The sequence below is a fragment of the Gobius niger genome, assembly GCF_951799975.1.
Source record: "Gobius niger genome assembly, chromosome: 24".
In the NCBI taxonomy this organism is placed as follows: Eukaryota; Metazoa; Chordata; class Actinopteri; order Gobiiformes; family Gobiidae; genus Gobius; species Gobius niger.
In genome coordinates this window covers 2,473,405-2,761,762 of record NC_136875.1, presented here as the reverse complement: position 1 = coordinate 2,761,762, position 288,358 = coordinate 2,473,405, and the positions used below count along the sequence as shown (strand labels likewise).

General features: G+C 43.8%; 12 protein-coding genes and 1 long non-coding RNA gene across 16 annotated transcripts; 8 read left to right on the top strand and 5 right to left on the bottom strand.

The window, feature by feature from the left end:
- Positions 1–76,425: 76,425 nt before the first annotated feature.
- LOC306982549 (E3 ubiquitin-protein ligase RING2-A-like) lies at positions 76,426–88,674 on the top strand. Of its 3 annotated transcripts, none has more exons than XM_079582513.1 (7): positions 76,426–76,588; positions 80,074–80,192; positions 81,998–82,155; positions 82,261–82,485; positions 84,109–84,423; positions 86,479–86,686; positions 88,213–88,674. In XM_079582513.1, exons 2-7 carry the CDS (start codon positions 80,115–80,117, stop codon positions 88,354–88,356), a joined length of 1,128 nt encoding a protein of 375 aa, XP_079438639.1. In that variant the 5' UTR covers positions 76,426–76,588; positions 80,074–80,114; the 3' UTR covers positions 88,357–88,674. The 3 variants fall into 3 exon arrangements, with proteins under 3 accessions (XP_079438639.1, XP_079438637.1, XP_079438638.1); XM_079582511.1 differs by having other exon boundaries at positions 81,995–82,155; XM_079582512.1 differs by having other exon boundaries at positions 76,426–76,681; positions 81,995–82,155.
- An 11,929-nt stretch (positions 88,675–100,603) lies between these two features.
- On the bottom strand, positions 100,604–102,704 carry LOC306982489 (uncharacterized protein; the record flags this gene model as incomplete). Its single annotated transcript, XM_079582425.1, has 3 exons — positions 102,257–102,704; positions 101,669–101,795; positions 100,604–101,350 (listed from the first exon to the last, which is right to left on the bottom strand). Exons 1-3 carry the CDS (start codon positions 102,454–102,456, stop codon positions 100,604–100,606), a joined length of 1,074 nt encoding a protein of 357 aa, XP_079438551.1. The 5' UTR covers positions 102,457–102,704.
- A 724-nt stretch (positions 102,705–103,428) lies between these two features.
- On the top strand, positions 103,429–133,318 carry vps52 (VPS52 subunit of GARP complex). The gene is made up of 20 exons (XM_079582244.1): positions 103,429–103,693; positions 108,893–108,974; positions 110,788–110,840; positions 110,931–111,006; positions 113,411–113,478; positions 114,255–114,430; positions 115,322–115,472; positions 115,910–116,010; positions 116,122–116,254; positions 118,097–118,154; positions 118,331–118,464; positions 118,922–119,077; positions 119,280–119,398; positions 123,413–123,536; positions 124,908–125,003; positions 127,550–127,657; positions 127,853–127,918; positions 130,890–131,001; positions 131,150–131,268; positions 133,166–133,318. The coding sequence occupies exons 1-20, from the start codon at positions 103,556–103,558 to the stop codon at positions 133,310–133,312; spliced, it is 2,217 nt and encodes a 738-aa protein (XP_079438370.1). The 5' UTR covers positions 103,429–103,555; the 3' UTR covers positions 133,313–133,318.
- Positions 133,319–138,789: 5,471 nt separating this feature from the next.
- sqstm1 (sequestosome 1) lies at positions 138,790–148,550 on the top strand. 2 transcript variants are annotated; one of them, XM_079582507.1, is made up of 9 exons: positions 138,790–138,951; positions 139,639–139,821; positions 142,362–142,457; positions 143,140–143,483; positions 143,555–143,711; positions 146,356–146,424; positions 146,505–146,671; positions 147,893–148,109; positions 148,188–148,550. In XM_079582507.1, exons 2-9 carry the CDS (start codon positions 139,653–139,655, stop codon positions 148,343–148,345), a joined length of 1,377 nt encoding a protein of 458 aa, XP_079438633.1. In that variant the 5' UTR covers positions 138,790–138,951; positions 139,639–139,652; the 3' UTR covers positions 148,346–148,550. The 2 variants fall into 2 exon arrangements, with proteins under 2 accessions (XP_079438633.1, XP_079438632.1); XM_079582506.1 differs by having other exon boundaries at positions 138,791–138,951; positions 143,552–143,711; positions 148,188–148,548.
- A 908-nt stretch (positions 148,551–149,458) lies between these two features.
- LOC306982314 (ER membrane protein complex subunit 3-like) lies at positions 149,459–170,541 on the bottom strand. Its single transcript, XM_079582227.1, has 9 exons — positions 170,488–170,541; positions 167,260–167,416; positions 165,462–165,519; positions 165,295–165,388; positions 165,130–165,234; positions 162,210–162,291; positions 161,201–161,280; positions 157,600–157,682; positions 149,459–149,663 (listed from the first exon to the last, which is right to left on the bottom strand). Exons 2-9 carry the CDS (start codon positions 167,409–167,411, stop codon positions 149,565–149,567), a joined length of 753 nt encoding a protein of 250 aa, XP_079438353.1. The 5' UTR covers positions 167,412–167,416; positions 170,488–170,541; the 3' UTR covers positions 149,459–149,564.
- On the top strand, positions 170,542–200,582 carry polr2b (RNA polymerase II subunit B). The gene is made up of 25 exons (XM_079582141.1): positions 170,542–170,672; positions 171,765–171,837; positions 174,149–174,299; positions 175,491–175,603; positions 177,077–177,296; positions 177,504–177,662; positions 179,624–179,788; positions 181,930–182,126; positions 182,215–182,334; positions 183,580–183,766; positions 183,846–183,989; positions 184,182–184,321; positions 186,141–186,252; positions 186,411–186,565; positions 187,703–187,901; positions 188,321–188,489; positions 191,828–191,924; positions 192,261–192,355; positions 193,509–193,759; positions 193,901–193,990; positions 195,506–195,613; positions 195,686–195,799; positions 198,267–198,427; positions 198,514–198,709; positions 200,397–200,582. The coding sequence occupies exons 1-25, from the start codon at positions 170,654–170,656 to the stop codon at positions 200,484–200,486; spliced, it is 3,525 nt and encodes a 1,174-aa protein (XP_079438267.1). The 5' UTR covers positions 170,542–170,653; the 3' UTR covers positions 200,487–200,582.
- An 899-nt stretch (positions 200,583–201,481) lies between these two features.
- On the bottom strand, positions 201,482–219,745 carry igfbp7 (insulin-like growth factor binding protein 7). Its single transcript, XM_079582281.1, has 6 exons — positions 219,516–219,745; positions 214,130–214,253; positions 207,316–207,425; positions 204,464–204,574; positions 204,252–204,378; positions 201,482–201,660 (listed from the first exon to the last, which is right to left on the bottom strand). The coding sequence occupies exons 1-6, from the start codon at positions 219,723–219,725 to the stop codon at positions 201,638–201,640; spliced, it is 705 nt and encodes a 234-aa protein (XP_079438407.1). The 5' UTR covers positions 219,726–219,745; the 3' UTR covers positions 201,482–201,637.
- A 7,713-nt stretch (positions 219,746–227,458) lies between these two features.
- Positions 227,459–239,374, bottom strand: cox18 (cytochrome c oxidase assembly factor COX18). Its single transcript, XM_079582272.1, has 7 exons — positions 239,271–239,374; positions 234,474–234,738; positions 234,278–234,378; positions 233,023–233,177; positions 231,543–231,658; positions 229,679–229,789; positions 227,459–227,659 (listed from the first exon to the last, which is right to left on the bottom strand). Exons 2-7 carry the CDS (start codon positions 234,729–234,731, stop codon positions 227,489–227,491), a joined length of 912 nt encoding a protein of 303 aa, XP_079438398.1. The 5' UTR covers positions 234,732–234,738; positions 239,271–239,374; the 3' UTR covers positions 227,459–227,488.
- Positions 239,375–239,740: 366 nt separating this feature from the next.
- LOC306982353 (selenoprotein T2-like) lies at positions 239,741–244,973 on the top strand. Its single transcript, XM_079582267.1, has 6 exons — positions 239,741–239,995; positions 240,404–240,514; positions 240,683–240,821; positions 240,953–241,040; positions 243,580–243,707; positions 244,755–244,973. Exons 1-5 carry the CDS (start codon positions 239,766–239,768, stop codon positions 243,687–243,689), a joined length of 678 nt encoding a protein of 225 aa, XP_079438393.1. The 5' UTR covers positions 239,741–239,765; the 3' UTR covers positions 243,690–243,707; positions 244,755–244,973.
- Positions 244,974–246,426: 1,453 nt separating this feature from the next.
- On the top strand, positions 246,427–248,589 carry LOC306982559. The gene is made up of 3 exons (XR_013794215.1): positions 246,427–246,482; positions 246,975–247,015; positions 248,410–248,589. It is a non-coding gene; the product is annotated as an uncharacterized lncRNA (long non-coding RNA).
- Positions 248,590–249,034: 445 nt separating this feature from the next.
- LOC306982488 (E3 ubiquitin-protein ligase RNF4-like) lies at positions 249,035–252,764 on the top strand (the record flags this gene model as incomplete). Its single annotated transcript, XM_079582424.1, has 6 exons — positions 249,035–249,047; positions 249,149–249,327; positions 249,523–249,535; positions 251,165–251,261; positions 251,509–251,560; positions 252,581–252,764. The coding sequence occupies 6 exons, from the start codon at positions 249,035–249,037 to the stop codon at positions 252,728–252,730; spliced, it is 504 nt and encodes a 167-aa protein (XP_079438550.1). The 3' UTR covers positions 252,731–252,764.
- Positions 252,765–257,561: 4,797 nt separating this feature from the next.
- On the bottom strand, positions 257,562–261,893 carry mrnip (MRN complex interacting protein). The gene is made up of 7 exons (XM_079582368.1): positions 261,792–261,893; positions 260,934–260,993; positions 260,734–260,855; positions 260,418–260,457; positions 260,063–260,190; positions 258,303–258,360; positions 257,562–257,919 (listed from the first exon to the last, which is right to left on the bottom strand). The coding sequence occupies exons 1-7, from the start codon at positions 261,849–261,851 to the stop codon at positions 257,701–257,703; spliced, it is 687 nt and encodes a 228-aa protein (XP_079438494.1). The 5' UTR covers positions 261,852–261,893; the 3' UTR covers positions 257,562–257,700.
- A 5,065-nt stretch (positions 261,894–266,958) lies between these two features.
- rnf130 (ring finger protein 130) lies at positions 266,959–285,457 on the top strand. Its single transcript, XM_079582483.1, has 9 exons — positions 266,959–267,135; positions 272,908–273,148; positions 274,367–274,555; positions 277,105–277,346; positions 279,471–279,542; positions 280,825–280,907; positions 282,820–282,916; positions 283,756–283,924; positions 285,261–285,457. Exons 1-9 carry the CDS (start codon positions 267,127–267,129, stop codon positions 285,350–285,352), a joined length of 1,194 nt encoding a protein of 397 aa, XP_079438609.1. The 5' UTR covers positions 266,959–267,126; the 3' UTR covers positions 285,353–285,457.
- Positions 285,458–288,358: the final 2,901 nt, after the last annotated feature.

Here is a 288,358-nt window from a genome sequence, read left to right as displayed (position 1 = left end):
CTACTACAACAACTACTGCAGCCCCAACAACTACTCAAGCCCCAACAACAACCACAACTACTGCAGCCCCAACTACCACAACAATCTCTGCGGCTCCAACTACTACCACTATTACTCCAGTCCCAACTACTACAACAACTACTGCGGCTCCAACTACTACCACAGCTACTCCAGTCCCAACTACTACAACAACTACAGCAAGATCAACTACTACTACCACCACAACTCCAACTACGACAACAACTACTGCGTCTCCAACTACTACCACAACTACTCAAGCCCCAACAACAACCACAACTACTGCAGCCCCAACTACCAAAACAACTACTGCGGCTCCAACTACTACCACAACTACGGCAGTTCCAACTACAACCACAACTACTGCAGCCCCAACTACAACAACAACTACTGCGGCTCCAACTACTACCACAACTACTCAAGCCCCAACAACAACCACAACTACTGAAGCCCCAACTACAACAACAACTACTGCGGCTCCAACTACTACAACAACAACTGCAGGACCAACTACTACTACAACAACTGCTGCAGCCCCAACAACTACTCAAGCCCCAACAACAACCACAACTACTGCAGCCCCAACTACCACAACAACTACTGCGGCTCCAACTACTACCACAACTACTCCAGCCCCATCTACTACCACAACTACTGCAGAACCAACTACTACTACAACAACTCCAACTACTACAACAACTACTGCGGCTCCAACTACTACCACAACTACTCCAGCCCCAACTACTACAACTACTGCAAAACCAACTTCTACTACCACAACTCCAACTACTACAACAACTACAGCAGTTCCAACTAAAACCACAACTACTGCAGCCCCAACTACCACAACAACTTCTGCGGCTCCAACTACTACCACAACTACTGCAGCCCCAACTACTACAACAACCACAGCCCCAACTACTACCACAACTAGTCCAGCCCCAACTACTACTACAACAACTCCAACTACAACAACAACTACTGCGGCTCCAACTACTACCACAGCTACTCAAGCCCCAACAACAACCACAACAACTGCAGCCCCAACTACCACAACAACTACTGCGGCTACAACTACTATCACAACTACTCAAGCCCCAACAACAACCACAACTACTGAAGCCCCAACTACAACAACAACTACTGCGGCTCCTATTACTACTACAACAACTACTGCAGCCCCAACAACTACTCAAGCCCCAACAACAACCACAACTACTGCAGCCCCAACTACCACAACAACCTCTGCGGCTCCGACTACTACCACTATTACTCCAGTCCCAACTACTACAACAACTACTGCGGCTCCAACTACTACCACAGCTACTCCAGCCCCAACTACTACAACAACTACAGCAAGATCAACTACTACTACCACCACAACTCCAACTACGACAACAACTACTGCGGCTCCAACTACTACCACAACTACTCAAGCCCCAACAACAACCACAACTACTGCAGCCCCAACTAACACAACAACTACTGCGGCTCCAACTACTACCACAACTACTCAAGCCCCAACAACAACCACAACTACTGAAGCCCCAACTACAACAACAACTACTGCGGCTCCAACTACTACAACAACTACTGCAGCCCCAACAACTACTCAAGTCCCAACAACAACCACAACTACTGCAGCCCCAACTACCACAACAACTACTGCGGCTCCAACTACTACCACAACTACTCCAGCCCCATCTACTACCACAACTACTGCAGAACCAACTACTACTACAACAACTCCAACTACTACAACAACTACTGCGGCTCCAACTACTACCACAACTACTCCAGCCCCAACTACTACAACAACTACTGCAAAACCAACTTCTACTACCACAACTCCAACGACTACAACAACTACAGCAGTTCCAACTACAGCCACAACTACTGCAGCCCCAACTACCACAACAACTTCTGCGGCTCCAACTACTACCACAACTACTGCAGCCCCAACTACTACAACAACCACAGCCCCAACTACTACCACAACTAGTCCAGCCCCAACTACAACCACAACTAGTGCAAAACCAACTTCTACTACCACAACTCCAACTACTACAACAACTACGGCAGTTCCAACTACAACCACAACTACTGCAGCCCCAACTACCACAACAACCTCTGCGGCTCCAACTACTACCACTATTACTCCAGTCCCAACTACTACAACAACTACTGCGGCTCCAACTACTACCACAACTACTCCAGCCATAACTACTACAACAACTACAGCAAGACCAACTACTACTACCACAACTCCAACTACGACAACAACTACTGCGGCTCCAACTACTACCACAACTACTCCAGCCCCAACTACTACAACAACTACTGCAAAACCAACTTCTACTACCACAACTCCAACGACTACAACAACTACAGCAGTTCCAACTACAGCCACAACTACTGCAGCCCCAACTACCACAACAACTTCTGCGGCTCCAACTACTACCACAACTACTCAAGCCCCAACAACAACCACAACTACTGCAGCCCCAACTACCACAACAACTACTGCGGCTCCAACTACTACCACAACTACTCAAGCCCCAACAACAACCACAACTACTGAAGCCCCAACTACAACAACAACTACTGCGGCTCTTACTACTACTACAACAACTACTGCAGCCCCAACAACTACTCAAGCCCCAACAACAACCACAACTACTGCAGCCCCAACTACCACAACAACCTCTGCGGCTCCAACTACTACCACTATTACTCCAGTCCCAACTACTACAACAACTACTGCGGCTCCAACTACTACCACAACTACTCCAGCCCCATCTACTACCATAACTACTGCAGAACCAACTACTACTACAACAACTCCAACTACTACAACAACTACTGCGGCTCCAACTACTACCACAACTACTCGAGCCCCAACTACTACAACAACTACTGCAAAACCAACTTCTACTACCACAACTCCAACTACTACAACAACTACAGCAGTTCCAACTACAACCACAACTACTGCAGCCCCAACTACCACAACAACTTCTGCGGCTCCAACTACTACCACAACTACTGCAGCCCCAACTACTACAACAACCACAGCCCCAACTACTACCACAACTAGTCCAGCCCCAACTACTACTACAACTCCAACTACAACAACAACTACTGCGGCTCCAACTACTACCACAACTACTCAAGCCCCAACAACAACCACAACAACTGCAGCCCCAACTACCACAACAACTACTGCGGCTCCAACTACTACCACAACTACTCAAGCCCCAACAACAACCACAACTACTGAAGCCCCAACTACAACAACAACTACTGCGGCTCCTATTACTACTACAACAACTACTGCAGCCCCAACAACTACTCAAGCCCCAACAACAACCACAACTACTGCAGCCCCAACTACCACAACAACCTCTGCGGCTCCAACTACTACCACTATTACTCCAGTCCCAACTACTACAACAACTACTGCGGCTCCAACTACTACCACAGCTACTCCAGCCCCAACTACTACAACAACTACAGCAAGATCAACTACTACTACCACCACAACTCCAACTACGACAACAACTACTGCGGCTCCAACTACTACCACAACTACTCAAGCCCCAACAACAACCACAACTACTGCAGCCCCAACTACCACAACAACTACTGCGGCTCCAACTACTACCACAACTACTCAAGCCCCAACAACAACCACAACTACTGAAGCCCCAACTACAACAACAACTACTCCAGCCCCATCTACTACCACAACTACTGCAGAACCAACTACTACTACAACAACTCCAACTACTACAACAACTACTGCGGCTCCAACTACTACCACAACTACTCAAGCCCCAACAACAACCACAACAACTGCAGCCCCAACTACTACAACAACTACTGCGGCTCCAACTACTACCACAACTACTCAAGCCCCAACAACAACCACAACTACTGAAGCCCCAACTACAACAACAACTACTGCAAAACCAACTTCTACTACCACAACTCCAACTACGACAACAACTACGGCAGATACAACTACCACAACAACCTCTGCGGCTCCAACTATTTCCACAACTACTGCAGCCCCGACTACTACCACAACTAGTCCAGCCCCAACTACTACAAAAACTACTGCAAAACCAACTTCTGCTACCACAACTCCAACTACTACAACAACTACGGCAGTTCTAAGTACTACCACAACTACTGCAGCCCCAACTACTTCAACAACCACAGCCCCAACTACTACCACAACTAGTCCAGCCCCAACTACTACCACAACAACTGCAGGACCAACTACTACTACAACAACTCCAACTAAAACAACAACCTCTACTGCAGCCCCAACTACTACAACTACCACAGCCTCAGCAACTACTACAACTACTAAACCTCCAACTACTACTACAACAACTGCAGGACCAACTACTACTACAACAACTACTGCAGCCCCATCTACTACTCAAGCCCCAACAACAACCACAATGACTGCAGCCCCAACTACTACTACAAATACTAAAGTTCCAACTACTACTACAACAACTACTGCGGCTCCAACTACTACTACAACAACTGCAGGACCAACTACTACTACCACAACTACTCCAGCCCCAACTACTACAACAACTACTGCAAAACCAACTTCTACTACCACAACTCCAACTACTACAACAACTACGGCAGTTCTAAGTACTACCACAACTACTGCAGCCCCAACTACTTCAACAACCACAGCCCCAACTACTACCACAACTAGTCCAGCCCCAACTACTACCACAACAACTGCAGGACCAACTACTACTACAACAACTCCAACTAAAACAACAACCTCTACTGCAGCCCCAACTACTACAACTACCACAGCCTCAGCAACTACTACAACTACTAAACCTCCAACTACTACTACAACAACTGCAGGACCAACTACTACTACAACAACTACTGCAGCCCCATCTACTACTCAAGCCCCAACAACAACCACAATGACTGCAGCCCCAACTACTACTACAAATACTAAAGTTCCAACTACTACTACAACAACTACTGAGGCACCAACTACTACTACAACTACTGCAGCCCCAACAACTACTCAAGCCCCAACAACAACAACCACAACTACTGCAGCCCCAACTACCACAACAACTACTGCGGCTCCAACTACTACCACAACTACTCCAGCCCCATCTACTACCACAACTACTGCAGAACCAACTACTACTACAACAACTCCAACTACTACAACAACTACTGTGGCTCCAACTACTAAAACAACTTCTGTGGCTCAGAGAACTAATACAAATACCACAGGCCCAGTTTCAAATACAACTACTGCAGCCCCAACTCCCACAACAACCTCTGCGGCTCCAACTACTACCACAACTACTGCAGCCCAAACTACTACAACAACCACAGCCCCAACTACTACCACAACTAGTCCAGCCCCAACTACTACTACTACAACAACTCCAACTACGACAACAACTACTGAGGCACCAACTACTACTACTACTACTGCAGCCCCAACAACTACTCACGCCCCAACAACAACAACCACAACAACTGTGGCCCCAACTACTACAACAACTACTGCGGCTCCAACTACTACAACAACAACTGCAGGACCAACTACTACAACTACAACGACTGCAGCCCCAACAACTACTCAAGCCCCAACAACAACCACAACTACTGCAGCCCCAACTACCACAACAACTACCGCGGCTCCAACTACCACAACAGCTGCTGGACCATCTACTACTACAACAACTACTTCAGGCCCAACTACTACTCAAGCCCAAACAACAACCACAACTACTGCAGCCCCAACTACCACAACAACTACTGCAAAACCAACTTCTACTACCACAACTCCAACTACTACAACAACTACAGCAGTACCAACTACAACCACAACAACTATTGCAGCCCCAACTACCACAACAACTACTGCGGCTCCAACTACTACCACAACTACTCCAGCCCCATCTACTACCACAACTACTGCAGAACCAACTACTACTACAACATCTCCAACTACTACAACAACTACTGCGGCTCCAACTACTACCACAACTACTCCAGCCCCAACTACTACAACAACTACTGCAAAACCAACTTCTACTACCACAACTCCAACTACTACAACAACTACAGCAGTACCAACTACAACCACAACAACTTCTGCGGCTCCAACTACTATCACAACTACTGCAGCCCCAACTACTACAACAACCACAGCCCCAACTACTACCACAACTAGTCCAGCCCCAACTACTACTACAACAACAACTCCAACTACGACAACAACTACTGAGGCACCAACTACTACTACAACTACTGCAGCCCCAACAACTACTCAAGCCCCAACAACCACAACAACTGCGGCCCAAACTACCACAACAACTACTGTGGCTCCAACTACTACAACAACTACAGCAGTTCCAACTACAACCACAACTACTGCAGCCCCAACTACCACAACAACTTCTGCGGCTCCAACTACTACCACAACTACTGCAGCCCCAACTACTACAACAACCACTGCCCCAACTACTACCACAACTAGTCCAGCCCCAACTACAACCACAACTACTGCAAAACCAACTTCTACTACCACAACTCCAACTACTACAACAACTACGGCAGTTCCAACTACAACCACAACTACTGCAGCCCCAACTACCACAACAACCTCTGCGGCTCCAACTACTACCACTATTACTCCAGTCCCAACTACTACAACAATTACTGCGGCTCCAACTACTACCACAACTACTCCAGCCCCAACTACTACCACAACTACTGCAGAACCAACTACTACTACAACAACTCCAACCACTACAACAACTACTGCGGCTCCAACTACTACCAAAACTACTCCAGCCCCAACTACTACAACAACTACTGCAAAAACAATTTCTACTACCACAACTCCAACTACTACCACAACTACTGCAGCCCCAACTACTAAAACAACCACAGCCCCAACTACTACCACAACTAGTCCAGCCCCAACTACTACTACAACAACTCCAACTAAGACAACAACTACTGAGGCACCAACTACTACTACTACAACGACTGTAGCCCCAACAACTACTCAAGCCCCAACAACCACAACAACTGCGGCCCAAACTACCACAACAACTACTGTGGCTCCAACTACTACAACAACTACTGCAAAACCAACTTCTACTACCACAACTCCAACTACTACAACAACTACGGCAGTTCCAACTACAACCACAACTACTGCAGCCCCAACTACCACAACAACCTCTGCGGCTCCAACTACTACCACAACTACTGCAGCCCCAACTACTACAACAACCACAGCCCCAACTACTACCACAACTAGTCCAGCCCCAACTACTACTACTACAACAACTCCAACTACGACAACAACTACTGAGGCACCAACTACTACTACAACTACTGCAGCCCCAACAACTACTCAAGCCCCAACAACAACAACCACAACTACTGCAGCCCCAACTACCACAACAACTACTGCGGCTCCAACTACTACCACAACTACTGCAGAACCAACTACTACTACAACAACTCCAACTACTACAACAACTACTGCGGCTCCAACTACTAAAACAACTTCTGTGGCTCAGAGAACTAATACAAATACCACAGGCCCAGTTTCAAATACAACTACTGCAGCCCCAACTCCCACAACAACCTCTGCGGCTCCAACTACTACCACAACTACTGCAGCCCCAACTACTACAACAACCACAGCCCCAACTACTACCACATTTAGTCCAGCCCCAACTACTACTACTACAACAACTCCAACTACGACAACAACTACTGAGGCACCAACTACTACTACTACTACTGCGGCTCCAACTACTACAACAACAACTGCAGGACCAACTACTACAACTACAACGACTGCAGCCCCAACAACTACTCAAGCCCCAACAACAACCACAACTACTGCAGCCCCAACTACCACAACAACTACCGCGGCTCCAACTACCACAACAGCTGCTGGACCATCTACTACTACAACAACTACTTCAGGCCCAACTACTACTCAAGCCCAAACAACAACCACAACTACTGCAGCCCCAACTACCACAACAACTACTGTGGCTCCAACTACTACCACAACTACTCCAGCACCATCTACTACCACAACTACTGCAGAACCTACTACTACTACAACAACTCCAACTACGACAATAACTACTGCGGCTCCAACTACTACCACAACTACTCAATTCCTAACAACAACCACAACAACTGCAGCCCCAACTACCACAACAACTACTGCGGCTCCAACTACTACCACAACTGCTCAAGCCCCAACAACAACCACATCTACTGATGCCCCAACTACAACAACAACTGCTGCGGCTCCAACTACTACAACAACAACTGCAGGACCAACTACTACTACAATAACTACTGCAGCCCCAACAACTACTCAAAACCCAACAACAACCACAACTACTGCAGACCCAACTACCACAACAACCTCTGCGGCTCCAACTACTACCACTATTACTCCAGTCCCAACTACTACAACAACTACTGCGGCTCCAACTACTACCACAACTACTGAAGCCCCAACTACAACAACAACAAATGCAGGACCAACTACTACTACAACAACTACTGCAGCCCCAACAACTACTCAAGCCCCAACAACAACCACAACTACTGCAGCCCAAACTACCACAACAACTACTACGGCTCCAACTACTACCACAACTACTCCAGCCCCATCTACTACCACAACTACTGCAGAACCAACTACTACTACAACAACTCCAACTACTACAACAACTACTGCGGCTCCAACTACTACCACAACTACTCCAGCCCCAACTACTACAACAACTACTGCAAAACCAACTTCTACTACCACAACTCCAACTACTACAACAACTACAGCAGTTCCAACTACAACCACAACTACTGCAGCCCCAACTACCACAACAACTTCTGCGGCTCCAACTACTACCACAACTACTGAAGCCCCAACTACTACAACAACCACAGCCCCAACTACTACCACAACTAGTCCAGCCCCAACTATTACTACAACAACTCCAACTACAACAACAACTACTGCGAATCCAACTACTACCACAACTACTCAAGCCCCAACAACAACCACAACAACTGCAGCCCCAACTACCACAACAACTACTGCGTCCCCAACTACTACCACAACTACTCAAGCCCCAACAACAACCACAACTACTGAAGCCCCAACTACAACAACAACTGCTGCGGCTCCTACTACTACTACAACAACTACTGCAGCCCCAACAACTACTCAAGCCCCAACAACAACCACAACTACTGCAGCCCCAACTACCACAACAACCTCTGCGGCTCCAGCTACTACCACTATTACTCCAGTCCCAACTACTACAACAACTACTGCTGCTCCAACTACTACCACAGCTACTCCAGCCCCAACTACTACAACAACTACAGCAAGATCAACTACTACTACCACCACAACTCCAACTACGACAACAACTACTGCGGCTCCAACTACTACCACAACTACTCAAGCCCCAACAACAACCACAACTACTGCAGCCCCAACAACCACAACAACTACTGCGGCTCCAACTACTACCACAACTACTCAAGCCCAAACAACAACCACAACTACTGAAGCCCCAACTACAACAACAACTACTGCGGCTCCAACTACTACAACAAAAACTGCAGGACCAACTACTACTACAACAACTGCTGCAGCCCCAACAACTACTCAAGCCCCAACAACAACCACAACTACTGCAGCCCCAACTACCACAACAACTACTGCGGCTCCAACTACTACCACAACTACTCAAGCCCCAACAACAACCACAACTACTGAAGCCCCAACTACAACAACAACTACTGCGGCTCCAACTACTACAACAAAAACTGCAGGACCAACTACTACTACAACAACTGCTGCAGCCCCAACAACTACTCAAGCCCCAACAACAACCACAACTACTGCAGCCCCAACTACCACAACAACTACTGCGGCTCCAACTACTACCACAACTACTGCAGCCCCAACTACTACAACAACCACAGCCCCAACTACTACCACAACTAGTCCAGCCCCAACTACTACTACAACAACTCCAACTACAACAACAACTACTGCGGCTCCAACTACTACCACAACTACTCAAGCCCCAACAACAACCACAACAACTGCAGCCCCAACTACCACAACAACTACTGCGGCTCCAACTACTACCACAACTACTCAAGCCCCAACAACAACCACAACTACTGAAGCCCCAACTACAACAACAACTACTGCGGCTCCTACAACTACTACAACAACTACTGCAGCCCCAACAACTACTCAAGCCCCAACAACAACCACAACTACTGCAGCCCCAACTACCACAACACCCTCTGCGGCTCCAACTACTACCACTATTACTCCAGTCCCAACTACGACAACAACTACTGCGGCTCCAACTACTACCACAACTACTCAAGCCGCAACAACAACCACAACTACTGCAGCCCCAACTACCAAAACAACTACTGCGGCTCCAACTACTACCACAACTACGGCAGTTCCAACTACAACCACAACTACTGCAGCCCCAACTACCACAACAACCTCTGCGACTCCAACTACTACCACTATTACTCCAGTCCCAACTACTACAACAACTACTGCGGCTCCAACTACTACCACAACTACTCCAGCCCCAACTACTACAACAACTACAGCAAGACCAACTACTACTACCACAACTCCAACTACGACAACAACTACTGCGGCTCCAACTACTACCACAACTACTCAAGCCCCAACAACAACCACAACTACTGCAGCCCCAACTACCACAACAACTACTGCGGCTCCAACTACTACCACAACTACTCAAGCCCCAACAACAACCACAACTACTGAAGCCCCAACTACAACAACAACTACTGCGGCTCCAACTACTACAACAACAACTGCAGGACCAACTACTACTACAACAACTGCTGCAGCCCCAACAACTACTCAAGCCCCAACAACAACCACAACTACTGCAGCCCCAACTACCACAACAACTACTGCGGCTCCAACTACTACCACAACTACTCCAGCCCCATCTACTACCACAACTACTGCAGAACCAACTACTACTACAACAACTCCAACTACTACAACAACTACTGCGGCTCCAACTACTACCACAACTACTCCAGCCCCATCTACTACCACAACTACTGCAGAACCAACTACTACTACAACAACTCCAACTACTACAACAACTACTGCGGCTCCAACTACTACCACAACTACTCCAGCCCCAACTACTACAACAACTACAGCAGTTCCAACTACAACAACAACTACTGCAGCCCCAACTACTACAACAACCACAGCCCCAACTACTACCACAACTACTCCAGCCCCAACTACTACAACAACTACAGCAGTTCCAACTACAACCACAACTACTGCAGCCCCAACTACCACAACCACTTCTGCGGCTCCAACTACTACCACAACTACTGCAGCCCCAACTACTACAACAACCACAGCCTCAACTACTACCACAACTAGTCCAGCCCCAACTACAACCACAACTACTGCAAAACCAACTTCTACTACCACAACTCCAACTACTACAACAACTACGGCAGTTCCAACTACAACCACAACTACTGCAGCCCCAACTACCACAACAACCTCTGCGGCTCCAACTACTACCACTATTACTCCAGTCCCAACTACTACAACAACTACTGCGGCTCCAACTACTACCACAACTACTCCAGCCCCAACTACTACAACAACAACAGCAAGACCAACTACTACTACCACAACTCCAACTACGACAACAACTACTGCGGCTCCAACTACTACCACAACTACTCAAGCCCCAACAACAACCACAACTACTGCAGCCCCAACTACCACAACAACTACTGCGGCTCCAACTACTACCACAACTACTCAAGCCCCAACAACAACCACAACTACTGAAGCCCCAACTACAACAACAACTACTGCGGCTCCTACTACTACTACAACAACTACTGCAGCCCCAACAACTACTCAAGCCCCAACAACAACCACAACTACTGCAGCCCCAACTACCACAACAACCTCTGCGGCTCCAACTACTACCACTATTACTCCAGTCCCAACTACTACAACAACTACTGCGGCTCCAACTACTACCACAGCTACTCCAGCCCCAACTACTACAACAACTACAGCAAGATCAACTACTACTACCACCACAACTCCAACTACGACAACAACTACTGCGGCTCCAACTACTACCACAACTACTCAAGCCCCAACAACAACCACAACTACTGCAGCCCCAACTACCAAAACAACTACTGCGGCTCCAACTACTACCACAACTACGGCAGTTCCAACTACAACCACAACTACTGCAGCCCCAACTACCACAACAACTACTGCGGCTCCAACTACTACCACAACTACTCAAGCCCCAACAACAACCAAAACTACTGAAGCCCCAACTACAACAACAACTACTGCGGCTCCAACTACTACAACAACAACTGCAGGACCAACTACTACTACAACAACTGCTGCAGCCCCAACAACTACTCAAGCCCCAACAACAACCACAACTACTGCAGCCCCAACTACCACAACAACTACTGCGGCTCCAACTACTACCACAACTACTCCAGCCCCATCTACTACCACAACTACTGCAGAACCAACTACTACTACAACAACTCCAACTACTACAACTACTGCGGCTCCAACTACTACCACAACTACTCCAGCCCCAACTACTACAACAACTACTGCAAAACCAACTTCTACTACCACAACTCCAACTACTACAACAACTACAGCATTTCCAACTACAACCACAACTACTGCAGCCCCAACTACCACAACAACTTCTGCGGCTCCAACTACTACCACAACTACTGCAGCCCCAACTACTACAACAACCACAGCCCCAACTACTACCACAACTAGTCCAGCCCCAACTACAACCACAACTACTGCAAAACCAACTTCTACTACCACAACTCCAACTACTACAACAACTACGGCAGTTCCAACTACAACCAAAACTACTGCAGCCCCAACTACCACAACAACCTCTGCGGCTCCAACTACTACCACTATTACTCCAGTCCCAACTACTACAACAACTACTGCGGCTCCAACTACTACCACAACTACTCCAGCCCCAACTACTACAACAACTACAGCAAGACCAACTACTACTACCACAACTCCAACTACGACAACAACTACTGCGGCTCCAACTACTACCACAACTACTCAAGCCCCAACAACAACCACAACTACTGCAGCCCCAACTACCACAACAACTACTGCGGCTCCAACTACTACCACAACTACTCAAGCCCCAACAACAACCACAACTACTGAAGCCCCAACTACAACAACAACTACAGCAAGATCAACTACTACTACCACCACAACTCCAACTACGACAACAACTACTGCGGCTCCAACTACTACCACAACTACTCAAGCCCCAACAACAACAACAACTACTGCAGCCCCAACTACCAAAACAACTACTGCGGCTCCAACTACTACCAAAACTACGGCAGTTCCAACTACAACCACAACTACTGCAGCCCCAACTACCACAACAACTACTGCGGCTCCAACTACTACAACAACAACTGCAGGACCAACTACTACTACAACAACTGCTGCAGCCCCAACAACTACTCAAGCCCCAACAACAACCACAACTACTGCAGCCCCAACTACCACAACAACTACTGCGGCTCCAACTACTACCACAACTACTCCAGCCCCATCTACTACCACAACTACTGCAGAACCAACTACTAATACAACAACTCCAACTACTACAACAACTACTGCGGCTCCAACTACTACCACAACTACTCCAGCCCCAACTACTACAACAACTACTGCAAAACCAACTTCTACAACCACAACTCCAACTACTACAACAACTACAGCAGTTCCAACTACAACCACAACTACTGCAGCCCCAACTACCACAACAACTTCTGCGGCTCCAACTACTACCACAACTACTGCAGCCCCAACTACTACAACAACTACTGCGGCTCCAACTACTACCACAACTACTCCAGCCCCATCTACTACCACAACTACTGCAGAACCAACTACTACTACAACAACTCCAACTACTATAACAACTACTGCGGCTCCAACTACTACCACAACTACTCCAGCCCCAACTACTACAACAACTACTGCAAAACCAACTTCTACTACCACAACTCCAACTACTACAACAACTACAGCAGTTCCAACTACAACCACAACTACTGCAGCCCCAACTACCACAACAACTTCTGCGGCTCCAACTACTACCACAACTACTGCAGCCCCAACTACTACAACACCCACAGCCCCAACTACTACCACAACTAGTCCAGCCCCAACTACTACAACAACTACTGCAAAACTGACTTCTACTACCACAACTCCAACTACTACAACAACTACGGCAGTTCCAACTACAACCACAACTACTGCAGCCCCAACTACCACAACAACCTCAGCGGCTCCAACTACTACCACTATTACTCCAGTCCCAACTACTACAACAACTACTGCGGCTCCAACTACTACCACAACTACTCCAGCCCCAACTACTACAACAACTACAGCAAGACAAACTACTACTACCACAACTCCAACTACGACAACAACTACTGCGGCTCCAACTACTACCACAACTACTCAAGCCCCAACAACAACCACAACTACTGCAGCCCCAACTACCACAACAACTACTGCGGCTCCAACTACTACCACAACTACTCAAGCCCCAACAACAACCACAACTACTGACGCCCCAACTACAACAACAACTACTGCGGCTCCAACTACTACAACAACAACTGCAGGACCAACTACTACTACAACAACTACTGCAGCCCCAACAACTACTCAAGCCCCAACAACAACCACAACTACTGCAGCCCCAACTACCACAACAACTACTGCGGCTCCAACTACTACCACAACTACTCCAGCCCCATCTACTACCACAACTACTGCAGAACCAACTACTACTACAACAACTCCAACTACTACAACAACTACTGCGGCTCCAACTACTACCACAACTACTGCAGCCCCAACTACTACCACAACTAGTCCAGCCCCAATTACTACTACAACAACTCCAACTACGACAACAACTACTGAGGCACCAACTACTACTACAACTACTGCAGCCCCAACAACTACTCAAGCCCCAACAACCACAACAACTGCGGCCCAAACTACCACAACAACTACTGTGGCTCCAACTACTACAACAACTACTGCAAAACCAACTTCTACTACCACAACTCCAACTACTACAACAACTACGGCAGTTCCAACTACAACCACAACTACTGCAGCCCCAACTACCACAACAACCTCTGCGGCTCCAACTACTACCACAACTACTGCAGCCCCAACTACTACAACAACCACAGCCCCAACTACTACCACAACTAGTCCAGCCCCAACTACTACTACTACAACAACTCCAACTACGACAACAACTACTGAGGCACCAACTACTACTACAACTACTGCAGCCCCAACAACTACTCAAGCCCCAACAACAACAACCACAACTACTGCAGCCCCAACTACCACAACAACTACTGCGGCTCCAACTACTACCACAACTACTCCAGCCCAATCTACTACCACAACTACTGCAGAACCAACTACTACTACAACAACTCCAACTACTACAACAACTACTGCGGCTCCAACTACTAAAACAACTTCTGTGGCTCAGAGAACTAATACAAATACCACAGGCCCAGTTTCAAATACAACTACTGCAGCCCCAACTCCCACAACAACCTCTGCGGCTCCAACTACTACCACAACTACTGCAGCCCCAACTACTACAACAACCACAGCCCCAACTACTACCACAACTAGTCCAGCCCCAACTACTACTACTACAACAACTCCAACTACGACAACAACTACTGAGGCACCAACTACTACTACAACTACTGCAGCCCCAACAACTACTCACGCCCCAACAACAACAACCACAACAACTGTGGCCCCAACTACCACAACAACTACTGCGGCTCCAACTACTACAACAACAACTGCAGGACCAACTACTACAACTACAACGACTGCAGCCCCAACAACTACTCAAGCCCCAACAACAACCACAACTACTGCAGCCCCAACTACCACAACAACTACTGCGGCTCCAACTACCACAACAGCTGCTGGACCATCTACTACTACAACAACTACTTCAGGCCCAACTACTACTCAAGCCCAAACAACAACCACAACTACTGCAGCCCCAACTACCACAACAACTACTGTGGCTCCAACTACTACCACAACTACTCCAGCACCATCTACTACCACAACTACTGCAGAACCTACTACTACTACAACAACTCCAACTACGACAATAACTACTGCGGCTCCAACTACTACCACAAATACTCAATTCCTAACAACAACCACAACTACTGCAGCCCCAACTACCACAACAACTACTGTGGCTCCAACTACTACCACAACTACTCCAGCACCATCTACTACCACAACTACTGCAGAACCTACTACTACTACAACAACTCCAACTACGACAATAACTACTGCAGCCCCAACTACCAAAACAACTACTGCGGCTCCAACTACTACCACAACTACTCAAACCCCAACAACAACCACATCTACTGATGCCCCAACTACAACAACAACTACTGCGGCTCCAACTACTACCACAACTACTCCAGCCCCATCTACTACCACAACTACTGCAGAACCAACTACTACTACAACAACTCCAACTACTACAACAACTACTGCGGCTCCAACTACTACCACAGCTACTCCAGCCCCAACTACTAAAACAACTACAGCAAGATCAACTACTACTACCACCACAACTCCAACTACGACAACAACTACTGCGGCTCCAACTACTACCACAACTACTCAAGCCCCAACAACAACCACAACTACTGCAGCCCCAACTACCAAAACAACTACTGCGGCTCCAACTACTACCACAACTACGGCAGTTCCAACTACAACCACAACTACTGCAGCCCCAACTACCACAACAACCTCTGCGGCTCCAACTACTACCACTATTACTCCAATCCCAACTACTACATCAACTACTGCGGCTCCAACTACTACCACAACTACTCCAGCCCCAACTACGACAACAACTACAGCAAGACCAACTACTACTACCACAACTCCAACTACGACAACAACTACTGCGGCTCCAACTACTACCACAACTACTCAAGCCCCAACAACAACCACAACTACTGCAGCCCCAACTACCACAACAACTACTGTGGCTCCAACTACTACCACAACTACTCAAGCCCCAACAACAACCACAACTACTGAAGCCCCAACTACAACAACAACTACTGCGGCTCCAACTACTACAACAAAAACTGCAGGACCAACTACTACTACAACAACTGCTGCAGCCCCAACAACTACTCAAGCCCCAACAACAACCACAACTACTGCAGCCCCAACTACCACAACAACTACTGCGGCTCCAACTACTACCACAACTACTGCAGCCCCAACTACTACAACAACCACAGCCCCAACTACTACCACAACTAGTCCAGCCCCAACTACTACTACAACAACTCCAACTACAACAACAACTACTGCGGCTCCAACTACTACCACAACTACTCAAGCCCCAACAACAACCTTAACAACTGCAGCCCCAACTACCACAACAACTACTGCGGCTCCAACTACTACCACAACTACTCAAGCCCCAACAACAACCACAACTACTGAAGCCCCAACTACAACAACAACTACTGCGGCTCCTACTACTACTACAACAACTACTGCAGCCCCAACAACTACTCAAGCCCCAACAACAACCACAACTACTGCAGCCCCAACTACCACAACACCCTCTGCGGCTCCAACTACTACCACTATTACTCCAGTCCCAACTACTACAACAACTACTGCGGCTCCAACTACTACCACAGCTACTCCAGCCCCAACTACTACAACAACTACAGCAAGATCAACTACTACTACCACCACAACTCCAACTACGACAACAACTACTGCGGCTCCAACTACTACCACAACTACTCAAGCCGCAACAAAGACCACAACTACTGCAGCCCCAACTACCAAAACAACTACTGCGGCTCCAACTACTACCACAACTACGGCAGTTCCAACTACAAACACAACTACTGCAGCCCCAACTACCACAACAACCTCTGCGGCTCCAACTACTACAACTATTACTCCAGTCCCAACTACTACAACAACTACTGCGGCTCCAACTACTACCACAACTACTCCAGCCCCAACTACTACAACAACTACAGCAAGACCAACTACTACTACCACAACTCCAACTACGACAACAACTACTGCGGCTCCAACTACTACCACAACTACTCAAGCCCCAACAACAACCACAACTACTGCAGCCCCAACTACCACAACAACTACTGCGGCTCCAACTACTACCACAACTACTCAAGCCCCAACATCAACCACAACTACTGAAGCCCCAACTACAACAACAACTACTGCGGCTCCAACTACTACAACAACAACTGCAGGACCAACTACTACTACAACAACTGCTGAGGCCCCAACAACTACTCAAGCCCCAACAACAACCACAACTACTGCAGCCCCAACTACCACAACAACTACTGCGGCTCCAACTACTACCACAACTACTCCAGCCCCATCTACTACCACAACTACTGCAGAACCAACTACTACTACAACAACTCCAACTACTACAACAACTACTGCGGCTCCAACTACTACCACAACTACTCCAGCCCCATCTACTACCACAACTACTGCAGAACCAACTACTACTACAACAACTCCAACTACTACAACAACTACTGCGGCTCCAACTACTACCACAACTACTCCAGCCCCAACTACTACAACAACTACAGCAGTTCCAACTACAACCACAACTACTGCAGCCCCAACTACCACAACAACTTCTGCGGCTCCAACTACTACCACAACTACTGCAGCCCCAACTACTACAACAACCACAGCCCCAACTACTACCACAACTACTCCAGCCCCAACTACTACAACAACCACAGCCTCAACTACTACCACAACTAGTCCAGCCCCAACTACAACCACAACTACTGCAAAACCAACTTCTACTACCACAACTCCAACTACTACAACAACTACGGCAGTTCCAACTACAACCACAACTACTGCAGCCCCAACTACCACAACAACCTCTGCGGCTCCAACTACTACCACTATTACTCCAGTCCCAACTACTACAACAACTACTGCGGCTCCAACTACTACCACAACTACTCCAGCCCCAACTACTACAACAACAACAGCAAGACCAACTACTACTACCACAACTCCAACTACGACATCAACTACTGCGGCTCCAACTACTACCACAACTACTCAAGCCCCAACAACAACCACAACTACTGCAGCCCCAACAACCACAACAACTACTGCGGCTCCAACTACTACCACAACTACTCAAGCCCCAACAACAACCACAACTACTGAAGCCCCAACTACAACAACAACTACTGCGGCTCCTACTACTACTACAACAACTACTGCAGCCCCAACAACTACTCAAGCCCCAACAACAACCACAACTACTGCAGCCCCAACTACCACAACAACCTCTGCGGCTCCAACTACTACCACTATTACTCCAGTCCCAACTACTACAACAACTACAGCAAGATCAACTACTACTACCACCACAACTCCAACTACGACAACAACTACTGCGGCTCCAACTACTACCACAACTACTCAAGCCCCAACAACAACCACAACTACTGCAGCCCCAACTACCAAAACAACTACTGCGGCTCCAACTACTACCACAACTACGGCAGTTCCAACTACAACCACAACTACTGCAGCCCCAACTACCACAACAACTACTGCGGCTCCAACTACTACCACAACTACTCAAGCCCCAACAACAACCAAAACTACTGAAGCCCCAACTACAACAACAACTACTGTGGCTCCAACTACTACAACAACAACTGCAGGACCAACTACTACTACAACAACTGCTGCAGCCCCAACAACTACTCAAGCCCCAACAACAACCACAACTACTGCAGCCCCAACTACCACAACAACTACTGCGGCTCCAACTACTACCACAACTACTCCAGCCCCATCTACTACCACAACTACTGCAGAACCAACTACTACTACAACAACTCCAACTACTACAACTACTGCGGCTCCAACTACTACCACAACTACTCCAGCCCCAACTACTACAACAACTACTGCAAAACCAACTTCTACTACCACAACTCCAACTACTACAACAACTACAGCAGTTCCAACTACAACCACAACTACTGCAACCCCAACTACCACAACAACTTCTGCGGCTCCAACTACTACCACAACTACTGCAGCCCCAACTACTACAACAACCACAGCCCCAACTACTACCACAACTAGTCCAGCCCCAACTACAACCACAACTACTGCAAAACCAACTTCTACTACCACAACTCCAACTACTACAACAACTACGGCAGTTCCAACTACAACCAAAACTACTGCAGCCCCAACTACCACAACAACCTCTGCGGCTCCAACTACTACCACTATTACTCCAGTCCCAACTACTACAACAACTACTGCGGCTCCAACTACTACCACAACTACTCCAGCCCCAACTACTACAACAACTACAGCAAGACCAACTACTACTACCACAACTCCAACTACGACAACAACTACTGCGGCTCCAACTACAACCACAACTACTCAAGCCCCAAAAACAACCACAACTACTGCAGCCCCAACTACCACAACAACTACTGCGGCTCCAACTACTACCACAACTACTCAAGCCCCAACAACAACCACAACTACTGAAGCCCCAACTACAACAACAACTACAGCAAGATCAACTACTACTACCACCACAACTCCAACTACGACAACAACTACTGCGGCTCCAACTACTACCACAACTACTCAAGCCCCAACAACAACAACAACTACTGCAGCCCCAACTACCAAAACAACTACTGCGGCTCCAACTACTACCACAACTACGGCAGTTCCAACTACAACCACAACTACTGCAGCCCCAACTACCACAACAACTACTGCGGCTCCAACTACTACCACAACTACTCAAGCCCCAACAACAACCACAACTACTGAAGCCCCAACTACAACAACAACTACTGCGGCTCCAACTACTACAACAACAACTGCGGGACCAACTACTACTACAACAACTGCTGCAGCCCCAACAACTACTCAAGCCCCAACAACAACCACAACTACTGCAGCCCCAACTACCACAACAACTACTGCGGCTCCAACTACTACCACAACTACTCCAGCCCCATCTACTACCACAACTACTGCAGAACCAACTACTACTACAACAACTCCAACTACTACAACAACTACTGCGGCTCCAACTACTACCACAACTACTCCAGCCCCAACTACTACAACAACTACTGCAAAACCAACTTCTACTACCACAACTCCAACTACTACAACAACTACAGCAGTTCCAACTACAACCACAACTACTGCAGCCCCAACTACCACAACAACTTCTGCGGCTCCAACTACTACCACAACTACTGCAGCCCCAACTACTACAACAACCACAGCCCCAACTACTACCACAACTAGTCCAGCCCCAACTACTACTACAACAACTCCAACTACAACAACAACTACTGCGGCTCCAACTACTACCACAACTACTCAAGCCCCAACAACAACCACAACAACTGCACCCCCAACTACCACAACAACTACTGCGGCTCCAACTACTACCACAGCTACTCCAGCCCCAACTACTACAACAACTACAGCAAGATCAACTACTACTACCACCACAACTCCAACTACGACAACAACTACTGCGGCTCCAACTACTACCACAACTACTCAAGCCCCAACAACAACCACAACTACTGCAGCCCCAACTACCACAACAACTACTGCGGCTTCAACTACTACCACAACTACTCAAGCCCCAACAACAACCACAACTACTGAAGCCCCAACTACAACAACAACTACTGCGGCTCCAACTACTACAACAACAACTGCAGGACCAACTACTACTACAACAACTACTGCAGCCCCAACAACTACTCAAGTCCCAACAACAACCACAACTACTGCAGCCCCAACTACCACAACAACTACTGCGGCTCCAACTACTACCACAACTACTCCAGCCCCATCTACTACCACAACTACTGCAGAACCAACTACTACTACAACAACTCCAACTACTACAACAACTACTGCGGCTCCAACTACTACCACAACTACTCCAGCCCCAACTACTACAACAACTACTGCAAAACCAACTTCTACTACCACAATTCCAACTACTACAACAACTACAGCAGTTCCAACTACAACCACAACTACTGCAGCCCCAACTACCACAACAACTTCTGCGGCTCCAACTACTACCACAACTACTCAAGCCCCAACAACAACCACAACTACTGAAGCCCCAACTACAACAACAATTACTGCGGCTCCAACTACTACAACAACAACTGCAGGACCAACTACTACTACAACAACTGCTGCAGCCCCAACAACTACTCAAGCCCCAACAACAACCACAACTACTGCAGCCCCAACTACCACAACAACTACTGCGGCTCCAACTACTACCACAACTACTCAAGCCCCAACTACTACAACAACTACTGCAAAACCAACTTCTACTACCACAACTCCAACTACTACAACAACTACAGCAGTTCCAACTACAACCACAACTACTGCAGCCCTAACTACCACAACAACTTCTGCGGCTCCAACTACTACCACAACTACTGCAGCCCCAACTACTACAACAACCACAGCCCCAACTACTACCACAACTAGTCCAGCCCCAACTACTACTACAACAACTCCAACTACAACAACAACTACTGCGGCTCCAACTACTACCACAACTACTCAAGCCCCAACAACAACCACAACAACTGCAGCCCCAACTACCACAACAACTACTGCGGCTCCAACTACTACCACAACTACTCAAGCCCCAACAACAACCACAACTACTGAAGCCCCAACTATAACAACAACTACTGCGGCTCCTATTACTACTTCAACAACTACTGCAGCCCCAACAACTACTCAAGCCCCAACAACAACCACAACTACTGCAGCCCCAACTACCACAACAACCTCTGCGGCTCCAACTACTACCACTATTACTCCAGTCCCAACTACTACAACAACTACTGCGGCTCCAACTACTACCACAGCTACTCCAGCCCCAACTACTACAACAACTACAGCAAGATCAACTACTACTACCACCACAACTCCAACTACGACAACAACTACTGCGGCTCCAACTACTACCACAACTACTCAAGCCCCAACAACAACCACAACTACTGCAGCCCCAACTACCACAACAACTACTGCGGCTCCAACTACTACCACAACTACTCAAGCCCCAACAACAACCACAACTACTGAAGCCCCAACTACAACAACAACTACTGCGGCTCCAACTACTACAACAACAACTGCAGGACCAACTACTACTACAACAACTACTGCAGCCCCAACAACTACTCAAGCCCCAACAACAACCACAACTACTGCAGCCCCAACTACCACAACAACCTCTGCGGCTCCAACTACTACCACTATTACTCCAGTCCCAACTACTACAACAACTACAGCAAGATCAACTACTACTACCACCACAACTCCAACTACGACAACAACTACTGCGGCTCCAACTACTACCACAACTACTCAAGCCCCAACAACAACCACAACTACTGCAGCCCCAACTACCAAAACAACTACTGCGGCTCCAACTACTACCACAACTACGGCAGTTCCAACTACAACCACAACTACTGCAGCCCCAACTACCACAACAACTACTGCGGCTCCAACTACTACCACAACTACTCAAGCCCCAACAACAACCACAACTACTGAAGCCCCAACTACAACAACAGCTACTGCGGCTCCAACTACTACAACAACAACTGCAGGACCAACTACTACTACAACAACTACTGCAGCCCCAACAACTACTCAAGCCCCAACAACAACCACAACTACTGCAGCCCCAACTACCACAACAACTACTGCGGCTCCAACTACTACCACAACTACTCCAGCCCCATCTACTACCACAACTACTGCAGAACCAACTACTACTACAACAACTCCAACTACTACAACAACTACTGCGGCTCCAACTACTACCACAACTACTCCAGCCCCAACTACTACAACAACTACTGCAAAACCAACTTCTACTACCACAACTCCAACTACTACAACAACTACAGCAGTTCCAACTACAACCACAACTACTGCAGCCCCAACCACCACAACAACTTCTGCGGCTCCAACTACTACCACAACTACTGCAGCCCCAACTACTACAACAACCACAGCCCCAACTACTACCACAACTAGTCCAGCCCCAACTACTACTACAACAACTCCAACTACAACAACAACTACTGCGGCTCCAACTACTACCACAACTACTCAAGCCCCAACAACAACCACAACAACTGCAGCCCCAACTACCACAACAACTACTGCGGCTCCAACTACTACCACAACTACTCAAGCCCCAACAACAACCACAACTACTGAAGCCCCAACTACAACAACAACTACTGCGGCTCCTACTACTACTACAACAACTACTGCAGCCCCAACAACTACTCCAGCCCCAACTACTACAACAACTACAGCAAGATCAACTACTACTACCACCACAACTCCAACTACGACAACAACTACTGCGGCTCCAACTACTACCACAACTACTCAAGCCCCAACAACAACCACAACTACTGCAGCCCCAACTACCACAACAACTACTGCGGCTTCAACTACTACCACAACTACTCAAGCCCCAACAACAACCACAACTACTGAAGCCCCAACTACAACAACAACTACTGCGGCTCCAACTACTACAACAACAACTGCAGGACCAACTACTACTACAACAACTACTGCAGCCCCAACAACTACTCAAGTCCCAACAACAACCACAACTACTGCAGCCCCAACTACCACAACAACTACTGCGGCTTCAACTACTACCACAACTACTCCAGCCCCATCTACTACCACAACTACTGCAGAACCAACTACTACTACAACAACTCCAACTACTACAACAACTACTGCGGCTCCAACTACTACCACAACTACTCCAGCCCCAACTACTACAACAACTACTGCAAAACCAACTTCTACTACCACAATTCCAACTACTACAACAACTACAGCAGTTCCAACTACAACCACAACTATTGCAGCCCCAACTACCACAACAACTTCTGCGGCTCCAACTACTACCACAACTACTCAAGCCCCAACAACAACCACAACTACTGAAGCCCCAACTACAACAACAATTACTGCGGCTCCAACTACTACAACAACAACTGCAGGACCAACTACTACTACAACAACTGCTGCAGCCCCAACAACTACTCAAGCCCCAACAACAACCACAACTACTGCAGCCCCAACTACCACAACAACTACTGCGGCTCCAACTACTACCACAACTACTCCAGCCCCATCTACTACCACAACTACTGCAGAACCAACTACTACTACAACAACTCCAACTACTACAACAACTACTGCGGCTCCAACTACTACCACAACTACTCAAGCCCCAACTACTACAACAACTACTGCAAAACCAACTTCTACTACCACAACTCCAACTACTACAACAACTACAGCAGTTCCAACTACAACCACAACTACTGCAGCCCTAACTACCACAACAACTTCTGCGGCTCCAACTACTACCACAACTACTGCAGCCCCAACTACTACAACAACCACAGCCCCAACTACTACCACAACTAGTCCAGCCCCAACTACTACTACAACAACTCCAACTACAACAACAACTACTGCGGCTCCAACTACTACCACAACTACTCAAGCCCCAACAACAACCACAACTACTGAAGCCCCAACTATAACAACAACTACTGCGGCTCCTATTACTACTTCAACAACTACTGCAGCCCCAACAACTACTCAAGCCCCAACAACAACCACAACTACTGCAGCCCCAACTACCACAACAACCTCTGCGGCTCCAACTACTACCACTATTACTCCAGTCCCAACTACTACAACAACTACTGCGGCTCCAACTACTACCACAGCTACTCCAGCCCCAACTACTACAACAACTACAGCAAGATCAACTACTACTACCACCACAACTCCAACTACGACAACAACTACTGCGGCTCCAACTACTACCACAACTACTCAAGCCCCAACAACAACCACAACTACTGCAGCCCCAACTACCACAACAACTACTGCGGCTCCAACTACTACCACAACTACTCAAGCCCCAACAACAACCACAACTACTGAAGCCCCAACTACAACAACAACTACTGCGGCTCCAACTACTACAACAACAACTGCAGGACCAACTACTACTACAACAACTACTGCAGCCCCAACAACTACTCAAGTCCCAACAACAACCACAACTACTGCAGCCCCAACTACCACAACAACTACTGCGGCTCCAACTACTACCACAACTACTCCAGCCCCATCTACTACCACAACTACTGCAGAACCAACTACTACTACAACAACTCCAACTACTACAACAACTACTGCGGCTCCAACTACTACCACAACTACTCCAGCCCCAACTACTACAACAACTACTGCAAAACCAACTTCTACTACCACAACTCCAACTACTACAACAACTACAGCAGTTCCAACTACAACCACAACTACTGCAGCCCCAACTACCACAACAACTTCTGCAGCTCCAACTACTACCACAACTACTGCAGCCCCAACTACTACAACAACCACAGCCCCAACTACTACCACAACTAGTCCAGCCCCAACTACAACCACAACTACTGCAAAACCAACTTCTACTACCACAACTCCAACTACTACAACAACTACGGCAGTTCCAACTACAACCACAACTACTGCAGCCCCAACTACCACAACAACCTCTGCGGCTCCAACTACTACCACTATTACTCCAGTCCCAACTACTACAACAACTACTGCGGCTCCAACTACTACCACAACTACTCCAGCCCCAACTACTACAACAACTACAGCAAGACCAACTACTACTACCACAACTCCAACTACGACAACAACTACTGCGGCTCCAACTACTACCACAACTACTCAAGCCCCAACAACAACCACAACTACTGCAGCCCCAACTACCACAACAACTACTGCGGCTCCAACTACTACCACAACTACTCAAGCCCCAACAACAACCACAACTACTGAAGCCCCAACTACAACAACAGCTACTGCGGCTCCAACTACTACAACAACAACTGCAGGACCAACTACTACTACAACAACTGCTGCAGCCCCAACAACTACTCAAGCCCCAACAACAACCACAACTACTGCAGCCCCAACTACCACAACAACTACTGCGGCTCCAACTACTACCACAACTACTCCAGCCCCATCTACTACCACAACTACTGCAGAACCAACTACTACTACAACAACTCCAACTACTACAACAACTACTGCGGCTCCAACTACTACCACAACTACTCCAGCCCCAACTACTACAACAACTACTGCAAAACCAACTTCTACTACCACAACTCCAACTACTACAACAACTACAGCAGTTCCAACTACAACCACAACTACTGCAGCCCCAACCACCACAACAACTTCTGCGACTCCAACTACTACCACAACTACTGCAGCCCCAACTACTACAACAACCACAGCCCCAACTACTACCACAACTAGTCCAGCCCCAACTACTACTACAACAACTCCAACTACAACAACAACTACTGCGGCTCCAACTACTACCACAACTACTCAAGCCCCAACAACAACCACAACAACTGCAGCCCCAACTACCACAACAACTACTGCGGCTCCAACTACTACCACAACTACTCAAGCCCCAACAACAACCACAACTACTGAAGCCCCAACTACAACAACAACTACTGCGGCTCCTACTACTACTACAACAACTACTGCAGCCCCAACAACTACTCAAGCCCCAACAACAACCACAACTACTGCAGCCCCAACTACCACAACAACCTCTGCGGCTCCAACAACTTCCACTATTACTCCAGTCCCAACTACTACAACAACTACTGTGGCTCCAACTACTACCAAAGCTACTCCAGCCCCAACTACTACAACAACTACAGCAATATCAACTACTACTACCACCACAACTCCAACTACGACAACAACAACTGCGGCTCCAACTACTACCACAACTACTCAAGCCCCAACAACAACCACAACTACTGCAGCCCCAACTACCACAACAACTACTGCGGCTCCAACTACTACCACAACTACTCAAGCCCCAACAACAACCACAACTACTGAAGCCCCAACTACAACAACAACTACTGCGGCTCCAACTACTACAACAACAACTGCAGGACCAACTGCTACTACAACAACTACTGCAGCCCCAACAACTACTCAAGTCCCAACAACAACCACAACTACTGCAGCCCCAACTACCACAACAACTACTGCGGCTCCAACTACTACCACAACTACTCCAGCCCCATCTACTACCACAACTACTGCAGAACCAACTACTACTACAACAACTCCAACTACTACAACAACTACTGCGGCTCCAACTACTACCACAACTACTCCAGCCCCAACTACTACAACAACTACTGCAAAACCAACTTCTACTACCACAACTCCAACTACTACAACAACTACAGCAGTTCCAACTACAACCACAACTACTGCAGCCCCAACTACCACAACAACTTCTGCGGCTCCAACTACTACCACAACTACTGCAGCCCCAACTACTACAACAACCACAGCCCCAACTACTACCACAACTAGTCCAGCCCCAACTACAACCACAACTACTGCAAAACCAACTTCTACTACCACAACTCCAACTACTACAACAACTACGGCAGTTCCAACTACAACCACAACTACTGCAGCCCCAACTACCACAACAACCTCTGCGGCTCCAACTACTACCACTATTACTCCAGTCCCAACTACTACAACAACTACTGCGGCTCCAACTACTACCACAACTACTCCAGCCCCAACTACTACAACAACTACAGCAAGACCAACTACTACTACCACAACTCCAACTACGACAACAACTACTGCGGCTCCAACTACTACCACAACTACTCAAGCCCCAACAACAACCACAACTACTGAAGCCCCAACTACAACAACAACTACTGCGGCTCCTACTACTACTACAACAACTACTGCAGCCCCAACAACTACTCAAGCCCCAACAACAACCACAACTACTGCAGCCCCAACTACCACAACAATCTCTGCGGCTCCAACTACTACCACTATTACTCCAGTCCCAACTACTACAACAACTACTGCGGCTCCAACTACTACCACAGCTACTCCAGTCCCAACTACTACAACAACTACAGCAAGATCAACTACTACTACCACCACAACTCCAACTACGACAACAACTACTGCGTCTCCAACTACTACCACAACTACTCAAGCCCCAACAACAACCACAACTACTGCAGCCCCAACTACCAAAACAACTACTGCGGCTCCAACTACTACCACAACTACGGCAGTTCCAACTACAACCACAACTACTGCAGCCCCAACTACAACAACAACTACTGCGGCTCCAACTACTACCACAACTACTCAAGCCCCAACAACAACCACAACTACTGAAGCCCCAACTACAACAACAACTACTGCGGCTCCAACTACTACAACAACAACTGCAGGACCAACTACTACTACAACAACTGCTGCAGCCCCAACAACTACTCAAGCCCCAACAACAACCACAACTACTGCAGCCCCAACTACCACAACAACTACTGCGGCTCCAACTACTACCACAACTACTCCAGCCCCATCTACTACCACAACTACTGCAGAACCAACTACTACTACAACAACTCCAACTACTACAACAACTACTGCGGCTCCAACTACTACCACAACTACTCCAGCCCCAACTACTACAACTACTGCAAAACCAACTTCTACTACCACAACTCCAACTACTACAACAACTACAGCAGTTCCAACTAAAACCACAACTACTGCAGCCCCAACTACCACAACAACTTCTGCGGCTCCAACTACTACCACAACTACTGCAGCCCCAACTACTACAACAACCACAGCCCCAACTACTACCACAACTAGTCCAGCCCCAACTACTACTACAACAACTCCAACTACAACAACAACTACTGCGGCTCCAACTACTACCACAGCTACTCAAGCCCCAACAACAACCACAACAACTGCAGCCCCAACTACCACAACAACTACTGCGGCTACAACTACTATCACAACTACTCAAGCCCCAACAACAACCACAACTACTGAAGCCCCAACTACAACAACAACTACTGCGGCTCCTATTACTACTACAACAACTACTGCAGCCCCAACAACTACTCAAGCCCCAACAACAACCACAACTACTGCAGCCCCAACTACCACAACAACCTCTGCGGCTCCGACTACTACCACTATTACTCCAGTCCCAACTACTACAACAACTACTGCGGCTCCAACTACTACCACAGCTACTCCAGCCCCAACTACTACAACAACTACAGCAAGATCAACTACTACTACCACCACAACTCCAACTACGACAACAACTACTGCGGCTCCAACTACTACCACAACTACTCAAGCCCCAACAACAACCACAACTACTGCAGCCCCAACTAACACAACAACTACTGCGGCTCCAACTACTACCACAACTACTCAAGCCCCAACAACAACCACAACTACTGAAGCCCCAACTACAACAACAACTACTGCGGCTCCAACTACTACAACAACTACTGCAGCCCCAACAACTACTCAAGTCCCAACAACAACCACAACTACTGCAGCCCCAACTACCACAACAACTACTGCGGCTCCAACTACTACCACAACTACTCCAGCCCCATCTACTACCACAACTACTGCAGAACCAACTACTACTACAACAACTCCAACTACTACAACAACTACTGCGGCTCCAACTACTACCACAACTACTCCAGCCCCAACTACTACAACAACTACTGCAAAACCAACTTCTACTACCACAACTCCAACGACTACAACAACTACAGCAGTTCCAACTACAGCCACAACTACTGCAGCCCCAACTACCACAACAACTTCTGCGGCTCCAACTACTACCACAACTACTGCAGCCCCAACTACTACAACAACCACAGCCCCAACTACTACCACAACTAGTCCAGCCCCAACTACAACCACAACTAGTGCAAAACCAACTTCTACTACCACAACTCCAACTACTACAACAACTACGGCAGTTCCAACTACAACCACAACTACTGCAGCCCCAACTACCACAACAACCTCTGCGGCTCCAACTACTACCACTATTACTCCAGTCCCAACTACTACAACAACTACTGCGGCTCCAACTACTACCACAACTACTCCAGCCATAACTACTACAACAACTACAGCAAGACCAACTACTACTACCACAACTCCAACTACGACAACAACTACTGCGGCTCCAACTACTACCACAACTACTCCAGCCCCAACTACTACAACAACTACTGCAAAACCAACTTCTACTACCACAACTCCAACGACTACAACAACTACAGCAGTTCCAACTACAGCCACAACTACTGCAGCCCCAACTACCACAACAACTTCTGCGGCTCCAACTACTACCACAACTACTCAAGCCCCAACAACAACCACAACTACTGCAGCCCCAACTACCACAACAACTACTGCGGCTCCAACTACTACCACAACTACTCAAGCCCCAACAACAACCACAACTACTGAAGCCCCAACTACAACAACAACTACTGCGGCTCTTACTACTACTACAACAACTACTGCAGCCCCAACAACTACTCAAGCCCCAACAACAACCACAACTACTGCAGCCCCAACTACCACAACAACCTCTGCGGCTCCAACTACTACCACTATTACTCCAGTCCCAACTACTACAACAACTACTGCGGCTCCAACTACTACCACAACTACTCCAGCCCCATCTACTACCATAACTACTGCAGAACCAACTACTACTACAACAACTCCAACTACTACAACAACTACTGCGGCTCCAACTACTACCACAACTACTCGAGCCCCAACTACTACAACAACTACTGCAAAACCAACTTCTACTACCACAACTCCAACTACTACAACAACTACAGCAGTTCCAACTACAACCACAACTACTGCAGCCCCAACTACCACAACAACTTCTGCGGCTCCAACTACTACCACAACTACTGCAGCCCCAACTACTACAACAACCACAGCCCCAACTACTACCACAACTAGTCCAGCCCCAACTACTACTACAACTCCAACTACAACAACAACTACTGCGGCTCCAACTACTACCACAACTACTCAAGCCCCAACAACAACCACAACAACTGCAGCCCCAACTACCACAACAACTACTGCGGCTCCAACTACTACCACAACTACTCAAGCCCCAACAACAACCACAACTACTGAAGCCCCAACTACAACAACAACTACTGCGGCTCCTATTACTACTACAACAACTACTGCAGCCCCAACAACTACTCAAGCCCCAACAACAACCACAACTACTGCAGCCCCAACTACCACAACAACCTCTGCGGCTCCAACTACTACCACTATTACTCCAGTCCCAACTACTACAACAACTACTGCGGCTCCAACTACTACCACAGCTACTCCAGCCCCAACTACTACAACAACTACAGCAAGATCAACTACTACTACCACCACAACTCCAACTACGACAACAACTACTGCGGCTCCAACTACTACCACAACTACTCAAGCCCCAACAACAACCACAACTACTGCAGCCCCAACTACCACAACAACTACTGCGGCTCCAACTACTACCACAACTACTCAAGCCCCAACAACAACCACAACTACTGAAGCCCCAACTACAACAACAACTACTCCAGCCCCATCTACTACCACAACTACTGCAGAACCAACTACTACTACAACAACTCCAACTACTACAACAACTACTGCGGCTCCAACTACTACCACAACTACTCAAGCCCCAACAACAACCACAACAACTGCAGCCCCAACTACTACAACAACTACTGCGGCTCCAACTACTACCACAACTACTCAAGCCCCAACAACAACCACAACTACTGAAGCCCCAACTACAACAACAACTACTGCAAAACCAACTTCTACTACCACAACTCCAACTACGACAACAACTACGGCAGATACAACTACCACAACAACCTCTGCGGCTCCAACTATTTCCACAACTACTGCAGCCCCGACTACTACCACAACTAGTCCAGCCCCAACTACTACAAAAACTACTGCAAAACCAACTTCTGCTACCACAACTCCAACTACTACAACAACTACGGCAGTTCTAAGTACTACCACAACTACTGCAGCCCCAACTACTTCAACAACCACAGCCCCAACTACTACCACAACTAGTCCAGCCCCAACTACTACCACAACAACTGCAGGACCAACTACTACTACAACAACTCCAACTAAAACAACAACCTCTACTGCAGCCCCAACTACTACAACTACCACAGCCTCAGCAACTACTACAACTACTAAACCTCCAACTACTACTACAACAACTGCAGGACCAACTACTACTACAACAACTACTGCAGCCCCATCTACTACTCAAGCCCCAACAACAACCACAATGACTGCAGCCCCAACTACTACTACAAATACTAAAGTTCCAACTACTACTACAACAACTACTGCGGCTCCAACTACTACTACAACAACTGCAGGACCAACTACTACTACCACAACTACTCCAGCCCCAACTACTACAACAACTACTGCAAAACCAACTTCTACTACCACAACTCCAACTACTACCACAACTACTGCAGCCGCAACTACTTCAACAACCACAGCCCCAACTACTACCACAACTAGTCCAGCCCCAACTACTACCACAACAACTGCAGGACCAACTACTACTACAACAACTCCAACTACGACAACAACTACTACTACAACAACTACCAAAGCACCAACAACTACTCAAGTCCCAACAACAACCACAACTACTGCAGCCCCAACTACTACAACAAGTACTCCAGCCGCATCCACTACCACAACAACTGCAGGACCAACTACGACAACAACAACTCCAACTACTACAACTACTGCGGCTCCAACTACTACCACAACTACTCCAGCCCCAACTACTACAACTACCACAGCCACAGCAACTACTACAACTACTGCGGCTCCAACTCCTACCACAACTAGTCCATCCAAAACTACGACCACAACGACTGAAGAACCAACTACTACTCCAACAACTCCAACAACTGCGGCTCCAACTGCTAAAACAACTTCTGTGGCTCAGAGAACTAATACAAATACTACAGGCCCAGTTTCAACTACAACTACTAAAGCGCCAACAACTACAACAACTACTGTTGCTCCATCTATTACGCCAACTGCTACAGCCCCATCGACTACAACAACTACCACAGCTCCATCTACTACCACAACTACTGCAGCGCCAACAACTACTCAAGCCCCAACAACAACCACAACTACTGCGGCCCCAACTACCACAACAACTACGGCGGCTCCAACTACTACCACAACTACTGCAGAACTAACTACTACTACAACAACTCCAACTACTACAACAACTACGGCAGTTCCAACTACAACCACAACTACTGCATTCTCAACTACTACAACAAGTACTGTGGCTCCAACTACTACTGCAACTACTGCAGCCCCAACTACTACCACAACTACTGCAGTCCCAACAACTACTCAGGCCCCAACAACAACCACAACTACTGCAGCCCCAACTACGACAACAACTACTGTGACTCCAACTACTACCACAACTACTGCAGCCCCATCTACTGCCACAACGACTGCAGAACCAACAACTAATACAACTACTCCAACTACTACAACAAGTACTGCGGCTCCAACTACTACTGCAAATACTGCAGCCCCAACTACTACCACAACTACTGCAGGCCTAACGACCACAACAACTGCTGCGGCTCCAACTACTACAACAACTACTGCAGCCCCAACTACTACCACAACAACTGCAGGACCAACTACAACAACTACTGTGGCTCCAACTACTACCACAACTACTCCAGCCCCAAGTACTACCACCACTACTGCAGAACCAACTACTGCTACAACAACTCCAGCTACTACAACTACTGCGGCTCCAACTACTACCACAACTACTGCAGCCCCAACTACTACCACAAGTACTTCGGCTCCAACTACTACTACAACTACTGCAGCCCCAACTACCACAACAACTTCTTTAAAACCAACTACTACCACAACTCCAACTACTACAAGAAGTATTGCGGCTCCAACTACTACAACAACTACTGCAGCCCCAACTCCTACCACAACTACTGCAGCCCAGACTACTACAACAAGTACTGCGGCTCCAACAACAACCACAACTACTGCAGCCCCAGCAACTACAACAACTAGTGCAGCCCCAACTACTACCACAACTACTCCAGCCCCAACAACCACAACAATTACTGCGGCTCCAACTACTACCACAACTACTCCAGCCCCATCTACTACCACAACTACTGCAGAACCAACTACTACTACAACCACTCCAACTACTACAACAACTACTACGGCTCCAACTACAACCACAACTACTGCAGCCCCAGCAACTACAACAACTACTGCGGCTCCAACTACTACTACAACTACTGCAGCCCCAACTATAACCACAACTACTGCAGCCCCAGCAACTACAACAACTACTGCGGCTCCAACTACTACTACAACTACTCCAGCCCCAACTACCACAACAACTACTGCGGCTCCATCTACTACCACAACTACTGCAGAACCAACTACTACTACAACAACTCCAACTACTACAACAACTACTACGGCTCCAACTACAACCACAACTACTGCAGCCCCAGCAACTACAACAACTACTGCAGCTCCAACTACTACCACAACTAGTCCAGCCCCAACTCCTACTACAACAACTGCAGGACCAACTACTACTACAACAACTACTGTAGCCCCAACAACTACTCCAGCCCCAACTACAACAACAAGTACTGCAGAACCAACTACTACTACAACAACTCCAACTACTACAACAACTACTGCGGCTCCAACTACAACAGCAACTACTCCAGCTCCAACTACCACCATAACTAATCAAGCCCCATCTACATCAGCTAGTACTACCACATCTTCAGATCATGTTTATATGGTATCATCAACTTTGAGATATGACTTGTACCGGACTGTATACAGTAACCCTGGTAGATCAGAGTACCGAGCTCTAAAGAACAGAGTAGAGGCTGATGTAAGTACATATATAGGCTATTGTATACATTTGCCTCTAATTGAAGTACTGTTGAACTGACTGTTAATATCTTCTCTTTTAGTGTTTACAAAAACTCCACAAAGGATTTGGAAACAAAGGCCAGAAATGTCTTGTTCTCCTGTTCAAGTAAGCTATCTGCTACTCAATGCCATGTTTATGTTTCATGCAGTTATTGGAAGTTTTGATCATCTTTTTTTATTGAACTCCGAGGTAATAAAAATATATGTTGTTGTTGTTTTTGTACTACAGGAAGTCTGAATATCAAATATCTGGGCTCAGTGGCATCGATACCAGAATGAAAATCACATATCCATTTAGGGAGCCTACCCACAAACTTCCGTCCGAGAAGGAAATGACTGAGAGTCTTGAGAAGGGGGAGAGTAACTTTGGCAAATCAGCGGTGACTTGTAAGTTCAGACAATTAGAACCAAACAACATCATAATCTTAAATGACTAATTTTTAAAATTCCTCAATTTTTCAGCCAGTCCAGTGGCAACTGCCACCACAACTACAGCCACTCCAACAACAACCACCACAACTACAGCCACTCCAACAACAACCACCACAACTACAGCCACTCCAACAGCAACCACTACAACTACAGCTACTCTGACAACAACCACCACAACTAAAGCCACTACAACAACAACTACCACAACTACAGCCACTCCAACTACAACCACCACAACTACAGCCGCTCCAACTACAACCACCACAACTCCTCTAACAACAACATCTACTACTACCACCACATCTTCAGATCATGTTTATATAGTATGGTCAACTTTGAAATATGATGTGTACCGGGCTGTATACAGTAACCCTGAAAGATCAGAGTACCAAGCTCTAAAGAACAGAGTAGAGGCTGATGTAAGTACATATATAGGCTATTGTGTTCTACATTTGCCTTGAATTGAAGTACTGTTGAACTGACTGTTAATGTCCTCTTTCAGTGTTTAGAAAAACTCCACGAAGCATTTGGAAACAAAGGCCAGAAATGTCGTGTTCTCCAGTACAAGTAAGCTATCTGCTACTCAATGCTATGTTTTAACAAACACCTGTGGAACTCAAGAGTTGAGATTTAGTCGGTGCAGAAAGTAAAAAAAAAAACAAGCAAACCCTACGCATAATTATTGGAAAAATAAAAAATTCACTCCAAGGTCATATAAATATATCTTTTGCTTTTTTGAATACAGGAAGTCTACATATCAAATATCTCGGCTCAGCGGTACCGATACCAGAATGCAAATTACATATCCATTTCGGGAGCCTATCCATAAACTTCCGTCGGAGACGAAATTGGCTGAGTGTCTTGAGAGCGGGATCAGTAATTTTGGCAAATCTGTGGTGACTTGTAAGTTCATACATTTACAACCAAATAACATCATATTCTTAAATGACCAATTATTAAAATTTCTGAATTTTTCAGCCAGTCCAGTGGAAACTGCCACCACAACTACTGCAGCTCCAACAACAACCACCACAACTACAGCCGCTCCAACTACAACCACCACAACTACATCCACTCCAACTACAACCACCACAACTACAGCCGCTCCAACTACAACCACCACAACTACTGCAGCTCCAACAACAACCACTACAACTACTGCAGCTCCAACAACAACCACCACAACTACAGCCGCTCCAACTACAACCACCACAACTACAGCCGCTCCAACTACAACCACCACAACTGCAGCCGCTCCAACTACAACCACCACAACTACAGCCGCTCCAACTACAACCACCACAACTACAGCCGCTCCAACTACAACCACCACAACTACAGCCACTCCAACTACAACCACCACAACTACTGCAGCTCCAACTACAACCACCACAACTACAGCAAATCCAACTTCAACCACCACAAGTACAGCCGCTCCAACTTCAACCACCACTGCTGCAGCTGCTCCAACTGCTCCAACTGCCACCACTACAGCCACAAGTAACACATACTACTTTAGCGACATTACAGTGAATGCAGTTTAATAAAACGTTTCTAAATATCTTCTTTTCTCAGTTACAGCTTCAAGTGGTGCAACCCTCAAGATCAGCGTTGTCAACACAGTTTTCCTCGTGGTTTTGTCCTGGCTACTGTCACAGCGCCTACAAAATTTGGCCTGATTCACAAACATTTAAGGCTATTTTTATCCTACAGTTATCATTTAATAATCATTCAAATATAAATTGAAAGTCAAAGAATGAAAATCTTAACAGATCAATAACAGTCATTTACTATGGCATTTTTAATTTATCTCTGATTTATTTTGGGATTCTGCTTCTTCTTGGTATTCATGTACTTTCTTATAATGTGTTCAAGAGGTTTGGTCAATGTATTTTGGGAAAATGTCAATCATTACAACATTAAATTAAAGACTAAATATATCACTGCATTTCTTATTTTGTGTGTACCAAAAACAACAGTTTTAGTTTTGAAGTTTACATAATGTGTTCATGTGATACAATCAAAGTAAACCATCTACCAAATATATAGTACCTGAGTCCAGGGGCAAGGCTCGATCCTTTTTAGGGGCGCTTGAGCAGTACGTGTGGACAGTCCTATCCATGGTTTTATTCCAGTGAAGACAAAAGATTTAATTTTAATTAAAGCCGCTCGCGGCAATAAAGGCTCTCGCCCCTGGCGCAGTCCCCTTCTTGCGACCGCCCTCGCTCGCTGTCGCCCCATGCGACTGCTCCCGCTCACTCTCACCCTATGCGACTGGCCCCGCTCACTCTCGCCCCTTGCGGCCACCCAAGCTCGCTCTCGCCCAAACCTGCCTGGGTGTGAGACCCAGTTTCAACCTGTTTTTTGTGCTTGTTAACTGTTGCCCCGGCCCACTCACGCCTGAGGCTTCGTCATGCCCTGGTCTCACTCATGCCCCAGGTACAGTGCCTCTCGAAAGTATTCATACACCTTGAACTTTTGCACATTTTGTCATGTTTACAACCCTAAACATAAAGATTTTATTTTGATTTTTTTACTTCACACACAAGTAACCGACAACTGTGAAGTGAAAGCAAAATGATACATGATTTTGTTATTTTCAAAAAATAGAAAACCGAAAAGTGGGGCGTGCATAAGTATTCATACAGCATGAATGAATACTTTGTGGAACCCCCTTTTACTGCAATAACAGCACAAAGTCTTTTGGGGTATGACTCTACAAGATTTGCACATGTAGAGACTGACATTTTAGCCCATTCATCTTTAAAAAACAACTCCAGCTCTGTCACATTAGAAGGAGAGCGTTTGTTAACAGCAGTTTTCAGATTATTCCACAGATTTTCAATAGGATTTAGGTCAGGACTTTGACTGGGCCATTCTAACACATTAATATGTTTTTATTGAACCATTCCATTGTAAATGTACCTTTGTGTTTAGGGTCATTGTCCTGCTGAAGGTGAATCTCCGCCCCAGCCTCAGTTCTCTTGCTGACTCCAGCAAGTTTTCCTACAAAATTTCCCCATATTTGGCTCCATCCATCTTCCCAACTATTCTTACAATCTCCCCAGTCCCCGCTGAGGAAAAGCAGCCCCACAGCATGATGCTCCCCCCCGTATATTTGACACTGGGGATGGTGCACTCAGGACGATGAGCAGTGTCAGGTTTGCTCCATACATAACGTTTTGCATTTGGGCCAAATAGTTCAATTTTTGTTCCATCTGACCAAAGCTCCTTCTTCCACATGGAGCTGTGTCCTCCATATGACTTCTAGCAAACTTCAAACGGGATTTCTTATGGCCTCCTTTCAATAATGGCTTTCTTCTTCTACTCGTCCATGAAGGCCAGATTTGTGTAGAGCACGACTTATAGTTGTCCCATGTACAGTTTCCCCCAGCTCAGCGGCAGGACCTCACAGCTCCTCCAGAGTTATCTTGGGGCACTTGGTTGTATTTCTTACCAGTGCTCTCCTTGTTCGCTCTGATATTTTAGGTGAACGACCGTGTCTTGGTAAGTCTGCAGTGGTGCTTTACTCTTTCCATTTCCGAATGATGGATTAAACAGTGCCCCGGGAGATGTTTAAATCTTGGGAAATCTTTGTATAACTTAACGCTGCTTTAAACTTCTCCACAGCTTTATCCCTGACCTCTCTGGTGCTCCTTGGCCTTCATGATGCTGTTTAGTGATCAACACACTCCGACCACAGCTCTGAGGGCCTAAAAGAACAGCTGAAATTATACAGAGAGTAGATTACACACAGGTGCCTCTATTTAACCGTTAGGCCAAGGTGTGAACATTCTGGAGTCATGAGGAATGTTATAAAGGCAATTTAATGCACTCAGAAAATGCTGTATGAATACTTATGCACGCCCCACTTTTAGGTTTTCTATTTTTTGAAAAATAACAGAATCATGTATCATTTCGCTTTCACTTCACAGCTGTCTGTTACTTGTGTGTGAACGTTCAGTAAAAAAAATCAAAATAAAATCTTTATGTTTAGGGTTGTAAACATGACAAAATGTGCAAAAGTTCAAGGTGTATGAATACTTACGAGAGGCACTGTAAACAGTCAAGCAATGTCTGATTGCGCGGAACATAAGTGTGTGTCACAGGTGTGCATTTGAGAGGTGCATGTAACCAATAACAGCAGAAATAAAAACCTATGAATAGGACATTTATTAAATACTTTGTATAAGGTAAGAGGTAAGAGAAATATTAAAAGGCTATTAAAACCAGCTAAAAACAGTCAGCGTGTGTACAGACAGCACGGGCGCTGCCGCCTCCGCTCTCAAAACCAAAAATGGAACTCGAGCGCATTTCTTTCACGTGTGGGCCGCGCAGCGAAGCGGATTTCAACACCAAAATGAGCAAAAAACACTTTTATAAAGTAATTTCTTGTCTATCCATTCGTGTACTTGGAATAGATAAGGAAATATGCTTAAATATAACTTTAGGCGTATTAATAACATAATTTTCCATGCCTACATTTTTTTTTTTTAATTGTGCTTAAAACACATTTTGCACGTTAAGGAGACATATCAGTTGTATTCCTATCTCGTAATTATTACAGTGTTGCTTTAGAATGAACCACGAGGAGTTGTTTTGAGTCCAATACTACTCTGGCGCTTCGCCCCCGCTCCGTGGCAGTATGAATACATGCCGCTCGCCGCGAGGCAGTTCGGACGCAAAGGGCGCAGTGGCATCGTCTGGTTGGTTTTGTGAAATGCATTTGTGTCTCAGTCATGAAAGGAGCCTCATTAACGGAACACGCAATGTCAAATTAAACGACAACGTAAAATCCCTCAATTCAGCAAAAAGATGAAGACGGCACATTTGTGGACCAGAAGCCTCACATACAGTATATGGTTCCCTCTCCCGTAGAGTTGTATCGGCACCTGCCTCCACCTGGCTTCATGACATCAAGACATTTGAGAACACACGCAGCCCATTGCGTGCTGAGCGGCTGCGGGCGGTGGCTAACTTCAATTAAGCGGATTAGATTAAACAAAAGCAGATCGATCAATCACTGTCATCTCTGTGGAAACACCAACCAGCTGGGAATTCTGCGCTATAAACAGAATCACTTCATGGATACTTCACAAACACTGCCAAACAAGATATTTGGCAAAGGTAGTTCCCAAACAAGATATTTGGCAGTGCAGATTATTTCATATCCTCTTAACTTTTACTTTAGTAACGCATTTCTAACATCTCATTTCCTAACGCTGTTCAGTGGGTTGGTCCCAGGTGGGTGCTTCTCTTAGGGCTTTTCCACCAAGGTGCTGGTTCTGGGCTGGTTCTGGTGCCGGGTTGGTTCCATACTGACTTGGTTTCCCACCAAAATGAGAGCTGTGCCTATTGTCATAGCAACGCTTTGGGAAGTCAACATAAAACATGGATAGTAACATCTTACTACAGCGGCTTCTGGTTATAAAATACAGAAAAATAAGTTTATGTTCCTGTCACAGCAGCCGTTAACATTTTGATTTCTTCTTTCTAACTGTTCCCTCTTGTTTTATCTGAAGAGCATAAAGCAAAGCAACAGTTAGTTTCCTCCACAGAGACTGTTTTGGCTTCTCCGGGAAGTTCTAAGCACAAACTAACTAATATTGATTGTTTGTTGGAGGAGAGAGCCACGCCCCCAGCCGCTGACATCACTGGTGCTCGTTTCATGGTCCAGCTTTTAACTGGTTCCCAACCGGCACCAGATTTTGGAACCAAGAGCCAGCGTTTTTTTTCAGTGGAAAACGAAAGAACCGGTTCTGAAACTGGAACCTGGCCCAGAACCAGCACCGGCACCAGCTTGGTGGAAAAGGGCTGTCTGTCACCTGGTTCATAGAATACAACTCATTCAAATATGTACAATCTATGCAATATAAAACGCAATTCATTATTATTCATTACACACAAGACCATAGAGAAATGTATTTGTAAGAAATAAAAAATAATTATTTGTGCTCGATGCATTACACACATTTATTTTCACCAAAACAAAGACAAATGTGATTCTCCATTGAGGCCTGGTCCAGCTCGCTCCCCGTGACACGCAGTAATATCTTCACTTTACTGCGCTGACGGCAACGCTCCTAAGGTGTTATTACGCCTTGCAATATAGTTCCCCTTTTTATCCGCTTAGAAAATCCACATGTTTAATTTTGTGTAACTATACTTGGATCGTGTAACTACTCAAGTAACTGTATTTAAGGGGAGACACTGCAGGCAAAACTAAATTTTTTCAGTTTTCAGATTTTGGTCAAATCTGTCTCTGAACATATAAGCTTTCATATAAGTACAGAAAATGTACCTAATCTTCACAGAAACATGTTTAAATATTGCGCTGATTCAATGTTCCCCCATAGACTTATATGGGAGAACGCAATTTCAAGGGCCTTTTTCTCAAAACACATTTTTCTGTCATTGTGACGACACTATGTCCACATCAGTCCGACCTAAAGACTTCAAATTTTCCAGCCTTGGACTGAACAATATTTGGAAGATTTTTTCAGAGGGATTTTTTATTATTTAATCCTTAAGCCCCATTTATTGAGTGTTGAATGTCAAAAAATAAGGCGAAAATTACATTTTTACAAATGTTTCCACTAAAAAACAGCTTATTTTAAAACTAAACAAGAAATCCAAAATCCCCTCTGAAAAAGTCTCGGTAACTCATTCATCAATAAAATTAAACCATAAGTTTGAATGTAGCTCTATCCATTATTCAGATTTCGTCGCCGAAAAGATGGGAAATTTGGGGCATTTTTAGGCATAAAACACCTTGTTCTTGTATGAAAAGATAAAATGACAGAAAACTTGCAATGTATTTTTTTCTCACATTTATGCCAGTGATCGACAGCAAAAGTTTCAAATTGATATCTGTAAATATACATTTTTTCCCTATTCACCTGCAGTGTCTCGCCTTAAATAGGGGAAACAGGGAAGGTCTTGGTCACATCTAACTTCACCCCCTTTTGGATCCATGAGGAGAGGAGGAGAGGCTAAATGGTAACAACATTTCCCTTTGGGAACCACTGCTTCATTTCACTGCAGACGGCTGCTCTTTCATGACCTGCTTCATACTTTCATATTTTTAGGACAAAGCTCATGTTTTATTTATGAACCGTCACACCAACAAACTGCCAGTCATTTCAGACTCGTGCAGAGATCAGCCGAGTTCAGAAACCTTTGTGAGGCAGCGGTGGATTGTGGGATTGTTCTTGATGATTGCCACCCTGAGGTTCCTCTGCTACAGGAGGTATTAAAGGAGACACACCGCTCCTTTAGCTCCGCCTGACTGCACTGACACATGTTCCTTGTAGGAGGTATTAAAGGTAACACCCCGCTCCTTTAGCTCCGCCTGACTGCACTGACACATGTTCCTTGTAGGAGGTATTAAAGGTAACACACTGCTCCTTTAGCTCCGCCTGACTGCACTGACACATGTTCCTTGTAGGAGGTATTAAAGGTAACACACCGCTCCTTTAGCTCCGCCTGACTGCACTGACACATGTTCCTTGTAGGAGGTATTAAAGGTAACACACCGCTCCTTTAGCTCCGCCTGACTGCACTGACACATGTTCCTTGTAGGAGGTATTAAAGGTAACACACCGCTCCTTTAGCTCCGCCTGACTGCACTGACACATGTTCCTTGTAGGAGGTATTAAAGGTAACACACCGCTCCTTTAGCTCCGCCTGACTGCACTGACACATGTTCCTTGTAGGAGGTATTAAAGGTAACACACCGCTCCTTTAGCTCCGCCTGACTGCACTGACACATGTTCCTTGTAGGAGGTATTAAAGGTAACACACCGCTCCTTTAGCTCCGCCTGACTGCACTGACACATGTTCCTTGTAGGAGGCATTAAAGGTAACACACTGCTCCTTTAGCTCCGCCTGACTGCACTGACACATGTTCCTTGTAGGAGGTATTAAAGGTAACACACTGCTCCTTTAGCTCCGCCTGACTGCACTGACACATGTTCCTTGTAGGAGGTATTAAAGGTAACACACTGCTCCTTTAGCTCCGCCTGACTGCACTGACACATGTTCCTTGTAGGAGGTATTAAAGGTAACACACCGCTCCTTTAGCTCCGCCTGACTGCACTGACACATGTTCCTTGTAGGAGGTATTAAAGGTAACACACTGCTCCTTTAGCTCCGCCTGACTGCACTGACACATGTTCCTTGTAGGAGGTATTAAAGGTAACACACTGCTCCTTTAGCTCCGCCTGACTGCACTGACACATGTTCCTTGTAGGAGGTATTAAAGGTAACACATCGCTCCTTTAGCTCCGCCTGACTGCACTGACACATGTTCCTTGTAGGAGGTATTAAAGGTAACACACTGCTCCTTTAGCTCCGCCTGACTGCACTGACACATGTTCCTTGTAGGAGGTATTAAAGGTAACACACTGCTCCTTTAGCTCCGCCTGACTGCACTGACACATGTTCCTTGTAGGAGGTATTAAAGGTAACACATCGCTCCTTTAGCTCCGCCTGACTGCACTGACACATGTTCCTTGTAGGAGGTATTAAAGGTAACACATCGCTCCTTTAGCTCCGCCTGACTGCACTGACACATGTTCCTTGTAGGAGGTATTAAAGGTAACACACCGCTCCTTTAGCTCCGCCTGACTGCACTGACACATGTTCCTTGTAGGAGGTATTAAAGGTAACACACCGCTCCTTTAGCTCCGCCTGACTGCACTGACACATGTTCCTTGTAGGAGGTATTAAAGGTAACACACTGCTCCTTTAGCTCCGCCTGACTGCACTGACACATGTTCCTTGTAGGAGGTATTAAAGGTAACACACTGCTCCTTTAGCTCCGCCTGACTGCACTGACACATGTTCCTTGTAGGAGGTATTAAAGGTAACACACCGCTCCTTTAGCTCCGCCTGACTGCACTGACACATGTTCCTTGTAGGAGGTATTAAAGGTAACACACCCCTCCTTTAGCTCCGCCTGACTGCACTGACACATGTTCCTTGTAGGAGGTATTAAAGGTAACACACCCCTCCTTTAGCTCCGCCTGACTGCACTGACACATGTTCCGTGTCACGGCTGACGATGACGCACGTCTGGGTCAAATGATAAGGACAAGAAGGTTCCGAACTTTTTAAATGCAGCCACCCCCCGGTGTGTCCCAGGTCTTCCTCAGGGCCGCCCCCAATGGGACATGCCTGGAACACCTCCCCAGGGAGAAAAAATATATATACAGTACATGTATTTTGTGATTTGAAAGCTGAGAAAATCTGAAGAAATACATGTTTTGGCCCTTAAAATACATGTCAAACAAATGTGTATGATCATTTATCGTTTACTTTATCACTAGTAATTTGGAAAGTTTGGAAAGCCCTGGTTTACCTAACAGCTCATTTATTGTTAGAAGAAGAAGAAGAAGAAGAAGAAGAAGAAGAAGAAGAAGAAGAAGAAGAAGAAGAAGAAGAAGAAGAAGAAGAAGAAGAAGAAGAAGAAGAAGAAGAAGAAGAAGAAGAAGAAGAAGAAGGCATCGGTTTTATACAGCGCTTTTCTGGACACTCAAAGATGCTTTACATTGCACTATTCATTCACTCCATACCCGGTGGTGGTAAGCTACTATTGCAGCTGCCCTGGGGTAGACTGACGGAAGCGAGGCAACCAGTCTGCGCCATCGGCCCCTCCGACCACCACCAACCACTCACTCACTACATTCGCTAGGCTTCTTGGTGTTACTAAACGGTCTCCCATCCAAGTACCGACCAGGCCCTTCCCTGCTTAGCTTCCAAGGTGTGACAGGATTGGGCGTTGCAAAGGCGGTAAATTATTATTAAATCGTAAATCATGTTGATTTATTATGTCGATGAAAAGTTTCCCTTTGAACAGCAGGTTTCTCACACGTCTAATTACGTTCCTGAACGCCCGGTAGGCTGTTGTCAGACCAGTTCTGTGGCTGAATGCTTTGGTTGCACACGCAGCAAAGACTCCCTGAAGGCAATTCCTTTGTTTGGCCTCGTCATGCTTTAGTTTTCTTTATTATGATTATACACGGTTAAATCACATAATGGCATTTCCATAATAGAGATTAATTTTTAAAAGCTCTTTGTCAGTCAATGCAAAACTTAGGATGCGTCCGAATCGAGCGAATCAGTAAGAGGTCCAAGCCCAAACACAAACACATCCGTGACAATTAGCACCCGAGTGGTGTTGTCGGTTAGGAAGGGAGCCTGTGCGTTTCGCGTCATACCTCCTTTCGCATAGACACAGACGGCATCTCGTCATAGAAGGGGGCGTGGCTTCGCCGAGGGGGAAAATAGAATCTTTAGAGAAACACAATTTTTCACTCTTTGTTGCCATTTTCTGGTGGAATATCAACTTATTTATCACATAAATAAAGTCAAGTGTAAATCGGGCCCATATGGATATTTTCTCACAGCATATTGTTCAGTAGAAGTGAAAAAACGGCAGTTGTAGCAAGCGCTAGCTAACCGTTAGCATTAGCCGGATGCTAACATGTAGCATCAAGTTAGCAATCTCCGTTATTCATGTATTTATGGGCTGTTGAACCACTTTGCTCCTCCCCATGTCTTTGTATCTTTATTTAGTAGAAACTATATTCATTATTCAGCGTTTGTTACAGTAGTTTTTGAATAATTAGAGAAAATATAATTTTTTTCGAAATTGTTTTCCCCCTTAACTGTTTTCAAAAATGACCATATATGGGCAATAGGTAGCGTTCACGATTTAGAATGTGATGATGTCATAATGTCAGATGGAGGGCAGGGCCAATGCAACTCTATGGGAGAAATAGAGTTTTTGTAAGAAATCTCCAAAACGAAAAATGACAAATGTTTTTCCTCTTCAGTATTTGATCGTGATCGGATTCACAAACCTGTGAGATTATCTTTATGTCTGAAACTCCTTTCTTTTGTACAACATCACGCTCATGTTTTCGCATATTGTCACCACCTTTTGATGTTTTTCGGAGAAAATAATTGGACATTAGCTCATATGTGCCGACAGAGGAGATCATGTACTTTGTGACAGTTTTTGTTTCATGTGGATTCCTTCAGTAATGACTGAGATATGAGCTGAAAAACAAAGACATAAATACATGCATTTTGTCAGTTACCACAGTTACCATAGTTACCGTCAGTTGACCTCCACCTCAATGTTAAACTATAGGCTCTTTAGAATGTTGTGATGTCACGTGAACGCCACCTATTCCAGAGATGCCGTCTGTATCTATAGGGACCTCTGGAGGTTCCTCACTAGCACTTAGGAGCTATGTGCCATCCCATACTACATGGGTTATATAGTTTTTGTGAGAAAATAGAAGCAAACTTACAGCAGAAGTACTCTCAGAGGTGCAGATGTTGAGGAACATCTTCATAAATCAAAAAAACAGCATCGCACACTCGAGTCGCCGATGTCCACTGTGTATGGTTACACTGCGGTTCAAAGTAGAAAAAAGAATGACCTGATGAAGGCTATGCCGTAACGTTGTCATCCTTGATTCAAAATTGGACATCGGCTACTTGAGTGTGCGATGCTGTTTTTTTGATTAACGATATAGTTTTTATGAAACAGCTGTTGGTGATTTCATTTCCCTTGTTGTTTCCGCCGCTGGGTGAGGACAGTCAGATTGTGCAGGAGCTCTAGTTCAGGGGTGGCAAACACTCTCTTTGCATGACTGGATATGTTTAATACAATGCAGCTCTTTGAAAAAGAATTGGTCCATATTTCCCATAAACTGTAACAGTCTTTAAGAATCTTGACCAATAATTCAACCATAGTCCTACAGACTCCTCCCATCTCTACACACATGAATGAGAGTTTGTATCGCTCTCCTTTTCGAAGCAGGATGTAGGTTAAATAACAGTCAGGAGGAGGACATACAGACATGGAAAAGCTTATTTATTTCAATAATTCCATTCAAAACATTAAACTTCCATAGATTATAGATTTAGGGCCCACAACTTAAACCATTTCAAGTATGCAGTTGTTTATTTGTACACAAACTGGGCTTCCAACTCACAAAACCCACAAAAACAGGATTTCCAATAAAATGTATGAATACTGTCAAGAAATCAGCCCAAACTTTACAGAGCATGAATGTTTTAAACTGAGCGTCACACACGACTCATCTACCAAACTCAAAGCACCTGCACAGGTTTTCCCAGGTGTCATTAAATTGCTTCACTTTGGTTCAATTGTCTAAGTTAGGATCAACATGGGGGAGGCTGCAGACTGGACAACTGGCCAAAAGACCATCTGGCAGAGATCCAGAAAGAGTGGAATGAGGCGGGAGTCACAGCTTCAAAAACCGCCACATTCAGACGCATCTGGGAGATGGGCTGCAACTGTCGGGTTCCTCGGGTCAAACGGCCTCTGAGCCTGAGCCAACGGAGGAAGCTTCTCAACTGGGCCAAGGAGAAGAAGGACTGGACTGTTGGCCAGTGGTCCAAGGTCCTCTTTTCCCATGAAAGTAAAGTGTGCCAAGGGAAAACGGGTGAGGAACAGAACCCAAGCTGCTTGAGGTCCAGTGTGACATATTCACAGTCAGTCATGATTCGAGGCAATGTTCAGTGCAGGTGTTGGTGAACTCTGCTTTCTTAAATCCAAGGTCACCGCATCAGTCTACCAGAATGTTTCAGAGGACTTCATGATTCCTTCTGCTGAGGATCTGTATGGAGATGCAGATTTCATCTTCGAGCAGGGCCTGGGCCCTGCTCATGCCGCCAGAAGCACCAAAACCTGGTTTGATCTCCATGCCATCACAGTGCTCGACAGGCCAGCCAACTCGCTGGACATAAACCCCATTGAGAAATTATGGGGTGTTATCAGGAGGAAAATGAGGGACACCAGACCTAAAAACAAAGAAGAGCTGACAGTAAGCATCAAGGAAATCTGGGCTTTCATAACTCACAAACAATGCCACAGGCTGATGCCTCAATGCCACGGCGCATCGAGGCAGTGATTAAAGGATTCCCTACAAAGTATTGAAGATTGACGCATCATTTTGAAAGTACCATATTTTGATTGATTTGGATTTTTTTTTCCTGCAAAAACTGAGAAGTAAATGGTGATTTCTTCACAGTATTCTTTGCTGTTATTAAAGAATACTACTACTCAAATTATGTACAAATAAACAACTACATACTTGAAATGGTTTAAATTGTGGGCCCTGAATCTGTAATCTATAATCTATGGAAGTTTAACGTTTTGAATGGAATTATGGAAAATAAATAAACTTTTCCATGATATTCTTATTTTTTTGGAAAGGATCTGTATGTGCTCCGCCCCGGCCACATAATACTGTCACTCATTTTTATGTTCTCAAGGTGGCAACTCTACAGAGGTGGCAGGGGCGGGGCTTTTGCGGAACAGTAATAAAGAAGTTTATGCTGTAAAAGCCTTCAGGCCTGCTTACTCATGGCTTCGCTGTCTAAACACATCACTTATATTGCGTCCGTGGCAGACAATTACAATGATGACAATCATCATAACTGAGAGATGAATAACTCTGTTGTGCAGAACCAGTTTACGTTGCTAGCAACCAACCTCGGTTTCTTGATGTTGAGAGAATCTGCAGAGAGTTGAACAACCTGTGGTTCAACAGTTCACAAAAAGTCCACACATATGACAATTTCTTTCATCACAATGAACATGTATGTCATGATGTTAGATTAAAGCCTTTTTCTTGTTGCTATGAGATTAGAATGACCCAGGGTCCACAGGTAAAAAGTGAAAATAAAAAGTAAAAACCTGAGTAAAAAACTGCTCAAATGTTATTTTTGAATGGAAACAATAAGACAGTTAATGATGCCAGTGTTTGCCATTTAAAATGAGAAACATTTTGAATAAAACGCAATCTTTTCTTTACTATGGCCACTATCAGTGTGGATAATCGGGGGTGCGTACCTCAGTTCCCCGGGTGCTCTTTTTTTTTTTCGTAGGTGAGTTGGTACATCGACCAATCACAAGTCATGAGACTGAAACGTCAGACATACAGGTGAATCTCGGAAAATTAGAATATCAATGCAAAACTGTGAAACTAATACATGATAGACTCAGTACATGCAAAGTGGCACATGTAGCCTTTATTTGTGATCCTTTTCATTATTATGGCTCAGCTTGTAACAATGTCTCCACTGGGTGTGTTTTGTACATGTTGTATTTCAACCTTTAAACTAACATAAAATTGTCCAAAATGTCTATTTTTCAAACTGCTTCCTCCTTCCTCTCCCTCGCGAACACTTGAAAAAACTGTTACTTGCCGTCGATGTGGCTCATTTTGTGTGTGTTGGCAAAAGACAGCACCTCTTATTGAGAGATTAGCTTCTGTTTGAATTCTTTCTGTCACCGGATCAAACGGGGTTACTGCCTCTGTCAGGGAAGTGTGGCTGCTGTTGTTGGTTTCTTTGTGGTTTCTTGTTCATCCGTGACGTCAAGCACCGCAAAGTTGTTGGCAGACACCACATTGATCTCCAGCCAAATGACTCGAGGCTATTAAAAGAGCATTACATTCTGACCACAAGAAGAGGCTTCTGAAGTGCCAGTCATCAAAATGTAATGTCATTCGTGGGCGCAGGAACATTCTGTTGAAATTATTTGGCACACAGACACCTGTTAATGCTGACTGGAATCATTTGAACTGCAGTGTATGCAAATCAGGCAACACAATAGCCCTGAATTCTCTGTTTGGGAGCGTTTAAAGGAACAGGCCACCGTTTTTACACACTGAGATATGTTCTTACCTTAGCTTTGACGAGTTAGTCCTGTTGTGTTGTGATTCTGTGCTCATGTTGTTTGGTTGAGCCTGACGGAGATCCTCACAGCAGCGAGAGGCTGACTCTGAGACGGGCCTTCAGACAGTGTAAGACGGGCTAAAAACCCACATAAAATAGTCCCTGTAGTCTGGCATATTTAGTGAGTTTAGTGAATGAAAAAAAAATGGTTATAAAAATGTGTTATGTTTGTTGGATCATGGTATAAGCGGATTAAACAACTCGGAGCCGTGCATTAGACGGTTTTAACGCACTTCGCGGACTGACTCTGCGTTGTGCATTATAAGTTTAAGTTTAATGGTTTTGTATAGCCCAATATCACAACAGAAGTGGCCTCACAGCTGCACCGAACTTTAAGGCAATAAGACAGAGCAATAAATATGACAATTAAAAGTTCAGGTGAATCCAGGCAAATATAAAGTCCAATAGGAGGTAGCGACGAGCGGCGTGGGCGTCCCCCGTCCTTAGACTCTCCAACACGGCGAGGAAAAACTCCAAAACCCGGCAGGAGAAAAGAGAAACCTTGGGGAGAACCACAGAAGGAGAGATCCACTCCCATGGACGGACAGGCTGTAGAGACCCAGGGCCGATGGGAGTCCCTCAGCAGACGGGCCAAGATCGCAGACCGTCCAGTCCTCAGATTACAGAATGCAGGTTCCTCCGTTCACCCAGGTTCCTCCATTCGATCTAGACAGGCACTCCAGAGGGGGAGTGGGACAGGAGACACCATGTGAATAGTGATGAACAGACTACAGATAAATTAAATATTGTATCACAATGAAACAGAGTGTGCAGTAAGAGGAAGAGGATAGAGCTCAGTGGACCGTACTTCCCACAGCAGTGTTCCTCCTAAGGCAGCTTTACTTCAGGCTGTGGGTCAGAGCTTTACTTCAGACTGTGGGTCAGAGCTTTACTTCAGGCTGTGGGTTAGAGCTTTACCAAACTGACCTGATTTTAAGCTAATTCAAAGAGGTACGTTTTGAGCCTAGTCTTAAATGTAGGGACTGTGTCTGCTTCTTTAACATGGGCTGGGCTCTGCCTCCTACAGTGATTTTGGAGACTCGAGGAATCACCAGTAGCCCTTATAACCGTCTAATGCACGGCTCCTCGTTGTTTAATCCTCACTTATCTAACCACAAAGTGCTTTCCCTTTCTACAGCAGGTTTCTCACGCTGCGTAGTTATGTTCCCGAACACCCGGCAGATTGTTGTCGGACCAGTTCTGCGGCTGAATGTTTGTATAGCACACGTGTCAGAGACTCGCTGAAGGCAATTCCTTTGTTTGGCCTCGTCACAGTCACGCTTCAAACAGCTCAGTGTGATAACACTTTGAGATTTACATGACATGCTCCAACCGCATTGTGGCTTTCCTGTTGTTAATGCTTTATAATAACGGTACATGTAAACAAGACTGGTTACATATACACTCCATTCCAAAAACCTACCAGAAACCCTCGAACAAACTGGTTAGAAAAAGTAGTTTATTTATTTAGAAAAAACAGAACAGGGACAGTGCTCATAATATTAAAAGCAAATCTTCACAAAACCATTAGACAAAACACACACACATCCATCCGGTCACATGTGGGTGCAAGTTTGATTTGACAAGAGCCATTTCTTTGCCAAGCGGGAGAACATGTAAGAGTTTGTGCTTGTTATCAGCTCTGTTGGCAACTTATTCCACTGACGAGCGGCCGCACAAGAAAAAGCAGAGTTTCCAAATGCTGTCTTTGGTTTTCGGGATCCTGCATTGGCCTCGCACTGTAGATCTAGTGGTTAGAGCTGTTGTTTCAGAGCCCAGAGAGATGAACTCTTTTAGTGGAGGAGCAGCGGTGTCATGGAGGATCTTATACATCAGACACAGACTCAAATTTTCAAAACTGAGAAATGTGTGTTTTACGAGGATATGACAGTGATGGAATGGTCTGCCTTTCTTATCATGAATCTTTAGAGAACTTTTATATGACGACTCAAGTGGCCTGAGGGCAGATTTACAAGCCTGTGACCAACTTGTCATACAGTAAAGAAAATGTGGGACAATCATTGCATTTAGGTCGGCTGCTGAGGCCTCCATTGTAAGGGAATTTCGAATGTGTCTGAAAATTTTCGGGCAATTTTGTATTTTATGTCGATTTGTAAAAAACATTGAAACTGTCTTATCTAAATGTAAGGTGAGGCATGAGTTTTTCAGCCACAAACAAACTTTCTTCATCTCATTGGTCCGTTTTTGAGCGACTTCTTCCGCAGTTTTGCCATGTGCACATAGCACCGTGTTGTCAGCATACATGATATTTTTACTCTTACAGACAGTTGGCAGGTCATTTATGTATAGTGTAAAAACAGCAGGGGCCCCAGAATGGAACCTTGTGGCACTCCCACACCGCTTAAGGGTGATTTTTTTATTGTCAACCGCAACACATTGTTGTCTGTCATTAAGGTAAGATTGAATCCATGCTATTGTGTTTGAGTCAAGAGAAATATGAGATAGTTTGCTAATGAGAAGCTGGTGATTAACTGTATCGAAGGCCTTTCTCAAGTCCAGAAAGACTAGATTTGATGTCTTCTAGTAAGTAGCAACATGCGGACACTGTGGAGTATCTTTTCCTGAACCCAAACTGGCAGGGATGTAAATGCATCAGTGTGGTCGATATGCTCCACTAGCTGCTCTGCCACCACCTTCTCAAAGACCTTGGAGATGGCTGGTAGGATACTAATAGGTCGATAGTTTGACACACAGAGCTTGTCTCCTGACTTGAAAATCGGCTTGACTACTGCTTTTTTTCAACGCCAAAGGCCAAACATTGTTTTCCTTTATAGATTGATTCGCAGCTATTGTTAGTACTGGAATTAGAGTCGTTTTGTGTTCCTTTAAAAGAGATGCATCAAGACCAAATATGATCCAAATGAATCCAGATGTGGCGCTGATTGGTTTAAAGTGTTAGCCTCTTTAAATGCTTCTGCCATTTGCACTTTTAAAATCTTTTAATCAGACTGATTTATATTGAATTTATCCATTTTGGAAGCTCATCTTTAGTTTGGGGTAAAATATCACACTGAGGTTATATTGATAAATACTTACAGTCCCAGTAAATGACAACAGAAGAATGTCTAGTTTGTTCCCTTGTGTTTGTCTCCCTCTAGTGTTCACTTCTGGACTAACCTACAGTCTTTGTCACAATCACAACAGACCATTACTTACCAGAGGTTAAACTACGAAGCTGGATTAGAGGGTTAGCGGTAAATTCAGGTTTAAGCCTTGGTTTTGTCGCACTACAAAGGATCTATCACTTTCTATCAGGGTAGACCTCCATGGAAACCGAACCTGCTCTGGACCAGGTTGAGTTCCAGTTTAGACCGATGAGAGGAGAGAATCCTCCACTGTGTCACCCGAACTCTGCGGTTTGCAGAAGTGAGTAAGGCAGTGGCGTACGGTGACTTTTTGAGTTAGGCAAGCAGTGGCCCGGTGTAAAGGTTTTAAACTACCCCCCATTTCAGGCTCCCCCCGGTAATTTGAAATCAGTTTCAAGTTACCCCCGGGGGTAAAATGAACGCGATTTCAAGCTACCTCCCCTGATTTCAGATTACCCTTCTCTCAACTGCTTTCTTCATCCATAAGATACCTGACAGGAACCGCTGGAGCCCTAACCTTAAGAATAGTGGAGTTTACGAACTAAAGCTAACCTTACCTTAGCCCTAAACTTAAGGACAGTGGAGTTTACGAGCTAAAGCTAACCTTACCTTAGCCCTAAACTTAAGGACAGTGGAGTTTACGAACTAAAGCGAACATTACCTTAGCCCTAAACTTAAGGACAGTGGAGTTTACGAACTAAAGCTAACCTTACCTTAGCCTTAACCTTAAGGATAGTGGAGTTTACGAACTAAAGCTAACCTTACCTTAGCCCTAAACTTAAGGATAGTGGAGTTTACGAACTAAAGCTAACCTTACCTTAGCCCTAAACTTAAGGATTGTGGAGTTTACGAACTAAAGCTAACTTTACCTTAGCCCTAACCTTAAGGACAGTGGAGTTTACGAACTAAAGCTAACCTTACCTTAGCCCTAAACTTAAGGACAGTGGAGTTTACGAGCTAAAGCTAACCTTACCTTAGCCCTAAACTTAAGGACAGTGGAGTTTACGAACTAAAGCTAACCTTACCTTAGCCCTAAACTTAAGGATTGTGGAGTTTACGAACTAAAGCTAACCTTACCTTAGCCCTAAACTTAAGGACAGTGGAGTTTACGAGCTAAAGCTAACCTTACCTTAGCCCTAAACTTAAGGACAGTGGAGTTTACGAGCTAAAGCTAACCTTACCTTAGCCCTAAACTTAAGGATAGTGGAGTTTACGAACTAAAGCTAACCTTACCTTAGTCCTAAACTTAAGGATAGTGGAGTTTACGAACTAAAGCTAACCTTACCTTAGCCCTAACCTTAAGGACAGTGGAGTTTACAAACTAAAGCTAACCTTACCTTAGCCCTAAACTTAAGGACAGTGGAGTTTACGAACTAAAGCTAACCTTACCTTAGCCCTAAACTTAAGGACAGTGGAGTTTACGAGCTAAAGCTAACCTTACCTTAGCCCTAAACTTAAGGACAGTGGAGTTTAAGAGCTAAAGCTAACCTTACCTTAGCCCTAACCTTAAGGATTGTGGAGTTTACGAACTAAAACTAACCTTACCTTAGCCCTAACCTTAAGGATAGTGGAGTTTACGAACTAAAGCTAACCTTACCTTAGCCCTAACCTTAAGGATAGTGGAGTTTACGAACTAAAGCTAACCTTACCTTAGCCCTAAACTTAAGGATAGTGGAGTTTACGAACTAAAGCTAACCTTACCTTAGCCCTAAACTTAAGGATAGTGGAGTTTACGAACTAAAACTAACCTTATCTTAGCCCTAACCTTAAGGATTGTGGAGTTTACGAACTAAAGCTAACCTTACCTTTGCCCTAAACTTAAGGATAGTGGAGTTTATGAACTAAAGCTAACCTTACCTTAGCCCTAACCTTAAGGATTGTGGAGTTTACGAACTAAAACTAACCTTACCTTAGCCCTAAACTTAAGGACAGTGGAGTTTACGAACTAAAGCTAACCTTACCAGATGAAAAGTTACGAGAGTTGTAGCTATTATTAGCAATTAACATCCGGGTATTTTCTATTTAACACAGCCATGCCAAACAAACAATACATATTGCGGCGGGGGAAATCTAAAATCAGGGGGGGATAACTTGAAATCAGTTTCAGGTTACCCCGGGGGTAATTTGAAATCGATTTCAAGTTAGCCCCCGGTAGTCTGAAATCAATTTAAAAGTACCGGGGGGTAAGGTGAATGGGGGGTAGTTTGAAATTGCTACACCGGGACGTAAGGCAAAATAAATTAATAACCGTAGCCTATTTATTTATCTAAATATTACGAACGATAACTATAATAAAACTAATGAAAGTATTTTAAATGCATTATTACAAACAATACACTAGGGTATATCTTCTTGACCTGTCTGAACACATTGAGTGCCAAAAATGGAACACCCACTCAAATCTTTGGGCACCCTGGCGAATTTGCCCTGATTACATAACGGTTCCATAAATATCGGCCTAACTTATAAAGCTGTGGATGTTATTGCTAACTGTTACGGCCCCAGGTCTCCAGGCTCCTCCTTTTTGTGTATTTGTTTGTGTGTCCTGAACTGGTCCTTTCCCTCCATGGAAATCTGGCTGTGCGAGCTCTGGCCTGCGATTGGAGGACTGGTTTCAAGCTTGGTTTTGGTTGGCTGCTCATCCCTGGTCCTGATTGGTGCAGCACCTGGCCCCAATCAAACACCTTCTGCAGCCACGCCTAGAAAAACCCACACGTTAGGTGTGTTTGAGATGAGCCAGACGGACGCAGTTTTGACAGCCGACTGCAGACGCACGGTGCCGGTTAGATTTCTGTCCGACTTGCTCCAGACGGGCTCTGATGTCACGGGCACGTGGGGCACGGAAAGATCGTGAGACCCCGACGAGAGCAGCCGACTCGATCAGCCGCTGCATCTCTCCAGAGGCAACTGCAGCGGCTCCTCGGCCCCGTGCATGATGGGAAAACAACCACCTGTCCTCACGCTCAGGTGATTGGATACGAGTCTGTGTGATCACAAACGTGCTCCTCGCCCTCCCCTCTCAGATCTATTTGTTCTTTAGATCTGAACAAATAAACTATGACTGAAACTATTAAAGTTTTGTATCGCCCCTAAAATAGAGCTCATGTTTGAAGCTTTTCAGAACAAACTAATGATTTAAAAGGACGTATTTTATCTCACAAACTTGAACAAACAAACAAATGGGAAAGTTTTCTCTGATGAAGAATGATGTCTCTGGAGTAAAGGAAACAGAGCAGGAGGTGAATGACTTTTATTTAGGATAAACTTTAAATGAACGCGATATCTGAACGAGACGCTGCGTGATCTGAGGCCGCTCTCGTTGTTCTCTGCATGTGGAGGGTCGGATCACGGGCTTCAGACTTTTTTCTCCGCCCCCGTTGCGTCGGCATCTCAAACACACCTTGTGTAACATTCGAGGCTGCTGGCATTTGTGGCCAGTACGCCATTTTGTGTTGGTGTTGTGTCTCTTCTTGGAATGTTCACTACAATGTGATGTGGGAGCGAGAGACACTCGTAAAGCTAACCTTACCAGATGAAAAGTTACGAGAGTTGTAGCTATTATTAGCAATTAACATCCGGGTATTTTCTATTTAACACAGCCATGCCAAACAAACAATACATATTGCGGCGGGGGAAATCTAAAATCAGGGGGGGATAACTTGAAATCAGTTTCAGGTTACCCCGGGGGTAATTTGAAATCGATTTCAAGTTAGCCCCCAACATTCGAGGCTGCTGGCATTTGTGGCCAGTACGCCATTTTGTGTTGGTGTTGTGTCTCTTCTTGGAATGTTCACTACAATGTGATGTGGGAGCGAGAGACACTCGTTTATTGAATCATGACTCTGTTTGGTATTTGTGTAGGCCTAATTTTGTTAGTGTTTACTTTTGCGTACGTTTTGGTCAACCTTTTGTAAATAGCCTTTGTTTGGTTATCTTTGGTTCTTCTTTGTAAAATTTACCACTTTGTTTAGCCATTTTACATCTTGGTTTTTGTTGCAACTTTTTTTTATCTAGCTGAGCCAGGTTGCAAAAATGCTAAAAAGCAAAGTAGCTCTTAGAGCCTGTATTAACACAAGAGGACAGCATGAAGACATCGCAGAGAGTCTGCAGAATTCACAGAACACCCAGCTTATATACCACAGAGGCTGGTTTATTAGGTCTACAACAAAGCATTCCTTACTAGTGATGGCAAGATGAAGCCCCATGAAGCACTGAAGCATCGCAGCCAACTGCGTCACACATGGTTCGAAGCATCACTGCGCTTTATTTGCTCCACTACGCCATCATGTGGACAAAATATATATAGCATGCTGAGTGCTTACAATAAATGGTGGGGGTCGAAAGAGAAAAAAAGAGTTGTGTTGTAAAATGTGCTTGTGTTACTTTGTTTATGTCTGTGCTTATGCAACACGTAAATGTGTGTAACAAAAAAATACAATAAAAATACATTTATTCCTTTTTATTTAGGAATAATAATTTTTCCACAGTACTTGGACTCAGACGGTTTCTTTTTTTGCAAAGGATTTCACCTGCTTTTGAAAAAACTTTCACAGGGCACAGATGATGCAGGAGTGCATAAAAATGACAAAGCAAGTTTGTACAAATTTGGATATGTAGACTTCTGTCTTTCCCAATATTGAAGGGGGCTTTCGAGTCTGGCAATATTTGGTTCCCCCACATAGGTTTGCACCTCAACTGTTGCATTGGCAGCAACATTTGGGGTTCTTGTCTGCTGGCATGTGGGGTCAAAATGCCACAACAGTTTACTTCCTACAACAGACAAACAGGCTGTAAGTGACAAAATATTAGCACAATTAGAAGATATTAATTACCTCCTGCCACAGATTGAGAAGCTTCTGATGATTATGAAGCAGAAGATGATGATGATGTGAGCCTTGTGACTGCAGCACATTTCACAATCAACCTTTTTTCTGCTTCCACTGCTCTATTGGGGCTAAAGAAGCCTATGTTTTTGAACCTTGGGTCAAGCAGAGTAGCCAGGGACATAATGCTCATGGACTGGAGAAGGTTCAGTTTCTCTCTCCACTGTCTTCGCAGACACTCAGCCATTGCTCTGCTATCAGGTGTCTGAATGGGTCCAATCTCCTCTTCTTCCAGAGAATGATGGAGAGTGGCCAAAAGTGGAATCACTTTTGATCCGGACACCTTCCGCTCCTCAGACAGCTCAATTGTAGCATAATTAAATGGTGCTAGCACTTTGAGACTGTCTGCAATAATTCTAAATTGTTCTGCAGTGAGTGGAGCAATGTCTGTACGCAGACCGGCCAAAGCTGCTCCAACAGGCTCTCTCAGATTATACAGACGTTGGAGCATGAGATACGTACTGTTCCACCGCGTATCAACCTCCTGCATGAGTTTAAGCACTGGGTGGCCCATTTGCACTTGCATCTGTGTTAGTCTCTCCTATGACACAGTCAACAAACTTATGATCGCATGTGTCAATGCAGAGGCAGAAATTATATTTCACATATTACAAGTAAGGACCTTACTTTTGCAGTGGTGCTGCTCTTAAAATTGTTGTAGTGTAGGTATCTGTCCTGTTTGTTGCTGCTGTGGGCGTGTCATTGGCTTCTTCCCTGATGGGTGTGGCTGCTCCTGCTCCCTGGCTGGCTTGATGGCACACCTGAATCCAATCATTTCATCACAGGCAGTATAAAGCACGGGCTCTCCTTCACTTCTCTGCCAGATCGTCAGTCTACTTCAATCCTCGTGCCAGTTTGCCAGCCAGATACTCACCTGCTCCACTCCGGATCCCAGCCTCGTCCAGCACCAGCCCCAGCCCTACTTACCTGCTCCACTCCAGCCTCTCCCCAGCCCAGCCTTTACTTACCTGCTTCACTCCAGCCTCCACCATCTTGTCTGCTCCAAAACAACCACTATCTCTGTTCCGTCCAACCAGCCATCAACCAGCTCTGTATTAATAAATCTTGTACTCACCTTTCTCTCCGTCTACTGTTTGGGTCTGCCTAGCTCAGATTGTAACATAAATAGCCAACAATCTTACGACTGTTAGTCCGGATGTCACATAATTCAGGACTTTGGTCAAGAGGTTTTTTTATCAGGTTCAGACTATGCGCCACACAAATAGTGTGACGCAAATGAAGCTCTCGAGCACAAGCACCCATATTGGCAGCACCGTCAGTCACCAGACATGTCCCCTTTTCTGCTATACCCCATTCAGACATGAGAGAGGTCTTCACTCTTGCCAGATTTGCTGCAGTGTGTGCCTCAGGGAAATGCTGCACCCCAAGGACAACTGACTGCAGAGAGGTGTCTTCATCAATAAAATGACACGTCACAGCGAGAAAAGCATCCGTGTTGATAGAGGTCCACATGTCTGATGTTAAACTAACAGCAGACGCTTTAGCCACAATGGCTTTGGCTTTCTCCTTGGCTTCCTTGTACCTCTTCTCCACCAAGGCTTTCAAAGTCTAAAAAGAAAAGTAAAATCTTGAAATGGGTAGAACATAGGATGAAGCCAAAGCTTTTACAAGCTTTCTGAACCCACTTTTTAGTTTTTTTTTAGTTTTTTGTTATTTATTTGATAGGGACAATGCATATTGATGAATAGTTGCACATGAGCACTGTAAATATGCCAGATTATAGCGGGGATGCTAGTTTCCATCTGTAGTCCCGAGGCAGGCAGCACATACACAATTTACAATTAACATAATGTGACCACAATAAATGCAGTAACAACTAAAAGTGTTCCCTCCACAAAGGAAAAGGGTTGGGTATCCTCTAATAATAATAATAATACATTTTATTTAAAACGCCTTTCAGTACACCCAAGGACACTGTACAATGGACACAATAAAAACATTAAAAACAAGAGCAACAAAATAAAACAGAATACAGACGATTGAGAAGGCGAGCGCGTAGCTTGGTGGTGTAGGACTGTCTGAACAGGTGAGTTTTGAGTTTGGATTTGAAGAGTGGCAGAGAGTCTATGGTACAGAGGTCAGAGGGGAGAGAGTTCCAGAGCTGGGGAGCAGAGTGGCTGAATGCTCTGTGCCCCATGGTGATGAGTTTGGCCGGTGGGACGGAGAGTTTGAGAGTGGAGGAGGAGCGGAGAGTGCGATGTGGAGGAGGTCAGATATGTACGGAGGGACCAGGTCATGAAGTGCTTTGAATGTGATGAGTATTTTGAAGTTCATTCTTTATGGGGAGCCAGTGGAGTTGTTGATGGGGCCAGTGGGTGATGTGATGAGAGGTAGGGGGTCCGTGTGATGATTCGAGCTGCAGAGTTTTGGAGGAGCTGCAGTTTCTGGAGGGATTTGTTGGGAAGACCGAACAGAAGTGAGTTGCAGTAATCAATGCGGGAGGTGACGAGGCTGTGGACGAGGATGGCGGTGGTGTGGGGGGTGAGGGAGGGGCGGAGACAAGAGATGTTGCGTAGGTGGAAATATGCAGACCGAGTGATGTTAGTGACGTGAGACTGGAAGGAGAGTGTACTGTCGAGGATGACACCCAGACTCTTAACCTGAGGGGAGGGGAGGACAGATGAGTTGTTGAAGGGAATAGGAAAACTGAGGTGCCTACGAGAAGGACTTCTGTTTTGGAGCTGTTCAGTTTGAGGAAGTTGGAGGAGAACCACAAATGAATTTCTTGTAGACAGAGGGCAAGGGAGGATGGAGGAAGAGATGAAGATGGTGTGGTAGAGAGGTAGAGCTGGGTGTCGTCCGCATAGCAGTGGAAATGGATGTTGTGTTTACGAAAGATGTGACCGAGTGGGAGAATGTAGATAATGAAGAGGGGGGGCCCCAGGAGAGAGCCCTGGGGCACACCAGCAGAGACAGGGAAAGTGTAGGACTTGTGGGATTTGAGTTGAATTGAACTGTGCGCGGCCAGAGAGATAGGAAGTGAACCAAGCGAGGGGAGTGTGGGTTATTATGCCAATGGAAGAGAGTCTGTTAAGGAGAGTGGAGTGAGAAATGGTGTCAAAAGCTGCAGTGAGGTCAAGGAGGATGAGGATGGAGAGCAAACCGGAGTCAGAAGCTATAGGAGGTCGTTAGTGATTTTCAGAAGCGCCGTTTCAGTGCTGCGTAGGGGACGGAAACCGGATTGAAACTTCTCGTAGATATTGTTAGTGATGAGATGGTTATGGAGTTGAGCGGCAACAGATTTTTCAAGTATTTTAGAGATGAAGGAAAAGTTTGGTTGTCCAAGTTGGTGGGATCCAGACCGGGCTTTTTCAGGATTGGTGTGACTGTGGCAGACTTGAGCGAGGGAGGGACAGTACCAGGGATGAGGGATGAGTGGATGATATTGGTGATAAAGGGGGCAAGTGAAGGGAGCTAGGATTTAACAAGAGCTGCTGGGAGGGAGGGGGGTCAAGCGGACAGGTTGAGGGTTTGGATTCGAGGATGAGATCGGAAATGGCTTGAACGGAGGGGAGGATGAAGCTAGAAAATGTAGAGGTAAGAGAAGAGTAGGGGGCTGAGGAGTCCACTCCAGAGACTGCAGCTCCAAATGAGATCAGGTGATGGATATTGGAGATATCTCCATATATAGTTCTTTAACTGTTGCCATGGTGATAAAGAATGTTCTTTAACTGTTGTCAGAGTGATATAGAATGTTCTGTAACTGTTGCCAGAGTGATATAGAATGTTCTTTAACTGTTATCAGAGTGATATAGAATGTTCTTTAACTGTTGCCACAGTGATATAGAATGTTCTTTAACTGTTGCCAGAGTGATATAGAATGTTCTTTATCTGTTGTCAGAGTGATATAGAATGTTCTGTAACTTTTGCCACGGTGATAAAGAATGTTCTTTAACTGTTTCCACAGTGATATAGAATGTTCTTTATCTGTTGTCAGAGTGATATAGAATGTTCTGTAACTTTTGCCACGGTGATAAAGAATGTTCTTTAACTGTTTCCACAGTGATATAGAATGTTCTGTAACTGTTGCCAGAGTGATATAGAATGTTCTTTAACTGTTTCCACAGTGATATAGAATGTTCTTTAACTGTTTCCACAGTGATATAGAATGTTCTTTAACTGTTGTCAGAGTGATATAGAATGTTCTTTAACTGTTGCCAGAGTGATATAGAATGTTCTTCAACTGTTGCCAGAGTGATATAGAATGTTCTGTAACTGTTGCCAGAGTGATATAGAATGTTCTGTAACTGTTGCCAGAGTGATATAGAATGTTCTGTAACTGTTGCCACAGTGATATAGAATGTTCTTTAACTGTTGCCACAGTGATATAGAATGTTCTTTAACTGTTGTCAGAGTGATATAGAATGTTCTTCAACTGTTGCCACAGTGATATAGAATGTTCTTTAACTGTTGTCAGAGTGATATAGAATGCTCTGTAACTGTTGTCAGAGTGATATAGAATGTTCTGTAACTGTTGTCAGAGTGATATAGAATGTTCTTTAACTGTTGCCACAGTGATATAGAATGTTCTTAAACTGTTGTCAGAGTGATATATTGGGCCAGATCTTGTGGCGGCGCATGGGGCGGCGCAGGCTCTTGGCGAATTATTTTCCGAGTGGCGGAGCTATATGTGCCATTCGCCTCCGCCACCTGTGAGGGGGCGTCACAAGAGGAGGCGACTGCACTGATGGAAACACGGCTGACATTCACTTCCTCGTTTACATTGCGCTGTCTTGCGTTCTTTCTTAAGCCTTAGGCTCTCACAGGTCAAACTAAAAACTTTATTTACCCCATCGTGAGCTAAACGATGTTCACGTCTCGAGAGAAAAAGAGCTGCAGCGTCCGCTGTGGCGCGGATCGGCCCGCGCTTGGCGTGAACGCGAAGCAAAACAAAAGCACATGTTCACCCCCCACTCCCACACAACCACTCTCCTGGACGCGGAGTCGATCTGGTTGGAGGAAAATGTGTGTGTCTCCACCCACTTAAATGCGCTAAGTCTCGAGTGGCAAGATCACAAAGTGCTCCTACTGAGCGCAAAATGTCACGCTATCGTCTCCGTTTTGATGCACAAGATCGGGCCCAGAATGTTCTTTAACTGTTGCCAGAGTGATATAGAATGTTCTTTAACTGTTGGAACAGTGATATAGAATGTTCTGTAACTGTTGTCAGAGTGATGAAGAATGTTCTTTAACTGTTGGCACAGTGATAAAGAATGTTCTTTAACTGTTGGCACAGTGATATAGAATGTTCTGTAACTGTTGCCACAGTGATATAGAATGTTCTGTAACTGTTGTCAGCGTGATAAAGAATGTTCTTTAACTGTTGCCACAGTGATAAAGAATGTTCTTTAACTGTTGTCAGAGTGATATAGAATGTTCTTTAACTGTTGCCACAGTGATATAGAATGTTCTTTAACTGTTGCCACAGTGATATAGAATGTTCTGTAACTGTTGCCAGAGTGATATAGAATGTTCTTTAACTGTTTCCACAGTGATATAGAATGTTCTTTAACTGTTGTCAGAGTGATATAGAATGTTCTTTAACTGTTGCCAGAGTGATATAGAATGTTCTTCAACTGTTGCCAGAGTGATATAGAATGTTCTTTAACTGTTGCCAGAGTGATATAGAATGTTCTTTAACTGTTGCCACAGTGATATAGAATGTTCTTTAACTGTTGTCAGAGTGATATAGAATGCTCTGTAACTGTTGTCAGAGTGATATAGAATGTTCTTTAACTGTTGCCAGAGTGATATAGAATGTTCTTTAACTGTTGTCAGAGTGATATAGAATGCTCTGTAACTGTTGTCAGAGTGATATAGAATGTTCTTTAACTGTTGTCAGAGTGATATAGAATGCTCTGTAACTGTTGCCAGAGTGATATAGAATGTTCTTCAACTGTTGCCAGAGTGATATAGAATGTTCTTTAACTGTTGCCAGAGTGATATAGAATGTTCTGTAACTGTTGCCACAGTGATATAGAATGTTCTTTAACTGTTGTCAGAGTGATATAGAATGTTCTTCAACTGTTGCCAGAGTGATATAGAATGTTCTTTAACTGTTGCCACAGTGATATAGAATGTTCTTTAACTGTTGTCAGAGTGATATAGAATGCTCTGTAACTGTTGTCAGAGTGATATAGAATGTTCTGTAACTGTTGTCAGAGTGATATAGAATGTTCTTTAACTGTTGCCACAGTGATATAGAATGTTCTTAAACTGTTGTCAGAGTGATATATTGGGCCAGATCTTGTGGCGGCGCACGGGGCGGCGCAGGCTCTTGGCGAATTATTTTCCGAGTGGCGGAGCTATATGTGCCATTCGCCTCCGCCACCTGTGAGGGGGCGTCACAAGAGGAGGCGACTGCACTGATGGAAACACGGCTGACATTCACTTCCTCGTTTACATTGCGCTGTCTTGTGTTCTTTCTTAAGCCTTAGGCTCTCACAGGTCAAACTAAAAACTTTATTTACCCCATCGTGAGCTAAACGATGTTCACGTCTCGAGAGAAAAAGAGCTGCAGCGTCCGCTGTGGCGCGGATCGGCCCGCGCTTGGCGTGAACGCGAAGCAAAACAAAAGCACATGTTCACCCCCCACTCCCACACAACCACTCTCCTGGACGCGGAGTCGATCTGGTTGGAGGAAAATGTGTGTGTCTCCACCCACTTAAATGCGCTAAGTCTCGAGTGGCAAGATCACAAAGTGCTCCTACTGAGCGCAAAATGTCACGCTATCGTCTCCGTTTTGATGCACAAGATCGGGCCCAGAATGTTCTTTAACTGTTGGCACAGTGATAAAGAATGTTCTTTAACTGTTGGCACAGTGATATAGAATGTTCTGTAACTGTTGCCACAGTGATATAGAATGTTCTGTAACTGTTGTCAGAGTGATATAGAATGTTCTGTAACTGTTGTCAGAGTGATATAGAATGTTCTTTAACTGTTGTCAGAGTGATATAGAATGTTCTTTAACTGTTGTCAGAGTGATATAGAATGTTCTTTAACTGTTGCCACAGTGATATAGAATGTTCTTTAACTGTTGTCAGAGTGATATAGAATGTTCTTTAACTGTTGCCACAGTGATATAGAATGTTCTTAAACTGTTGTCATAGTGATATAGAATGTTCTGTAACTGTTGCCAGAGTGATATAGAATGTTCTTTAACTGTTGCCAGAGTGATATAGAATGTTCTTTAACTGTTGCCAGAGTGATATAGAATGTTCTTTAACTGTTGTCAGAGTGATATAGAATGTTCTTTAACTGTTGCCACAGTGATATAGAATGTTCTGTAACTGTTGCCAGGGTGATATAGAATGTTCTTTAACTGTTGCCAGAGTGATATAGAATGTTCTTTAACTGTTGCCACAGTGATATAGAATGTTCTGTAACTGTTGCCAGGGTGATATAGAATGTTCTGTAACTGTTGCCAGGGTGATATAGAATGTTCTTTAACTGTTGCCAGAGTGATATAGAATGTTCTTTAACTGTTGCCACAGTGATATAGAATGTTCTTTAACTGTTGCCACAGTGATATAGAATGTTCTGTAACTGTTGCCACAGTGATATAGAATGTTCTTTAACTGTTGCCAGAGTGATATAGAATGTTCTTTAACTGTTGCCAGAGTGATATAGAATGTTCTTTAACTGTTGCCACAGTGATATAAAATGTTCTTTAACTGTTGCCACGGTGATAAAGAATGTTCTGTAACTGTTGGCACAGTGATATAGAATGTTCTGTAACTGTTGCCACGGTGATAAAGAATGTTCTGTAACTGTTGGCACAGTGATATAGAATGTTCTGTAACTGTTGCCACAGTGATATAGAATGTTCTGTAACTGTTGCCACGGTGATATAGAATGTTCTGTAACTGTTGCCAGAGTGATATAGAATGTTCTGTAACTGTTGTCAGAGTGATATAGAATGTTCTGTAACTGTTGCCACGGGGATAAAGAATGTTCTGTATCTGTTGGCACAGTGATATAGAATGTTCTGTAACTGTTGCCACAGTGATATAGAATGTTCTGTAACTGTTGGCACAGTGATATAGAATGTTCTTTAACTGTTGCCACGGTGATAAAGAATGTTCTGTAACTGTTGCCACAGTGATATAGAATGTTCTGTAACTGTTGCCACAGTGATAAAGAATGTTCTTAAACTGTTGTCAGAGTGATATAGAATGTTCTGTAACTGTTGCCACGGTGATATAGAATGTTCTGTAACTGTTGCCACGGTGATAAAGAATGTTCTTAAACTGTTGTCAGAGTGATATAGAATGTTCTGTAACTGTTGCCACGGTGATATAGAATGTTCTGTATCTGTTGGCACAGTGATATAGAATGTTCTGTAACTGTTGCCACAGTGATATAGAATGTTCTGTAACTGTTGCCACAGTGATATAGAATGTTCTGTAACTGTTGCCAGAGTGATATAGAATGTTCTGTAACTGTTGTCAGAGTGATATAGAATGTTCTTTAACTGTTGCCACGGTGATAAAGAATGTTCTGTATCTGTTGGCACAGTGATATAGAATGTTCTGTAACTGTTGCCACGGTGATATAGAATGTTCTTTAACTGTTGCCACAGTGATATAGAATGTTCTTTAACTGTTGCCAGAGTGATATAGAATGTTCTTTAACTGTTGCCACAGTGATATAGAATGTTCTTTAACTGTTGCCAGAGTGATATAGAATGTTCTGTAACTGTTGGCACAGTGATATAGAATGTTCTTTAACTGTTGCCACGGTGATAAAGAATGTTCTGTAACTGTTGGCACAGTGATATAGAATGTTCTGTAACTGTTGCCACGGTGATATAGAATGTTCTGTAACTGTTGCCACAGTGATAAAGAATGTTCTTAAACTGTTGTCAGAGTGATATAGAATGTTCTGTAACTGTTGCCACGGTGATATAGAATGTTCTGTAACTGTTGCCACGGTGATAAAGAATGTTCTTAAACTGTTGTCAGAGTGATATAGAATGTTCTGTAACTGTTGCCACGGTGATATAGAATGTTCTGTAACTGTTGCCAGAGTGATATAGAATGTTCTGTAACTGTTGTCAGAGTGATATAGAATGTTCTGTAACTGTTGTCAGTGTGATATAGAATGTTCTTTAACTGTTGTCAGAGTGATATAGAATGTTCTTTAACTGTTGCCACAGTGATATAGAATGTTCTTTAACTGTTGCCACAGTGATATAGAATGTTCTGTAACTGTTGTCAGAGTGATATAGAATGTTCTGTAACTGTTGTCAGAGTGATATATAAAGTTCTTTAACTGTTGCCAGAGTGATATAGAATGTTCTGTAACTGTTGTCAGAGTGATATAGAATGTTATGTAACTGTTGTCATAGTGATATAGAATGTTCTGTAACTGTTGTCAGAGAGATATAGAATGTTCTTTAACTGTTGCCAGAGTGATATAGAATGTTCTTTAACTGTTTCCAGAGTGATATAGAATGTTCTTTAACTGTTTCCAGAGTGATATAGAATGTTCTTTAACTGTTTCCAGAGTGATATAGAATGTTCTTTAACTGTTGCCACAGTGATATAGAATGTTCTTTAACTGTTGCCAGAGTGATATAGAATGTTCTTTAACTGTTGACAGAGTGATATAGAATGTTCTTTAACTGTTATCAGAGTGATATAGAATGTTCTTTAACTGTTGCCAGAGTGATATAGAATGTTCTTTAACTGTTGACAGAGTGATATAGAATGTTCTTTAACTGTTATCAGAGTGATATAGAATGTTCTTTAACTGTTGCCAGAGTGATATAGAATGTTCTTTAACTGTTGCCAGAGTGATATAGAATGTTCTTTAACTGTTGTCAGAGTGATATAGAATGTTCTTTAACTGTTGCCACAGTGATATAGAATGTTCTTAAACTGTTGCCAGAGGCATGGCCGTATCTACCATTGAGGTCACCGAGGTCCGGACCTCGGTAAAATTTTTGCTTTTTTTTTTTTTACACATTGAATCCTGCGCAAATTAATGTTGTAAACACGCGCTTCTACAGGCGGAAGAGCCTCTAGTTCAGACGCGGATGAGCTTGTTCTGAACCTAAATGTGTCCACTCTAAAACCGAACCTCATGAGCTGCTTTGGACCCGAGTGTAAAACTCGGCGGAGGCGTGGCTGTGCGTCAGCCTCACTACAACAGCAGCGCCTTTAGCATGAACCGCGCCAAAGTTTGATTGAGATGCAATTTCTTTACTCCTCTCCGTCATAAAGAGAGAGGAGCCAGTGCGCCGTCAGACTGACGGTGACTCCGATTTCTAACAGGAGTTTTCCTCATTCTGATCTGAGGAGCGAGAGGAGAAGGAGAAGCGTCTGAGCCTCATCATTGCCTCCTCCTCTGATAATCACTTTGTTTCTGTCTCATGCAAAGATTGTCCTGCGTAGAAATGATCTTCGCTTTAATGAGAGCTTAAACCAGCGCATTCACCTTTGTAACTACCAGTGGTTTGACAGTGAGGGCGACGCAGAGGGGGCGGGGCCAGAGCGCAGAGTCCAAACCAGAGTCTGATGTTCAGAATGAGCAGCTTTACCCATTCACACCCACAGCCTCGTTTTCAAAACAATTAAAAACGGACATTTTCATTTAATATTTTAGTATTTATTTAGGACAAAACATTCTTAGACATTCTAGGCAAAAATGTTTGGAAAACCTGCTTCACAGTAATAATGGATGAAATAGATATTTAATAGATATTTTATTTTGTGATATTCATCATGTCAAAGTAGGGGGTACGTGACTCGTCACCTAAAACTTCAGGGGAGGCAACCAGTCTGCTCCATCTGCATGTCCGACCACCATCCACTCACTGACCACATTCACTCAGGCTCCTGGTCCCAAACGGTGCAACAAAAAGCAATTTTTGAAAACAGCTTAAGGATGAGACAAAAGTGTTTTTGATCACTTAAAATACAGGAAATTACATCTGAATCTTAAAAAAATTGATATAGAATGTTCTTTAACTGTTGGCACAGTGATATAGAATGTTCTTTAACTGTTGCCACAGTGATATAGAATGTTCTTTAACTGTTGCCACAGTGATATAGAATGTTCTTTAACTGTTGCCACAGTGATATAGAATGTTCTGTAACTGTTGCCACGGTGATATAGAATGTTCTTTAACTGTTGCCAGAGTGATATAGAATGTTCTGTAACTGTTGCCACAGTGATATAGAATGTTCTTTAACTGTTGCCACAGTGATATAGAATGTTCTTTAACTGTTGTCAGAGTGATATAGAATGTTCTGTAACTGTCAGAGTGATATAGAATGTTCTTAAACTGTTGTCAGAGTGATATAGAATGTTCTGTAACTGTTGTCAGAGTGATATAGAATGTTCTTTAACTGTTGCCAGAGTGATATAGAATGTTCTTTAACTGTTGGCACAGTGACATAGAATGTTCTTTAACTGTTGCCACAGTGATATAGAATGTTCTGTAACTGTCAGAGTGATATAGAATGTTCTGTAACTGTTGCCAGAGTGATATAGAATGTTCTGTAACTGTTGCCACGGTGATATAGAATGTTCTGTAACTGTTGCCACAGTGATATAGAATGTTCTTTAACTGTTGCCACAGTGATATAGAATGTTCTTTAACTGTTGCCAGAGTGATATAGAATGTTCTTTAACTGTTGGCACAGTGATATAGAATGTTCTGTAACTGTTGCCAGAGTGATATAGAATTTTCTGTAACTGTTGCCACAGTGATATAGAATGTTCTTTAACTGTTGCCAGAGTGATATAGAATGTTCTTTAACTGTTGCCACAGTGATATAGAATGTTCTTTAACTGTTGCCAGAGTGATATAGAATGTTCTTTAACTGTTGCCACAGTGATATAGAATGTTCTTTAACTGTTGCCAGAGTGATATAGAATGTTCTTTAACTGTTGCCACAGTGATATAGAATGTTCTTTAACTGTTGCCACAGTGATATAGAATGTTCTTTAACTGTTGCCACAGTGATATAGAATGTTCTTTAACTGTTGCCAGAGTGATATAGAATGTTCTTTAACTGTTGTCAGAGTGATATAGAATGTTCTGTAACTGTTGCCAGAGTGATATAGAATGTTCTTTAACTGTTGCCAGAGTGATATAGAATGTTCTTTAACTGTTGCCAGAGTGATATAGAATGTTCTTTAACTGTTGCCACAGTGATATAGAATGTTCTTTAACTGTTGCCACAGTGATATAGAATGTTCTTTAACTGTTGCCAGAGTGATATAGAATGTTCTTTAACTGTTGCCAGAGTGATATAGAATGTTCTTTAACTGTTGCCACAGTGATATAGAATGTTCTGTAACTGTCAGAGTGATATAGAATGTTCTTTAACTGTTGCCAGAGTGATATAGAATGTTCTTTAACTGTTGTCAGAGTGATATAGAATGTTCTTTAACTGTTGCCAGAGTGATATAGAATGTTCTGTAACTGTTGCCACAGTGATATAGAATGTTCTTTAACTGTTGCCAGAGTGATATAGAATGTTCTGTAACTGTTGCCACAGTGATATAGAATGTCCTTTAACTGTTGCCACGGTGATAAAGAATGTTCTGTACCTGTTGCCACAGTGATATAGAATGTTCTTTAACTGTTGCCACAGTGATATAGAATGTTCTGTAACTGTTGCCACAGTGATATAGAATGTTCTGTAACTGTTGCCACAGTGATATAGAATGTCCTTTAACTGTTGCCACGGTGATAAAGAATGTTCTGTAACTGTTGCCACAGTGATATAGAATGTTCTTTAACTGTTGCCACAGTGATATAGAATGTTCTGTAACTGTTGCCACAGTGATATAGAATGTTCTGTAACTGTTGCCACAGTGATATAGAATGTTCTGTAACTGTTGTCAGAGTGATATAGAATGTTCTTTAACTGTTGCCACAGTGATATAGAATGTTCTGTAACTGTTGTCAGAGTGATATAGAATGTTCTTTAACTGTTGCCACAGTGATATAGAATGTTCTGTAACTGTTGTCAGAGTGATATAGAATGTTCTTTAACTGTTGCCACAGTGATATAGAATGTCCTTTAACTGTTGCCACGGTGATAAAGAATGTTCTGTACCTGTTGTCAGAGTGATATAGAATGTTCTGTAACTGTTGCCAGAGTGATATAGAATGTTCTTTAACTGTTGCCACAGTGATATAGAATGTTCTTTAACTGTTGCCAGAGTGATATAGAATGTTCTTTAACTGTTGCCACGGTGATATAGAATGTTCTTTAACAGTTGCCACGGTGATATAGAATGTTCTGTAACTGTTGCCACAGTGATATAGAATGTTCTGTAACTGTTGCCACAGTGATATAGAATGTTCTTTAACTGTTGCCACGGTGATATAGAATGTTCTTTAACAGTTGCCACGGTGATATAGAATGTTCTGTAACTGTTGCCACGGTGATATAGAATGTTCTGTAACTGTTGGCACAGTGATATAGAATGTTCTGTAACTGTTGCCACAGTGATATAGAATGTTCTGTAACTGTTGCCAGAGTGATATAGAATGTTCTTTAACTGTTGCCAGAGTGATATAGAATGTTCTGTAACTGTTGCCACGGTGATATAGAATGTTCTGTAACTGTTGGCACAGTGATATAGAATGTTCTGTAACTGTTGCCACAGTGATATAGAATGTTCTTTAACTGTTGCCAGAGTGATATAGAATGTTCTTTAACTGTTGCCAGAGTGATATAGAATGTTCTGTAACTGTTGCCACGGTGATATAGAATGTTCTGTAACTGTTGGCACAGTGATATAGAATGTTCTGTAACTGTTGCCACGGTGATATAGAATGTTCTGTAACTGTTGTCAGAGTGATATAGAATGTTCTTTAACTGTTGTCAGGGTGATATAGAATGTCCTTTAACTGTTGCCACAGTGATATAGAATGTTCTGTAACTGTTGTCAGAGTGATATAGAATGTTCCTTAACTGTTGCCACAGTGATATAGAATGTTCTTTAACGGTTGTCAGAGTGATATAGAATGTTCTTTAACTGTTGTCAGAGTGATATATAATGTCCTTTAACTGTTGCCACAGTGATATAGAATGTTCTTTAACTGTTGTCAGAGTGATATATAATGTCCTTTAACTGTTGCCACAGTGATAAAGAATGTTCTGTAACTGTTGGCACAGTGATATAGAATGTTCTTTAACTGTTGCCACGGTGATAAAGAATGTTCTGTAACTGTTGCCACGGTGATATAGAATGTTCTTTAACTGTTGCCACGGTGATAAAGAATGTTCTGTAACTGTTGGCACAGTGATATAGAATGTTCTGTAACTGTTGCCACAGTGATATAGAATGTTCTTTAAAGTGCAACTAAACGGGCGTGGCAGAGCCTTTCCCCACCCACAAACAAAAGTCAAAAAGTGCTGAGAAACGGGTGGTCTCGGAGGCTTTGGGGGAGACGAAGGGGGTGAGTGTGTGGGCGGGGTCTGCTCTGTTGACAGTCTCAGACCACGCCCCTCGATCTGACAGGACTGACAGACGGCTGTTACCGCTGTCACGACTGTGCGCAAGGTTTATTTTTTCGTAGGAGAGTTGGTGCACTCTCATGACTTGTGATTGCTTGATGTAGCAACTAGTGATGCGCGGGTCAGGGTTCTTTTCAACCCGAGGGTCCCGCATTTGGAGCAGGTTCTAACCCGACCCAGCCCGCCCCGCAACGTTGTTCTATTTTTACAACCCGCCCTGCAACCATTAAATATTGCGCGTTACAAATATGATCCGTATGAACAGCACCGGCGTGTCATCGCGCGCTCTTTCTCTCTCTCTCCCTCCGAAGAGCGCTGGGCGAGAGGGAGAGAGGAAGAGAGCAGAGGTCGGCCTAACGCGAAGTCCCACACAGTCGCACATACGGTGGAAAACAGGAGACATGAGCTCCACAAAAGCGTTCTCTGGATCACAAGCTGCAAAACGCTGCTTGTTTTATGAAAATCCGACGTATATTTACGCCAAAAACCTGCTGTAAAGACGACGGTGGAACCCGCAACCCGCGCATCACTAGTAGCAACTATCCTACGAAAAATAAAAAAAAGATGGCCGCTGGTAGACGACTCGCTCGCTGTCAGTGACTGCGAACAGAGAGAGAGCATCGCACAGTAGCTTTTCTAAGGGATTTATTCCTCTACACCACCTGAAGTGTGAGCATCGCAGGGGCGCCATCTACTGGTTTGACTCATGAGCTCAGGCGGTGTGTGCGTGACGCGTCTCCTGGTTGCTGCGTGACAGAGGCGGAGGCGTGAGTGGGCGGGGCCACAGAGGCACAGAGGCAGACCCACGGGCAGAACTGATGACGTTTTCTGGTCGCCGTGGACACACTCTCCTCCAACCACAAAATATCAAATGTAGTTGCTGCGTGACACAAAAGTGAGATTTTGAACAAGTTTGCACCAAATGTCAACATATTGACTGGGACATGTAGCTAACTCTATTCAACAACCATTTAGACCATTTATCAGCAAAAAAAAGTGGATTTGGTGTTTAGTTACTCTTTAACTGTTGCCACAGTGATATAGAATGTTCTGTAACTGTTGCCAGAGTGATATAGAATGTTTCTGTAACTGTTGTCAGAGTGATATAGAATGTTCTGTAACTGTTGCCAGAGTGATATAGAATGTTCTGTAACTGTTGCCAGAGTGATATAGAATGTTCTGTAACTGTTGCCAGAGTGATATAGAATGTTCTGTAACTGTTGCCAGAGTGATATAGAATGTTCTGTAACTGTTGTCAGAGTGATATAGAATGTTCTGTAACTGCTGCCAGAGTGATATAGAATGTTCTGTAACTGTTGCCAGAGTGATATAGAATGTTCTGTAACTGTTGCCAGAGTGATATAGAATGTTCTTTAACTGTTGTCAGAGTGATATAGAATGTTCTGTAACTGTAGTCAGAGTGATATAGAATGTTCGGTAACTGTTGTCAGAGTGATATAGAATGTTCTGTAACTGTTGTCAGAGTGATATAGAATGTTCGGTAACACTTTACATTACGGGCCAGTAAGTCCGTGGTACTTAAGTACTAGCATTTACAGTGGTAATTCTAGGTTTTTGCTGTGGTACTAAAAGTGGTAATTACTAGTAATTAGGGTTGGTAATGAAGTAATGAAGGTTGTACTTCTATTTACTTTGGTAGCCTACTTTAATTGATAGTTTATAGTAGCTACAGTGATACATCTATGGCACTTATTGGTAATTCAAAGATACTACAGCAGCAATTCATAGGTAGTAAATGTGGTACAAGTAGTAGTAGTACCACCACCATAAGTACCACCGTAAGTACCACTGTAAGTATCTAGAATTACCTCTGTAAGCACCAAGGACTTGGCGAGGGCCGATAATCGCCGCTTGCGGTTATATTTTTGTTTTGTTTTCATGAAAAATAAGAAATAATTCAGCCTACTAACTCCTCACGTGCGTGAAGTTGATCAACATATCAACCTTCCTAAAAGCTGATCGGTCTAGATCCGTCTTATCCAGCAGAGGGCGCACTATCACGGTGGATTCGCTTCACGGTAGATCACGGTACTCCTGCATTTGCGTGTGACTGTGATGAGGGGCCAGCTTCACGGAGCCAGTCTCCGCTCCGTGTTAGTGGGACTTCCGCCTGTGGGGGGCGCTGTCCCTGAAGCTTGTTCCGGACACAGACAGAAAGATGGCCGCTGCTGTCAGCTGCTAGCTCTTGAGCTGCTACAATGTTACCGTTTGTTTCTCTCACTCGGACCCCGTGAGACAGAGGCAGGCCGGCCCGAGAGGAGCGTGTCCGCTGTCCGGCAGAAGCGCGCTCAGGTACGGCCTCACTCCCGGGTGTTTACCGCCTCACCGGGGCGGGGGCAACAACAAGCGGACTCTTCATCCTTTTGTCTGCATCTCTCCTTCGCTGTACTCTTCAAACGGCTTTAACGTCTTCACACGGGGGGACTGTCCTAGTGCGGGACACTTTGTTGCATTTCACACTTGTGGAAGTAATTGTGAGTAGAAAGACAATCATTTAAACTGACAGTATTTCTGACATGCTCCTGATGTTGTCAGTTCAAATCCGAAATGAATCTGTGGATATTACGGAAACACTGAGGCCAAACACTCTGAACTGTCTTAGTGGGACAGGTCAAATCCAATATTAATATTGAAGTGTTATTGACTGATTCTATTCCTGCTTTCGCTCTGCCTCTGGTAGGCTACTCTGGTGTTCTCTAAAATCTCCTTTCTAACTTTTGTCATACTCATTTCTCAACATTGAATATAAAGGCTAAAAATCCATTCTTGTCTGGCCCAATAGAGGCACACATTCATCTGTGACACAGGAGTGAAGTAAAGGTGGTCAACGAAATGACATGTTTGTAAATCACAAGTTGATGCAGTCGGTCTAAAAGTGTCTCTCGTCATTGTGCTCATATTCATATTCGTAAAATAAAATAAAATAATAAATATATTTCTAATTTTAAGAGCTCAGCGACTCGTAGGCTACACTAGCCAGAATTATATTGACCACAAATGGATCTTCATATTAATAATTAGTCCTACTTTATTTATTATGCCCGTGTAAAACGCAAACCATTCTGTCCCACTTTAGGAAAGCCAAAAGGCGTGTTTGACCTTTCCGTGACCCAGCGGCTGCGTGGTTGGTTAGCGTGGCACCTTAGCTTTCCGTCACAGTGGCCCCTAACATATATGGTTTGTGGGTGCAGAGTAGGATGGCAACTAACTATTATTTTTGTTTATGATTAACCGATAAATCTCTTGGCAGTGAAAGGTGTATGAACATTTTATTTTTTCAATCTTTTTACTACATAAAACTCGTGTTGATGGAGTAAACTTAAAGGAACAGGCCACCGTTTTCACATACTGAGATATGTTCTTACCTGAGCTTTGACGAGTTCTTTAGGACCTGTCTGATCTTCCCCCGTGCCTTCAGTCACGTAAACACAGCGCAGACGGCGTTAGCATTTAGCCTCTCCCTCTCTCCTCTATAGCTCCAAAACAGGTCAAGATAGAAGCTACCAAGCTCTTCCACGTTTTCCCTATTTATGGTTACGTGAAGTGTTCCACTACAAAGTATAATTACACAAAATGAAACAATGTGGATTTTCTAAGCGGATGAAAGGGGGAACTATATTGTAAGGCGTAATAATACCAGGAGTAGTTTGGCATCCGCACAGTAAAGTGAAGATTACTGCGCAGTAAAGTGAAGATTACTGCGCAGTAAAGTGAAGATTACTGCGCAGTAAAGTGAAGATTACTGCGCAGTAAAGTGAAGATTACTGCGCAGTAAAGTGAAGATTACTGCGCAGTAAAGTGAAGATTACTGCGCAGTAATCTTCACTTTACTGTGCGGATGCCAAACTACTCCTGGTATTATTACGCCTTACAATATAGTTCCCCCTTTTATCCGCTTAGAAAATCCACATTGTTTAATTTTGTGTAATTATACTTTGTAGTGGAACACTTCACGTAACCATATTTAAATAGGGAAAACGTGGAAGAGCTTGGTAGCTTCTATCTTGAACTGTTTTGGAGCTATAGAGGAGAGAGGGAGAGGCTAAATGCTAACGCCGTCTGCGCTGTGTTTACGTGACTGAAGGCACGGGGGAAGATCAGACAGGTCCTAAAGAACTATTCTGCTTTCTGATTGGATGAGACGCAGACAGATATTTATGAAATGTACAATGTACTGAACACTATAGACCTAAACAGTAAGAAATAAGTCATTTTTCATCAAAAATACAAAATAAATGTAATTTTTAGTACATTTGAGTCTGTGTTTACCAGAAAACAATGAATTGATTACTAAAATAGTCGTTTTAGTTGTTTCAGCCCTAGTGCTGAGGGACAAGATTTCTCCCTATAATGATTTTTCTCGGCTTATTTCCCATTTATTAATATTGCCTGCAATGTGTGAACTATCCACCAGGGGCTGCTGCACTGCCCTCACCACCCTGAGTTCCCACGGCCTTGCTACCATAGGGTTTCTGGTAGGTTGTCCTCTGCTGATAGAGCCATCTCCATTGTTGCGCATACATTTCATCCAGAAACCTTCAAAAACAATGGATCTGGACTTGGAGCGTCCTCGAGACCGCTATGATGGAATATATAGCGGCCTTGTTGACCACCCATACAGCCGCTGAAAACCACAAAATACCCAAAAAACCCACAAAATAGTGTGAAAGCTACTGTAAAAAATAAAGGTTCCAATCACTAATTCTGCCAAAAAGGCTATGTTGAAGTGAATAAAAATTTGAACTAGAAATGCAATGGCTGCGCCATTGCGATTGACTGCGGAATTGCGGGAAGCGAATGCAGAAATTGCATAAACTGTTCAAATTGCGTAAATTGCTTAATTTGCATAATCCAATTTGCATAAACTGTATAAACTGCATAAAATGCATGAATTGGTTAATTTGCATAAATTATGTAAATTGCACAAACTCTTTAAAATTCAAAAGTCCTAAATGGCATAAACTCTTAAGTTGCATAAACACTTTAAAATGCATAAAGTGGTTAAATCCCATAAAGTGGTTACTTTGCATAAATTATTAATATTGCATAAACTTTTATATTCCATAAACTGGTCAAACTGTTGAAATGGCCTCAGTGCTTGATTGGCAGAAGCTGCATAAATGGCTGAAAGTCCTGGAGTCTCCCCATTGGCTGGATTCCCCCATACACACCAATGCAAAAATTTCAAACTCTCGTATAAAAAAACTGGAAAACTGCAGAAGGCCATTTTTTCTCAAAACCCACAAGTTGCATAAGCTGAACATGCACAAAGTGCAGAAATTGCATAAAATGCAGAAAAAAGTGCAGAAAAGCATGGATTTGCGGCAGCCCCATTATAAGTCAATGGGAAAAATCTCCGACATTTTGGCCGAGTGCGGAAAAAACGTAAGTTGCAGAAGTCCCAAAAGTAATAGCACCTTCTCCTCAACATGTGGAACGTTTTGATGCATAACTTGCATAAATTGCAGAAAGCATGAAGGTGCTGAAAGCTCTAGAAAATCGGGAAAAAGATGGAAGAGGAATAATAATAAAGAACATGAAAACCAATAATTGACTGCGGAAGAATTCCGCAGTCAATCAATGAATGAATCTTCCATTCCTGTAAGTCATAGTAGAGATATTTTGTCGACCGGACTGAACTGGTGGTGGATATTTCAAAGCTCTGCTACGATGGATAATCCCTGGAGCACATTTTCCCAAGCAGTACAAAAACTCCCTGCGATAATTATGAGTTCACATATCAACACTTGAGTCTGATTTTCTGTGTCTCTGTCCAGGCTTGGCCCATCGGCATCAGCCAAGGAGTCCGAAAGGCAACATGGCAGCTCCCGTCAACATCCAGCCCGTGGGGAAAACCTGGGAGTTAAGTTTGTACGAGCTGCACCGGAGCCCACAGGTTCGTCTGGCACCACTGTCCGGTTCCGCTGGTGTTGCGGCGTGTTTGTGGACGCTCGCAAACATTTAGACAAACATTAGCAGCACTAGCAATTCCATCAGTCACTATGGTGATGGTTGGTTTTTTGGCTAATATCTCAGTTAACACGGGGACAATCCACATGAAACAAAAGCACAATCACAATGTTCAGTGTCTTCTCTGTCATGACGTCCAGTTCAGGCCAAAAGATTGGACACGCCTTCTCATTCAATATGTTTCCTTTATTTTCATGACTTTTTACGTTGTAGATTCTCACTGAACGCATCAAAACTATGAATGACCAGATATGGAGTTATGTCCTCAACAAAAAAGTGTGAAATAACTGAAAACATGTCTTATATTTTAGATTATACCATGGTCTGGGCGAATACTCGATTCTGATTGGCTGGTGCGTTATTTTGGTATAACCGCACACGTAGTCCGGTAGTTAAATCACTGGGATATCACTCCGCTGTGGCATCGCCATAGCAACGCATGACACAGCTGAATCAGATAAAGGCGTAATTAGTGACTGACAGGAACGTATGAGATGGATTTTGTTTAATTTCAACGTTTTTGGCCAAAACAAAACGTTTGCTAAATGTTTGTAGAGGAGAGTGAGCAGCTAGGTTAGCTACAGTTAATAACATATGAGCTTTACATTTCTATGGAAAACGGTTAAGGCTATTCATCATTTTCAGGCGTACATAAAATGATCCTGCATTTAAACATATTTGTCTGGATTAGTAAAGTCAAACATAAAAGTTTGAGTTGGGGGGGCCCAGGTGTGAGCGACTCCACCGCAGCTGTTTCCATAAACAGTTGAGCTGGTTGAGCTAGCTAGCTAGCTTCAGGTTAAACAGCGTAAAAGTGAAATAACTGCTGCGCATCGTGGTGCTGCGCATCGTGGTGTTCTTGACTCCGCGTCTAATCTTCACGCGTCCAGGTCGATGTTAAATCTTATTTCAAGGGTTAAAACGTACTGTACATTGTCCAGGAAGAGACCCCAAAGCAAATATCCACGATGCTGAACAAACGTCTGATCAAAAGTGAAAGTTCCTCTTGGTTTCGATTATATGTGAGCCCAGAGAGCCTATCACAGATGGGTAAACTATAGTTAATATATTAATAATTAGTTTTGGAAAACTTTCGGGCTACAGATCAATTTCCCCTTACAAATAGTTATGTCAGTCATGAACATAGACATATTATATTAATCGAGCCCTCCATGGGATCTTCACTGTAGACTCGGCCCTAACGCGACGCGTAGTTCGCGCAGCTCCAATGCTGACAGTCCGACTCATTAGTACGAGATTTCGAAAAAATGTTCTTACGAAAACCAGCCTGGTTTCTTTGATTGTAACTAACCCAGCGTTATCACAGGAGGAATATCAAGCTGCAGAAAGTTTAAGAAAATTAGAAACTAGGCTTTAAAGTTGTTTTTAATGTGTCTAAAGTGCAATGCATTCTACAATGCAACTAGCGGCGATATAGAGGTACTACACCAATGGCGGCCCCTAGTGTCGTCGTCACAAAGCAGAGCAGCCAGCGGCCATTGGTCATGAATTGAATAAATCTGAAACCTTAAAAGAACAATTGATTCTGGAGCGTCCTAGGGGCCACCGGGATGGGAAGCAAAAGTGGAAAGTTTACCACCCATACAGGATCACTGAAAGGTCAAATACTCACAAATATAAAATGTTGTAATGACTGATTGTATTTGTCAATATGGGATGTAGTTGCACTGCCCGTGAGTATATTTGTAAGGTGTGGTTTTGTGCCAGGAGGCCATCGTGGACAGGACGGAGGTGGCGGTGTCTCCCCGCTCCTTGCACAGTGAGCTGATGTGTCCCATCTGTCTGGACATGCTGAAGAACACGATGACCACCAAAGAGTGTCTGCACCGCTTCTGCTCCGACTGCATCGTCACCGCACTGAGATCAGGGTGAGCCTCTACCCACCAAGACAACAGTACACATGACTTTACTGAAGTACATTTTGCACTGGTGCCAAAAGTAGTAACTTTGAACCATCTGCGTCCTGTGTTTAGCAACAAAGAGTGTCCCACGTGCAGAAAGAAGCTTGTGTCCCGGCGCTCCCTTCGCCGAGATTCCAACTTCGACGCTCTCATTTCCAAGATCTATCCGAGTCGCGATGAGTACGAGGCCCACCAGCGCCGCGTCATCGAGAGACTGAACCGCCTTCACAATCAGGAGGCTCTGAGCTCCAGCATCGAGGAGGGACTGCGGCAGCAAGCACGAAACCGAGCGGAGAGGTGGGCGCCCTGACACGGCAGCACACAGTTTACTACACAGCCCATTCTACAGGTTTTTTTCCAGGGCATTTCTTTTTTATGGGGGAAAAAAATAATAAAAATGGGGAATCAAATTAGGACAAATTCTTTATTTTAAAACAACCAAGTCACTTCATTTAATGCGGTCCCTGGACCAACAGCATCAACATTAGGATCAATATTTTAGTAGTACCTAATATTTCTTTCCAACGCCAGACTGGTATTGTTTAACGGTGCCCAGCCCCACTGAGAGCAGCAAAGGCAGAAGGTCTGAAATCTGAGTCCGGCTAGAGAGCAGAGAAATATCAGCACTAAGAAACATTCAGTGACTAAAGAATGCGCTCAAACGTCATTAAAAAGGAGCATCAAACTAGCATTAGCTCTAGATGAAGGAGGGGGCGTGTCGGAAAGGGTCAGAGGTTCTTAAAGAGACAGAGGCCTATTTCAAGACATTCACTACAGCCATTTTGAGAGAGACATTTTATACAAGGCAGTTCTTCCAATTTACTGCATTTACAGACCAACAGAAGGTTTGTCATCATTGTAGTGTGATATAGACTGGTGCTATGGGACTGAAAAAAGCATAATACCCCCTCTTTAATCGAGCCCTCCATGGGATCTTCACTGTAGACTCGGCCCTTACGTGACGCGTAGTTCGCGCAGCTCCAATGCTAACAGTCCGACCCTCATTAGTACGAGATTTCGCAAAAATGTTCTTACGAAAACCAGCCTGGTGTCTTTAATTGTAACTAACCCAGCGTTATCACAGGAGGAATATATACAGGAGGTTAAAGTTATCCGTCGCTACGACGGATTTCCGTCATTTTGAATAATTAGGGAAATAGGTCCGTCACCAAGAAACAGTCAAAAAATAAAAAAATCCACCTTAAAGAAAGCCTTCTCGTGCTGTCAGCGACAGCCAGGCTGGATCAACTAGCTGTGCAGGGGTCGGCAGTGGCTCCCTTTGTCCCCTGGCATGACCAAAATAAATTCTTCACAAAAACGGTCTGTTCTAAAATAGTTTGAGAGCATGTTGTAAACTACGATCTCTTTTGGCTCAGCGCCGCTGTCATTCCTCTCACTCACACGCGCTGGGCCGACCTGCACCAGCCCAGGGCATGTTCTCTGTGTATACAGTGGCATGCATAAGTCTAGGCCCCCTTTAACTTTTTGCCATTTTGCCATTTTATGGACCATAAACATAAATATATTTAACTGAAATTTTATATGAAAGACGCACACTAAGTGACACACAATCAGTAAGTGAAATGACATGCATACATGATGATATTATATGTATAATTTTATGAATAAAAAACAGAAAAGTGTGATGTGCAGTCTACCTGTGTGTGATCTAATGTCAGTTCAAATACAGCTGCTCTGTGATGGTCTCAGAGGTCTGTTAGAGACCATTGGCAAAGTGATGCAGTTTTGGCTGCACATTTTTAGCTCAAAAGGTGCCCGTTGATTGAATATCGCCATTGTCCCTCCTTCCTCTGTTTCATCTTTAATACTATAGTTGAGCTTTAAAATGTCCCTTAAAAGCCAGAAGTTTCCGTTCAGTGCACACTGGTAGCTGTTTGACATGATTCTGACCGTTTTCAGGAACCATCGCGTGAAGAAGCCGACGCAGGAGAGCGACAACACCACGTTCAGTGGCGGAGAGGACAACGGGGACTCTCGCTCTCACCTGTCCCACGACTCCGCCCCCTCGCACGCCCCCGCCACTGTGGGACAGACCTCCTCTGAGGCAGGGCCCAGCCGCAAAAGGCCCCGGCCGTCAGACGACGGCTCGGGCCACGGGGCGGACAGCGGCAGGACCACACCGCCGCCTCGTCACAAGAGCGGAGCCTCGGAGATCGAGCTGGTGTTCAGGCCACACCCACTGCTGGTGCGGCTGAACGAGTACAACCAGACCAGGTTAGATACTATTTACAATCAAATCCAACCTTAGAAGCAGCAAAGTCGACCAAACACAGAACACAACAGTGAAATGACATTTAATACACAAAATAACTGGAAAAATACAAAACTTCTCAGGCTGTGCCAAGGAAAGGCCAAGGAAAAAAGATGTGTTTTCTATCAATCGACAGTTTTGTATAGCCCATTATCACAACAGGAGTTGCCTCACAGGGCCGCACTGAACATTAAGGCAATAAAACAAAACAGTAAATAAGACTATGCAAAGTTCAGGCAAATGAAGTATCCAGGCAAACAGCTGCTTCTCTCCTCCGTCTCGGGGCTGATGTCAATCTCATTTTCTTACTAAATCCCCTGGAAATCCGTCCCATTTCTTCACGTCGCCGACTTTTGATTCCATTTGGGAGTACGATGAACCAGTTCAGGGAGACTCGTACCTGTCGCTTGTGTAGTGTGGCCCGCCTCCATTCTTCACAAAATCTTTTAAGGCCCAAAAAATCGTGTAGCGTGAAGACTTTTAAAAACAATTATTAATTCTGTGACTCCAATCTTCAACTTTCTCAAAGCAAATTTCAAGATGCATCACGACGCCCAACTGGCCCGTACGTACCCCCAGCTTTAGTCCGGGTTTACACATCGGCATGACGCGTCACAAATGCCATTTTCCCGTAATTCCTGACATTTCTAAAGCCCTATTCGCACGGGATAAGCATTATCGAGGGACCCCATATTATAAAAACAATCACCCCCCGACGTCTGTTTTTGATGTGGCACATTCGCACGGTAGCGAAGCGGTTAGCGCCTCCGCTTCACAGCTAGAAGGTCCGGGGTTCGATTCCCACCAGGACGGGGCCTTTCTGTGTGGAGTTTGCATGTTCTCCCCGTGTCTGTGTTGGTTTCTTCCGGGTACTCCGGTTTGCCCTACCACTAAAAACATGTGCAATAGGTGAATCCTCCAGCCAGGTGATTCTGACCATCAGTCTGGCTCCACATCATGGAGATGGGTCCCCGGGCGCGGCACTGCTGTCGACCACTGCTCCTTACGGGTTGCCTCAGTGGCATCGAAGGATGGGTTAAATGCAGAGAACAAATTTCCCTACGGGGACAATAAAGTATACAAACATAACCGAAGCCTGAGATTCTGGTTGAAATTGACATCTCCTGGATATGATGACAAAGCGCTCCTTTCTGAGTTCATTTGTAACCAACATGCAGAACCAACATGCAGAACACCGCGTGGTTTCTCTTTGCATTTTGCCTTTAAAACAGCCTTTTACTGAAGCTAAAAGGCCAACATGATGCAGCTAACGTCGTAGCTGAGAGGCATGGACTTTGGATAAAATACACGAAGCCCAGAGAGCGGAGAGAGCGGAGAGAGAGGGGAGAGAGGGGAGAGAGGGGAGAGGTAAGCACCGACTCGGGAGCATCAATCACGCACACTGGAACTGCTGAATATCGCTCCGCTGTTCCTCTGTGTTTCTTAAACATTAAGTTGAAAATGAGGAAATGCAAATAATAAGCTCTATTATTTCGAATAATGAAATCTGAGGCTTAATATTGACGAGCAGAGGAGGCTCTGAGTAACTTGTCCTATGAGACTTTTACGCCCCAGTTTTAAAACGCGTGTGTTGCAAAATTCGTGTTTTATGATTGCGTTCTGAAATTTGGTTTAGTTTAGCTCAATTTATTCTGCAATTTCTGGTTATTCTTGATTGAAATAACTAGATGTCAACAGAAACGAATGTGATGAGACTTGAATGAATGACAGATATAAAACAGCTCCGTGCGGGTTTTTTTTTTACAACGCTGTTTGTCAAAACTCTCTAATGCCGCCTCTATTCTTCATCAAAAGTAAATGAAAATGCACATAGGAAACAAAAAAAGCCTCTTCACGTGTCGGATCCTCCCCGTTTCTGTCCAAATCACAGACAGGCCTGTTCGCATTGGATTAGTTTTGGATTTTGATTCCCCAAAACCAGATTTTCTTCTCACTTATGATTAGCTCATTCAAAAACTAAACAAGAGTTGAAACATGTGTGATGTTTTCTGCCTCAGATACGTGAAGACGACGGCCAACGCAACAGTGGACCACCTCTCCAAGTACCTGGCCCTGCGCATCGCTCTGGAGGAACGCACCCCTGACGGAGCAGCGGAGGAGGGCCAGGGCGGGGCCTCAGGGCGAGGGGAAGGAGAGGGCTCCAGCCTGGGCGGCATCAGCGAGAAGCAGTACACCATCTACATCATGACCAGAGGGCAGTTCTCTGTGAGTCGCCTCTGCTTTAGGCCTTCAGTCTCCGTGGGCTCTGACTATGTTACAAGTTTTAGCCGTCTACTCACTAAACATGTTTCTAAAGGTGCCATTGACTTGTGTTTTTGTTGCTATTTTTTTCTGCTTAAAACAAGATTTATTTATTTTTTTTTCATCGAAATCAAACTTTTCTTTCCATTTTACATCAATTTAAACACATGAGACTTGAGGAATAAGAAAAGACTTAAAATAAGTGTTATTTAAAATAGAAGCCCTCCGCTCAGCTGTAGACAGTGGGAGGAGCTAACAGGCACCAGTCTGTTGCTGTGAGTCCACTTAATCCGAGATAAAAAATATAGAACCCAGAATGAGACTCTGAGAACAGTTCAAAGGACGATTGTCTGTTTATTTCACACATACACATTGAGCTTTGGCTCTGGCTCAACACATGGTCCAAAAAGCGATTTATAGTTTTCCTCTTGGAAGGTGAACTGTTCATCCCCTGTACGAGTCCTGTCCTGTTCCTCTGACGGCTCCTCACGTGTTTGTTTTGCCCATTAGACGAGTTTGCGTGACTTTGTAGTTGATTTCACACTTTAAATCACCAGTTCCTGTTTGTTTGGGTCGAGACCTGACAGGCGCCATATTTTTTTCCAGAATGCGACCGGACTGGCCAATTCTCCTGTGGATTAAAATGCACCAAAGATTATCGAGATAGACCTTTATTAAAATGGCGATCAGATTAAAATTCGATCAACTGCCCAGCCCTACAACACACCTATGAAAAAAAGGTGTGTTTTTTTTTTTTTGTAGGGCACAAGGCGGTCGGGTGCGCTGCGCATTTCCTTGTTGCTACATGACATAGGCCAGGGGTGTCCAAACTTTTTTCATGGGGGGCCACATATTGGAGCGTGCACGGGGTAAAGGGCCATGGGTCGGTGGTTAGTTCCACAAAACCTTCAAGTAGCAGAGGTTTAAATTGTGCCTCATGCCTTTATTTATGCTTAAAACCTTAATGCCAGCTCTGTCTCACAATAAAAGGCTAGTTGTTAGGTTAGAATTGTGTAGAATTATTACATATTAAATAAAAAGGACCATCTCTGCTGATGTGAACCGATTCAGCAAGCAGCCCGAGGGCCACCAAAAATTGGTCTGAGGGCCACATTTGGCCCGCGGGCCGCACTTTGGACGCCCCTGACATAGGCAGAGGTGTGTGGGCGGGAGGTGGGAACACAGAGGCAGAACCATGGGCAGAACTGCTGACGTTCTCTGGATCCATGACATTTCGTGTCACGGTCACCGGCCAACCGCAAAAAATTCAAATGTAGTAGATACTTTGAACCTGAGGGAGGCGTTAACCATGCCGTTTTAGACACAAAAGTGGGATTTTGAACAAATTTCCACAGTGTCAAAATATTGACTGGGAAATGTAGTTAACTCAACTCAACACCCATTTACACCGCCCTGCACCTGATATGTGTGTGTTTATGTACAATACTTCTTACAGCATACATGACTTGTGCTTTGTGTACTTTTTGCAGACGCTGAACGGCTCCTTGACTCTGGAGTTGGTGAATGATAAATACTGGAAGGTCAGGAAGCCATTGGAACTTTATTACGCTCCAACCAAAGACCCGGCGGCTCCCCGGCCCAAGTCCCCCGCCCTGCAGCAGGACGCCCCCTGATGCTCCGCCACTCTCCTCGACTCTCCCGACTCTACAGCCTCGCTTCGACAGCTCGCAACTCTAAAAAACACACTTTAAGTAGATGCGCCAAAAGCAACTGCAGCGTCATTGTCATCTTTGTACGTGCATCCTGCTTTAACTGAAGGATTAAAGTCATAGTTTTCAAGGGACTTCATCGACGGGGCAGGTCACTGGAGACGCTGCACTGTCCGAAGCACCGTCGACTCCCATTAGACACTATAGGATGAATCGGAAAGACAACCGCTGTACAGATTTAGAAGCCTTTTTCCACACGCATTAACTCTGTCCAATACACTCTAGCTGTAGGGCTGGGCACCGATACCCGAACAATACTAGAACCAGAAAACAGAACAATAATGTGAGGAAGAGCTGCACATTTACAATAGCGAGTTCATGCCCGATGTCCAGGGCTGGGTGCTGTTTTTTTCAATACCACTACTTTAACAATACCTGCTTTTTTTTTCGTTCAGGAGGAAGTCCAAAAACGGCACAACAGAAAGAACACAGGCCGCAGCAGCGTCACCTGTAACTTCATTTTTTGAGCAGAATTCCCACTTAAGCAGCGATTAAAAAGAGAAAAAGGACATTGGGTAACGCTTTACAGTACAGGCCGGTAAGTCCTTGGTACTTACAATGGTAATTACAGTGGTACTTACAATGGTACTTACAGTGGTACTTACAATGGTGCTTATGGTGGTAATTACAGTGGAAATTCTAGGTACTTATTGTGGTACTTAAAGGATACTATAGTGAGAATTACAAGTTATATACTTCTAGAAACAGTGGTAACTCTTAGTAATGAAGGTTGTACTTCTTGTTTTCCCTAATGCTGTTTTATGTTGTTTTATAGTCACACAATCCTAGAAATGACGTCTGTATGTAGAAGTACCACATTTACTACTTATGAATTGCTGCTGTAGTATTCCTGAAGTACCAATAAGTACCATAGATGTATCACTGAAACTACTAGAAATTATCATTTAGTACATAGAAGTATGACCTTCATTACAAAGAGTTACCACTGTATCTCCTAGTAATGAGAGATACAGTGGTAACTCTGTGTCTCCCTAACCCCTCACCCTAATGACTAGTAATTATGACTTTTAGTACCACAATAATGACCTAGTAATTATCCTGTAATTACCACTGTAAGTACCACAGACTTTCCGGCCCGTAATGTAAAGTGTTTACCGGACATTGTTACCTTCTGAGCTGCAGAGACAGACCAGATCCACATCAGGACGTCGTTTTCTTTCAGATAGACTTGGGAGCACTCACTCTGTCACTAAAAATGTACCATAACTGTTCCAAAAATGGCTAATGCAGAGTGAGCGCTCACTTTATTCACAATGCTCCGGTGCAGCTGGAGTTTAGCAACAACAGCAGTAACTTCAGGCTCTGCGGGGCTAAAGCTAAAGGTAAAGCCCATGTGTTTCGTGTTGTCACTGCTTTTCTCTTTGTCTAAGAGCTCTAGTTTCTAATTCAGTCCTGGTTTAGTCTTGGTTTTGAACCAGTTTTCTGTAAGTCCTGGTTTAGTCCTAATCAAACCGCGGCTCTGCCATCTCTGATAATGACTAAGGTGTTAGTACGTTATAGCTTTGCTTCGCTTTAAGAAAACATCTGCATTTGCGCTGAAGCTGCTCATGAGTTCAGGCTTTTTTAGACTCACTGTGGATCCTTTATTGATGTTTGGAGAGAAAAAGTACAGAAAATTAGCACAGAATACCGCCCCCTACCGGAGCTTTTCGGTCGGTACCAAGTAGTTACCGTTTAAAGGGACTATAAGGAGTTTAAAAATGTTTAAATTATGTATTTTCCTCTAAACTGCCTCTAAAATCCTGTACGGTCACTCAAAATTGTGTCACTTCGGCCCGAATTGCCGTCATGCGCGAGCTTAATATAGAAGGTGCAGTTACACATATGGCCTGAGGTGGCAGTAGTGAGTATAAAATGGCGAACTTGCATCCAGCCCCTTTAACGGTACCCAGCCCTACCAAAGTCAGGAAATGTGTGAAACATTTGGAATAATTTGGGGGGAAATGGGGGGGAAATAGGGAAAACAGTAGTAAAAAAAAAATACAAAAATGAGAGAAACAAATTGGGAAAAAAACAGAAAAAAATCGGGTCAAAAATAATTGAAAAATGTCTAATATAGTTGGGGGAAAATGGGGCAAACACCCAATGTTTTTCAAAAAATTGAGGAAATACAATTGCGAAAAATGTGGGGAAAATGGGCAGTTTAAAAATGAGGGGATAGGGAAATATTAATCATAAAAATGAGGATAAGAAATTGGGAACACAAATTATAAAATTATGTTGAATTGAGCTGAAACAATGAAGTCACTTCCTTAGATTCTGCCCCCGGACCAATAGCATCAAAACTTGGATCTTGAGACTCAATCTTTTTCTTTTGATACTTTTCTTTGTTTCCATACCGGTCGTACCTAGATTTTTTTCCCCGATACCTGATTGGTTTTCTTTACCGGTGCCCAGCCCTACTTAGCAGTGACTAAATGGTTAATATTTTTGTAAACCGGTAACCCCGGTTGACTTTCTACACTGCCGCGGTCCTGTTGTGTTTGTCACAGAAACGAGCTGAGCAGCAGGGATTTCTTCAGGGAAAAAAAATAATAATGCAACAACAGATGTGTGTGGTTTCTGACGTCATATGTGTGAGTATATTATTTGTGACGCTTTAAAGACCTCAGAACAGCCGTCAGGATAGTGTTCTCCGCCATCAATGTTCACTCCTTTTACATCGTCGTCTTGTCCTTTTTTCCCCACCGCCTTCCTGTTTTGTTCATCGAAAGCAATAATATATATATTTTTTATGACTAAATGTACCTCGTGAGTGTCTCGTTGCGCGATGCGGTTTTGCTAGTTCACCAACACCAGTCCTTTCTGTGTCCGAGATTCATTTGGATTCGCTCTAATAAATACACTGAACAATTCTAGAAAAACGCCACACTTTTGTTTTTTTGCTCCCGTTTTTCACAAATCTGTCTAAATCTGTGTGGGTTGAGCCCATCTCCTTTGTCAAGAGAACCCTTCCCCCCGACTGGTCAAGAAGCTGATGAGACACATGAATATTTCTCAGGTGCGCCTTATAGGGATATACTGTATCAGGATTTTTGACATAGGGCCTCATTTCCTAGTTATCCAGAGTGTTGCTGATTTCTAGAGATATTTCTTTTGTAATTCATGCAGTTTTTATATTTGAAGAATTTCGTGGCGCTAGGCTAATGCAAGGCTAGCGCATTTCTACGATCAGCTTGCCTGCATTAAAAACAGTCTGACCCGCTCCACAGAGCACCTGAGGCAAATCACTTATAACACCAGACTAACCATATAAATGTCTGTGTCGGTAGAATAATTTTAACCATTTTGCATTTAAAATAACTTGTCTTTGAGCAGCATCAGCTTTGTGGTTGTATCAATCAATCAATCAAACTTTATTTATAAAGCGCTTTTTATACAGGTATCACAAAGTGCTTTACAGATTACAACATTTAAAACAATGCGCCTGGGACAACCTCCCATATATATATTTTATATATAAGGATTAAATAAATAGATTAGTCAAGCTAAAAAGGTGGGTCTTGAGCTGCTCTTAAAAACATTTTCGTTCTCTGCAGCCCTGAGCTCCTCCTCAGCCCTGAGCTCCTCCTCAGCCCTGAGCTCCTCCTCAGCCCTGAGCTCCTCCTCAGGTGGTTCCAGAGGCGAGGGCCGTAATATTGAGTCTTTTTGTTGACTTTAGGAATAACTAGGAGGCCCCTGCCGGAGGAGCGAAGGGTCCGTGAAGGTTCATAAGGTAAAAGCAGTTCTGAAAGATAAGAAGGACCAAGACCATTAAGACATTTAAAAACCATTAAAAGAACTTTAAAATCAATCCTGAAACACACGGGGCCAATGCAGCGATTCTAAAACCGGTGTCATGTGGTCCCGCCTCCTGGTCTTCGTCAGGACACGAGCTGCTGTAAACCTGAGATCCTCTTTTTGGGAAGACCAGAAAGCAGGGCATTACAGTAGTGGATACGACTGGTGATAAAAGCATGCATGAGCGTCTCCGTGTTGGCCCGAGAGAGAATGGGGGCGGACTCTGGCTATGTTCTTTAGATGGTAAAAACCTATCTTTGTGATATTCTTAATGTGTGGAATAAACGCCAGCTCAGAGTCAAAGATCACGCCCAGGTTCTTCACCTGTGAGGAAGGATTCAGAGACAGTGACTGTAGTTTGGGTAAAAGTCTCTCTCTCAGGGCCGATGATTAACATTTCAGTTTTGTCCTGGTTAAGCTGGAGAAAGTTTTCTGCCATCCAGAATTTGATATGCAGTTAAAAAGTGCATCTATTGGCCTGGTGTCATCAGGAGACATGGAGATGTTTAACTGTGTATCATCAGCATAACTGTGAAAATTGACTCCATGTCTCCTGATGACATCACCAAGAGGGAGCATATACAGATTAAAAAGCACTGGGCCTAAAATTGAGCCCTGGGGCACACCACATGTAATTCCATGGACCTTAGAGGAGCAAGTATCCACACTTACCATGATAAGCTACGCAGCGGTGGAGTGATCTGCTAGAAAATAGTCCCTCAAAATGCGATCATTCATGTGATGCAGGTCAGTTATATTCCAAATATTATTCTATGGACACAGACATTTATACGGTTGGTCTGGTGTTATAAGTGATTTGCCTCAGGTGCTCTGTGGAGCGGGTCACACTGTTTTTAATGCAGGCTAGCTGATACCATAGAAATGCACCAGCCTTGCACTAGCCTAGCACCACGAAACTCTTCAAATATAAGAACTGCATGAATTACAACAAAAAAATCTCCATAAATCAGCAACACTCTGGATAACTAGGAAATGAGGCCCCATGTCAAAGATCCTGAAATATCCCTTTAAGCTTATGATAAAAGGACACTCTGAAATGTTGCCACAGATGTTACCGTTTTGAGGGAGTGTTTTACATTATTTGGTGAGACTTAACAAGACGGCGCAAGTAGTCACTGTAGTACTTTATAGTAACTTACAGTGCTACTTCTGAAGTACTTCCACATGGTCATTTATCAAGGTAGGTGCTAGAGCTGGAAAATAAAATGTGCTTTTTTTGTTGGTAGGTTGCACTTAATTTGAGAAGGGCCTGAACACAGTGGACATGTGATCAGTGGAGCTCCACTTCTCCACAGGAAATGACGTCACCTCTGCGGGACAATGCCATCTCAAACTAAAGCTAATCCTATACTTATGGAGAGAGTGGGGTAATGTGATGCAGTCAAATTAACACATTTACCATTAATTCAGGATGTTGCCCCGCTATGGAGATGATCAGCATGTCTTCAGGACAAAGGACAACGCTCTTAAAAAAGTGTTTCATTTCTGTCACCTTTCGGGCATGTTTTTGTCACTTCATTGTCATGTTTTTGTCGTTTTCTCAGGGTCAATTTCACAGAAATGCAAGAAAACTACAGCCCGCGAGTTCATAAAAATAATGCAAATGCTTTACATATACTGGCCATATGTCCATTCTGGAAGAGCACAGAAGGGCCACTGGCTCTCGGGCCACCAATCCGGCCTCTTAATTTTCTCCTTAACCTCTTACCTTAACCGAGCTTTACCCAATAAAAGCTTAAAAGAGAAGCATTGAAATAGCGACGAAAACGAGGGTGAAAAGCAACACAAAATGTGCCGGAAAAGCAACAAAAAAGTGACAAAAACGTGACGAAAACATGACGACATAGCAATGAAAAAAACGATGGAAAAGGAATAAAGGCAAAATCACTGAAAAAGCCACAAAAAAGCAATGAAAAAGCAACAAAAAACAACATAAAAATGTGACAAAAATGCAGCAATCACTGTTGTAGGCTTGGCTTTCAAATTAAGCGTTACACCGTTGCTTTCCAGTTGAGAAGCTTTTAGATTTGGGTAAAGCTGAACTCGAGAAAAGGCACTCGGTTAAGACGGGAGGTAAGAGGTTAAAATATGTCTTTGGGGAAGTGCTTGGGCCAGGCTGGTCAGAGTCCAGGGCCGTTTTTCAGTCCCAGTCCGCCCCTGTATGCCAACAAATACACTAAATGAGCACAGAATTTTCTTTTCATTCCCTTACTAGAAAAAAGTTAAAGATATAGTGCCTTTAAAGTGCGACGTCAGTTTCAAGTTCATCAGTTGCATAATTATCATTTCATTGATAGTGAAGCAGCAATCTCAATAAAATGTTGGGCAGTAAAGTTATTTTAAAGGAAGTGACATAGAAGAAGGTAAATTCCATAGCAGTTTGACTCATTCCCTATAGGCTATATGCACAGTTTCCCCACGTGACGTCTTCCTGGACAGTCAGCCAGACGCAGCACTTCCTGTCGCTGGTCGTTTACGTTCACAATTAGCAGGTTCCTACACAAACATAGAGATAGCTCAGGATCTGGTTAAGGACAACGAGTTACTGATGGACAGTCACAGCAACGTATTACAAACATCATGTTCGCTGTGAATCCAGCACCCAAAGGAAACGCCAGCTGTCGTAAGGAGGAGCTTTTATCTTAGAGCTAAAGGCTAGTGTTGAAAAATGATAATATAACATGTAAACAAGTAAATATTATTTAAACTACTAACAGGACGATTCTTTTTTGCGCAGGCTCGTTCTCAACTTTGCGCTAGTTTTATTTTTTATTTTGTTAGCCGCGTTAGCTTCAAGACAAAAACATCCACCGTTATGAACACGGAGGTTTCCTCCAGTCAAGTCGTTGCGTCTCACGTAATATTTTTTAACCTGCTCCAGCCACATCCAAACTTTTACTCGCTGTCCTTTACCAAATCTTAAGCTATTGCTTCATTTCTGTGGGACCTGCTAATTTTTAATGGGAAGAGATAACAGACAGGAAGGACAGCCTCTGGCTGACTGTCCAGGCGGAAATCACGTGGGGTCACTGTGCATATAGCCCATTGACTTAACATGGTTGGCACAGCAACAGTTCAAAATTGTAAATAGATACAGACGGCATCTCTGGAATCACCCATATATGGTCATGTTTGAAAACAGTTAACAATTTAAACTTTCTTTAATTATTCAAAAACTACTTTAACAAATGCTGAATTATGAATATAGCTTCTACTAAATAAAGAAACAAAGACATAGAGAGGAGCAAAGTGGTTCAACAGCCCATAAATACATGAATAACGGAGAATGCTAACTTGATGCTTCATGTTAGCATCGGGCTAATGCTAACGGTTAGCTAGCGCTTGCTGATACTGCCGTTTTTTCACTTCTACTGCACAATCTGCTGTGAGAAAATATCCATATGGGCCCGATTTACACTTGACTTTATTTATGTGTGATAAATAAGTTCATATTCCACCAGAGAATGGCTAAAAGATTCTATTTTGCCCCTCAGCGAAGCCACGCCCCCTTCTGTGACAAGATGCCGTCTGTATCTTCTGTGTCTTCCTGCCAGTGTCCAATTGGCTTGTTGCACCGGGCAACGTAAATTCACTTCCGCATTCCACGGTGTGATTGCTTGCACTTCCGGTTCAGTTCTGAGCCGGCTGAAAACAATGGCGCAGTTTTACACCCGCTGTCTTCAGGACCTGCCAAAAGTGTCTATTAAGGACGTTCTTCGCTTGATTCGGGCTTTATCATCGGCTCCCCGTTGCAAGAAGGAGAAGGGCTTCAAATTTTATGTGTCTAACTACATCGACAACTATGAAGGTAAGTAAAACAAAAGAACGACCCGTCACTGTCAGGCTAACTAGCTTTAGCGCTCATTAACTTTGTTGTGTGCCTTTCTTCAGTTGTAAAATTTATGTTCCAAAGTAAGCTCAGTCTTTACAGTTTGAGTTGTCTTACAGTCTTAATTCTCCACAGTTTCTAACCCAGACCCATCAGGGAGGGTGAGCGTCAGGGCAGTCTGTTACAGGTCCATGCGAAAGCATGACAAGCCACATGAACTCAGAGTAGGGTGAAACCACAACAAAAACGCTCATCTGTTCCATGCCAGTCGGACTATGTTTTGGGGTTCTTATGTCACAAATGTTAAAGTTTTGTAGGCCTAGTTGCTGTTACTTGACGGCATTGAGTACATTTAGCAAGTTGCTCTATTTATGAAGGCTGCAGCTAACGCGGCAGGTAAACGTACGCTCCATCTAACTTTATGCTGAATTTCACGCATTTATGTTCGCATTTCGGGAAATAATTATCATCGACACGTAATGCTGGCAAGAAAATGTTTTAGAAGCTCTTAGGCAACGTAATTTATAGTGTATCCGGCTTCAGATTTAGCTAAATGATAGGGTGTGCATACTTGCATCAATAGCTTTCACGAGAACCCCAAAGCTGGTCTTGATGGCGTCAGTTCCATGTTCTACTTTAAGTTCGAATTCTTTCACTTTGTTAATGCTAAGGCCAGTTCACGAGCCAGTTCAGTCTGCTTAAGACTTCATTTGTTCTGTCTAAAGCTGGGAACGCAGTACAGGTTCTGGCCAGGATGCATTTGGGTCCTATGAGACCTAAATGCATCCTGGTGCTTACTTAAAATCCCCCCCAGATCCACCTCCCAGTCACACATTTTTGTGTGTGGATTCATTACACTGCAATGCAAATGCAGACATTCGCACAATAAACAAAATATCAAGGCATCCTCGCTTATAACTATCTGTTGCTGTATCTATGATGACTTAATAGTTTACTGTAAAAAGTAAACCATTTTTGTTATTAAATTAATTAAATTACATTATTTGGGCTTTCATAACAAAGAAACCATCAATGTAAATTGGAGTGTAAAGCCAAAGCACGTTAGAAATCTGCAAAGACTCTGAAATCCTGAATTGTGTTCCCAGCTTAATGTGAAAATGAGTAATATGGGACAGTTAGTAGGAAATTATAGATGTTTACATGACAGAATAAGCATTTGCCACTTTCATTATATTTTACATATTTGATATTATATTTGACTTGCCAGCTCCCACATTCTCATTTTCTAGCGGCCGACTGACGATGGTGATTATTCTGCTGTTTTTGTGACAGTTTGTTTTATGTTTAGGTTATGTTTGAAGACCGCTGCCCTGTGGAGATAGCGGAGGTGGAGTGCTCTTGTGCGGCTGGTACCGTGTTGTGCAATCACAGTGTTGCTCTGCTGTACCAGACCGCACACTACTCTGCTCTGAATTTGTCAGCTGTGCCACCAGTGCTGAGCTGCACAGAGACAGAACAAAGCTGGCACAAACCAAGGACCATGGTAAGTGTACATCTCAACGGAACCTGAGATGTATACAGTATGTAAAGGAATTAAGTACACCCATCATATTTCAGCAAATATTGTATAACTTTAAATGGGACAACAGTGAAGAAGGTAATAAAAAAAGTGAGCCTACCCATATGAAAATGTCCATAGGGATTCAAAGTGGATCCAGTTGGTTAATATTTTTATGTATCCCTATGGGCTTGGATGTGCTCACTTTTTTGCTGCTTGTTAAGACACAAATGGCTGTGGAGTTTTTTTTGAGGAGGCAGTGAATTAACTCTGGTATAATGAAAGTGTCAATTCTTTGGTGCAGCGCTGGCCCCAGAACAACCTGACTGAGGGCGCATTAGAGTTTCAAAAGGATCAACTAGAGATTCTCGCCACTAAAATATATTGTGACGCCACTAAAACAGAGGTTGCAAACATTTAAAAAATGAGGTTGCAATGCACCCTCTTGCACCCCTGTAGATCCAGGCCAGCTTGGGTGTTGTACTATGAGACATGATAAAATAATAGTGACATTTTATTAACTTCTGTGACATCATTAACATAAGTTAAATATATAGACCTGTTCACATTATGTATAATGACACTAATATTTATGTGATGTACATTTACATATATCATGCCTTCTCTCCAAGTATTTACTGTAACTAATGTCAGTTTATGTGCTGCCAGGGTGTGAAACCAGGCCGTGTACGCGACATGGTTTTTGTGTCCGCAAGGCCAAAGCAGCCACTGTTGGAAATGGTGTAAGGTAATAGTTGTTAAAGTTCTCGTGGAGTTGTTTGTGGAGTTGTTTTTTTAACTTTGGTTTAATTTTTTTTTCAGGAGCAAAAGTTACAAAGCAGTGCGGGGAGAAATGCCTGACACTGATGTCCTCCGGGTTGCAGAGGTGTATGAGGACTTTCCAGCTGACCTCGCGTCTCTCATCACCACCATGGCCATCAGCGCCGATGTCCCTCTCGTCGACTCGGCTTTTGGAAAAGTGCAGGAAGGCAGCCCTATTGCTTTTCAACACCCACTGCCTGTCAGCCGAGTCATCACTCGCCATCCGGATGCCCCTCCACCACCGCTGCTGCCTCTGGGTGATTACCACCTCGAGTCCACCTGCGTCCAGTTTGTTTGCGGCCACCAGCAGCAGCTGGAACTGCAGTGTCTGGCCACAACGCTGGAAGAGGCCCGACAAGTAGAAGGTGCCACGAGGGAGCAGGGCGCCACAGTGGAGTGGTACAACGTAAGGAAGCCGCGCATTACATCCTCGCGGTTTCGGGAAGTGTGCCACGTTAGAGGGTCCAGTTCTGCTCTCGGTTTAGCCCAGCGGATCAGGAAGGGAACAGCTTCCACCCAAGCCATGAAGAGGGGCCTTGCTCTAGAACCTGTCGCTATTAATGAATACTGCAGGGTCAAGAACACCAACTATTGGCCCTGTGGTTTTGTTATTCATCCAGATGCCCCATGGTTAGGCTCTTCTCCGGATGGTTTGGTGTTTGATCCAACCGAGAGACCAGCGTTTGGCTTATTGGAAATAAAATGTCCAAATGTGAAAAGTTATGTAGATTGTAAATATTTAAAAAAGTGTAGTGGAATAATGAAACTTGTGTCAAGTCACAGCTACTACTGGCAGGTGCAAGGGCAGCTCCTAATCACAGGAATGAGATGGTGTGATTTTGTGGTTTATGCCGAGAATGACATTCTCATCCAACGCATTTATAGAGACCCTGGTGTGTTTAAAAGTATTAGGGAAAAGGTGGACCACTTTTACTTTTATGTGTACCTGTCAAGTGTGTAGATATCTAATCATGTGAATATTCTGTTCATGTAATGTACATAGTTATAATGAAAACAAATGTTATTTGATTTAATGTTTAGTGTTCATTGGTAAGGGTGAAACATGTAATAGATTGACAAATGATAAATGAAATATTCTTCAACCAATTTTGTAAATGGTTGCACTCACGTGACATCACAGCATTCTAAAGAGCCTAAAGTGTAAAATTGAGAGAATGATAGTAAATATGGTAACAATCACAACACTGATTATGTATTGTGGTCTAGTGATGGGTAGAGGATCCCTCAAAGTGTGTGCCACTTTCATAATTTTGTCATACTGTATCACACAGTGTTGGTCAGCTCCACTGTATAAGTGCCATCTAGTGGTGAAAAAGCATTACGGCACAGAGCCTGAAAAAAGCTCACTCAACAATGTATGGATGTATGTAACAATGTGGCAATGTATACTTTTTATGCGTTGCATCCATTGAATCATTTTGTAACAGGGCAAGGTCGCCTGATCAGAAAATTGTGCGGCCCTGGGCCATGAATCCCAAATGACAAAATGGGCCAGGTCTTGCTCTCGTTCGAGTGCACCTCGTCTGAGATTGTGACCTCAAATTCTAGAATGTGAATGCAACCAATAGAATAATTTACATTTATGACAATCTTTCTCAAATGGTATCACATTAGCGTTTTTAGGTGGTGTTTTGTCCACGCATATTGTACATAATTTCACTTAATGTATGTGCTTTTTTTCATGGATGATTACTGTACAAATCTTTCTATTAAATTGTATATGATTTCCACTAATAAGCTTTCATTGAAGGAGAAAAACATAGTAGTTTGAAAAGTATTTTACTTGCAAAGTAAGTAAAAGTATTGAACAAAACATGAAATATTATTCAAAGAAAAGAAATCCAGAGCAAAAGTCACTACTGTAGCAGAAGGACCTCTACAAGTAGCTCTCCAGCACATTCTTGGTAGCTCATCAATAACTTTTTACAGTTGTACACGATCACATTTCAGAGGCATGTTTGGAACACAATCTGCAAACATTTAGGTAAAGTCAAGGGTAAGGACAAAATTGTATTTTCTTAAATCATGTTAAATATCATCTTGGCTACTACCTCTCCAGTTGAAAAAATATATACACAATTTCATTAAAGATTTCATCAAATTCAGCTATTTACATTTTATTAAGGGCTTTGATAAGATTAAGTTGCCCATGCTTTAACGAGTGGACCATTCTGGTAATTTACCAGGTAACAGGCCACATTGAACAGCTCATCAATGATCCCACACAAAGACACTGGGACAACTTTGTCAAACAGTTTGTTCTCCTTCACTCTCCTGATGCAGCGCTCCACGTGGACCCTCAAGCGTGCAATTGACTGAGTCTGCAGAACATCATCTGGGCTCATCTGCTTTTTCCCTGAAAGGAAGGCAGGTCGGTACACTTTGCAGGGAACCAGATTGTCAATTAGAAAGCCCTTGTCAACCATTATTGCCATATCTGGCTGTAGGGCGTTGATAATTCCTGACTGCTTGAAGATCTCACGATCACTCATGGATCCTGCATACAAGGCTGACACAAATGTGATGGCACCATGGGGTGCCATACCGATCATTGTCTTGAATGTAGAGTGGGACTTGTATGTTGAGAAGACCTCACTCTGCAACAGAAGATCCGATGGCGTCTGGCAGTAGATCTCCGTACAATCAAGCACTACTTGTGTGTCAGGGAATGCAGCAAACTCAGGTGGAAGGCGAGCACGCACAACCTCACGTGGCAACCAAAGGCGTTTGCTTCCAAGCAGGTGGTACAGGAAGTTGGCCCATGTGGTGATGATCCTGCTTACTGTTGTCCGATGAATGTCAAACCTTTCGGCTAGATCTCGGAGAGACAGACCCAATGACAAGTACATCAGGAACAGGAACAGCTCATCAATAGGAGGAAGTTTCTGCAAAAGAAAAGCCATTGTTGACAATTGCCTTAGATTAAAAAATAAAAATAAAAACACAAAGAAAAAAAAGTAGAAAAGCCATCATAGCTTATCAGCTCTGTTATGGCCACTGTTTAAAATGCACATGTTGAACAGAGCAACACAAATATGTATAAATACTTCAGATCTCCTGCACTATATGTTGTGTTACTGGTAGGTGTAAACAAGACAGTAACTAACTTTAATGGAATAAACCATGAAGGCACTAAGATGGGGCTAGCCAGTCTGTTAAATCTGATTGTCATACACTTATTTATCAAAATAAAAGATTCATACCGTGGATGTGTGAAACCTGGCAGAGTCATCAGCAGAGGCCTTGGTGTTGGTGACCCTGATCATCTTGGTCTTGGATGCGGACTCGACCAACTTCCAAAAATATTGGAAGTGTCTGTATGAGGCAAATCTGTAAAAAATATTTAGAGAAAATTAAGACCAAACTTAATGGGAAGCCAGTTCTCTGTGGTTAACCTCTTAACCCGTTTGGCTATACCCAAATCTAAAAGCTTCTTGACTGGAAAGCAACAGTGTCCTTTGCCTTATTTGAAAGCCAAGACTTACAAAAGTGACCATAACTTTTTGTCATTGAATTTTTTAACGTGTTTTTGCTATGTTCTTGTCTCTTTTCTATTGCCTTTCCAGCGCGTTTTTTTTTCGTCAATTTTGGTAGCTCGTTTGTCAATTCCCACCACACCAAAATGAGTTTGGTGAAGTTTGATTTAGATGAATCGCACACAGGCAGAGAGCAAACTTCTCGCAACTCAGCAGTAAACTGTCAACATTGTTTTAGTTGAAACGCTGACTAAACGTCAACTACACGCACACGTTACTATAACTAAATACAGAATATTATACATACAAACTTACCTGGTATAATGGCGAATCTGGTCATCGGAGCCTGCAAAGCGCTCCAAGCAAAAACGCGTTCGCAGCTGCAGCCGCTCGATTTGACTCCGTGCCAGCTGAAGTTGTCTGCGAAGGGACTCGTTTTCTCGCAGTAACTCGTTAGCCATTACTCCAGTTGCCGCCGACACACAGTAATCGTGGTCAGGAGCCACAACCTCCATCTCCGACCCTGATAAGTCCTCAGTAAGGTCTGCTGCAGCCGCAGCGCTCTCCTCCGGCCGTGGCTTCCGCTCCCACACTCCGGGTCTTGGCTCAGGGAGTGAGTAATTGTTCCACTCAAACAGAACAGGAACAGTCCCCTTTTTCAACAGCCTCTTACCCCATGCTGTAACAATGATATCTCGTGGTAAAAAATGCCGGCTGCAAACTCTCGTGTCCCTGCTCGGAGTAAAGCTAGCTCTCCGGATTCGAGCTAGCCATAGCTGACGCACTGCAACATCAGCAGGAAAGCAGTGGAAACTCAAGCTAGAGTTATACCGCGACGAACATGTACATTTAGGGACACAACAATGTAAAGACGATCCTCCAACCCACTGAAAGGACGTTCTCTGCTTTTGAACTCCGAACAAACTCATTTTCGCTGGCTAGCTAGTTTACTCCGATGACAACAATCCAGGTTGATTGGCAGGATGGGAAGCAACAGGAAGTACCCTCCCTTACACCCCGTGACCGGAAGTTAGTGGCCGCCATATTGTGCACGTAGCCAATAAGGAAGTGAAACTATAAACATCACAAAAATCGCCAAACTAAAGAAAGCTTGGTACAATCTTTAGCAAAAATATTATTGTAAAATTATATTTTAGTAAAAATTGTGTCTGTGTCATATTGTGTCAATAAAATTATTAAATCATATTAAAGAATTTAAAATGTATTTGAATTGATACAATTATATGCTATTTTGTGTGCGATGACAAAAATGACAACTTGGGAAATATGTTTGTTTTTTTCTTTTTTTAAATAAATGTTTGATGTGCAGCCTTTACAAATTTAGAAGGCCTCTGTTTATTTTATTTTTAAATGAGGGAAACAGGAAACGAGTCCTTCGTTTAAACGTGTCCGAGTTGAAACCTCCTAAAAAAACATGAACTGCCCATTGTGTGCCCCGTGTGTATCACTCCCTCACTCACGGTGCGGTTCTTATCTGTGAGTCTGTGGATCTGCCCGGTCATGAATCCAGGAAAGTGTTCGGTAAATGTTCGCTCAAACCCGGGCGGAACCACATGACGCCAGTGTGTGTTTGTTTTTTAGTTCCGGGGAGCGATGGCGGAGCTGACAGCTGAAGCTAAAGCTGAAGCGGCCGGTTCCGTGGCTGTTCCCGTGCCTCTACTGGACACGGGTTTGGACGGAAACACCGCTAGAAACCCGACGGAGAGAGCCATGGCCTATTTACAGGACGAGGTGAGCACTCGTCTCCCACAACACAACAGAAAAGCTCGTGTTGCCCCTTTTCTGACGTCCGATCGACCTGTGTGATGATCTACCTAGTTTCTAACGAGACCATGTAGGCAGACCCTTAGTTTGGACTTTTGTTTTAATGATTTAGATTAAAAAAGGTTTAATCTTCCTTCACATAACTGCCTAGAAGTCTGTTTTGAGGCTGTTAGCATTTAGCCCTGTTCTGTTTACTCATTCGGGAAGTGGCTGGTGCTGCTGCATTTAAGGCGTATTTTCTTTTAGTATAATGATAATGATATTTCTTTAAACGGACTATACGGAGTTTAAAAATGTTAAAACTAAGTATTTTCCTCCCCCTACATGTTCCAGCCATGTCCTAATGTAGAATGAGCCCAGACCTGTTCACCACAACTGCCTCTAAAATCCTGCACTGTCACTCAAAAAGGTGTTCATTCGGGTCTGAAGTGCCGTCATGCACGAGCTTAATATAGAAGCTGCAGTTAAGCATAAGACCTGAGGTGGCAGTAGTGAGTATAGAATGACTAACTTGCATCTAGCCCCTTTAAAGGAATAGGCCCAATGCCGTCGCCAGACGTCAGTCTTAAAGGAATAGGCCACCGTTTTTACATACTAAAATATGTTCTTACCTCACTTTAGTCGAGTTAATATATCCCCGTCTGGTCTTTGTCCGTGCGCTCTGCCAGGCAAACGGAGCACATACGCAGCCTCTCCCACATGTCACATAGCTCCAAAAAAGCTCACGATAGAAGCTACCAAGCTCTTCCACGTGTTCCCTATTTAAATAAAGTTACGTGAAGTGTTTTCATGCGAAGTATATTTACACAGAAATGTAACATGTGGATTTTATAAGCAAATAAAAAGGGGGACTATATTGTGAGGCGTAATGATACGAGGAGTAAAACGTCCGCGCAGTAACTCCTAAAGGTTATTGACGGAAGTGAGCGGGGGAAGTCTTTAGGAGTTACTACGCGGACGCTGTGCTCCTGTATCATTACGCCTCACAATATAGTCCCCCTTTTTATCTGCTTATAAAATCGACATGCTACATTTCTGGGTAAATATACTTCGCATGAAAACACTTCACGTAACTTTATTTAAATAGGGAACATGTGGAAGAGCTTGGTAGCTTCTATCGTGAGCTTTTTTGGAGCTATATGACATGTGGGAGAGGCTGCGTATGTGCTCCGTTTGCCTGACAGAGCGCACGGACAAAGACCAGACGGATATTAACACGACTAAAGTGAGCTAAGAACATATCTTAGTATGTAAAAACGGTGGCCTATTCCTTTAAGGGGGGCATATGAAATCCACGGGGGGGCACATTTACTATTAAATACATATTTTTCGGTATTCACGCAGCCCTGGCGCACACTGATCATTACATTAAACATAATCAACTGCAACTATGACCAGACCAACTACAGCTGTAACATCAGTCCTCGTGGCGGAAACGTCAGTATGTTGCAGGTGGCGTTTCTCCGAGCTGAGCCTCCTCATCAACACATCCTTCAACTCAAACTTGAATTCATGAGAGAGAGGTCCTTTTCAAAAGCAGCTGAATGAGCTGGGCTTTGCGTCTGTGCAGAATACTGCACCGATGCAACGAAAACACGTTTCTGAGTGTGGAAAACGACCGGATTCTGGGGCTGTAGAACGAGCCCCTGTACCCCCACACTCCCCCCACACTCGCGCCACCGTTTTTGGACCATGAATATGGCTCGGTCAGTACTGTGGCCGCGTCCACTTTTCAGTCTCTCTCAACCTTCACTAAAGCTCCAGTGTCTGAGTGTAAAACACACACTTGGAACGCGGGGTCTTTTCGGTGGACTTCAGCGCTTTGTAGTAAAACACACACGAGCACCTGTCACTGCCTTTGCCTCTCACGAGTCGGGACGGGAAATGAGCATAAAGAGGCGACATCGTGGACTCTCAGAGCGGAGGATGATCGTTAATGCTCCTCTATCATATCAGCTATATTTTATTTTGTGCCCAGACAACACGGGAGCCGTGCACAATTGCGCACGAGCGCAGCTTAGAGGGAACCGTGCCAGAGAAAGAGAGAGAGGGATGAAATGCCGCTGCTCCCCTCTCTCGGTGTCAGGGGAGGAAAGAGTTACTTGTTGTGGAGTTTGGGCTGGTCTAATCGGGCAGAAAGCGCAAAAGTAACTCTGTGCAAATGAGTGATACGTAGCCTATCTTTGCCCAATTTGTAGTGGCTTCTCGTGGTTATACGGCGTTTACCTGTGAATCACGTAGACGACACCACATCTGTGTGTGGGGGGGCACAAGCATCTTGGGGGATGGGCACGGCCCCCTATGGCCCGCCCATAGCGACGGGTATGAATAGGCCACAGTTTTTACATACTGAAGAGAGGACTGTGAACTTTGGGACAGTTTTTGTTTTATGTGAAAGGGCCCAAGAATGACAGAGAAATGAGCAATAAGCTAAGTTAAGCCGCTGGGGCGACCTGCAGGAGCAGTGAGCAGCCAGCGTAGGCCGCTGCTTGGAGACCCATCTCCAGATGTGGAACCAGACTAATGGTCTGTATCATCTGGCTGGAGGATTAACCTATCTGTGTCGGCGCGAGCCACAGTTCCCCGATTACTCGTGTTTATGTTGAGGAAAAAATCCACGGCCACTCCGACGTAAAAGTTGAACAAAGATTTATTTCCAGAACTAGTTGAACTTTACAGGAACATAGAATCCTTAACTAACCTCTTATAAACTACGCTAAGAAACTTTTCCTAATGTTGCTGCTTCTCGCGCCGGCTCTCCACTGCCTCTGATCCTGCTCTAGCGCGACGCGCAGCTCTGGGCTTAAAGCTCCAATGCGGACATTTTAAATTACAAATTAGCTTCTGAAATACATCTATTCACAAATTTACCTACCAAAATAAACACGAATGCAATACTACAATTTGACTCTATTTTCCCCCGCAACAAATTAACCCATTAAATCCCTTGTAAAATAAAATAAATATTATTATTAAATACAAAATGCAGCATGTATTAATTACGCTGAACTTGGCGCCCACACTATTGTACATGTTTTTAGTGGTAGGGGAAACCGGAGTGACTGGAGGAAACCTTCACAGACCTGGACCTTCACGATGTGAAGCACAAGCGCTAACCGCTGCGCTACTGTGCCGCCAAGGCATAGTATCTGCTTTCTGGCAGTTACCATAGCTACGCCAGGGACTTTTCAGCCTCAATTTTTGCTTGGAAGTAGCTCATTATTGCCTATGACGTCACACTTAACAAACGTAGAGGCTGCATTCACATGACATCACAACTAGGGCTGCAACTAACGATTATTTTGGTAATCGATTAATCTACCGATCACTTTTCCGATTAATCGCTTGACTGTGAACTTTTTTATCACATAAAGCTAAAGTGGCGCCGCCAGAGGACGTGTTGATGGAGTAAACTTAAAGTAAACGTTTGTAGGAGGCTCTTTGTGCTAATTCTGCTTTCTGATTGGACGAGACAAAGACAGATATTTATGAAATTTACAATACACAAAACACTGCAGACCCTCACTGTAAAAACAAAGTAGGTTTTCATCCAAAATACATAATTGTCATGTCTTTTTTCCTCTATTTTAGTCTGCGTTTACTAGAAAACGAGGAATCGATTACTGAAATAGTTGACAACTATTTTAGTAATCGATTAGTTGTTTCAGCCCTAATCACATCGTTCTAAAGAGCCTATAGTGTCAAACTGAGGTGGAGCAGCTGTTACTTCCATGCTGGTAACTATGATCAGGGAAAACATTTGGGAATGTTCTTTTTAGATATTACTTTCAAAAACGTTTTCTCTCCCATAGAGTCATATTTGCACCTGCTCCAACTGATACAGAATTCTTGAACGCCACTACAGGCCGTTTAGAGTGTTGTGATGTGAACACAACCTATATGAACCCGGGACTAAGATGTCAATTTGTCGGAGGGACTTGGTTTGTATAAGTCTAAATTCACCTAAATGGACCAATCAGCAATGAAGTGATAGACTTTGGAGTAGGGCTGCAACTAACGATTATTTTGTAATCGATTAGTCTATCGATCATTTTTACGATTAATCGATTAATCGCTTGGCTGTGAATGGTGTAGGAAAGTTTTATTTTTTCAATTTTTTTTATCACATTATAGCTTTAGTGGTTTAGTGTTTAGTGTTTAACCTCTTAACTCCCCCCTGAACCGAGCACATTTTCTCCAGTTTGGCTTTACCCCAGTCCAAAAGCTTCTGGAAAAAAGCTGTGAAAATAGCAACAAAACTGAGACGAAAACAAGGATGGAAATGTGGCAAAAAATTGATTGATAAAAAAAAAAATTGATAAAAATTTGACCAAAAAATAACAAAAAAATGACAAAAAAAATAACAAAAAAAATGACAAAAATGTGATAAAAAATTGACAAAAAAATGACAAAAAAATGTGACCAAAAAATTACAAAAAATTGACCAAAAAATTACAAAAACGTGACCAAAAAATTACAAAAATGTCATAAAACATTGACCAAAAAATGAAAAAATGTGGCAAAAAAATTACAAAAAATTACAAAAAATTACAAAAAATTACAAACAAATTACAAAAAATTACAAAAAAATTACAAAAAATTGACAAAAAAACTACAAAAAATGTGACAATAAAACGACCAAAATTTGATAAAAAATTGACAAAAATGAGTTGAATACCCAACAAAAAAATGATGGAAAAAAATCTGATGACGTGAGGAAAAAGATCCTCTCGGTTCAGGCGGGAGTTAAGAGGTTAAGGAAGTGCTGATGGACTAAACTAAAGGGAAATGTTTGAAGGCTCTATTCATGAAATTTACATTGTACCAAACCCTACAGACCCTGAATATAAAATCAAAGTAGGTTTTCATCACTACATTTCTTTGGTCATTTTTGCTCCATATTAGTCTGTGTGAGCCAGAAAACGATGAATCGATTACTAAAATAGTTGTCGACTCTTTCAATAATCGATTAGTCGTCGATTCATCGATTAGTCGTTTCAGCCCTACTTTGGAGTTTTTTTAATGGGTTCAGTCGTTTTGGTACTTAGAGTTGACGCGCACATGCCCAAAAGTCATGTTTCCAGTTAATGAAAAAAATAATCTTACAGGACAGTTTGTAATCGTGCTCGTGCTAAACGTGTGTCCCTTATGTCACTGTCGTTTCAGAAAGCAGAGGTGGACATTGCAAACCTGAATTTAGGAGAGCTGGACCTCACCACAGACGAGTTCATCCTGGACGAAGTGGACAGTAAGACATCCGCCATAATTGAACCCATTTTCTCCAGTTTGGCTTTCCTCAAATCTACAGTAAAAGCTTCTTGACCTGAGAGTTTACGGTCTATTCGCCAATGTAACGGCTCATTTGAACGCTATGGCCTACAATACTCACATATTCTGGCTTGTTTTTTGGCCTTTTTTGTTGCTTTTTGTCACATGTCAAGTTTGTTGTTGAAAGTGTGACATGACGCCATGAAAATGTGAAAATGAGCTGTTGCACTGGCCTATAGGCGTCTCAAGTCAAGAAGCTTTTAGATTTGGGCTGAACTGGAAAAAATGCACTTGGTTGGGGTTAAGAGGTTAAAAGTTTATGGCGAAACTTTCAGGATCCTTTTATGGTGTCGATGTGCTGGATTTGGTCGATATTTCATTGATAAATGGCGTTTTCCGTAGGTGGAAGGTTCTGCATGCACTGTTTTAAAGGAATAGGCCACCGTTTTTCCATACTGAGATATGTTCTTACCTTAGCTTTGACGAGTTCTTTAGGACCTGTCTGATCTTCACCCGTGCCTTCAGTCACGTAAACACAGCGCAGACGGCGTTAGCATTTAGCCTCTCCCTCTCTCCTCTATAGGTACCTTCCATGTGACGTCACGCCAACTAAGTGACTCCATCTTGACGGGATACATGCTATTGAACTCCAGATTAACTCACCAACGTGTCATTCAAAATCTACATTTCAAAACCGCTGAAATGCCTGAAACTTGTTGTGCAGTTGGATGCAACAACGTCAGAGATTAAATTGCTGGTATTTCGTTGCATAGAATACCAAAAGAGAAGGAACGAATGTTGTAGCATATAAGAATGTACTGTCAATGTAAGATTTACTGATAGATATCTTTACAACAAGCTGGGTGTCCAATCCAATGTGTTTTACAGTATTATTAGCCTACTGGTTTTTAAGTGCTTACCTTACTCCTGACAATGAGAATATCCTTTCCTTTTGGTCGCCATACAGATGTATTTGATGCCTATCCTGACTCAAAATATCTGTATGCAGAAAGGCTTTTATATGCTTTTAATGATTTTCCTGTGTATGAAGCCAAACTCGAGTGAAGGGATGTTGACCGAGAACTTCACGTCAGTAAATAACTCGGCCGAAGCGTGTCTGTAATATCCAACAACGACAGTTTGTTTGCGTATGGAAGTGCCGCATCTCCTTGTAAGTGAGTTGTAACAGATGTAGGTGAAAAAAACACTGCACAACTGTGTGGAAACGCAATCGTTTTCTGTAGTATTCGCCATTTTTGTTTCCCTTCAAAATGTTGCGCGCTTACATTTCTAGTCACGTGACTGGGAGACACCTATAGAGGAGAGGGGGGGGCTACATGCTAACGCCGTCTGCACTGTGTTTACGTGACTGAAGGCACGGGGGAAGATCAGACAGGTCCTAAAGAACTCGTCAAAGCTAAGGTGAGAACATATCTCAGTGTGTAAAAACGGTGGCCTGTTCCTTTAAGCCCGAGCGCCATGAGGCTGGTGAAGGGTTTTTTATTATTGTATCGTAGTGCAAGGAGCGAAGTGGAGCGCACTCCCCTAAAGTGCACAAAACAAGTACGAAGCCCTCGCCTCCCCTCAAACACTCACTGTCTCCTCTCGTACACAGCTGTAGGAAAAACTGACATTGTAATCAGACAGCAGCAGCAATTATTCTGATCATTTCATTAACACAAGGCACGGCATTGTCACTGGATTTCTGAAGCTGCGGTTCCCAGGTCTTTGGACTGACTTCTTCTCGCGTGCAGTGGACGTGTGTGTTTGCAATCCGTGTGTTTCTGTTCTAGCTCATATTCAAGCCAATCTGGAGGACGACCTGGTAAAAGAGGCCCTCAAAACGGTAAGAAATGGAGGATTGTTGTAACACGTCCTTCCAGAGCATTTCACAAATCCTGCAGTCATTTGCAGAGTGTCTCTCCTTGCGTTTCAGGGCGTGGATCTGAGACAGTATTCCAAACAGGTGGAGTCCGAGCTGCAGAGGATTGAACAGGCTTCCATCAAAGACTGTATCCTTTTGAATGGGCAACGGGCAAATCACACAGTTCAGATAACTGATGCAAGCGCAGTTGTTCCGGATCCATTTGCTATTTCACCTGCGTGGATTAGGGATGGTGAAAACGAATCATTTTCTTGACCGACCACTAAGCCTCATTAGCCGATTGAAACTGGTTAACCGCAAAGCCTAATGAGACGGGACTGTAGTTGGATTCAAGGAGTATCATAAGCTCTACAAAGCCCTCGCGGCTTTGTCAAGAGGCAGAATGTCTTTTTCAATCATCCGCATATCTTTTGGGTTATAGCAGGGGTGTCAAACATACGGCCCGATGATTTAATCCGGCCCCTGCCCTGTAGAGCATAAATTCCAAAGTATGTTAAAAAAAATTTAAGTCTTGAGCCCATTCCTGTGTGGAGCTATGATTTTTTTTTAAAGAATAACCAGAATGCTCATTCTCGCCACTAGGGGGCCTTAAATGTAAAAAAAAAAAGGGAAGAGTTCTACACGTGTCCAGCAGAGGGCACTGACATAATAAGAGCTCAGGATTTGAACAACACATTATATAGCCATGTGGTAAATGGACAGTCTGCCCCAGGACGGCTGTGGCTTCAATAACAGCTTACCACCACCGAGTGTGGAGTAAATGATTAATGACTACTATGTAGTACTTTAAGGAACTTGTGACACAGGCGTGTAAAGTGTAAGCCGTTGTTATTAATGAAGCTACAGTTAAGTTGGGACTTTGACCAAATCACAGCTTATTATTATTCATTTATTGGGAACATTTTCTCTACTATATTCGGCCCGCGACCCGCTGTGGGAGCTTAATTTCGGCCCGCGAGCCAAAACTGAGTTTGACACCCCTGGGTTATACATTTCCTACCACCTGGCATAGATGACACTGTAGGTTGGCTTTTGCTACCGTTCTCACCTGAAGAGGCTCGCGGGTGTCGTATCAGGTGATGCGTCATAGGTGATGTTTCTTTGCAAACTTCATCCCCCTGTCGTCTGCCCCGGCACTCTTACCTCGAGTGCTTAGGTTGTAGCCTCTTTATGCACGCACCGCCACGCCAACCCAAACGCTGTGACCTCATGCCAAATGTTTTTATTGGTTAAGTACAACAGGCGAGTTTTAAAAAGTGTATTGTGAGGGAGGGCTGAGGGATAACTTGTTCCCTTCACACAAAGATCTTACTGTAGTAGCGTTTAGTCCACTGTCTATAATTGCGTCATTTAGAGATCACTTTTTTTTTCACCGACAACTGACAGCTTTAATCAGTTAACATTGACACGGTCAACCACCGGTCAGTCATCAGTTAACATCCCTCGCATGGACAGTGGAGGATCTTAAAGCCTATGGACACCCTTCTGAGGACTTTTCCCACAGGTCTATGACAAAACTCTACATCAAAGCAACCGTTGTCCTTTTAATTGTTGCAATAGATACAGACGTCATCCATATATGGTCATATTTGAAAACGGATAAGGGGGAAAACAATTTGGAGAAAAATCTTTCTCTAATTATTCAAAAACTACTTTAACAAACGCTGAATTATGAATATAGTTTCTACTAAATAAAGATACAAAGACATGGACAGGAGCAAAGTGGCTCAACAGCCCATTAATACATAAACGGAGAAGGCTAACTTGATGCTTCATGTTAGCATTGGGCTAATGCTAACAGTTAGCTAGTGCTAGCTGCAACTGCTGTTTTTTCACTTCTACTGAACAATCTGCTGTGAGAAAATATCCATATGGGCCCGATTTACACATGACTCTATTTATCAATAAGTTCCTACTCCACCAGAAAATGGCTGAAAAGAGTGGAAAATCTGTTTCTCTAAAGATTCTATTTCCCCATCGGCGAAGCCACGCCCCCTTCTATGACGAGATGCCGTTTGTGACGTCACAACATTCTAAAGAGCAACTTGTACGTTTGTCAAGTGACGATGTCATCGCTCTACTTCCAGGTCCAGCAGAACTTTAGTTCTATTCACTATAATGGGATGTTGCTGATTTTAACCTGCTGTCGAGCCAACTACAAGGCTCTTTTTAAACATCTGATTACACAGAAATACTACATTTACTCTGGATTTTCTTTCGTAAGGATTTTCTGACATGAATTATGGAATTATGGAATTGTATAGCACTTTCCACATGACACAAGTCGCCCAAAGCTCTTCACACAGTGCCCCGAGCGCCTCCATTTATTCACAAACACACATCATTCATCCCCTATTCACCCTTATGTATGTTTTTAGTGGTAGGGGAACCGGAGTACCCTTAGGAAACCTATGCAGACATGGGGGTGAACATGCAAACCACAGAAAGGCTTCTGTATCTATGGGTTGCTCCTGGACTTGCGCCTTCGAGCTATGTGTGTGTGTGTGTGTTTCCTGACCTCTGCTCCTCAGATATCAAAGAGAGTCAGAACATCGCCCTTCTCCATAACCAGATCACAGCCTGTGACTCCATCCTCGAGGTAATTTACACACATAGGTCAAACATACATTGATCTCGTATTGTTTTTTTCTTTCTTTTTTTCGGGAGTATTTTACCTTGTGCTGCAAGACAAAAATCACCATTTTAATTGTCGCAATTAGCACATTACAGAGACTTTCTTTGAATGTGAAATGTTTTGCAAAGTCTTCGGTAAACCAGATCGTGACCTTTAGATGTCTTGTGTGGAGGTCGACCGTTATGTGTTTTTCTAAGGCCGATGCCGATATGCACCAGCCTTGAAAAATGTAATGTCTACAATTCTGGATATGATGTTTCTATACTGCAAAATGTGTCCGTGTTGAACTGTGTTATTAGGGGCATAAGACTGATTTATTCAGGACATTCATGTTTAGTAGATTCAGAGGAAGATTGTTTGAAAGAGACTTTTTTTTTTTTTTTGGAATCTGCTGATTATTGTCTATCTTTTATGGTTCTGAATTTATAAGCTAGAGTCTGCAGCATTATGGTCAGAGATGTACAAACCTGTGACTGATTTTCAACACGATGTTTCTCAGCCCCCTGAGGCCAAGGACGTTGAGGTAGGGCTCATGTTAAGGCTGTGACGGGGAGTCTCTATCACTTTCAGTCTGGAAACATCTGCCGACGAACACATTCTAAAATGCATGGGAATCTCCTATTAGTTTTACAATAACCTTATTATATAACCTTAATAATGCAGGACCTTAACCTAGATTTAAACCATAAATGGTGTTAGCATGCGCAGTATTGTGTGTGTTTGTGTGCCTGCGCGAGCAGAGGATGGAGGGCATGCTGAGCGGCTTCCAGAGCGACCTGTGGTCCATCAGCAGCGAGATCCAGACTCTACAGCAGCAGTCGGTCAGCATGTCGGTGCGCTTAAAGAACAGGCAGGCCGTCCGCAGCCACCTGAGCCAGCTGGTGGACGAGCTGGTGGTGCCCGGGGCCATGATCAGGTACTGCTCACCTCACAACGCACCACTCTGGGGGTCATTTGTTAAGGATGGTTCTAAACAGTGGGGGCAAACTGGTTGGTTGGGTTGGTGGATTGGGTTGGTGGGTGGGCTGGTTGGTTTGTTGGTTGGGTTGTTGGATTGGTGGGTGAGTTGGGTTGTTTGTTGGATTGGTGGGCTGGTTGGTTTGTTCGGGTGGGTTGGTGAATGGGTGGGTGGTCGCCGGTCGGGTTGGTTGGTTGGTGGATTGATTGGTTGGTTTGTTGTTTGGGTTGGTGGATTGATTGGTTGGTTTGTTGGTTGGATTGGTGAGTGGGTGGTTGGGTTGGTTGGTGGATTGGTTGCTGGGTTGGTTTGTTGATTGGATTGGTGGGTTTGTTGGGTGGGCGGGTTGGTTGGTGGATTGGTTGGTTGTTTTTGTTTGGTTGGTGGGTTTGTTGGTTGGTTGGTTGGTTGGTTGGTTGGGTTGGTGGATTGATTGGTTGGGTTGTTGGTTGGATTGGTGGGCTGGTTGGTTTGTTTGGGTGGGTTGGTGAGTGGGTGGTCGGGCGGGCGGGTTGGTTGGTTGGTGGATTGGTTGGTTTGTTGGTTGAGTTGGTGAGCTGGTTGGTTTGTTAGTTGGTGGATTGGTTGCTGAGTTGGTTTGTTGATTGGATTGGTGGGTTTGTTGGGTGGGCGGGTTGGTTGGTGGATTGGTTGGTTGTTTTTGTTTGGTTGGTAGGTTTGGTGGGTGGTTGGTTGGTTGGTTGGTTGGTTGGTTGGTTGATGAACGAATGAATTACGTTTGTGAGCTGTGTGCGAATCAGTGAATAATAAACACAATATAAATATATACACTCAACTGAAAGGTCTTTGAAGATTAAGAGTTGTTTCCTTTGCATCCTCTCTTGACAGCACCATCCTGGACAGTCCGGTGACGGAGCAGGAGTTTTTAGAACAGCTGCATGAACTCAACAACAAGATCAACTTCGCCAAAGAGCTGAGCTTTCGGGAGACACTGGCCTGTTCAGACATCCAAGACATCGTAGACCGACTCAAGCTTAAGGTGTGGACGCTCTTACTACTGATATTTTCACATGTAGAAAAGTAAATGCTACGTTTCAGGTAGGACTGGGCGATTAATCAAATTTTAATCTGACCGCGATTTTAATCATATAAAATCTCAGGTCAATCAAACAGGAAGCACATGCGGCAGCAAGAGGAGAGGGCCTGGTCACATCTGTTTACTTGCTAGTCCAAAGACCACTTTTTGTCTTTTTTGTCTTTTTAAACAAAAAATAGCTAATCAAAATCGGGAAAATAATCTGTGATTTATTTTTATTTTCCAAAATCGCCCCCCCCCCTAGCTTCAGGTGACATCAGTTACCACACTTAGACAAACACTGATCTAGTGTCTATCTTTCAGGTGGAGACTGATCTATAGTCAGGGGCATTTAGATTGTTTAAAGGTGTAAAATGCTGTGTTTTTTGTGTCATCTCTAGGCTGTGGCCAAGATCAGAGAATTTATTCTACAGAAGATTTACTCCTTCAGGAAACCCATGACCAACTACCAGATTCCCCAGAACACGCTACTCAAGTACAGGTCAGACATGGCTTATACCATTCTCATTTCAAGAAAACTACAACTCTACCACATTAAGACATTTAACTGGTTTAAGTCGGCTCCTTTCTCTAACCTTTAGTTTTTCTTCAGGTTCTTCTACCAGTTCCTTTTGGCCAATGAGAGAACTGTGGCCAAAGAGATACGAGACGAGTACGTTGACACCATGAGCAAAATCTACTACAGCTACTTCAAATCTTACAGCAGCCGTCTGCTCAAAGTGCAGGTCAGTCAGCCTGATGGTGCTTGGTCAAATGGCGAGATACTGCTCAATCACACTGTAACATGGGCCAGTGATTGTGTACAGTGCTATGTACTCGATGAACACCTTTGTTTACTTTGTTTAACTCATTGACTGCCAGCCATTTCCAAATCAGAGAGCTCCCCACTGCCAGAGGTGTTTCAGGTTTTTTCAAGACCCACAGAAAATTTAAGTTTAGGTCTATGTCAACACGAAACCCACCAAAACAAAAATTAGACTCTCTTCTTTCATCTAAAAAAAGTTTGTTTGTACCTCTTTCCATTCTTTAGTAATCGTCCATAGAAAATAGGTGAAATCACCCAAAATGCTGTTTTCTGACCAAAAAGCTGAGAAAACGAAAGAGCAATGCTGCCACCTAGTGACTCAATGCAATAACTTATAGTTCTTTTATTGATTCAATAGGTGGCAGCACAACTAAGATTTTAACACCAGTCATGCTCAAGGCTTTGCTTCACCTGTTCCCATTGAAAAACCTAATTGACGTCTATAGACGTCATTGGCAGTCAAGGTTCGGATTTCAATAGGTGGCGTTCACGATTTAGAATGTGATGATGTCATAATGTCAGATGGAGGGCAGGTTCAATACAACTCTATGGGAGAAATGCAGTTTTTGTAAGAAATCTCCAAAACGAAAAATGACATATGTTTTTCCTCATCAGTATTTGATCATGATTGGATTCACAAACCTGTGATATTATTTTTATGTCTGAAAGTTCTTTCTTGTGTACAACATCACACTCATGTTTTCGCCTATTGTCACCACTTTTTGATGTTTTTCGGAGAAAATAGTTGGACATTACTTCATATGTGCCGAGAGAGGAGATCATGTACTTTGTGACAGTTTCTGTTTCATGTGGATTCCTCCAGTAATGACTGAGATATGAGCCAAAAAACAAAGACATCAAATATGCATTTTGTCAGTTACTGCAGTTACCATAGTTACCGTCAGTTGCTCCACCTCAATTTTTAACTATGGGCTCTTTAGAATGTTGTGATGTCACGTGAACGCTACCTATTGACGTCTATAGACGCAAACCAATTCTGTGAAATAAGTTAACCTGAGTACTCTATATATTTCCTTATACTTGTAGCTTTCTACACTATAAACAAGCCAATACACTTGACTAAAAATTTAAACCTTGTTTCCCATGCCTCTTGGCCTGCTTCTTGATCCCTTTTCAAATTTTATACAATGTTCAACCTTCAAAAAAAAAACTAAACTGTCTCAAAAATATCAAATGTTTAGACCACTTTTCTTTACAGAAACCATTTAACCTAGCTTTCATTTGGGTTAATGCATTCTTGTTTACTCATGAGTTCAAGTCTAGAGGGGGCACCGCCATTACTAGATCTCGTGTTCACGGATATAGCACGACTGAAAACATTAATTATGTCGTCTAATCTTATGAAAACCTAAAAAAATGTCGATAACTAACCACAATATTATACATTACATTTGTATTCGATTTAGCATGTGCTTAGAACATTACTACCTGTATAAGAGTGAACACAGGAGGCAGTGACGCAGCCTCGCTTCGTTGTATGAAAGGAAGCCGCCATGTTGTCAAGAAGGCCCCGCCAGGTGGACCCACAGCCGGCTCACAACAATGCTCCCTAGTGGTGCACCCCATTATTACCATCCCTTCAAACATGCATTAATATATCGTTCCCAGGTTTCTCCCTTCTTAAGTAAACGTAAATAATACTCTCACAGTGAAAAGACTTAAAGTATGTGACTGTACATTCTGTGTACATCACACAATGACACAGCCTGTTTACAAGCATGTTTTACTCCTGTGTTTTCAGTATGAAGAGGTGGCAGACAAAGACGACCTGATGGGAGTGGAAGACACAGCCAAGAAAGATATCCTTCACAAATGTTTGACTTCACAAAATCACAAACAGTTTGGATGAGACGTAATTATTGAGAAAAACTGAAATACAAAGTAATAATAAACGAATACAAGACTTCTATTGGTCAGTATGAAGTATGTTCTTGCTCTTGAAGATCATACGTGTTGATCCTTGACTCCGGAGCAGGTTTCTTCTCCAAGCCTTCTCTGAAAAGCAGAAACACCATCTTCACGGTGGGCCAGAGGGGGACGATCCTGAGCCCGGCAGAGCTGGAGGGGCCCATCCTGGTGCCCCACACCGCCCAGAGAGGGGACTGCAGGGTGAGGGCCACAGGCAGCAGCAGCGCAGGGCCTGGGGATTAATGAAGGCGCATCATTGTTTTTACAGGGTGTTTATGTAGCCTTCATAGCGCTTCATGATTACACATATATATAGAACAGAGAATACATGTCTTCTAAAACGAACAGATCATGCCATGTTCGTTCTCTCATCAAAATACGATGTACTTGGTGGGTTATATATTTAATTGGTAGAACCTGGAAGGGTCCTCTGTCTGTTCAAAGCTCAGAAATCATCACTGGGACCTTGGAATACAGATCTGCACTCAAACAACGCTTAATCACAGCGGCGTTAATTTATTAGCATGCTTATGGCTAAAACCGGTGCTGGTTTTAAGTGTTTCCTGTGATTAATTCTCCTTGGCTCGAGGCTGGGTTATAAACCACAGTTGTGCATGATATTCCTGTTTATGTCGTTGTCTGTGTGTTTGTCCAACAGTACCCCTACGAGACACTGTTCCGAAGCCAACACTTTGCGCTCCTGGACAATGGCTGTCGCGAGTTCCTCTTCCTCTGTGACTTCTTCATGGTGACTGGGAACTCCGCCCTCGACCTCTTCAACTGCATCATGGGGAAAACTCTGGCCATGTTTCTGGTACACCACGCTGCTTTCGAAAACTAGTTGTTGCAATAGTTGTTACAATTTTCCTCATTCTCTTCCAAATGATTACTCATTAAAACATTCCTCCTCTGCAAACACACTCACATACATGGCAATTGTATATGATATTGTGGAAGCAGGTTTGTTTAGCAACGTATTCCAGTATGCCATGAGCTCTGTCTATGGTGTCTTCCAGAAAAGCATGTCCACATACGTGTCGGATTGTTATGACAGCATCGCCGTCTTCCTGTGTATCCACATCATCCTGCGCTTCAGAGCCATCACCGCTAAGAGGAACATACCTGCACTGGACAAGTGAGCCCCAAACACACTACAGTTATTATCACATACCTGCACTGGACAAGTGAGCCCCAAACACACTACTGTTGTTATCACATACCTGCACTGGACAAGTGAGCCCCAAACACACTACTGTTGTTATCACATACCTGCACTGGACAAGTGAGCCCCAAACACACTACTGTTGTTATCACATACCTGCACTGGACAAGTGAGCACCAAACACACTACAGTTATTATCACATACCTGCACTGGACAAGTGAGCCCCAAACACACTACTGTTGTTATCACATACCTGCACTGGACAAGTGAGCACCAAACACACTACAGTTATTATCACACACCTGCACTGGACAAGTGAGCCCCAAACACACTACTGTTGTTATCACATACCTGCACTGGACAAGTGAGCACCAAACACACTACAGTTATTATCACATACCTGCACTGGACAAGTGAGCACCAAACACACTACTGTTATCATCACATACTTGCACTGGACAAGTGAGCCCCAAACACACTACTGTTATTATCACATACCTGCACTGGACAAGTGAGCACCAAACACACTACAGTTATTATCACATACCTGCACTGGACAAGTGAGCCCCAAACACACTACTGTTATTATCACATACCTGCACTGGACAAGTGAGCCCCAAACACACTACAGTTATTATCACATACCTGCACTGGACAAGTAAGCACCAAACACACTACTGTTATTATCACATACATGCACTGGACAAGTGAGCCCCAAACACACTACTGTTGTTATCACATACCTGCACTGGACAAGTGAGCCCCAAACACACTACAGTTATTATCACACACCTGCACTGGACAAGTGAGCCCCAAACACACTACTGTTATTATCACATACCTGCACTGGACAAGTGAGCCCCAAACACACTACTGTTATTATCACATGCATGCACTGGACAAGTGAGCCCCAAACACACTACAGTTATTATCACATACCTGCACTGGACAAGTGAGACCCAAACACACTACAGCTATTATCACATACCTGCACTGGACAAGTGAGCACCAAACACACTACTGTTGTTATCACATACCTGCACTGGACAAGTGAGCCCCAAACACACTACAGTTATTATCACATACCTGCACTGGACAAGTGAGCCCCAAACACACTTCTGTTATTATCACATACATGCACTGGACAAGTGAGCCCCAAACACACTACAGCTATTATCACATACCTGCACTGGACAAGTGAGCCCCAAACACACTACAGTTATTATCACACACCTGCACTGGACAAGTGAGCCCCAAACACACTACAGTTATTATCACATACCTGCACTGGACAAGTGAGCCCCAAACACACTACAGCTATTATCACATACCTGCACTGGACAAGTGAGCCCCAAACACACTACAGTTATTATCACACACCTGCACTGGACAAGTGAGCCCCAAACACACTACAGTTATTATCACATACCTGCACTGGACAAGTGAGCACCAAACACACTACAGTTATTATCACATACCTGCACTGGACAAGTGAGCCCCAAACACACTTCTGTTATTATCACATACCTGCACTGGACAAGTGAGCCCCAAACACACTACTGTTATTATCACATACCTGCACTGGACAAGTGAGCCCCAAACACACTACAGTTATTATCACATACCTGCACTGGACAAGTGAGCACCAAACACACTACAGCTATTATCACATACCTGCACTGGACAAGTGAGCCCCAAACACACTACAGTTATTATCACACACCTGCACTGGACAAGTGAGCCCCAAACACACTACTGTTATTATCACATACCTGCACTGGACAAGTGAGCCCCAAACACACTACTGTTATTATCACATGCATGCACTGGACAAGTGAGCCCCAAACACACTACAGTTATTATCACATACCTGCACTGGACAAGTGAGACCCAAACACACTACAGCTATTATCACATACCTGCACTGGACAAGTGAGCACCAAACACACTACTGTTGTTATCACATACCTGCACTGGACAAGTGAGCCCCAAACACACTACAGTTATTATCACATACCTGCACTGGACAAGTGAGCCCCAAACACACTTCTGTTATTATCACATACATGCACTGGACAAGTGAGCCCCAAACACACTACAGCTATTATCACATACCTGCACTGGACAAGTGAGCCCCAAACACACTACAGTTATTATCACACACCTGCACTGGACAAGTGAGCCCCAAACACACTACAGTTATTATCACATACCTGCACTGGACAAGTGAGCCCCAAACACACTACAGCTATTATCACATACCTGCACTGGACAAGTGAGCCCCAAACACACTACAGTTATTATCACACACCTGCACTGGACAAGTGAGCCCCAAACACACTACAGTTATTATCACATACCTGCACTGGACAAGTGAGCACCAAACACACTACAGTTATTATCACATACCTGCACTGGACAAGTGAGCCCCAAACACACTACAGTTATTACCACATACCTGCACTGGACAAGTGAGCACCAACCACACTACTGTTATTATCACATACCTGCACTGGACAAGTGAGCACCAAACACACTACTGTTATTACCACATACCTGCACTGGACAAGTGAGCACCAACCACACTACTGTTATTATCACATACCTGCACTGGACAAGTGAGCCCCAAACACACTACAGTTATTACCACATACCTGCACTGGACAAGTGAGCACCAACCACACTACTGTTATTATCACATACCTGCACTGGACAAGTGAGCACCAACCACACTACTGTTATTATCACATACCTGCACTGGACAAGTGAGCCCCAAACACACTACAGTTATTACCACATACCTGCACTGGACAAGTGAGCCCCAAACACACTACTGTTATTATCACATACCTGCACTGGACAAGTGAGCACCAACCACACTACTGTTATTATCACATACCTGCACTGGACAAGTGAGCCCCAAACACACTACAGTTATTATCACATACCTGCACTGGACAAGTGAGCCCCAAACACACTACTGTTATTATCACATACCTGCACTGGACAAGTGAGCACCAACCACACTACTGTTATTATCACATACCTGCACTGGACAAGTGAGCCCCAAACACACTACAGTTATTACCACATACCTGCACTGGACAAGTGAGCCCCAAACACACTACAGTTATTACCACATACCTGCACTGGACAAGTGAGCCCCAAACACACTACAGTTATTATCACATACATGCACTGGACAAGTGAGCCCCAAACACACTACAGTTATTACCACATACCTGCACTGGACAAGTGAGCACCAACCACACTACTGTTATTATCACATACCTGCACTGGACAAGTGAGCACCAACCACACTACTGTTATTATCACATACCTGCACTGGACAAGTGAGCCCCAAACACACTACAGTTATTACCACATACCTGCACTGGACAAGTGAGCCCCAAACACACTACAGTTATTACCACATACCTGCACTGGACAAGTGAGCCCCAAACACACTACAGTTATTACCACATACCTGCACTGGACAAGTGAGCCCCAAACACACTACAGTTATTATCACATACCTGCACTGGACAAGTGAGCACCAAACACACTACTGTTATTACCACATACCTGCACTGGACAAGTGAGCCCCAAACACACTACAGTTATTACCACATACCTGCACTGGACAAGTGAGCCCCAAACACACTACAGTTATTACCACATACCTGCACTGGACAAGTGAGCACCAACCACACTACTGTTTTTATATCAAGGGAGGGGAGATGTGCATCTTCAAATAAAAATATAAAAAGTAAAGGATAGCCCATCAGTGTGTTTCATAAATACTTACATCGCTGTTTATTTGGCTACAACAAGTCAACGCTAACGTGTTTCGGCATAAGCCTTCCTTCCACAAACGGGGCTCATGGGTTATCAAATATTTACATAAAGTATAGTTGCCCTATCTTTAATTCTGACTGTTGACGTGCAGTTGCTGTGCAGTGATGTCTACCCCGTCTGTGCTGCAGGTACTGGGAGGCCGTGCTGGAGCTGCTGTGGCCGCGATTTGAACTCATTCTGGAGATGAACATCCACAGCATCAGGAGCACAGACCCACAGAGGCTGGGTGTCCTGGACACACGGCCACACTATGTACGCATCACACTGTCCACGCACATGCCCAAGATTATCATTCTGGGCTGTTTTTTACAAGAAATTCTCCCAAACTTTGGTAATAATAATACTTGGAGTGCATCCGTAGTATAAAGCACTTCCTTTGGACACTCAAAGACGCATCATATCAGGGGTGGGCCATTCATTTTTTTCATAAGGGGTCACATAAGAAGCTTGAATTGAGTCAGTGGGCCACACCAACAATCACTCAGACTGCTCAACTTTATCCTATTGTACTATGCTATGAATTGTGTATTTTGAATAGCCGATGCTGATATTTAGTAGGAGGACTAGTATTTTCTCTAAATATGTAGCCATATCAAACCAAGGATAAAAGCACATATAAAGCTGGAGTCGGGATTAAGACCAACTCTGGCAAAAAACATGTAAACCAGGCCAACTATATCTACAAATATTTTTGGGGGGCCAATTTCACCAGTTGTATCTTGACTTTTTCCGGTATCATAATACCTTTTAACAGTGCGGCCCTACATAGAGACAGCCTACCATTATTTTTTGCTACATTTATCCAACCACACCACAGAATACGCAGATTAACAACATTGATTTAGTCCCACTGTGAAACTCGGTAATGGGGAAATGATGATGGGGAAAATAAATTAGTGATGAATCTCCGTGGGACACAGTGATTGATCTGACCATTCAAACATCAATATCCGGTTATTTTCGGTTAGTGCTAGATCGTATGCTCCGGAGGGACGGTCTGCTGTGAGTTTGTATAGATCTATGAGTTGGTTTGTCTAAAAATACAAATAATCCTAATCCTAACCCTAATCCTTCAGGTTAACCCCTTAACTCCCACCTGAACCGAGCACATTTTCTCCAGTTTGGCTTTACTCCAGTCCAAAAGCTTCTGGAAAAAAGCTGTGAAAATAGCAATAAAACAATGATGGAAATGTGACAAAAAAGTGAGAAAACATTGACAAAAAAGGGACGAAAAATGTATGAAAAAGTGGCAAAAATGTCACAAGAAATTGACAAAAAATTGACGAAAAAATAACAAAAATGTGACAAAAAAATTACAAAAAAGTTACAAAAATTAGTTGAATACCCAACAAAAAAATGTTTGAAAAAAAATCTGATGACGTGAGGAAAAAGATCCTCTCGGTTCAGGCGGGACTTAAGAGGTTAACCATTTCCCTGGCCCTAACCATAATTTGTGTCATGATATCCCTCCGGAGCACACGATCTAGCACTAACCTTATTTGTAATATATGATAAGCAAACCAACTGAATCTGCAGTGAAGAGTTAAAGCCCATCACTACTTCCACTTGTACCAGTGTTTCCTTTTTGGGGTGCAGTAACATAGACTCCTGTGTGTTTAACAGATCACTCGACGTTACGCTGAGTTCTCGTCGGCCATTGTCAGCATCAACCAGACGTTTACAAACGAGAAGACCCACACTCTGCTGGGACAGCTGCAGGTGACACACACTTTATCAGGGTTGTACTGTTGCCTCATGACCTCATGCTTCACAGAAAGATAAAACCATTAAAAACACAACATTTTTTACAGCCTAGATGTTTTTGTTTCATAAGGTCCAGGAATTACAGAGATGCAGTATCAACCGTAGAAATAAAAAGGAGAAGCTGCTCTATGCTGCTCGCTGCTCTATTTATTTTCCCTATAGTCGTTTGCCACCAGTCATCTCCAATTATGAGCGATCCAGATGTTTTCAGCTGTTGTACACATCGACCACATTTAGCGGAGCCCAAAGCCTCGTTAGAAATCATTATGGATCCTACAGACCTTTGGAGATTTCACTTTAGATACAAATTAGCGTCTAAAAGTGTCCGAGCTAAATGCTAAATGCTAAATGCTAAATCACATTCACGTTTCTGCTTTATGTGGTTCGGAATCACTAATACTCATCCAGTGGTTACTTTATGACATGTACATTATAAAGAAATGACAGGAAAGTATATAAATACCGTGAAGCATGTCATACTTGGCCGTACTGCAACAGACCGCCTTCACCTTACATATGTCGCTAGTGGTTGTTAGCGGTTGTTAGCGGTCGTTAGCGGTCGTTAGCAGTCGTTAGCGGTCGTTAGCGGTCGTTAGCGTTACTATGGGGTTCGAAGCCCACAGGCAGGAGCAAAGACTCCTGTGCAGTTTTGGACCATTTTAATCAAAGGACAGTCACTACGAGTGTTTATAGTTTATAGTGTTTTTTTGTTTGTTACAATCAGATTGGGTTAATATTTGTTTGACAAAACTGGTGGTATTTTTACTGATCATTAGTGATGGGTAGATGAGGCCTCGTGAAGCGTTTCGGCACATCCCCCAAACTGTATTGATACTGTGCTGGTACAGTGTCGCTGTGTTGCTCTATATTGACACCTGGTGGATCTTATACATCATTGCATGCAACTTAGTTGAGACTCACAAAACACACTGATTCAATGTTACTGTATTTCCTATGGTATTATATTACATGTTATGTGAAAATTAAAGTGAAAGTAGTGAATGTGATTGACCAATTTAAATGTCTTTTTATTTTATTTTTTTATTTAAAAAAAAAAAACATGTGTGTTTTGGCATTCGGTGTTTTGCGTCTTGTTGACACTATTACCCCAGCGTTGGAGAATACAGCTCACAGGGTACAGATGAAGCTGGGGTATAGGCGCAGATTTATGTTTTTCCCAGTGGGTGCCCACAAAATAAAAAAATAAAAAAGCAAAGACCGGGATTCGAACTGACAGCATGATTGTGTAGAGCCTGGCCATTAACCCGGCGCTCTATCCACGGAGCTAAACCAGCGAAACTAAACTACATTGCCCTGAACTGGTCATGGAGTCAGCTGTTGAATTGACAGTGATTCATCCCATTGACACTTGCAGAGTCGGTACCTTTTAAACACAGTTTGGTGCGTCGGTGACGAGCGACACAGCAGCAGTATCGGTCACGTGGCTTTTTCTTAAAGTGACACGCGCGTCGATACGGGGCTTCGCTCTATGAGCTTGACACATGCGCCGGTGCGTCTGTGTTGCTGGACCCATCACTACTGATCATCGAAAGTAGCCCATGAGGAGATATCCAGGCATGTCCTAGTGGGACAAGGCCTCGTGGAAGACCCAGGACACGTTGGTGGGACTATGTCTCCGAGCTGGCCTGGTGTCGCCTCAGGGTCCCCCCAGAACAGCTGGAGGAGGTGTGTGTGGACCGGGAAGTTTGGGCGTCTCTGCTGAGACTGCTGCCCCCGCGACCCGGCCCCGGATAAAGCAGAAGAATATGGATGGATGGAGATGGGAATAATTATCATAAAACATTGACTGACCATTTACTACATGGATATAAAGTGCTGTTTGTATCCTGATTTCTTATTATGTCAGTGCCCTCTGCTGGATACGTGTGGAATTCTTTCCTTTTTTTTAAATATAATTTAAGCTGCCCCCTAGTGGCTGGAGTGAGTCAACTGGTTATTTCTTTAAAGATTCATAACTCCGCACAGGAATGGGCTAGAGACTTACTTTTTTTTTTGACATGCTCAGGAATTCATGCTCCTCAAAGGACCACATTAAATCATCTCATGTTAGTCTGATTCAACATCATAAAATCAAAGTTTTAAAATGTGTCTAGAAAATTGTAAAAATATCAAACTGGGATTAAAAGCAATCCTTAATCCTTATGATCAGACTTGTATTTGTTGTTATGATGGGTTTGGTCAGAAAAATGCCAAGTCATTATACCAGTTCCATTACATCACATAATAATGTACACCAGACCAAGATGGCGACAATGAAACATAGCCACTATGGACATTTCTCCTTTTTATTTCTATGGTGTCAACCATATACCAAACCAAAGACATATCACTATTGTCACGGTTACCGTAGTTACCAACATGGAAGTCTCAGTAGGCTGCAGAGAATGTTGCGATGTCTCGTGAATGCGACCTATTGGGTTTCCAAAGCATTAGTATTGATTGAATATTTATTTGTTCTGGTCTATACCTGTGTGTTTCAGGTGGAGGTGGAGAACTTTGTGCTCAAAATGGCAGCAGAGTTTCCTTCGAGACGAGACCAGCTCATTTTCCTCATCAACAACTACGACATGCTGCTCAGTGTGCTCATGGTACTATTACTACAGCTACATACATGTACTACTACTAATGCTGCTATTAATATTACCCTATTCTTACTGGGACTGCTACAAGTAATACCTCTTACACTACTGTTCCTACCACTACTACTTAACATCATACTATAATACTATAACTACTGCTGCAAAAGCGCAATGATGATCCACGAACCACCTGTGTTTGTCCAGGAGAGGGCAGCAGACGACAGCAAAGAGGTGGAGGGCTTTCAGCAGCTGCTTTTGGCCAGAACTCAGGTGAGCACTAAGGCATCATGGGAAGTGTAGTTCTCTTGATCATAGATGAACAACATCCGGGTACCTTTGCTGAGCCATGCTCTCCATTAAAAATGACATTGGTGTGTATGTGGGAACAGGGCTCATTTCTCTCTGAGGATAAAATATTCCAAACCAGCGTCAGAACCACAGGAAAACGGCCGTTGTTGATTACGGCGCGTCAACTCACTGTGAACTGGAAGATGTTTATTTTTGTGTTAAATGATATGAGCGAGTTTAGCATTGCTCCTCTAAGTCAGGGCTCATTATTGAGGAAACAGCTCCCCCTGGTGGCCGTGTATTTTGCCCTTTGTGATGTCTTTAATGGGTAAATATTCAGATTTATTAAACGCGCTTAGGACTAATTCATGGTTCTCTGGGTTTTAAAACAAACATTAAAGCAGTACTAAGTAACTCTTCCCCCTAGAGGCCATAAGCGCAACTGCAGGTGTCGTAGCAAGTTACGATTTTTTAACTTATTAATCGTCTTGGAGAGTAAATACTACGCTGACAGGAAAGGCGAAGGGCGAGAGGGTTACTGTGCATCCAATTATACAATGGAAATATTTTTTTTCACTCAAACTTGGCTGTAAATACTGTTTAAAGTGACGTTAGCCCGCAGTTAGCTTTGCCCGTTAGCATGTTAGCTTCTTCTTCGTGATTCCATTAGTGTGTATTGGTGGCTCCGGACCGGTGGCAGTCAAGTTGCAAACATGGTTTTCTGGTCAGAGACACCAGGGGGAGATGAAAGACCCTCCAATCATCCCATAAACACTTGTATCACCCCCACAGGGACTACGGAAAGGATTTATTAAGGTAAACACGTTACTTAGTACTGCTTTAACATTAGCAATAGCAGCTAATAGCAGCTAGTAGATTAGCTGCTGGATGAACCAATTGCCCAAAAGCTTCAAAACTACATCGTAGCCTCTAGGATTTTAATTTAATGACAGTATGAAAGGGACAGACTAGAAGCTGAAGCTGTAATGACATTATAAAAGTCACAAACAAATGTCACTGATAACTCATGATTCAGCTGCTCGGGTTAAAAACGTTAAAGCACACATGACAGGTTTTAATGCTTTTGAAAATATGACTTATTTAGAATGATAACATCAATTGCAAGTTCATCAGTTGCGTAATTACCATTTTATTTCAGTGAAGCAGCAATTGACTCTGTGCTTGCCCAAGAAGTGACTTCCTGTTTCGATCCAGCACGCCAAAATAAAAGCACTCAGCTTTTCTCATTGAGTAGTTCAGCAGGTACTTGCTACATTACAAGAATATAATTAAATACACACATTTTAAGTGTTTTGTTTGTTAATGTTTAGGCAGAAAGAAAGTTGAACTAATGAACTGCTAAACTGATGAATAAGATGTTGCTTTTATTTTGGTGCGCTGGATCAAAACAGGAAGTCACTTCTTGGATGGCGTTGTTATGATTTAAAGTTATCCACAGAGTCAATTTCAATAAAGAAATGTTGGGCAGAAAAGTTTTTATTTGAATTTCTAAGCTGCTGACAGGAAGTGACATAGATAGAGGTAACATTTATTTCCCGTTGACTCAACATGGACGGCAGGGGCGTAGCACCAAATTCTAGGCCCTGGGTTCTAACTATCTTGGGGGACCCCCCCATATGAAATTCACATTTCATATTCTGTGTTCTTATTTCAAGTCAATGTTTGACTTGAAATTGCATCTGATTTGGCTTCAGTTACACAAATTCAATAACCTTTAATCCTGTAGTGACATAGATATTTAGATTAGGGTGGAATATTCTACTTTCATTGGGCCAATTGAAATGGTTTTAGGTGGTTTTAGGTAGAGCAAAAGGATTATTAGCAGATCACATTAAACAGGAGGACTGAACCAGGGACATGGGATATTTGTGCTGAGAAAACTTTAAAATAGGCTTTAAAATGCTACTTTACAAAATAATATGATACTATATCATGTCTCTGTGCCCACAGGCCTGAACACAAAACTCAAGGGTCAGTCTGATTTAGTCTCACCATATTTGAAGCCTTTACCTTTAAGTGTATTGTCAGTAAATTGTTGTTGTATAAAGTTACGCTGGAATAGACTAAATGGCACGAGCTCCACCTTTCACTAGAACCAGGTTGACCAAAGCTGCGCATTTATAATGCGTGAATCCAAATGCGCGCGGCTAATTAGCATCATTAATTTGTTGAAAACGGCGTGCGCGACCTGTGGCTTTTGTCACTGTATTGGCCTGATGGCTCAATTATAATAAACATGAGGAAAGAGAAACTTTAGAGGTTAAAACGAGGAGAGAAGGAGCTCTGTCTCTGACTCAGAGCAGGCAGAGGCAGGACTCACCTCACCTCATGTTTAAGTGTCATTTATGACAGAACGTTTCCTCTAAGGCCCGCTAGAACAGGCTAGTGTTAAATAAAAGCACATTAGAGCGAGGCAAGACTAATATCTGTCTTTCCTCATAGCTCTGTGTCATTACATCACTGAGTCCACCTTATCAAAGTCACTGCTGAGTTGAAGCTGGTGCTGAACACCGGCGTGTGGGCTGAACCATTTGGCACATTTTCAAAGGGGTGTCAGGGCCCTGAGATATTATCAATCATTTTTGTTTGTGCAAACCCTTGTATTTCAGCCCGGTTATGTTCAGTTCTTATATTATCAATTATGAGGAAACTTAGAAAGTACAATACAAAACGCTTTATGCAGTATTTTTGAGGGCTCCTACCCTGCTCTGGGCCCTGGGTACTCAGTACCCTTTACCCCCCCAGTCCGACGCCCCTGATGGTCGGCAACGGCAACAGTTTAAAATTGTGCCTTCATGTGTGTCATTTCTTGTCGGTGTCCAATAAGGAAGTGAAACAATGAAAATCCCAGTCAGGCGGGTCCATGTTGACCACGATGCTTCACGAGGGTCACAGTGATGACGATCTCTGCTGTGTTCTCCTGTTCTGGCAGGAGTTCATCGAGGAGATCTTGTCGGCTCCGTTTGGGGGGATGATTGCATTTGTCAAAGAGGCTGAAGCTCTGATGGAGAAAGGACAGCTCGACCGACTCAAGAACGACGAGGGTGAGGCGTGTTTCCACAAACCACAAGCCGCACTGTTCAAAAACATGAGGAAGAAAGCCACTCAGACACAGGGAGAACATGCAAACCCCACACAGGAGCCCTCTGCTGAACACTGATAAACTGACCGCGCTGCGTTGTTGCTCCACAGCCCGGATCACCCAGCTGGTACGGGGCTTCTCCTCCTCCTGGAAGCAGTCTGTGGAGGCCATGAGTCAAGAGGTCATGAGGTCGTTCACCAACTTCAAGAACGGCACCAGCATCATCCAGGTCAGTTTACCCACTCCACTGACAGACATTTCTCTTTTCCACTTCTACTCCACGCTGCTTTTCCTCCCGCAAATATTCCTCCAGTTCTGGCTCATTTACAGGGGTGTTCATGTCCCCACTTAGGCATCCCTTCCGTGTTACACTCTACATCCACCGAGCAAGTGAGGAACTGGACCCTCGGTTTAGTTTTTATTCCTTTTATGACTAGATCCTGGAAGACAGTATATACATTTTGATCAAAATCGTGAGGAAAACGGATGAAAATGCAACAAAAATGTGACAATCACTTTTCTAGGTCTTAGCCTTCAAATGAGGCGTTACACTGTTGCTCTCCAGTCGAGAGGGTTTTAGATTTGGGTAAAGCCGAATCGGGAAAAAATGCACTTTGTTAAGGTTTTTTTTAAAGAAATTACCAGAATGCTCACTCCAGCCACTAGGGGGCAGCTAAAATTAAAATAAAAGGAATGAATTCCACAGGTGTCCAGCAGAGGGCACTGACAAAATGAGAAATCAGGATACAAACAACACATTGCAGCCACGTGGGAAATGGACAGTCTGCCCCGGGGTAGCTGTGTTACTACCACGGAGTGCAGAGTGAATGAATATTGACGACAATGTAGGAGAGACTTGCGACACAGGCTTGTAAAGTGTGAGCCGTTTTTATGAGGCTATAGTCCTGTCAGGCTCAGTATTATTCATTTATTGAAAAAACGATTCCTCAATAGTATTTTCCCAATCAAAACATTTTTTTATTTTGGAGCTTTTGTTTATGGACCCTGGTGATGCACTCCTGATATATTTTGGACCCAGTGAAATCTACTTGGAGACCCTGCTGTAGAGCATCGCTTCATTTCCAACTAACTGGGTTTGAAGGAAGCTCTGAGGTGCTTTCAGCGCCATGGTTGAAGTTAACGAGGATAAAAAGTTGAATAACCTAAATAATGATGCACACACATGTGCGTCTTTGGCTTGACATGGCTAAATATATACAGAAAATTGTAGTCCTACAAAATAATGGTAGGCATCAGCTATTCACAATACACAAAGCTGAGCAGAATAAGTTTGAGTTATTGTTGGTGCGGCTCCGACTCAGTTCAGGCATTACAGTTCATTAATTGCCCACCCCTGGTCTAAAGCTTGTCGTGTTGGATCCGTAATGCAGTCCCTCCAGGATTCCGTAAAGTTGCGATCACAACTAGTAATTCAGCATCACTTTAGGAGTCACAGCTCTGTTGAACCGGAGCAAAAGCTCAGTGTCCATGTGTGAAATAAACAGACATACGTCCTTTGGTCTGGTGTCCTCGGATTCTCATTCATGGCTCTGTTTCATCAGATTTGTGTGGAGTCAGAGGTGCCTGTTAGCTCCACCCACTTTCTGTAGCTGTGGAGGAGACAAGAGGGGAGGGGGCACACATAACGGGAAGTCTTTTCTCATTCCCCAGAGTCTCTTTGGTTAGAACTGATGTAAAATGCAAAGAAAAGTTTGATTTGTATGTAAAAAATATATTGTTTTAAGGGAAAAATGGCCCGCGAAATCAGGCATTTTATCCCGCAACAATCACAAAACATCCCAGCGAAATCCTGGAGGGACTGGTAAACAAGCTTCTGTCTGTCGAACAGTGCGTCATCGTCTTGCCGTCCCTCCCTGTTCTGTGATTGATCCCCAAATCCATGCGAAGATTTTGGCCTTGGTTTCCAGGCTGCTGCACAGTACAAAAAAAATAACTAAATAAAACTTTCCAGTCTTGGGCTTTAACAAGATTTTGTCTGAGCCTGATTTATTGAGTGTCTCATTAAGAGGTTTTAAACACTTATTTAACAGATGATTCAAAAACTGAACAAGATCCAAAAGTGGGCCTAGTGTGAAGGAGTGTGTGCGATGTTTGGTTCTGTGCAGGGCGCCCTGACGCAGCTGATCCAGTACTACCACGGCTTCCACAAGGTCCTGTCCCAGCCCACCTTCAGAGCCCTGACGGTTCGCTCCGAGCTCATCAACCTGCATCACCTCATGGTGGAGGTCAAGAAGCACAAGCCCAATTTCTGAGCAGGCCTCGCAAGGCGGGGGAGAAGGTGAAGACTGAGAAGAGGACCAAAACCATCCGAAATAAGTCTCTGACTGGAACGGAACAGAAACATGCTGAAGCGTGTCTCGAGGGTTAAGGGCGTAGCACTACAGACTGACCTAAAGCAAGTCCAAGCCCGGCCCGCGTCATGTGCAAGTCACTTTATGACCAAATTGAGAATTCTGTTTTATTGTTTGCAAACACAACTTGTCCACAGAAGTAAAAACACACTCCTGTCTAAGTAATTGCTTTATCTATTTCCCTCACATCAGTTCTGACCTGAGCTGTAATGCAACGCTCCGTGGGACTGACGTTTGGGGAAGAGCAGATTTCCATTTTAATGTGTTTTCTGTGTTTGTGTATTTATCACATTTGTTCATTGATCATCATTCATGGGTCTCGATATGAAGAAGAAACATGTTTTTGCTGTTGAATAAAAAGATTGAACTCTCAAATGTGTCTTGGAGCATGCTAGAAAGCAAAACTATCAGAATGTTGATGCCAAGTTATTAAAGGTGCACTAAGTGTGTATTTGACCTTTCTCTGACCCAGTGGCTGCATGGGTGCTTAGCTTAGCACTTTTACTTTACATCTCGTGGGTTCTATGATGCATCAGGATCAATTATATTTCATGTTTTTTGAGATTTCTTGTAGGTTATTGGAATGGAATGTATATGTAACCATGGATATGGTTCAATCAGCAGTGAAAATCTAAAAGCGAAGGATCCTGGAGTGTCCTACGGGCCATGGGGATGGTACGTAGAGGCGCTATGCTAACCACCAGGGCTGTGACAATGTTTTTGTGATATATCACTATATTAATGACGGATGTCATGCATGTTAATGAGGTAGCAGTGCAATAGAGGCCAATAATGATCAAGGATGTCGTCAGACCAGCAGAGGGCAGTTCCCACCCCTTCTAACCACCCAAGCATCCGCTCGGTCACTCTTGAAGGGTGCGCCGGCCACCCTGCAGAGGAAACTCCTTCATTGTATCTGCAATCTCATCCTTTCGGTCATTACCCAGATCTCATGACCATAGGGTCTGTAGGAACCCATAATGTAATACATTTGACCAATTTCAAAATGTAATAAGCCAATAACGTAATAACGGCTAATATGGTAATAACAATGGTAGGCCGATAGCGTAATAACGATTGACCGATAAGCTAATAAGTTATTAGGCCATGAGGAAATCCTTTGATAATGTAATAACTGCAGCCAATAATGTTATATCTAACATTAATCAAGTTACTTGATGTATAATGTGGCTACTTTTCCATGTCTTCTTGTGGGTTTGTGCAATATGCCAACACAAAGACACACACTTTTTATTCTTTAAAAACATTTAATTATAACATCATGCAAGAATGGAGAACAAATGGCTATATACAATAGCAATTTTTCCATGTGAGAGCACATTTACAACAGTGTTATTGAGTGGTTAGGCTGAACAAATTTAAACACACCTCAAGCAACCTGAGCAATAATTGTTGAAATGCAAAGTAAAAACTACATTTGCAAACAGCAGAGATGAGACCCTGAGGCTCCCGAGCAGGACACCCTCCGACCCCTGGCTGCGCCGAGAAAGGACCCTGACCCGTCTAGGTGAAGGGTCAGGCAAAGAGCGGGTCAGAAGCCCCTTATGAGAGACCAACAGGCCCGGTAAGAACCATGAGACCGTCCTTCTGTGGACCCACCACCTGCAGGGGGCGCCACAGGGGCTGGTGCAATGTGATTTAGGCAGCTCCAACAGCTGCCCCCACCACCTGGAAACGCACGGACGGACGGACGGACCGATGGAAAGGAAAATAAAATTGACAATATGCCCCATGTGCTGTGGCCGTTAACGGTGGATAAAAACACAATAGGTTTTTAAATCGACTGCTGCACCAAATACATGTGGTCATGTCTCCAATTTGAAGTAATTGCTTATTTTCTGCAAAATCCTCTAAAGATAGCCCGGGCAGCCGAATACACACTTATTCCATCCTACTCTTTACACACACACAAAGCAGAAGTGGACGGCTGACCAGACAACTGTAATGAGCTTTAAAAACAGGAAATGACCCAAGTGCTCAACATGAGATAATGATCAAAACAAACAAACAAACAGTTCAAGCTGCTCTCACATGACTCTAGCCTGAAATCTCAGTTACTGCTCAATCACCTCCAGGCCTTAACATCGCATTTAATGTTTTTTGACTGAATTCAAGATACATTATAAAGGCAACAACAACAAAACGAGCTTTACAGGGGCAATTTCACTGCTGTTTTTGGCAACTAAAAAAAGAATTGAAATGAAGCAAAGTCCCGAGTTGTTGGGGCCATCCAAACCCCCCACTGTTGAAAAGGATTTGTCCGTCATCAAGAGCGCGTTTACATGCGCTCCAGTATTCAGGCTAATGATGGATTTTGAGCCTGGTTTTGTCTATGTCCATAACGCAGTCTCCTGACGTCAGTGTCCTGGATGAGCCAAACTTCAAGATTATTGTTAGAAACCAGGATATTCACTGGGCCAAATCTTGTAAAAAGTGCGTAGAACGTTGCAGTAAACTTTACAAAACGACCACATATTCTGCTCTACAGTTTTAATGGTTTCCTGCCGTTGCTCATGTAAACACACAACACGAGTATCCTGGGCGGACTGGCCATATGTCCATTCTGGAAGAGCACAGAAGGGCCACTGGCTCTAGGGCCCCCCATCTGGCCCCTCAATTGTCTCCTTAAAGTGATAGTCTGGAAGTGTAAATTTTATAAAATGTGCAAAATTGATCGCTCTTGCATTTTGAAGTAAAGTAAATAATAATATACAAACTACTTTTTGTAAAGTCTCTCCTTCCCGAATCTCAGCAGCGAATCCGAGTCCAGTATCCTCCCGCGTCGACCAATGAGACGAGCTTTTCCTGTGAGCCAGTCTTCAGGTCCAATCAGGAGGGAGGGGGAGGAGCTTGATTTTGCAAATTAAGAAGGGCTTTCTGGTCCAAGAAGGGAGGAGTTTACCTTCAAATGTACTCAATCTCTCCTCACTCTGCAAGCTTACAGACTATCACTTTAACCGCTTACCCCACGCCTTAAAGTGATAGTCTGTAAGTTTGCAAAGAGGAGAGAGAGAGAGAGAGAGAGAGAGAGAGAGAGAAATTTAAAAGTAAATTCCTCCCTTCTTGGACTAGAAAGCTCTTCTTAGTTTGCAAAATGAGGAGAGCAGGAACAGGATTTACAAAAGTAAACGATCAAGCCCCTCCCCCTCCCTCCTGATTGGGGGGAGGGGGAGGGGGGAAGCAATGCTGGAGGAGGAGGAACAGTCCATGGAATGTGCCCAACAAACTGTAAACAGAGCAGTGCATTGTGGGTGTGCAGGTGACGGAGAGTCATGTGACCGCACCACAGACGCGCTGTGTCACTGTCGCTGCCATCTTTGATCATCTGAGCTAAACTCTGTGTGTGAGACTTCACTGGACCACCAAGAGCCCAAACAACTCACTTTTTAGGAGTTTTGGGATTTTTTTATTTTTCCTATAAAATTTGTTGAACTCAAAGTCGTTACCTGAGTTATTGAGATTCCCCAAATAAGGCAACATTTTAATTTTACCGATAACTTTTACCGAAAGCCTGAAAAATTGTTAAATCTAATGTCAATAAAAAAAAATGTAAACCAGTATTCATAATTCACATTTTAAGTTAAAGGGACTATACAGAGTTTAAAAATGTTAAAATTAAGTATTTTCACTCAGAAAGTTGTTACTTCGGGTCCGAATTGCCGTCATGCACGAGCTTAATATAGAAGGTGCAGTTACACGTATGACCTGAGGTGGCAGTAGTGAGTATAAAAATGACCAACTTGCCTCTAGTCCCTTTAAATTATATTTTATTTTGTTCTCTGCATTCGACTCATCCTCAATGCCGCCGGCGCTCGGTGAGGTCGGGCCAGGCTAATTGGTCAGAAACACCTGGCTGGAGACCTGGCTGGCCTGGCCTATTGTGCATGTTTTTAGTGACAGATGAAACCATAGGAAATCTACGCAGACACGGAGCAAACTCCACACAGAAAGGCGCGAGTATTTTTTATAGAAATAAAAAGGAGAAACGGCGCCCAAGGTGAACAGTTAGCAAGTCGGCTATTAGTCTGGGAGACTTTTCAGGCTCCGTTAGCCTGCTCGTTAGCAATCAAATATCACAAATTATGAATGATCCAGATGTTTTCAGCTGTTGTCAACCCATCGACCATCGACCATCGAAGCCTATGTGGTCGGCTTGTGAGAAATGAATGAATGAATGTACAGACCTTACTGAAGATTTTACTGAAGATACAAATTAGCATATAAAAACGTCCTCTGAGCAGGGTTGCCAATTGGGCGGTTTTTAAAGCCATTCCGCGGGTGAAAAAAACTGTCCGCGGTTTTTTGCCTTGCTGTAATCAATGTTGACTTGATCAAAATAACTATTTCGAAGGCAAATCCAAGGCTCTGTAAGCTGCTTTTTCAATAAGGGGGGGGGGGGAAATAGGGGCGGTTTCTCATCATCGTAGGAGCACATGGGCTCTGTTAACTAGTAAACAATATTGAAAATTCCAGCCGCGCCTTATGTCCGCGGGTTTTGGGCGGGTTTGGCTGCCCAGACCTGGCAACCCTGCCTCTGAGCTAAATGCTAACTGAAAAAAGTGTTTGCACATGCCTCCCTATTCGTTTGTATGGTCGCCGGGCTTCCCTATTCATTTGTAAGGAGGATGGAAGGTTCAATTTAAATCTGCTGTTCGCTAACAAATGTGCACTTTTGTAGAGGAGCAGGCTCAAATAGCTTAAGGCATTTCAGTAATGTCTACGGTTTAAACAGATTGAAACTGAGGTGGAAGGCAGTTGAGAATAACATGCTGGTAACTGTGGTAACTATAAAAAAGCTGTTGTTTTTGACTTGGTTTATTGTTAATATCTCTGTTGTTCCTTCCTTTTTCCCTCAAAGTTCAAAATCTTCTCTGTCTGCACAAATGACTAGTTAAATTATGTTCTCATAAAGATGTCCTAAAGTATATTTTTACAAATTGTCTTCCTCCCATAAAGTTCCACCTGACTATGACATTATCATGTTCTGGAACCTTCTGGAACGTGAACGCAACCGATTGTAAAACGTTCTCGAATGTGATGATGTCATAATCACTAATGGAGGGCAGAGGCCAATATTTGACTGTTGACATGTATTATATCGATCTAAAATACTAATATTATTCTCAACCTTGTATGCACAACTTTAATGCTAAAAAAAATAGTTATTAATTTTTTTTTTTTTTCATAAAAGTACATCTTCTCCTATAAATCCTACAGTATAAATCGCAGTGACTCAGCGCTTTCCCTCCGACCCCGGCGCGCGTGAGTCACTCTCACCTGACTGTGGCGGGAAATCCCCTGCGCTCGAGGCCCGCCTCTGATTGGCTCTCACCCCGGAAGCGCTGGGCAGCGCTTCCAATGGGAGGGTGCAGTGCATGTAAACATAAGCGGCTGTTTTTGCGCTGCGTCACACACACACTTCTGCTCCGACTGCTGTCACAGACTTCAGCCAGACTTCAGCCACTGTTCTCCGCAGACCAGTCCGAAAGAGGCCGCTCCTGTCCGGGCACTGCTCCACGGTAAGTGCGGCTATCTATCTTGCAAGATCGTTGTTGTTTGAGTTTGTAACGCGCTATGTGGTGTAGTTGTAGTAGGGACTATTCCTGCTTGTCCCTGTCCCTCCTTTATGTAAACACAAAATATACGAACAGAACATTACATGCGACCTATTTTCCCCATTTTCTTTAAACGCATGTGTTTTGGGGCCTAATATCTACAAAGATTTACCCTCCCAAGTCCTCGCTCGAGTCCGTGTCCCACCAAATTCCACGGCTTATCCCTTTTATTTGTGTATTTTTTTAAACTATTAGTTACAAGTTGGGACTTATTCCTTCCTTTCGACCTTGCCGTCATGTTTTAGTCCGATTGAACCCTGTGTTTGACCCGGTTTGAGTCTCCCGTCCTGGTAATAACGAGTGCGTAGTTAATGTTTATAAAGTGCGCTCTTGACTTCCGGGTTTGGTTGTTGCCCTTTTATAACTTACAAAAAAACAAAACAGCGACTGAATCTTCACTCTTATAAAAGCAGCACAGTTTTCAATATCAAGAGTTCTACGACAAGTAACTTTACGGATAGATGACGTCACATTGCGTCGGCTTTAACAACAGTCGTGTTGTTATAGGGAGGTTTTGTCGATTTAGTCATGAGTTCTCGGTCTGTTACTCAGCACTAACGCTTGTTTATTTACCCCCCGTCTCTCCCGCAGTCCCTGCCACAAACATGTCGGTCACCGTGAAGGCCTACCTCCTGGGCAAAGAAGACTCGGTGAAGGAGATCCGCCGCTTCGCCGTGGACCACGACGTCAGCGCCAACTTCGAGTACCTGAGCCGCAAAGTCACCGCGGCCTTCAGCCACCTGCAGAACCTGCCGTTCACCCTCTTCTACAAAGGTACGGACGGGGCTGAAGCCTTCGGAAAAAGGCCTTTATCCGACAGCAGAGCTCGAACAGGGTCTGGTCTGATAACGGGATGAAAACCGGGAGTGAAACTGAACGGAAACAGGACGAAACTAAGTCTAAATCATGTCTAATGTACGACTAAACCAGGATGGAAGTTTAGCACACCCTTCAGCTGCCTGCAGAACCGGTCCCACGCCCTTGTCTTTATGGGGATGGTCTGGGCTATGATTAGAACCAGGCGACCAGCTCAGAGTTTGCCGAGTCACCCTAGAACAGTGGTTCTCAACCTTTTGGAGCCACGACCCCCATTTTAACAGTAAAAGGGATTCGTGACCCCCCGCTCAGGTCACACCGTGAGAAATAGAAATAGTAATAACCTCTTAAGTCCCGCCTGAACCGAGAGGATTTTTTTCCTCACGACATCACTTTTTTTTACATACTTCTTTTGTTGGGCATTCAACTCATTTTTGTATCTTTTTGTCTTTTTTACGTCCATTTTTTTTAATCACATTTTTGTCATTATTTGGTCATTTTTTTGTCAAATTTTTATCACATTTTTGTCACATTTTTGTCAAATTTTTATCACATTTTTGTCACATTTTTGTCAAATTTTTGTCAAATTTTTGTCATTTTTTGGTCAAATTTTTATCACATTTTTTGTCACATTTTGTCATTTTTTTGTCACATTTTTTTCATTTTTTTGTCACATTTTGTCACATTTTTGTCACATTTTTGTCACATTTTATCACATTTTTGTCACATTTGTCATTTTTTTTGTCACATTTTGTCACATTTTATCACATTTTTTGTCACATTTTGTCAAATTTTTGTCATTTTTTTGTCAATTTTTGTCAATTTCTTGTGACATTTTTGCCACTTTTTCATCAATTTTCCGTCACATTTCCATCATTGTTTTTGACTCAGTTTTGTTGCTTTTTTCCAGAAGCTTTTGGATTGGGATAAAGCCAAACTGGAGAAAATGTGCTCAGTTCAGGTGGGAGTTAAGGGGTTAAAACTACAACAAAATATCAGATTATTTGCTAATGAAAATATGGCTATTTTATCTAAATGATCTGGTGACCCCCCAAATTTGTCTCGCGACCCCCAGGTTGAGAACCACTGCCCTAGAAAACACATTTTCTGTGGTGACTCGGCTTCAGCTCGAGTTCCAACCGTCTGCTGCATCCGACTCTTTATTAAATCAGTGTTTCTTAGCATGAACAATGTTCTCTGAGCAGAACTCGACGGCTTAAACACGGACACACCCAGGTCTCCGACGCCCAACTCTGTCAACATGGGGTCGAGGAGCAGCCGGCCAGAAAAACCTGCTTTAGTCTGGGTTCAGTCCTCTTTCAGGCCGGCTTCACGCTTGACTTGAAGTGAATACTGGTTTATGTCCTCGGACGATCCACCGCCGGTGCATCAATCAATCAGCTTTATTTATGAAACGCGAGTACAGATGAACCCGGTGAGGAAACCCAAGACCGTTAAACCATTTAAACACCATTAATAAATCGATCGTGAAACATCAGAGCCAACGCTGTGATATTAAACCCTCAAATGGTCATTACAGTAGTCGAGCATCAGCGTCTCGGGGTGGACTTTGGTTATGTTCTTTAGATCAGTGGTTCTCAACCTTTTGGAGCCGCGACCCCCCATAATAACAGTCAAAGGGGTTCGTGACCCCCTGTCCGGGTCAGCCCCTGAGAAATAGGAACATTAGCCTTCATCAGGTGGAGGGTCGATTTTCTTTATTGTAAAAAGACCAAGGGCCGGACCCCAAAGAAAAGCACCATTTTCTACAAATGCCAGCCTTCTCTGTACATGGTTATGGCCGTACTGTTAAACAACACCAGTCTGGTATCGGGAAAAAAAAGTTTAGGTTCTACTGATCTAAAGCAGGCACGGAGAAAAAAAAAAAAAGAAGACACTTTGTTGTTTCAGCTCAAATCAAATGATTTGTTTTTCCTGTCATAATTTTTCCATTTCTTTTTTCCCATTTCACCCAATCTTTTTTTCTTTCTTATTTTTATCAAGTTTTCCTAATTGTTTTTTCGTCTTACTAATTTTCCCAAATCGATTCCCTATTTTTGACGTCTGATTTGTGTAACATCATCTTCAAAATCATTAAAAAAATGAGGGCCAGAGCTTCTATGCTGGAGGGCCGGATTTAGCCCTCGGGCCTGATGTTGCCGACCCCTGGCCTACTGAATTCTTAAAAAACAAAGAAAAAAAAACAAATGGATAAAATGAAATTCATCAAATTGTGAACAAATAACGGCACTGCTACAATAAAATATATTATATGCTAATAAAAATATGTATATTTTATCTCCATGATCTGGCGACCCCCAAATTTGTCTCGTCGGAGTTTCTCTCTCTGGGCCTCAGGAGATACAGCTTGAGTTTGCTCCTGGTTAAGTGCATCCTCCTGTGTTTCATCAGCGTACCTTCACAGTTCCCATTGATGAAATGGTGAAACACTGCCCCCTGTTGTCAGTCCTGGCTCAGTCCTGTCCTGTGTGTTTCAGATGAGGACGGGGACATGGTGGCGTTCTCCTCTGATGATGAGCTGGTGATGGGTCTGGCCTGCATCAAAGACAATGCCTTCAGGCTCTACATCAAAGGTAACGCATTCAGCAGCTGGAGATAATACACTCTGATGGTTTGGTTGTGTCCATTTCAAAATCAAAGGCTTTGGTTTGATCTTTTCAAATATAATGTCAGTATCAATGTTTGGTTGTTCACTTTTGGAAAATCAACATATGCTTCTGTTCATCAGGCGAAAGTATTACATAATCTTACAATACAATACAATACAATACAATACAATACTGAATACTGTAATACATTCAAAATGTTCTACAGCCAAATCTAACCCACAGCCTGTGATTAACAAAACACTTTTATTTAGATCAATTAAACATATATGTATTTTACATTGTGGTCTATGTTTGTATTTGACCTATTAATTCTATGACATGTATTAAAGTTATGGAAATAAACTTGGTCCAAATGTAGAGCTACCTTTACCATGTATACAGTAGCTTCTTTATGCCTAGACTTTATAACTACGGAGTAGAGTAAAGAGAAGTATCGATAGTATCAGTAGTATCCATCCTAGAAATAAATAAGTCATCCAAGAGCTATTCTGTCTAGTGGGTCCTACAGGCCAAAACTCCTTGATGCAGTAACAGCTGTAGTAGTACCAGTAGTAGTACCAGTAGGAGTGCAGTAGTAGTACCAGTAGGAGTACAGGAGCAGGAGCAGTTGCAGTCGTCTTTAACCGTGTCGTCCTGTGATCTCCAGAGAAGAAAGAGCATCGTCGTGACTTTCCTGCTCATGCCTTCCCTCCATTTGGGTTCCCACCGTTTCACCATGCCCCGCCCCCTGGACCCCACGGCCCTGGACCCCACGGCCCTGGACCCCACGGCCCTGGACCCCACGGCCCTGGACCCCACGGCCCAGGCCCGTTCGGACCGCAGTGCCCCCCGATGGTGCACCCCGGGGTGACCTGCGATGGCTGTGAGGGGCCCGTGTCGGGGACGCGCTTCAAGTGCTCCGTCTGCCCCAACTACGACTTGTGCTCCGGCTGCCAGGCCAAAGGACTGCACACCGAGCACGCCCTGCTGCCCATCTGGCACCCCATCCAGGTACCACGAGGCCCGGAGGAGGCGGAGGACGTGTGGCCACAGGAAATGACCTCATCTTTGTCTCTCAGCAGTGGTTCCCTCGAGGCAAGTGGATGAAGTGGATGAGACACTGCATGCAGAACCGTGGAGCCCAGGGCCCGAACCAGGCCCCGAATCAGGCCCCAAACCAGGCCCAGTGCGGAACAGCCCCAGGAGCCTCTACCCCCGAGGAGCCAGGGCCCTCTGCAGGTGAGGCTCTCAGCTCTCCTCCAGCCCTGGTTTAGCCCTGGTTTAGCTCGGCTTTAGCCCTGGTTTAGCTCGGCTTTAGCCCTGGTTTAGCCCTGGTTTAGCTCGGCTTTAGCCCTGGTTTAGCTCGGCTTTAGCCCTGGTTTAGCTCGGCTTTAGCCCTGGTTTAGCTCGGCTTTAGCCCTGGTTTAGCTCGGCTTTAGCCCTGGTTTAGCCCTGGTTTAGCTCGGCTTTAGCCCTGGTTTAGCTCGGCTTTAGCCCTGGTTTAGCTCGGCTTTAGCCCTGGTTTAGCCCTGGTTTAGCTCGGCTTTAGCCCTGGTTTAGCTCGGCTTTAGCCCTGGTTTAGCTCGGCTTTAGCCCTGGTTTAGCTCGGCTTTAGCCCTGGTTTAGCTCGGCTTTAGCCCTGGTTTAGCTCGGCTTTAGCCCTGGTTTAGCCCTGGTTTAGCTCGGCTTTAGCCCTGGTTTAGCTCGGCTTTAGCCCTGGTTTAGCTCGGCTTTAGCCCTGGTTTAGCTCGGCTTTAGCCCTGGTTTAGCCCTGGTTTAGCTCGGCTTTAGCCCTGGTTTAGCTCGGCTTTAGCCCTGGTTTAGCTCGGCTTTAGCCCTGGTTTAGCTCGGCTTTAGCCCTGGTTTAGCCCTGGTTTAGCTCGGCTTTAGCCCTGGTTTAGCTCGGCTTTAGCCCTGGTTTAGCTCGGCTTTAGCCCTGGTTTAGCCCTGGTTTAGCTCGGCTTTAGCCCTGGTTTAGCTCGGCTTTAGCCCTGGTTTAGCTCGGCTTTAGCCCTGGTTTAGCCCTGGTTTAGCTCGGCTTTAGCCCTGGTTTAGCTCGGCTTTAGCCCTGGTTTAGCTCGGCTTTAGCCCTGGTTTAGCCCTGGTTTAGCTCGGCTTTAGCCCTGGTTTAGCTCGGCTTTAGCCCTGGTTTAGCTCGGCTTTAGCCCTGGTTTAGCCCTGGTTTAGCTCGGCTTTAGCCCTGGTTTAGCTCGGCTTTAGCCCTGGTTTAGCTCGGCTTTAGCCCTGGTTTAGCTCGGCTTTAGCCCTGGTTTAGCCCTGGTTTAGCTCGGCTTTAGCCCTGGTTTAGCTCGGCTTTAGCCCTGGTTTAGCTCGGCTTTAGCCCTGGTTTAGCCCTGGTTTAGCCCTGGTTTAGCTCGGCTTTAGCCCTGGTTTAGCTCGGCTTTAGCCCTGGTTTAGCTCGGCTTTAGCCCTGGTTTAGCCCTGGTTTAGCTCGGCTTTAGCCCTGGTTTAGCTCGGCTTTAGCCCTGGTTTAGCTCGGCTTTAGCCCTGGTTTAGCTCGGCTTTAGCCCTGGTTTAGCTCGGCTTTAGCCCTGGTTTAGCTCGGCTTTAGCCCTGGTTTAGCCCTGGTTTAGCTCGGCTTTAGCCCTGGTTTAGCCCTGGTTTAGCTCGGCTTTAGCCCTGGTTTAGCTCGGCTTTAGCCCTGGTTTAGCTCGGCTTTAGCCCTGGTTTAGCTCGGCTTTAGCCCTGGTTTAGCTCGGCTTTAGCCCTGGTTTAGCCCTGGTTTAGCTCGGCTTTAGCCCTGGTTTAGCTCGGCTTTAGCCCTGGTTTAGCTCGGCTTTAGCCCTGGTTTAGCTCGGCTTTAGCCCTGGTTTAGCCCTGGTTTAGCTCGGCTTTAGCCCTGGTTTAGCTCGGCTTTAGCCCTGGTTTAGCTCGGCTTTAGCCCTGGTTTAGCCCTGGTTTAGCTCGGCTTTAGCCCTGGTTTAGCTCGGCTTTAGCCCTGGTTTAGCTCGGCTTTAGCCCTGGTTTAGCCCTGGTTTAGCTCGGCTTTAGCCCTGGTTTAGCTCGGCTTTAGCCCTGGTTTAGCTCGGCTTTAGCCCTGGTTTAGCCCTGGTTTAGCTCGGCTTTAGCCCTGGTTTAGCTCGGCTTTAGCCCTGGTTTAGCTCGGCTTTAGCCCTGGTTTAGCCCTGGTTTAGCTCGGCTTTAGCCCTGGTTTAGCTCGGCTTTAGCCCTGGTTTAGCTCGGCTTTAGCCCTGGTTTAGCTCGGCTTTAGCCCTGGTTTAGCCCTGGTTTAGCTCGGCTTTAGCCCTGGTTTAGCTCGGCTTTAGCCCTGGTTTAGCTCGGCTTTAGCCCTGGTTTAGCCCTGGTTTAGCTCGGCTTTAGCCCTGGTTTAGCTCGGCTTTAGCCCTGGTTTAGCTCGGCTTTAGCCCTGGTTTAGCCCTGGTTTAGCTCGGCTTTAGCCCTGGTTTAGCTCGGCTTTAGCCCTGGTTTAGCTCGGCTTTAGCCCTGGTTTAGCCCTGGTTTAGCTCGGCTTTAGCCCTGGTTTAGCTCGGCTTTAGCCCTGGTTTAGCTCGGCTTTAGCCCTGGTTTAGCCCTGGTTTAGCTCGGCTTTAGCCCTGGTTTAGCTCGGCTTTAGCCCTGGTTTAGCTCGGCTTTAGCCCTGGTTTAGCTCGGCTTTAGCCCTGGTTTAGCCCTGGTTTAGCTCGGCTTTAGCCCTGGTTTAGCTCGGCTTTAGCCCTGGTTTAGCTCGGCTTTAGCCCTGGTTTAGCCCTGGTTTAGCTCGGCTTTAGCCCTGGTTTAGCTCGGCTTTAGCCCTGGTTTAGCTCGGCTTTAGCCCTGGTTTAGCCCTGGTTTAGCTCGGCTTTAGCCCTGGTTTAGCTCGGCTTTAGCCCTGGTTTCTAATCTGTCCCTGTCCCTGCTCTAGGGGCCCAGGCTAACGTGGACTTCCTGAAGAACATCGGAGAGGGAGTGGCAGCCATGTTGAGTCCTCTTGGTGAGTAGTTTTTTGTGAATGAGTGGGAACTCCCGCAGGACGTGTCATGGTTTCACCTGCGTTGTCTGTTTCTCCTGAAGGCATTGACGTGGACATTGATGTGGAACACGAAGGACAGCGCACCAAAGTGGCTCCAGCCAATCAGAGTGCAGACGCAGATATGGAGGATGGAGAGGGCGGGGCTGCTGCAGGAGAGGGCGGGGCTACTGCTGCTGGAGAGGGCGGAGCTAAAGAGACCCCATCAGCTGTGAGTCTTCAGTAGCCGTGGATAGAGATGAACCAATCCTATACTGTTATCGGATATCGGAGCCGATTGTAGAAAAAAAATCGGGTATCAGCTAAAATATCCGATCCTGACCCGATACTGATAATATATTTAAGTGAATATGAGCATGCTATTTCAAAGCTAAGAACCTGGAGAATTTGATTGTTTAGTCACTTTTAAAGTATTATTGATTGCCACAAAATGCTGCGGTTAGCAAACGCGTGCTAGTGCTAGCGGGCACTAATCAAAGCTGAGCCAACTATGATGGAAATACCTAAAGTGGCCCAATAACATAAAATGGCCCACTGCTGGAGGGTGTTTGTATATTAGTTCATGAAATGTTGTTAAAGAATAAGTGACATAAGCTGCTTGAAATGCACAAGTTGTAATGATCAGATCACTTTATGTGAGTTGATTATATTAATATAATGTAGCCTGACCCGAGGATAGTGTCAAAAATCCAGTGATCCTTGTTTTAAACCTGCCTTAAATATTTGTAATTAGTTTATTAATAAATCATAGTAATAATTGATCTGTAACATCAAGACTGTATTGATCTCTATTGAGAGATCAATACAGTCTTGATCAGACGACCATCCACTTTTTCACTCAGAGCAGCCACTTTTAAGAAAGTCTCTTGGTATTAGTCGATACTCAAACCCCCGGTAATGGTATCGGTATCGGTATCAAAAAAGCTGAATCGTGCATCTCTAGCCGTCGACAAAGTGTTCTGGTTTTAGTTGCTTTAGAGCTGTGGTTCTCAGTAGCCTTTCCAGAAAACATTTCTTTTATTATTAAAGTATAGAAAAGTAAACAATCATTACCTGAGTCTGTTACAATTACTGTTTTAATCATCCTTTCAGCTGTTTTGGTTTATTACACAAAGTTTTGGACAGACTTACTTTATAAGTTAAGTTAAGTCCAAGTTAGATTTTGGTCGCAGCTTGTGACCGTGGGTCCCATCGACATTTTAGTTGAGAACCACTGCTTTGGAGCTCCCGGTTTAGTCCTGTCTTAGTCCTGTCTTAGTCCTGACTTAGTCCTGTCTTAGTCCTGTCTTAGTCCTGTCTTAGTCCTGTCTTAGTCCTGTCTTAGTCCCGTCTTAGTCCTGTCTTAGTCCTGTCTTAGTCCCGTCTTAGTCCCGTCTTAGTCCTGTCTTAGTCCCGTCTCAGTCCTGTTAAAGACCTGGTTTGTGGTCCTCAGACGGGCTCCGATGAGGAGTGGACTGACCTCAGCTGTAAGGAGGTGGATCCATCCACTGGAGAACTGCAGGCTCCGAACCCTCAGGACTTGGACCAAGTCATGGAGGACAGTCCCAGTCCTAAACCCAGGGCCACCCAAAACCAGGCCCCCAAACCTGGGCCCGCGACAGGAGCCGGTGGGCTGAGAGAGGCTGCGCTGTACCCCCATCTCCCTGAAGGTAATGGAGACGACACCCGCACAGCCACAGCCCTGGCCTTTCCAAAGGCGCACGTCTTAGCTTCTGGTGTTGTTGCAGAGGCTGATCCCCGCCTGGTGGAGGCGCTGTCCCACATGTTGTCCATGGGATTCACAGACGAAGGAGGGTGGCTGACCCGGCTGCTCCAGGCCAAAGGAGGCGACATCGGAGCTGCGCTGGATGCCATCCAGTACCACGCCAACAACAAACAGCGCTGACACTAAAGGAGCTGCTGCCTCGCACCAGATGCCCTCCCATACTGTTTTAAATTCCAAACCTGATCTTTTAGCTAAGTTTTATCTGGGGCCATTAACCTGCTGCTTCTTGTTTCTTTACCATGAAAAACACATTTGAATCAGCATTTATGTCATGTTCATGTCTTTGAAATCAGTTCTGTCCATCTTTAACTGTGGCAATAAACTGCAAACCAAACCACTGGTGTTCAGTCTGTTTTTAATCCTCTCCAGGCGTGGAAGTAAAGAGTGGGAACCTAGAGTAGACTCTTCACTAAGTCAGGGTTTCAACAGGGTATTATAAGTCATTGAATGAAAGTGTGCTGAAATGAAGGCATTAAATATATCATTAAAAAACAATAAATTGGTGCCACGACTGGTCTAAACCTCCTCCCGCTGCAGCTCTGGATGAAACTCCATTTGATCTAAAGATCTCGTAGTGTGAAATTTAAGATCCTTCATTGTTTGATGGAATGTTTGCAAATCCCAAAGCTGCGTTTGTGGCATTAAAACTAAACCTGACCTGCTGTCACTTAGTACACCTGCACATCTGTGAATACAACACCGCTGTTGTTCTACGTCAAATAGTTTTTATCATGTTTTACTTTTTTTTGTATTTACTTACTTTAATATTCTTTACGCATGCCCTTATAGTCTTACAGTTTTAAAGTTTTCATAGCTTATTTTTATCTAAAGTCTGTGTTAAATGTTTTATGCTGTAAGAAAGAGTCTGGGAACCTGTTCTCAAGCAAAGGCAATAAAAACAATTCCGAGGTTACGAGCTGAATATAGAGACTGCAGTTGCACGTAAGACCTGAGGTGGCAGTAGTGAGTGTAAAAATGACCGCTAAACATCCTATCAACAAATTCACAGGTAGGTTTGAGATTTCACCTTTAATTATCCCGCTAAGACGACATTCAAAACATCTGGGGACGAAGCCAGACACAAATCATTGAGCTACAGCTAAACCAAACACAAATGGCATATTTTCCACTTAATCATCGTTATTGTCAGACACAGCATTCTGATTCCTTAAGTCGGGATTTCTGAAAACACATCCTTCACTTGCTTATTGTTCAACTTCTGTTCATTCCTTTACATCATTTATGATAAATTGTAATACATTCACATGATTAGTAATAAATATAGCTTTGGTTCCAAGGCACGAATTTGATCGAAAAGTGTAAAATAGAAAAGGAGTCCTCATCTGAAGCCGAAGTCCAGGCTGTGAGCCATCAGTTCCTCCTCCACGTTCTCCAGAGCCCATTTATGCTCCACCACCTGCAGCGCCTCCCACTCACTCTGTGGAGAGAGGACAGAGGTCTGAGGGAGGTCTGAGGGAGGTCTGAGGGAGGTCTAACAGAGGACAGAGGTCTGAGGGAGGTCTAACAGAGGACAGAGGTCTGAGGGAGGTCTGAGAGAGGTCTAACAGAGGACAGAGGTCTGAGGGAGGTCTAACAGAGGACAGAGGTCTGAGGGAGGTCTAACAGAGGACAGAGGTCTGAGGGAGGTCTGAGGGAGGTCTGAGGTCTGAGGGAGGTCTAACAGAGGACAGAGGTCTGAGGGAGGTCTGAGGGAGGTCTAACAGAGGACAGAGGTCTGAGAGAGGTCTAACAGAGGACAGAGGTCTGAGAGAGGTCTAACAGAGGACAGAGGTCTGAGGGAGGTCTAACAGAGGACAGAGGTCTGAGGGAGGTCTAACAGAGGACAGAGGTCTGAGAGAGGTCTAACAGAGGACAGAGGTCTGAGGGAGGTCTAACAGAGGACAGAGGTCTGAGGGAGGTCTAACAGAGGACAGAGGTCTGAGGGAGGTCCAACAGAGGACAGAGGTCTGAGAGAGGTCTAACAGAGGACAGAGGTCTGAGGGAGGTCCAACCGAGGACAGAGGTCTGAGGGAGGTCTAACAGAGGACAGAGGTCTGAGGGAGGTCTAACAGAGGACAGAGGTCTGAGGGAGGTCTGAGGGAGGTCTAACAGAGGACAGAGGTCTGAGGGAGGTCTGACAGAGGACAGAGGTCTGAGGGAGGTCTGAGAGAGGACAGAGGTCTGAGGGAGGTCTGAGGGAGGACAGAGGTCTGAGGGAGGTCTGACAGAGGACAGAGGTCTGAGGGAGGTCTGAGGGAGGACAGAGGTCTGAGGGAGGTCTAACAGAGGACAGAGGTCTGAGGGAGGTCTGAGGGAGGACAGAGGTCTGAGGGAGGTCTGAGGGAGGTCTAACAGAGGACAGAGGTCTGAGGGAGGTCTGACAGAGGACAGAGGTCTGAGGGAGGTCTGAGGGAGGACAGAGGTCTGAGGGAGGTCTAACAGAGGACAGAGGTCTGAGGGAGGTCTGAGGGAGGACAGAGGTCTGAGGGAGGTCTGACAGAGGACAGAGGTCTGAGGGAGGTCTAACAGAGGACAGAGGTCTGAGGGAGGTCTGAGGGAGGACAGAGGTCTGAGGGAGGTCTGACAGAGGACGGAGGTCTGAGGGAGGTCTAACAGAGGACAGAGGTCTGAGGGAGGTCTAACAGAGGACAGAGGTCTGAGGGAGGTCTGAGGGAGGTCTGAGGGAGGTCTAACAGAGGACAGAGGTCTGAGGGAGGTCTGAGGGAGGTCTGAGGGAGGTCTAACAGAGGACAGAGGTCTGAGGGAGGTCTGAGGGAGGTCTGAGGGAGGACAGAGGTCTGAGGGAGGTCTGAGGGAGGACAGCGGTCTGAGAGTGGTCTGAGGGAGGTCTGAGAGAGGACTAAGACAGGACTAAGAGAGGTCTGAGAGAGGTCTGAGAGAGGTCTGAGAGAGGACTGAGAGAGGTCTGAGAGAGGTCTGAGAGAGGACTGAGAGAGGTCTGAGAGAGGTCTGAGAGAAGACTAAGAGAGGTCTGAGAGAGGACTGAGAGAGGACTAAGAGAGGACTGAGAGAGGACTGAGAGAGGACTGAGAGAGGTCTGAGAGAGGACTAAGAGAGGTCTGAAAGAGGTCTGAGAGAGGTCTTAGAGAGGACTGAGAGAGGACTAAGAGAGGTCTGAAAGAGGTCTGAGAGAAGACTAAGAGAGGACTAAGAGAGGTCTGAGAGAGGTCTTAGAGAGGACTAAGAGAGGACTGAGAGAGGTCTGTGAGAGGACTACGAGAGGACTAAGAGAGGTCTGAGAGAGGTCTTAGAGAGGACTAAGAGAGGACTAAGAGAGGTCTGAAAGAGGTCTGAGAGAGGACTAAGAGAGGTCTGAGAGAGGTCTGAGAGAGGTCTTAGAGAGGACTGAGAGAGGACTAAGAGAGGTCTGAAAGAGGTCTGAGAGAGGACTAAGAGAGGTCTGAGAGAGGACTAAGAGAGGTCTGAGAGAGGACTGAGAGAGGACTAAGAGAGGACTAAGAGAGGTCTGAGAGAGGACTGAGAGAGGACTAAGAGAGGACTAAGAGAGGTCTGAGAGAGGACTGAGAGAGGACTAAGAGAGGTCTGAAAGAGGTCTGAGAGAGGTCTGAGAGAGGTCTGAGAGAGGTCTTAGAGAGGACTGAGAGAGGACTAAGAGAGGTCTGAAAGAGGTCTGAGAGAGGACTAAGAGAGGTCTGAGAGAGGACTGAGAGAGGACTAAGAGAGGTCTGAGAGAGGTCTTAGAGAGGACTAAGAGAGGACTGAGAGAGATCTGAGAGAGGACTAAGAGAGGTCTGAGAGAGGTCTGAGAGAGGTCTTAGAGAGGACTGAGAGAGGACTAAGAGAGGTCTGAAAGAGGTCTGAGAGAGGACTAAGAGAGGTCTGAGAGAGGACTGAGAGAGGACTAAGAGAGGTCTGAGAGAGGTCTTAGAGAGGACTAAGAGAGGACTGAGAGAGATCTGAGAGAGGACTAAGAGAGGTCTGAGAGAGGTCTGAGAGAGGTCTGAGAGAGGACTGAGAGAGGACTAAGAGAGGTCTGAAAGAGGTCTGAGAGAGGACTAAGAGAGGTCTGAGAGAGGACTAAGAGAGGTCTGAGAGAGGACTGAGAGAGGACTAAGAGAGGTCTGAAAGAGGTCTGAGAGAGGACTAAGAGAGGTCTGAGAGAGGACTAAGAGAGGTCTGAGAGAGGACTAAGAGAGGTCTGAGAGAGGACTGAGAGAGGACTAAGAGAGGACTGAGAGAGGACTAAGAGAGGTCTGAAAGAGGTCTGAGAGAGGACTAAGAGAGGTCTGAGAGAGGACTAAGAGAGGTCTGAGAGAGGACTGAGAGAGGACTAAGAGAGGTCTGAGAGAGGTCTGAGAGAGGACTAAGAGAGGTCTGAGAGAGGTCTGAGAGAAGACTAAGAGAGGTCTGAGAGAGGACTACGAGAGGTCTGAGAGAGGTCTGAGAGAGGACTAAGAGAGGTCTGAGAGAGGTCTGAGAGAAGACTAAGAGAGGTCTGAGAGAGGACTGAGAGAGGACTAAGAGAGGTCTGAGAGAGGACTAAGAGAGGTCTGAGAGAGGTCTGAGAGAAGACTAAGAGAGGTCTGAGAGAGGACTGAGAGAGGACTAAGAGAGGTCTGAGAGAGGACTAAGAGAGGTCTGAGAGAGGTCTGAGAGAAGACTAAGAGAGGACTGAGAGAGGACTAAGAGAGGTCTGAGAGAGGTCTGAGAGAGGACTAAGAGAGGTCTGAGAGAGGTCTGAGAGAAGACTAAGAGAGGTCTGAGAGAGGACTACGAGAGGACTAAGAGAGGTCTGAGAGAGGACTAAGAGAGGTCTGAGAGAGGACTAAGAGAGGTCTGAGAGAGGACTGAGAGAGGACTAAGAGAGGTCTGAGAGAGGTCTGAGAGAGGTCTGAGAGAGGACTAAGAGAGGTCTGAGAGAGGACTGAGAGAGGACTAAGAGAGGTCTGAGAGAGGTCTGAGAGAGGTCTGAGAGAGGACTAAGAGAGGTCTGAGAGAGGTCTGAGAGAGGTCTGAGAGAGGTCTGAGAGAAGACTAAGAGAGGTCTGAGAGAGGTCTGAGAGAGGTCTGAGAGAGGACTAAGAGAGGTCTGAGAGAGGTCTGAGAGAGGACTAAGAGAGGACTAAGAGAGGTCTAAGAGAGGTCTAAGAGAGGACTAAGAGAGGACTAAGAGAGGTCTAAGAGAGGTCTGAGAGAGGTCTGAGAGAGGACTAAGAGAGGTCTAAGAGAGGTCTAAGAGAGGTCTTAGAGAGGACTAAGAGAGGACTGAGAGAGGTCTGAGAGAGGACTAAGAGAGGTCTGAGAGAGGTCTGAGAGAGGTCTTAGAGAGGACTGAGAGAGGACTAAGAGAGGTCTGAAAGAGGTCTGAGAGAGGTCTGAGAGAGGTCTGAGAGAGGTCTGAGAGAGGACTAAGAGAGGTCTGAGAGAGGACTGAGAGAGGACTAAGAGAGGACTAAGAGAGGTCTGAGAGAGGACTGAGAGAGGACTAAGAGAGGTCTGAAAGAGGTCTGAGAGAGGACTAAGAGAGGTCTGAGAGAGGACTAAGAGAGGTCTGAGAGAGGACTGAGAGAGGACTAAGAGAGGTCTGAGAGAGGACTAAGAGAGGTCTGAGAGAGGTCTGAGAGAGGACTAAGAGAGGTCTAAGAGAGGTCTTAGAGAGGACTAAGAGAGGACTGAGAGAGATCTGAGAGAGGACTAAGAGAGGTCTGAGAGAGGACTAAGAGAGGACTAAGAGAGGTCTGAGAGAGGTCTGAGAGAGGACTAAGAGAGGTCTGAGAGAGGTCTGAGAGAGGTCTTAGAGAGGACTGAGAGAGGACTAAGAGAGGTCTGAAAGAGGTCTGAGAGAGGACTAAGAGAGGTCTGAGAGAGGACTGAGAGAGGACTAAGAGAGGTCTGAGAGAGGTCTTAGAGAGGACTAAGAGAGGACTGAGAGAGATCTGAGAGAGGACTAAGAGAGGTCTGAGAGAGGTCTGAGAGAGGTCTTAGAGAGGACTGAGAGAGGACTAAGAGAGGTCTGAAAGAGGTCTGAGAGAGGACTAAGAGAGGTCTGAGAGAGGACTAAGAGAGGTCTGAGAGAGGACTGAGAGAGGACTAAGAGAGGTCTGAAAGAGGTCTGAGAGAGGACTAAGAGAGGTCTGAGAGAGGACTAAGAGAGGTCTGAGAGAGGACTAAGAGAGGTCTGAGAGAGGACTGAGAGAGGACTAAGAGAGGACTGAGAGAGGACTAAGAGAGGTCTGAAAGAGGTCTGAGAGAGGACTAAGAGAGGTCTGAGAGAGGACTAAGAGAGGTCTGAGAGAGGACTGAGAGAGGACTAAGAGAGGTCTGAGAGAGGTCTGAGAGAGGACTAAGAGAGGTCTGAGAGAGGTCTGAGAGAAGACTAAGAGAGGTCTGAGAGAGGACTACGAGAGGTCTGAGAGAGGTCTGAGAGAGGACTAAGAGAGGTCTGAGAGAGGTCTGAGAGAAGACTAAGAGAGGTCTGAGAGAGGACTGAGAGAGGACTAAGAGAGGTCTGAGAGAGGACTAAGAGAGGTCTGAGAGAGGTCTGAGAGAAGACTAAGAGAGGTCTGAGAGAGGACTGAGAGAGGACTAAGAGAGGTCTGAGAGAGGACTAAGAGAGGTCTGAGAGAGGTCTGAGAGAAGACTAAGAGAGGACTGAGAGAGGACTAAGAGAGGTCTGAGAGAGGTCTGAGAGAGGACTAAGAGAGGTCTGAGAGAGGTCTGAGAGAAGACTAAGAGAGGTCTGAGAGAGGACTACGAGAGGACTAAGAGAGGTCTGAGAGAGGACTAAGAGAGGTCTGAGAGAGGACTAAGAGAGGTCTGAGAGAGGACTGAGAGAGGACTAAGAGAGGTCTGAGAGAGGTCTGAGAGAGGTCTGAGAGAGGACTAAGAGAGGTCTGAGAGAGGACTGAGAGAGGACTAAGAGAGGTCTGAGAGAGGTCTGAGAGAGGTCTGAGAGAGGACTAAGAGAGGTCTGAGAGAGGTCTGAGAGAGGTCTGAGAGAGGTCTGAGAGAAGACTAAGAGAGGTCTGAGAGAGGTCTGAGAGAGGTCTGAGAGAGGACTGAGAGAGGTCTGAGAGAGGACTGAGAGAGGTCTGAGAGAGGTCTGAGAGAGGACTAAGAGAGGTCTGAGAGAGGTCTGAGAGAGGACTAAGAGAGGACTAAGAGAGGTCTAAGAGAGGTCTAAGAGAGGACTAAGAGAGGACTAAGAGAGGTCTAAGAGAGGTCTGAGAGAGGTCTGAGAGAGGACTAAGAGAGGTCTAAGAGAGGTCTAAGAGAGGTCTTAGAGAGGACTAAGAGAGGACTGAGAGAGGTCTGAGAGAGGACTGAGAGAGGACTAAGAGAGGTCTGAGAGAGGTCTGAGAGAGGTCTTAGAGAGGACTGAGAGAGGACTAAGAGAGGTCTGAAAGAGGTCTGAGAGAGGACTAAGAGAGGTCTGAGAGAGGACTAAGAGAGGTCTGAGAGAGGACTGAGAGAGGACTAAGAGAGGACTAAGAGAGGTCTGAGAGAGGACTGAGAGAGGACTAAGAGAGGTCTGAAAGAGGTCTGAGAGAGGACTAAGAGAGGTCTGAGAGAGGACTAAGAGAGGTCTGAGAGAGGACTGAGAGAGGACTAAGAGAGGTCTGAGAGAGGACTAAGAGAGGTCTGAGAGAGGTCTGAGAGAGGACTAAGAGAGGTCTAAGAGAGGTCTTAGAGAGGACTAAGAGAGGACTGAGAGAGATCTGAGAGAGGACTAAGAGAGGTCTGAGAGAGGACTAAGAGAGGACTAAGAGAGGTCTGAGAGAGGTCTGAGAGAGGACTAAGAGAGGTCTGAGAGAGGTCTGAGAGAGGTCTGAGAGAGGTCTAAGAGAGGTCTTAGAGAGGACTAAGAGAGGACTGAGAGAGATCTGAGAGAGGACTAAGAGAGGTCTGAGAGAGGTCTGAGAGAGGTCTTAGAGAGGACTGAGAGAGGACTAAGAGAGGTCTGAAAGAGGTCTGAGAGAGGACTAAGAGAGGTCTGAAAGAGGTCTGAGAGAGGACTGAGAGAGGACTGAGAGAGGACTGAGAGAGGACTAAGAGAGGTCTGAAAGAGGTCTGAGAGAGGACTAAGAGAGGTCTGAGAGAGGACTAAGAGAGGTCTGAGAGAGGACTGAGAGAGGACTAAGAGAGGTCTGAGAGAGGTCTTAGAGAGGACTAAGAGAGGTCTGAGAGAGGTCTGAGAGAGGACTGAGAGAGATCTGAGAGAGGACTAAGAGAGGTCTGAGAGAGGTCTGAGAGAGGTCTTAGAGAGGACTGAGAGAGGACTAAGAGAGGTCTGAAAGAGGTCTGAGAGAGGACTAAGAGAGGTCTGAGAGAGGACTAAGAGAGGTCTGAGAGAGGACTGAGAGAGGACTAAGAGAGGTCTGAGAGAGGTCTGAGAGAGGACTAAGAGAGGTCTGAGAGAGGTCTGAGAGAAGACTAAGAGAGGTCTGAGAGAGGACTAAGAGAGGTCTGAGAGAGGACTGAGAGAGGACTAAGAGAGGTCTGAGAGAGGACTAAGAGAGGTCTGAGAGAGGACTGAGAGAGGACTAAGAGAGGTCTGAGAGAGGACTAAGAGAGGTCTGAGAGAGGACTAAGAGAGGTCTGAGAGAGGTCTGAGAGAGGTCTGAGAGAGGACTAAGAGAGGTCTGAGAGAGGACTGAGAGAGGACTAAGAGAGGTCTGAGAGAGGTCTGAGAGAGGTCTGAGAGAGGACTAAGAGAGGTCTGAGAGAGGTCTGAGAGAGGTCTGAGAGAGGACTAAGAGAGGTCTGAAAGAGGTCTGAGAGAAGACTAAGAGAGGTCTGAGAGAAGACTAAGAGAGGTCTGAGAGAGGTCTGAGAGAGGTCTGAGAGAGGACTGAGAGAGGTCTGAGAGAGGACTGAGAGAGGTCTGAGAGAGGTCTGAGAGAGGACTAAGAGAGATCTGAGAGAGGTCTGAGAGAGGTCTGAGAGAGGACTGAGAGAGGTCTGAGAGAGGACTGAGAGAGGTCTGAGAGAGGTCTGAGAGAGGACTAAGAGAGGTCTGAGAGAGGTCTGAGAGAGGACTAAGAGAGGTCTGAGAGAGGTCTGAGAGAGGACTAAGAGAGGTCTGAGAGAGGTCTGAGAGAGGACTAAGAGAGATCTGAGAGAGGTCTGAGAGAGGACTAAGAGAGATCTGAGAGAGGTCTGAGAGAGGACTAAGAGAGGACTAAGAGAGGTCTGAGAGAGGTCTGAGAGAGGTCTGTGAGAGGACTAAGAGAGGTCTGAGAGAGATCTGAGAGAGGACTAAGAGAGGTCTGAGAGAGGTCTGAGAGAGGTCTGAGAGAGGACTAACGAGGCTTCTCCTTTTTATTTCGATGAGAAGAACGCTCAGAGTGAGAGCTGGTGTAGGAGAGGAAAGTACACGAACAGGGTCCAACCTTGAAGGCCTTGTTGGGGTCTGGAGGTGCGTTCATGGCAGGCCCCGTCATCTGCTCCTGCAGGAACTGCGTCTGGTCCACATCTGCAACAGACACTTCAGTCAGGACTAAACTAGGACTAAACCAGGGCGATCGATTTTGATTGTATAGCTCTCTGTTTGTGTCTCACTTGAACTATTGTAACTTTATTTGGAATAGTACTTACTCTACCTACACTACTAAACTTGTGATGTAACAAAAGAAAGCTATAAAGTCCATGAGAAATTCTCCTGCAAATGCTTTCACAGATATGTGGCCTCCTAAAGCTTCCTGAAAAGCATCTCTATCATAATGCATGTACTATGTATGATGTTGTAAACAGGTTCAATTCTAGATTGTTCAAACTCATTCCGTTATACTCACCCTGTCACATACATAATAAGCCGAATGCCCATCTAGGGTAGCCCTTTGCATTATGGGTAATGGAATTTCTTTTGGCTACCAAACAATGTTGATCGGTAGTGTAAAGCAATAAATAAAGCTCTGATTTGGACCGTTTTAACCACTGGAAAGTTGATGATAAAAAGCGTTTTTGTCGTCACCGTGGAGCTTGTTACAATAACGGAAAGAACTGAACGTTCATACGAAGACATGCTTCAAAAGTGACGACCAGTCCTTGTTCACGTAGTTGGAATAACTATGTGAAAAAAACAGGAAGGCAAAAAAAAGAAGTATATAAATAAACATTATATATTGTTGAAATACCACCTGTTCTGTGGTTCTATAGTCCGCCTTCACCTTTTGGAAGGTGTCAGCGGGAGCTAGTTCTATGTGAGCCAGTCTTTGCTTTGTTTATGTGCTAAGTATCTTTTCCCAGGGTGGGGGGTTATGGACCCCTGTTCAGAAGCTCGGTGTCCATTTTCACAATGTAGCATCACATGATTGTATGTGTGACATTGTGAAATACACTAAACTAAACCAGGACTAAACCAGGACTAAACCAGGACTAAAGCAGGACTAAACCAGGACTAAACCAGGACTAAACCAGGACTAAACCAGGACTAAACCATGACTAAACCAGGACTAAACCAGGACTAAACCATGACTAAAGCAGGACTAAACCAGGACTAAACCAGGACTAAACCATGACTAAAGCAGGACTAAACCAGGACTAAACCAGGACTAAAGCAGGACTAAACCAGGACTAAACCATGACTAAAGCAGGACTAAACCAGGACTAAACCAGGACTAAACCAGGACTAAAGCAGGACTAAACCAGGACTAAACCATGACTAAAGCAGGACTAAACCAGGACTAAACCATGACTAAAGCAGGACTAAACCAGGACTAAACCAGGACTAAAGCAGGACTAAACCAGGACTAAAGCAGGACTAAACCAGGACTAAACCAGGACTAAAGCAGGACTAAACCAGGACTAAACCATGACTAAACCAGTGCTTAACCAGGACTAAACCAGGACTAAACCAGTGCTTAACCAGGACTAAAGCAGGACTAAACCAGGACTAAACCAGGACTAAACCAGGACTAAACCAGGACTAAACCAGGACTAAACCAGGACTAAACCAGTGCTTAACCAGGACTAAACCAGGACTAAACCAGTGCTTAACCAGGACTAAACCAGTGCTTAACCAGGACTAAACCAGGACTAAACCAGGACTAAACCATGACTAAAGCAGGACTAAACCAGGACTAAACCAGGACTAAACCAGTGCTTAACCAGGACTAAACCAGGACTAAACCAGGACTAAACCAGGACTAAACCAGTGCTTAACCAGGACTAAACCAGGACTAAACCAGGACTAAACCATGACTAAAGCAGGACTAAACCAGGACTAAACCATGACTAAAGCAGGACTAAACCAGGACTAAACCATGACTAAAGCAGGACTAAACCAGGACTAAACCAGGACTAAACCAGGACTAAACCAGTGCTTAACCAGGACTAAACCAGGACTAAACCAGGACTAAACCAGTGCTTAACCAGGACTAAACCAGGACTAAACCAGGACTAAACCAGGACTAAACCAGTGCTTAACCAGGACTAAACCAGGACTAAACCAGGACTAAACCATGACTAAAGCAGGACTAAACCAGGACTAAACCAGGACTAAACCATGACTAAAGCAGGACTAAACCAGGACTAAACCATGACTAAAGCAGGACTAAACCAGGACTAAACCATGACTAAAGCAGGACTAAACCAGGACTAAACCAGGACTAAACCAGGACTAAACCAGGACTAAAGCAGGACTAAACCAGGACTAAACCAGTGCTTAACCAGGACTAAACCAGGACTAAACCAGTGCTTAACCAGGACTAAACCAGGACTAAACCATGACTAAAGCAGGACTAAACCAGGACTAAACCATGACTAAAGCAGGACTAAACCATGACTAAACCAGGACTAAACCAGGACTAAACCATGACTAAAGCAGGACTAAACCAGGACTAAACCATGACTAAAGCAGGACTAAACCAGGACTAAACCAGGACTAAACCAGGACTAAACCAGTGCTTAACCAGGACTAAACCAGGACTAAACCAGGACTAAACCAGGACTAAACCAGGACTAAACCAGGACTAAACCAGTGCTTAACCAGGACTAAACCAGGACTAAACCAGTGCTTAACCAGGACTAAACCAGGACTAAACCATGACTAAAGCAGGACTAAACCAGGACTAAACCATGACTAAAGCAGGACTAAACCAGGACTAAACCATGACTAAAGCAGGACTAAACCAGGACTAAACCAGGACTAAACCAGGACTAAACCAGTGCTTAACCAGGACTAAACCAGGACTAAACCAGGACTAAACCAGTGCTTAACCAGGACTAAACCAGGACTAAACCAGGACTAAACCAGGACTAAACCAGTGCTTAACCAGGACTAAACCAGGACTAAACCAGGACTAAACCATGACTAAAGCAGGACTAAACCAGGACTAAACCAGGACTAAACCATGACTAAAGCAGGACTAAACCAGGACTAAACCATGACTAAAGCAGGACTAAACCAGGACTAAACCATGACTAAAGCAGGACTAAACCAGGACTAAACCAGGACTAAACCAGGACTAAACCAGGACTAAAGCAGGACTAAACCAGGACTAAACCAGTGCTTAACCAGGACTAAACCAGGACTAAACCAGGACTAAACCAGGACTAAACCAGGACTAAACCAGTGCTTAACCAGGACTAAACCAGGACTAAACCAGTGCTTAACCAGGACTAAACCAGGACTAAACCAGGACTAAACCAGGGTTAAACCAGGGTTAAACCAGGACTTAACTAGGATTAAACTAGGACTGAACCAGGACTAAACCTGGGCTAAACCAGGGCTAAACCAGGACTAAACCTGGGCTAAACCAGGGCTAAACCAGGACTAAAACAGAATGGGGGAAAACAAAGGAAAAATCTCTGACTGCGCTTTTGCTCGGTGGCTTTATTTTTAATTTTGCCAAAGTAACTCAAAAGTAACTAAAGATAGTGCAACTCAGCTACATTTTTGAAAGTGTAATATGTAATACAAACATATTACATTTTTAAAGCTGTAATCACCAATATAGAATATATGAAATATTTTAGGTGGAGAGGACTTACAGTTTCCGTGTCCCAGGACCAGGCTGTACATCCTGCGCAGTCCGAACACGTTGAGGAAGTACCAGGAGGCAGAGCTCACCCTGAAAATGAAAAAAAAAATCCTTTAAAACGTAATGAAAATCAGAGGAAAGAAGCAGTGTATTATGCAGGCCTACCACGATAACAGAATTTGAAGTTTGATATATTGAGCCATGAAAATATGGCGATAAATGACTTTAATGAAGACCTTTTAATGCCATAGAAACTATCACTAATGCTACATTCAGACTACAAAGTCAACAAGCCCAGCCCAGTGTGGGGCCATTGTTAAACACTTGCTTTAAATGGTGCTTTTATTGACAATATTAGTGCCTATTTCTTGTTCTCACAGGATCGATCGGAGCTTTAGCTCGTAGCATTAGCTTTCTCTGATGGGAATGCTCCGTGCATCATCAAGACCAGTGGCGTAGCAAGGGTACCAGGGGGCCCCAAGCAAGAATGTCAGTAGGGGGCCCTCTGGTGGCCGCTTGGTGTACTGCGCACTGGGAGAGAGGACGTCATTTGGGCAGGAGCGGGTCACCTGACAACTCCCATAATGCAATTCTTGGCATACTCCGCACCTCTTTTAGGTGGATTTGAACTTGGGGGAGACCCTAGACCCCGTAGACCATGGGTGTTTAGTTAAAGATCTGTAGGACATCACAGTTAACACAAGAACAGAAGTTTGGTCTGAATGCACCTTGGGCTAGCTCGAGGCTAATTGTTTGCTAACAACAACATAGTAGCCTTAGGTCGGAAATAAATTGAAAAATAAAAAGAATAAAAAGAACATTCGTCGGGGGCTGTAGCCTCGTCAGATTAGACATGACAGACTGACGATTTTTGTTCAAGTCATCAATTCTTGCATTTATTCGAATCGTTTAGTCCAGGGTTGATGCGAGTGAGAGATTTTTAACTGTGGTAAAAATGTCTCGAGATTTTACAATCCAGTGTGTCCAGCTTGATTCTAAAAATGAACAATGTGACCTACCAGGAGGCGTCCAGGGAGAGCAGGTCCACCCCCCTCTGCAGCATGGGCTTGAACCTCAGCGTGAGTGGGAACGGCACTTTGGCTGCACACACACTTATCAGAGTCAGGAAAAAAAGTACTAGTGTATTAGTAGGGCTGGGTACATGTGTTTGATCATAACTTATCACCAGAGCCGTGGGAACATATTTTGGTTTTCCCCCCCACACGAGCTGCTCAACTTCATGTTTTCAGCAGAGTTTCACAATTCAGCAGCAGTTACTGAAAACTCACAGACAGCTGGCTCCAGTAGGATCCCGAAGCAACTGTTGCGAAGAAGATTAGTTAGTAATACTGATAACTGTGCGATACTTTTTCTATACCTAAACTACATTATTGTCACCTAGAATAATAAAATAAGAACAGTAACTTTGTGTCCATCACTGGATTTCAATGTGCATTTTGAATTTTCTCCTGTTATAAATGATGGAAACACCAAATGTCGGAATAATTAAAGGGGCTATATCATGCTATTTTAGCCATTCCAAAGTTAAGTATAGGCATTTATATGATATATTGTACCTCTACCATTATGGAGCACTCATTTTTGTGATAAATATAAGTGTTTTCTGGAGGTATTTTTCAAACCCGGAAGACAAAACGCTTCGATTCAGTTAACTCCGCCCCCTCTCTCCGCACATACAACTTTACCGTAATATAAATAAACAGCAATAAGTGAAGTTACTTCACAATGCAGTTATACGGAGTTGACATCTGCAACACAGCTTCATAAATGGCTAACGTACATGCTAATATGCTAACACACAAGCTAATATGCTAACACACAAGCTAATATGCTAACACACAAGCTAATATGCTAACACACAAGCTAATATGCTAACCCGCGTTTGGACTGACTCACCCTCTGGTCCATCGCTGTTTACATTATGGGACTCGCGTTGGTTATAAAAGTTAATCCACTTTGATTCTGGCGAAGGTTCCCCAAACATCCATCAGTGACAGTCACAGAAAAACTATATTTTGGTGAAAGTCGCTGAATCCCGGAGAAAAAAACAGCTGAGTGGCCTCTTCCTGAAAAGGGTTGAATATAAACTCCTCGTCCTCGTAGCCAAACGCGCTTCTTTTTCTCCGTGACATGATCGTTAGTTAAGAATAAAAAACAGGTGTGTCCAGTTATAACGAGCTCCATCTTCAGCTGCAGCGCAAACATGACTGATCTGTTCAGACGCTCAGGGGTGTTTGTTTTGGCCTCAGCTGACCTGGAAGCACCTCGGGCACATCCTTTTGTTGTTGTTTTTTTTTTTTTACATTTTTTACTCTTTGTTTCTCTCTTACGACAGAAATAATGAAAACGCTGTTTTACAAATTAAAATCCGGCCGTAAGCATAGAATTAAGACATTACATTACAGACGTCGAGCACTTCCGTTCCGCTGTGACGACACAACTGAACACTCAGTCGTTCACCAGGAGAGGGCGGAGCCTCAGAGAGCAGGATTCAGGAGGATTACTGAGAGCTGCGTGAATGAAGCCACAAACCACTCTGGGGGTGTTTTTGATAAGGAAATAGCATAACAACATGGCTAAAAGCTCCAAAAAGTCGATTTTGCATGATATAGGACCTTTAAAACATGTGACTGCTGGCATACTAACAACAGTGAATTGCAACTAACGGACCAAGGGTTTTTCAAACAAAGGTTGTGGGAACTCACTATCCGCTGAACTTAAAACTATCAATCAATCAATCAATCAATCAAAGTTTATTTATATAGCACTTTACAGCAACACCAGGAGGACCAAAGTGCTTCACAGAAAGATAAAACACATTTAAAAACACCAAATAATCACAACCTAGACACAATTCAGTGCTCTAAGTATTAAAAGCAAGTTTGAAGAGATGAGTCTTTAATCTTGATTTAAAAAGGGACAGGTCCGTGAGAACACGCAGACTGAGGGGCATGCTGTTCCACAGTTTAGGCGCGGCAACAACAAAGGAACGATCGCCCCACTGTTTGTACCGGGACCTGGGCACGTCCAGAACCATCTGATCGGCAGACCGGAGACTCTGCTGGGGCGATGTACGGTCCCCAACTCAGTCAGATAAAACGGAGCGAGACCATGGAGGGCTTTAAAACCAAGCGTTAACATTTTAAAATCAATCCGAAAACGGACCGGGAGCCAGTGCAGGGAGGAGAGGACGGGAGTGATGTGGCTGAGTCTGGATGAACCGGTGAGAAGACGGGCTGCTGCTTCTGCACTAACTGTAACCGGTGGAGTGACGAGTGTGGGAGGCCGGAGTAGAGAGCGTTGCAATAGTCCAACCGAGAACTGATAAATGCGTGGGTCGCCTTCTCCAGGTCTTGGCGTGAGAGAAAAGGCTTCACCTTGGTCAAAAGGCGCAGCTGGAAAAAGCTGGCCTTGACCACAGCATTTATCTGTTGTTTGAAGTTTATAGCTGAGTGTTGAATGTTCTCCTTTCAGGTTGAGTCTTGACTGAAATCTAAGCAGAACTTTCCTCATTTTAAGAAGTGAAGTCCTAAACCCAAATCTGACAGAAGCAAATGGTTCGTGGTTCTCGCACTGTGGGGCAGGGGTCATTATGCCTCTTCTACCCTGCACTACTGCATGTTTTTGACCGTTAATGGGTTCGCCCTTCGTCGATTAGCCTTGGGATGCGTACTGCAAGGCCCCTTAGTGGACTTTTGCTTAGGGCCCTAGAAAGACGAGCACTGGCACTGATTGCAATGTCCCTGTCAAATGTTTAGGATAAACAATCTGTCTTCAGGATAAATGATGTCACTGATGAGGACGTGCAAGTCTGTCCCTGAGCTCTGGTGGTAAATGAAACCTGTCTCACTTTGTACCTCAGAGTGTCAGAGTACCCAGCCCTATTAGTGAGCACAGAGCAAAGAGCAAAGTACTCACTGGTCAGGAACCCAGAGAAGGCCCAGTTGATCCAGCCGCCAATCAGGATCATGGGCAGAACGTTGGTCAGGTTTCCCTTCATCATGTCCAGCACCATGCCACTGTCTACAAAGAGAACAAGGAGGCTCTACACCAGGACTGGACCAGGCTTAACCATGATGGTACCTGTGAGGGGGTTCTTGGGGATGACCTTCCTCTTGGTTTTCTTGAAGAATCCAGTCTCGGAGTTGTTGAAGTAGTGTTTTCTCATCATGAAGGACTACGCAGAGGCAAGGCAAGAGGATCAGAATACAAAATACAATGTCAACTTCTTGGTTTGGGTCTAGACTCACATGTCGAGGCAGGTATTTCCCATTTTCTCTGAGAATTCGGCTCCGCAACAAAACCTGACTGAGAGAGAAACGCACAAACCATTACAACCTATATACCAACCTACACCAGTGGGGCTGCTACGGTTTTGGTGCCTTTTAAAAGCACAATTTAAGTTCCATCTATGTCACTTCCTGTCGGTGTCCAATAAGGAAGTGAAACTATAAACATCACAAAAATATCCAAACTAGAGAAAGCTGGGTACAATCTTTAGCAAAATCTGAAATATTATTGTGCTACAGTATGTTTTAGCAAACATTGTGTTCAGAGATGGTTCTAACCACGCCCTCCCCGGTCAGAGATTATTCTAGCCACTCCCTCCCCGGTCAGAGATTATTCTAGCCACGCCCTCACCTGTCAGAGATGGCCTCTAGCCCCGCCCTCACCTGTAAGAGATTATTCTAGCCACGCCCTCACCTGTCAGAAATTATTCTAGCCCCGCCCTCACCTGTCAGAGATTATTCTAGCCACTCCCACACCTGTCAGAGATGGCCTCTAGCCCCGCCCTCACCTGTCAGAGATTATTCTAGCCACTCCCTCACCTGTCAGAGATTATTCTAGCCACTCCCTCACCTGTCAGAGATTATTGTAGCCACGCGCTCACCTGTCAGATTATTCTAGCCACGCCCTCACCTGTCAGAGATTATTCTAGCCACTCCCTCACCTGTCAGAGATTATTCTAGCCACTCCCTCACCTGTCAGAGTTTATTCTAGCCACTCCCTCACCTGTCAGAGATTATTCTAGCCACGCCCTCACCTGTCAGAGATTATTCTAGCCACTCCCTCACCTGTCAGAGATTATTGTAGCCACGCCCTCACCTGTCAGATTATTCTAGCCACGCCCTCACCTGTCAGAGATTATTCTAGCCCCCCCTTCACCTGTCAGATTATTCTAGCCACTCCCTCACCTGTCAGAGATTATTCTAGCCACTCCCTCACCTGTCAGAGATTATTCTAGCCACGCCCTCACCTGTCAGAGCTTATTCTAGCCACTCCCTCACCTGTCAGAGATTATTCTAGCCACTCCCTCACCTGTCAGAGATTATTCTAGCCACTCCCTCACCTGTCAGAGATTATTGTAGCCACGCCCTCACCTGTCAGAGATTATTCTAGCCCCCCCTTCACCTGTCAGATTATTCTAGCCACTCCCTCACCTGTCAGAGATTATTCTAGCCACTCCCTCACCTGTCAGAGATTATTCTAGCCACGCCCTCACCTGTCAGAGATTATTCTAGCCCCCCCTTCACCTGTCAGATTATTCTAGCCACTCCCTCACCTGTCAGATTATTCTAGCCACTCCCTCACCTGTCAGAGATTATTCTAGCCACGCCCTCACCTGTCAGAGATTATTCTAGCCACGCCCTCACCTGTCAGAGATTATTCTAGCCCCCCCTTCACCTGTCAGATTATTCTAGCCACGCCCTCACCTGTCAGAGATTATTCTAGCCACGCCCTCACCTGTCAGAGATTATTCTAGCCACTCCCTCACCTGTCAGAGATTATTCTAGCCCCCCCTTCACCTGTCAGATTATTCTAGCCACGCCCTCACCTGTCAGAGATTATTCTAGCCCCCCTTCACCTGTCAGATTATTCTAGCCACGCCCTCACCTGTCAGAGATTATTCTAGCCACTCCCTCACCTGTCAGAGATTATTCTAGCCACTCCCTCCCCTGTCAGAGATTATTCTAGCCCCCCCTTCACCTGTCAGATTATTCTAGCCACGCCCTCACCTGTCAGAGATTATTCTAGCCACTCCCTCACCTGTCAGATATGGCCTCTATCCCCGCCTCCCTGTCTCGCTGCAGTAAGGTGGAGGCGTGGTGACGGAGCACACCAGAGAAGAACGTGATGAAGACAATGGGCAGCACCACCCATAGTCGGATACTGGAGTCCAGGAGCAGCTCGGGGTCCATCTCACCTGGACAAGCAGATGAGAGAGAGGAAAGATGAGTACATTTTAGCCATACATTTTAGCGTGATATACAAGTTATTGCAAAATACGGCACACTCTTAAAAAATACCATTTTATAACACAAAGGAGTGGAACATTTTCTATTAATTTGATCTGTTATTAATATGCCATAATGCAGTGTAACCAAAGGTGGGTGGAGTAGCTAAGAGTAAAAAAGAACATGGAGCAAATGCTACTTAAGTATGTCAGTACTGAGCTGTTTTGAACTGTTTGAGTGTAAAAGTTTGATTGATGTTTCGGTAAAGATGTAGCTTATGAGAAACCAAGGGTATAAAATATAGAAAATGCCATAAAAAATATAAACAGATATCATTTAGAGAAATGAGGTACACGAACACTGTTGCTTAGTAACGGAGTACATGGAATTAGAATAAGGATTTAGAATATTAATTTTGAGTAACTGTATTTTGGTACAGAATACAGTTCTGTACCATTCCCTACCATCCAGTAAAAAAATGTATTCATATTCATAACAAAACAGCTGCTGGGGAAACTTTAGCCATTCTGAGGTGTGCACATTTGCAGAGTGCTTTTTTTAATTCCAAATTAGTTGTAAATAAGTTCATAGCACGCGATGTAACAAGTTTAGCCGCATGTTTTTAATCATAAATAATAATAAAAAATATTTTGAAATTGTACTAGTACTTTTATTTCCACATTGATTGTCATTATATTTGTGTATAGATATGGCATGACTACGATTGTTGGGACACCTGTTATAAACTTACTTACCCTGAATTGGGAACTCTTTAACAATCTTGGCAAATGGAGCAGCAGATTTGATTTTAGGAGGAAAAACAGGTCAACGCTACAAGTTCTAAATAATGTTGTGCAAAATGGAGCTGACATGTAATGATAGGATACTGTGATGTATTCCCTTGATATTTGGAAAGTTACTGTATTCTATATACTGTCAAATGAAAGTGTAACTTTACCAGAATACAGTTACACAAAGTATTCAATATACGTATTCTAAATACAAGTATTTATTTATTCCTTAACACTGGAATCATATGACTCTTTTATGCAGAAATATTAAAGCAGTACTAAGTAACTCTTCCCCCTAGAGGCCATAAGCGCAACTGCAGGTGTAGTAGAAAGTTACGATTTTTTAACTTATTAATCGTCTTGGAGAGTAAATACTACGCTGACAGGAAAGGCGAAGGAAGAGAGGGTTACTGTGCATCCATTTATACAATGGAAATATTTGTTTTCACTCAAACTTTGCTGTAAATACTGTTTAAAGTGACGTTAGCCCGCAGTTAGCTTTGCCCGTTAGCATGTTAGCTTCTTCTTCGTGATTCCATTAGTGTGTACTGCTTTCTCCGGACCGGTGGCAGTCAAGTTGCAAACATGGTTTTCTGTCCAGAGACACCAGGGGGCGATGAAAGACCCTCCAATCATCCCATAAACACTTGTATTACCCCCACAGGGACTACGGGGAGGATTTATTAAGGTAAACACGTAACTTAGTACTGCTTTAAGTTAAACAACACTGTACACGAAACACAAAAATAGGCCTACATTTTTTTTATGTCAATATGAAGCTTTTTCACTCACAGTGGAACAAGTTTAGAGATACTTCAATATAATATTACTCAAGTAGGTAAAGAGTACGATAAAACTACTCCAAAAATGAGTTTCTCCATTAAGTTGCTAAAGTGCATGTACTAAATATACAGGGGCTCGTCACATGATTAAAATATCACAAAAAAGTGCATTTACTTCTATTATTCAACTTAAACTGTGAAACACATATATGATAGACTCATTACATGCAAAGTGAGATATGTAGCCTTTATGTGCTATCATGTTGCTTATTATGGCTCAAAACTATAAACTACAAATCAGAGCCGTGGGAAGATATTTTAGTTAGGGGGCGCTGAAGGACAAAATTTACCCCCAATATACTTTTTCTGTGCATAAATCCTATTTATTAACCTCTTAACTCCCTCCTGAACCGAGAGCATTTTCTCCAGTTCAGCTTTACCCAAATCCTGTAGGCCACTATAACGCCTCATTTGAAAGACCTACAAAACTAAATGGATCTTTTTCCTCACATCAGATTTTTGTTCATCACTTTTTTTGTTGGGCAGTCGTCTCATTTTTGTCAAATTTTTGTGACTTTTTTGTCACTTTTTCGTCAAATTATTCGCTTTTTTTGTCAAATTCATATCACTTTTTCGTCCTTTTTTTCTCAATTTTGCGTCAAATTTTTCTCACTTTTTGGTCAAATTTTTTGTCAATTTATGTCATTTTTTTTTAAATTTTTTGTCACTTTTTCATCAAATTATTCGCATTTTTTGGTCAAATTCTCATCACTTTTTCATCATTTTTTTCTCAATTTTTCGTCGCTTTTTTGTCAAATTTTTGTACATTTTTTGTCACTTTTTCGTCAATGTTTTCTCACTTTTTTCACATTTTCATCATTGTTTTCGTCTCAGTTTTATCGCTATTTTCACACCTTTTTTTCCAGAAGCTTTTGGATTGGGGTAAAGCTGGAGAAAATGTGCTCGGTTCAGGTGGAAGTTAAGGGGTTGATATTGCCTACAGTTCACAAACTGTCCACCAGGGGGTGCTGCAGCGCCCTCAGCACCCTGGGTTCCCACGGCCTTGCTACAAATCTCAGAAAATGAACTGTAAGCCATAATAATCAAAATGATAACAAAGGCTTGAAATATGTCACTTTGCGTGCAATGAGTCTATATCATACATTAGTTTCACATTTATAGTTGAATTACAGAAATAAATGCACTTTTTCATGATATTCTAATTATATGACGAGCACCTGTTCTACAAACCCTTGAGCTGCACGCGCGCAGATCGACGCTGTCAGCTGTTCTCTCCCGCCCCTGACTGAAGCCCTGCCTGCACCTATCCTGCTCTAACCCTGCTGTTCTAGCTCGGCCCGGCTCGGTTCCGGTTGGACAGCACACGTGGGCCAGCGCTAATGCTTTCTAGTGGAGGTTCAATCACTTTCGGCCAAACTTTGCACAAAGTGGAAGTTTTTTCCTCACCGTTGTTTCAGGCGCTAGCCCGCACGATCCGCAGCGCCGTGCCGAGAAGAAGAAGCGACCCCGGAAGTGAAGACACTGTACGCGGAAGTTGTTCGTTCGTCTCACGCTTTGTTGCTATTCAGTCAAGTCCGCGATTACTGCAGGATTTTGATCAAGAATCGCAGAGATGTACGATCAGGACGAAGGTAAAGTCCCAACCCAATGTCCCACTGTGCTCCCGGAGGACTTAGCCTCAAATAAGCAAGCGAAAGATCTAGAAGAAGAAGAAGAAAAATGAAGCGTATGTGGATTTAGGCTGATGGAGGGAAACAGAGCTAACGGCTAATGCTAACGCCGGTTCTGGTTTAGACCAAAAAGAAGTCATTCAATCACTGTCCGTGCAGTTTTATTAAAGTTAGAGAGTTTCCGTCCCTGTGATTGGATAATCATGAATGATCTTTTACACTTTCAAATCCAGACCCTAAGTTTTGGCTGTGTCAATATTAACTATATAGCTATGCTATCTGGATAAAGTTATTAAGGAGGCACTTACTGTTGTATATATTGATTTGCCGGGGCCTCAAAATGCATGTTTTCTTTTTTAAGTTTTACTTCTGATGATATAATGTCCTGTACAAGCAAAAAAGAGTCACTCCCTGTCAAATCATCATACTTGTCCTGGTTGTTGATGATATACCCAATACTGAGAGTGTATTTTTTAACTGTGAGTTGCCAGCAGTGTTTATTTTGACAACATATTTTATTTTAGTTTTAGTCTTAGTCTTTTGACTAAAATGTAATTTAATTTTAGTCAAGATTTAGTCAAAAAAACCTTTTCAATTTTAGTTTAGTTTTAGTCGACTAAAATTGCATGTCAATTTAGTCGACTAAAATTAAGACTAATTTAGTCGACTTATATTTATAATATTCATTATAATCATATTTAATGTTGTTCCTCTGCTTCATGGAGCTGCTCCACATGAATAAAGCTCAGAGCTGATCCTTTGGCAGTGAATTTAAATGATCTGAGGCTCTTTCAGACGCTCAATAGAAGTTTGGATGATTGTAGTCTCTCCTTTTCATTTTTATTTAGTCTTATTTTAGTCGACTCAAACATCTGGACATTTTAGTCACAGTTTTAGTCTCATGAGAAAGTGTTAATTTAGTTTTAGTCCAATTTTATTCGCCAAAAATATCACTTTGACTAAAAGACTAAGACTAAATATTATAGTTGACGAAATTAACACTGGTTGTCAGCTGCCTTTCGATTTTTAAACCTGAACTTTTGTGCTGCCCAGACCCGCAGTATGATGAGGATGAAGATGAGATCACCCCAGACTTGTGGCAGGAGGCCTGCTGGATTGTCATCAGGTAAACAACACACCTGTGACGTGCAGCTGTCAAACACGGCATCCACGTCACAGTCACTGATTACTATCACAACAGCGCCATGTTAGCGTGGTCTCCCGTTGCCTGACATAGCCATGGATCAATCATGAATTACCTTACACCTGGCATGGAAAGCGGTGTAAATTTTCGCTGCAAAGCTATAATTAAAGGTACACTGCGTAATATTTTGGACTATACTGTTGTGGCAAAACAAAACACGCTCCTGATGACACGGAAAATGCTGTTGCTGCAATAAGAAACTAGAGCTTTTAGACAAAGAGAAAAGCACAACACAGGAGTGACGACAAGAAAGACATAGGCTATTCACCTTTAGCGACAGACCCAGACAGAGCCTGATGCGCACACCCACTGTTGTGACCAAGTTTGCTCCAGCTGCACCGGAGAAGAAGAAAAAAATTATCGCTGCTTAAATGGAAATTTCTCTCAAAACATGAAATTTCAAGTGATTCTGCTGTGGCCTGTGTTGTTTTCTGTTGTGCCAAAACCACGCTTAAATGATGTTATGTTTTAATTATGCTTAATGTTATGTCTGACTACACAATGTTATACCTGATGTCGGCCATTTATGATTTTTTTGTTGCGTATTCGTCATGTTTTTGTTAGATTTGGGTGAAGCCAAACTGGGGAAAATGTGGTTGGTTCAGGTGGGGCAGTGTTAATTTTGACAACATATTTTAATTTAGTTTTAGTCTTAGTCTCTTGACGAAAATGTAATTCGATTTTAGTCTAGTTTTAGTCAAAAAAATATCTTCAATTTTAGTCTAGTTTTAGTCGACTAAAATTGCAAGTAAATTTAGTCGACTAAATTTAAGACTAATTTAGTCGACTTTGCATTGATGATATTCATTATAATCAAATTTAATCTTGTTCCTCTGCTTCATGGAGCTGCTCCACATGAACAAAGCTCAGAGCTGATCCTTTGGCAGAGAATTTACATGATATGAGGCTCTTTCAGACGCTCAATAGAAGTTTGGATGATTTTAGTCTCTCCTTTTCCTTTGTATTTCGTCTTATTTTAGTCGACTAAAATATCTGGACATTTTAGTCATAGTTTTAGTCTCATGAAAAACTTTTAATTTAGTTTTAGTCCAATTTTAGTCGTCAAAAATAACACTTTGACTAAAATTAAGACTAAATATTTTAGTCGACAAAATTAACACTGAGGTGGGGGTTCAACGGGTAAATGAATTTAGCTTAAATGTCATTAAAAAGCATTATATTGGATTCAAACTGGCATTAAAGGAATAGGCCACCGTTTTTATATACTAAGATATGTTCTTACCTCACTTTAGTCGAGTTAATATATCCCCGTCTGGTCATTGTCCGCGCGCTCTGTCACGCAAACGGAGCACATACGCAGCCTCTCCCATATGTGACATAGCTCCGAAAAAGCTCACGATAGAAGCTACCAAGCTCTTCCACGTGTTCCCTATTTAAATAAAGTTACGTGAAGTGTTTTCATGCGAAGTATATTTACACAGAAATGTAACGTGTCGATTTTATAAGCAAATAAAAAGGGGGACTATATTGTGAGGCGTAATGATACGAGGAGCACAGCGTCCGCGTAGTAACTCCTAAAGACTTCCCCCGCTCACTTCCGTCAATAACCTTTAGGAGTTACTGCGCGGACGTTTTACTCCTCGTATCATTACGCCTCACAATATAGTCCCCCTTTTTATTTGCTTATAAAATCGACACGTTACATTTCTGTGTAAATATACTTCGCATGAAAACACTTCACGTAACTTTATTTAAATAGGGAACACGTGGAAGAGCTTGGTAGCTTCTATCGTGAGCTTTTTCGGAGCTATATGACATATGGGAGAGGCTGCGTATGTGCTCCGTTTGCGTGACAGAGCGCGCGGACAAAGACCAGACGGGGATATATTAACTCGACTAAAGTGAGGTAAGAACATATCTTAGTATATAAAAACGGTGGCCTATTCCTTTAAGTGTACATTTTTTTGCAGTTTTAAAAAATTAAGAAATAGCCTTTACAACTTCCCTCTAGCATTAGATTTGACTTGCTTCTGCCTGTTCTGTGAATGGGTATTAAAGTATTATAGGAATGGAATAAAAAGCAACTAAAAGTACTTTTGATAAATATTGAGCCCAAAAACATATTAATCTCTCATTTATTTAAAGACAAGTCGGTATAGTAATTATTGTGACAGGCCTAGTCCATCTATAGAAGCCCTTTGTGTCATGTGAAAGTGTGTAAGCTTCCTTTCCATAAATGAAAGTATTCACCTTTTCCTAACTTTTGTCCTAGCTCCTACTTTGACGAGAAAGGTCTGGTGCGTCAGCAGCTGGACTCTTTCGATGAGTTCATCCAGATGTCTGTTCAGAGGATTGTGGAGGACGCTCCCCCCATCGACCTCCAGGCAGAGGCTCAGCACACCACCGGAGAGGTGGAGGAGCCAGTGAGTATCTCCAACGCACCAACAGGTTCTCACGCTGGAAGAGACGCTGAGGCGACCAACACCAGCCGCCATATTTCACCAATCATACGCAAGTGGGCAAACCATGCTGATTACGATTAAGCTTTATCCAATCCAGATTGAGGTTTTAGCTACTGCGAGTACCTAACCTTTTCCTGGCTTGCACCGCCGCCGTTTGAGTAAAAAACATGTTTGCCAATCAGAATAATAGAGCCTCACTTCCTTTGGCTGCTGCCAATCAGAGGAGGCTGCAGGAGAATCACTTTTTTTTGCTCAAAAGTTTGTCAAATTCTTTGTTTGATGAAAAGTTTGCAAATCTTAAGACATTAAATATGCAGCCTTTTTTTCTGCTATTGTAAGTAACTAGTTTTTTTCAGCAAACTGTATCAAAACAAGACATCAAACATCATCTACTGCATCAGGACCAAAACAAGACTAAAATTGAACTAAATTAGGGCATGTTTAACTAAAACTGAACATTTACACATTCAATCTGTTGTTTGTTTTTGGCTGGTGGATTTTCATGTGATTCAGAGAACGATTTTATGGAGCTGACGGGAGAAAGAGCGCGAGAGCATGTTTATTGGAGAACGATTTATTTTCCTGACAGAAAGCCATGCTTGCAACTTCCCTGCACTGGGTGGGAGTCACCAATACACACTAGTGGAATCACGAAGAAGAAGCTAACAGGCTAACAGGCAAAGCTAACTGTGGGCTAGCACCACTTAAACAGTATTTACAGCCAAGTTTGAGTGAAAAAAAAATCTCCATTGTGTAATTGGATGAACAATATCCCTCTGTCCCTTTGTCTTTTCTGTCAGCGTAGTATTTACTCTCACGGACAATTATTGAGTAAAAAACCGCAACATGTTACGACAACTGCAGTGGCGCTCTAGGGGCATGAGTTACTTAGTACTGCTTTAAAATCGCAAATCGAAGCGCAATGTCAATCAGAAAGATCGCAATTAGGTGTTTGGTCAAAATCGTGCAGCCCAAATGATTTCTATTTCCTCACTTCCGAAATACATGCTCGGTCAATGTTGAGTCGAGCCGCACAAACACGAGGGAGAGTCTGGAAGTTTGGGTAAAAACAACCTTTTCCGTCCGCGTTAAAAGTCATAAATTCCCAGATGTGTCAGGCCTGAGCTCGTCTCCTCTGCTGTCTCTGTCCAGCCGCGTTACCTGCTGAAGTTTGAGCAGATCTACCTGTCCAAGCCCACCCACTGGGAGAGGGACGGAGCGCCTTCTCCCATGATGCCCAACGAAGCCCGACTCCGCAACCTCACGTAAGCTCCTCCGCTGCTCCAGACTCTACAGAAGCCACGTTTTTGAAGGATCGGTAAAAGTATTACTGCTGCTGCTGTGAAAAAGAATACAAGTTAATATAATGCAGTGTGTGATGCATCACTTTGTACTGCGACAGAGCAGTGGTTTCTAATCTGTTATTTTGACAGACAGACTCATGTACAGTGCCTCTCGAAAGTATTCATACACCTTGAACTTTTGCACATTTGTCATGTTTACAACCCTAAACATAAAGCCGAATAGAAAAGTGAAAAGTGGGGCTTGCATAAGTATTCATACAGCATGCATGAATACTTTGTGGAACCCTTTTACTGCAATAACAGCAAGTCTTTTGGGGTTTGACTCTACAAGATTTGCACATGTAGAGACTGACATTTTAGCCCATTCATCTTTACAAAACAACTCAAGCTCTGTCAAATTAGAAGGAGAGCGTTTGTAAACAGCAGTTTTCAGGTCTTTCCACAGATTTTCAGTAGGATTTAGGTCAGGACTTTGACTGGGCCATTCTAACACATTAATATGTTTTTATTGAACCATTCCATTGAAGATTTATCTTTGTGTTTCGGGTCATTGTCCTGCTGAAGGTGAATCTCCGCCCCAGCCTCAGTTCTCTTGTGACTCCAGCAGGTTTTCCTCTAAAATTTCCCCATATTTGGCTCCATCCATCATCTCCCCAGTCCCCGCTGAGGAAAAGCAGCCCCACAGCATGATGCTCCCCCCCGTATATTTGACACTGGGGATGGTGCACTCAGGACGATTTGCTCCATACAAAACATTTTGCTATTGGCCAAAAAGTTAAATTTTTGACTCATCTGACCAAAGCTCCTTCTTCCACATGGAGCTGTGTCCTCCATATGACTATTAGAAGCTTCAAACAGGATTTCTTATGGCCTCCTTTCAATAATGTCTTTCTTTTTCCACTCGTCATGAAGACCAGATTTGTGTAGATACGACTTATAGTTGTCCCATGTACAGTTTCCCACAGCTCAGCGGCAGGACTTCACAGCTCCTCCAGAGTTATCTTGAGGCACTTGGTTATATTTCTGACCAGTGTTCTCCTTGTTCGATCTGTTAGTTTAGGTGAACAACCGTGTCTTGGTAAGTTCTCAGTGGTGCTTTACTCTTTCCATTTCAAAAGTCCAAGGTGTATGAATACTTTCGAGAGGCACTGTATGCATTTGATATGTACATTCCATTGTAGATTTATCTAGATTTATCTTTGTGTTATATACGTGTTAATTATGAAATAATCTGAGCAAAAAATATTCAATAAATGACGGAGAATTTGCAGCTAATGTAACATCTGCCACAAAGTTGACCTACTTGTCTCTGGTTTCTCAATTTTGTGATCATAGTTCATTGTAGTTGTTGTCCAATGTTTAGCATATTGAAGTATTGATGCTTCATTTGAAATGGCGTCGAACTTTGCCTGAAGCCGTGTCCTCGCGCTCCAGGTACTCGGCGCCGCTGTACGTGGACATCACCAAAACCATCATCAAAGAGGGAGAGGAGCAGCTGCAGACCCAGCACCAGAAGACCTTCATCGGAAAGATCCCCATCATGCTGCGCTCCACCTACTGCCTCCTGAGCGGCCTGACCGACAGAGACCTGTGCGAGCTCAACGAGTGCCCGCTCGACCCGGGGGGGTACTTCATCATCAACGGCTCAGAGAAGGTGAGGAGGCAGAGGGACGTGCGCTCCGGAAGTTAAAAGGAATAAATGAACATGATTAATCTGTTTTCTGGTTCTATATAACATATAATTTAGTGTAAGTATTAAAAAAAATGTACCAGTACCCAGCCCTCTTAACGATACTTGCCTATGGTTTAAATAATTCCCTGATAATCGCAGAAATCAAACCCCTGTGCTGAATGTGTCCAGGTGCTGATCGCTCAGGAGAAGATGGCCACCAACACGGTTTACGTATTTGCTAAGAAGGACTCGAAGTACGCCTACACCGGCGAGTGCCGCTCCTGTCTGGAAAACTCCTCCAGACCCACCAGCACCATCTGGGTCAGCATGATGGCCCGCGGAGGACAGGTGAGGACAGAGCGGGCCCGAATCAACCAGGCAGACTCGTGTACTCAAATACACAAGTAGTTGAGGTCCATTCTAAAACGGCAGCCATGTCACAAGAGATGGGAGGGATTTTATTTGTGCATAGTTTTATCTTTGAACAGGGGTAAACAATTGGCCTCTTTCCTGTCATACAAAACACTTAAAAAGGCGACTGTAAAATGATTATTACGCTAAGGGGATCTGGAGCAGGAGACTTTCTCTCATTTGCAACAACCAGTGTTGACAGTGACGCGCAGAAGAGGAGCTACATCAAATACAGTTTAGCACCATAAGCCCCTCCCACCACCTTCAGGTCAGTTTTTGATGAGAGTCCTGTGAAGTGAGGGTGGTACGGGACAAAGTTTGCTTAAGGTCAGCACACACTACGCGACTTTTATGCCCAATTTTGCTCTAATTCTCAGAGTCGGGTCATGTAGTGTGGGGGGGTCAAGACTGGACTGACGTTGGAATCGTGTCGTGTGGGCGGTAGAAAGACGCGACTAGACTCCAGTCGTAGGAAATCAAACATGTTTGATTTTTAAGCCCGATTTTGGACGCACGGGAGACGGGTGATTTTACCGACACAAATGTGAAAGACAGAGAGATATAAAGACAGGAAAACACCGCCGTGCCTCCTTTTTTCACTTCTCTGTTAAACCAGCGGCACAAACAACTCATTTCATGGCCACAGCCCCACACACGAAACAGCACAACTTTATATCACCAAAAGTTCACGACAAACACCTTTTCCAGCTACATTTCAACCACGAACAGAGTTTAGCGGCTCTTACTGAGTTTGGAGACGAACTGTTCAGCTTCATCTCGCTGCTAACGGCGGCTAGCCTCCCCGCTTTCTCCGCTCACCTCTCTCTGCTGTCTCCTCCATCTCGAGGTCGACGCCCGTCTCCTTTTCTTATTAAATCCACTGAAATATGTCCCGCTTCTTCGTGTCGCCAACGTTTATCTCCATGTGACAGAACTATAGCCAAGTTGAAGCTTCGTAGTAGCAGTAAGCTAGCGCTGCGGTGTTGTGACATTGTTGACACCGTTGACCAATCGGGACACACACGTTATCCCACGCTCACAAACACAGGCCTGTCTTTGTGGATTTGGGGTCAGTTTTCGAAGCTGGAGGAGAAATGAGGCGGTAGAGAGGACAGACATGCTATGTTATAAAACATCAGCTGTCTCAGTTATGTGTGAACCAGCCGACGTTCTATAATCGCACTGAATCCAGTCGTGTAGTGTGGACCCCCCATTCTGTATAAAATCGTTTAAAGGAATAGGCCACCGTTTTTACACACTGAGATATGTTCTTACCTTAGCTTTGACGAGTTCTTTAGGACCTGTCTGGTCTTCACCCGTGCCTTCAGTCACGTAAACACAGCGCAGACGGCGTTAGCATTTAGCCTCTCCCACTCTCCTCTATAGCTCCAAAACAGGTCAAGATAGAAGCTACCAAGCTCTTCCAAGTTTTCCCTATTTAAATATGGTTACGTGAAGTGTTCCACTACAAAGTATAATTACACAAAATTAAACCATGTGGATTTTCTAAGCGGATAAAAGGGGGAACTATATTGTAAGGCGTAATAATACCAGGAGTAGTTTGGCATTCGCACAGTAAAGTGAAGATTACTGCGCAGTAAAGTGAAGATTAAGGTAAGAACATATCTCAGTATGTAAAAACGGTGGCCTATTCCTTTAATAAGACTAGAAAAATCGTGTAGTGTGTTTGAAGGTGGCCCGTCTAGTGATGCAATCTAGGAATGCAACCATTCCAGTCCGGCAAAATGTAGCTGAGAGCAGCTTTAAACCCTGGCCTTCTTAACACACATTCTTGATGAGGCCAGACGGAGAGGAAAGGAGGATGTGGAATCTGGGGGTAATAATCCGGAACCTGGTAAATGAATGTAAAAGTGTGGATGTCTGTGTGTTGTTTCCAGGGTGTGAAGAAGAGCGCGATTGGCCAGAGGATTGTGTCCACTCTGCCGTACATCCGTCAGGAAGTGCCCATCATCATCGTGTTCCGAGCTCTCGGGTTCGTGTCCGACCGGGACATCCTGGAGCACATCATCTACGACTTCGACGACCCTGAGATGATGGAGATGGTAAGGCTGCGGCGCATGTGCGAGAGGATGAGTAGGGCTGCGACTGGAGGGCGACCGATATGGGTTTTTCTCAGGCCGATGCCGACATGCATGTCTCGGTATAATCCTGTGTATGAAGCTTCTAAATTGTAAGCTGTGTAAAACAGTGTTGCCTGTGACAGCAGGGGGCGCTTTATTAGCGGCATAGGGCTGATTTAAAGGATCTATATCATGCTATTTTAGCCATTCCAAAGTTAAGTATAGGCATTTATATGATATATTGTACCTCTACCACTATGGAGCACTCATTTTTGTGATAAATATAAGTGTTTTCTGGAGGTATTTTTCGAACCCGGAAGACACAACGCTTCGATTCAGTTAACTCCGCCCCTCTCTCCGCGCACATACAACTTTACCGTAATATAAATAAACAACAATAAGTAAAGTTACTTCACAATGCAGTTATACGGAGTTGTCATCTGCAACACAGCTTCATAAATGGCTAACACACAAGCTAATATGCTAACACACAAGCTAATATGCTAACACACAAGCTAACCCGTGTTTGGATTGACTCACCCTCTGGTCCATCGCTGTTTACATTATGGGACTCACGTTAGTTATAAAAGTTAATCCACTTTGGTTCTGGCGAAGGTTCCCCAAACATCCATCAGAGACAGTCACAGAAAAACACCATTTTGCTGATAGTCGCCGAATCCCAGAGAAAAAAAACAGCCTCTGAGAGAGTGGCCTCTTCTTGAAAAAGGTTGAATAAACTCCCGTCCTGTATCCAAACGCGCTTCTTTTTCTCCGTCCGTGACATTATCGTTAGTTAAGAATAAAGAACAGGTGTGTCCAGTTATAACGAGCTCCATCTTCAGCTGCAGCGCAAACATGACTGATCTGTTCAGACGCTCAGGGATGTGTTTGTTTTGGCCACAGCTGACCTGGAAGCACCTCGCGCACATCCTTTTTTATTTTATTTTTTTTTCTTTACTTTTTTTTTGCTCTTTGTTTCTCTCTTTCAACAGAAATAATGAAAAAGCTGTTTTACAAATTAAAATCAGGCTGTAAGACATTACATTACAGACGTCGAGCACTTCCGTTCCGCTGTTACGACACAACTGAACACTCAGTCGTTCACCAGGAGAGGGCGGAGCCTCAGAGAGCAGGATTCAGGAGGATTACTGGGAGCTGCGTGAATGAAGCCACAAACCACTCTGGGGGTGTTTTTGATTAGGAAATAGCATAACAACATGGCTAAAAGCTCTAAAAAGTCGATTTTGCATGATATAGGACCTTTAAGCTGAGCACTCTACACAATTTTCATTCCCCATTTTGCTGTAATTTTCAATGGTGGTGAGTCATCCCGAGTCGTGACGAGTTGATGGCAGTCACAGAGAATCGTGAGGTTCATGACTGGACTCGTGTTAGAATCGTCTAATGTGGCGCAGAAATGATGTCACCGGACCCAGGCGGGGGCAGGAGCCAGTTTTTCTTATTAACAGCATTACACTTCCACAAGCGTAGTTAAAAAGAAAATGCATGAATTAGAAAAAATATCATTAATATCAGTCACTGGGTCCATGATCTCTCTGTACAAGACCAAAAATGTCCTCAAAAACGAAATGATTTTCCCTCTATATAATAGTATAGGCCTTTAGAACGCTGTGATGTCACCTGCAACCCAGCAATAACAGAGCGGGATGCACACAGAGAAATGAAACGGGAGGAAGCTGCGATATTTTTCATAACAGGGACACAAACTAAAACTGATTTATGTCCACAGCCCCACACAGACCACGCCAAACAGCATCACATATCACCAAATATCACCAAATATCACCAAACATCACTCAGTTCATAGACCCCCATCCACGCAGACATGCTGCTTTTTTGTTGGATAACTGGATAATCGTCTTACAATACACTTATTAAATTGACCTAAAACACCTTACATACCCAGCCTTTAGTTTTCCATCAACAATCCAAATAGTGATGAAGTTCTTCCTGTGTCAGAGTGTGTTTATTCCAAAACCATTGGACTAAAAACCCAATAGTTGCTCCTAGCAGGTTAGGCAATAGTATGAATGAAGACGGTGGTTGAGCTATGGAGGGTTTGGCCCATGGTCCAGCTCTGATGCTTGTCTCGTCCCTCTCAGGTAAAGCCGTCTCTGGACGAGGCCTTTGTGATCCAGGAGCAGAACGTGGCGCTGAACTTCATTGGTTCCCGTGGAGCCAAGCCCGGAGTCACCAAAGAGCGGCGGATCAAGTACGCCAAAGAGGTTCTGCAGAAGGAGATGCTGCCCCACGTCGGCGTGAGTGACTTCTGCGAGACCAAGAAGGCCTATTTCCTCGGGTCAGTGCATTTAGGGCCCTAACCCAAAAGGAGACCGAAAGTCAGGCCCCGCCCCGCTCACCTGTCCGCCTGTCCCGCTCTCCCACAGGTACATGGTCCATCGCCTCCTGCTGGCAGCTCTGGGGCGGAGAGAGCTCGACGACAGGGATCACTATGGAAACAAAAGGCTGGACCTGGCTGGACCTCTGCTGGCCTTCCTCTTCAGAGGGTCAGTACCAAAGCTGGACTAAGCCAAAGTAGAACATATTTAGGCGAGACACTGCAGGTGAAAATATAGATGTTTTTGCATCCACGTGTGCGATGACGCTATAAAACTTTAAAGACGTTTTCTCAAAATTAGATTTTCATTCCACTCTTCCCAAACTATACCTGATTTTTTTCATTTCAAACAATGAAAGAGGAAACCACTAAATTAAAATGTTGGATGTGGTCCAAACTCATTCCTAACTTTCCAAACATATTTGTTGCATCTCGATTCTTCACAGGGACGAGTTTATGGGCACATTTCAGGGTCACTTTCACACTTTCACAAGTTCATGAAATTTATACAAATGCTTTATGATTTTGAGCTTACAACATACTGAAGGAGGAAAACAAATTTCATTCCATAACTAGAAAAAAATCAGGTATAGTTCCTTTAACTAGCGATGCACCAATCTGATGCTGGTGTTGGATATCGGAGCCAAACTGGAAAACGTATCATATCAGGAATCAACCCCAAATATCCGATACAAGTTTTGGCTCTCACCGTTTTAGAAACACAACTTTCACCAACTAAACCTCAGTGAATAACATTTTGAAGTTTAGAACTTGGAGAAGTCAATCGTTGAGTTTAGTTTAATCTCCGCAAAGGGGCTTTTGATCTCCAGGCAAAGTGCCACAGCTAGCAGCCGCATGCTAATGCTAATGGCAACTAATCAAGACTGGGACAGAAACTATGACTGGTTCAACTTAAGTCGTCTAAAAGCATAACTTATGTGAGTTGTTTATATTAATGTAACCTGAAGCCTGTCATTTACTCAAGGTTATTTAATGTAGAAAAGTGCAGTGATCCTTATTTATTGTTTTTCCATTAGTTCATTAGTACATAGGCCTAGAATTGATAACTGATCTGAAACATCTTGTTTGCAAGAGAAAAGATGAGACTTTATTGATTTCACCCTGGAGAAAAGAGGACCATTGACTTTTTCACTCACAGCAGCCACTTTTAAGAAAGTCTCTTGGTATCGGTTAATATCGGATATCGGCAGATACTCAAACCCCAATATCTGTATCGGAAGCAAAACATTTTTACTCATGAATAGCTTATGCAAAAAACTAAACAAGATACAAAATCTTGTCCAAAAAGTAATTGGGGATATGTAGTGGCCAGTTTAAAAAACAAAAACTCATACTTACTTACATACTTCTAAAGTGTAAACGTGATTTCTTTTCTTCCTTTTTTTTCTTTTAGCATGTTCAAAAATCTCCTGAAGGAGATCCGCATCTACGCTCAGAAGTTTATTGACCGAGGGAAAGACTTCAACCTGGAGCTGGCCATCAAAACTCGCATCATCTCTGACGGGCTCAAGTATTCACTGGCCACAGGAAACTGGGGGGATGTGAAGAAAGCTCACCAGGCCAGGGCGGGCGTGTCCCAGGTAAGAGAGAGGGGGGAGGACAGGGGGGGGACGGGAGGAGAGAGGCTGAATCCACTGTACGTTTGTGCTGTGTGTTTAGGTGTTGAACCGTCTGACCTTCGCCTCCACTCTGTCCCATCTGAGAAGAGTCAACTCTCCCATCGGACGAGACGGGAAGCTGGCCAAACCCCGACAGCTGCACAACACGCTGTGGGGCATGGTGTGCCCCGCAGAGACACCCGAGGTAAAGAGGGGGACAGGACGGGGCTGAGCGGCTTGTGGGTGGTTCCAGAGCCAAAAGTGATCCAGTCCCTGCTCAAAGGAGAGTCCAAGTGGCAGTCGGCTTTGTTGGACCGGCATTGGGGCGGTGGGGGAACTGATCAGTGAAACATAAACCACTGGGGGGCGCCTCACCTAATGGAACTTCTGTTGACAGGGCCACGCCGTGGGTCTGGTGAAGAACTTGGCCCTGATGGCCTACATCTCGGTTGGGTCTCAGCCCAGTCCCATCCTGGAGTTTCTGGAGGAGTGGAGTATGGAGAATCTGGAGGAGATTTCTCCCGCCGCCATCGCAGAGTAAGACCGACCAATCACAACTCGGCACGAAACACCTTTACAAGCATTCAGACTCTAGAAAAGTGCAGTGATCCTTGTTCATCCATCCATTTGCTTACACTTTTCCGTTGCCGTGTCATTGAACCAGCCCTATGGCTCCTCTTGCAGTGGGTGGGTCTACGGAAGAACAGCCTCATGATTCAAACCGGGCCTGCTGGTCTCTCATAAGGGGCTTTGATCCTTGTTTAATGTTTTTCTATTGCAGTTTATTAATAGATAGAATTGATATGTGAATAAGACTTTATTGAACTCACTCTGGACAAAAGGAGGACCGTTCATGTTCTCACTTGTAAGAAAGTCTCTTGGTTGATCATTAAAGGATTATCTTTTCTGGTTGGTACCGGATATTGGGAGATATCAAACCCCCATCAGTGCCCCTCTAATTGCTGTTGGCAAACAGTTGGCTCCATAGAAACCACAGAATAGCCTTGAGCTCTGAGCCTGCTGACGACAGATGAAAACATCTGGATCGTTCATAATTTGCGATGGTTGGTGGCTAATGCGAGCAGCTATTGGGAAAATAAACTGAGCATTAGGAGTGGACTGAGATACAAATTCCACGAGACAAGATTTTGACATAAATTATAATAATAATAAAATGTAATATTTCATTTTACTGAACAGTGTAACAAACTCTAAATAAAGGATTTCATTTTTTTTAACATGCAAAATGATATAGTATATAAACATTGGTGGCATCCTTCTCCCCCTGGTGTCTCTGGCCAGAAAACCACGCTTGCAGCGTTCCCTGCTCCGACCCGGAGGCGCTATACACACTAATAGAATCATGAAGAAGACGCTAACAGGCTTACAGGCAAAGCTAGCTGTGGGCTAGCGCGGCGCCACTTTAGCAGTATTTATAGCCAAGTTTGATGAGTGACAAAAAATTATCTCCATTATGTAATTGGGTTGTGGCACAATGTACAACATCCCTCTCTCCCTTTGTCTTTTCTGTCAGTGTACTATTTACTCTCACAGACAACACCTGCAGTGACGCTTATGGCCTCTAGCTGTTTTGATTAAGCTATGGCTTAGAAGTACTTAAAGGGAGTTTAAAAGCTCCTTTTAAGTACCTTAAGCCATCCACAGTAAGTATGTTGGATACAGCCCAGTAAAATGTATGAAACAAATCTGCAATGTTAATCTACTTCGGGCTGAAAAATCTTGTCATCTTTGGCTTTTTAATCTCATAAGAGCTTGTGGCACGAGATCTTGGCCCATTCCTATTGAGCAGGCTAATGCACTCTGAAAAGTCTCCCGAACTAGCGTACTCGCTAACTGTCTGCGTATGTCACGATGCGATGCCGGTTCTCCTTTTTTATTCTATGGTTAGCTCTGATTAGCCTGAGTTGGGTTCAGGCTGAACTGCAGCACATTTTCTCCGGTTCAACTTTGACCAAATCTAAAAGCTTCTTGAAAAAAGAGTCAATATAGCGTCAAAAACGAGACGTAAATGAGGATGAAAACGCACCAAAGAAAAGCATCAAAAGAGTGACAAAAACACAGCAAAACGAAAAAGTTACGACAATGCAAAGAAACGTCTTAGATCAGTTTTGTAGGTCTTCAAATGAGGCGTTACACTGGCGTATTGGCTGTAAGCTCCAGTCAAGAAGCTTTTAGATTTGGGTAAAGCTGAACTGGAGAAAATGTGCTTGGTTAAGAGGTTAACTGTGACTCTATGCCCATGGTTTTAGCTGAAATCCACCTAAAACTATTGAACGATTAGCTGCTCATGGCTAGCGGCTAACGTTATGTCTAAATGCCTGTGCCTTTGTTCTAGTGCCACTAAGATCTTCGTGAATGGCTGTTGGGTTGGAATCCACAAGGACCCGGAGCAGCTCATGAACACACTGCGGAAACTGAGGAGACAGATGGACATCATCGTATCAGAGGTAAGGACATGTCCTCTGTGTGGAGTTTGCGTGTTATCCTCGTCCAGAGACACATTTTCCTTCATGGTAAATGAAGTACACCTCAACCCTGAACTGAAACAAGGACACAGCACACTTCCCTTTGAAGGAGAAAGCCTGAGTGCGCCCTTTGTGTGCAGGTGTCCATGATCCGGGACATTCGAGAGCGCGAGATCCGCATCTACACCGACGCAGGGCGTATCTGCCGACCGCTGCTCATCGTGGAGAAACAGAAGCTTCTGCTGAAGAGACGCCACATCGACCAACTGAAAGAACGAGAGTACAACAACTACAGGTAAACCAGATCGGATCAGGTGATTGATGCAGTATATAATAGGGCTGTGCAATGAATCGAAATTCGATTACGATTTCGATTACAAGAGTAAACTATTACAAAATTAGCATAATCGCAAAAAATCGATTATAATTTTTTTTTTTCAATTAAAAAAAAAAAAAAAATCAAATTTTTTTCCTAATTTTTAATTTTTGGATTTTTGTCACTTTTTTGATGGATTTTTTGTCTTTTTCTGCTGGATTTTTGTAATTTTTCTGCTGGATTTTTGTCACTTTTTTGATGGATTTTTGTCACTTTTTTGCTGGATTTTTGTCACTTTTTTGCTGGATTTTTGTCTTTTTTTGATGGATTTTTGTCACTTTTTTGATGGATTTTTGTCTTTTTTTTGATGGATTTTTGTCTTTTTTTGATGGATTTTTGTCACTTTTTTGATGGATTTTTGTCTTTTTTTTGATGGATTTTTGTCATTTTTTTTGATGGATTTTTGTCTTTTTTTTGATGGATTTTTGTCTTTTTTTGATGGATTTTTGTCTTTTTTTAATGGATTTTTGTCATTTTTTTTTGATGGATTTTTGTCTTTTTTTTAATGGATTTTTGTCTTTTTTTGCTGGATTTTTGTCACTTTTTTGATGGATTTTTGTCACTTTTTTTGATGGATTTTTTTCATTTTTTTGATGGATTTTTGTCTTTTTTTTAATGGATTTTTGTCTTTTTTTTTTGATGGATTTTTGTCTTTTTTTGATGGATTTTTGTCACTTTTTTGATGGATTTTTGTCTTTTTTTTGATGGATTTTTGTCTTTTTTTTGATGGATTTTTGTCTTTTTTTTAATGGATTTTTGTCTTTTTTGATGGATTTTTGTCACTTTTTTGATGGATTTTTGTCATTTTTTGATGGATTTTTGTCACTTTTTTGTCAATTTTTGTCGCTCTTTAATCACTTTTTAATCTTTGTTGCTTTTTCATTATATTATTATTGCTTTTCTGGCATGTATTATTCAATGCTGAGCTTAATGGTGAACAAAACAAAGACAGTTTCCAGTTGGGGACTCCTTGGAGATGCTGTGATGCGTTTCTTGTGTGGAAAGCTTTTAGAAAGGAACAGTAATCCTGATCCAGCTCTCGTCGTGCTCTCTCAGTTGGCAGGACCTGGTTGCCTCGGGCGTGGTGGAGTACATCGACACTCTGGAGGAGGAGACGGTGATGTTGGCCATGACCCCAGACGATCTCCAGGAGAAGGGCGTGGCCTACTGCTCCACCTACACCCACTGCGAGATCCACCCATCCATGATCCTGGGAGTGTGCGCCTCCATCATCCCCTTCCCTGACCACAACCAGGTACTGAACCAGGACTAAACTAGGACCTAACTAAACTAACTACAAACTAGCTACACTACAACATGGTCTAAACACAGAGGAAGCTCATTTTTTTAATATCAAAACAATTTTAATAATAAGAAATGGCCAACAAACCAACAATATTAATTCACAAGAGAAGAGATGTGCAATATCTCGCAAACAGACCAAAAATCTCTGAGGCCGGATACTGAGACTGACGCTTGAAACACAAAATACTTTCCATTCTCTGTCTCAAAATTCAAAATGGTTTGCTGTTGGAGACGTGGATAGAAAACAATTAAAATATGTACAGTAATTAGGTGAACTAACAAGTCAGACGCGAGTGTAATCAGAATTCAGTTCTAAATGCATAGTCTTCAAGTTTTCAAGTTGTTTCCTGTATTTTGTCCGTTCCCCAGTCTCCCAGGAACACATACCAGTCGGCTATGGGGAAGCAGGCCATGGGAGTGTACATTACTAACTTCCACGTGCGGATGGACACACTGGCCCACGTGCTCTACTACCCCCAGAAGCCTCTGGTCACCACACGCTCCATGGAGTACCTGCGCTTCAGGGAGCTGCCCGCAGGTAAGCCACACCACACGAGGAACCAAACCACCATCACACTGTCTCACCAAAAGAGGAACTAAACCAACATCACACTGTCTCACCACACGAGGAACTAAACCACCATCACACTGTCTCACCACACGAGGAACCAAACCACCATCACACTGTCTCACCAAAAGAGGAACTAAACCAACATCACACTGTCTCACCACACGAGGAACCAAACCACCATCACACTGTCTCACCAAAAGAGGAACTAAACCAACATCACACTGTCTCACCACACGAGGAACTAAACCACCATCACACTGTCTCAACACAAGAGGAACTAACCCACCATCACACTGTCTCAACACACGAGGAACTAGACCAACATCACACTGTCTCACCACAAGAGGAACTAAACCACCATCACACTGTCTCAACACACGAGGAACTAAACCACCATCACACTGTCTCACCACAAGAGGAACTAAACCACCATCACACTGTCTCACCACAAGAGGAACTAAACCAACATCACACTGTCTCAACACACGAGGAACTAAACCACCATCACACTGTCATACCACACGAGGAACTAAACCACCATCACACTGTCTCACCACACGAGGAACTAAACCACCATCACACTGTCATACCACACGAGGAACTAAACCACCATCACACTGTCATACCACACGAGGAACTAAACCACCATCACACTGTCTCAACACACGAGGAACTAAACCACCATCACACTGTCTCACCACAAGAGGAACTAAACCACCATCACACTGTCTCACCACAAGAGGAACTAAACCAACATCACACTGTCTCAACACACGAGGAACTAAACCACCATCACACTGTCATACCACACGAGGAACTAAACCACCATCACACTGTCTCACCACACGAGGAACTAAACCACCATCACACTGTCATACCACACGAGGAACTAAACCACCATCACACTGTCATACCACACGAGGAACTAAACCACCATCACACTGTCTCACCACACGAGGAACTAAACCACCATCACACTGTCATACCACACGAGGAACTAAACCACCATCACACTGTCATACCACACGAGGAACTAAACCACCATCACACTGTCTCAACACACGAGGAACTAAACCACCATCACACTGTCTCAACACACGAGGAACTAAACCACCATCACACTGTCTCAACACATGAGGAACTAAACCACCATCACACTGTCTCACCACACGAGGAACTAAACCACCATCACACTGTCTCACCACACGAGGAACTAAACCACCATCACACTGTCTCACCACACGAGGAACCAAACCACCATAACACTGTCTCAACACAAGAGGAACTAAACCAACATCACACTGTCTCACCACAAGAGGAACTAAACCACCATAACACTGTCTCAACACAAGAGGAACTAAACCAACATCACACTGTCTCACCACACGAGGAACCAAACCAACATCACACTGTCACACCACATGAGGAACTAAACCACCATCACACTGTCTCAACACACGAGGAACGAAACCACCATCACACTGTCTCACCACAAGAGGAACTAAACCAACATCACACTGTCTCAACACAAGAGGAACTAAACCAACATCACACTGTCTCAACACAAGAGGAACTAAACCAACATCACACTGTCTCACCACAAGAGGAACTAAACCACCATCACACTGTCTCACCACAAGAGGAACTAAACCAACATCACACTGTCTCACCACAAGAGGAACTAAACCACCATCACACTGTCTCACCACAAGAGGAACTAAACCAACATCACACTGTCTCAACACACGAGGAACTAAACCAACATCACACTGTCTCACCACAAGAGGAACTAAACCACCATCACACTGTCTCACCAAAAGAGGAACTAAACCAACATCACACTGTCTCACCACACGAGGAACTAAACCACCATCACACTGTCTCACCACACGAGGAACCAAACCACCATCACACTGTCTCACCAAAAGAGGAACTAAACCAACATCACACTGTCTCACCACACGAGGAACTAAACCACCATCACACTGTCTCACCACACGAGGAACCAAACCACCATCACACTGTCTCACCAAAAGAGGAACTAAACCAACATCACACTGTCTCACCACACGAGGAACCAAACCACCATCACACTGTCTCACCAAAAGAGGAACTAAACCAACATCACACTGTCTCACCACACGAGGAACTAAACCACCATCACACTGTCTCATTACAAGAGGAACTAACCCACCATCACACTGTCTCAACACACGAGGAACTAAACCAACATCACACTGTCTCACCACAAGAGGAACTAAACCACCATCACACTGTCTCAACACACGAGGAACTAAACCACCATCACACTGTCTCACCACAAGAGGAACTAAACCACCATCACACTGTCTCACCACAAGAGGAACTAAACCAACATCACACTGTCTCAACACACGAGGAACTAAACCACCATCACACTGTCATACCACACGAGGAACTAAACCACCATCACACTGTCTCACCACACGAGGAACTAAACCACCATCACACTGTCATACCACACGAGGAACTAAACCACCATCACACTGTCATACCACACGAGGAACTAAACCACCATCACACTGTCTCAACACACGAGGAACTAAACCACCATCACACTGTCTCACCACAAGAGGAACTAAACCACCATCACACTGTCTCACCACAAGAGGAACTAAACCAACATCACACTGTCTCAACACACGAGGAACTAAACCACCATCACACTGTCATACCACACGAGGAACTAAACCACCATCACACTGTCTCACCACACGAGGAACTAAACCACCATCACACTGTCATACCACACGAGGAACTAAACCACCATCACACTGTCATACCACACGAGGAACTAAACCACCATCACACTGTCTCAACACAAGAGGAACTAAACCACCATCACACTGTCTCACTACACGAGGAACCAAACCACCATCACACTGTCTCAACACACGAGGAACTAAACCAACATCACACTGTCTCAACACAAGAGGAACTAAACCACCATCACACTGTCTCAACACACGAGGAACTAAACCAACATCACACTCTCTCACCACACGAGGAACTAAACCACCATCACACTCTCTCACCACACGAGGAACTAAACCAACATCACACTGTCTCAACACAAGAGGAACTAAACCACCATCACACTGTCTCAACACACGAGGAACTAAACCAACATCACACTGTCTCAACACAAGAGGAACTAAACCAACATCACACTGTCTCAACACAAGAGGAACTAAACCAACATCACACTGTCTCACCACAAGAGGAACTAAACTAACATCACACTGTCTTGTGGTGTTTTCTTGCAGGCATCAACTCTATCGTGGCCATTGCGTCTTACACGGGATATAACCAGGAGGACTCGGTCATCATGAACCGCTCGGCTGTGGACCGGGGTTTCTTCAGGTCTGAACGTCTAAACGTGACTTATCTATCCACTTTATCACTTCTGCGATAGGACTGAGCGTTAAAGACCAAAATGAATTTGTCAATATATTTGGGGACTTTGACAGTTTCCAGTAATATCGCTTCATCACTGTTATCGACAGAGATATGCAACAATGTGCTGCAAACACATCATTTACATCGTTTTGTTGTTCTGAACAGACTCCAAAATGGCAGAAATTCCAATTATTCCCATTTCCCAATACCCCCATCGTTTGCTACTCCCAAAACAGCCGTTTGGATCTTATCTTGTCCACCTCTGCTCTGCGGTCTAACCTCGATGTGTCTGTGATCCAGGTCCGTCTTCTACCGCTCGTACAAAGAGCAAGAGTCCAAGAAAGGCTTCGACCAAGAGGAGATCTTCGAGAAGCCGACCAGAGAGACCTGCCAGGGTGAGGAAGACTGTTGCTACATACAGAACCTACAGTTTAGTTTAGTTTATTTATTTGACAGGGACATGTACAGGAGCATTAATCAGCAGATGAAAAGAGCTAGGAGCTTGGAGCTAATTTCCATCTGCAGTCCCCGAGACAGACAATTACAAATATTTACATTTTATATACAATTTTTAGTACATTTTATTAAAGGGAAAACTTGTTCCTCTATAGTCTATACCCACCCCGACCCTTCTCAGATGTCAAATTTAGTTGTTGCTGTTGTTGTTTTTCTTTAATGCTGACATGTTTGATTTCCCAGAAAATTTTGTTTCACACTCAGGCAAAATCGTTTTAAGTCTTTGCATAATTTTAGTGCAGTTGGAAGTTTGTTCCATTCAGAGATAGTTTTAAAAGAAAATGCCGATTGTCCTAATGCTGTTTTTCGTTTTGGTACATTGGCCATTGACTGTTGACCTTGTTGTTCTGACTCTGATCAGATGTTAATTGGACAAACTTTTTTAGTGGCGGAGGTGCCACATTATTAACAATCTTGAACAGTAATTTTAGATTGGCTGATTTAACTATATATTCTAAATTGAGCATTTTATGTTTGGTCAATATTTGACAGTGATGATACTGACGCGATTTCCTATCTACAATCCTAAGTGCTTGTTTATAAAGAGATTCTAAAGGTTTAATTCTGGATTTGTTGCTTGTGACCAGCATGATCCACCATAGAGTAAGTGAGGTAATATCATTGCATTGAAGTATGTTTTAGCTCCTTGTATTGTCAATGAATTTCTTATAGATTTAAATGTAAACAGATTATATTTTATTGTATGGCAGACCTTTTTGATGTGGGGGTAGTATTTTGCCAAAATCCAATAGAAAGTCTATGGGAAACTGACCAAATACTTTCCCCCCCCCCCACTGTATCACAAATCACTTTTCCACGGTTAAAACGTCAAATGTATTGCCCAGGAAGAGTCCCAAAAGCAAATATCCAAGATCCAAAGAAATTATTTTTATCCTTCCTGGCCTGGATTTTTAAAATGATAGTTGCAGCCCTAGTGCTTGGATGTGTAGTAGTGGCCACAGTTTGTTTGTAGTAGCTAGAGTATTCGTAGTTGGTAGTATATTGATGTATCACGTTGTCTTGTGCGAGCAGGAATGCGGCACGCGATCTACGACAAGCTGGACGAGGACGGGCTGATCGCTCCGGGGGTGCGCGTGTCCGGAGAGGACGTGATCATCGGGAAGACGGTGACCCTGCCCGAGAACGAGGACGAGCTGGACTCCACCAACCGCCGCTACACCAAGCGCGACTGCAGCACCTTCCTGCGCACGTCCGAGACCGGCATCGTGGACCAGGTCATGGTCACGCTCAACCAGGAGGGCTACAAGTTCTGCAAGATCAGGGTGAGGGGCGCTCGGCACATACCGGCCGTGTGGACGTGTTTTTAGTGGATCTGCTCGACCTTGTGTACAGATAACACGTGTGGGAGCCGTCCGACCGCACACGCTTGTAAAAGGCTGTTCTGACCTGTGTTCCGTTCACAGGTTCGCTCAGTCCGGATTCCTCAGATCGGAGACAAATTCGCCAGTCGACACGGACAGAAGGGAACCTGCGGGATCCAGTACAGACAAGAGGTTCGCTTCACGCCATTTATCCCTCGATCCGGGCCGGTTCCAACACCGGGAGAAGCTGAAACCAGAAACAAGACCATCTCTTTAAATTTGTATCATTTATTTGAGCTGAAACAACCAAGTCACTTCCTTTAACGCTGTCCCTGGCCCAACAGGGATCAAAAGACTTTAAAAGTGATATCAATCAGCAAAAAATAATAACTCAATATTTCTGGGGACTTTCTCAATAGTTAGTTAGTTAGTTAGTTAGTTAGTTAGTTCATTTATTTTCTTCGGTCATTATGAACATTTAAATCACATGTCACATGTTTTCCAAAGATCTTAGACATTATACAGTAAGAAAACACATACATTAAGAATTTAATCTAAATGAAGCCTGACCGAAAGGGGTTTAGGCTGAAGCCAAGACTTATTCTGCCTCTAAACTCCTTTTACAACTGTGACTCTGTGTCCCAAGATGACACATTATACACTTTCTCTAACACCAACGATGGAAACACTTAAGCACAAAACTTAAACTTCAACAAACAAAAATGATGCCATGTTTCCTCAATCGACTTCTCTTCTAATGCTCTTCATTCAAGTGTTCTATACTTCTCTATCATTTTTAACTTATACATTTTCTTAAATGCTTTAATAGTTTTGGAGCCTTAAGTTGAACAGATAAACCGTTCCGTAGATCAACGCCTTTAACTGATAAACACCTCCTCTTAGTATTACTGAGCGCCAGAGGTTTCTGTAGCAGATCAGTTCCTCTAAGGTTGTATATAGATTCTCTAGTTTGAAACATCTCCTGTAAAAACTGAGGGAGCATGAGATTCATTTCATTTCATTTATTTTATTCATTTGAGCAGAAAAAGTATGCCAACATTTTACAGAAAGAAAAAAAATACAAAACAAGACTTTGTGCTCAAAAGGAGTAGGAAGAAGTTCAAAGAAGATTGTGAGCTTTGTACATCACAACTGCTGTGTAAACATCAACAAGATCATGCAATTTTAAGATATTTAGTCTAATAAAAAGGGGATTTGTTGGAGCCAAGTATTCTGCATGGCTGATCACTCTAACTGCTTTCTTTTGCAATAAAAAGATAGGTTGTATATTAGTTTCATAGGTATAATAGCAATGATGAAGTGATATTTTTTGTAAACCACCATCAGAAAAGTGTTGCAAACATCTTTAAAAAAAATAGTTGTCCTAAGCAGATTTTTTTTTTGCCCACTCATTTTTATTATTCTTTTCATACTTTTTACCCCAATTCTGTTTTTTCACTTTGCCCTCTTTTTTTACACCTTTTTTATCTTCAAAATTCTTTTCAAATTTAATCCCACTTTTTCCTTATTTTTATTTTTATTATTTAGAAAAAAATCTATTAAAAAACAAACATTTTCCTTCTACCTTTTTTGTTTTTTTCTTACTTTTCCCTTATTCTTTTTTAATTTATTTTCCCCATTCTTTGATATTGTGATATTGTACATGTTTGTCCACAAAGAGCTCTATCAGGCGTGTTCTGTTTTCAGGACATGCCGTTCACGTGCGAGGGCATCACCCCGGACATCATCATCAACCCTCACGCCATCCCGTCCAGAATGACTGTGGGCCATTTGATCGAGTGCCTGCAGGGGAAGGTGAGGCCTCCGGGGGGCGCTCTTCATGAGAGTGCACATGAGGGCGGGGTCTAACGCTGCTCTGCGTCGCAGGTGTCGGCCAACAAAGGCGAGATCGGAGACGCCACGCCTTTCAACGACGCCGTCAACGTGCAGAAGGTGTCCAACCTGTTAGCGGAGTACGGCTACCACCTGCGAGGCAACGAGGTGAGGCGCAAATCCTGTCACGCCGCACACGAGGACCAGCTTTTGGAAACGTTTGTCCATATTTTGGTCATGTGTTTCCAAATCTACACGCTTCGGGAAATAAGTGCAGAAAACGAGATGGTAAAGGGGCTGGATGCAAGTTGGCCATTTTATACTCACTACTGCCATCCTCAGGCCATATGTGTAACTGCACCTTCTATATTAAAGGGGGGGTATTATGTAAAATGGACTTTTTCAAGCTTTGCATCATGTTATTATGTCATTCCCTCATTAAAAACATGCCTGAAGTGTTGCCTTGGCACATACACATGTTTTTGAGTAATCTGTAAAAACTCTGATGGCGGCCATTTTAGGGATAGATACAGACGGCATCTCGTCATAGAAGGGGGAAAATAGAATCTTTAGAGAAACAACATTTTTCCCTCTTTTTAGCCATTTTCTGGCGAAATATAAACTTATTTATCACATACAAATAAAGTCAAGTGTAAATCGGGCCCATATGGATGTTTTCTCACAGCAGATTGTTCAATAGAAGTGAAAAAACGGCAGTTTTAACTAGCACTAGCTAACCGTTAGTATTAGCCTGATGCTAGCATGTAGAAACATGTTAGCATTCTCCGTTTTTTTTATGTATTTATGAGCTGTTGAACCACTTTGCTCCTCCCCATGTCTTTGTATCTTTATTTAGTAGAAACCATATTCCTATTTCAGCGTTTGTTAAAGTAGTGTCCGGAAAACAACCCGGAGGCGCAACACACAGTAATGGAATCACGAAGAAGAAGCTAACAGGATAACGGCCACAGCTAACTGTGGGCTAGCACCACTTAAACAGCATGTACAGCCAAGTTTGAGTGAAAAAAATGATCTCCATCGTGTAATTGGATGAACAATATATCCCTCCAGGGTTCTAGACTGCGACCAAAATGCTCGCATATGCGACTATTTTTAGAGAATGTGCGAGTAAAAAAAATAAGTGGTAGCACCTGTGCGAGCAAAATAAATAAATAAAGTCTAATAGGCTTTATGACGAGTGCTGCAAATAACGTTATAAACAGCGTCTCCAGAGCACTCCTCTGAGAACAAACACACACTGCACACGCACGCACCCACCCAACCTTCCACTATTATTGAAGAAGTCAGCTGGTAGTTTACGCTAAACGTTTTGTCCAGGCAAGTGTCCCGCTCTCCCTGTTTGTCCAGGGACAGGTGAAATACAGACAGCAACAGAAGCCACGTGTCCCAACATGAATTAACCTTCTATTATTTTCTGCCAATACGCACTTTCCGACACTTTATTCCCCAAAGAAGTATCTATTTTCACTTTTATGTTCGCCTTTTGGGGCGGTAGCGCGAGCGGCGAGCTCACGAGCGCAGGTCAGAGAGAAGCGCGAGCACGAGGGGAGACAGGAGCGACTGGAGAGGAGGAGACAGGAGCAGAAAGAGTTTAGCGGTTTATGTTCCTACCTGAGCTCGCTCTGATCTCCTCGCGGTCAGAAAAAGCTTGTTTCAGAGCGCAAACGTAAAACTAACGGAGAGCTAACGTAAAGCTAACGGAGAGCTAACGTAAAGCTAACGGAGAGCTAACGTAAAGCTAACAGAGAGCTAACAGCTGCTGTTATGACCCGCCCTCCCTCAGCCGCAGCAGATTGAGCTCCTGTATTTTATTTAGGCTTTAGGCTAAAACAGGTACTTTTTGCCTGTGATTAATACGTCTTAATTGGCAGTAATACATAATTTTATAAGTGAATATCCTGCAAGTGACAGTGATATTGCAGATTTGGAAAGAAAGAGACAAGCAATTGTCAAGGAAGATGAATAATAATGGATTGAAAACACACAATTAAAGCAGAACAATGCAAAAAATATATATATATAATAAAACTATATAAAATCACTATTATTTTAAAAAGTTTTAACACTATTTTAATCATTGTTAGGATCAATTATAAGTTATTTTGAACATGTTTATAACTGTCCTTGTTATAATTTATTAAAATGGTGAATTTTGATATTGTGTCTGGAGTCTGTGCGACTAAAATATTGTCTGTGCGACCAAATGAAAAAGTTGGTAGCGCCAGCGCTACTAAAATAAAAGTTAGTCTTGAGCCCTGCCCTCTGTCCCTTTGTCTTTTCTGTCAGTGTAGGATTTACTCTCATGGACAAACGCAACATGCTATGACACCTGCAGTGGCGCTTATGGCCTCTAGGGGCATGAGTTACTTAGTTACTTAGTTCTGCTTGAAAAATGTCTCATCTATAATTCTGTGGATGATGCTAATAAACGTGTCAGCAGGGAGCTTGTTTGAAAGACAAAAGTTGATAGATTCCACAACAAAAAACAGGGATAGTCTCTATCCCACACAAAAGTCTACAACATAAAACATGTTGAAAATACCCAAACATGGGCCTGACGGCTCAGTTAGTCTGAACCCCTGGCATGACCGCTCTGTGTGGCGTTCTCCTTCAGGTCCTGTATAACGGCTTCACTGGGAGGAAGCTGACGTCGCAGATCTTCGTGGGTCCCACATATTACCAGCGTCTGAAGCACATGGTGGACGATAAGATCCACTCCAGAGCGCGTGGGCCGGTGCAGATCCTCAACAGGCAGCCCATGGAGGGGCGTTCCCGGTGAGTGCCCGTCACTGCTGGCTCCAGATCAGCACGTACGCACTTTTCCTGGCCCTGACCCGGCTCTCTCTGGTCTCTCTCCTCAGCGACGGCGGCCTGCGTTTCGGGGAGATGGAGAGAGACTGTCAGATCGCTCACGGGGCCGCTCAGTTTCTCCGTGAGAGACTGTTCGAGGCGTCAGACCCGTACCAGGTCCACGTGTGCAACCTGTGCGGACTCATGGCCATCGCCAACACCCGCACGCACACGTACGAGTGCCGCGGCTGCCGCAACAAGACCCAGGTAACACTGTCACTCTGTCACTCTTTCACCGGCCAGATATCACCGCGGCAACGTCCAACTGTTTGTTTGTGTCCGCATTTAAAGAGTAGTTTATTATGCCGTTTTTGTTCATCCATTTAAGATACAGGCAGTAACGCATCATAAACATCACACACGCACAAAGTCAAGCCAAAATCCATATCGCTCTTTATTCACAGGAAATTGTTCAGTAGAAGCGACAAATCAAAGTCTGTGCCTCCTATAAAACTGAAATAACATTTGAAAAACTGCGAAAACGATATTTTCTTTCCAGATCTGTAATGAGGTCAGTCACAATGAACATGCTCAACTTAGCATACCGTAAGTGCTCTAATACAGGCCGGGGCCTTTATTTACTCAAGGGCATCAGGACCAGGCCTTTATTGGAACCAGGCCACAATTAGAGACAGGCCTTTATTTCTATTTGAGCAAAACGGACGACCAGGAAAACGAAGAAAAACTAGATTTGTGTCCATTTGTACCTAAAATATTAGGTTCATTTATTAATGAACATTTCAAACCCTCTTCCAGCGGCTGGAACATTGACGCCTTTTATTTTGTCGGGACAACAGGAAGTGTTTCGTTGCTGTTAGCGGAGCTTTGACATCAATGTCACTGCAGGTTTCTGTTTAAGGCGAGTTTAGACGGAGCGTTTGTGTTTGTGATCGATCATGAGACTGACCCGAGAGAAGACGAGACGCTCGCGCTGATGGGAGGAGTTATTTTGAGGCGTGGGACTGACCTGCACACGGAGCAGCTGGACGTGCTTTGAAGACGCGATGGTGACTTTATTATAACCCTGGAGGGTCACAAACATTTGTTGCCCTGTTTCCAAATATCGTCACAGGAGGTTTGAAAAGTGGCTAAATCTGTGTCAAAGTTACGCTCGGATCAGCTCCTCCCTCGCAGACGCGCAGACGTTTTGCTCCTCGTATCTTTACGCCTCACAATGTAGTCCCCCTTTTTATCTGCTTATAAAATCGACATGTTACATTTCTGTGTAAATATACTTCGCATGAAAACACTTCACGTAACTTTATTTAAATAGGGAACACGTGGAAGAGCTTGGTAGCTTCTATCGTGAGCTTTTTTGGAGCTATGTGACATGTGGGAGAGGCTGCGTATGTGCTCCGTTTGCGTGACAGAGCGCACGGACAAAGACCAGACGGGGATATATTAACTCGGCTAAAGTGATGTAAGAGCATATCTCAGTATGTAAAAACGGTGGCCTATTCCTTTAAAACCTGTCATATGGACTTTAAAGCAGCCGCCACCCTTACACGGACATCATCTGGGGAGGACAGACGACATGCAAACTTATCACCTTTCACATTACATTTTGCAGTTTTTATTTGACTTGGAACAATTGCAGGTTGTTTTCTGCAAACACAACCTGTGGGACAGCAAAGGCCTGCTACTGAAACAAAAAACACCACTTTCAATATCCATCCATCCATTTTCTTCCGCTTTATCCGGGGCCGGGTCGCAGGGGCAGCAGTCTCAGCACTTTCAATAATATTGTATTTTTCTCCACATGGATGAACTCATGGAGAAGAGACCGACAGGAGGGAGTGCAGCCCTGGGTTAACTGAAAAATAAAACTGCTCTTCAAATGGATTCAAGTGTGGGTTGGTTACCGGGTAAATGCCCTTTCTCTCTGCTTTGGCAGGTCTCTCTGGTGCGGATGCCTTACGCCTGTAAGCTGCTGTTCCAGGAGCTCATGTCCATGAGCATTGCCCCACGAATGATGACCTCATAGACTGTTCGGCCAATCAAAGACTCCACTGATGACATCATAGACTCTGTGGCCAGTCAGCGCACTGGCCTGTCTTTAAGATTGTTAAAGACTGTTTGTTTTTTTTGTTTTTAAATGTGAATAAAGCTGTTTTTGAACAAAATAAGTTTAATATTTCAAGATTGTTATTTTGAATGTGCTGGTAAGGTTTAGCGTTAGGATTCAAATCACCAGACCAATGTCACAGAGCCCATGAGCTGAACTTTTTGTAACATAGAAGTGTAGTTGTTGGATCTGCTTTGACCTTTGCTCGGTGCACAGTCAAAGTACATGTGGCAGACCAAGTGTTCCTCTGGATGTCCTACAGCCGAGTGTCTGCGCCGTTCCAGACAGACTCATTCCTCACTCCCATTGTATATGATTTACTCCAGCTCAGCCTCCTCCTACAGAACATGTTCCAAAAAAGGTTGTAACATCGTGAAACTCTGGGTTTCCCCCCTTTTTTTCTTAAAGGGACTATACAGAGTTTAAAAATGTTAAAACTAAGTATTTTCCTCCCCCTACATGTTCCTCCTTGTCCTAATGTGTAGAATGAGCTCAGACCTGTTCACCACAACTGCCTCTAAAATCCTGTACTGTCCCTCAGAAAGTTTTACTTCGGTCCGAAGTAGTGAGTATAAAATGACTAACTTGCATCTAGCCCCTTTAAAGCAGCTTTTGTTAAAAGTCATTGTTCAATACATTAGACTCTTGAACATGTCGCTGCTGTGCCTTCTTCCTCACTTTATGTTCCCATAGTGTGGAAGGCTGTAGGACACATGACAATAGAGCAATACATGTAGCAGGTCACCTCTTTAATCCTCCATAACTCCACGTCAGACAATTATGTGCCTTAAACTTTTATTTTTTTTATAAATGATGCCGACAGAACAGAGTACATGTTAGAGTTTATTGAAAATGTTTATACCAGGTCTCAGACTGGGCTAGACCAGGTCTACAGCAGTAGATCCAGACCAGGACTCAAGCAGGTTTAAAGTAGGACTTGGTCAACAGCAGAGGTTTACAAGACAAGGTCATGTTTGAACCAAAATAAGATTCAAAATGAGTAACAAGGATAAAGTGGAAATAAAACTTATATTAAAAAAAAGTTATAAATGAACTTGCTCCAGCGAAGCTCACAGCTCCTCATCCTTCAGCACTGAGGACACAAGGACACATGGAGAGGAGTTAGCACTGAGGACACAAGGAGAGGAGTTAGCACAGAGGACACATGGAGAGAGGAGTTAGCACAGAGGACACAAGGACACAAGGAGAGGAGTTAGCACAGAGGACACAAGGAGAGGAGTTAGCACAGAGGACACATGGAGAGGAGTTAGCACAGAGGACACAAGGAGAGGAGTTAGCACAGAGGACACATGGAGAGGAGTTAGCACAGAGGACACATGGAGAGGAGTTAGCACAGAGGACACATGGAGAGGAGTTAGCACAGAGGACACATGGAGAGGAGTTAGCACAGAGGACACATGGAGAGGAGTTAGCACAGAGGACACATGGAGAGGAGTTAGCACTGAGGACACAAGGAGAGGAGTTAGCATTGAGGACATATGGAGAGGAGTTAGCATTGAGGACACAAGGAGAGGAGTTAGCATTGAGGACACAAGGAGAGGAGTTAGCATTGAGGACATATGGAGAGGAGTTAGCACAGAGGACACAAGGAGAGGAGTTAGCACTGAGGACACATGGAGAGGAGTTAGCACTGAGGACACATGGAGAGGAGTTAGCATTGAGGACACAAGGAGAGGAGTTAGCATTGAGGACATATGGAGAGGAGTTAGCACAGAGGACACATGGAGAGGAGTTAGCATTGAGGACACAAGGAGAGGAGTTAGCATTGAGGACATATGGAGAGGAGTTAGCACAGAGGACACATGGAGAGGAGTTAGCATTGAGGACACATGAGAGGAGTTAGCACTGAGGACACATGGAGAGGAGTTAGCACAGAGGACACATGGACACATGGAGAGGAGTTAGCACAGAGGACACATGGAGAGAGGAGTTAGCATTGAGGACACATGAGAGGAGTTAGCACTGAGGACACATGGAGAGGAGTTAGCACTGAGGACACATGGAGAGGAGTTAGCATTGAGGACACAAGGAGAGGAGTTAGCACTGAGGACACATGGAGAGGAGTTAGCACAGAGGACACATGGAGAGAGGAGTTAGCACTGAGGACACATGGAGAGGAGTTAGCACAGAGGACACATGGAGAGAGGAGTTAGCACTGAGGACACAAGGAGAGGAGTTAGCACAGAGGACACATGGAGAGGAGTTAGCACTGAGGACACATGGAGAGAGGAGTTAGCACTGAGGACACATGGAGAGAGGAGTTAGCACTGAGGACACATGGAGAGAGGAGTTAGCACTGAGGACACAAGGAGAGGAGTTAGCATTGAGGACACAAGGAGAGGAGTTAGCACAGAGGACACATGGAGAGGAGTTAGCATTGAGGACACAAGGAGAGGAGTTAGCACTGAGGACACAAGGAGAGGAGTTAGCATTGAGGACACAAGGAGAGGAGTTAGCACTGAGGACACATGGAGAGGAGTTAGCACTGAGGACACATGGAGAGGAGTTAGCATTGAGGACACAAGGAGAGGAGTTAGCACTGAGGACACATGGAGAGGAGTTAGCACTGAGGACACAAGGAGAGGAGTTAGCATTGAGGACACAAGGAGAGGAGTTAGCACTGAGGACACATGGAGAGGAGTTAGCACTGAGGACACAAGGAGAGGAGTTAGCATTGAGGACACAAGGAGAGGAGTTAGCACAGAGGACACAAGGAGAAAGAGGAGTTAGCACTGAGGACACAAGGACACATGGGGAGGAGTTAGCACTGAGGACACAAGGACAGAGGAGTTAGCACTGAGGACACAAGGACAGAGAGGAGTTAGCACTGAGGACACAAGGACACATGGGGAGGAGTTAGCACTGAGGACACAAGGAGAGAGAGGAGTTAGCACTGAGGACACAAGGAGAAAGAGGAGTTAGCACTGAGGACACAAGGAGAGAGGAGTTAGCACTGAGGACACAAGGAGAAAGAGGAGTTAGCACTGAGGACACAAGGAGAGAGGAGTTAGCACAGAGGACACATGGAGAGAGGAGTTAGCATTGAGGACACATGGAGAGGAGTTAGCATTGAGGACACAAGGACAGAGGAGTTAGCACTGAGGACACAAGGACAGAGAGGAGTTAGCACTGAGGACACAAGGACACATGGGGAGGAGTTAGCATTGAGGACACAAGGAGAGAGGAGTTAGCACTGAGGACACATGGAGAGAGGAGTTAGCATTGAGGACACATGGAGAGGAGTTAGCACTGAGGACACATGGAGAGAGGAGTTAGCATTGAGGACACATGGAGAGGAGTTAGCATTGAGGACACATGGAGAGGAGTTAGCACTGAGGACACATGGAGAGAGGAGTTAGCACTGAGGACACATGGAGAGAGGAGTTAGCATTGAGGACACATGGAGAGGAGTTAGCATTGAGGACACATGGACAGAGGAGTTAGCACAGAGGACACATGGACACATGGAGAGGAGTTAGCACAGAGGACACAAGGAGAGAGGAGTTAGCATTGAGGACACAAGGAGAGGAGTTAGCACAGAGGACACAAGGAGAAAGAGAAGTTAGCACTGAGAGAAGGAGATGAGATGATAAAAAGGAAAGCGGGAGAAGACAAGAATAGGATCCAGGAAAAGGGAAAAGAAAAGTGACCCAGAGTGCCTACCCCTCTTGACGCTGATGTCCTCCAGGCTCTGCACCAGGTGGATGGCCCCCACAGCAGAGGTCGCTCCCTGGGAGTTGGAGGCGTGACACTCGTAGGAGCCCTGCTCCGCTTCAGTCAGAGGAGAGATCTGAAATACAACGGCACAGTCACAACAATATCCTCACGCCATCAGCTCTGTCCACATGTCCCCCTCTGTCCCCCCACGGACTCACCAGGAGCCAGCCGGTGGCCTGGTGTTTCTCGGGCCCTCCACGGGTCTGCACCGCCAGGTTGTCTCTGTCTCCAGGGAGCAGCTCCACCTTCTTCCTCCCGCCGTTCACCACCTCAACATCAGGAAACCACCATCAACATCACGTCCTCTAAGAGACCACCTGCATGTCCTTATGTCCTCTGAGAGACCACCTGCATGTCCTTATGTCCTCTGAGAGATCACCTGCATGTCATTATGTCCTCTAAGAGACCATCTGCATGTCCTTATGTCCTCTAAGAGACCACCTGCATGTCCTTATGTCCTCTAAGAGACCACCTGCATGTCCTTATGTCCTCTAAGAGACCACCTGCATGTCCTTATGTCCTCTGAGAGATCACCTGCATGTCCTTATGTCCTCTAAGAGACCACCTGCATGTCCTTATGTCCTCTAAGAGACCACCTGCATGTCCTTATGTCCTCTGAGAGACCACCTGCATGTCCTTATGTCCTCTAAGAGACCACCTGCATGTCCTTATGTCCTCTAAGAGACCACCTGCATGTCCTTATGTCCTCTAAGAGACCACCTGCATGTCCTTATGTCCTCTGAGAGACCACCTGCATGTCCTTATGTCCTCTGAGAGACCACCTGCATGTCCTTATGTCCTCTGAGAGACCACCTGCATGTCTTTATGTCCTCTGAGAGACCACCTGCATGTCTTTATGTCCTCTGAGAGACCACCTGCATGTCCTTATGTCCTCTGAGAGACCACCTGCATGTCTTTATGTCCTCTAAGAGACCACCTGCATGTCCTTATGTCCTCTAAGAGGCCACCTGCATGTCCTTATGTCCTCTGAGAGAACACCTGCATGTCCTTATGTCCTCTAAGAGACCACCTGCATGTCCTTATGTCCTCTAAGAGACCACCTGCATGTCCTTATGTCCTCTAAGAGACCACCTGCATGTCCTTATGTCCTCTAAGAGACCACCTGCATGTCTTTATGTCCTCTAAGAGACCACCTGCATGTCCTTATGTCCTCTAAGAGACCACCTGCATGTCCTTATGTCCTCTAAGAGACCACCTGCATGTCCTTATGTCCTCTAAGAGACCACCTGCATGTCCTTATGTCCTCTAAGAGACCACCTGCATGTCCTTATGTCCTCTAAGAGACCACCTGCATGTCTTTATGTCCTCTAAGAGACCACCTGCATGTCCTTATGTCCTCTAAGAGACCACCTGCATGTCTTTATGTCCTCTAAGAGACCACCTGCATGTCCTTATGTCCTCTAAGAGACCACCTGCATGTCTTTATGTCCTCTAAGAGACCACCTGCATGTCCTTATGTCCTCTAAGAGACCACCTGCATGTCCTTATGTCCTCTAAGAGACCACCTGCATGTCTTTATGTCCTCTAAGAGACCACCTGCATGTCTTTATGTCCTCTAAGAGACCACCTGCATGTCTTTATGTCCTCTGAGAGACCACCTGCATGTCTTTATGTCCTCTAAGAGACCACCTGCATGTCTTTATGTCCTCTAAGAGGCCACCTGCATGTCCTTATGTCCTCTGAGAGATCACCTGCATGTCCTTATGTCCTCTGAGAGACCACCTGTATGTCCTTATGTCCTCTGAGAGACCACCTGCATGTCTTTATGTCCTCTGAGAGACCACCTGCATGTCTTTATGCCCTCTGAGAGACCACCTGTATGTCCTTATGTCTTCTGAGAGACCACCTGCATGTCTTTATGTCCTCTGAGAGACCACCTGCATGTCTTTATGTCCTCTGAGAGACCACCTGTATGTCCTTATGTCCTCTAAGAGACCACCTGTATGTCCTTATGTCCTCTGAGAGACCACCTGCATGTCTTTATGTCCTCTGAGAGACCACCTGTATGTCCTTATGTCCTCTGAGAGACCACCTGCATGTCTTTATGTCCTCTGAGAGACCACCTGCATGTCCTTATGTCCTCTGAGAGACCACCTGCATGTCCTTATGTCCTCTAAGAGACCACCTGCATGTCTTTATGTCCTCTGAGAGACCACCTGCATGTCTTTATGTCCTCTAAGAGACCACCTGTATGTCCTTATGTCCTCTGAGAGACCACCTGTATGTCCTTATGTCCTCTGAGAGATCACCTGCATGTCATTATGTCCTCTGAGAGACCACCTGCATGTCTTTATGTCCTCTGAGAGACCACCTGCATGTCTTTATGTCCTCTGAGAGACCACCTGCATGTCCTTATGTCCTCTGAGAGACCACCTGTATGTCCTTATGTCCTCTGAGAGAACACCTGTATGTCCTTATGTCCTCTGAGAGAACACCTGTATGTCCTTATGTCCTCTGAGAGAACACCTGTATGTCCTTATGTCCTCTGAGAGAACACCTGCATGCCAGTGGGCACTGAACAGCAGCACTAAGTTCTTTTGCATGTCTGTCATTGGTTACATCCAATTTATCCTGATCGTTTCCTTCCCGTTTTGCGTGAGGGGAAAATGGCTGCATGGCAAATGTATTATTCAGAGCGTGGACGACACTTCCTCTCATTACAAACATCACCATCACTCGGGACGCTTCAATCCAACAGTCTTTCAGTTTCACACGGTCTGGAGTTTGAGAATGTGCAGAAAAACTAACAATATGGAGAAATAACTAACTTCACAGTCAAAAGCTGCACAATTCTTCAGAATAAAAGTCCATTTATCTATTTTAATTTAGTATTTCTGTGTTTCTACTCTAAGTACATTTGACAGTGCTGAATACCTTTTGTGGAATTTTAACCAGATTCTTTGACAAGTATTTCTTCCACCTGTGCAGAGCAGGACTGTCCAACGCGAGACAGAGAAAGTGGCCTTATGGGGATGTGGGCGGGGCTTACCTTGTTCCAGGTGAGCACAGGTGTGGGCACACCCACCGCCTCACAGCTCAGGTACACCTGCGACCCGGACACGTTGTACACTTCTCCAGGAGGGGTCACTATAAGCGGAGCTGCAGCACAGACAGGAGTGGCACAGTGGTTAGTCCTGCCGCCCAGTCGGGGGGGGTGGGTTAGTCTCCTGATCTCGCTCTACGAGCCACGAGGAAATAGACCGGAATATCACTGAGGCCTTCCCTCAGACAACACAGCCGGATTGAAGTGGGGAAGCAAAAGGATTAGCCAAAGGAATCTTTTTTTTTGTAACAATGTTGTGCACTGTTTCTTGATTTGTTGGCATACTTCTTCTCTTCACAATTAAAAATAACATCCAAGTGGGAACAAAAGGAAAACCAAGTCGCAAACAAAGCTCTAAAACACAAAGAACATATATTTAGAAGATTATACACAAACTTCACCACACTCCCCCCTGCTGTCTCTCTCGGATATTATCTCCATTATTATTATCCAGTGTGTTCCTAATTGCATCCGTGTTTTCATGTGTTTATTGAAGCATATTATCCCTCTGATCGGAATGCCTGGGCTAAGATTGGGCATTTCAAACTACAGCTGCTGTTTGTCATGAAGCTTTTCCTCCTCTTTTTAGACCTGTTTCTTTTGACTTGTGTCTTTATGATGTAGCAGAGGTGGTTGAGGATGTTGCTCCATATTCAGATGGATGATCTGTGTCCTTTTCCCTGAATGTATGCTGGACTCCACTTCCTCCTCACCCGCTCTGTACTGACGTACTGTCCACATCGCCCTTCCGCACCTGCCGCCGCGAACATTGTCAGGAAACTGACAAAAAAACTCCTTCAGTCTCCCTTTTCCAAGTCATTTTCTTTAATATGTTGTTCCTGTAATTTAGTGCTTTTGTGTTTTCACTTTCTATCTACGTGAACGCAGAGGAGCAACACAGAGGTTTTTGCCTTGCGTCAGGAAGAGCGGTAGGCTGATTTGCATTCAATTTGGAAATATAAATAATTATAACTTGTTTTTGCGCTTCTCTGTGTATTTGTACACTGATTGCGACTTGCCTTTCCAAACCTGGCCCTGAAAATAGGATCATAAATCTTATTTGCAAAGAAATGTCAGTCCGCTGGCAGATGTGTTTTCCGTATGAGGTCAGAGCGACTCAAACACAAATCACATAGACGTGTTGAAAGTTTTGAGTGAAATACGACAATGGCATGACCCCAATATGCAAAGTGGTTATCATAGGTGAGCAGGTCTGCGGATGATGGACAGGTGAACTCTTCGGAATCTAACCAAATTAAGACGGAGACAAGTCCAGGCCGGGGCCAGGACTGAGGGCTCAGTCTGAGAATGAAGGCTCTGAGCAGGTGAAGACAGACGTGAGCTTAGCACCTGAAGCCACGAATACCAGAGTACTGCACCCTGCGCTGTACGTGCAAGGAGTACACAAGTACCTGCCCGACTAATCCTACAGCACTGTTCTGTCATCAGTTTGGCGCGTTCAGGTACCGCACGTCTTAACCTGAGTCTGTATTCTGCCACTGCTGATTTTGGTGGTAGACATTATAGTAGTATAGGAGGAGGGGGGACAGTAGTAAATGTTAGAGGATAACATTAAATCACTATTTATCATACCGGGTCAGGCTGTACAGAGAGAACCATCTCCGTCATAGCCTTGACTGTGGTGCTCAGGCGCCCACTCTCAGCCACTGAATGTTTGCTTGTGTATCGGTATGATACTCTGAGAGGGTATTTATGCCTTTTCTGTGGAAGCATAGACAGCCTTGAATGGTAAGACTAGCACAATGTCTCGAGTTCATGCCTCTGGGTCCCGCATCCATGGTAAATAAACATCTCCTGTATAAAACATCAAGACTGCTGCCTATTCTTCATCTATCTTCTCGAACACCACTGTTGTTTCTTCTACAGTAGTAGTAGTAGTAGTAGTAGTAGTAGTAGTAGTAGTAGTAGTAGTAGTAGTAGTAGTATTCGGTCTTCTTTAACAATTTCACCAGAGTAAATTGTGTTCCATGCTAATTGCAATGTGTGTGTTGTTGAATATGTTCAAATATACTTTTAGAAAGGTATTTCTGAGACTTCCCTAACCTCAGTGGCATTCAGTGGTCCTCAATAATATTGTTCATCTCAATATTTTACAGCCTCAATGTATCAAACTTCATACAATAATCAAACTATAGCACTAGTACAGTAGTAGAAACATGACTAACTGTAACAGCAGTGGAGATACTAACTAATGGTAATCAGAATTATAGTTCCTTTTGTAATAGTAGTAGTAATGTAACGTATAATAGTGGCAGTAGTAGTGTAACGGTATAATAGTGGCAGTAGTAGTGTAACGGTATAATAGTGGCAGTAGTAGTGTAACGTATAATAGTGGCAGTAGTAGTGTAACGGTATAATAGTGGCAGTAGTAGTGTAACGGTATAATAGTGGCAGTAGTAGTGTAACGTATAATAGTGGCAGTAGTAGTGTAACGTATAATAGTGGCAGTAGTAGTGTAACGGTATAATAGTAACAGTAGTAGTGTAACGGTATAATAGTAGCAGCAGTAGTGTAACGGTATAATAGTAGCAGCAGTAGTGTAACAGTATAATAGTAGCAGTAGTAGTGTAACGGTATAATAGTAGCAGTAGTAGTGTAACGGTATAATAGTAGCAGTAGTAATGCAATGGTATAATAGTGGCAGTAATAGTGTAACGGTATAATAGTGGCAGTAGTAGTGTAACGGTATAATAGTGGCAGTAGTAGTGTAACGGTATAATAGTGGCAGTAGTAGTGTAACGGTATAGTAGTGGCAGTAGTAGTGTAACGGTATAATAGTGGCAGTAGTAGTGTAACGGTATAATAGTGGCAGTAGTAATGTAACGGTGTAATAGTGGCAGTAGTAGTGTAACGGTATAATAGTGGCAGTAGTAGTGTAACGGTATAATAGTGGCAGTAGTAGTGTAACGGTGTAATAGTAGCAGTAGTAGTGTAACGGTATAGTAGTGGCAGTAGTAGTGTAACGGTATAATAGTGGCAGTAGTAGTGTAACGGTATAATAGTGGCAGTAGTAGTGTAACGGTATAATAGTGGCAGTAGTAGTGTAACGGTGTAATAGTGGCAGTAGTAGTGTAACGGTATATTAGTGGCAGTAGTAGTGTAACGGTATAATAGTGGCAGTAGTAGTGTAACATATAATAGTGGCAGTAGTAGTGTAACGGTATAATAGTGGCAGTAGTAGTGTAACGGTATAATAGTGGCAGTAGTAGTGTAACGGTATAATAGTGGCAGTAGTAGTGTAACGGTGTAATAGTAGCAGTAGTAGTGTAACGGTATAATAGTGGCAGTAGTAGTGTAACATATAATAGTGGCAGTAGTAGTGTAACGGTATAATAGTGGCAGTAGTAGTGTAACGGTATAATAGTGGCAGTAGTAGTGTAACGGTATAATAGTAGCAGTAGTAGTGTAACGGTATAATAGTGGCAGTAGTAGTGTAACATATAATAGTGGCAGTAGTAGTGTAACATGTAATAGTGGCAGTAGTAGTGTAACGGTATAATAGTGGCAGTAGTAGTGTAACGGTATAATAGTAGCAGTAGTAGTGTAACGGTATAATAGTGGCAGTAGTAGTGTAACATATAATAGTGGCAGTAGTAGTGTAACATATAATAGTGGCAGTAGTAGTGTAACGGTATAATAGTGGCAGTAGTAGTGTAACATATAATAGTGGCAGTAGTAGTGTAACATATAATAGTGGCAGTAGTAGTGTAACGGTGTAATAGTGGCAGTAGTAGTGTAACGGTATAATAGTGGCAGTAGTAGTGTAACGGTATAATAGTGGCAGTAGTAGTGTAACATATAATAGTGGCAGTAGTAGTGTAACGGTATAATAGTGGCAGTAGTAGTGTAACGGTATAATAGTGGCAGTAGTAGTGTAACGGTATAATAGTGGCAGTAGTAGTGTAACGGTGTAATAGTAGCAGTAGTAGTGTAACGGTATAATAGTGGCAGTAGTAGTGTAACATATAATAGTGGCAGTAGTAGTGTAACGGTATAATAGTGGCAGTAGTAGTGTAACGGTATAATAGTGGCAGTAGTAGTGTAACGGTATAATAGTAGCAGTAGTAGTGTAACGGTATAATAGTGGCAGTAGTAGTGTAACATATAATAGTGGCAGTAGTAGTGTAACATATAATAGTGGCAGTAGTAGTGTAACGGTATAATAGTGGCAGTAGTAGTGTAACGGTATAATAGTAGCAGTAGTAGTGTAACGGTATAATAGTGGCAGTAGTAGTGTAACATATAATAGTGGCAGTAGTAGTGTAACGGTATAATAGTGGCAGTAGTAGTGTAACATATAATAGTGGCAGTAGTAGTGTAACGGTATAATAGTGGCAGTAGTAGTGTAACGGTATAATAGTGGCAGTAGTAGTGTAACGGTATAATAGTAGCAGTAGTAGTGTAACGGTATAATAGTGGCAGTAGTAGTGTAACATATAATAGTGGCAGTAGTAGTGTAACATATAATAGTGGCAGTAGTAGTGTAACGGTATAATAGTGGCAGTAGTAGTGTAACGGTATAATAGTAGCAGTAGTAGTGTAACGGTATAATAGTGGCAGTGGTAGTGTAACGGTATAATAGTGGCAGTAGTAGTGTAACGGTATAATAGTGGCAGTAGTAGTGTAACGGTGTAATAGTGGCAGTAGTATTGTAACGGTATAATAGTGGCAGTAGTAGTGTAACGGTGTAATAGTGGCAGTAGTATTGTAACGGTATAATAGTGGCAGTAGTAGTGTAACGGTGTAATAGTGGCAGTAGTATTGTAACGGTGTAATAGTGGCAGTAGTATTGTAACGGTGTAATAGTGGCAGTAGTATTGTAACGGTATAATAGTGGCAGTAGTAGTGTAACGGTGTAATAGTGGCAGTAGTATTGTAACGGTGTAATAGTGGCAGTAGTATTGTAATGGTATAATAGTGGCAGTAGTAGTGTAACGGTGTAATAGTGGCAGTAGTAGTGTAACGGTATAATAGTGGCAGTAGTAGTGTAACGGTATAATAGTAGCAGTAGTAGTGTAACGGTATAATAGTAACAGTAGTAGTGTAACGGTAAAATAGTGGCAGTAGTAGTGTAACGGTATAATAGTGGCAGTAGTAGTGTAACGGTATAATAGTGGCAGTAGTAGTGTAACGGTATAATAGTAACAGTAGTAGTGTAACGGTATAATAGTGGCAGTAGTAGTGTAACGGTATAATAGTGGCAGTAGTAGTGTAACGGTATAATAGTGGCAGTAGTAGTGTAACGGTATAATAGTAACAGTAGTAGTGTAACGGTATAATAGTGGCAGTAGTAGTGTAACGGTATAATAGTGGCAGTAGTAGTGTAACGGTATAATAGTAGCAGTAGTAGTGTAACGGTATAATAGTAGCAGTAGTAGTGTAACGGTATAGTAGTGGCAGTAGTAGTGTAACGGTATAATAGTAGCAGTAGTAGTGTAACGGTATAATAGTAGCAGTAGTAGTGTAACGGTATAATAGTAGCAGTAGTAGTGTAACGGTATAATAGTAGCAGTAGTAGTGTAACGGTATAATAGTAGCAGTAGTAGTGTAACGGTATAATAGTGGCAGTAGTAGTGTAACGGTATAATAGTAACAGTAGTAGTGTAACGGTATAATAGTAGCAGTAGTAGTGTAACGGTATAATAGTGGCAGTAGTATTGTAACGGTATAATAGTGGCAGTAGTATTGTAACGGTATAATAGTGGCAGTAGTATTGTAACGGTATAGTAGTGGCAGTAGTAGTGTAACGGTATAATAGTAACAGTAGTAGTGTAACGGTATAATAGTAGCAGTAGTAGTGTAACGGTATAATAGTGGCAGTAGTATTGTAACGGTATAATAGTGGCAGTGTAACGGTATAATAGTAGCAGTAGTAGTGTAACGGTATAATAGTGGCAGTAGTAGTGTAACGGTATAATAGTAACAGTAGTAGTGTAACGGTATAATAGTAGCAGTAGTAGTGTAACGGTATAATAGTGGCAGTAGTATTGTAACGGTATAATAGTGGCAGTAGTATTGTAACGGTATAATAGTGGCAGTAGTATTGTAACGGTATAGTAGTGGCAGTAGTAGTGTAACGGTATAATAGTAACAGTAGTAGTGTAACGGTATAATAGTAGCAGTAGTAGTGTAACGGTATAATAGTAACAGTAGTAGTGTAACGGTATAATAGTAACAGTAGTAGTGTAACGGTATAATAGTGGCAGTAGTATTGTAACGGTATAATAGTGGCAGTGTAACGGTATAATAGTAGCAGTAGTAGTGTAACGGTATAATAGTGGCAGTAGTAGTGTAACGGTATAATAGTAACAGTAGTAGTGTAACGGTATAATAGTGGCAGTAGTAGTGTAACAGTATAATAGTGGCAGTAGTAGTGTAACGGTATAATAGTGGCAGTAGTAGTGTAACAGTATAATAGTGGCAGTAGTAGTGTAACGGTATAGTAGTGGCAGTAGTAGTGTAACGGTATAGTAGTGGCAGTAGTAGTGTAACGGTATAATAGTGGCAGTAGTAGTGTAACGGTATAATAGTGGCAGTAGTAGTGTAACAGTATAATAGTGGCAGTAGTAGTGTAACGGTATAGTAGTGGCAGTAGTAGTGTAACGGTATAGTAGTGGCAGTAGTAGTGTAACGGTATAATAGTGGCAGTAGTAGTGTTATAGTGATCGTGTAGTACCAGGCTAAATCAAGTCCACACATTAGCTACAGTGCTAACAGCAGTTCAGTGGTGAGTTCTGACCGGAGGGGCAGCGGCCTTTCCCCTTCGCAGTGACGGGCTCCGGCTGCAGTTCCTGGTCTCTCCTGTCGTTGGCGCTCTTCAGGGCACAGGGGGTTTTGTAGGTGACGCCATCAGAGCCGCAAACCTGCTCATACACACAAACATCACCGTCATAAACACGTCTACAGCCTGTCCCCCTGCTGTCCCACCTCGTTTCCAGCTCTCACAAAGCCTCTGCACATCCCCATTCTATATAGGACGTGTGAACAGCTTTGACCAGACGGGAAGACGGAGAGAATCAGGACATCACAATCTGTTGATTTAGACTCCAACTGACTTGATGTGGAGATTTTTCTTGCTTTCTCCCTTTAACATCTGAGTTTTCATGTCAGAGTGTCCAGGAAGTAACTCAGACATCGCAAAAGCACAAAGGGTCTAGACTAGGGCTGGGTATCGTTACAATTTTTTTTTCAACACTAGTACTTAATCGATGCATGGTCATAGATATTGATACCTGAACGATACTTTTTCCAATACCTATAATAAAATATGTCTCATCTAGAACCAGAAAACAGAACAAGAATATTGGGAAGATTGGGACATTGTTTGGGAAATAATTTGAAAATATGTTGCCAAGTCAAATTCAACCATACATGGCTAAATCAATTTCACCATAGATACAGACGGCATCTCGTCATAGAAGGCGGCGTGGCTTTGCGGAGCGGGAAAACAGAATCTTTTGGGAAACAGTTTTCACTCTTTTTAGCCATTTTCCGGCGAGATATAAAGGTATTTTTCAAATACAAATAAGGTCAAGTCTAAATCGGGTTCACATGGATGTTGTAGCTAGCGCTTGCTTGCGTTAGCGTTAGCACGATGCTAACATACATGAAGCATCATGTTAGCATTCTCCGTTATTTATGTATAGAGTTGGGGAATGTGATGTCATATCGCTAAGCATTATGGGATTAGCAGCAATTGTAAACTAATGGAGATTTTAAAAGTTTAAATACTGGAGTTATTGTTCACATTAAAGGAATAGGCCATCGTTTTTACATACTGAGATATGTTCTTACCTTAGCTTTGACGAGTTCTTTAGGACCTGTCTGATCTTCCCCCGTGCCTTCAGTCACATAAACACAGCGCATTAGCATTAGCATTTAGCCTCTCCCTCTTTCAGGTCAAGATAGGAGCTACCAAGCTCTTCCACGTTTTCCCTATTTAAATATGGTTACGTGAAGTGTTCCACTACAAAGTATAATTACACAAGATTAAACAATGTGGATTTTCTAAGCGGATAAAAGGGGGAACTATATTGTAAGGCGTAATAATACCAGGAGTAATTTGGCATCCGCACAGTAAAGTGAAGATTACTGCGCAGTAAAGTGAAGATTACTGCGCGGATTTCGAACTACTCCTGGTATTATTACGCCTTACAATATAGTTCCCCCTTTTATCCGCTTAGAAAATCCACATTGTTTAATCTTGTGTAATTATACTTTGTAGTGGAACACTTCACGTAACCATATTTAAATAGGGAAAACGTGGAAGAGCTTGGTAGCTCCTATCTTGACCTGGAAGAGGGAGAGGCTAAATGCTAATGCTAATGCGCTGTGTTTACGTGACTGAAGGCACGGGGGAAGATCAGACAGGTCCTAAAGAACTCGTCAAAGCTAAGGTAAGAACATATCTCAGTATGTAAAAACGGTGGCCTATTCCTTTAAAACACTTGGACATCACAGTGAGTTAGATGTGTTTACCAGCAGTAACTCAGCGGCTAGCGGAGTTGTTCCACGGCTTTTTTCTCCACTTTTTATACTGTTTTTAGCTAATGTTAGTCAATGGAAATGTTAGCTAATATTAGTCAATGGAAATGTAAGCTAACAGATACTAACAGCAAAGATGGCGGATCTCCATGGTAACTGTGGAATTTCCCGAACTCTGTTTATGGGCTGAACCTCTTTGCTCCTCTCCATGTCTTTGTATCTTTATTTAGTAGAAAACAAGATTCATAATTCAGCATTTGTTCAAGTAGGTTTTTTTAATAATTAGAGAAAGTTTGGATTTTTCTCCATATTGTTTTCCCCTTATCTGTTTTTTAACATGATCATATGTGGGCGATTGTGTGCGCAAGAATTAGGCTTGACAACATTGATTTTGGAAATCAGCGCCCTTGAATTAGTAAAAGTGGATATGTTGTCAAAAATCAGAAGTCAGACTGTGGGTGCAGCAGACTTCCATGCTCCACTCACAACAGGAAGCGCTCACTTTGGTCCAGGGACAGACTCCCGCATGTGGACAAGGTCAGACATTTGAAGCAGACTCGTGTTTTGGGAACATCATGTGAAGAATGTAAACTGTTTGTGATGAAGATAAACCGCAGCTTCACTCCTTTAAACAGGATCTCCTCACTACAGAGCACTTTGACTCCGACATTTCAATCATCTGCACATCTGTGTGGGGGGGCCTGTCTGTGGAATCACCGTTTTCTTTTCACATTTATCACACATAGATAAGTCAAGGCAAAATCAGGTCCATACGGATGTTTTTCACAGCAAATTGTAGAAAAATATATTCAGAATTCAGCGGTTGTTAAAGTAATGGTGGAGCCAGGCTAATGGTCAGAAACACCTGGCTGGAGGATTCACCTATTGTACATGTTTTAGTGGTGGAGGAAGCTGGAGTACCTGGAGGAAACCTATGCAGACATGGAGAGAACATGCAAACTACACACAGAAAGGCCCCGTCCAGGTGGGAATCGAACCCGAGACCTTCTTGCTGCTAGCCACTGTGCCACCGTGCAGCGTAATATAATGTACAGTAATATATGGGTGATTCCAAGGAATAGACACGGTATCTATCAAAAAACAACCCCTAAAGACAGTCCAGTTATTCTTTGAGCGGCTCATTTCAAATCTTCGAGCTGTTTTGATTTGAAGAGTCCCATGTGAGACCCTAAAATAAGCCACGGCTGGGAAGGGTGAGGGGGTCTGCTCTGTGCAGTGAGAGGCACAGCTGAATAGTGTGAGCCGCCGGAGGGAGCGGAAGTGCAGGCCACATCTTTGGAATTATCCATATATGGTCATGTTCGAAGCGGCCACGGGAGAAAACAAAGAAGAGAAAAACCTGAACTGCATCACTACTTTAACAAACGCTGAATTATGAATATATGTTTCTGCTAAATAAAGACACACAGACGTGGAGAGGAGCAAAGTGGTTGATTTGAGCCTTTTACTGTTTTTATTGTAATATTCGCCCTATTCTAAAGAATGGATCTGGCTTCAAAATCCCAGTCAAACCTGCCCTTGTGCCCTTTCAGTGCCCTTCTCCTGACACAGCCTTGTGATAGACTTTAGGGGACGATCCTTGTACATATGTTGCTGTATTAATCAATGGTCTGTTAGTGTTACTAGTGACAGAAAAGAAAACACAAACACAATCTGGGTCAAGTATGAAGTATTAGAACTAAACCTAATAATATGACACATTAGACACATTTTTTTCTAAAACGTGGTTAACAGAATTATATTCAAGATTTTGCTTGTACCCAGCTTAGTTAGACTTTTTTGAGACACTTATAGTTTCACTTCCTTATTGGACACTGACAGGAAGTGACATAGACAGGGTCAAACCATTTGAAACTGCTGATAACCATGTTATTTCATACACAATAACAGTTCCATAGATAAACACAGCAAAAAACACGACTTTATCTGAATCTTCTGTCGAAATAACAGCAGAAAAAAGGCCTGCAACTGTTTTACTCCTAATTCGAATAATATATTTCACCATTTCTCCAGGCAAAATTAAAGCAGTACTAAGTAATTTATTTACTTTAATAAACCCTCTCCGTAGTCCCTGTGGGGGTAATACAAGTGTTTATGGGATGATTGGAGGGTCTTTCATCTCCCCCTGGTGTCTCTGACCAGAAAACCATGTTTGCAACTTGACTGCCACCGGTGCGGAGAAAGCAATACACACTAATGGAATCACATAGAAGAAGCTAACATGCTAACGGGCAAAGCTAACTGCGGGCTAACGTCACTTTAAACAGTATTTACAGCCAAGTTTGAGTGAAAAAAAATATTTCCATTGTATAATTGGAAGCACAGTAACCCTCTCTCCCTTCGCCTTTCCTGTCAGCGTAGTATTTACTCTCCAAGACATTTAATAAATTTAAAAATCGTAACTTGCTACTACACCTGCAGTTGCGCTTATGGCCTCTAGGGGGAAGAGTTACTTAATACAGTTGCTTTAATACATTTTATATTCAAAATATTTTTTGATAATTAACACATTGAGTGCCAAACGCTCGCATGCGTTAAGTGCCAAAAACGGAAAAAACACGTGGAGATATTTTGGCATTTCCTCTTCACATAATGTTAGTGTCCGTCCAGAGAGGAGAGAGGAGTTAATCAGAAAGGAGAGTGTTTCATAAAACACACAATATCTCCGTTCTTAAAAAAAAATCTGTGATTTTGATCAAACTAGCCTCTGTTTAGCTTAGATTTCTCAGGAACCGAGGCACGTAGAATTAAACTGTTTTCAACTACGGAGAGCTGAGAGTCTCAGCTTTCAAACGAGCCATGTGTCCATAGCTGTAACACAGAATATGCTGTGGTGCTACAAATATCATGAAAAAATGGTCTGGATTGTTGCCACTCTACAGCTAAATCCCCAAAACAGCGCAGCCTTAAAGGGCATCCGCACAGTAAAGTGAAGATTACTGCGTGGATTTCGAACTACTCCTGGTATTATTACGCCTTACAATATAGTTCCCCCTTTTATCCGCTTAGAAAATCCACATTGTTTAATTGTGTGTAATTATACTTTGTAGTGGAACACTTCACGTAACCATATTTAAATAGGGAAAACGTGGAAGAGCTTGGTAGCTTCTATCTTGACCTGTTTTGGAGCTATAGAGGAGAGAGGGAGAGGCTAAATGCTAACGCCGTCTGCGCTGTGTTTACGTGACTGAAGGTGAAGATCAGACAGGTCCTAAAGAACTCGTCAAAGCTAAGGTAAGAACATATCTCAGTATGTAAAAACGGTGGCCTGTTCCTTTAATGTGTCAGAATGAGCCTTACCAAAGAAAATCCAGAGTAAAGGTGATATTTCTGTGATCAGATGTTTATAAAGAGCCTTGTCGTCGGCTCTACAGCAGGTTACTATCAGCTAAACCCCATTATAGTGAATAGGGCTGAAGCTCCGTTGGGCCCAGGCGTAGAGCGATGACATCATCACATAACAAACATATGGGACATGAGTGACGGCTCATTCTTACTCTTCTGGGTGAAGTCACATTTTACACAAGTGCCACTGAAGCTAAAGTCGCTCTCTGACGTTCTTGTGTTAAAGTCGCTCGCCAGGTGAAAGCTCGATATATACGTAACACAATCGCACTCACCTCGTGTGTGCTTTTACACGTGCACACTCCCACTTTGCTCTTCTTGTCGGCGCGGAAACACTCGAGCCCGGGCCCACAGCGAGGCCCCGCCCCCCGGACGCAGGGCTGTCCCTCCCCCGACAGGAGTGCCTCTGCGGGGGTCTCCGGCTGTGGCTCGGACTGGGCCGTGACCAGCACCAGGACCAGGAGGAGTCCTCGCACAGCCCACATGTTTGGACAGGGGGTGTTCAGGCCTAGGACAGACCACAACACACGTCAACTTTTACAGGCCCCAAAATCAGTCACCCAACGACCCAGCGAAATGTAATCATTCAAAAGCTGGTTTAAGGGTGTTTTTTTGATATTAGGCTCATTTCACTGGGCTCGGGCCTTCAGGGTGAAAGTACTCGCAGTAGTCAGTGCAGTCGCAGTAATGCTATTCACAGTAGTAGTTAGTAACAGCAGTATCAGCAACACTGAAGTAGCAAATGTAACGGTTAGGGCTGTGCAATTAATCGAAATTCGATTACGATTTCGATTACAACAGTAAATGATTACAAAATTAGCATAATCGCAAAAAATCGATTATAATTTTTTTTTTCCCGTTTTTATTTTTTTTCCCTTTTTTTTTTTTCAAAAAAAGAATCTAATTTTTAATTTTGGGATTTTTGTCTTTTTTTCTGCTGGATTTTTGTCACTTTTTTGATGGATTTTTGTCACTTTTTTGATGGATTTTTTTAAAGGCAACAAATAATCGTTTGAATAATCGTGATTTCAATTATGACAAAAATAATCGTGATTATTATTTTTTCAATAATCGAGCAGCCCTAGTAACGGTCAATTAAAACGGTAGGAGCTCTCAGTCATCCTGGTGGTTCATAGTAAATAAACCCTCTCTGTGGTGACACACACATCTCCAGTTTTATTATCTCATAATAATAATTTTATTATATTCACAACCACAGACATCGACTGCAGCGCACTGTGCCGCTGCTGAGAAGCTGATTGGCTAGAGACCTGGTCACTTCCAGGACCCAGGGGGGATTTAGTCCGGCCCATGCCCTGTAGAGCATAAATCCTGGTAAGTCTCCTTAAGTCTTTACCTCCCGTACCTCCCGCCTCCGCCTCAGACCCATGAATGTAATAACCTGTTGCATGTTGGGGTTTGAGTGTGAACACCACTGTACTGTACTGGAAGTCCTCTCTGCCACTTCTACCAAAGTTCATCGCATTCCGTCAAAGGGGCCAACCTTCCCAAATCAAGTGAAGCTGTCCCAGGGTTTATACAGGCAAAAGCATGTCAAAGTGAATGCTTTTTAAAGGAACAGGCCACCGTTTTGGAAGATTTGTTCTTACCTGAGCTTAGATGAGTTGATCCGTACCTGTCTGGTCTTTGTGCGTGACTGAGCGCACGCACAAAGACCAGACAGGTACACATCAACTCGTCTAAACTCAGGTAAGAGCACATCTCAGTATGGAAAAACGGTGGCCTGTTCCTTTAACGCCCAAATACATAATGAAATGTCTATGCTTTATGTTGGCCCAGAGAGTGACCTACTTGTGCCTCATGGTTAATACTAACTCTCTCCCATTCATTCTCAATGGTAAATAAGGATGCAGTACACTTTTGGGCCACCAGCGTCAAATTGGGGGCGCTCAATTTTTTCAGTTTTCAGGTTTTGGGCCAAATTGGTCTCTGAACATACAAGCTTTCACCTGGAAACAGAAAACACGCCTAATCTTCACAATAACATGTTTGAATATTGCGCTGATTCAATGTTCCCCCATAGACTTATATGGGAGAACACAATTTCAAGGGCCTTTTTCTCAAAACACATTTTTCTGTCATTGTGGCGACACTATGTCCACGTCAGTCGGACCTAAAGACTTCACATTTTCCAGCCTTGGACTGAACAATATTTGGAAGATTTTTTCAGAGGGATTTTTTATTATTTAATCCCTTAAAGCCCCATTTATTGAGTTTTGAATGTCAAAAAATAAGGCGAGAATTACATTTTTACAAATTTTTCCACTAAAAAACAGCTTATTTTAAAACTAAACAAGAAATCCAAAATCCCCTCTGAGAAAGTCTTGGCAACTCATTTATCAATAAAATGAAACCATAAATTTGAATGTAGCTCTATCCAATATTCAGATCTCGTCGCCGAAAAGATGGGAAATTTGGGGCATTTTTAGGCATAAAACACCTTGTTCTTATATGAAAAGATAAAATGACAGAAAACTTGCCATGTATTTTTTTCTCACATTTATGCCAGTGATCGACAGCAACAGTTTCAAATAGTTATCTGTAAATATAGATTTTTTCCCTATTCACCTGCAGTGTCTCGCCTTAAGAAAACACTGTTGTATTGTTTTGGTAATTATCAAAGAGTGCTTTAACTTTCCATTTTTCCAACTTTTGTTGCAAAGGTTGTTGAGATGAACAAAGGTTCAGGTTCAGAATTGACTTATAAACGAATTGACGCTGAACTGACACTTTCAAAATGATCTAATGTGGCATTTTCTTTGAGTTAACAAATGAATGAGGTAAAGTCACTGTAGACACAGGTGTTGTTGTTGTGAACATTTTGCACTATATTTCTACAATTGTTGATTTTGTTCTACTAAAACTTGGCTTTTGCCACAGTTAACATTTGTTTAAATATAGCATGTTATTTGCATAGATAAAATCAAATACCGAAAAATCAAATCAAGTAACTTCTTATTTCACACCCCAACCCCCCAACCGAGCTTTACCCAAATCTAAAAGCTAAAAAGAAAAGCATCAAAATAGCGAGAAAAAGAGGATGAAAAGTCAACAAAAACATGAGAAAAACACAACAAAAAATGATAGAAAAAATAGCTCAAAAAACAACAAAAATATGACAAAAATGTGGTGACGTGACGAAAAGTTTTCGTCACTTTTGTAGGTCTTAGCTTTCAAATGAGGCGTTACATTGTTGATCTCCAGTCGAGAAGCTTTTAGATTTGGGTAAAGCCCAGTATAAAAAAACATGAATGTAAAAGGAATTCCGTGGAGTTTGGTGCACCACAAGGCTCAATTTTGGGACCACTATTATTTATTATTTACATTAATGATTTTGCTTCTGTTTCTACGACCACCTTTCCAGTTCTTTTTGCTGATGATTCCAATCAAAAAAATAATAATAAAAAGCCGAATTAGGGAAAATGCACTGGTTATTGTTAAGGCGGGTGGAAAGAGGTTAAAATATGGATTTGTGGAAGTCACAGTTACGCTAATTTGGGCCAGGCTGGTCAGAGTCCAGGGCTGTTTTTCAGTCCCAGTCCACCCCTGGGCACCCCTGGTCTATGGGATGGAGGGCGATACATGGGTGACCAGTGCAGTCAAACATTGAACTGGGTGCCTTTAAGAGCAGTTTAAAACGTTTCTCCAAACCTTTATTTAGGCTTGGAACCTCAACCTCCCCCTGCCGCCCTGAACCGAGCGCTTTCTCTCCAGTCTGGCTTTACCCAAATCTAAAAGCTTCTCGAACTAGGATGAAAACGCAACAGAAAAGTGACCAAAAAAATGCAACGAAGAAGCCACAGCAAAAGCAACCGAAACAGGAAAAAAGCAGCTCAGGAGAAACCAAGAAGTGACAAAACCAACTAAAGTACAAATAAATGGGAAACACTGAAAAGGTGCAACTGCAACAACGCAAGGAAAAAGACTTGTCGATGTCAGTTTTGTAGGCATTAGCTTTCAAATGAGGCGTTGCTCTGGCTTGTAGGCTTCAGGCTGTTAAGGTAAAGCCGAACTGGAGAAAAAAGAGGTTAAAGACAGGGCTGTCACTCAACAAAATGTTAGTTTTTGAGGTTGTAATCATGTAAAAAAAAAAAAAAAAAGTTAAAAAAAAAAAAAGTACAATACTCCCCTTTGGGAACCACTGTTTTATAATAATAATAATAATAATACATTTTATTTGTATAGCACTTTTCAAGACACTCAAAGACGCTTTACAGAAAACAAGAATAGAAAGACCATCTTTTTTTTTTTTCAATGAACTCACACTAAATGTAGATTAAACACCAGCAGGAATCTAATGCATTGCCTTTTAAAAAAAAATGTTGACACAACCCAAACGTCCTGCTTTGTTGCAGTCGTTCAATAAGACTATAATATCGTTATCCACATAGCATAATTACCTAACTCATTTTTGTTTTGATTTTGGAAAACATGTAAAAAGGCGTTTTTATTGGAAACACATTGTTTTTCTCTTATTGCCATTTTAACAATACAAAATGACTTTTTGGGCCAAATTGGTCTCTGAACATATAAGCTTTCACCCGGAAACAGAAAAAATGCCTAATCTTCACAATAACATGTTTAAATATTGCACTGATTCAATGTTCCCCCATAGACTTATATGGGAGAACACAATTTCAAGGGCCTTTTTCTCAAAACACATTTTTCTGTCATTGTGGCGACACTATGTCCACGTCAGTCGGACCTAAAGACTTCACATTTTCCAGCCTTGAACTGAACAATATTTGGAAGATTTTTTTTCAGAGGGATTTTTTATTATTTAATCCCTAAGCCCCATTTATTGCGTTTTGAATGTCAAAAAATAAGGCGAAAACTACATTTTAACAATTTTTTCCCCTAAAAAACACATTGTTTTTCTCTTATTGCCATTTTAACAATACAAAATGACTTAGGCAATTATGCTATGTGGCTAACGATATGATTTAAAAACAAAAGATGGCGGATGGAACCAGCCTTTTCTTTCTGTTAAATCTACATCTTTTTTGCATCTAAGTAAATTAAAATGTCAAAATGAATTCCTGCCGTTTTCTTCCAATAAGAGACAAATAACAGAACCAATCCTGACGGACTCAAAGTGGATGAATCCTGGTTTATCCTAGCGCTTGTGAAAAGAATATGGGTTTATACTTGCTGTAGAGAGGGAGCTGGGTTGGATCGGCCTCGGTCCCCGGGCTGGTACTGGTCTGCTCTGGTCAAGGTCGAGTCCAGGCTTTGAACTTGTGCTTTCAGAGGAGCTGGGATTCAGAGGAATGCGGCCGAGGCCCCGCCCTCTGGCGATCAGGAGACAAGACGAAAACACACTCCAGCGCCGGAGAACAGGCCTGGACTTGGAGCTAATCCCCCTGCGTTTGCGTCCAGAATTAACCAGACGTTTAAAGGTCCTTCACGGGTGAACGCCGGAGACTTTGCTCTTTTATGACGTCGCTCCCACGAAACCTAAAACCTAAAGTAATGTTTGCTTTGGTTGTTAATCTACTTCTCCATGTTTAGGGCTGGGTATCCTTCCATTCTTTTTCAATACCGGTACTTTAACGATACTTGGTAGGGCTGCTCGATTATTGAAAAAATAATAATCACGATTATTTTTGTCATAATTGAAATCACGATTATTCAAACGATTATTTGTTGCCTTTAAAAAAATCCATCAAAAAAGTGACAAAAAAACATCAAAAAAATTACAAAAAAATAACAAAAAAAGACAAAAATCCAGCAAAAAAGTGACAAAAATCCAAAAATTAAAAATTAGAAAAAAACCGTGAAAAAAAAATTAAAAAACAAAAATTTGGAAAAAAAAAATAAAACATTGAAAAAAAAAATTATAATAGATTTTTTTTGCGATTATGCTAATTTTGTAATCGTTTATTGTTGTAATCGAAATCGTAATCGAATTTCGATTAATTGCACAGCCCTAATACTTGGTTTTCAATACCAATACCTGAGCGCTGCTCTTTCCGACACCCGTGCTCAAATGTTTGTCGTCTAGTGTAAAATCAGCAAATTTACAAAGTCAGGTTAAACTCCAAAGTCAAGAAATGTGGGGAATAATTGAGAAAATATTAGCAATAGAAAATTTGAAAAAAAATGAGAGTAAAAACACGGGAAACGAGAAAAAAAATAGGGAAAAAATAAGAAAAAGATGGTAAAAACATTGGGCAAAACTTAGGGGTAAAAAAAAATCATTTATTTGAGCTGAAACAACAAAGTAACTTGCCTGGATTGCTGTTCCTGGACCAACAGGCATCAAAACCTTTTTTTTTTTTTTGCAGCGCCTGCTTTTCCTGTACTCAAACTGTGTCTATCATGGAGCCATCTGTTTCTTAGCATGCCGTTTGCTGTGAACAGGGGCTTGTCTTGTTTTTACCATTGTGCCAGTGGAGGGCGCTCCAAGTAAAGGCTCAGTCTGACACACATACGGGCACAGTGGCGCGGCGGTTAGCACTCGGGCTTCACAGCTCGAAGGTCCTGGGTTCGATTCCCACCTGGACGGGGGCCTTTCTGTGGAGTTTGATGTTCTCCCTGTGTCTATGTCGGTACAGCATGAACATGAGAGTGTGTGTTTGAGAAATTAAAATTAAATTAAACAATGTGGATTTTCTCAGCGGATAAAACGGGGAACTATAAGTACTTGTAAAGCGTAATAATACCAGTAGTTCGAAATCCGCGCAGTAAAGTGAAGAATACTGCGCGGATTTCGAAATACTGCCAAATTACTCCTGGTATTATTACGCCTTACAATATAGTTCCCCCTTTTATCCGCTTAGAAAATCCACATTGTTTAATTGTGTGTAATTATACTTTGTAGTGTAACACTTCACGTAACCATATTTAAATAGGGAAAACGTGGAAGAGCTTGGTAGCTTCTATCTTGACCTGTTTTGGAGCTATAGAGGAGAGAGGGAGAGGCTAAATGCTAACGCCGTCTGCGCTGTGTTTATGTGACTGAAGGCACGGGTGAAGATCAGACAGGTCCTAAAGAACTCGTCAAAGCTAAGGTAAGAACATATCTCAGTATGTAAAAACGGTGGCCTGTTCCTTTAAGTATCCTATTCATGAGCTGCTGAACCTCTTTGCTCCTCCCATGCCTCTGTATCTTTATTTAGTAGGAAACTATATTCATCATTCTAATTTGTTTTATCCCCATGGCTGCTTCGAACATGACATAAAGCTGTGCCAATAAGTTTGCACACCCTGGTGGAATTTTTTGGAAGAACATGAATGAAAACACAAACACTTTTTCCCCCACACATGGTCAGTGATGTTGTGAAGACATTTATTGTGGGGGAAAAAAACTGTGTGAACTTTAATTTCAAATCACCATCACAAAATAAAACACCAAAGTAACCCTGTTGAAAAGTTTACACCCCCCAGTTCCTAATACAGGCCGTCCATCTCAGCCTCCTTGAACCAGTGTGGGGAGAGCTCAAACACGCTGTTCATGCAAAACAGCCCAAAAATACACAGGAACTGGAGGCTTTTGCCAAGATCAATGGACCGCTTTTAAAACTTCAATAAACTTAAAATAAATTAAAACTTACATAATGTACCTTTAAGTTATAAAAACGAAATGCTGAGGACGGATGCATATCGTTAAGATACTCCTCATCGATCTGGTACTTTTCTCTCATCGGTACTTTGAAGCAAAAACATTTCTTTTTATGGTCTAAATTTGAACTTGATTCATTTCCAGTTTAGTTCAGCACGCACCATTTTTATAAGGCATATAAAACACAAATATAAGCCGAAATGTGCAATACTGTACAGATTAGAACGGAAGATGAGCCTTTGTTCCAAGTGTCATCTTCACAAACATAGAAGAGCACCACCTCATGACATCATCAAGTGGAGGAAACAGCATTACACAGACATGCATGAATCAAACAGAAGTCCACTCTAGTCTGTAAACCAAGAGTAATGATATTAGAACGTGGTTTATTAACCTCCTGTTTGCATTGTTGACGCGGTGTTTCACAGTGGTGTTAAATAGCTACAGTAACCTTGTAATTCTAACAGTATTTTCCATTCGTCCTCCAGTTCTTCTGAAATGAGCACAAAGAAATGTTTTATTGTACTTGTTGTTTTCACTTGTCTGTCAAAGTGTCCCATGTGCCACAATAATAAATAATCCACACTTTGGGAGGTGCTTCAGTCCAGCGTTTAAAAGAGTGTCCGAGTCCGGGAGGGCATCTGTGTGAACCCAGAGCCGTCCTCATGTCCTGGATGAGGGCAGGTACTTGGTGACGAAGGCCGCGTACAGGTCTCTGTACGGAGAGCTGGACTTGGGGGGGACCCGGAGCCAAGTCTGCACTCTGGTGGATCGAAGGAGCATGTTGTGTCCCAGTCCCACCAGACTGGAGCACAGCCAGTACAGGGACATGCACTGTGGAGACAACAGAGTACTACGTGTTACTACCGAGTACCACAGAGGGCTACAGAGGGCAGGTGCAGAGGTCAGAGTACTACGTGTTACTACGAAGTACTACAGAGGGCAGGTGCAGAGGTCAGAGTACTACGTGTTACTACCGAGTACTACAGAGGGCAGGTGCAGAGGTCAGAGTACTACGTGTTACTACCGAGTACTACCGAGGGCAGGTGCAGAGGCCTGGTGTGTCGGACCCTCATGTGACAGATCTGATCTGGGAGATGCTCAGACAGGTCCTAACCTGAGGCACGTGGAAGTATTCACAAACATTTCAACACAGAGGCTCCTGTGCCAGTGCCAGTCTCAACAAGTACCACCACCATCCATTCAGACCCTGTTTAGGCCAACTTCAGTCCTGGTTTAGGTCCTATTTAGCCCTGGTTTAGCCCTGGTTTCGCCCTGGTTTAGCCCTGGTTCAGTCTTGGTTCAGTCCAGAAGGGTAAACTACAACGCTAGATTAAAGGGTTAGTGGTAAGTTTAGCATTAACCCTGGATGCATTTGTATCAGGGTAGATCTCATTGGAAACATACCCTTAGCTCATAGCCTGCTGTGGACCAGGTTTAGTTCCAGATTAGATAAGAAGACGGCTTTGACCAATCAGAGAAGAGAATCCTCCATCATGTACAGAGTGGGGAGCAGAGAGGGAAGAGGAGGAACCACAGAGAGAAGTCCTTTATATCAAAGCGCGCATGGATTTGATAAAGTAACAACATCGTGTTGTAACTTTTCCTACACATGTGGGTGACAGATTTGAGTGTATGGAATGCTACAAAAGGCTTATTTCTGGTTTACATGATAGTAAAAGTGTGGTGTTTCAGTCGTAATAAAGATTATTACAAATGATGAGCTGCTCGGTTCAGACTCGGGTCGTTCATGTCGCTGTATCATTTACATGTCATGAGTTTAGATAGACTCTGATATTCAGGTGTTTCTGCTGTGATTGGCCGCTTGGCACTGACTCCTCCTGTTTCACATAGACGCCTCACAAATCCTCGTGAGTGGGTTTAGTAGAAGCTCTGATCAGAAGCGCCATGTCTGGGTTTGTCGACCCGGGTTAGAGGAAGTAATCCAGGACATGTTCAACCAGCTTTGTAGTTTAGCCCAGTGGGTTAGCCTCTGTTTAGTCCTGGTTTAGGCCCACTACTACTACAAAGCAAACCTCGAACCCAGACATGGAGCTTCTGGATCAGAGCGTTATCAGGCGGTTTAGTTAAAGCAGTACTAAGTAACTCATGCCCCTAGAGGCCATAAGCATCACTGCAGGTGTCGTAGCATGTTGTGTTTTTTAACTAAAGTAAATCCTACACTGACAGAAGAGACAAAGGGACAGAGGAATATTGTTCATCCAATTACACAATGGAGATAATTTTTTTTCACTCAGACTTGCCTGTAAATACTGTTTAAGTGGTGCCAGCCCACAGTTAGCTTTGCCCGGTAGCCTGTTAGCTTCTTCTTCGTGATTTCATTAGTTTGTATTGGTGACTTCGACCCCTCGGCAGGGAAGTTGCAATTGTGGTTTTCTGGCCAGAGACACCGGGGGGAGATGAAAGACCCCATTAACACTAGCATCACCCCCAGAGGGACTACGCAAAGGATTTATTAAGGTAAACAAGCTGCTTAGTGCTGCTTTAACCCTGGGTTTCTAGGAGGTTTGTGAGGCGTTCATGTGAAACAGGACAGTGCCAAGCGGCTATCACAGCAGAGACACAGCCACGGATAATCTGAATATCAGAATCGATCTCTAAACTCATGATGAACGTATTCTTCAACGCCGTGAACTGAGCGGCTCATAAGGAGAACGTTCACATCCTCGAATCCGTCTCCCTAGTTTGCCCCTCTGGTTTAAAGAATCGTCAATCTATTTCTTTGATTGCACTTGATCTAGGTCAGCAGTAAAAATGTTTGAGCTTAAACTGAAAGACGTCTGTCAAGAGTTAGTACTTTCAGTAGTTTCGGAATCCCCCAGAACGACTCACCGTGGGGACGTAGGCAGACACGGGGATCATGAGCAGGGACACCGCTCTGAAGGTGTGGAGGAGAACCTTCTGGAAGCGCCCAGAGACAGGTTTCTGCTGCAGGGAGGCCAGCTGCGACACAACTACACTGGTTAAAGAAGTCTCCAGAATAAATACGCCGCTATCTCATTCACAAGCAGCATTGCAGAGCCCCCTACTGGCTCCTCTGTGTTTGGAGAATGATCTAATTGCTAGGGATTGGCAGATTGATAGCATAACACTCATATTTCATATAATTTAAAGGTACATTGTGTAGCATTTTGAATCATACTATTGCCAGTGTCCCTAATGAACATGCTATTTTTGCAGTGGGTAATCAAAGAATGGATTTGGATGAGGACCTAAACTATTTATATCTCATAGATACAGACGGCATCTCGTCATAAAAGGGGGCGTGGCTTCGCCGAAGGGGAAAATAGAATCTTTAGAGAAACACAATTTTCCCTCTTTTTAGCCATTTTCTGGTGGAATATAAACTTCTTTATCACACATAAATAAAGTCAAATGTAAATCGGGCCCATATGGATATTTTCTCACAGCAGATTGTTCATTAGAAGTGAAAAAACGGCAGTTGTAGCAAGCGCTAGCTAACCGTTAGCATTAGCCCGATGCTAACATGTAGCATGAAGTTAGCATTCTCCGTTATTTATGTATTTATGGGCTGTTGAACCACTTTGCTCCTCTCCATGTCTTTGTTTCTTTATTTAGTAGAAAACTATATTCATATTTCAGCGTTTGTTAAAGTAGTTTTTGAATAATTAGACAAAGTTTAGATTTTTTCAACCGTTTTCTAAAAAGGACCATATATGGGCGATTCCAGAGATGCCATCTGTATAGATACAGACGGCATCTCGTCATAGAAGGGGGCGTGGCCTCGCTAAGAGGGAAAATAGAATCTTTTGGGAAACATAATTTTTCACTCTTTTTAGCCATTTTCTGCTGGAATATCAACTTACTTATCACATACAAATAAAGTCAAATGTAAATCGGGCCCATATGGATATTTTCTCACAGCAGATTGTTCTGTAGAAGTGAAAAAATGGCAGTTGTAGCAAGCGCTAGCTAACCGTTAGCATTAGCCCGATGCTAACATGTAGCATCCTGTTAGCATTCTCCGTTATTCATGTATTTATGGGCTGTTGAACAACTTTGCTCCTCCCCATGTCTTTGTTTCTTTAAGTAGTTTTTGAATAATTAGACAAAGTTTAGATTTTTGCAAAATTGTTTCCCCCCCTTTTCCCCCTTTTCAAAAAGGACCATATATGGGCGATTCCAGAGATGCCGTCTGTATCTATATTTGGCTGCCTTTAGTCAACATCTCCATGGAGACAAGCTGGAGACGTACCCGCTCCCATAAAATTTCAAATCAGGTTTTAGGAGAGTTGAGTCAAGTTTCTTTGTTCAATTATTTAAATGTATTTTTCAACAACAAAAAAATATCTGTAATAAAATTGATACTTGTACTTTATTCGGTTTATTTGGTAAAATGTGTGTTTAAAAAAAAAAGAAACAATAACGGCCCAAGGATTACTTGGTGTTGAATCAAAACTAGTTAAGTTTAGTCATTTGATAGGGACAATGTTCAGTTACAACATGTCATAACTGCGTTGTATCGGACTTATTCTTAGGCAAATGTACATCTCAAACACACTCTCACTCATCCTGGCCTATTGTACATGTTTTTAGTGGTAGAGGAAACCACCGTGTCCGGAAGAAACCAACACACACACGGAGAACATCAGAGCGTGTATTTAACCAGACATGCCGCATCATTTTGTACACAGGTTCTTGATATTGGACTTAAAGAGAGCATTGTAGTACCCACCTCCACCAGCAGGAGGTTAGTGAGCCCCAGGGACACAGGGATGATCCAGGTCGGGTCTGGGACTGTCAGGTCTCTGAACCAGAGGGCGCCCCCTGCAGCCAGCGCAGAGTACACTTCTGAGGACACATACAGCCATTTTAGTCCTGCTCTCGTTCATCCAGGGAGCATCCATCGTAGGAAAGGTTAAATCATCGACTGGACTTAGTTTCACTTCTACAGTCACAGTGGCTTCCTCTTAGCTCTTTAGGTAATAAAACACACTATTACCCAAACTGGATCACTGGATTTCAATTGAGATCAGGTGAACAACCCTCTGTTGTTAATGCTAATGGGTCGTCTACGCCCACTGACTCAGCAGCAGAGCAGAACAAAGACTTGCTAGTTGAGTGATACTGTATTCCCTCCTCCTGAGAGAAGCCTGGGTCTTATTCAGACTGCTCTAGTTTGGGTATTAGTGTCTTTTATGACCTAAACAGCTAAGAAGAAGCTTCTGTGACTAGGAGCGAAACATCCTCAACGTTATTAAAACCCAGTCCAGTCGATGATTTAACCTTTTCGGACTTCAGACTAGTTCAGGCTAGTTCAGACCGGTTCTTCAGACTATTTCAGGCTAGTTCAGACCTGTTCAGACCTGTCTAGACTAGTTCAGACCTGTTCAGACCTGTCTAGACTAGTTCAGACCTGTTCAGACCTGTCTAGACTAGTTCAGACCTGTTCAGACCTGTTTAGACTAGTTCAGACCGGTTCTTCAGTCTAGTTCAGACTAGTTCAGACCTGTTCTTCAGACTAGTTTAGACCTGTTCAGACCTGTTTAGACTAGTTCAGACCGGTTCTTAAGACTAGTTCAGGCTAGTTCAGACCGGTTCTTCAGACTATTTCAGGCTAGTTCAGACCTGTCTAGACTAGTTCAGATCTGTTCAGACCTGTCTAGACTAGTTTAGATCTGTTCAGACCTGTTTAGACTAGTTCAGACCGGTTCTTAAGACTAGTTCAGGCTAGTTCAGACCGGTTCTTCAGACTATTTCAGGCTAGTTCAGACCTGTCTAGACTAGTTCAGACCGGTTCTTAAGACTATTTCAGGCTAGTTCAGACCGGTTCTTCAGACTATTTCAGGCTAGTTCAGACCTGTCTAGACTAGTTCAGACCTGTTCTTCAGACTAGTTCAGACCTGTTCTTCAGACTAGTTCAGACCTGGTCTTCAGACTAGTTCAGACCTGTTCTTCAGACTAGTTCAGACCTGTTCAGACCTGTCTAGACTACTTCAGACCTGTTCTTCAGTCTAGTTCAGACTAGTTCAGACCTGTTCTTCAGACTAGTTCAGACTAGTTCAGACCTGTTGTTTAAACTAGTTCAGACCTGTTCTTCAGACTAGTTCAGGCTAGTTCAGACCTGTTGTTCAAACTAGTTCAGACCTGTTCTTCAAACCTGTTCTTAAGATCTGCTCTCTACTGGTTAGGGGAGGGTTAGTCCTGGCTCTCACCGCTGGAGTCCAGGCTGAGCTCCCTAAAAGCCAAGGACAGACTGATCCAGACCGGAACCTGGACCAGGACCAGGATGGAGGCCTTGAAAGGGTGACAGTTATCTCTGATGTAGAGTTCGGACACAATCCGCCGCATGTTCTTCTTGAACTGGAACCTGCAAAAGACAGAGAGTAAAGATATACATGAGGAGATAGAGGAGACAAAGAGTGTGTGAAGAGAGGCTGCGGAGACAGGGCGAGGGAAAAGGCATGGAGCAGGAGACATTTCTTGTTCAGAAAGTGGTATGCTGCCCTCTACTGGAGAACTGGAGCTATTCGCACAAGGCTTAGGCAACTGCCACTACCCCTCCACAATCATGTCACATCCAAAAAACACAGAGAGAAGGGAAGAGAAGGGAAGAGAAGGGTCGAGCGCAACAGTCCTGTATCACCATGTGTTTCAAAAATAATGGTACAGTCCCGATCAAAGGTATAAGACCAGCTGAATAATTGCAAAGAAACAAATTGCATTTTGAATTGTTGGTTCCAAGGAGAACTTAAAAATGCAACAAGAAGAAATGGGAGTGAACCTTTTATTGAAAACAAGCAAGGTTGGGTTGTTGAGCAGCATAAGCAGAGCCTCTTGCAGTGTGCCATCGCTGCTGAGGTGGGACGCAGTAAGACAGTCATTTTAAATTTCTGAAAAGATCCTGATGGTTATGGAACAAAAAAGTGGAAAAAAGCATAAATATGTCATCAGAGTTCAGAATCCTGGATCCTGGACCCAAGTGAAGCCGTTACTAGAGCCGACTGCAGCCCGAAAACCATCAGAGGCATCTGTGACAGAAGGGCTTCAAAAACAAATCCAAGGAAAACCGGTCGAAACTGAATATAAAGTACCTGTAGGGACTATAATTGACAAGGACTTGAGCTTTGAAGCCAACACTGATGCCGTCTGCAAAAAGGTGCTGCAAACTTTCTTCTTTATAAGGAAAAGGAATTCATTTAGGATTTGTAATAATATATATATATAGTTTTTTTTACCAGTGTTTTCGGAGGCTGTTGCAAAGGTAAATGCTCTGATGTCACTCAGCAGGGCTACAGCTTGTTAGATTATTGTCTGATGTTGGCTCTCAGCTTCAGAGCCGGACTGATGTATTTGGCTGTGACTGCATGATCTTTGTTGACATATAATTGTTGTTTTACTGTAACATGTGTGGACACCTGCTGCAACGTCTTTCCTTCCAGACAAAAATAAAGTGGAACCTTGTATTACCTGCAGGTGCGTTCGCTCCAGCTCAGCTCTTTGGCTCTCACAGACACTTCATATCTCAGTCTGTGGGACAGCTCGGAGATCTCCTTCTGCAGCGATGCCACCTGGAGACAGAACAGGGCAACAGCAGCGTCATCCTGGTGCAGAGATGGGGCTAGCCCTTTGTTGGCCCTGTTTGAGACTAAGTTCTGGTTCTCACCCGGTGCAGGACCACCGTCTGATAAGCTGCTAGTGGCAGGGTGACAGAGGAGCGGACAGTTAAAGTCGTTGCTGCGATGCTGAGCCACCAGGGGGCGCCGCTCAGCTCCTGAAATCCCACCAGGAACTGCTCCGCTACGTGCACGGGCGTGTGCACATGAGAGGATTGCACGAGGGCAGGAGTTTGCACGTCGAGGGGCGGAGCCAGTGACAGAGGGGTGGGGCTTAGACGGACAGCAGGACGCAGGAGACGCAGCATCTTCAACCTGAGGAGACAAGGCACAGGGTTTAGTCGTCTACTAAGGCAAAGGGTTTAGTCGTCTACTGAGGCACAGGGTTTAGTCGTCTACTAAGGCACAGGGTTTAGTCATCTAAGGCACAAGGTTTAGTCGTCTACTGAGGCACAGGGTTTAGTCATCTAAGGCACAGGGTTTAGTCGTCTACTGAGGCACAGGGTTTAGTCGTCTACTAAAGCACAGGGTTTAGTCGTCTACTAAGGCACAGGGTTTAGTCGTCTACTATGGCACAGGGTTTAGTCGTCTACTAAAGCACAGGGTTTAGTTGTCTACTAAAGCACAGGGTTTAGTCGTCTACTAAGGCACAGGGTTTAGTCGTCTACTATGGCACAGGGTTTAGTCGTCTACTAAAGCACAGGGTTTAGTCGTCTACTAAAGCACAGGGTTTAGTCGTCTACTAAGACACAGGGTTTAGTCGTCTACTAAAGCACAGGGTTTAGTCGTCTACTAAAGCACAGGGTTTAGTCGTCTACTAAAGCACAGGGTTTAGTCGTCTACTAAGGCACAGGGTTTAGTCGTCTACTATGGCACAGGGTTTAGTCGTCTACTATGGCACAGGGTTTAGTCGTCTACTGAGGCACAGGGTTTAGTCGTCTACTATGGCACAGGGTTTAGTCGTCTACTGAGGCACAGGGTTTAGTCGTCTACTATGGCACAGGGTTTAGTCGTCTACTGAGGCACAGGGTTTAGTCGTCTACTATGGCACAGGGTTTAGTCGTCTACTGAGGCACAGGGTTTAGTCGTCTACTAAAGCACAGGGTTTAGTCGTCTACTATGGCACAGGGTTTAGTCGTCTACTGAGGCACAGGGTTTAGTCGTCTACTAAAGCACAGGGTTTAGTCGTCTACTAAGGCAAAGGGTTTAGTCGTCTACTATGGCACAGGGTTTAGTCGTCTACTGAGGCACAGGGTTTAGTCGTCAACTGAGGCACAGGGTTTAGTCGTCTACTAAGGCACAGGGTTTAGTCGTCTACTAAGGCACAGGGTTTAGTCGTCTACTAAGGCACAGGGTTTAGTCGTCTACTAAGGCAAAGGGTTTAGTCGTCTACTAAGGCACAGGGTTTAGTCGTCTACTAAGGCACAGGGTTTAGTCGTCTACTAAGGCACAGGGTTTAGTCGTCAACTGAGGCACAGGGTTTAGTCGTCTACTAAGGCACAGGGTTTAGTCGTCTACTAAGGCACAGGGTTTAGTCGTCTACTAAGGCACAGGGTTTAGTCGTCTACTAAGGCAAAGGGTTTAGTCGTCTACTAAGGCACAGGGTTTAGTCGTCTACTAAGGCACAGGGTTTAGTCGTCTACTAAGAGACAGGGTTTAGTCGTCAACTGAGGCACAGGGTTTAGTCGTCTACTAAGGCACAGGGTTTAGTCGTCTACTAAGGCACAGGGTTTAGTCGTCTACTAAGGCACAGGGTTTAGTCGTCTACTAAGGCACAGGGTTTAGTCGTCTACTAAGGCACAGGGTTTAGTCGTCTACTAAGGCACAGGGTTTAGTCGTCTACTAAGGCACAGGGTTTAGTCGTCTACTAAGGCACAGGGTTTAGTCGTCTACTAAGGCACAGGGTTTAGTCTGCTACTAAAGCACAGGGTTTAGTCGTCTACTAAGTCACAGGGTTTAGTCTGCTACTAAAGCACAGGGTTTAGTCGTCTACTAAGTCACAGGGTTTAGTCTGCTACTAAGGCACAGGGTTTAGTCGTCTACTAAGGCACAGGGTTTAGTCTGCTACTAAAGCACAGGGTATAGTCGTCTACTAAGGCACAGGGTTTAGTCGTCTACTAAGTCACAGGGTTTAGTCATCTACTAAGACACAGGGTTTAGTCGTCTACTAAAGCAAAGGGTTTAGTCGTCTACTAAGACACAGGGTTTAGTCGTCTACTAAGACACAGGGTTTAGTCGTCTCCTAAGACACAGGGTTTAGTCGTCTACTAAGACACAGGGTTTAGTCGTCTACTAAGACACAGGGTTTAGTCGTCTACTAAGGCAAAGGGTTTAGTCGTCTACTAAGACACAGGGTTTAGTCGTCTACTAAGACACAGGGTTTAGTCGTCTACTAAGGCAAAGGGTTTAGTCGTCTACTAAGGCACAGGGTTTAGTCGTCTACTAAGGCACAGGGTTTAGTCGTCTACTAAGACACAGGGTTTAGTCGTCTACTAAGGCACAGGGTTTAGTCGTCTACTAAGACACAGGGTTTAGTCGTCTACTAAGACACAGGGTTTAGTCGTCTACTAAGACACAGGGTTTAGTCGTCTACTAAAGCACAGGGTTTAGTCGTCTACTGAGGCACAGGGTTTAGTCGTCTACTAAGGCACAGGGTTTTGTACCTGGTTGTCCAAGACAAATTTCTCTGTAAGCAGACAATACAAAGTCTATCCATTTCACTCATCTGCTGCAGCCTTACTCTCCTTACTCCGAGGTCGGCTGAGCAGCTCCTGTTGGCTGTATCTAAAACACGTCTCAAATCTATAGGACAGAGCATTTTCTGTAGCAGCACCGGCATTGTGGAACAGCCTCGCTCTGTCTGTCAGCTCGTCTCAGTCTTTAGCACAATTTAAGTTAAGACTGAAAACCTCCCTTTTTAGCCAGAACTTTGAAAGTTGGCAGGATGTCTTGGTTCAACTATTGTTTTTTTATACAGTACATGTCAATTGTAAATGTAAGTGTTTTATCCTTTGCTATAGTATCTTGCATCTCGGGAAAGCACTTTGGTCAACAGTAGCGGTTTTAAAATGTTCCATATAAATAAACTTGACATGTGACTTTTCCTCTCCCGTTATTCCAGTGTCTTATCCAAATGAATAAATATCTGTAGATTACACGGCAGGCAGTGAGTTACTGATGGGCATTATAAAGACTTCACTGGAGGAAACTTCTGTGTGTGTTATGGAAGATATTTTGAGGATGAAAACTTTAGCTTATTAAGAAACAAGTTTTACTATTAAGAGCAAATCGAGCCATGTTTAAACCGGAAATTAGAGTGTTTCATCAGTTCCCAAGAAACACTCTGGGGGTGCAAAGAGTCAGGAAAAATGTGCAATCAAAGAGGAGCAGAATAATGTGCAAAGTCATAGAGTAGGGGTGTTGAAGTCGTTCCAAATCCAGCCCCCACGGCGGGTCGCGGGACGCATATATTGTAAAGGACTGTTGCCTCATAAATAACAGTAACACTTACTGAGCTTCATCAGCCTATGTCACATGTTTCTCAAAGTGCTGCATGAAGTCATTATTCATTCACCACACAATGATAATAAGTTACTGTTGTAGCCACAGCCGCCCTGGGGCAGACTGACCATTTACCACATGGCTATAATATGCTGTTTATATCCTGATCTCTTATGTCAGTGCCTCTGCTGGACACGATTTCTTTCCTTTTTTTTTTACATGCTCTGGAATTCATGCTTCCACATTAAATCATCTTGCAGGCCGCATTTGGCCCTCGGGCCTTGAACTTGACACATGTGTCATAGAGGTTGGTTCACACATACAAATACCTCCATCTCTCTAGATGACTCCCTCATGTTCAAGCCCTATAGAAACAGTGTTTTCCTTTTGATGTGAAAAAGAGTGTTGTCATTAGGGCTGGGTACTGTTACACGATACCTATGTGGTATCAAAAAAAAAAAAATGTTTTGATCATGTTGGTCCAGTAAAATTTTGTCCGACTTCCAACACATCAAAATCATCTCCTGGGCCAATATTGTACACATTGATACCACTTGTAACTTATGGCAGTGAAAAAAAAGATGTGATAATGTTCCCTGAACTGACATTTGACACACATTTCAGAAACATTCGGATAAATCTTTTTTTAATTTGGTGGGTGAGAAGTGCAATCTACAACCTTAAACTGTATAAGAACATGTCTGACATCTATAGAGCTGCTATATATATTATCAATACAATCCTGCCAAATTTTGTCCAAAAATGTCTATCCCCAATTCTTCCTGCCATTGATCCCTGAAAATGTCAGAGAGTGGACTTTGTCTATTTCATAAAACCTTATAGAAGCGAGAAACAGCACCTTAAGCACATGGTTCAATAGACACAAAGCTGTCAAGAGCCCAGTTCCGAGGAGCAGACTCATACTGAGGAACACCAGCCCTGAGAAAATGTCGAAACTGTAAAAATCTCTATTTTGCTTGCAACTATTGAAAAGATGCAAGACGCCCATCAATATAAAGACCTTTAAGAAAAGAAATGCCCTGTTCTCTCCATGTGCATATTTTAGGAGCCTTGGCCGTTCTCAATAGCTGATTCCACACTTTCAAAGAATTCGGAATTATTGGATTTTTGTCATATAATATGTTTTTAACCCCCCTGCCCTAGTCTTGTCACTGCAACATTTGTATCTATTTTAGACTAGATATGTTGCATATGAATACCTCTGGTCACACGGTCCATCATTATACAAACTGACAGGACTGAAGGGAACTTGAACCACAGGAAAAGCATAAACACACCATTCACTCTCTTTCACCGACTGAGACCGGGACGATTCCAGCACTGACCTATTCAGTTTTATCCCGTTGCTTAACCCATTAAAGCTTCAAAATTCAGAATCACGTCCAGGTCCGCTTCACCTTCGCTTAGTACTGCGCGCTTTGATGATGTCATGTGTTTACTACGAGCCGCGCGCTGAAATGTGACGTTTCTGCCGCTTCGGCACAATTACGTTTTTACTTTTGTTTAGCGTCGATACATTATACTTGTTAGTAACACGACGGCCCAAAAATAATAATAATAATAATAATAATAAATAATAATGAATAATAATAATTATTATTATTATTATTATTATTATTATTATTATTATTATTATTATTATTATTATTATTATTATTATTATTATTATTATTATTATTATTATTATTATTATTATTATTATTATTATTATTATTATTATTATTATTATTATTAGAACGAAGCATTTACGTTGAAGCTAAACCGGAATCAGCGGGGTTAAAAAACCGGAAGCGCAGCTGCCAAAGCGACGCTGAGCCAAAATGGCGGAGTTCAGCGGCGGAGGGGTAGTAGCGGCGCTGCTGCTGTTTACGGCCCTCACTGTTAAAGACGTTTACCTGGGGATGAACCGCGAGCACGCCCGGGACCCGCGCAGCCTCACGGACGAGGCCGAGGACCGGGACAGGTTCACGGGCGAAGCGGAGCACGGCAGGCCGGCGAAAACCTGGAGCAACGCCGGGAGCCTCGGGCCAGTGCTGCGCTTTCAGTACTGGTGGGTTCTTCTGTCAGATGCTGCAGACTATGTTGGCTGTCATAAAATGCGTGTTTTCTTTTCCCTCCCATTAGAAATAAAGAGATCTGACATGCTACGGTTGAACCAGGTTGAATGCAGGGTTAACCGGGATTAAAAGTTGAGAAACCCGGAATCGAGCCAGTTCATTAAGCATGGCCTGAGTCTGAAAACGCGCTCACCGATTCAAATGTTGTTGTTTTTTTTTTTAACTAACGTTGCGAATCCTCGAACCTGTAACTGTTTTTTCTTGTGTTTATATTATGATCCGGATTAAATCGATAGCGAACCTGCCCATGAGATGAATATCAGAAACGACACTATAGCACCACCTAGTGCCTCGTCCGAGCAAGTGTTTGACTTGTTTTGTTGTTCCCTGTGTTTCCTCAGCATCTCCTGAGGCTACGGCAAAGCGTTCCAGGACTATTCCCGGGCCATCAACCAGGTCTACCCAGAGCTGCGCATCGAGGGCAGCAACTTCCCCCCCACTACTGTAAACAGGTATTGGTTAACAATGTAGTTAATGGAAGTTTCTTGGTTATTTCACATCAAATAAATGATACAGTTGTTATAGTATTGTTCAAGTATCACTAAAGTACCGGTAATGGAAGAAAATGTAACAGTACCCAGCCTTACTCTTGATCCACGTTAAAGCAGTCCCTGTTGCAGGTACCTGGGGAACCTGGTGTTCTACCTGAAGCTGTTGGCCTTGGTGCTGATCGTCTCTGGGACCAGTCCATTTCGGCTTCTGAACACGGAGCCCTCTCAGTCCTGGAACCGCGCCTGGACCTGGACTCAGCAGAACAAGGTGGACTTGCCTCTCGTCTCACGTTCGCTCCCTGGTTTCGTCAGCCCACTGCGCTTTGCTGAGACTTGGCTTGTTGAAGGATGTGACAAATGTCAGAAATGGGGGCTTGAACGATCTCCTTTGTGTTTCAGATCTTCTCGTGCCTCATGGCCTTCTTCGTTTGTAACATGTTGGAGACACACTTCCTGTCCACTGGAGCCTTTGAGATCAGCCTCAACGGTAGGGCTGCTCGATTATTGAAAAAATAATAATCACGATTATTTTTGTCATAATTGAAATCACGATTATTCAAACGATTATTTGTTGCCTTTAAAAAAATCCATCAAAAAAGTGACAAAAATCCATCAAAAAAAATGACAAAAAAAAATCAAAAAAATGAGAAAAATACAGCAAAAAAATCCATTAAAAAAGATAAAAAATCCATCAAAAAAGTGACAAAAATCCATAAAAAAAAGATAAAAAATCCATCAAAAAAATGACAAAAATCCAGCAAAAAAAAGATAAAAAATCCATCAAAAAAATTACAAAAATCCAGCAAAAAAGTGACAAAAATCCAAAAATGTGAAAAAAAAAAAAAAGTTTAAAAAAAAAAAGAAAAAAAAATATTATAATCGTTTTTTTGCGATTATGCTAATTTTGTAATCGTTTACTGTTGTAATCGAAATCGTAATCGAATTTCGATTAATTGCACAGCCCTTCTCAACGGTACTGTCCCCACTAGGCCGCATGATGTTCTTAAAGTGCAATAGTTCATCTTGGTTATTGCCAAATCATCGTACTCAATAAGCTCATGCTACATTCCTTTCGCGTAGTGTTGCCACAGATTACTTGGAAAACGTAATCTGATTACTGATCCATGATTACTCCTTTTATATGTAGCGTAGTAACTTTACTGATTACTTGATTTAAAAGTAACTAAGTTAGATTACAAGTTACGTTCATCAGCCGACACCATCTCCCCGCCTCAAAATGTAAATGGCGACCGCTTTTCCCAACACTCGCGTTATTTAAGTACATTTTAACAGTGGCCTCAACAAAGCTGACATCGAGTCAGAAAAGTGACGTGTTTCCATCTCTCTCCTCCTCTATCGTCTGTGTTTGTGTCGCGAGTCGTCTTCAGGCTGAAAATGTGGCATCCCCCCACGAGACGCAAGAACAAAATCTTTATTTCTACTGAGGAAAATGACAGAAAAGTAACTTTAATCTGAGTACTGGTCGGGAAAAAGTAATGCGTTAGATTTCCCGTTAATGAAAAAAGTAATCAGATCAGAGTAATGTGTTCCTAATTAACTTGTTACCTCTTGAGTCTTTCATTCCTACTCAGAGCCCTTTTATAGATTTATTTATATTAAGTTGTGTATTGTGTTAAAAAATAAAGCAAAACACTCGGGAATGCAAGTCTTTTACTGCAACTCATCATTGAAAAGAAGTTTTAGAATAATATTGAAATACTGTTCAGTTTTACCTTCTCTTTCATTCGGTGCTTAAGCCTGTAGAGTTTGTGATGGAATGTGGCGGGGAAAGTAAAGTTATACCGATTGGCTTATGTTTATGTGTTAAGTGAGACTCTAGGCACAGGCTCCTTTGTTCTTAAAGGATAAGATTTGGTCATGAGTGCTGTGCTCATGTGGCGATAGACAAACCCAGTTTAAACCAGTCTGACAAGACCACATTGTTCCACTTGATCCAATCAGAGGGACTTTTTCCTCCTTCAGAGAAGCACTGTTGTTTTTGGCAGCCCTCTTGGTTTCAGTCTTAAGGCTCATTCATACTTCACAAGATGCACTTCTTGTTCTTGCACCCTGAGCTGCAGAACAAAATGGAGTCACTTTTGCCTTGTCGCCATGGAACTGTCGTCAGTTACAAAACGTTTCCATGGCCACAAGGCAAAAGTGACTCCATTTTGTTCTGCAGCTCAGGATGCAAGAACAAGAAGTTCTTGCATCTTGTGAAGTATGAATGAGCCTTAAGTCATTTGTAAATGTGATCGTTTTAGTCGTGTTTAATCCAAACCAAAACTCAGAAGGTTTTAGTCAGTTTCATTATACAAAGTAATGAAGTATTAGTATTTCAAGTCAACAAATGAATTTCAGTGGGCTGAGTATAGTAAATGTGGATGAAGGCTGACAGGCTGTACTGAGCATGTGCGAGTCAGATTCCAAGTGTCATCATTATAAACATGACTGTTCCCAAGTGTGTCCGCTCTCCTCGTCCTCTGAGCGTCGCTTTTGTATGTCTGCACATTCGTTCATCAACATGCTTTTCATACTATACTGTATTTAGCTGTGGGAAAAAGTGTCATGAGGAAAGATAAAGTCTCTGTTTGAGCGCTGTCAGTCACGCTCAGACCATAGAGCCATCATAGCACACTGGAGCGTTTCATTCATACTCGTCATGTTTTAGTCACAAAAGAGCTGTTTTTAGCTCATCATTTACGTTATCATTAAACAGAAACGGGCATCAGCCTTCGATGATGAAAAGGATACTGCAGAAAGTCTGTAAAAACAGCTCAAACCAGTGTCAGGATGGTGTATTGTAAGTGTAGTTTTCCTAGTGTCGGCGTTTGGCTTTTTGTTACATGTTTAGTTGTAGGGCTGACAGAAAATATTGGATCGCAATACTTTATGCAGCAATACCAAGTATCGATACTTTATCAAGTATCGCAATACTTTCAATCCTTGTGTTTGGAGGCATTCATCCTGCTACACGTGTGTCGTACATGTCAGTTTGAACCTGGATTTTTTGTTTTTCTTTGCAGACGTCCCGGTCTGGTCTAAACTTCAGTCTGGATACGTGCTGAACCTGCAGGAACTCTTCCAGATTCTGGACTCTCACCTGAAGATGAACCAGGAGCCTGTCTTTACTTAGACACAGACCAAAGCAAAGGTAATAACAGCCTGAGCTGATGTTTCTGAAACTGCTGACCTGATCTGATGTACGTAGTTCAGTTGTTCAATTGTATGATGACAAATAAAAGCGAAACAAAGCTATAACTTTGTAAACCTATGTAATAGAGATGGCAGAGCCTGTTTCAGGTCTGAGCCAGGTCTACACCATGCCTGAATGAGGGCAAATTAAAAGCATAACGGAGCCGTGACAACAGGAGAGACGTCTTTACCTTTAGTGACAGACCCATGGAGGAGGCTGAGCTTACGTGCTGTTGTTTACTAAACTCCAGCTGCAGCACGAGGGAATATCAAAGATTGTTTGTGGAAAAATGAGCGCTCGCTCTGTGTAAAGATCTTTAACGTGAGAGGTGCTTTCCCTTTGACACAGCGCAGCGTGTTCAGAAAAGTTTAGCTGAAAACCGTGTCCTGATGTGGATCAGATCAGTCTCTGCAGCTCAGGAGGAAATCAAGTCCTTTTTCTCTTCGTGTCGCTGCTTAAGCGGGAATTCTGCTCAAAACATGAAGTTGCTGTGTTGTTCCTGTGCAGGTATCGTTTAAGTAGTGGTATCAAAAACTGTACCCAGCCCTAACTGTACCCAATGACATATGTCAGTCGAACGCTGTTCTTCTTTTAAATGAAACTGGTTCTAAATAAACTATTTAGAACACGGTTTAAAGCTTGATGTAAAGTTGGCTTCAACAAACTACAAGCTTCTGTCTGTGGAACAGTGCGTCATCGTCTTGCAGTCCCTCCTCGTTCTGTGATCGGTCCCCAAATCCATGCCAGCAGCACGGTCCCAGGCTGCACCCGGCCGAGATTCAGACCAAATCAGCTCTAAATTGGACTAAATTATGTCCAAACACTAGTCTAAAATGACTGTGGATCTGTTAAGTTGTTTCCGCATAAAAAGTTTCATAATGCACCTTAAGTCTTTTCTTCTTCTTCCTGGTATTTTAGCCCACAACATTCATAAAAATCTCCTGCTGCAGAATGTCTCTCCCTGTTGTCTTCTCTCCTCACTGTTGCTCTGGTTCCTGTCTGCAGGTGGGGCTGCTGTAGACCTGTTCGTTTGGAGGTGCTTCTGTGGCGGTTAATGATGGCTGAGTTTTAAAGCAGTTTCTGAAGAAGCTCAACCGGAACACGCTCCGCCATTCAAAACCACCGCCAACGAAAAGGACGTTACCCACGCTCCACCTGTGCGACATCCACACAACTACACAAAATCAGTGACGGTTTATTTAAAACAAATAAAGATCTTTTATCTGAACAAAAACCCTGTTTTGTGTCATTTTGATACACTTTTACCTCTTAACCTCCACCTAAACTGAGCCGTTTGATCCTAGTTTTGCTCCTCTGTGCACAGACGGTGACTGCCTGGCAATGAGTCAGTTGTTTGTAGCTATGTGATTTTTTTTGTGCTATCTTAAAGTAGAAAAGGTACTATTTTTGTTCTTAATTTAGAGTACAGAATAGATACTTCATTATAATATTACTCATGTAGAAGTAAAAGCAGAGGTGGGTGCAGTAGCCAAAACATTTACTGAAGAGTAATGTTTCTTTAAATTATTTTACTTGTGTTGAAGTAAAAAGTATTCTAGCAGCCCCAAATATTTTACTCAACAAGAAATAATGTGGAAATTGTAGATCCATCCATTCATTTTCTTCCGCTTTATCCGGGGCGGGGTCGCGGGGGCAGCAGTCTGAGCAGAGCCCGGACGTCCCGATCCACACACACCTCCTCCAGCTGTTCTGGGGGGACCCCGGGCGACACCAGGCCAGCTCGGAGACATAGTCCCACCACCTTGTCCTGGGTCTTCCACGAGGCCTTGTCCCACTAGGACATGCCTGGAACATCTCCCGAGGGAGGAGCCCAGCCACCCTGCGAAGGAAACTCATTTCGGCCGCTTGTATTCGCGATCTTGTCCTTTCGGTCATGACCCAAATCTCATGACCATAGGTGAGGGTGGGAACGTAGATCGATCGGTAAATCGAGAGCTTTGCCCCGACTCAGCTCCCTCTTCACCACGACAGACCGATACAGCGACCGCATCACTGCTGACGCCGCACCGATCCGTCTGGAGGTCCTGGTTCGTTGAAGCCATCAGAACAACATCGTCTGCAAACAGCAGAGATGAGATCCTGAGGCTCCCAAACCGGACACCCTCCGTCCCCTGGCTGCGCCTCGAAATTCTGTTCATAAAAGTAATGAACAGAACCGGTGACAAAGGGCAGCCCTGAGGAGACCAACACGCACCGGGAACAGGTGTTGGTTGTAGATAATATCATGAAACCATATAAGAAGAAATCATTATGATGTATGAAGTCACACACACACAAAAATCAACATTTACTACGAATTACAGTACACGAGTACAGATGTTTTATTTACTATTTATTTAATATATAAAATTGTGAAACAAAACACAAAATAGATCTATTTTATGTGTCAAAAATTAAGATTTTTCCCTATAATATTCAAGAGTACATATACTAAATGTTGATATTACTCAATAGAAGTAAAAAGTACTGTATGAAATTGTAAATGAGTACTACCACCTCTGAGAAAAAGGTACCGTATATTGAAACTACTCATTACTTCGTTTTTTGTTTTGTTTTAAGTTAGTTGAGTAAAGTAACTATCTTTATGGTTGTAGTAGTTGATGAACTGTTGATAGGCGGCGGTAGGGGGCGCTCCAGTTTCTGCATCCGTCTTTCTCTCTGTCATTCCCGCAGTAGAACGTTCCGTGTGGAGCCCTCTTTCCCCGGCGGTGAGTTCTGCGGCTGAGTCCGTTTTTGGGCGTGTCTGCTCGGTCAGTGGAGGCCGTGTGTTACGGTCACAGTCCTCCTCCAGGACCCTCGCCTCTGTCCCGGCTCCTAAAGCCCGGGCTGCTCGCTTCTGCTGTCGGTTAGTGCCGTCACTGCTGACGCTGGTGTCGCACCTTAAACCGTCCCCCGCTGCTGCTTCCGCTTCTCCCGTTTTTACTACTCTGTCAAATTTAGCACCGAGAGCGCCTTTTGTTCAGTATCAGCACATTGTTAGTTTCGAATGACTTTAGTAAAACAAACGAACATTGGTCGAACGCCGCAGAGGGTCGAGGGTGGATCCATTTCGACAGGGTACAAAACTTGGCGCTACACCACTTAGCCTCCAAAACAACACGGAAGCATTGAGCGCTCCGCCTGCGTTAGCATTTACCGCCACAGCGATTCACTTTGACGACAGTAACGTGTGAACTCTGAGCCGTGTCTGTGTTTTTGCAGGAGTCCAGGCCTGAGCCTTGATCGTCCCTGAGATGAAGACCACGGTGAGTCATCTCTGCTACACTCGGTGTGTTTTAGTGTTAGGATTGATGGAGAGATGGTGCGGTTTAACAGTTTAGTTTTTGTAACTCACTGATCTTTTGAGCTCTGACTCACAAACCTTTACACAAAATGCCCACATGTGTCGGCTACAGACTGAACCAAATGTAGCCCTGAAACATTAACGCAGACGACATGAGATGGAGTCAAATCAAAATGCCTTTACTTCCAGCTTTTGTGTCAAATTGAAGATTTCAAAAGGGCTGTGTTGGTGAATGAAGTGAGTGGTTCCTTCATGTAAAGTGCTTTGGGGAAATGGCTCTATATGAGAGACCATTAACCATAAAAAAAACATTAAAACAAGAACTATATATGTATGTATTTATGTATATGTATTTAGATATGAGCGTCAGGAAAATGCACCACACTTGGTCTGTATTTTAATATCGTTTAAGTCTGTGACAAAGACCTGAAATATGGCAGCGTAACTACAGAGATTCTTCAGGAAAAAAAATGCTTTTTTTGTTCTTCTATTTCATTTTCTGCCGACTGTGTCATTATTGGTTTCCAAACTTTGTAGATCAGTCCTGTTGGTTCAGCTTTGTGAGGCAGCTTGAGTTGTGATATTTGGCTTTAAAAAACTAGCAATAATTTGGTAATCAATGAATCTATCGATTTGCCTTAAAAAAAAGTCTATCTTTATTTTATTTATTAATCAAAAAACGATGCTGAATATTTTCTGTTTTCTGAACAGTCATAAAAGTACAAATGATTTCAAGTTTGCCTCGATTAAGGAGAGGTCTCTGCTTCACACCTGCCCCCTGCTGGCCAGCCCTCACACCTGCGCAAGCAAACTGAGCAGCGCAGCCTGATGACATCATCACACAGCGCCGTTTGTTTTCATGTCAGGCAAAGCCATGGCACGAGAAATGCGAAGGGAAAATCAAGTAATCGTAATAATCGAAATCGTAATTGAATTTTGATTAATTGCACAGCCCTACGATTAATCGCTTGGCTGTGAATAGTGTATGAAAATTGTATTTAAAATATATTTATATATCACATAAGGCTAAAGTGTCATCGCTTAAGGACATGTTGGAGTGAACTTAAAGCCAATGTTTGTTGGTGCCAATTCTGCTTTCTGATTGGATGAGACAGACTGATATTTATGAAGTTTTCAATGTATAAAACACTACAGACTCTAACTTTAAACACAAAGTAGGATTTCATCAAAAATACATAATGTTCATGTCATTTCTGCTCTATTAGAGTCTCTGTGTTTACTAGAAAACGGTTAATCGATTATTCAAATAGTTGTGGACTATTTCAATAATGGATTAGTTGTCGATGAATGGATTAGTTGCTTCAGCCCTAACTGGAGTAGACTTTTGTGTTTCAGACTGAGAGACAAAGAAGGCGGTCAGCGTCGAGCCCATTCAGACCCCAGCCCAGACAAAGTCCCAACCTCAGACCCGGCCCCAAGTCTCGGACCAAAATCCAGAGTAGAACCAGAACGAGGAGCCAGACCACCATGAACAAGAGCCCGCCATCAGACACCATCTGCCTGGACTGCAGCAGCGATGGTCAGTGTTCCCTCACCTACAGGGGCCGCCGTCCCTCTCCCTCCTGTCTGACCAGCTGCCCAACAGCCATCACTTTCTCAGGACACTGTTTTTCCCTCTTAGCTTCCTTTACCTACTACAAAAGAAGAAGAAAACACTTAACACGTTTTTCTTATTATTTAACCATTTTTCTACATGCTTGTTTTGAATTTTCCAGAAATGTTCATGTTTTCACGGCTCCATTTGGCCCAAAGGTTCCCAGTTTTTTCCCACGTGTCTTTCCCCATTTTTCCACTTTTTCTTTAAAATGTATGACCAACAGCCTCAAAACTAAAATATAAAGAGTTCATATTCCTTTTCGGTACCTGCTTTCAACTTTTGTGTTTTCAATACCAGTAGTACCTAAACCTTTATTTTGTCTATTACTTGTTCAATAACAAAAACACTGTTCTCACAGAGGAAATGGTAATTACTCGTTAACAGTTATTTCCCACACTGGTCACTGGAGTGGGTTTGAAGTAGAGGATGTTACTAATGTTCTTGATTTGGTCTGGCCTGGACCTTTTGTTCTTGCAGCTGGAGCAGCTGGAGCAGCTGGAGCAGCCGGAGCAGCAGAGCCCGTCTACAGTCCCGAACCCCTTCAAGAGCCCAGTCCTGACCCCAGCTCTGCTCCTGGCTCCGGTCCTGGGCTGGATGTGGTGGATTTGACCTCAGATCTCGCTGCCGTGGTGGACCTCACCAACGAGACAGTCCTGGTGTGTAGCTGTGTTTGTTTTGCGGTTAAAGGTCAGATTGGGGTTATTAAAGCAACACTTCAGAGGTTAGAAATCTGAATCCAGTCCCAGCCAATCAGGAGTTACCATCAGCATTCAACCAACCCTTTAAAGACATGTGACTCATTATTATGTGTCATGAATGACATTCAGAGTGTTCCTGCTTTCTTTCTACAGGTCCTCGACGAAGGTGAGTACTCTCCTCCTCCCTACCACCTTCCCCCTTGTGTCCTACCTCATTGTGTCCTAACCTTTCCCTCGTCGCCCACTTGTGTCCTACCTCCTTGTGTCTTAACCTTTCCCTCCTCACTCACTTGTGTCCTACCTCCTTGTGTCCTAACCTTTCCCTCGTCGCCCACTTGTGTCCTACCTCCTTGTGTCCTAACCTTTCCCTCGTCGCCCACTTGTGTCCTACCTCCTTGTGTCCTAACCTTTCCCTCGTCGCCCACTTGTGTCCTACCTCCTTGTGTCCTAACCTTTCCCTCGTCGCCCACTTGTGTCCTACCTCCTTGTGTCTTAACCTTTCCCTCGTCGCCCACTTGTGTCCTACCTCCTTGTGTCTTAACCTTTCCCTCCTCACTCACTTGTGTCCTACCTCCTTGTGTCTTAACCTTTCCCTCCTCACTCACTTGTGTCCTACCTCCTTGTGTCTTAACCTTTCCCTCCTCACTCACTTGTGTCCTACCTCCTTGTGTCCCAACATTTCCCTCCTCGTCCACTTGTGTCCTACCTCATTGTGTCCCAACATTTCCCTCCTCGTCCACTTGTGTCCTACCTCCTTGTGTCCCAACATTTCCCTCCTCGTCCACTTGTGTCCTACCTCCTTGTGTCCCAACATTTCCCTCCTCGTCCACTTGTGTCCTACCTCCTTGTGTCCCAACATTTCCCTCCTCGTCCACTTGTGTCCTACCTCCTTGTGTCCCAACATTTCCCTCCTCGTCCACTTGTGTCCTACCTCCTTGTGTCCCAACATTTCCCTCCTCGTCCACTTGTGTCCTACCTCATTGTGTCCCAACATTTCCCTCCTCGTCCACTTGTGTCCTACCTCCTTGTGTCCCAACATTTCCCTCCTCGTCCACTTGTGTCCTACCTCCTTGTGTCCCAACATTTCCCTCCTCGTCCACTTGTGTCCTACCTCCTTGTGTCCCAACATTTCCCTCCTCGTCCACTTGTGTCCTACCTCCTTGTGTCCCAACATTTCCCTCCTCGTCCACTTGTGTCCTACCTCCTTGTGTCCCAACATTTCCCTCCTCGTCCACTTGTGTCCTACCTCATTGTGTCCCAACATTTCCCTCCTCGTCCACTTGTGTCCTACCTCCTTGTGTCCCAACATTTCCCTCCTCGTCCACTTGTGTCCTACCTCATTGTGTCTCAACATTTCCCTCGTCGCCCACTTGTGTCCTACCTTCTTTCACCCTAACCGCTTTCCCTCCTCACCCCCTTGCGTCCTTCCTCCTTCCTCCTTGCCCGCTGTGTCCTACCTCCATGTGTCCTACTTCCTTGTGTCCTAACCTTTCCCTCGTCGCCCCCTTGCCTCCTTCCTCCTCGCCCGCCGTGTCCTACCTCCTTGTGTCCTACCTTCTTTTGCCCTACCCGCCCTCCGTCCTCGCCCCCTTGCCTCCTTCCTCCTCGCCCGCTGTGTCCCACCTCCTTGTGTCCTAACCTTTCCCTCGTCGCCCCCTTGCCTCCTTCCTCCTCGCCCGCTGTGTCCCACCTCCTTCTGTCCTACCTTCTTTCGCCCTAACCTCCTTCCGTCCTCGCCCCCTTGCGTCCTTCCTCCTCGCCCGCCGTGTCCCACCTCCTTGTGTCCCTGTTCCAGAGCAGACACAGAGCTACGTCGTGAGCAGTGATGAAGAGGAGCCCACTGTAACCGGGACCACGACGACGTCCGGAGCAGCAGCACCGAGGAGAGAGAGGTGAGACCTTCCTGAACCACAGTAACCTTTCACGCCCCTACGTGAGGTCCGCAGCACAGAGGTGAGGAGAGGCCAGTTTGAGGAAGTCATAGTTTTATTTACATTTCAGCGGTGACAAAAATGATGAGAAACAATACGTGAAATGATCAGAATAGTTTTTATTGCCATTGTTTGTAAACGGGTTCACAAAGATGTAAAGCGTCCCTTCAGTTTTGGCCCCTGGTCCTAACCTCTGCTTGTGTTCCAGATCTTCAGGAGTCCACATCAACTGCCCCGTCTGTATGGACTCGTACTTCGAGGTCAGTTTTGTTTTGTTTTTTACTTAACCTCGTAAACCTCCATCCCCTCCTTTGGAATTTCTTACATTTCTGCCTATATTTGTCATAAAATGTGGTCTGATCTCTCCTCTCCTTCTTCGTCTCCTTCTTCGTCTCCTTCTTCTTCTCCTTCTTCTTCTTCTCCTTCTTCTTCTCCTTCTTCTCCTTCTTTGTGTCCTTCTTCTTCTCCTTCTTCTTCTCCTTCTTCTCCTCCTTCTTCTTCTCCTTCTTTGTCTTCTTCTCCTTCTTCTTCTCCTCCTTCTTCTCCTTCTTCTCCTCCTCCTTCTTCTCCTTCTTCGTCTCCTTCTTCGTCTCCTTCTTCTACTCCTCCTTCTTCTCCTTCTTCGTCTCCTTCTTCTCCTCCTCCTTCTTCTCCTTCTTTGTCTTCTTCTCCTTCTTCTCCTCCTTCTTCTTCTCCTTCTTTGTCTTCTTCTCCTTCTTCTTCTCCTCCTTCTTCTTCTCCTTCTTTGTCTTCTTCTCCTCCTTCTTCTCCTTCTTCTCCTCCTCCTTCTCCTCCTCCTTCTTCTCCTTCTTCGTCTCCTTCTTCGTCTCCTTCTTCTCCTCCTCCTTCTTCTCCTTCTTTGTGTCCTTCTTTGTGTCCCTCCTTCTTCTCCTTCTCCTCCTTCTTCTCCTCCTTCTTCTTCTCCTTCTTCTCCTCCTTCTTCTCCTCCTCCTTCTCCTTCGTCTCCTTCTTTGTCTCTTTCTTTGTGTCCTTCTTTGTGTCCTTCTTCTCCTTCTCCTCCTTCTTCTTCTCCTTCTTCGTCTCCTTCTTCTTCTTCTCCTTCTTCGTCTCCTTCGTCTCCTTCGTCTCCTTCTTCTCCTTCTTCTCCTCCTTCTTCACCACCACCACCACCCAAGTCTCTTCGTTTATTGCCGTCCCTGGACCAACAACATCATAACATGGATCTTTAGGATCTTTTTTTCCAGTACCACACTGATGTCACCCAGCCCTTCACTTGATTCTTTGTGCCAGGTCTTTGATCCTGTCCTCTCATCCCACAGATCGTGGACAGTGGACGTCTCCTGGTCTCCACTCGCTGTGGACACGTCTTCTGCTCGCTGTGTTTGAGAGACTCCTTAAACCAGAGCCACAGCTGCCCCATCTGCCGAAAGAAGCTGCCCAAAGGACATTACCACCCGCTACACTTATAACTACTGCAGAACACGCATCACAGTACAACTACTACTACAGTACAACTACTACTACAGCCCCATAGATACAGACGGCCTCTCGTCATAGAAGGGGGCGTGGCCTCGCCAAGGGGGAAAATAGAATCCACTCTTTTTAGCCATTTTCTGGTGGAATATGAACTTATTCTTTATTTACAAATAAAGTCAAGTGTAAATCGGGTCCATATGGATATTTTCTCACAGCAGATTGTTCTGTAGAAGTGAAAAAACGGCAGTTGTAGCTTGCGCTAGCTAACCGTTAGCATTACCCCGATGCTAACATGTAGCATCATGTTAGCATTCTTCGTTTTTTTTATGTATTCATGGGCTGTTGAACCAATTTGCTCCTCTCCATGTCTTTGAATCTTTATTTAGTAGAAAACTAGATTCATAATTCAGCATTTGTAGTTTTAAAATAATTAGCGAAAGTTTAGATTTTTTAAAAATTGTTTTCCCCCTTAACTGTTTTCAAACATGACCATATATGAGCGGTTCCAGAGATGGCAAAGTGGTTCAATAGCCCATAAATACATCAATAACGGAGAATGCTAACAGGATGCTACATGTTAGCATCGGGCTAATGCTAACGGTTAGCTAGCGCTAGCTACAACTGCTGTTTATTCACTTCTACAGAACAATCTGGTGTGAGAAAATATCCATATGGGCCCGATTTACACTTGACTTTATTTGTGTGTGATAAATAAGTTGATATTCCACAAGAAAATGTCTAAAAGAGGGAAAATTGTGTTTCCCAAAAGATTCTATTTTCCCCCTTGGCGAGGCCACGCCCCCTTCTATGACGAGATGCCGTCTGTATCTATACCAACGCAGCAACTTGTACTAATAACAGTTACTGCATACTGGACATTACAGACCAAACCCAGGGCTCGACATCAATTCAAACTAAAAACACAATTGGCTTTGTGTTAAACTAAACATTTGTGAATCCAAACTCGTTCTGATTTTGAGGCTTGAACATTCCTGTCAGTCTGATCTGATGACAGCCGTTGGAAGGGGACATCCATGCATGTGAGGCCCCTGGGCGGCCCCTGGAGTTGTTCTGGTTCTGTGGCCTGTCATAATAATCACCCTATGGATATTGTTAATAAAGATGAACTATTTATTTTTGAGCTCGATATTTGTTGCCAGTGCTTATATTTTTAACACATGAACATTAACCGCTGAACTGGTGGTGCTGCCATGTTTAACTATAATTAAAGGAGCATTATGCAACTTTTTATGTGAAAAAAGAGAATTGATACGTGTGTGTATCTGACCTTGTAGTGACCCAGCGGTGGTCCGGGTGGTCCGGGTGGTCTCTACGACGCTCCAGGATTAATTGTCAGGAAGGTTTTCACTGTTGACGGACCCTCACCAGAAAACCTGCTAAACCGTTGATCCTGGAGCGTCGCAGAGACCAGCGTGATGGAAAGTAAAGGCGCCATGCTGACCACTTATACAGCCGCTGGGCCAGTACAAGGTCAAATACGCACTTATCGCAACTATTTTCCGGCATACAAAGTTGCATAATGCACCTTTAAAGCACAGTCCAGTTGCATGTCAGGCTATAGTAGTGTCAAATCAGAACCTGAAAGAGTTCACTTTCCTCTTCAAAGACACAGTCGAGTTGAACACAGGGTTTCTGCCAGGCGTTAGAAAACATTACAGGAATTGTTGCCATTCAAAAGCAAAGTTAAAATCAAACTGATACTAAAAATTTTTTTAGTTCAATTTTGCTTCAGGATGAATGAGCGTGTGAGTGTGGGTCAGCGGATTCAAATTAGTCCAAAGCATGTTTTTAGTGGTCGGGGGAAACCTACTCAGACACTGGGGCTGCTTCTGAAACCCTCACATACAAAGCTCCTATGTCCTGATCCGAGCTCCTGTCCCCTTGTCACATGATGAGGTCAGCTGTTAGATCCTTGTGTAGTTCGGAACTAGAGCTTCAGCTACGTTTGGACAATCTGAGGCTGCGTCCGAAATGGTCAGATTGCTAAGAGCTCTTACGCCAAACCGGATGTGCGTCAGCGTCCGCCATGGCAAGTTGCTTCCGAATTGGTAAGTCAGTTAGGAAGTAGTTAGGAAAAGGAGCCTTGATGCTAACTATCATAGCCACTTTAGCATTGGGACCTCTGATGCTAACTATCATAGCCACTTTAGCATTGGGACCTCTGATGCTAACTATCATAGCCACTTTAGCATTGGGACCTCTGATGCTAACTATCATAGCCACTTTAGCATAGGGACCTCTGATGCTAACTATCATAGCCACTTTAGCATAGGGACCTCTGATGCTAACTATCATGGCCACTTTAGCATAGGGACCTCTGATGCTAACTAACCGGTGATTAGGAGCTATGTGCCATCCCACAAGCCACTGCGCCAAACCCCCCCACCCCCCTCGCCCCCACCCTGGAGTGATTCATGCGCAACCACTGGACAGGAGCACATTTAATAATAAAAATAACAATAATAAAACAATAAGATTCTGCACAAGCCAAACTTTATAAAAGTGATAAATCCATGTTGTCGTCTCCACAGCTCAGTCACATGTCAGTGTTAAAGAGGAAACTCAGGAAACAGATTAAATGCTTTTGTTTTCATTTAGTAGAAATGGATCATTTGCTGCTGTGGCTTTATGAAACCGCTGTTGAAATAAAATAACACTAAAGGGAAATGTTTGGATCATTTGGATTTATTTTTCTCCTTAAATGTCTTTGTTTGGACACTATGTTGTTGTTGGACACTGTACAGTAGGGGGCGACATGCACTTTTGTTTGGCCTGCACTCCACCAATAACTTTAAAGAAGAAGAAAAACAGCTGTTGGTGATGTCACTTCCCTTTCCCCTGTTTAAGGACGGACGGATTGTTCAAATGCAGCTGAAGCTCTAGTTCACTAACTGCATAGATCTAACAGTCGACCCATGAAAGGTTAAGGAGTTAGTTGCTAGTGTTAGTGCTTAGAGGCGACACTTTGATGGTTTTGGACGCAGCCTGACTGTCCTCACCACGCGGTTGAAACAACGGGGGAAGTGACATCACCAACAGCTGTTTCATGAAAACTACATCACCCATGTAGTGTTGGACTACAAAAAACACCCCGACTGCAGCCACTGACTTCGATAAACATGAACCACGATGATGATATGAAGCTACACAGAAAACAGACCATGATAAAAAGCTTTACCTTCTGCACCGACAGCTTCATCACAGAAATAAAACCTTCTCAGATGATCCACGTTGCTCAGTTCAGGTGGGGGTTGAGGTTAAATAACCAGTTACAATGATGACTGATGATTTGAATTGACATGTTTATTATACAAAACAACCTTACATGGATTGAAACGCTTTCACCCACATGAAATACCAGTATGTATCTGCACTGACTAAAATGGACCCAGAAGTAATCAGTCAAGCTTTATTGATTTCAAAAAGAGTGAGCCAATAAAGAATTACTGAAGCTGGTTTTGACAAAGGAAACCAGAAGGATTTCAGTTAGCATTCGTCCGGACAGGGGCCTCCAACCTCTTCTATCAGTGCTAATTGTGTTGTATATCAGTTTTTCTTAGAACAGTAAAGAGCAGCTGGGAGTGGGACAGCTTTTTATTCAGGCCAATTTCTATACAGTAGGAACCAGATGTTTACATACACTTTATAAAAATACATTTTTTTCTCACTGTCTGACATGAAACTAGAATAACATTTTTTTTTTTTTTAGGTCAATTAGGATTTTTGCATTTTTTTCTATTTGCTAAATGCCAAAAGAATGAGAGATTGTAATAAAGTCAGAAGTTCACATACACCAAGATTACTATACCTTTAAACAATCTGGTAAAGCCCAGGTGATGATGTCATGACTTTGGAAGCACAAGTCTGGTTCATCCTTGGGTGTAATTTCAAGACACTTGAAGGTTCAGGTTCATTGGTTCAAACAATGATGTAAATGTCCAATCATCAGGCAGATCAGAGAGAAGGCGGGTCTTGTGTCCCAGAGATGAACGTGCTGTGTCTGAAATGTGAAGATCAACCCGAGAACAAATGCAAAAGACCTGGTGAAGATGCTGAACCTGGTCAGAGTCTGTCATTATCCAGAGTGAAACAAGTCCTGCACCGACATGAGAGGGAACTCTGCAGGAAGAAGCTCTGACTCCAAAAGAAACAGAGAAAAGACAGTTCGGAGTTTGCAAATAAGAAAAGGAGAAAGACTTTCATTTTTGGAGACAAATCCTGTGGTCTGACAGACAGGGGGGCAGCATCATGCTGTGGGAGGGACTGGTGCACTTCACTAAATAGATGACATCATGATGAAAGAACTCTATGTGGAAATATTGGAACATCTCAAGGCATCAGGAAGTTGGACACAGATGGGTTTTTCAAATGGACAATTCCCAAAACGTACGGCCAACACTGGTCACAAAGTGGCTTAAGGAAAACAAATTAAATGTTTTGGTCATCACAAAGTCCTGATCTCAGTCCAGCTGAAAATGTATGAGCAGAGCTGAAAAGGCATAGGCACGCAAGGCGGCTACAAATGTGTCTCAGTTACACCAGTTCTGTTGTGAGAAGCTCGTGGAAGGAAATCCAAAACGTTTGACCCAAAATTACAATACAATTTAAAAGCAATGCTACCAAGCATCAATCTGTAAAAAGTTACAGAACCGTGTAGAAAATTCTCTCTCTCCTTTTTCTGGTATTTGACAGATAAAATAATAGTTCATTCTGGAAATAATTTCTTTTAGGCCAGACAGTGAGAAAGAAAATGCAAATGTGTTTATAAAGTGTATGTAAACATCTGGGTCTCACTCACTTTTGAACAAAACGTGTGCCATGGCTCAAAAAAAGTACCTGGGTGGGAGACTGGACACAGGTACTTTGGTGAACTGGGCTGTTCAAACTCCCTTCCCCTGTTTATTGTGGCCGTGATTTAGTAAATAATAGAAAGAACTCGGGTCTAGGTCCAGTCCTCGGACCAAGACAGGTCCAGGTCCTCTCCGCTCTGAAACAAAACCGACGCCGGGGTTCCACAGCTAGGCTCCGAGGTGTGGGGCGTGTTGAGGAAGTCTCTCCATTTGGAGACGGCCTTGGGGGGAACCACACTGGGGACAGACTCGGGAGGACTGGGAGTGTGTGGAGGAAGACTTCTGCTGGAGCCGCCTGGAGCAGAGACGTCCTGTAGAGACCATAAGACGAGATTACAGAGGAACTCGAATCATGTACTTTATTGACATCGAGACAGAGGGTCTTCACACATATACATTACTGGTCCAAAGTCTGGAAACACTTTATTTATTCCCATTGATTCTTCATTGTTGCCTTTTGCTTTGATTACTGCTTTACACTTGAGACACACTGAGAAAATGTTCACAGAAAAGACTGTTGAACCATTTCAGGGACAAGGACCTTATGAAGCTCATGGAGAAAAGGCCCAGAATAAAGGGAATTTAAAATATGAAACATTTTCTCAGTGATTTCACCCATATTAGTTACTTTATGTGTCTGTTTGGCAAGTGACTGGTCTAAAGTAATCATAGAAATGTCACAGAACATGATCACCTGGTCAGTCCTCCTCCTTTTCCTGGGGTGGTGACTGTCCGGCTCTCTCTGTCTGACTCTAGAACAGGAAAAAGGAAATAACTGACCACTTCATTATGGATATCTGTTTTAACGTTCATTTAAAAAGGGACTAGATGGAAGTTGTCATTTTTATACTTGCTACTGCCACCTTAGGTCTTACGTGTAACTGCAGCTTCTATATAGAAAATAGAAAATACATCATTTTTAGACTCCATCTAGTCCCTTTAATACAACTGTTTCACGTACATGGAGTCTTCATTAGTTTGTGGACACAGCTTCGTGCACATGCCCCTCCAGGATGATCCGTGAAAAAGTCTGAAAACACGACGCACGAGTCCTTGTGCTTTGGTTTGGTCAGATCTGTCAGTCCGTCCAACGATCAGCCTCTTGTCTTCGTAGTTTAGCAGTTTTTCACCGGTTTACAGAGCCATGTTTACAGTTCAGCCGCTCTGAGGTGATGGAGTCGCATAAACACAGTTACGCAAAGCGGAGCGGATGCGCTGCAGCGCGACGTGGAGCGGGTAATGCCAAAACATATTTTTTTATGGAAAATAAAACGCGGGTCAGATTTAATGGTTTGTCCTCGCGTCGCCGGCTGAACAGACCCAGGCTAACCTTTAAGTAAATGCTCCTGCTCGTGTGCATATGGAGCTGTATCTCCGCGCTCACGTAGGCCTGATGTGTGACTGCTGCTCCTCCCCTGCTCAGGGCGGCTGCTTTTTCATTTAATTTTCACCTGTGGCTGGTCTTTTTTGAGACTTACAAAGGCTAGTTTTGATAAAAATCCCTGTTTTGGATAATGCGTGTTTTATGACACAACTGTCTCCCTGATTTCACTCTCTTCATTGGCCACCGTTTTTACAGAGTGAAGTATGTTCTTACCTGAGCTTAGACGAGTCGATGTGTACCGGTCTGGTCTTTTTGTGTGCCCTCAGTCACGCACAAAGACCAAAGATGTTGTTAGCATTTGGCCTCTCCCAATGTATTCCTATAGCTCCAAACGGGTTGAAGTTAGAAGCGACCAAGCTCTTCCACTGGCACAAAGACCAGACAGGTACGGATCAACTCGTCTAAGCTCAGGTAAGAACATATCACAGTATGGAAAAACGGTGGCCTGTTCCTTTAAGAAAAAAAGATCGACTACTGAGAGGCCTGAGTTTCACATTGTTTTAGGAGAACATAGAGCTGTAATATTGTGACAATAATAGTACGTGGTGGTGACCCGCGGTAAAACAGCGCTCGCGTCTGACATAGGTTTATTTTGAGATCTGATAAAACTGTCGGTTTGACCTCATTGATCTTCTGATAAAAACTAAACAGCGATCTGAAACACGAGGTGTGGAGATGGTTGTTCTGTGCAGGAGATCCCTCTGCTCTCACTTCCTCCCCTCTCTCTGAACACTGCACTGCTGCAGGACCGATGGGCGGGGCTTTGAAAACACATGATGAACTGAAGAGGGGCGTGGTCATTTCTGCTGCGTTGTGATTAAATGTCCAGATGAAATGTCCAGATTGTGACTTTTTACAAGTTTTTGATCGTCATTTATTTCACTTCTGTTCATCACTGAGCTCCCAAAATCACACATGAGCTGTATTAGAGTGTCTAGTTTCCTAATTAAAAAAATAAAACGCAAAAACGAATCTCGAAAATCAGTGCCCTATCTGTACCCTGACAAAGACCACGTGATGTGATGTCTCTGTTTGATTAAAGGATTTAAGTCAGATCATGTAAGTCTCACCTCTGTTTACTGGAGCTGAGGAGGTCTCTGTCCATGACTACAACGGTCTCCTCAGGCTCCGCCTCCTCCTCAGGTGTAAGCCCCGCCTCCTCCTGTGTAGCGGACAGGTACTTGTCCCAGCGGCTCACCTGCAGCATAATCAACAACATCCTGGGTCATAAATGTGGTTCGTTCAAAGCCAAACAGGTAAAAGAAACATACTTAATGTGTCAGCATTCTATCGGTCAGGCCCAAACACTTTGACTGAGGTGGTCGTTTAAGGGGGACATGTGTTCCAATAAGTTAGCATCAGCTGCTAACAACACTCGTTGCTCTGTGCGAAATTAAAAATGACCAGAGGAGAAAGACATTTTACCGGTTTGCTCAAAAGTTGCTCCTCTTCATCCGTCTCAGTCCTGAAAAACAAAAGAAGAGTTAAGAGAAAGGGGTGGACAGGTGAGACAAAGGGGTGGACAGGTGAGACAAAGGGGTGGACAGGTGAGACAAAGGGGTGGACAGGTGAGACAAAGGGGTGGACAGGTGAGGGCCCGACCGATATATATTGGCCGATATAGACACCTATATTCTATAGGTGTCTATATCTCTAATCATATCTGCCTAAATAATTGTTATTGTCCTGCACTACAGTCCGTACATCAGCATTAAAAAAACTGTGGACTGTGAACGGTTACCAAAGCGACTGGGCGTCCATTTTTGGTCCGTGCCCGGCGTCCTCTTCCATCTTGGCTCCTTGGGTGGCGTTGAGTTTTTGGACATGGCGCCTGCAGTCTGCCCCAGAGCCCCGGCCAAACTCCTGTGAGAGCAGTTTACACGTCACTGAAATGTTCCTTCTTTTTAAATCGATGTTCTATATTGTCATGGATGTGCAAACCTTTATGACCGACTGCTTCTGGCCACACACTTTACAGCTCCATTTGCTCACTTTCTTTACCTGCACAAAATAAATCATCCAAGTCTCCTTTTCAATGACAATTTTTAAATCCACACATGGAATCGATCATTTTTGAATTCATAAGGCTAGGCTAACTCAAAAACAGTAAAAATGACATGAATGTAGTATTTTTGATTGAAAGCTACTTTTTTAGCTGGACTTCTAACAGAGAATTGGAAGTTTGTTAGACTTTGTCTTTTTTTTTTTTTTTTTACTAATAAATAAGCGGTATACTAATTTCTTTATGGAAATATTAAGTTGTTAGCGCTTCACTCTGTGACGTCATTGCCTTTAGAGGCTACGCCCACAAACATGTGCTCACTGTTGTTGTGAGGGGATGTTGTGCTGTGAGTGTGGAGCTTGTTTTTGCTGCAGTTTTTAGTTTGGCCGCAGCATCTGTTTACTTTATAGTCCAGGAAAGACCAAATATATAATTTTCTTCTTCTTCTTGTAAACAAACAAAATCGAATCAAAAATCGAGATCCATCAGTATGGGGGAAATAATCATGATTCCGCCCAGCAACAACGTGAGGTAAAAACACTGTCAAGAAGTAGTTTTGTTTTGTTTTTGCTTTTCCACAAACTGACATTTAAGTCCCAGCAAATGTTTAAGTCAGGCGAGCAGGAAATGTTATGGCGTTGTTCCCCGGTCAAAAACATACGTCACGTAGTTTTGAGCATTTAAAAAGTACACGGTACCTTTCCCCAAAGTTACGTATTTACTCTTAAGCCTACTTGCTATTGTATTATTATTATTATTATTATTTGGGCCATATGACTTGGGTGAATAACACAGACCTGCTGAACCTGGAAGAGTCCACAGGAGAAACAGCGGAGCACGTGGAACTCCTGGACCATGTTCACCCCGGGAGAGGACCGAGAGCCCCGGGCAGAAGGACGAGAGAGACCCGGGCAGAAGGACGAGAGAGGTCGGTCCTCACGGTCTTCACAGAAACGATAGATCATAGATGGCGGGCTTTGTTTATATCCGCGTCGTGACGTCATGTCCCTGCGTCCTGGACGAAGCTACGGTGTATTGGTATTCTTTAATTTCTGTTTTAATATATGGTTTTACTCTCGGTATACTGCTGCTCAAGATGTAATGTAAAAGAAGTTAATAAAAAAATAAAATATAAATAAATAAATAAATAAATAAATAAATGAAATCAATGAAATGAAATGAAATGAAATGAAATGAAATGAAATGAAATGAAATGAAATGAAATGAAATGAAATGAAATTAAATTAAATTAAATTAAATTAAATTAAATTAAATTAAATTAAATTAAATTAAAAATACGGTGTATTGGGGCCATCTAGTGACGGAAAAAAAAAAAAAAAAATTCGACTTTAAACATGGATGATGACCAAGATGTTATGTTGGCCTCCAAAATAAAAGCAGCTCAAATGTACTGTACTTATACTGGTAAATTGACCACTTCCCACTTGGAAATACTACATAGGTCTGTTCATTGTAGTTTATTATATTGTAATGTCCCGCACTTAGGTGTAGCCCCCATCATTTGGGTCAAACTATTCATTATTGGCTTTCTGTGTTTGTACTGCTGCAAATATCCCTGTAAAAACATCCAAATCACATTTGTCAATGTAGTTACATTTAGTCACCAGTAGATGGAGCCAGACTCCATAGTAGTGTAACAAGTGTTATAAGCGTGTCAAAGTCACAGGCTGCGTCCGAAACCATCAAATTACAGCCTCTAAGTACTAACACTTGCAACTAATCCTTAACCATAACCACCACCTTTCATGGGGTCGACTGTTAGATCTCCATGCAGTTAGTGTAAGAGCCATTTTAGAGGCCTTTTTTATGTATTTGTTCCACCAGCCACTAGGTGGCACTGCACTTCCTGTTCGTGTCCAGGCCTATTTAAGGGCTGAAGGGAGTGGCCTCAGTGCTGCAGAGTGAAGGCATACAGTTTTTGACCGTGATGTTAAGCTGTTGAAATATGGAAATAAAAAAGGATTCTTCACTTAACACAGGGGTATTGGGCTCTTTCACGCGTGCTAAACACCCTTTTACTTTGCCAGCCTAGCAGACAGTGGTGTAGGGCCGCTGGCCGCTACAGTTAGTGAACTAGAGCTTCAGAAACATTTGCCCAATTTGACCGTCCTTACCCAGGGGAAGGGGAAGTGACATCACCAACAGCTGTTTTTCTTCGTGAAACTTATTCATTTCATTTCATTTATTAATTTAATTGAATGGGACAGTGCATATTAATGAACAGACAAGTAGTGCTGTAAATATGCCGGATTTAGCTCAAGGCTAATTTCCGTCCCATAAAAAAATATTGGTGGAGTGCAGGCCAAACAAAAGCTCAGTGAAAAACAGTGTCCAGATAAAGACATTTAAGGAGGAAAAAACATCCAAATGATCCTTCACATTTCCCTTTAGCTTTATTCTATCTCAACAGCTGTTCCACAAAGCTATAAATGATCCATGTGGCTTAAGTTTCTGAAATGAAAGCAATCGGACTTGAGTTGGACTTAGAGGAATAGGCCACAAAATAGAAACTCCATGTAGTTCATAAAAAGTCCATTGTCATTCAGGAGCTGCCACAGAGCGCCAGAATGCTATCCACCCAGAAGAAAAAAAAAAAAAAAAGATTTGATTTTGTGCATAAAGTTTCCATTGTTCAGAACGAATGCTTGTAAATTACCAACCAGGCTAACAGCATTTGTTTGTGAAAGTTGGATAGTTCGACAGGCATTTTCTCCAACTTGTGGTGACATTTGAGTGACAAAGGAAGTCCACCAGGTTTGGAAAAGACCTTGAAGAGACTGTGATGGGTGCGAAGGGTCCCCTTTGAGAGACGGGTGGAGTACATGTCCTTGATAGAGGGGAGAGGGGCTCCGTAGATCTTCTCCGCTGCTCTCACGACCAGCTCCATCACTGCTGGTCAGGATGCTCTGTCCGGTTCTTCTACAGAGGGACTATAGAGAGCATCCTGACCAGCTCCATCACTGTGTGGCTCTTCTACAGAGGGACTATAGAGAGCATCCTGACCAGCTCCATCACTGTGAGGTTCTTCTACAGTGATGGAGCTGGTCTGGATGCTCTCTATAGTCCCTCTGTAGAAGAACCTCACAGTGATGGAGCTGGTCAGGATGCTCTCTATAGTCCCTCTGTAGAAGAACCTCACAGTGATGGAGCTGGTCAGGATGCTCTCTATCGTCCCTCTGTAGAAGAACCTCACAGTGATGGAGCTGGTCAGGATGCTCTCTATAGTCCCTCTGTAGAAGAACCACACAGTGATGGAGCTGGTCAGGATGCTCTCTATCGTCCCTCTGTAGAAGAACCACAGTGATGGAGCTGGTCAGGATGCTCTCTATAGTCCCTCAGTAGAAGAACCAGACAGTGATGGAGCTGGTCAGGATGCTCTCTATAGTCCCTCTGTAGAAGAACCACACAGTGATGGAGCCGGTCAGGATGCTCTCTATAGTCCCTCTGTAGAAGAACCACACAGTGATGGAGCTGGTCAGGATGCTCTCTATAGTCCCTCTGTAGAAGAACCACACAGTGATGGAGCTGGTCAGGATGCTCTCTATAGTCCCTCTGTAGAAGAACCACACAGTGATGGAGCTGGTCAGGGTGCTCTCTATAGTCCCTCTGTAGAAGAACCACACAGTGATGGAGCTGGTCAGGATGCTCTCTATAGTCCCTCAGTAGAAGAACCTCACAGTGATGGAGCTGGTCAGGATGCTCTCTATAGTCCCTCTGTAGAAGAACCACAGTGATGGAGCTGGTCAGGATGCTCTCCATAGTCCCTCTGTAGAAGAACCACACAGTGATGGAGCTGGTCAGGATGCTCTCTATAGTCCCTCTGTAGAAGAACCACACAGTGATGGAGCTGGTCAGGATGCTCTCTATAGTCCCTCTGTAGAAGAACCACAGTGATGGAGCTGGTCAGGATGCTCTCTATAGTCCCTCTGTAGAAGAACCACACAGTGATGGTCAGGATGCTCTCTATAGTCCCTCTGGAGGCTGAGACTCTGGCTCTTCTCAACTTGCGGAGAAAGTAGAGACGCTGATGACTTTTCTTGACCAGTGATGTAGTGTTTATGGTCCAGGAGAGCTTCTCTGTGATGTGCACCGCCAGGAACTTAGTGCTGGTCACCCTCTCCACTGCAGCACCGTTGATTGTTAGAGGAGCTGGACCCGCGCTCTTCGAAAGTCCACAACAATCTCTTTTGTCTCCTCCACATGTAGAGAGAGATTGTTCTGTGAGCACCACATGGCCAGACTGCTCACTCACTCCTGTAGTCTGACTCGTCTCTGTTGCTGATGAAGCCCACCATTGTTGTGTCGTCTGCAAACCTGATGAAGAGGTTGGAGTCCAGATTGCTTTGCCCAACAGCCCTTTTAGAAATCAATTTTAAGCAATCATAACCTTTTTTAAAGACTTTTTTTTTTTTTTTTTACAAAACCTTTGCAATAACAAAACTTGTAAGACTCCCTCTTGGTCTTTTGGTCCATTAACAGTGGAAGTCTCAGTACCTTGGTGTGTGATTGAACCTCAAACCTATGACATGTATTGAGGAGGCAGATTGGGCCACTTGTCAAAGAGCAGAGTTTTTTTTTTAGGTTTTGGTATAAGTGTGGTTAGACCTTGAGTAAGTGAAGGAGGTAGTCTCCCGTTTTCTACACTTTCTGTAGACACATTAAGCCAAAATGGAGCCACCGAGCTGGAAAATGATTTGTAAAACTCTTCCGAGAGACCATCGTTCCCTGACTTGTTGTTCTTCTTTCATTTTTTTTGAATGGCCTCTTCAACTTCTTGCACTACAATCATTATCCCTGAGAGTTTTATTGGAGGCTATTGAGCCTAGCTTTCTCTACCAAAGTTTGTAGAATAGAGAGTGCCAGGGGTGGACTGGGAGTGAAAAACAGCCCTGGACTCTGACCAGCCTGGCCCAAATTAGCGTAATTGTGATTTCCACAAATACATATCTTAACCTCTTACCCCCCGCCATAACATTAACGAGTGCATTTTCCCCAGTTCGGCTTTTTATTATTATTTTTTGATCGGTATCATCAGCAAAAAGAACTGGAAAGGTGGTCGTAGAAACAGAAGCAAAATCATTAATATAAATAATAAATAATGTTGGTCCCAAAATTGAGCCTTGTGGCACACCATACTCCACGGAATTCCTTTTAGATTCATGTTTTTTTTTATACTGGGCTTTACCCAAATCTAAAAGCTTCTCGACTGGAGATCAACAATGTAACACCTCATTTGAAAGCTAAGACCTACAAAAGTGATGGAAACTTTTCGTCACGTCGCCACATTTTTGTCGCATTTTTGTTGTTTTTTTAATCATTTTTTCTATAATTTTTTATTGTGTTTTTCTCATGTTTCTGTTGACTTTTCATCCTCTTTTTCTCGCTATTTTGATGCTTTTCTTTTTAGCTTTTAGATTTGGGTAAAGCTCGGTTGAGGCGGGACTGGTGGCCCTAGAGCCAGTGGCCCTTCTGTGCTCTTCCAGAATGGACATATGGCCGGTCCGCCCCTGGAGAGTGCCATAGAACTCTGACCAACACTTATTTTTTTATAGTCATCCACAGTTTCCCCGTTCATTTTCAGAGCCAAAGATTTTTTTTATACTTTTGTTTAAAAAAAAACAACCCACTGAGCACTGTTCCCCTTCTACTTTACTCAGACCTGATGAAAGTCTGTTCCTATCCTCTCCTATTGCCCGTTGTGTTGGCTTTTGAGCATGCAGCCTCTCTTTCACCTTCGTTCGTCCACGGCCTCCTCTGTCCCGGTGACGTATGCGTCTCCCCCTCTCTCTGCGCACGCGCTCCGCATCCTCTGCCGCTGACTCATCTCACACGCACAAACAAACCAAACCAAACCCCGGCCCTGGAACCCGGACTCTCTCCGTCCTCCAACCCCCCCCCACACACACACACCACACCGGCCCCTCCTGCAGTGTCCCCGTCCATGGTGTCCCCCGGCTCCGTCCCGCCCGTGACGCGCGGTGATCGGCGGTGAAACGGCGGAGACAGAGGCAGCGATGTGAACCAGAGGAACCGCGCCTGGCTGCCGCTGCTGCTGCTGCTGCTGCTGCCTCCACCGGGAGTTTGACAGGGGTCCCTGAAGGAGACGCGGACATGAGACAGGTAAGGGTAAGGACGCACGGGATTCAGCCTGGCGAGGGGAAGGGCGCGCGCTGGAAGGAGAGCGTGAGGAGACTCGCCTCCTCCGGGGCGGCTCAGCCCACGTTCAGGCTAAACAAAGCGCGGCTCGGTGGGATCGTGTCGCCCTGTTGACACCGACGACAGGACGTGTGGGGTCCCAGGGCGCGCGCGGGGGGGTCGGTTTGACGTTTGACACCAGGTTAAAGTTTGTTACGCCGACCGTTTCGAGCTCAAATACCAAGATTAGAAATAAAGCAGAGCGAGCCCGGGGTGCCAGATACTTGAGGTTGCCAGATAGGGGAGGCCCGGGGATGGTCGTGTAGCCACACTAGGGGGCGCTATGACAACATGTTGTTTAGCGTCCTCGTCTGATGTTTCTGTGTTGAAAGGTTTGAAAAGTGTAGATCACAGTGTTGAACTGAACAACAAAATAAACTTTAACCCAGCGCATTTCTGCAGTTCGGCTTTACCCAAATCTAAAAGCTTCTCCACCAGCTTACAGACTATAGACCAGCAAAACTGATGGTTTCACTGTGTTTTGCGGCTTTTATTATTGTTTCTTTTTTTCTTTTCCGGCACGTTTTTGTTGCTCTTTAGCCGCTGTTTTCAAGAAGCTTTCAGATTTGGGTAAAGCCGATCTGAAGAAAATGTGTTCAGTAAGAGGTTAATCATTAGTGTTTGTTGAGCGCATGTCTCACTGCTTTTATTGGTTAAAGCGTGTCCTCTGCAGACCCTTCCTTTGACACCGCTGGGTCCAGGGCTGGACTGGCAGAAAAAATCGGCCTGGGACTTTTGGGTCAAGACCGGCCCCCTAAAAAAACAAAACTGTCATATTCAATGCAATAGTCGAGGTGATGAGCAAAACAATAAACCCTTGGCTTGAACTAAAACAGTATAAGCTACGAATCGAGGACAATAGCTGCATTTTGTTTCTGCCGAATTCAAGATAACCCCTCAGAGACTCAACACTTTAATCTTGTCATTTACAACTTGAAGGAACTTTTGTAAAATGACTTAACAATCTTAAAATGTGCGTTCTGTTAATGAAGTTCCTCTCACGACTGCAACACAAATAAACTTCTAAAAACCACCAAGTGATCAACTGTAGATGAAGATGAAATGGTAAAACTCACCGCGGAGTTACAGAGCTGTGGAGTGAGAATAGAAATCCCAAAAAGGCCAAACATTGTAAATCCTTTTAATGGAAACTAGAAGATTTCCAAACTGCACTGACGACGAGGGGCAAGACCGAGTCACCTGACAACTCCCAGCATGCACTTCTTTGCAAATGTTTGTCTAAAATGTACAAAAAATAGAGGTCTGAGGTTCTGTGGGTCCTGGAGGGAGTTACAATAAACTATTTCCTCTTATATTGGCAATGTGAGGGGCATGAGTGTTATGTCCCAGAGGCTCATAGCTCATTATACGAGATTATCTGGGAACCATGACTCAAGAAAACGCCACTAGAGTGGTATAAAAGGCGTCACACCCCTCTAGTGGAGGAGTTGTGTAATTGCATAAATGTAAAGATAGAGCTTCTGATCGCTTTTCGCGTTAATTGTAGGCCGGTGTCAGGTATCATGGGCATTATTTCTGTATGATCGACCCACCGGGAAAACTCCAGAATCTCCCGATGGCCAGTCCAGCCCTGGCTGGGTCAACCCATAAAGGGACCCATCTCCAGACGTGGAGCCAGGCTGATGGTCAGAGTCAGCTGGTCACCTATTGTACCACCTATTGTACATGTTTTTAGTGGAAACCCAGACACGAGGAGAGCATGCAAACTCCACACAGAAAGGCCCCGTCCAGGTGGGAATCAAACCTGGGACCTCACACACAGTGGGTTATCTTGCTCTGTGGGTTAACAACTATTTAATGCAATACGATATAAATAATAATAATGCATTGGTTTTATATAGCGCTTTTCTGGACACTCAAAGACGCTTTACATTGCATTATTCGTTCACTCCATACTCGGTGGTGGTAAGCTACTATTGTAGCCACAGCTGCCCTGGGGTAGACTGACGGAAGCGAGGCGACCAGTCTGCGCCATCGGCCCCTCCGACCACCACCAACCACTCACTAACTCACTCCATTCGCTAGACTTCCTGGTGTTACCAAACGGTCTCCCATCCAAGTACCGACCAGGCCCTTCCCTGCTTAGCTTCCAAGGTCTGACGGGATTGGGCAGAGCAAAGGCGGTATGAATAAGCTTCAAGCCAAGTGTTTTGAGCTTTCAGTTGGTGTAAGTGTAGGATGTGGGATGTTGAGTTGATGTGCAGTGGACTCTACAACCAGCCCCAGTCTCCCCTATTTGAAGATGCCAGGCTGAAACCAATTGGTAGCAAACTCAAAAGCAAATCCCAGCTCCCAGGAGTGGATTCTGAAGGTGCATAGCTGAGGTCTGGAATGTCCACTTGAGTTGACAAAACTACCACAAACTAACACTTAAGACACGTTTCCCAACGTGCATTAACCTGCCGGCAAAAATCTCTTTTTTTTTTTAAGCTAAATTGGTCTCTTGCAGAGCCGTGGGAAGATATTTTAGTTAGGGGGTGCTGAGGGACAAAATTTACCCCCAAAATATTGTTTCTGTGCATAAATCCTATTTATTAACCTCTTAACTCCTGCCTGAACCGAGAGCATTTTTGTCAAAATTTCGTGACTTTTTTGTCACTTTTTCATCAAATTAATTGCATTTTTTAGTCAAATTCTTATCACTTTTTCGTCCATTTTTTGTCCATTTTTTTGTCAAATTTTTCTCATTTTTCGTCATTTTTTTCTCACTTTTTTGTCAATTTTTTTGTCAATTTTTGTCATTTTTTGGCATTTTTTGTCAAAATTCTCTCACTTTTTTGTCACTTGTTCGTCCATTTTTTCTAATTTTTTTGTCAATTTTTTGTCATTTTTCGTCAAATTTTTCTCACTTTTTTCACATTTTCATCCTTGTTTTCGTCTCAGTTTTGTTGCTATTCACACACCTTTTTTCCAGAAGCTTTGGACTGGGGGTAAAGCTGGAGAAAATGTGCTTGGTTCAGGTGGGAGTTAAGGGGTTAATATTGCCTGCAGTTCACAAAATATCCACCAGGGGGTGCTGCAGCGCCCTCAGCACCCTGGGTTCCCACGGCCTTGGTCTCTTGACATATAAACTTTCACCACAAACACAAATCTTCACAATAACATGTTTAATCATACATGTTTTTTCAGAGGGATTTTTTAACTGATTCCAAGCCTGATTTATTCCATTTCCAGCCATTATTCAGATTTCGTCGCCGGAAATCTAGGAAATGTTGGGTATTTTTAAGCAGAAAAGGCCTTATTTTTTTACATGAAAGTAAAAAATGACATAAAACCATGTTCTTACCTTAACAAAGATGAGTTCATGTGTACCTGTCTGGTCTTCACGCGTGCCCTCAGTCATGTAAACACAGCACAGACGGCGTTAGCATTTAGCCTCTCCTCCTCTCCTCTGCACCTCCAAACTCCCTATTTAAATATGGTTACGTGAAGTGTTCCACTACAAAGTATAATCACACAAAATTAAACAATGTGGATTTTCTAAGCGGATAAAAGGAGGGACTATATTGTAAGGCGTAATAATACCAGGGGTACTTCGGCGTCCCCACAGTAAAGTGAAGATGTTACTGCGCAGATGTCAAACTGCTCCTGGTACCTGGTATTATTACGCCTTACAATATAGTTCCCCCTTTTTTTTTTTTTTTTTTTACAAATGAACTCTAAGCTAAGGTAAGAACATATCTCAGTATGTAAAAACAGTGGCCTATTCCTTTAAGAAATTTCCCAAGGGACCGGCAGAGTCTCGCCTTAAAAAAACGTTTATAATCAAAGTACCGTTTTGTTTGGGTTAAAGTTAGGCTTAAATCCTGTAAAATTATATTATAAAGGTTTAAACGCATTTTACACACGTGAAACAAGCACTGGGAGCCTGCGCATACTGCTGTGATAGCATTTAGCCGCTGTTAGCACGACTTTAACTGCTGTTAGCCTAACATTAACATGTAGCTTAGCTGCATAGATACAGACGGCATCTCTGGGATCGCCCATATATGGTCATGTTTGAAAACAGTTAAGGGGGAAAACAATTTGGAGAAAAATCTTAACTTTCTCCAAGTATTCAAAAACTACTTTAACAAACGCTGAATTATGAATATAGTTTCTACTAAAGGAAGAAACAAAGACATGGGGAGGAGCAAAGTGGTTCAACAGCCCAAAAATACATAAAAAACTGGAGGATGCTAGCTCGATGCTACATGTTAGCATCGGGCTAATGCTAACGGTTAGCTAGAGCGAGCTACAACTGCCGTTTTTTCACTTCTACTGAACAATGTGCTGTGAGAAAATATCCATATGGGCCCGATTTACACTTGACTTTATTTATGTGTGATAAATAAGTTCATATTCCACCAGAAAATGGCTAAAAATAGTGAAAAATTGTGTTTCTCTAAAGATTCTATTTTCCCCCTCAGCGAAGCCACGCCCCCTTCTATGACGAGATGCCGTCTGTATCTATAGCTCGTCTTTCAGCCTCTGAACAACTCCATAAATCCCATCAAAAGGCAGTATTTGTCTACATTGTTCTCATCGTGGCTCGAACGTTTCTGTTCTGCCTTCAGTAATGTGTATTCCAGCGTGCACACGTTGAAACCCGTACAGCGACAGGGCTGGGGAGATGCGTACTCCGTGGGAAACGTGGCTATAGTAGAGGGTTCTTGGGAGTATTTCAGATGAAGAAAAGATGGTTAAACTGAATGAAGTTCGTTTTGATCATTTTTGCATGACGTGGTGGGTGGTACGCAGAGTAAATGTCATTTCAATTAATTGCACAGCCCTACCACTGAGATTAACCATCTCCGTCCGGGTGGGAGTCGAACCCGGGACCTTCTTGCTGTGAGGCGCTAACTGTAGCCAGTATTAACAAATACCAAGAGACTTTTTTAACAGTGGCTGCTGTGAGTGAAAAGTAAACGGTCTCTTTTCTCATTTGTGAGATCATTTGTCTTATCTTTTTTTACAGATCTAGATGATTAATTCTATATTTTTTTTTTTTTAGAAACTAATGGAAAACAAGGACTGGACTTTTCCCCACACTCACTATCTATCCAAAAGTGGATGTTTTATTTAATTATTAAAATATGTTAGTGATTGAAATGAGGAATGTCCATATCCGTGAGACTTGGCTTAAATTGGTATCGATTCAGTATCAGATATTTGTAGCCGATATCCGATATTTTTCACACATTAAGCAGGACGTTTGAGAGAAGGAGACTGAGGTAAGGTAAAGTGTGCTTTATTGATCCCCGTGGACAAATGCAATGATGTTTTTGGGTCATATTCGGTCCAAGTCATGTCCGGGTCAGGTCCAGGTCAGGTCCAAGTCATATCCGGGTCAGGTCCAAGTCATGTCCGGGTCTGGTCCAGGTCAGGTCCAAGTCATGTCCGTGTCAGGTCCAGGTAAGGTCCAAGTCATGTCCGGGTCAGGTCCAAGTCATGTCCGGGTCAGGTCCAAGTCATGTCCGGGTCAGGTCCAGGTCAGGTCCAAGTCATGTCCGGGTCAGGTCCAAGTCATGTGTGGGTCAGGTCCAAGTCATGTCCGGGTCAGGTCCAGGTCAGGTCCAAGTCATGTCCGGGTCTGGTCCAAGTCATGTCCGGGTCTGGTCCAGGTCATGTCCGGGTCTGGTCCGGGCCAAGCGCTGTTAACACTGTCTTCTTTTGTGTTTATAACCTGTGTTTCAGGTCATGGCCCGGCCCCGGACTGCGGCCCAGGTCTTGATTTTGGTCCTCCTGCGGTCCGCGTGGGCGGGGCATCGAAACCTGTTGTCTGACGACCATGTGATTGCGACTGTAAACGCCACGGCGACCGACTCCAGGGGCAATGTGGTCCACGTGAGCAGCTCCGAGGACGCTCTGTTTGGACTGCACTCGCCCAAGACCGAGACCAGAGGGGTCCTGCTGGCCCCCACGCCCCACAACGGAGGTGAGGCTGCTCCTGTACGCTCCTGTACGCTCCTGTCTGCTCCTGCCTGCTCCTGTTAGCTCCTGCCTGCTCCTGTCTGCTCCTGTACGCTCCTGCCTGCTCCTGTCTGCTCCTGTACGCTCCTGCCTGCTCCTGTCTGCTCCTGTACGCTCCTGCCTGCTCCTGTACGCTCCTGTCTGCTTCTCCAAAGTACAGGCTTAGCTGCAGTGTCCTTCAGTGAAACATGACACCAGATGCTCTGACCTCCATGTGATACTGCAGCCTCCACAACAGCCACTGTCCTGCTTTCACAATAAGAGTCCTGCCTTCACAACAAGTTATTCTTTCACAATAAGACTCCTGCCTTCACAAGTTATTCTTTCACAATAAGAGTCCTGCCTTCCCAACAAGAGCTATTCTTTCACAATAAGAGTCCTGCCTTCACAACAAGTTATTCTTTCACAATAAGAGTCCTGCCTTCACAACAACAGTTATTCTTTCACAATAAGAGTCCTGCCTTCACACCAAGAGCTATTCTTTCACAATAAGAGTCCTGCCTTCACACCAAGAGCTATTCTTTCACAATAAGAGTCCTGCCTTCCCAACAAGAGCTATTCTTTCACAATAAGAGTCCTGCCTTCACAACAAGTTATTCTTTCACAATAAGAGTCCTGCCTTCACAACAACAGTTATTCTTTCACAATAAGAGTCCTGCCTTCACAACAAGAGCTATTCTTTCACAATAAGAGTCCTGCTTTCACAACAAGTAATTCTTTCACAATAAGACTCCTGCTTTCACAACAAGTAATTCTTTCACAATAAGACTCCTGCCTTCACAGCTACAGTTATTCTTTCACAATAAGAGTCCTGCCTTCACAGCTACAGTTATTCTTTCACAATAAGACTCCTGCCTTCACAGCTACAGTTATTCTTTCACAATAAGAGTCCTGCCTTCACAACTACAGTTATTCTTTCACAATAAGAGTCCTGCTCTGGCCTCTGATTTGTCAGAGTTGTAAGTTGTTGTAAGAGGTGATTGCCCTCAGCATAACAATAGCGTTTACATTTGCTCTCTGTTATAGTTCGTCTTTAGTTCCTGTGTTTTGCTGCTTTCACATTAAGACCGTCCTTGTCCAAACCGCTAACAGCACTGACTCAGCAGCTAGCGGGTTGTTAGCTCTTTGCTGTTAGCCTGCACAGGTCCATGTCAGGTCTAACCCTGGTTTCTCTCTGGTCCAGGCGTGGACCTGCAGGGCTGTGACCCCCAGACCCGCTTCAGTCCTCCTCGTTCGGTCCAGTGGGTGGCGCTGATGCAGAGGGGAAACTGCACGTTCAGAGAGAAGATCCAGAGAGCGGCTACATACAAGGCTAACGCCGTGCTAATCTACAACAACAGCAGCAACGAGACGGTCCGCATGGGCCACGAAGGTACTACTACTACTACTACTACTACTACTACTGTTACTACTAATACTACAACTACAACAACAGCAGCAACGAGACGGTCCGCATGGGCCACGAAGGTACTACTACTACTACTACTAATACTAATACTACTGTTACTACTAATCTACAACAACAGCAGCAACGAGACGGTCCGCATGGGCCACGAAGGTACTACTACTACTACTACTACTACTACTACTACTGTTACTACTAATACTACAACTACAACAACAGCAGCAACGAGACGGTCCGCATGGGCCACGAAGGTACTACTACTACTACTACTAATACTAATACTACTGTTACTACTAATCTACAACAACAGCAGCAACGAGACGGTCCGCATGGGCCACGAAGGTACTACTACTACTACTACTACTACTGTTACTACTAATACTACAACAACAGCAGCAACGAGACGGTCCGCATGGGCCACGAAGGTACTACTACTACTACTACTGTTACTACTAATACTACAACAACAGCAGCAACGAGACGGTCTGCAAGGGCCACGAAGGTACTACTACTACTACTACTACTACTGTTACTACTAATACTACAACAACAGCAGCAACGAGACGGTCTGCATGGGCCACGAAGGTACTACCACTACTACTACTACTACTACTACTGTTACTACTAATACTAATACTACAACAACAGCAGCAACGAGACGGTCCGCAAGGGCCACGAAGGTACTACTACTACTAATACTACTACTTCTACTACTGTTACTACTAATACTACTAATACTACAACAACAGCAGCAACGAGACGGTCCGCATGGGCCACGAAGGTACTACCACTACTACTACTACTACTACTACTAATACTAATACTACAACAACAGCAGCAACGAGACGGTCCGCAAGGGCCACGAAGGTACTACTACTACTAATACTACTACTTCTACTACTGTTACTACTAATACTAATACTACAACAACAGCAGCAACGAGACGGTCCGCATGGGCCACGAAGGTACTACTACTACTACTACTACTTCTACTATTACTACTACTACTACTAATACTATTACTGCTACTACTAATACTACAACAACAGTAGTAATGAGACTGTCCGCTTGGGCCACGAAGGTACTACTACTACTACTACTGTTACTACTACTCCTACCGCTACAGTGCTCATGTACAACAGCAGCAGGTACTGTGATTGCTACTACTAGGGCCCGACTGATGTGAATATTTGTGGGCCGATACTGATATGGAGGGATTGGAAAGGCCTTGTGTGTAGGCCGTTAAGATTAGTGATTTAATTTGATGTAACAACTACAGTTAAGCATTTATTACCATCGCAAACGTTTCACTCATAGAAATAAAACTCCCTCTGCTCCACATCTTTCACCATCTTCTGGGAAAAGCATAGCAGACCAATATTATCCGTCAGTGACCCAACATCAGCCGATAGTAGTGACAGAGGATCTGTGTGGCTTAGCTGTGAGTCTTGCCCGGATACCTCCTGGTTTGTCCCTTTTTGTTTTCTGTAGGGCTTCTTGTGAAGCCTCCACAAGTATCCAGTAAAACAATGTGGAACACAGAAACTCCAAATGCAGTGAACACAGCTGGCGCTCGTCTCTGAGCAGCAGAATTCAAGAAGGGCCAAGACACTTTTGGCAGACATTGTTTTCAATTGTTCATTAAATATGCATGAAATCTGCCCATTCACAGCTTGTCTTTACACCTTTTTCACAAGTGGGGCCAGTAAACATGAACTGCCAGGAGCTCTTTGAGAGTTTGTTTACCTGTAGCTTGAGGAGCTACAAGCTAACACAGTAAAACGAAAATAACAAAAAGAATAATTACCTTTAATACTGGCTTCTACCAGTATGAAACAGTCGTATAAACTGACCTTTTCTGTATGTAATTTGGTACTAATTTAGCTCCATACATTTGCATTTTTGACAGTACTGTGTGCCTCTGCCATGACACAGACAGTAGCTGCACCTCTGTCTGCTTCATCTGCAGCACATCTGTCTGTGTCTGTGTGTCAGTCTGTGTCATGTTGTGCACTGGTGTGGAGCAGGATCGAGTTACTGATCATTGGAAACGTATTTTTAGCTCAAAGACACAGATATATGGCGGAAGTTCAGAATGGGTGTAAGGAGAGGAGCGCCTGTGATACGAACAACATTTGGGTCGATAGCCCATGTTCCCTCAGTGTGCCGTGTGTGGGGTCACCAAAAGTAAACAATAACTTTAAAAATGTTCATATCATACAGAACTACATGTACTTCTGCACAGTGGCGATCAATAAATCCACTTAATTTTGCCTCGTTCGGACATTCAACTGTACATTATATAAATAAATTACAAATGAAGTGTACTGTTAAGACATTTTGCACTTTTTTTCTTCGCCGGGGCAGTGAGAGAAGGCCCTGACCCCACTGTCCTGTCCTGTATTGTCCATTGTCGGGGCTTGTTCAGACACTCTTCCGTCCCGGTTCTGACTCGGTTCTGGCCCGGCCCGGTATGCTCCTGCTTTCCCTGCTGATGGCCTTGGTCTGTTGGGCAGGCACTGGTCCGGTGGTGGCGGTGATGATCCCGGAGCCCTTCGGGAGGGAGCTGCTGTCTCTGCTGGAGAGGAACCTGACGGTGCAGGTCCGAGTCCTGGTGGGGCCGCGGTCTCCCAACTCGCCGCGGTCCTCGCTGGTCTTCGTCTCCGTGTCCTTCATCGTCCTGTTGGGGGTCAGCTCGGCCTGGCTCCTGTTCTACTGCGCGCAGAGGCTCCGCAGCTCCACGCGGGGGCGCACTCAGGTGAGACCGGACGTGCATGAGAATGACCTTATCCGTGCTCTCCTTATCCGATGACCATGTGCTGACCTTGGCTGTGTCCAAATGTACCACTCTATCTCTTATAGTCATTATTCACAATGAGAGGAGCCAAAATCAGCATTTAAGGCTCATTTCTCTGGACTTTCTACAATATCCCTGCATAAAAACACGGACTCGGACTGGTTTGAGCAGGCGTTGCATGTCATAAAACACGATCTGGAATGGATTTGCGGAATGGATTTGGTGAAGGCCCTCGTTTTAATGATCGGTGATTAGCTTTTCAAGTGCGGGGAGCGCAGATCCCAGATAGCAAGCCGATGTGGCCCACATCAGGCAAAGATGTGGCACTTGTGGCATTGGTGTGGCCCGCGGGAAACAGATGTAAACCAGAAGTGGGCCATTTAAAACATAACAACACATTAATGGAATAACGTTTATGGGCCACTTATGGCAAAGACATGGCACTTCCAGGATATTTTAAACCGGAATAACCAGAGGCAAACCAAATATGGCCCATATACAAAATATCAAAAATGGCCCAAAAATGGCAAAACATCTGTGGGCCAATGGTGGCAAACCATCAGTGGGCCATGTCTGGACCACCTTTGAATAATCTGGTTTACTACTGGCTAAGAGTTGGCCCTGTTCTGGGTTTATTGTGGGCCAGATGTGGCAACCGGATATGGACCACGTTATGGCCGATAATCCACACGGTATGTGAGCCAAATCAACGTGTCTGATGTGGGCCACATCTGGGCCATACCGATTTTGCTACCTGGGATGGCGGGGCGGCCCGTCATGCCAAAATAATGGTAGGGGAAACACTGAGGGGTCTGCTAAAGCCTTGTTAGAAATCATGAATGAATGTACAGACCTTTGGAGATGTTACTTTAGATACAAATTAGCACCTAAAGCAGGAGTCCTCAAACTACGAGATGATTTAATCCGGGCCCCACAAAATCCCCCAGTATGTCCCAAAAAAAAAGTAAGTTTCTAGCCCATTCCTGTGCGGAGTTTGGATATTTTAACTAAATAACCAGTTTACTCATTCCAGCCACTAGGGGGCAATTTGAATAAATAAAAAATAATTCCACAGGTGTCCAGCAGAGGGCACTTACATAAGAGATCAGAATATAAACACATTATAGCCCCGTGGTAAATGAAGCTTAACCACAGAGTGTGGAGAGAATGAATAAATATCAAGCATTGGCTTAAATGACTTGAATTGAGGAAATGTTTCTTGTTTTGAGCGGTTTTCACTCATTTAGACACTTTTCCTGATCGGACCAAGTTTACTTTGCTTGTTTGAGGACATTTCAGACCAGTTCTAGGGTAAATCTCGCTTGAAATAAGAAAGTAAAATTGCCAATGAGATAAGACCAATTTTCTTACCCCATTGGCAAAGAAAATGACCTGAAATAAGGACGAAATGTATCGAAACGAGTCAGAAACATCTCAGAACAAGTGAAATAATCCAGGACAAATGCCCAACAACTTCTTAACTAGTCAAAACAACTAAAATTTGGATTATTATGCTCAAATTGAGATGTTTATACTGATCTAGTTAATTACTTTTTGCAGTGTGCAGTACTTTGAGAAACTTGTGACACAGACTTGTAAAGCACAAGTGTAAGAACAGTCAGGAACAATAATGTGGCCCCCAGAGAAAAAAGTCTGAGGACCCCTGACCTAAAGTGTCCTCTGAGCTGAATACTAACTCAAATTCAGTATGTTTTTGCTTTTTGTTTGGTTTAAGATTGGGTCCTGTAGATTTGTGTCACGTGCCAGGCCTATACAGAGATCTGGATTCAGCGGTGTGGTTATCGGTATTGAGGCCAAGGATATTATTGAAAGGATGGATAGCTTATTGACAAAAATAATAGCAATAGCGCTCAACAAAATGTACGACTAATCAACCAGCCCCCCGTTTATAATAGATCCATGCCCCCCACCCGTGAGTGTGCACCTTTCACACCCTGGGACCCGCCCGCACACTCGCACAAGCGTGCCTACGCTCAATGCAATTACCCATGTTCACCACACGAGGGCAGCAGATAACGCTCGCACCACATCTGTCTTATTCTTCTGTCCTTCTGTGCTCACTAGAGAGGATTTGGAGATGCAGCTAAAAAGGCCATCAGGAAACTGACCACGAGGACGGTTAGGAGAGGAGACAAGGTGAGGCACCTGGACATGCCCAGATGGTGGACAGAGAAAAAATGAAGGAATTAAATTTTTTTTCCAATACTTTAATGACTTTTTTCCGTTGCCTATACTAGAATATTCAGTCACCTATAACCAGAAAAAAGAACAATAATGTGTGGAAGATCTGCAAATTTTGGAAGAAGTTTGGAAAATTGGGATAAATTGTGTAAAAGTTTGAAAAGAAAAAGTGCATGAAAAGGAAGAAAAAATTGGATTTTTATTTAAAACTATTTTTTTTAAGGCGAGACACTGCAGGTGAATAGGGAAAAAATGTATATTTACAGATATCAATGTGAAACTTTTGCTGTCGATCACTGGCATAAATGTAAGAGAAAAAATGCATTGCAAGTTTTCTGTCATTTTTTCTTTTCATAAAAGAACAAGGTGTTTTATGCCTAAAAATGCCCCAAATTTCACATCTTTTCGGCGACGAAATCTGAATAATGGATAGAGCTACATTCAAATGTATGGTTTCATTTTATTGATAAATGAGTTGCCAAGACTTTCTCAGAGGGGATTTTAGATTTCTTGTTTAGTTTTAAAATAAGCTGTTTTTTAGTGGAAACATTTGTAAAAAAATAATTTTCGCCTTATTTTTTGACATTCAAAACTCAATAAATGGGGCTTAAGGGATTAAATAATAAAAAATCCCTCTGAAAAAATCTTCCAAATATTGTTCAGTCCAAGGCTGGAAAATGTGAAGTCTTTAGGTCCGACTGACGTGGACATAGTGTCGCCATAATGATGGAAAAATGTGTTTTGAGAAAAAGGCCCTTGAAATTGCATTGTCCCATATAAGTCTATGGGGGAACATTGAATCAGCGCAATATTTAAACATGTTATTGTGAAGATTAGGCATATTTTCTGTTTCCGGGTGAAAGCTTGTATGTTTAGAGACCAATTTGGCCCAAAACCTGAAAACTGAAAAAATTGAGTTTTGCCTGTAGTGTCTCCCCTTAAATCCTTTATTTAATATGGTTGCTATCCGTCTATCTGTCTTAAACTTGGATCTAAAGATTTTTTTTCTGTACCTGAATTAGATTCTTTCATTTTTCGATATCAGTAGTACCTAAACGTTCCCTACACTATAATGGTATTGTTTAACGGTACCCAGCCCTACATAACAGAACACCAGGAGCTCTGATTATTCTGATTATGGCTATAACAAGAGCAATCTTCTACCTTTAAGGGTAAAACTGTAGATGCCAGATGTCGCTGGCTTTGACCTGTCTCTCCTTTCCGTCTCATTCCCCAGGAGACTGACCCAGACTTTAATCACTGTGCTGTTTGCATTGAGTCGTATCAGCTGAACGATGTGGTCCGGATCCTGCCTTGCAAGTACGCACTCTAAACTCTTCTCTTCTTCTGTTAGAGCGAGTGTGCAAGCACTGTGGAATTGTGCGGATGTCGCTCACCTTAAAGAGCAGTGCTTCAGCGTGATTACAGCCAGTAGACCGTGAAAATCAATGGCTTCCAATGTAGTGTTCGGTGCGGGCTAATGCCAGTGTGCACAAGTGGGAGTCACCTCCACTGTTAAGAAAAGAAGAGAAAACAACAGCACAAATTAGGGCTGCTCGATTATTGAAAAAATAATAATCACGATTATTTTTGTCATAATTGAAATCACGATTATTCAAACGATTATTTGTTGCCTTTAAAAAAAATCCATCAAAAAAAGACAAAAATCCATCAAAAAAGTGACAAAAATCCATCAAAAAAAAGACAAAAATCCATCAAAAAAAAGACAAAAATCCATCAAAAAAAAGACAAAAATGCATTAAAAAAAAGACAAAAATCCATCAAAAAAGTGACAAAAATCCAGCAAAAAAAGACAAAAATCCATCAAAAAAAAGACAAAAATCCATCAAAAAAGTGACAAAAATCCATCAAAAAAAGACAAAAATCCATCCAAAAAAATGACAAAAATCCATCAAAAAAGTGACAAAAATCCAGCAGAAAAAAGACAAAAATCCAGAAAAAAAATGACAAAAATCCATAAAAAAAAAAAAAAAAATCCATAAAAAAAGTGACAAAAATCCAGCAGAAAAAAGACAAAAATCCATCAAAAAAGTGACAAAAATCCAGCAAAAAAGTGACAAAAATCCAGCAAAAAAATTAATTTGAAAAAAAAAAAAAATTGCAAAAAAAAAAATATAATCGATTTTTTGCGATTATGCTAATTTTTTAATCGTTTACTGTTGTAATCGAAATCGTAATCGAATTTCGATTAATTGCACGGCCCTAGCACAAGTAAAAGAACTCGACTAAAGAAAACTGGGTGAAAATGAGTCAAAGATGGAGCACAAGGGGAAGTGGGAGGGGCTTATTTTAGCTCGCCCAGAGGATCAGACATTTTCAGCTGCTTCAGGTTCATAATGCATTTTCCAACTGACAAAGTGTTAGTTAGATTGTGACAAAGATGTGTTTGGCATTATTACCAAACACCTGCAAAAAAAAGCACAACACCGCTCTTTAAAGGGACTATAAAAGGTGTTACTTCTCGGGCTGAAACAACTAATCGATTACTAAAATAGTTGTCAACTATTCCAGTAATTGATTAATCGTTTAACTAAAGACTAAAATAGAGCAAAAAAGACATGACAATGATGTATTTTGGATGAAAACCTACTTTGTTTTTAAAGTGAGGGTCTGCAGTGTTTTGTACATCGTAAATTTCATAAATATCCGTTTTTGTCTCGTCCAATCAGAAAGCAGAATTGGCACAAAGAGCCTCCATCAAACGTTTACTTTAAGTTTACTCCATCAGCATGTCTTCAAGCGCCCCCACTTTAGCCTTATGTGATAAAAAAATGGAAAAAAATACAATTTCCATGCACCTTTCACAGCCAAGCGATTAATCGTAAAAATAATCGATCGATTAATCGATTACCAAAATAATCGTTTGTTGCAGCCCTAGTTACTTCATATAGAAGCTGCAGTTACGCATTAGACCTGAGGTGGCAGTAGTGAGTATAAAATGACTAACATGCATCTAGCCCCTTTAAATTAGAAACATGCTCATTATTACATGTTTGAATATCTGTCCATGAACTTCTAGTATTGTAGAATAGTAGAAGTTACATGTTAAGGTTTTTTTTTAATGTATTCACTCTTTTTTGTTAAATGCATCAAGACAAAAACATAGGTGTCAAGACATTCCTGGTAATGAAGGCAGTGTGAGCGCTGAAATGATCCGGGGAATGTGTGTGTGTGTGATTCTGTTGTTCAGTGAAGTGTTTGTGTTTTCCAGACATGTGTTCCACAAAGGCTGTGTGGACCCGTGGCTCAACGAGCACTGCACATGCCCCATGTGTAAGCTCAACATCCTCAAGGCCTTGGGGATCGTGGTGAGTACGGCTTCAACAACGACGGATCTTTAAAGGTCCACTTATCTGTCAAAATAGACAAAGTATAACATCATTAAAGGAACAGGCCACCGTTTTTCCACACTGAGATATGTTCTTACCTGAGCTGTGACGAGTTCTTTAGGACCTGTCTGATCTTCCCCCGTGCCCTCAGTCACGTAAACACAGCGCAGACGGCGTTAGCATTTAGCCTCTCCCTCTCTCCTCTATAGCTCCAAAACAGGTCAAGATAGAAGCTACCAAGCTCTTCCACGTTTTCCCTATTTAAATATGGTTACGTGACGTGTTCCACTACAAAGTATAATTACACACAATTAAACAAAGTGGATTTTCTAAGCGGATAAAAGGGGGGACTATATTGTAAGGCGTAATAATACCAGGAGTAGTTTGGCATCCGCACAGTAAAGGGAAGATATTACTGCATTACTGTATAGACTGTTTTTTTAGACATTTTTGAAATAGTGATGTCCAGGTCCTGTTCCCCCCAGGTTTTCCCATAATCACAACTGACTGTTTCTGTTGCTAGAATAGCTGCCAAAAAAAAAAAAAAAAGTTAAAATCTCAACTGTTTTGATCTTTTCATGGGAACTCACTCCGCTTTGTCCAACTTTTCTTCCGTGTTATAGATTAATTCCGACAATTAAACGGCACGATTTATCCCTATTTGGATGTGTCATATAAATCATGGACGGCGGCATCCCCAAACCCCTGCTCTCCACCCGTCCTAGGCCGAATGTTTGACCTGAAATGACAGATACAAGTGTACACTCCATGTGAGGACGATCTCGCCTTTTGACCCCTGTGCCTCTGTCCTGTTCCAGACCAGCATTCCTTGTGTGGAGTCGGTGTCGCTGGACGGCTCTCGCTTCAGCCCCGTGTCCCGAAGCCAGAGGACCCCTCTGAGTGACTCCCTGCAACCATCCATTATCCTGGAGCCAAGCCCCGCCCACCCAGAGGCCACACCCACTGACATCACCATCACTGTGACCAGTAAGGGTGCATTTCACAAGCCGTTTCCCAGCGTCCAGGAGATTTCTGTGTCCTGTAAATGCCCTCTGGGATCACGAGCGGTCGTTTTCAGACACATGAATATCGGCCGCTGTTGGAGTATCGATGCGGAGCTGACTTTAACTGATTGTTTTCATAAGGAGACGTGAACCTTTCATCATGTCGTTTGTCTACTCAGTGTATTTGTACTATAGCCGTCAGCATTAGCAATCAAACATCACATATTATGAAGGATCCAGAACAGAGTTTTTGAAATGTTATTCCAGTTTTATTGGAGGTATAGACTTTCTCTATCTCTTATGGTTCTGGAGATTTCGGCATTTTGTAAAATATATATATATTATTACTGATATTAGACAATTACCATAAATTCTCTAATACTGGCCTGTAATTCCATTAGAGGCCGGGTCTCTGACAGAGGCCGGGTTCGCGGCTGGCGGAGGCAAATTAAAGCCGGTCTCTAAAACAGGCCGGGGCTTTTATTAGAAACTATAGCAGTAGAAATATTCCCCATGTTAGGAGTTTGTCTCATACTGGTGTAAAGGAAAACTCATGTGCAGGAAGTAACAAACGGAACCCGGGCCGAGGGGGGCGCTGAGGAGGAGCTGATCCGAGCGTAACTTTGACACAGATTTAGCCACTTTTCAAACCTCCTGTGACCATATTTGGAAACAGGGCAAACAAATGTTGTGTGACCCTCCAGGGTTTTAATAAAGTCACGATCGCGTCTTCAAAGCACGTCCAGCTGCTCCGTGTGCAGGTCAGTCCCACGCCTCAAAATAACTCCTCCCATCAGCGCGAGCGTCTCGTCTTCTCTCGGGTCAGTCTCATGATCGATCACAAACACAAACGCTCCGTCTAAACTCGCCTTTTACGCAAGATAACAACAAATAATCCGGTCCGCGGTAAAAACGAAACAGAAACCTGCAGTGACACTGATGTCAAAGCTCCGCTAACAGCAACGAAACACTTCCTGTTGTCCCGACAAAATAAAAGGCGTCAATGTTCCAGCCGCTGGGAGAGGGTTTGAAATGTTCATTAATAAATGAACCTAATATTTTAGGTGCAAATGGACACAAATCTAGTTTTTCTTCATTTTCCTGGTCGTCCGTTTTGCTCAAATAGAAATAAAGGCCTGTCTCTAATTGTGGCCTGGTTCCAATAAAGGCCTGGTCCTAGATGCCCTTGAGTAAATAAAGGCCCCGGCCTATATTAGAGCATAACGGTATGTATTTGTACAATCATTACTGACTTTAAAGTGTTTGTGCAGGAGAATATGGGGGACGGCCCTGTTTATCGCTCACTGTCTGTGTTTCAGGTGGAGTGCAGCTCTTCTCCCCTGTAGCGCCCCCCCGTGGCGTGGCTGAGATGGAGCTCCCAGAGTCAGACTTTTACGAGGACAAGTCCTGATCCTGGTGGACACTGCGGGGGCGGGCGGGCGGGTGGCCTTGGTCTGTGGAGGTCTGCGGCCGTGAGCCTGCTTTAAAACCCCCTGAGGACTCAAAGGGACTGGACCTGGGACCGGACCTGGGACTGGACCTGGGACTGGACCTGGGACTGGACCTGGGACTGGACCTGGGACTGGACCTGGGACTGGACCTGGGACTGGACCTGGGACCGGACCTGGGACCGGACCTGGGACTGGACCTGGGGCCTCTGATGGACTGTACAAACATATGCTGTATTTAAACCAATCAAGTATCCTAGAACATGTAACTGTGACCCCGGAAACCTGTTCAGACCCGCTCCAGCCGCTCCAACACTGGTGTGAACGCGTGTGGACCTGGTTCATGTGCGCGCACTTTTAAAAAGGTTAAACATCTGTCTGAACTCCCCTCTCCCCCCTCCCCCCCCCCCTCTCTCTCTCTCTCTCTTCTCTCTCTCTCTCCCTCCTTATCTTTCCTGGTCTCTCTCTTCTCCCTCTTCTGTCTCTCCCCCCCCCTCTCTCCCCCCCTCCCCCCTCTCTCCTGTATCCATGGCTCTATAAATGCCAGCATATACAGTGTATTCATACCACAGATCTATAAGACTCAATAAACTCAACTAAATAAACTCCAGAATGTGATCCTTCACTGCGTTTCACACATTGTATAAAAGTGTGTCTGTTGTAATGGTGATATTAGAATAGCATCTGCACAGAGGTTTCTCCATTTCCCCCCCTTTTTTTAAAGTCTGAACGAAGCACGAGCTGAACCTAACTAAAGCTATAGTCTTTTAAAAAGCACTGGCTCCTTTCTTGGTCCTTGTATATTAACTGGGTCTGATTTGGCACCGTTTTTTGGAACCAAGAGCCTCGTTTGAACCTTTTTTTTATTAACCTGTCAGCAGTTATGCATATCCGACTGACTGCAGAGCTTACAGCCTGTAGACTAGTGTGATACCACATTTGAAAGCCAAGACCTTTTAGTTTCTGAAAGTGTGTGTGAGATCTGAGTGAAACACAACATACATACATAACCCTAAGCCCTGGTCAGCGGGACGGTAAAGTAACAGGACTTACATGATCTGCCTGACAAGATGAAAACGGTTCACAATGTGATCAATTCAGCTGATGATGTAATAAAGCAACAATCTGAATTTATTTGAAAATCAAACACATTAAACCTGTTTTTTTGTGCTGTTTTTTCATCAGCTTTTGTATTTACTGCTTTTTGTTTGTTTTTGTCACATTTTTGTTCCTCACTTGAAGTCACTTGTCGCAGCTCATTTGTGTCTGATCAGGACGGTGGCCCAGAAGTTACTTTTATACAGCGCTTTTCTGGACACTCAAAGACGCTTTCCATCCATCCATTTTCTTCCACTTTTCCGTTTCCGGGTCGTGGGGTCAGTTGTTGGAGCTGCCTAAATCACATTGCACCAGCCCCTTCTGGCGCCCCCTGCAGGTGTTGGGTCCACAGAAGGACGGCCTCATGGTTCTTACCGGGCCTGTTGGTCTCTCATAAGGAGCTTCTGTTTGCCCTGGGAGACCCTACCAGGGGCATGAAGCCCCCGACAACAGAGCTCCAGGATCATTCGGGCGCTCAAACCCTCCACCACGTTAAGGTGGCGGCTCCAGGAGGGGTCAAAGACGCTTTACATTGCATTATTCATTTACTCCAGACTTGGTGGTGGTAAGCTACTGTTGTAGCCACAGCTGCCCTGGAAGCGAGGCAACCAGTCTGTGCCATTGGCCCCTCCGGCCACCACCAACCTCTTACTCACTACATTGGCCAGGCTTCCTGGTGTTCCCACACGGTCTCCCATCCAAGAATCGACCAGGCCCCTCCTGCTTAGCTTCCAGCTCTGACAGGATTGGGCAGAGCTAAGGCCATATGTATGCCGTCACTGTGTCCTTGGGCAAGGCACTTCCCTCACATTACTATGTGTGAATGTGGATCATGTGACAGTGAGCGGTTGGGGCTTTGCCCAAGTGGCTGATGGGACTAAAGTTCCTCCTGTATCTGAGACTAAAACACAGGTGGTCCAATGACAAGAGGAGAACAGGTTTATAACAACGTAGAGAAAACAGCACAACAGCTCGGTTTAAAGGGACTATACAGAGATTGAAAATGTTAAAATGATGTATTTTCCTCCCCTACATGTTCCTCCATGTCCTAATGTGTAGAATGAGCTCAGACCTGTTCACCACAACTGCCTCTAAAACCCTGCACTGTCACTCAGAAAGGTGTTACTTTGGGTCCAGGTGCCGTCATGCACCAGCTTCATATAGAAGCTGCAGTTACACATAAGACCTGAGGTGGTAGTAGTGAGTGTAAACTATCTTGCATCGAGTCTCTTTAATGTGTTCAGTTTTTAAAACGTCATTTTGAACTGATTTATCACATTATTGGCTGAATTGATTACATTTGTGAACCATTGAATCTCCTCAGGCCAAAAACATAATTATTACAATATCGGCCGATAAATCGTTACGTTATCGGTTCCTACAATGCTATTGCACATGCTAACATCTTCAAAAAGTCGTGATAAGTAGCTCCTCTAAAGACATAAACTACTAGACTGTTAATAACACAGATTAGAATCAAATAAAGGTGAATAAACTCCTTTTACGACATAAACGCACTCACGAGAACTGTGACGCTGTAAAACTCAGCGGCTTATTCATCTGAGGTGAAGCGGAGACGTCCTGGACTGACCATTACTGTGTTGATGAAGTAACATGGGCATGCAGGTAATCCGAGTACTCCTAACGGGCTACTACGGGTCATTTAGAATCAGTAATGTGTTTAGAATCTGAAAATGCTCAATATCAGGATCGTCTCCAATGTCAGGAAATGTGGGAAAATGGGGAATATGTTGGGGAAAAATGGGGGAAATTGTGGAAAAATTTTTTTAGGTGGAAAGAATTGGGTGTTTCAGTTCAAATTAATGTTTTTTCCCCCAATGTTTGCCAAATGTTTTCCCTTTTCCACCGTT

Coding starts and splice junctions, on each gene's coding strand:
- igfbp7 (XM_079582281.1), bottom strand. CDS start 219,725: ATGTGGGCTGTGCGAGGACTCCTCCTGGTCCTGGTGCTGGTCACGGCC. Junction 204,379..204,463: donor AGGCCACCGGCTGGCTCCTG/GTGAGTCCGTGG, acceptor GTTGTATTTCAG/ATCTCTCCTCTGACTGAAGC. Junction 201,661..204,251: donor GGACATCAGCGTCAAGAGGG/GTAGGCACTCTG, acceptor TTGTGTCCTCAG/TGCTGAAGGATGAGGAGCTG.
- LOC306982314 (XM_079582227.1), bottom strand. CDS start 167,411: ATGGACCCCGAGCTGCTCCTGGACTCCAGTATCCGACTATGGGTGGTG. Junction 165,389..165,461: donor GGAAATACCTGCCTCGACAT/GTGAGTCTAGAC, acceptor GCCTCTGCGTAG/TCCTTCATGATGAGAAAACA. Junction 162,292..165,129: donor CTTCTCTGGGTTCCTGACCA/GTGAGTACTTTG, acceptor GTGTGTGTGCAG/CCAAAGTGCCGTTCCCACTC.
- sqstm1 (XM_079582506.1), top strand. CDS start 139,653: ATGTCGGTCACCGTGAAGGCCTACCTCCTGGGCAAAGAAGACTCGGTG. Junction 143,484..143,551: donor CCATCTGGCACCCCATCCAG/GTACCACGAGGC, acceptor TTTGTCTCTCAG/CAGTGGTTCCCTCGAGGCAA. Junction 148,110..148,187: donor GTACCCCCATCTCCCTGAAG/GTAATGGAGACG, acceptor GTGTTGTTGCAG/AGGCTGATCCCCGCCTGGTG.
- polr2b (XM_079582141.1), top strand. Junction 182,127..182,214: donor AAGAAGGCCTATTTCCTCGG/GTCAGTGCATTT, acceptor GCTCTCCCACAG/GTACATGGTCCATCGCCTCC. Junction 187,902..188,320: donor CCTTCCCTGACCACAACCAG/GTACTGAACCAG, acceptor TCCGTTCCCCAG/TCTCCCAGGAACACATACCA.
- vps52 (XM_079582244.1), top strand. CDS start 103,556: ATGGCGGAGCTGACAGCTGAAGCTAAAGCTGAAGCGGCCGGTTCCGTG. Junction 108,975..110,787: donor CATCCTGGACGAAGTGGACA/GTAAGACATCCG, acceptor TTTCTGTTCTAG/CTCATATTCAAGCCAATCTG. Junction 119,399..123,412: donor AACATACCTGCACTGGACAA/GTGAGCCCCAAA, acceptor TCTGTGCTGCAG/GTACTGGGAGGCCGTGCTGG.
- LOC306982549 (XM_079582511.1), top strand. CDS start 80,115: ATGGCAGCTCCCGTCAACATCCAGCCCGTGGGGAAAACCTGGGAGTTA. Junction 80,193..81,994: donor AGCTGCACCGGAGCCCACAG/GTTCGTCTGGCA, acceptor GTTTTGTGCCAG/GAGGCCATCGTGGACAGGAC. Junction 84,424..86,478: donor AACGAGTACAACCAGACCAG/GTTAGATACTAT, acceptor TTTCTGCCTCAG/ATACGTGAAGACGACGGCCA.
- mrnip (XM_079582368.1), bottom strand. CDS start 261,851: ATGGTCCAGGAGTTCCACGTGCTCCGCTGTTTCTCCTGTGGACTCTTC. Junction 260,856..260,933: donor AGAAGCAGTCGGTCATAAAG/GTTTGCACATCC, acceptor CTGCTCTCACAG/GAGTTTGGCCGGGGCTCTGG. Junction 260,191..260,417: donor AGCAACTTTTGAGCAAACCG/GTAAAATGTCTT, acceptor ATTATGCTGCAG/GTGAGCCGCTGGGACAAGTA.
- cox18 (XM_079582272.1), bottom strand. CDS start 234,731: ATGCTGCGTCTCCTGCGTCCTGCTGTCCGTCTAAGCCCCACCCCTCTG. Junction 233,178..234,277: donor TGGAGCGAACGCACCTGCAG/GTAATACAAGGT, acceptor TGTCTTTTGCAG/GTTCCAGTTCAAGAAGAACA. Junction 227,660..229,678: donor TGTCTGCCTACGTCCCCACG/GTGAGTCGTTCT, acceptor TTGTCTCCACAG/TGCATGTCCCTGTACTGGCT.
- rnf130 (XM_079582483.1), top strand. Junction 273,149..274,366: donor CCCCACGCCCCACAACGGAG/GTGAGGCTGCTC, acceptor TCTCTGGTCCAG/GCGTGGACCTGCAGGGCTGT. Junction 279,543..280,824: donor CGGTTAGGAGAGGAGACAAG/GTGAGGCACCTG, acceptor CTCATTCCCCAG/GAGACTGACCCAGACTTTAA.